Source organism: Halichoerus grypus, chromosome 2 (assembly GCF_964656455.1).
Source record: "Halichoerus grypus chromosome 2, mHalGry1.hap1.1, whole genome shotgun sequence".
Lineage (NCBI taxonomy): Eukaryota > Metazoa > Chordata > Mammalia > Carnivora > Phocidae > Halichoerus > Halichoerus grypus.
This window is the reverse complement of record NC_135713.1, coordinates 92910865-93170491: the sequence shown is the minus strand read 5'-3', so window position 1 is coordinate 93170491 and position 259627 is coordinate 92910865. Positions and strand designations below refer to the sequence as shown.

The following is a 259627-nucleotide window of genomic DNA, read 5'->3' as shown; positions in this document are numbered from 1 at the left end:
ATAGCCCTGATCACAGCTGCCCAGCCAGATGTAGTTTCTTTGTGAGGGTAGATAATATAGTCTCTGGTACGCAGTATGCAGCCATTGGGTTGGTGAATGTATACTCTTCTATCCTAGTCAGGAAAGAAGATCAGAGAGATTTTGCTCCAGGGCTGTTAACTTTCCCACCATCTGTCATAATGTAGCCTGAAGACATCTGGACCATCTGGACATATCACAGAATATCCTACTGATTCATTACATTGATGACATCATGATGATCTGGCAGATGAATAAGTAAGAGGGTACTAGTGTGCTGGAGAATTGGTAAGACACATGTACTCCAAAGGGAGGGAGACAGACTACAAAAATTCAGGTACTTGCCAACTTAGTAAAGTTTCTGCACATCCCATAGTCAAGTGAACGCCAGGGCACTCCCTTCAAAGTAAAGGGCAAATTGCTGTATCATGCAGCCACTATTACAGTGAAGGAAGTACAATGACTGTTAGGCCTTCTTTTTTTTCCTAGATCTTTTTTTTCCTAGATTTTATTTATTTATTTGAGAGAGAGAGAATAAGAGAGAAAGCACGAGAGGGGGTAGGGTCAGAAGGAGAAGCAGACTCCTGCTAAGTGAAGAGCCTGATGTGGGGCTTGATCCTGGGGCTCAGGATCATGACCTGAGCCAAAAGCAGACGTTAACCGACTGAGCCACCCAGGCGCCCCAACTGTTAGGCCTTCTTGAGCTTTGGAGAAAACAGTCCTAGCTGTAGAGCAAGTAGCCCTCCTGTTTAGAACAAATGATCTCAGCACACCCCATGGTATTTGAGATGTTAATGGTAGAAAAGGAGATGGTGTGAAGTTTACGACGAGTCCCAGGGGAAGAATCACAACCCAGGCTCCTAGGGTTATGGAGCAAGGTTACACCATCTGCAGCAGAGGGTTATGCACCTTTTGTAAAACAGCTCCTAGTTAGGTGCTCTGACAGAGCTGGAACACTTGACTTTGGGATACCAAGCAGCCACAAGTTTGGAACTGTCCACCATCTGTTGGGAATAAGTCGTAAAGTAAGATGGGTCCTGTAGCAATCCATCATAAGATGGACGTGGTACATCTGAGACTGAGTATGAGCAGGAAGAAATGACACTGCAAGGGGCATGAAGACTGGGTCTAAAACCTCATGGCATCTACTGTGTCCTATCATGGCATCCACTATTAGCAGTGTCCCTTCTGAGCTCATACCAGTGACCAAAGGGACCTCCCACTCAATCAGCTGAGGAAGGAGGAACTGCCCCCTCCCCCGACAGCTTGGTTTATGGATGGGTTGATTTGGTATTAGGTGAAAACCAAAAGTGGATGCTCTCTGCATTATATAACTTATTCAGTGTGGTTATGAAAAATAATGATGAGACAATTTGTGAAAGATAAATCTTCCCAATGTGCAGAGCTTCAGAAGATGCATCTGGTTGGTCATCCACTTCGTATGAAAGGGAAAGTGGCCTAAAGTCAAAACACATATGGGCTCTCACCAATGAGGAATGGTCTGGGTCCTGGAAGGAGAAAAATTCAAATATCAGAGATGAGGAAGTCTGGAAAAGAGACATGTAGACAGACATATGAGAGTGGGAACAAGGTGTGAAGATTGTTACATTGTATTTTTTTTTAAAGATTTATTTATTTGACAGAGAGAGACAGCGAGAGAGGGAACACAAGCAGGGGGAGCGGGAGAGGGAGAAGCAGGCTTCCCGCCGAGCAGGGGCTCGACCCCAGGACCCTGGGATCATGACATGAGCCAAAGGCAGTTGCTTAACGACTGAGCCACCCAGGTGCCCCGTGTTACATTGTATTTTATTTTATTTTCTTTTAGATTTTTTTTTTTTATTTATGTATTTGAGAGAGACACAGCGAGAGAGGGAACACAAGCGGGGGGAGTGGGAGAGGGAGAAGCAGGCTTCCTGCCCAGCAGGGAGCCCGATGCGGGGCTCGATCCCAGAACCCTGGGATCATGACCTGAGCCGAAGGCAGACGCTTAACGACTGAGCCACCCAGGTGCCCCTACATTGTATTTTAATACCCATCAGAAAGCGTCCACGTGGTCGGAACCAAATGACCAAGCAGACAAAGTAACGACTAGATAACATCCATTGGCATGATAAGGCAAACAGATGACATGATCACAGTGAAAGAAATGGAGGCTTTGCATTGGTCAAAAAAACATGACTTCCACTTATGAAAGCCAATCTAGTTATTGCCTGCTTTGAGTGATCAACCTACCAGCAACAGACACCAACACTGAGCCACCAGTATGGCACTATTCCTTAAGGAGACTAACTGGTGGGGCGCCTGGGTGGCTCAGTCATTACGCGTCCGCCTTCAGCTCAGGTCATGATCCCAGGGTCCTGGGATCGAGTCCCGCATTGGGCTCCGTGCTCGGCCGGGAGCCTGCTTCTCCCTCTCTCACTCCCCCTGCTTGTGTTCCCTCTCTCGCTGTCTCTGTCAAATAAATAAACAAAATCTTAAAAAAAAAAAAAAAAAAGGAGACTAACTGGTCACTTGGCAGCAAATGGACTACCTGGGACCATTTTCATCCTGGAAGAGGCAGCGGTTTTTCTCATGGGAATAGAAACTTAATCTGGGTATGGGTTTGCCTTTCCTGCCAGCATGATCAAGCCACTTACAGAATGCCTGATCTACAGACGTGAAACAATATAGTATCTAATCAGGGAACTCCTTTTACAGATCCACTGGTCATGTCATACACTGTGTCATCCAGAGCTGCTGGCTAAACAGAGTGGCATGGCGTGCTGAAGGTAGAGCTGTAGCAGCAGGCAACACCCTGTGAGGATGGGGGTATCATCCTCCAAAACATGCATAAGCACTGAATTACAGAACTTCATGTAGCACTATGGGGAAGAATACATGGGTCCAGGAACCAAGGAGTGGAAGCCTCACCACCATTTTGAATGACCAACTGAATTCTGTAAGGTGAGAGGTCCTGATCTTCAAAATGAAGTATGTTCTTGTCATCAGATAGCAAAGATCTCATTGAACTATAAGCTACAGCTGCCACTTGGACACTTTGGGCTCTTTGTGGCCAGAAAGTAGCAGGCAAGAAGAGCAATCACCACCTTGTCAGGGGTGATTAACACTGATCAGCGGGAGGAGGCAGGGCTGTTACATGGCGGGAGTGGGGAGGAATGTGCGTTGAACTCTGGTGACCCACTGGATGCCTCCTGGTACACTCTTGCCTAATTGTGACAAATGTAATGATGTAGTAATGGAGGCTATACACGGGTAAGGTCACCAGGAGTTCAGACTCCTCAGGAATGAGAGTTTGGGAAACACCACCACGTGAGCCACTAAGGTCAGCAGAGTGAGCGACTTTAGAACAGACCGTGGAGGAGAGAGATGATGAGTACCAGTTTTGGCCATGAGACTGACCACAGCAGTGGAGGCTACAGTTTGTCTCTTCACCTCCCTCTTCTAAATTTCCCCTCAGGAAGAGGGGCAGACCAGAGCCCTGGAGGAGCTGCTCCCCAAATATGTTATGAAGTGGATCTACGGAGTACACAAGGTAAACTGTGGCAGATGTGGAGATGTGGCAATCAGATCATCCTTTAAGAAAGGGCTTGCTCTGGGGTGCTTGGGTGGTACAGTCGGTTAAGTGTCTGACTCTTGGTTTTGGCTCAGATTGTGATCTCGGGGTCACGGGATCGAGCCCCACATCAGGCTCCACACTCAGTGGGGAGTCTCACTGAGATTCTCTCTCCTCTCCCTCTGTCCCTCCCACTCATGCTCTCTCTCTAAAATAAATAAATAAATCTTAAATTTAAAAAAAGATTCACTCCACATCTGCAAGGAATGTGGTTAGCTGAGTCTCCAGCTGTTTGTGTCTTCAGAGTCAACTTCAGGTTATCATCCTATGCGTTTCTCAGGGTGGTCCCCAGTCAATGACTGGGCAAGGCCTAATCATTTCTACTCAATGGGGGAACTTCTTTAAAGAAAAATCTTTGCTCTGGAGCTCCCTATTAGGATAGTCTGCCCAATCCTGCTTCTGCCCTTTTTCTTTTACAGGTGTTAACCCCTCATAAACTTTTGCATTTTGACTTCTTTTTAGTGTCTGCTTCTGAGAGAATCTAATTGGGACAGATGCATGCATTAGGCCCCTGAACTCCATTCATTCATTCCCTGTTCCCAGTCCTGGGATGTGTGACTAAGTAATCAGAACTGCTGTTTTCTCACGTGTAAAATTAAAGATTTACTCCTTTCACAAGTACATTATATGATTGTTGTGAGGATAAAATAAATATGTGCCGGAAAATCCTATGTAATTTGAAAACTCCTATGTAAATGGCTACAGTTTTTATTAAAGGCCTATAGAGTTAAAGCATTTCCCAGAGTACCTAACAATCCTCAATAGTTAAAAAAACATTCACAAATTTTCAAGTCTTTTCAAGCTGGTAAGGTGTATGTGGTTTTCTATGGTGTTACTTATTCCTAAGGACTAATTTTTACACTCAGAGATCTTGCTTGACAATCAGATACATACCTAGATAAAGAATTGTAGAGTACTAGAGTAACCTGCATGGGAATTTCGGTTTGTTTCTTTTCATTTCTAGGATAACAATTACTAAGACAGAGGAAATGAGAAACATTGAACAACCCTTGACAAAACAGCGGTCAGAGTCTTTGGGGAAAAATACTTAAAACCTGTGTGACCATGAAACAATTTTTTCTAGCATTATTGTGATAAGACATAATTTAGTATCTGTGGATAGATTTTGCAAGTTTTAATATATATGTAAGTAAAAATATTTCCTATAAATATATTCTTTTAGTGCTCATTCTTGGTATTCAAAGTTATCTATAATGTATTACAAGAAGACAGCTAGTGATCATGTCATCACTTTTTATCAGAAAAACTTTTAGCGGTAGCTTTTTAGCAGAAAAGACAGGTAAGTTTTCCATGATAAGATATCGTTTGCTTAGCTGGTGATACAGATTTCGAAAGTTGTATCTCTGATTTGCATTTGAGTGTTGGCACAAGTTCAGTTACAAGCTTTGAAAATTTGTGGTTCCACATAAAGAATTGTAAAAAAAAAAATTTAAAAACCTGTCTTTTTACCTTTTTGCTCATCCTGCCCAAAGTAATTTATTTTTTTTCTGGTCCAAGCAGATCTACAGTCTACAATGTCCATCTGAGCGACAGGGCAAAATTTTTGGCTGTTTATTCCGATGTCAGTGTACTCAAGTAAGTGTAGCTGACAATGCACCTTTAATCCAAATGGTTTTGCATAATTTGAGAAATATGGACAAAGGTAAAAGAATAGGGGCGCCTGGGTGTCTCAGCTGGTTAAGCGACTGCCTTTGGCTCAGGTCATGATCCCGGAGTCCCGCATCAGGCTCCCAAATCAGCAGGGAGTCTGCTTCTCCCTCTGACCCTCTCCTCTCTCATACTCCCTCTTTCTCTCTCAAATAAATAAATAAGTAAAATCTTAAAAAAAAAAAAACCCTAAAAGTAAAAGAATAATTCCCATTGTACTTTATTGTGGATGCAGAATACCTGCACTGTGAATTGGGAGCTAATAGGAAAGCGAATGCCAATAATAAAAACTAGATTATAGGGCAATTTAAAAAATGTGTTTCATCATAGTTCAATATAAATAACAGAATTCTTCAAATTTACATGATTTTTTTTCTATGTGCATTCTGGGATCTCCGATAATTGAATACAACTTCAAAAGGGCTTAAGCCAGTGACCTCAAAACGAAGTTCCCAGAACAGTACACAATGATGAAACCTGAAGCAATAAAGCGCCGCTGAACCGAAATGTAAACATTCATACTATTAGGACATGACTGAATTTTCACTTGATTTAATTTTGTTTTGGAGTCCTATTGGGCTGTCTTCGGACACCTCCCTTTCATATCTTAAATTGTGTCTCAAGGGTGTTAGAGAATTCAACAGTCTGGGACATCCCAATAACGTTTAGCACATAGTTCGTGTTATGTTACAGAGCACTTTCCCGAATATAGGCGTTACCTATACCGACTCCCCCCGGGCGAAAGGAGGCACATTTACATTTCAGGGTCCCTTTGATTGGCTGGAGTTGGAAAAATCTCAATTCCTACAGTTTTTTCCCCCAGGAGGCTCAGAGGCCATTTGTCCCGCAAAGCACACGTACCACGCTCACCGTCTTCTGAACCGGCAGCCTGCGGAGAGCCTGCCCAAGCCGCTGGGAAAGGAGGCTGCGCGGAAGGAAGGAGTCCGGCCCGCGGCCGCTCGCGGGCGGGGGACGCGGGACGGGGAGGGGCGGTGCCGGCGCGCGCGCGGGCGGGGTGTGCGCGCCGCCGCCGCCGCCGCCGCGTCACCAGCGTGCGGCACGTGCCCGTGTTTACGTCCCTCGTGGAGCAGCCTACGTCAGCAGCCAAATGGCAACATTGTGGCGATACTGAGGGTTACAGTTTAGGAGACGCGTCTATCCGTCAGGCCGGCTCCGGGCGGTCGGGAAGAGGAGGAGAAGGAGGAGGGGCGGGGAGATCGGCCTGGACGAGCGGCGGAGACGCACACATCGCCGGCCCCTACTGCCTAACCGGCCTGCCCGGCCCCGCGGGACCCGCTCCTCACCTTCCGAGAGCCGCAGACGCAGCACCGCGGCCTCGCGCTGGGGGCGGCCGGGACGGGCGCGAGGCGCTGCCGCAGCACTGGGCTTGTAAACAGATTCAGCCGCACGTGACCATGTGAACTACCTGCTCCGGGGACGCGTATTGTCTTTCCCGCGAGCCGCGCCACAAAGGAGCGCGGCGGGTTCAAGTGAGGAGGGCCGGGCGAGTAAGCGGGGAGAGCCGGCTGGCGCGCTAAGATGGCCGAAGGCGCTCAGCGAGGGTGAGCGGGGGGCGCGGTGCAGCCAGCCGGTGAGTCTTCGAGCGGGCAGGGCCAGCGGCGCCTCCCCCGCGGCCTGGCACCGGAGCAACCATGTCGTTCGCGCTGGAGGAGACGCTCGAGTCGGACTGGGTGGCCGTGCGGCCCCATGTGTTCGACGAGCGCGAGAAGCACAAGTTCGTCTTCATTGTGGCCTGGAACGAGATTGAGGGCAAGTTTGCCATAACCTGCCACAACCGGACGGCCCAGAGGCAGAGGAGCGGCTCCCGGGAGCAGGCGGGGGCACGAGGGGGCGCTGAGCCCGGAGCACCCGCGTCGGACGGGACCCGCGGGCCAGGCAGCCCAGCGGGCAAGAGCCGGCCCGAGGCCACTGCCTCTGCGACTCTGGGTAGGAGCCCGGGGCCCCGGAGGAGCCCGGCCTGGGGGGAGGGCGGCTCTCCGCGGAGCGCGCGCAGCCTTCGGGGGGACCCGCTGCTGCGGTGTCCCGCCGGCAAAGGGGCGGAGAGCCCCCTCAGGAGCCCAGTGCGGGCCAAGACCAGCCCGGTTCGAAGGAGATCTGAAGGCAAAGATGTGGCGGGGGCCGCTACAGCAGCAGCCCCGCCGGCGTCCAGGGAGGCCCCGGTGTCCTCCGTGCGAGTAGTGAGCACTTGTGGGGCGGTTTCCGAGGAGATAGAGGTGCTGGAAATGTTGAGGGAGGACGAGGTGGCCCCGGCGGCCCTGGCGCTCTCAGACACAGAGCAGCCGCCTTCCACTACCGAGCTGGAGTCCCCGGCCGAGGAGTGTAGCTGGGCCGGGCTCTTCTCCTTCCAGGATCTGCGTGCTGTGCACCAGCAGCTGTGTTCTGTGAACTCGCAGCTGGAACAGTGCCTGCCCGTATTCCCCGAGGAGCCCTCTGGCATGTGGACCGTGCTGTTCGGGGGCGCTCCAGAGATGACCGAGCAGGAGATCGACACTCTGTGTTACCAGCTCCAGGTCTACCTGGGCCATGGCCTGGACACCTGCGGCTGGAAGATCCTCTCCCAGGTACTTTTCACTGAGACCGACGATCCCGAGGAGTATTACGAAAGTCTTAGCGAGCTGCGGCAGAAGGGCTACGAAGAAGTGCTTCAGCGGGCCAGGAAGCGCATCCAGGAGGTAAGAACCTAGTCTGGGCTCCAGTCATTGCTTTTGGGTACTCACTGCCGGAGGCTGGAGCCTCAGTCCGGGCTGTGACAATTTGGGAGACTTTTTCTTCTGGACAGGAAAAGCGGAGGAAGATGGGTTCCTTACCAGTCAGCCCCTTAATTCCTTTCAATGGTGGGAGAACCGTGGCTTTTCTTAATTGGCCCTCTGAAGAAACTTTAAGTCTTTAGATTTCCTCTTCCCATTCATCAAATAGGTTCTGTATAATAAGTGGTGTGTTTACTACTCAGTGCTGCAAGTAAGATTAAAGCCACTCAGAAAAAAGGCGACCCAGCATTCGTTTCTCTTTTGCCTTTCCACCAATAACTTTCCAGATAATTAACCCTACTTTTCTGATGTCCTGTTCATTTACTTAAAATATATTTGTCGCAGGGAGTACAGTTGGTCTTTTTTTTTAATCTCCGTTTGTAGTTTGGCAACTTAGGCAAATTTTAAATTCATTTTCCTTCAAATGAGTAGACTGTCCAAATCAAAAAGCACCGTATGAATGTATTTTTTAAAGGCGTATGCATAATCTCGAGTCTTTATAGCTGGCTGATGTTTAACTCTTGTTTTAGGGAGAAAAAAAGGTCTTGGGCAGGAATGTTTATTATACTTTTGTACTTGTAAAAGTAGTACAAAGCATTTTCAAGCTACCTTACACTTAAAATTACAGGAAATAATGGAAGAGGTCTGCATGGGTATATATGAGGAGGAGGTCCATGGTTTGTAGGATAGATATAATTTGAGGTCATGCCTACCCAACAGCTTCTGCTGAAAGAACTGTACCAAAAAAAAAAGTATTTTAAAATATAGTTTAGTTTTTGGGTCACCTGGCTGGCTCAGTCAATAAACCCTGCAACTCTTGATCTTGGGGTTGTGGATTTGAGCCCCATGTTGGGTGTAGAGATTACTTAAAAAATCTTTAAAAATATATATATACTTTAGTTTTCCTAATGGGCACGAACAGATACTTCCTCAAAGCTATTATTTTTAGTATTAGTACCAGTTGAGGTTAGAGGTGGCGTCGGGAAATGCCCCTTTTTATGGTGTTTATATTCCTGACATTGTGTTGTCATCTGTTAACCTTGCCTGTGTTTATAAAAGACTCGAATCCTATTAAGGCTAGGAAGCTGGTACCTCCTTGTTTCTGCATGGAATCGCCTGTATTTTTCATTGCTAGATTTGGGGCATAAGGAATTTTTTTTTTCCTTACTTAACCCACAGTGCTCTCCTACAACTTCCTGAATCCAGGTTTTCACTCTTTCACTCTTAGTTTACTTTGTGCTAAGCATCACCCACCTGGTAATGCTATCCTAGAATCCTAGGGATGTTTTTATTTCCCTCTTTTCTTTTTATTTTTTTTTTTTAAGATTTTATTTATTTGATAGAGCGCTTGTGTTCATGCATGAGTGGGGGGGGGGAAGGACCGGGGGGAGAGGGAGAAGCAGACTCCCTACTGAGCAGGGAGCCCCTCACAGGCTCCCAGAACTCTGGGATCATGACCTGAGCGGAAGGCAGACGCTTAACCGACTGAGCCACCCAGGCGCCCCTAATTCCCTCTTTATCATCTACTTTTGGAATCTGTGTTCTACCTTAATTCTTTTTGGAATGAAGTGATAAATTTTAAATGGTCACATATATTCTTTTTAGAGTTTTGTTAATATTGACCTGTATTTCTTTTAAACGGTGTGGACAAAATTAATATTTCTTTCTCATACTTTCTTGTTAAACTTTGTATATATATATTTTAAGGTTTTTATTTATTAGCAAGAGAGTGCACACGAGCTGGCAGGCTGCGGGCAGAGGCAGAAGCAGACTCTGCTGAGCAGGGAGCCTGACCGGCCTCAATCCCAGGACCCCAGCTTAACCGACTGAGCCACCTAGGCGCCCATAAACTTTGTATTTCTTGTATCTCTAAATGACGTAGACTTGTTTAGTTTTAATTTTATTGGTACTCGAGAAAGTAATTTTGTCTGGTTTCATTCAAATAGGGTCAAAAATGAGAGTTGCCAAAAAATACAGTTAATTACAGTTTTCTGGAACTCTTTCATGGGGGTGGAGGGTTACAGTTTTAAAAGAATATCTTTTCCTAATTAAGGTTATATTGACCATGATGTTGCGTTCTCTTTAACAGAGAAATTTAAAGTTTTAAAGAGTATTTTGTGTTCTGGAAGGCAACTCAAATGAAGTTTATTATAAATTCATTGCACATTAAATATATAAATTTTTGGTGCTTCATTTAGTTGATTTGAACAGTATTTGAAAAATAATTACCATGACAACAAATAGACTCAGTTATAATGCTCACCCTGATATTTACTGGAAGTTTATATTGAAAGAAATGAAGCTCAGTAGGGAGATAGGGGTGTGATTAATTAGTGACTTCTGCTGTAGGCTTGATAACGGGAGTGTAAGAGGATGGCAGCCATGGTTTTTTTTTGTTTTTTCTTAGCTTCTTAAGATAGTTTGCAGTAACTTTCTTTAGGGAAAATATAGAAATTGTGTCATTTTTGTATTACTGATTTTGTTAAATTTAGTAATTACATCTAATTTAATGATTTTTTTGTTCCCAATTGTGTGGGAGTGGTTATAAAGGTGTTCAAGCCAGGTATATCTGGTAAATCAAACACATTCTTAGGTATAGGTTATTTAGAAAATTTAGACTTTTGGGGTTTTTTTTTTCCTTCTTTAATTTATCTGGATCTGTTTTCTGCTTTTTTTTCCTCCCAGTATTCCATTTCCTATCTATTTAAAGCCTTCAGCTTAAAGGCCACACCTGTTTTTGTTCAAAATGGTCAGTAAATTGTGGAAAGGAGGTGTTTTGTTTTGTTTTTAGTAGAACAGACTGTGCAAGTAGACTGTAAACTTCTCAAGGTCACTGGCCTTGACAGTATCTTGGAATTCTCTTTGCCATCCCTAGTTCAGGGTCACACATCTTGTGAGCACTCTTAATATTTGTGGACCAAGGACATAAGAGGTGTTCTTGTTCTTGTTGTTGTTGTTGCTTTTTAGTATTACAAGAATTCAAAGGATTTGGAAGAAGGGTCTTTTTGAGTTAAAGCTCTGGGTAAATAAAATTTTATATATTGTTAGATGTAAATTCCACATAAGGGACCATGCTGTTTAGAAACTGAGAGTAAAATCTTTTAAAACTGTAAATAACTTTCTAAATAAGAGGTCTTTATCTGGGGTTCGTGAATTCCCTCTAAATTGAGGGGAGCTATAGATGGACTTTAATGGGGTGCCATAAAGTAGCATGCTAAATTTTATATGATTTGCATTTTTGGAGAGAGGCTTTTATCAAATTCTTTAAGGTGTTCTTCAGAAAGAGCTTTAAAACCATAATTGTAAATCATTTGCTTTTTAAGCTTTGGGCATAACTTCTATTGGAGTTAAAGTTTTAGAATATACTTATGATTTAATATGGGGTTATAAGAAGTACTTCTATATCTTTGTGAAATATTGAAGAATAAAACACTAAGTTGTCTGCTAAACGTTTTTGTTAATGATTCACAAATTTGGTCAATTGACTGGAAATGATAGTTTGTGAGAAGCTATAATTTATATAATACTAATGAGAAATTTTTATTTAGTTTTAAAGATTTATTTATTCATTTTGAGAGAGGGAGGAGGGAGGGGCAGGAGAGAATCTTGCAAGCAGACCTTCTGCTGAGCCAGGAGCCTGACACGGGGCTGGATCCCACAACCCATGAGATAATGACCTGAGCTGAAACCAAGAGTCAGATGCTTAACTGACTGAGCCACCCAGGTGCCCCACTAATGAAACATTTTCAGATAACATAGGAATTGTAAGGTTGTGTGCTACTTAGGGCCTTAATCTTAAATGAAATTTGAAATTTATTACATGGTAGGCTTGTTTTTGACTTTTACAAGGGTTTGCTGTAAGGAGCGCTATTTATATAGAAGGTACCCAATCTGTGAATGAATCAAGTGCCAGCGAGGCCCCTTGGGATGGTTTCAGCAATAGTCTTAGTTGTTGGTCAGAGCTGAGGATCATATTATAGTGTATGTGCATGGGTGACCCATACCTTGGCTTACTTACCTTTGATGACCTGGATTTTGTAAATAGTGGTTTCTGTATAAGGACAACTATTGTTGAGATAGTTGTGGTCCTTTAGATAGTGAACCTTAACTATGATGGTAGGCTTGATTAGGATCTAAAATAGGGTTCTCTTTGGAGAAGAGATTATGTGTATGCAATTGCTCAGCTAACTTCTTCCCAGTTGATTTTAACTTACTGCTAGTAAAACAAAACAAAAGAGCAGCATGTGTTTTTGTAAGTAGCCATGTAAGGCATGCTATAGACAGAGCCTGCCTAGTGCTTGGAGTCAGAAAGACCTGGCTTCCAAATAGAACTCAACACTTCTGTGACCTGCTTAGTTAACCTTTTTAAAACAGGCAAATGGAGAAGATACTTAAAGGATATCTTAAGATTTAAGATCCTTTGTATCTTTTTTTTTTTAAGATTTTATTTATTTATTTGAGAGAGAGACAATGAGAGAGAATACATGAGAGGGGGGAGGGTTAGAGGGAGAAACAGACTCCCTGCTCAGCAGGGAGCCCGATGTGGGGCTCGATCCTGGGACTCCAGGATCATGACCTGAGCCGAAGGCAGTCGCCCAACCAACTGAGCCACCCAGGCGCCCCTCCTTTGTATCTTAAAATGACTCAGCTGTAAATAACTCCTGACTTCTGAGGTTATTTAACATAAGGGGCAGAGAGCTCTAGAAAGAATGCTTATCATCTCTCCAACCAATTATGACTTTTATAATTTTTCTGAAAAACTAAGATTATTTATAAAACCCTGGAGCCACACTGATATCCCAACCAATCCCAACCGTATATGTTAGAGAAATCATAGTCTTTTCGGAGCCCGAGGATGCTGGTCTTTCATTGGGATAGTGTGCCTTGACCCGTGATGAGGTATAAATAGTAGAAGCAGACTCAGGAAAGACGTAATGTAGTTGCATCTGAGAGAGCTGTTATGGCTGTGTATTCCCATAAAAATAGTGCACACAGAGTTAAGGAATAATGAAGCTAAGTGAATTTTGTAGGATTCTTGGAAGTTATGATGAAAGACTTGAAAGGCAGAGGCCATGAAAACAATGACATATATTAATCATTTTCTTCATTCCTGTGCCCAAATAAACTGGGCCATTTTTCACGTCACTGAAAAGAGAGAGAAGTATAGAAAAAAGATGAATAGATCCTTTTCGGTTAGTGCATCTATAGTGCAGAAACATGGAGGCTGGTGGCAGGATAGCAGCAGCCTTCGTCATAACTGCTTTACATGCTGCTTTCTCTGCTCGCTCTTTAACATCACATGATGCCCCATCCACCAGATGTTTCACAGACTTGAAATCAGGCATGTTTCCTCCTTGCTAAAACAAGGCCGACTTGGACAAACATTTGACCAATGTGAGTTGGGGGGAGGTAGAACGGAGAAGATGAGTGGGCAGTTTGGTTTGTTAAACGTAACAGTTGCTGTGTTTGAATTAGCAATCTTCACTCCCCAGATCTTCACCTGTAACTGTAATCAGTCTCTCACTGTTCTCCATTGCTGCTTTATTTGACCTTTCATTGACTGTGGAATATTGCTGGAAGTGGGAATTGAAAGCAAAAGGTAGCCTTCCCTTCCAATGATGGTTAAATGCCTATGTGCTTACTTTTTTGTAATGGAAAGTTTCCCGTGGCTCTTTTCACTCTTGAATAGGCCAGATGTGCTCCCCTTTAATCTGCCCAGTTCCCTCAGTTGTTGATGGGGAAAAATTTAAGTTGCAATGCTAAGAGAATGTAATGAAGACTAATAGTTCTTGGTGCTATTTGTTTTCTGATAGGGGTGATGAAGTTTATTTGGTCTTTCAAGCCTCTTGTAGTGGACTGTTAATACTAAGTAGCCTTAACACAGAGTAAGTTATTAAAGCTCCACAAAGGCAGAGAAGGATTCATTCGGCAAGAAGCTGGAAAATTTAATGAGTTTTCTTAAATATGGAAAATTGCCCTTTTATGTTTGTCCTTGGATTTTATTTTTTTATCTTTATTTTTTATTTTTTTAAAGATTTAAAGAGAGGGAGAGTGTGGGGGAAGGGCAGGGGGAGAGGAGGAGAATCCCAAGCCGACTCTGCTGAGCAACCAGGCTGGCTACGGGACTCCATCCCATGACTCCTGACGAGGACCCGAGCCAACCAACTGAGCCACCCAGGTGCCCCTGTGCTTGTCCTTGAATTTTAAATTTTATATGTTTATAATTGCATATGATAGACTCTTTTCATACTGTAGTGAAGGTTTTGTAGTATAGGCTGTGAAATAAAAATAGGCCTGATGGTCGGAGAATGGTTTTAAGGATAAATGTATGAAGTTCACTTAATGATGTGGGGTTTTTATTTTTAACTTTAGGGTTTGAGGGTGATGGCTAGAGGCTTAGTTTATTCAACAAATTATTAGTGCATTCAGGTAACATAAACATAGGGAGACTACAGTGATAAGCAAAAACGCTCATTTGCTCCAGAAGACGTTTTAAGATTTTATTTATTTATTTGACAGAGAGACAGCGAGAGAGGGAACACAAGCAGGGGGAGTGGGAGAGGGAGAAGCAGGCTTCCCGCTGAGCAGAAAGCTCGGATGTGGGGCTCGATCCCAGGACCCTGGGATCATGACCTGAGCCGAAGGCAGACGCTTAACGACTGAGCCACCCAGGCGCCCCTGCTCCAGAAGAAGTTTTAAATACAGTTGGTTATCAAATTGGCCTGCTGTTAGGAATTAGTTGAGGCAGGGTTTTTGTTTGTTTTTTGAGGCACGGTATTTTTTTTTTTCCCCAAGAAGCTCTACACTGTCTATGGTAAGTGCTTAGGGGAAGAAAATTTATTGAATGTGGCTCAGTAAAATCTATTTTTGTCCAATTCTGATACTAGTAGCTTGACCTCAAGGCTGTCACTTAAGGTCGTTGGTCCAAGGTAAGACTAAGGTTAGACGTTAAGGATCCCCAGGGTAGTTTACAGGCACAGTATGGCAAGTGTTGGAACCAGAGCCACTTGTTTTATGTGCTTGTATCCAGGTTTAGGTCTCCCTACTGTAAGCTGCTCAGACTGTTGAAGTTGCGGCACTTCTAATTTTGCTCGAGTTTTTTAAGGCTTTGAAAAAGCCCTAAATCATTTTTGGCTGCAGAGGGCATTAGAAGAGGGCAGAAGTGTTTCTTCCTGTACTTATATTTGTTTTCTTGTCCTCACTTTGTTCATTACTTGTTCTGAAGGTGTTTCCTCCCCTCTCATCCCCCCAGGCTTTGGTACATTTCCCTATGGTTTCTAGTATTAAAACTGCTTTTCCATTTGATAACTTGAAGTTACATTTACAAAGCAAATGTTTAGTTACTAAAATTATTTTTTTAAGCCTTTCTTCCTCTTCACCTTCCTATCTAGGTGAGTCTATCTTCTCTTTATTGACACCAGTGGGGCCATGACTAAGAGGGACCTGTGTGTAGTGAAATAGTCAAGGTTTTAAATTTTCAGTCATCAGAGTAACCTTTATTGAATGCTTCCTGTGGCTCTACCACTGTGCTGAAGTCTTTAAATTATCTCAATTAGCATGTAGATAGGAGTTAAGAGGTAGTTTTTGAGTTTTGGGTCTTGGCTCCTCTACCTGATAGCTTTGTGAATATGGGCCTACCTAATTGTCATATTTCCTTAGCTGCAACTTCTGTAAAGTGAGAGAATACTGCTGCCTTTAAAAATAGGTTTTATGTCAGTACCTAGAACAGTGCTGTGTACCCAGCAAACACTTGGTAAATGTGAACTCTTAATGTTAATCTTCATATCAAACTAAGAGGTAGGGATTTTACAGTAGAGGAAACAGGTTCAGAGAGATCAGATAAATTTGCATAAGATAACATATCTGGCATATAAGTGAACCAGACTCAAATCCAAGCCTAACTGAACCTATCCTGCTTTCTTAACCATTGGGCCATCTTCTTTCCTGTAGACAGGGAGAGAAGCTAACTGATATTGGCAAACTGAAATACTTGGTCAGTGTCTCATCACCGGACAAAATACTTTATTAATAGTGTCTGGCTGCTGATTGTTTTTGGAAAACCTTGATTATGTACGTATACGGTATTTACATATACTGTAATTAACAATGTTGTATGTAATTAGAGAACATGGTAATCCTAAAGGACACTCATTTAAATTTGTACATATATGATACATGAAGCTCTAATGTGAGACAGAATTTGAGAGAGAGAGAGAGAAAGAAGGAACAGGAGGGGCAGAGGGAGAGGGAGAAGCAGAATCCCCACTGAGCAGGGAGCCTGACTGCTGAGCAGGGAGCCTGACGTGAGGCTTGATCCTAGGATCCTGGGATCATGATCTGAGCCAAAGGCAGATGCTTAACTGACTGAGGCATCCAGGCACCCCTGCAAATGGCTTTTTTTCTGGAGATACTCCTAAACCTCTTTTCTAGTACAGCAGGGTGGATATACTGCAATACTTTTAGAATCAAGTAGCCATCTTGGAAAGCACAATGGAATAAATTGGTAAAGGGAGGATTACAGCACGTCACTGTTGTGTCACAGATCAGGGTTTTTGGAGGTAAAGTTTTTGAGTCTTCAAAAGTCATCGATTTTTGTCAGTTTTTCATGTAGTGTGTGAATACGTTGTTTTTAAAACTGGTGTTTCTGTGCATGTTTGGGTGTGTGCCCCTGGAGTCTTAAGATGTTAAGAGTTTTACTCTCCTTCTGCCCTGTGGTCATCTCTCATCCTAGAGTTCTAAGTCCAGGATTTCCAACTTTCAGTTGCATCTGGATGCTCTGCCGAACTTCTGTTCATTCCGTTTATCCAGAGTGCATCCTCCCACCTGCCATCCCTGACTTGGTGTGTGGATCTCTGTGGAGCAGTGCCTTTAATCCGAGTCTTTGCTATTTCCCTGAAAATGCCTCACTCCCTCAATTCCCAGAACTGTTACTCATTTCTTCCAAATCTGGTGTTTGTTGGTTTTAAGAAGCCATTGATTATGACACGTTTGATTTTAAGACAGGTGTTCTTCAGTGTAGAAAAAGAAACACTGTTATATGTACACATTGATTTGTAAATGCATACCAATTCAGAAATATTAAATATTGATTTTAGAACTAAAGAACTAAACACACACACAGAACAAAGTGTACTCTTCCATTGCTTACCGTTGTCCTGTAGACAGAGGCCAGATTCCTGGCATTCAAAGGCATCCATATTTTGGTTAGCCTGCAGTCTTAACTCTTTCTTCTCTACATGAACCTTTCATTATTGTAGCCAAGCTCATTTACCCATTATTTGCTGAACTCACAATAACCCATGTTCCACTATACAGGAGACCACCCTCTAATGTCTTCCTTTTTTTGTCTAACTACCCTTCTTTCCAGGGCCAGATTAAATGCCTCCTCACAGAAAGTCATTTCTGACCTCTGTCAGAGGAATTTCTCTTAGAAATCCAGAGATCAGAGAAGCCTTATGATACATATGGCTGATATCATCCACAACTGCTGCCCTGTGTTTTTCTCTTTGTGAACAATTCCTGCCTTTTAAAATGCATTATAGCTCCTAGGAGACAAAGATGGATTTTCTTTCTTTCTTTTTTTTTTTAAGATTATTTATTTACTTATTTGAAAGAGAGAGAATGAGAGAGAGAGAGAGTGCGTGAGCACATGGTGGGGGGGAGGGTCAGAGGGAGAAGCAGACTCCCTGCTGAGCAGGAAGCCGGATGCAGGACTCGATCCCAGGGCTCCAGGATCATGACCTGAGCCGAAGACAGTAGATTAACCAACTGAGCCACTCAGGCGCCCCCAAAGATGGATTTTCTTGCTACTGTTCTCTAATGCCTCAAATTCCCTAGTGCCTCTGGATACAGTTGGTGCTCAGTAGATAGGTGTTCTTTGATCTTCAAAAAGTTGGCTTCTTTACATGACATGTATGCATGTAGCTAACATTTTGATTAGAGGTATGTGTTTCCCCAGGAGTAAAATGAAATAAGATGTACCACTTCTCTATGGAGTAAAGAATCTAGAAATCAATGTTTAAAATTTCAGAATGAGTTATTACTGTCAGTAGCCCTTATACTTTGTAAAACTGGGTTTCAGCATTAAACAATATTAACAGATAATCAGTGATTAACATACAAAATAATATAGAAATGATACAACAGTTTTACAGAATAAGAATAGAATTGAGCAGTGTGCTTTGTGAATGTGGAAAATATGTTTGGCTTTAGTCTTTACTTTCAGTTGAAGAAACAGATTTGATAGACCTAAGGGAAGTTCCAAGGGCCACAGATTCTGTTTCATTGCTGGGTTAGGCCTCCCCCATCTGAGCACCCTAGTGCTAGTCCTGAGTCACTCCTTTTCACAAGCAGTTAATTACTTGAATGTCTTAACAATAACTTAATAGTGAAGATATTTGTAGATTTTATTACGTTGCTTCTTAAACATCTTTCTAAATACATAAAAAATATAAGGCATTCTGTCTTGGGTTTGACAGATTAGAGTAGGGAAGAACTACACACAGGAGAGTTTAGCTTCTAAATTTTATATCTACGGCTTTAAAAATTATTCCGTGATCTTCAAGGATAGTGGCAGTCCTATAATCCTGAAGTTAGAGAGGATTGAGCTTGAACTAACTTGAACTAATTCTGACTGGGAAGGTACAGGATGGGAACTCCAGAATGAAGCACAGAAGGTGTCTTCCTATCTCCTCCACTGGAATGATGACTGGCATAGAAACCAAGTTGAAGGGCGCCTGGGTGGCTCAGTTGGTTGAGCGACTGCCTTCGGCTCAGGTCATGATCCTGGAGTCCCTGGATCGAGTCCCACATCGGGCTCCCTGCTCGGCAGGGAGTCTGCTTCTCCCTCTGACCCTCCCCCCTGTCATGTGCTCTCTCTCTCATTCTCTCTCAAATAAATAAATAAAATCTTAAAAAAAAAAAAAAAAAAAAAAGAAACCAAGTTGAAGATGATTGGGGAAAAAGTGGTGCGTGCAGGGTTGTTGTTTTGTAGTTTTCTCTGTTGCAGTGATTATAGGGAGTCTTTAAAAAAAATTTTTTTTAATTTTTTTAATTTTTTATTTATTTGACAGAGAGAGACACAGCAAGAGAGGGAACACAAGCAGGGGGAGTGGGAGAGGGAGAAGTAGACTCCCTGCAGAGCAGGGAGCCCGACGCGGGGCTCGATCCCAGGACTCCGGGACCATGACCTGAGCCGAAGGCAGACACTCAACGACTGAGCCACCCAGGCACCCCTAAAAAAATTTTTTTTAACTGTTGTCACTGACTCCTTTAAGAACCCAATAGAAAGTCTCTCAGTCCTTGCCCTAGAAAAATTTTGCAAAAAGCAGAGTTTTGTTTCAGATAAGTGAGACCTCAGAGGTTAAGAGCCTATTTCTTATCACGATTAGATCAAGGGAGGCAAAAAAAAAAAAAAAAAAAGTATCCATTAGGGAAGTTTAGAAAGAAGGGAAAGAGAAGTGTTCTTATTAGGCTAATATGTTTAATTGATGCTTTATGCAATTGTGCTTCATTTCTTTTAAGTGAATCAATAAAGCAAAATAACTTTCTAAAATTGCAAGAGATGTGTCAGGTCTTTTTTTTTTTTTTTAAGATTTTGTTTTTTTGTTTCACAGAGAGAGACACAGTGAGAGAGGGAACACAAGCAGGGGGAGAGGGAGAGGGAGAAGCAGACCTCCCGCTGAGCAGGAAGCCCGATGTGGGGCTCGATCCCAGGACCCTGGGATCATGACCTGAGCCCAAGGCAGACGCTCAACTGCTCAACCGCTGAGCCACCCAGGCACCCCAATGTGTCAGGTCTTGAAGCAGAAATAATTCAATTCAACTTGCTATTTCTAGGCCCCTTTCCCTGCCTGTTCTTTTTTCCTCTGCATTCTGCTATGAGCATCTCCATATTGTGTTAGCGGCACTTCAGCCCTTTCATTCTTCTGTCAGGCGTGTTGTAATTCTCATTCAGATCCATCTACATTCTGACTCAGTTTGTGTCCATCAGTGAATCTTTTCATTTAGCAAACCTGCATTTTCCATATTTTAAATTCAGGCCTTCCCTATACATGGCAAACATCCTTAATCCTAAATAATCCAGTTCTTTCCAATTTCTTTGTACTCTTTTTTTTGTGTGTGTATTATTTATAGCACCTTGCACATTTTGCAGTTGATAACCTACAAATGTCTGCAGCTCAGCTTATTCCCTGGGTTTTGTCAGTTTTGGTTAGCAAAATAGAAACCTGTTATAATAGGTTAGTGATTATATTCTTTTATCAGTTAAATTCTTTTTTTTTTAATAAAGATTTAATTTATTTAGTTGACAGAGACACAGCGAGAGAGGAACACAAGCAGGGGGAGTGGGAGAGGGAGAAGCAGGCTTCCCGCTGAGCAGGGAGCCCGATGCGGGGCTCGATCCCAGGACCTTGGGATCATGACCTGAGCCGAAGGCAGACACTTAACGACTGAGCCACCCAGACGCCCCTCAGTAAAATTCTTTTATCATAGATTATAGGAAGTGGTTTAGACTAAAAATAAAAAGTCTAATGTTTATAGTAAATTGCATCTTTTGTGAAGGTTTAAAATGCGTTTACTTTAATATTATTTTCAGATGCTTAGATTAAAATAGATGGCCAGTTGAAGTTATAATTGGTTTTAAGGTAATCTAATGTTGGAAAAACATGAAACTTTATAGCAAAGAGGACAAATTAATAAATTAGCAGTGTTAGGTGAGATGCCTTGGGCTTCTCTGCAAGAGTATTTAGTTGCTGCATAATACCTTTGTAAAGTACCGTTCTGTTTCAGGATAAAGTATGTGGGAAATAATATATGAATATATTAACGTGAATAGAATAACTGATTTTCTGTCTTGTCAGCTGCATATATCTGCGTAGAGTGGTATTGTGATTTAATTAATAAGCATATCATGACCTGATGTTTTTGTGTTGGCAGAAAATAGTATCTGTTTGGTGCATTACATTTACTTTAGTGTCTCTGTAAGAAGAGCTCAAAGAAGCCTAGTGTCTGAGGATTGTCTTACTGTTGAATGGTGGCATTTGATCACTGGTAAATGACTCCAGGAACTTTATTATTGAGAGATGTTCTACAGTTTTGTTTTCTCATTCTTTTAATAGTTTTACTTTCCTAAAACTTGGTAGAAAATCATTATCTCAAGGAAAATATTCCTTTTTCTTTTTTTTTTTTTTTAAAGAGACAGGAAGAGCATGCGCATGCATGTGCAAGCCAGAGGGAAGGGGCAGAGGGAGAGAGAGAGAGGAGAGAGGGAGAGAATCTTAAGCAGGCTCCATGGCCGGGATGGAGCCTGACTCAGGGCTCAACCTCATGACCCTGAGATCATGACTTGAGCCAAAATCAAGAGTCAGATGCTTAACCGACTGAGCCACCAAGGCGCCCCGAAAATCTCCCATTTTCAAGTGGAATAAAAGATAAAGGGCTGTGAATATACATTTTCTGGCGAGGAGAGAATTACTGCCTTTAAAACTATAAAGGTAGTTTATTGGGGCGCCTGGGTGGCTCAGTCGTTGGGCGTCTGCCTTCGGCTCAGGTCATCATTTGAGGGTCTTGGGATTGAGCCCCGCATCAGGCTCCCTGCTCAGCGGGAAGCCTGCTTCTCCCTCTGCCGCTCCCCCTGCTTGTGTTCCCTCTCTCGCTGTCTCTCTCTGTCAAATAAATAAATAAAATCTTTAATAAATAAATAAATAAAGGTAGTTTATCATTCATTGTAAAGATTCATTTTAATTCATTGTTGCTATTACACATTCACTCTTTTTTCCCTAGTTATCTTATCCTATCCTTCTTTAATCTCGTTATTACTAATATGCCTGCAGCCTTGAGGTGGTAAGCCATGATGGAGGTGAGCACCTTTGCCACCAATTAGAACTGATTTTTCTGTGATTAGAAATTGATCAGCTGCTGTTACTTTCATAATTCTACTTAAAATAGATGTAGCTTGAAATAGATGGTTCAGCACAGGATTTAGCTACTTCTGGATAATAGGTAGGCACAAGAAGAGAAACATGTATCATTTGCATATTTCTTACACCTCTTTTGGAAAAGTTATATGTACACATATATTTTGGATATTGTGCCAAAGGGGATAATTTATTTTTCCTTTTTTTATGTGTAAGCCAGAATACTTTAGAGGTTGGGAAGTGGAGAAGGAATAGAATATAAAACCTTCCTTTAGGGGCGCCTGGGTGACTCAGTTGTTAAGTGTCTGCCTTTGGCTCAGGTCACGATCCGAAGCTTAAGCCCTGCATCGGGCTCCCTGCTCAGCGGGAAGCCTGCTTCTCCCTCTCCCACTCCTCCTGCTTGTGTTCCCTTTCTTGCTGTGTGTCTCTCTGTCAAATAAATAAATAAAATCTTAAAAAAAAAAAAGTATATGGGGGCGCCTGGGTGGCCTCAGTTGCTTAAGCATCTGCCTTCAGCTCAGGTCATGATCGCAGCATCCTGGGATCAAGTCCCGCATTAGGCTCCCTGCTCAGCAGGGTAGTCAGCTTCTCCCTCTACCCCTTTCCCCTGCTCGTGCTCTCCCCCCCAACCCCCGCACTCTCTCTGTCTCAAATAAATAAATAAAATATTTTAAAAAGTATATGTATTTACTTGATAGATCATGATTGAAAAAAAGTGTAAGTGGAATGTAAATCTACTCCCCACTCACCGCCGTTTCCCTGTCTGTGGTTCTTATTCTCAGAGGCAACCACTCATGAGTTTCTTGTGTGTCTTTCAGATTCAGTCACATATACAAAGAAACATAGGACATAGATATTTTCCACTTTTTTAACAACTCAAATGGTAGCATATTATACACTCTTTTCTATATCTTAGATTTTTTCTTTTTTTATTTCAATTCTATTTATATTTACACATGGTAAAATTGGTTTCAGGTGTAGAATTTAGTGATTCATCACTTAACATACAACACCCAGTGCTCATCAGAACAAGTGCCCTCCTTAATGCCCATCACCCATTTAGCCCATCCCCCCACCACCTCCCTCCGTCGACCCTGTTCTCTATAGTTGAGTTTCTTATGACTTGCTTATCTCTCTCTCTTTTTTCCCCCTTCCCCTATGTTCATCTGTTTTGTTTCCTAAATTCCTCATTTGAGTAAAGTTATATGGTATTTGTCTTTCTCTGACTAACTTACTTTGCTTAGCATAATGCACTCTAGCTCCATCCACATTGATGCAAATGGCAAGATTTCATTCTTTTTTATGGCTGAGTGATATTCCATTGTGTGTGTGTGTGTGTGTGTGTGTGTATATATATGTATATATATACACACACACCACATCTTCTTTATCCACTCATCAGTCAGTGGACATTTGGGCTCTTTCCTTAATTTGGCTATTGTTGATAATGCTGCTCTGAACATCAGAGTGCATGTACTCCTTCAAATTAGTATTTTTGTATCATTTGGGTAAATACCTAGTAGTGCACTTGCTGGGTTGTAGGGTAGCTCTATTTTTAAATTTTTGAGGAACCTCCATACTGTTTTCCAGAGTGGCTGCACCAGTTTGCATTCCCACTAACAGTGTAAGAGAGGGTTCCCCTATGTCGACATCCTCGCTAACTTCTGTTGTTTCCTGCGTTGTTATGTTAGCCATTCTGACAGATGTGAGTGAGGTGGTAGCTCATTGTGGTTTGGGTTTGCATTTCCCTGATGCTGAGTGTTGTTGAGCATCTTTTCATGTCTGTTAGCCATCTGTATGTCTTTGGAAAAATGTTCATGTCTTCTGCCCATTTCTTAACTGGATTATTTTTTTGAGTGTTGAGTTTGATAAGTTCTTTATAGATTTTGGATACTAACCCTTTATCAGACATGTCATTTGCCAATATCTTTTCCCTTTCTGTAGGTTGTTGTTTAGTTTTGTTGATTGTTTCATTTGCTGTGCAGAAGCTTTTTATCTTGATGAAGTCCCAATAGTTCAGTTCTGCTTTTGTTTCCCTTGTCTCCAAAGACGCGTCTAGTAGTTTTTTTTCTCATAACAGGCTGCATTTCTTTTAATGGCTAAATAATACTACACTGAAAGGATTTGTTTTGGTACATAGCTTCCCCCCCCCCCATCTTATGCTGTTCCTGTTAAAATTGCATATCTTTTCCCACATGTGCAAGTATATCTATAGGATAAATTTTTTTTTTTTTTTTTAAAGATTTTATTTATTTATTTGAGAGAGAGAATGAGACAGAGAGAGATTGAGCATGAGATGGGGGAGGGTCAGAGGGAGAAGCAGACTCCCTGCCGAGCAGGGAGCCCGATGCGGGACTCGATCCCGGGACTCCAGGATCATGACCTGAGCCGAAGGCAGTCGCTTAACCAACTGAGCCACCCAGGCGCCCTAGGATAAATTTTTATAAGGGAATTTCTGGGTCAAAGAGAATGTGCATTTTAATACAGTTGTTTTCTGTAGAGGTATACCCGTTTACTGGCTCTCAAACCCAAGGAGGTTGCCTTTTGTTTCTACATCCTTTTCAACCCTAGACGATTTCCCCCTTTTTTTTTTTAAGATTTTATTTATTTATTTTACAGAGAGAGCACAAAGTAGGGGGAGTGGCAGGGGGAAAGGGAGAAGCAGGCTCCCCGCTGAGCAGTTAGCCCATGTGGGGTTCCATTCCAGGACCCTGGGATCATGACCTGAGCCGAAGGCAGAGGCTTAACTGATTGAGCCACCTAGGCGCCCCCGCAAGACTGTATTTTCAAAACCTTTTTTGTATTTTTCAAAACCTTACCTGTGAAAAGTTTGTTTGTAATTTATTTTGCTAATCTTTTATTAGTGAATCTTCATTTGTTCAGAAATCATTTCTTTGAACCCCTTACACTTCATCTATATTTCTACTGTATTGTTTGTGGAAATTGTGTTGAAAGTACTTTTCACTTTATAATTAGCTTCTTGATATTATTTTGTATGCCTTTGTAGCCAGTTTAAAACTTTGCAGCAAAATTTATTAGTCTGTTTTGATAGTTTTGGATTTTGATTCATGCTTTAAAAAGTGTCCCATGATGAGATTATTTAAAGCAAAAACAAAAACCCTCACATCTTCTCCTACTTTTATGATTTTGTTATTTGCATTTTAAATTTCTTTAAAAAAATTTCTGGATGGAGCTGGAATTTATTTTGGTATAGGGAATAAGGTAGGACTCCAACTTGTTTTATTTCCTGATGAAATGACAGTTATCACATGATTTCTTGATTGATTCATACTTTGCAGTAAACTTCCATGTATGTAAGCTCTTCAATAATACGTTGTAGTTGATACTTTTATCAAATATTTATAATACCTGGTAAGGCCATTGCCCCTCTCCACAATTACTCTTTATAAAAGTTTTTTTTTTTTCTATTTTGCCCTCTTACTTTTCCATGTGAACTTTATTTATTTTTTTTAAGATTTTATTTATTTATTTGACAGAGAGAGAGAGATAGCGAGAGCAGGAACACAAGCAGCGGGAGTGGGAGAGGGAGAAGCAGGCTTCCTGCCGAGCTGGGAGCCGGATGTGGGACTCGATCCCAGGACCCTGGGATCATGACCTGAGCTGAAGGCAGACGCTTAACAACTGAGCCACCCAGGCACCCTCCATGTGACTTTAAAATTGGCCTTTTCTTATGCCATAAAGATGTCAAGAAACTATTACCATGTGAAATTTATAGATTAATTTATTAAGAATTGATATTTTTATTATTAGTCTTCCATTTATTTACATCATCTTTTGGTACCTTTTTTTTTTTTTTAAGATTTTATTTATTTATTTGACAGAGAGATAGAGCCGGAGAGCACAAGCAGGGGGAATGGCAGAGGGAGAGGGAGAAGCAGGTTCCTTTTGAGCAGGGAGCCCGAGACAGGACTCAGTCCCAGGCTCCTGGGATTATGACCTGAGCTTGAAGGCAGAGGTTTAACCGACTGAGCCACCCAGGCGCCCTCTTTTGGTACTTTTAAACATTTTAGTTACATGGCTCTTAATAGATGTAAGTTTAATACTAAGTATTTTTCTTTGTGTTGCTGTTGTAAATGGAATCCTTGCTAGTTGTTTTTACTATAACAGGGCTGTTGGTTTCTGCATATAAATTATAACTAAGCTTATTGAATTCTTTTTCTATTGCAATTTTATTTATTTTATTTATTTATTTGATAGAGACACAACAAGAGAGGGAACACAAGCAGGGGGAGTGGGAGAGGGAGAAGCAGGCTTCCCGTTGAGCAGGGAGCCCGATGTGGGGCTCGATCCCAGAATCCTGGGATCATGACCTGAGCCAAAGGCAGACGCTTAACGACTGAGCCACCCAGGCGCCCCAGAACCAGAATATCTTGATGATCATTTTATTGCCCCATAATAAAAAGGCCAATTTATAATTTTTTTAAAAGTAAGCATCTCATCAGAATGAAAAGAGTTAATTTGATGATTTCAAATCAGTGGCCATTGCCTTTATTTCTTTTTTATTTCTTTTTTTAAAGATTATTTATTTGAGAGCACGAGCACATGTGAGCACAACTGTGTGAGTCGGGGGAGGGGCAGAGGAAGAAATCTTCAAGCACACTCCCTGCTGAGTGTGGGAGCTGGACATGGCTCAATCTCATGACCCATGAGATCATGACCGGAGCCAAAACCAAGAGTCAGATGCTCAACTTGACTGAGCCACCCAGGCGCCTCAGTGGCCATTGCCTTTAAACATCCACTTTCATGGAATGGCTTGCATACTGGAGATAGCATCCTGGCAGGTGCTGGAGATAAGACCAGGCTGATTTTGTCACTCTGTACCTGTCTTACTAAAGATCATTCTGTGATTGACTTCAGTAATAACTGTATTTTTTTTTTCCTTTGAATAGCTAAAAATGCCCCTCCACCCCACCTCCATCCACTGAAAGTGCTTTAATAGAGAACTTAACCATGAGAAATGGGAGGTTTGGCTCAGTTTTAGTTTAAACATGGGCATACTTTAGAGATATTGTGGGTTCGGTTTCAGACCACGACAATAAAGCAAATGTCACAATAAAACAAGTTAAATGAATATTTTGGTTTTCCAGTGCATATAAATGTTGTTTCCACTATACTGTAGTCTATTGAGTGTCCAGTAGTGTTATATCTAAAAAACAAAAAAACAATGTACATTCCTTAATTTAAAAATAGTTTAAGGGTGTGGGGTGGCACAGTCAGTTAAGTGTCTGACTCTTGCTTTTGGCTCAGGTCATGATCTCAGGATTGTGAGATCAAGCCCCATGTCAGGCTCCGCACTCAGTGCGGAGACTACTTAAGATTCCCTCTCCCTCTCCCTCTGCCCCCCTCAAATAAATAACTAAATCTCTTTTTTTTTTTAATAACTAAATCTTTAAAAAAAACCTTACTGCTGAAAAATGGTAATCTTCTGAGCTTTCCGGGAGTTGTAATCTTGAAGATGAAGGGTCTTATACCTCAGTGCTGATGGCTGCGTATTGATCAGGGTGACGGTTGCCTAAGGTTGAGGTGGCTGTGGCAATTTTTAAAAATGAGACAACAGTGAAGTTTGCTGCATTGATTGACTCTTCCTTTCATGAACAGTATCTCTATAGCATGTGATACTGATTGACAGCATTTTACCCACAGTAGAACTTCTAGCTTAATTAGGAGTCTGTCCTCTCAAAGCCTGCCCCTACTTTATCAATTAAGTGTATGTGATATTCTGAATCTTCTGTTGTCATTTCAGCAGTCATCACAGCATCTTCACCAGGATTAAGTTCTGTCTCAAGAAACCACTTTATTTGCTCATCCATAAGAAGCAACTCCTCATCTGTTCAAGTTTTATCATGAGATTGCCGCAGTTCAGTCACATCTTCAGGCTCCACTTCTAATTCTAGTTCTCTTGCTGTTTCTACCACATCTGCAGTTACTTCCTCCACTAAAGTCTTGAACCCCTCAAAATCATTCATGAGGGTTGGAATCAACTTCTTCGAAATTCCTATGCATGTTGATATTTTGATATTTTCCCATGAATCCTGAGTGTTCTTAATGGTGAATTCTTTCCAGAGGTTTTCAGTTGACTTTGCCCAGATCCATCAGAGGAATCACTACCTATGGCAGATATAGCCTTATGAAATATATTTCCTAAAGAATAAGACTTGAGAGTAAAATTACTCCTTGATCCATGGGCTGTGGAATGGTTATAGTGTTAGCAGGCATGAAAACCACATTCATCTCACTGTTCATCTCTGTGAGAGCTCTTGGGTGACTAGGTGCATTGTCAGTGTACAGTAATACTTTGATATGAATTGTTTTTTTCTGAGCAGTAGATATTTTAAGCAGTGAGGTTAAAATATTCAGTTAAACCATATTGTAAATAGATGTGCTGTCATCCAGGCTTTGCTTTGGTATTTCTAGAGCATAAGCAGAGTAGATTTAGTGTAATTCTTAAGGGCCCTATGATTTTGGGAATGGTAAATGAGCATTGGCTTCAGTTTAGAGACAACAACTGTATTAGCCCCTACCAAGGGTGTTAGTCTCTATCCTTTGAAGCTGTGAAGCTAGGCACTAAGTTCTCTTCTCTAGCTTTGAAAATCCTAGATGGCATCTTCTTCAGCTATAACAATGTAAGGCTGTTTTGTCTGCATAGGAAATCTGTTGTTTAGTGTAGCCACCTTCATGAATTGCTTGAGCTGGATCTTCTGGGCAACTTATTGTAGTTTCTACATCAGCACTTTCTGCTTCACCTTGCACTTTTATGTTATGGAGACGTCTTCTCTCCTTAAACCTCTTGAACCAACCTCTCCTGGCTTCAGGCTTGTGTTCTGTAGCTTCTTCACCTCTTTCAGCCTTCATAGAATTGAAAAGAGTTAGGGCCTTGCTCTGGATTTAGGCCTTGGCTAAGGGAATATTGCGGCTGGTTTGAACTATTCAGACCACTAAAAATTTTCTGTGTATCAACAATAAGGCTCTGTCACTTTATCATTTGTGTGTTCATTGGAGTAGCACTTTTAATTACCTTTATGAAGTCTTCCTTTACATTTACAACTTGGCTAACTGGTGCAGGAGGCCTCCCTCAGCTTTTGATATGCCTTCACCAAGCTTAATCATTTCTAGTATTTGATTTAAAGTTCACTTTAATTTAGACACTTTGAGGCCATTGTAGGGTTATTAATTAGGCTAATCTTCATATTGATGTGTTTCAGGGAGTAGGAAGGCCACAGGAGAGGCAGAGAGATGGGGGATTGGCCAGTTGGTTGAGCACTCAGAACATACAACATACAACATTTATCTGTTGAGTTCACCATCTTATATGGGCATGGTCCATGGTGCCCCAAAACTATTAGAATAGCAACATCAGAGTGCTGATCACAGATCACCTAACAAAGATAATAATGAAAAAGCTTGAAATACTGTGAAAATTACCAAAACATGACACAGACATGGTGTGAGCAAATTCTGTTTTAAAAATGGCACTGATAGACTTGCTTGACACAGGATTTCCACAAACCTTCAATTTGTTAAAAACAAAAACAGTATCTGAAGTACAGTAAAGTGAAGCACAATAAAACGAAGTATGCCTATAGTACTAATTAATCTAATAGTAAATGTAGTGAGAGAGTGAGAGGGAAAAATTGTTTTTGATTGAAGAAAAGTCACCTGCCATAATTTATATAACTTTAGAGAGACTTTTGCCTCACATCACTGTTAATATGGGTATATTAAGGTGTTACTAAAGTAGAGTTTCTCAAACCTTGGCATGCATGCTTATCACATGGCAGTCTTAACTAAAATTCAGATTCTGATTCTGTGGGTCTGGAGTGGGCCCTCAGGTTCTGTATTAATAACAGGTTCCCACATGATTCTGGTGTTGCTAGTCACAGACCGTATTTTGAGTAACCAGGTACTAAATGACCATCTGTTTGATCTGGATATTTAGCTGAGTTGAACACAGCCAACTAAATTAAAGAGGGCGGGTTGACCACATACATCGTTCTTTTTTCCTACTCCATAGGTGGTTTTACTGCTTATTAGAATGTGCTGCATTTACAGACTCAGCCCTGTTCCTAGTGTGAACCCTCCAGACTTCAGGGAATATGATACTTTGCTACCCCTCATCCCACCCAGATTCTTTATCCAAGATGCTTTTATTCATGTGATTTCTCAAGTCTGGCTTGCCCTCCTTCACCTACCCAGCACTTCTCATCCTTCAAGACCCAGTTCAAATCCTGGTTTTAGAACATCTTTTCCAACTGCATTAGCCTACTCCGATCCATCTTTTCTCTAACATTTTACTGTCTTTTATAATCAGTATTTTATTTTTATGTCTGTTAGCTTGCTTCCCTAGTTAGATTGTAGACCTCTTAAGGATAAGGTCTTTCTTGGACATTTTGTATCCCCACATGACTCTCCTGTTGGGTATCTAAAAAGCAATTTAGACAGTGTCTCTGAATCTGTTAATCTTTGCCACTAAAAAGCAGTCTCTATTCCTTTGTTCTTTCTCTCAATTAGTGCCAGACCCCTAGTAGTCATCCTTAATTCTCTCTGTGCTAAAATCTGGTTTTTCACCAAGTACCACTGATTTTATCTCCAGAGCATTTCTTGAATCTTTGTTCTTCTCTCCCCCAGTGTAAAAACTTCCAGCTTTCATGGACTCACCCAGGAGCCTGTGAACTGATCTCTCTGCGTGCACTCTGATGCCCCTTCCAAGCTTTTCTCACCACTGTGGCATATAACTCAGCGCCAGCAGGGTCTCTTAGTATCTCCAGAATTGTCTTTCTGCCTGCTGCTTCCCCTGCTTGTGTGCTCTCTGTCAAATAAATAAATAAAATAAAAACCAAAACAAAACAAAAACCACTTGTTAACACAGCAGAAAGACATTGATCTGATCACCGGGCTTAGCAGAGACAAAACTCGTGTTAATTGGTTATTACGAATTTATTTTTCATCTTTTTTTGTTTTACTTTAAAAATAAGCATACATGGGACTCCTGGGTGACTCAGTCGGTTAAGCATCTGCCTTCGGCTCAGGTTATGATCCCAGGGTCCTGGGATCGAACCCCTCATCGGGCTCCTGCTCCGCGGGAAGCCTGCTTCTCCCTCTGCCTGCTTGCTCAGTGGGGGGCCTGCTTCTCCCTCCATCTGCCGCTACCCCTGTTCATGCTCTCTCTCTGACAAATAAATCAGATCTTTAAAAAAATAAATAAAAATAAAAATAAGCACCCGTACACTGAAATACAATGTTGTCTTTAAGTAGGTTTGTATTATCATATAAAAATTAATTGACTTTGTTTTATTTATGCGTTCATTCATTCAGTAGACTCCACGCCCAGTGGAGAGCCCAGGGCTGGACTTGAACTCAGGACCCTGAGATCAAGACCTGAGCTGAGATCAAGAATCAGATGCTTAACTGACTGAGCCACCCAGGCACCCCAGTAGACTTTGTTTTATATGAATTTTAGGATTACAGAAAAATTGAGCAGAAAATACATAGAGTTCCCATTTATTCCCCTCTTTCCCACAGTCTCCCCTAATATTAAAAAGCATAGTTTACATTAGGGGTCATTCTTTGGGTTGTGCAATTCTCTGACACACAAATGGGGAATGTCTGTATCCATCATTACAGTATCATACAGAACAGTTTCACTGCTCTAAAAATCACATGTTCCCTTACTCATTCATTGGAGTGTGCCACCTCTCTCCAACCGCTGCCAACTAATGATTTTTTTTTTTTTAACCTGTCTTCATATTTTGCTTTTTCCAGAATTGGTATTATAAAATATGTAGCCTTTTCAGATTGGCTTCTTTTCACCTTTGAATATGTATCTAAGGTTCCTCCCTGTGTTTTTTGGGTTTTTTTTTGTTTTTTGTTTTGTTTTTGTGGATTGACAGCTCATTTTTTTTTAAATGCTGAATGAATATTCCGTTGTGTGGATGTACCACAGTTTGTTTATTCATTTACTTATTGAAGGACATCTCTGTTGCTTCCAAGTCTTGGCATTTATGAATAAAGCTCCTATAACCTTTATGTGTAGGTTTGTTTGGATTTAGGTTTTCACCTCATTTGGGTAAATATCAAGGAACATGATTGCTGGATTATATGGTGACAATATATTTAGTTTTGTAAGAAAGAGATACCATGCTAACACTAATCAAAAGAAAGTTGGAATAGCTATATTAATTTGAGATAAAGCAGACTTTGGACCAAGGGAAATTACCAAGGACAAAGAGAATAATAAAAGGGTTAATATAATAAAATAATATAACATAATAAAAGGGTTAATTCTCTAAGAAGACGTAATAATCCATGATGTGCATGTGCCTAACAACAGATCATAAGAATACATTACCACTGACAATGAATGGGAATTCTGGTTGTTCCATATCCTTGCCAGCATTTGGTATTGTCAAGTGTGTCGTGGCATCTCATTGTTTTAATTTGCAGTTCTCAGATGACAGTATGATGTTGAACATCTCATATGCTTACTTGGCATCTGTATATCTTATTTGATGGGTATCTTCAGATCTTTTGCCCATTTTTAAATTGGGTCGTTTTCTTAATGTTGAGATTTGGGAGGTTTTTGTATGTTTTGCATTAACAGTCTTTTATCGGAAATGTATTTTCCAAGTGTTTTCTCTATAGCTTGTCTCCTCTTCTTTTTTTTTTTTTTTATTTTATTTTTTTTATCTTATAAGATTTTATTTGAGAGAGAGAGAGAGCATGAGCGAGGGGGAGGGGCAGAGGGAGAGGCAGACTCCCCACTGAGCAGGGAGCCCAAATCAGGGCTTGATCCCAGGATGGATTGCGACCTGAGCCAAAGGCAGACACTTAACCGACTAAGTCACCCACCACCCTGTAGCTTGTCTTTTCATTCTTTTGAGTGTCTTTTGTATAAGTTCTTTTTTTTTTTCTAAAGATTTTATTTATTTATTTGAGAGAGAGAATGAGAGACAGCACGAGAGGGAAGAGGGTCAGAGGGAGAAGCAGACTCCCTGCCGAGCAGGGAGCCCGATGATGGACTCGATCCAGGGACTCCAGGATCATGACCTGAGCCGAAGGCAGTCGCTTAACCAACTGAGCTACCCAGGCGCCCTCTTTTGTATAAGTTCTTAATTATAACAAAGTCCAGCTTATAATTTTTTTTTTCATGGATTGTGCTTTGGGTGTTGTGTCTAAAACATCTATCAAACCCATGGTCACCAAGATTTTCTCCTAGGTTATTTTCTAGGAGTTTTATAGTTTTGCATTTTACATGTGGGTCCATGATCAATTTTGAGTTAATTTTTGTGAAAGGTATATAGTAACGTCTGTCTAGATAGATCCCTTCCTTCCTTCCTTCCTTCCTACATATGGGTGCCCATTTGTTGAAAAGAGTATTCATTGAATTGCCTTTACTCCTATGTCAAAAGATTACTGGATTGTATTTGTGTGGGTTTGTTTTGGACTCTATTCTGTTGATCTGTTCTTTTATCAGTACCCCGCTGTCTTGACTACTGTAGTTTTCTAGTGACTAATGAAGTTGGATAGCATCAGTCCTCTGACTTCATTTTTCAGTATTGTGTTGGCTAATCTGAGACTTTTGCGTTCCCATATAAACTTTATTTATTTATTTTTTTTAAAGATTTTATTCATTGATTTGTCAGAGAGAGAGAGAGCACAAGCAGGGAGAGTGGCAGAGGGAGAAGCAGACTCCCCACTGAGCAGGGAGCCCAATGAGGGACTCGATTCCAGGACCCTGGGATCATGACCTGAGCCAAAGGCAGACGCTTAACCGACTGAGCCACCCAGGCGTCCCCCCATATAAACTTTAGAAGTGGTTTATTGATATCCACAAAATAACTTGCTGATACTTTGATTGGCATTGTGTTGAGTATCAAGACGTATCAAGATCGGGGCGCGCCTGGGTGGCTCAGTTGGTTAAGCGACTGCCTTCGGCTCAGGTCATGATCCTGGAGTCCCTGGATCGAGTCCCACATCGGGCTCCCTGCTCGGCAGGGAGTCTGCTTCTCCCTCTGACCCTCCCCCCTCTCATGTGCTCTCTCTCATTCTCTCTCTCTCAAATAAATAAGTAAAATCTTTAAAAAAAAAAAGACGTATCAAGATGAAGAGAACTGACATCTTGACAGTAGTTAAGTCTTCCAGTCCATATATATGGAATATATCTCCATTTGTTTAGATCTTTGATGTCTTTCATCAGAGTTGTGTAATTTCTTCATTTAGATCTTGTGCATTGATTTATACCAAAGTATTTCAATTTTTGTGTGCTAACATAAGTTATATTTGGAGGGGTTTCTTCCCTCCCCTCCCCTCCATTCTCCTCCTCTGGATTTTGTACAGAGTGATGTCATCTGTGTAAAGACAGTTCTGTTTCTTCCCAGTCTGTATACCTTTTATTTATTTTATTCTATTTTATTTTATTTTTAAAAAGATTTTATTTATTTGACAGAGAGAGATACAGTGAGAGGGGAACACAAGCAGGGGGGAGTGTGAGAGGGAGAAGCAGGCTTCCCACTGAGCAGAGAGCCCGACACGGGGCTTGATCCCAGGACCCTGGGACCATGACCTGAGCCAAAGGCAGATGCTTAACTGACTGAGCCACCCAGGCGCCCCACCTTTTATTTCTTAATTGCATTAGCTAGGACTTCCAGTATGATGTTAAATAGGAATGATGAGAGGGGACCTCCTTGCCTTGTCCCTTATCTTATGGGAAAGCATTTAATTTATCACAATTAAATATGATGTTAGCTCTAGGTTTTTTGTTCTTTATCAAGTTGAGGAAATTTCCCTGTATTCCTAGTATGCTGATAGTTTTTTTTTTTTTCATGAATGGCGTTGGGTTTTGTCGGATGCTTTTCCTGCATCTATTAATATCATGATTTTTCTTCTTTAGACTGTAATGTGATAGATTACATTGATTTTTTTTTTTTAATACTGAACCAGTCTTGCATACCTGGAATAAATCATATTTGGTCATAATACGTGATTCTTTTTATACAGTGTTGTATGTACTTCCTAATATTTTGTTGAGGATTTTTACGTCTACATTCATGAGAGATGTTGATCTGTAGTTTTCTTGTAATGTCATTGTTTTTGGTATTAGGCACATGCTGACCTCTTAGAATAAGGAAGTATTCCCTCTATGTTTGTATTCTTGAGAGATTGTAGAGAATTGGCAAAATTTCTTCCTTAGATTGTTGGTAGAGTTCACCAGTGAGCCCATCTGGGCTTGGTGTTCCCTGTGTTGTGAGGTTGTTACTTATGAATTCAATTTCTTGAATAAAGGCCTGTTCAGATGATCTATTCTTGTGTTTCATTAGAGTGTGTCTTTTAAGGAATTCATCCATTTCACCAAGTTTTTTGAATTTGTGGGCATAGAGATGTTCTTATATTCCTCTTAATGTCCATGGGATCAGTAATGATGTCTCTTTTTCATTTCTGATATTAGTTATTTGTGTCTTCTCTTTTTCTTTGTTAACCTTGATAGAGGTTTATCAATTTTATTGATGTTTTCAAAGAACCAGAGTTTTTTGTTCCATTGATTTTTCTCTGTTGATTCTCTTTTTCAATTTCATTGATTTATACTCTAAATTTTCTTTTTTTCCAGCAGTCTTTGAAATTAATTTGCTCTTTTCTAAGGTAAAGATTTAGATTATTGCTTTCAGACTTTTGTAATACGCATTCAGTGCTGCAGATTTTCCTCTAAACACTTTTACCGCAACCCAAAAATTTTTTTTTTCATTTTTCTTGAGTTGAAAATATTTTAAAATTTCTCTTGACTTTTTCTTTGACCCATGCACTATTTAAAATTGTGTTGTTTTATCTTCCAAGGATTTTGGGGATTTCCAGAAATATTTCTGTTACTGATTTGTAGTTTAATTCCATTGTAGTCTAAGAGCATACTTTGTATGATTTCTGTTCTTTTTTTTTTTTTTAAAGACTTTTTTTTTTTTTATTTGACAGAGAGAGATAGTTAGAGCAGGAACACAAGCAGGGGGAGTGGGAGAGGGAGAAGCAGACTTCCTGCGGAGCAGGGAGCCCGATGCGGGGCTCAATCCCAGGACCCTGGGATCATGACCTGAGCCGAAGACAGACGTTTAACGACTGAGCCACCGAGCCACCCAGGCGCCCCTGATTTCTGTTCTTTTAAATTTATTATGATGTGTTTTAGGCCCAGAATGTGATCTGTCTTGGTAAATGTTCCATGTGAGCTCAAAAAGAATAATGTATTTCGCTGCAGTTGGATGAAATAGTTGATAGATGTCAATTATGTCCCATTGATGGTGCTGTTGAGTTCAGCTATATCTTTATTGATTTTCTGCCTGTTGGATCTGTCCATTACTGATAAGGGATCTTGATGTCTCCAGCTGTCATAGTGGACTCCTTTTCTCCTTGTAGTTGTATCCATTTTTAACTTGGGTATTTTGGTGTTATGTTTTGGGGCATATACACATTAAGGATTATTATGTCTTGGAGAATTAACTATTTTATAATTTTCTCTGATAATTTTCCTTGTTCTGAAGTCTGCTTTTGAAAGTAATATAGCTACTGCAGCTTTCTTTTGATCCTAGTGTTAGCATGGTATGTCTTTACCACTTTAACCCATCTGTGTCTGTATTTAAAGTGAGTTTCTTTTAGACAACATACAGTTGGATCTTGTTTTTATGTTCACCCTGATAGTCTCTTTTAATAGGTGTATTTCAGCCATTGATGTTTAAAGTGATAATTGGTACAGGTGGAGTAATACCTACCGTATCTGTTACTATTTTCTTTTGATTGCCCTGTTGTTTCTGTCCTTTTTGCTTTCCACTCTTTTGGCCTTCTGGTATTAATTGAGCATCTTATATTATTCTGTTTTTTTCTCAGTATAACATCCTCAGTTAGCATGTCTGTGATACTTTTAAAACTCTTTTTTAGTGGTTGCATTCAAGTTTGCGATAATAGGTTTGCAATACTAACCAACCTTTCTTTCAAATCATGCTGTTCTACTTTACATGTAGTACAAGTACCTTATAACAAGGTATTCCCACTTCTTCCCTCCTGTCCCTTGTAACCTTGCTGTCATTTACTTTACTAATCTGTAAGGTGTAATCACTGGATGTATTGTGACTCCTATTTTGAGTAAACTAGTAGCTGTTAGATCCGTTAAGAATAATAGGAAAAGATGTTATTTTACTTTTATTCTTTTTTTTTTTTTTTTACTTTTATTCTTGTCTAACATTCTTCCTTTCTTTATCTAGAACCAAGTTTCTGACCTATATAATTTTCCTTCTTTCTGACAAATAATCTTTTAATATTTCTTGCAAGGCAGGTTCCCTCAATTTGTGTTTGCCTGAGGATCTCTTTTATTTCTCATTCAATTTTGAAGGTAATTTCACTGAATACAAAATTCTAGGTGTATGGATTTTTAACTTTTTTTTAAGTTTTGTTTTGTTTTGTTTTGTTTTTAGTAATCTTTACACCCAATGTGGGACTTGTACTCACAACTCCAAGATCACAACTTCTGACTGAGCCAACCAGGGACCCCTGAACTCTTACTATTTCACTGTACTTCTCTTGTTTGCATGGTTTCTGAAGAGAAGTCTGATACAAATTTTTCCTTACTCTTTTATAGGTAATTGTCCCATGCTTCTTGGATATTTTTTTTCAAATATTTTTTTTGTTTTTGCCTTTCAGTTTTGGAAGTTTCTACTGACATTTCTTCAAGCTCATTTGCTGGTTTGTTTTGTTGTTGTTTTGTCCAGCCTAATAATAAGCCTATTGAAGGCATTTTTGCATTTTAGTGGTTTTGATTTATAGCATTTCCTTTTGATTCCTAGTATTTCCAACTCTCTGCTTATGTTATATACATTCGTTCTTGCATGTTGTCTGCTTTTTCCATTAGATTCCTTAGCATAATTTTAAAAAGATTTATCTGTGTATTTAAGAGAGAGTGTGTGTGTGTGAGAGAGGTGTGAGCAGGAGCAGAGGGAGAGAGCCTTCAAGCTGACTCCCCCTCTGAGCATGGAGCTCGATACCACGACCCAATGAGATCATGGTATGAGCCAAAACCAAGAGTTGGTCACTCAACCTGTTGAGGCACCCAGGCACTCCAAGATCACTTACCATATTAATCATAGTTTAAATTCCTGGTCTGATAATTCCCATATCCCTGCTTTACTTGAGTATGGTTCTGATGCTTGCTGTCTCTTCAAACTGTACTTTTAATATGCCCTGTAATTTTTTTTGAAAGCTGAACGTGATGATACTAGGCAAAAGGAGCTGAGAGAAATATGCCTTTAGACTGAGGTTTTGTTATTCACCTAGAGGAGACTCATCTGTGTTAATCTAGGCAATTGCTATAGGTGGCAGAGGCTAGGATTTCCTCTGGTGTCTTTGGTTTTGTCTCCCGTGGTGTTTTGGGTTTTCCTAGTTCTTAAAATCTTTTTTTTTTTTTAATTTAAGATTTTATTTATTTGACAGAGAGACAGCGAGAGCAGGAACACAAGCAGGGGGAGTGGGAGAGGGAGAAGCAGGCCTCCTGCAGAGCAGGGAGCCCGATGCGGGGCTCGATCCCAGGACCCTGCGATCATGACCTGAGCTGAAGGCAGACGCTTAATGACTGAGCCACCCAGGTGTCCCACTTCTTAAAATCTTAAAAAAATGAAGTTTTTTTCAGTTTCATTCTTTTATACAGGAGCTCTACTGATGCAACAGCAAGGAAGTAGGGGAATAGGAAGTGCTCATCATAGACTTAAGATTACTTTTTTAATCTTTTAACCTCTTAGTGTGTGTGTGCCCTAGGACTATTTTAGACACTATATTTTTTAGTTCTAGAATGTCCTTTAGGGGTGCCTGGGTGGTTCAGTCGGTTAAGCATCTGACTTTGGCTCAGGTCAAGATCTCGGGGCCATGGGATCAAGCCCCCAAGCACCCCCCACCCCCCGTGCTCACTTGCTCTCTCTCAAATAAATAAAATATTTTTAAAAAATTATTTCTCCTTTGAGATTTTTATTCTTCATGAGCAAATTGCATCCATTAGCATTTTATAATAATGGCTTTAAAATCTTTGCTAAATTGAGGGGCTCTTGGGTGGCTCAGTCAGTTGAGTGTCTGCCTTCAGCTCAGGTCATGATCCCAGGGCCCTGGGATCGAGCCCCACAGCGGGCTTCTTGCTCAGCGAAGAGCCTGCTTCTCTTGCTCCCTCTGCTGCTCCCCCTGCTTGTGTGCTCGTTCTCTCTCTCTATCAAATAAATAAATAAAATCGTTAAAAAAATTAGAATTAAAATAAAATCTGTGTGAAATCGAAAGTATCTCATCTTACAGTTCTCCATTTAATTGCTTTTTGAGCATTGTTTTGTTTTCCTATTTCTTTATAGGTCTGCTAAATTTGGATTGTATTCTGGACATTATAAATGGTACCTTGCAAGAGCCTCTGTTGTGTGTTATATTCTTCCAGAGAATGTTGATTTTTTTTTTAAAATAGATTTGTTTTAGCAGATACTTAATTTAATTGGTTCAACTGCAGACTACTCATCGTTCACAGAAGCGCAGCTAAAATATTACATTTTTATGTTTAGCTGTTTTGCCCACAGCCTATCTTGTACGTACATAGTTCTGGTAATCAGCCTGAAATTTGAGTAGAGTTTATTTATTTATTTTTAATTTTTATTTGTTAGAGCGCACAAGTGGGGGGGGGGCAGAGCAGAGGGTGAGGCAGACTCCCTGCCGAGCACGGAGCCCAACTGGGGGCTCCATCCCAGGACCCTGACATCATGACCTGAGCCGAAGGCAGCCGCTTAAGACCAACTGAGCCACCCAGATGCCCCTTGAGTAGAGTTTATATACCAATTTGGGATTTCCTCCTTTGGCTTTCTCCATTTCAGCATTTACCCCCTTTTCTAGGTGCTGTGGTTGTCTTGAACTCTGTCCTCTGATTCTTCAAGCACCAAAACTGTAGTTTTCTGTTTCAGCCAAACTTCTCTCCTCTGGCAGCCACTGGGGCCTCCCCTCAGGCCAAATGCCGTGAATAAAAACTCACTTACGGTTTTCCTATCTTCTAAGTATTGATGTTCTTTCCAGTTTTTATTTATTTCTGGTCACTTTACAGTGCCTTCAGGTAGTAGTGTTGTAATATTTTGCCCAGGGTTTATAGTCACCATCAATGGGAGAATTGGTCTAAGAGGAACTATTCAGCTGATACTGGATAGTGGAAATTCTCCATGTTAGCAGTGGAAGTTGGAATTACAATATTAACAGAATAATAAGTATTTATTCTGTTATTACTTCTTTGTCATAAAAACATTTTAGATTATCTGATCCATCATGATTGTTAATGATAATAGTAGGCAAAAGACTAATGCTTAGGTGTTGCTACATTTAGTGGTAAGAATCTGGGCAGGAAGTGAATTTGGACTCTAAATTGAGTATAATATGTATAGCGCAACGTAACTAAAGCAAAAAGTTGGGGAGGAAGATAGTAGTGAAAACTTTAGGTATGGAATGAAAAGCAGAATTTTGTGCCTTTGAAATGAGACTGTCACAGTTTGTAATTTTTATTTGTTTTATTTTTATTTTCTAAAGATTTTATTTATTTATTTGAGAGAGAAGAGAGCGTGAGAGGGGGAGGGTCAGAGGGAGAAGCAGACTCCCTGCTGAGCAGGAAGCCCGATGCGGGACTTGATCCCGGAACTCCAGGATCATGACCTGAGCCGAAGGCAGTCACTTAACCAACTGAGCCACCCAGGTGCCCCAGTTTGTAATTTTTTAAAAACTTATTTAGTTTTAGTTATTTAGTTTCTGTTTATTTACCACACTGTAAGCTTCCTGAAGAGAACAACCATGTTTTTGTATGTCCTGCTTTTAGGCCAGTGCCTAAGGTATTAGATGTCTGTATTTGCCGAGGAATGAATGAAAACATACACAAACACATACACGAGTACCAAGGAGTGCAAGTAATAGTTATAAAAATCTATTATAGTCAGTCTTAAACTCTTCAGTACAGTTGAGGTTTTTATTAACCTAGATTTTGAGGGATGTGGTAAGTGGGAGTTGAAAGTTAATGTGGGAATGTTCCAAACTGGGAGGAGGAGGGGAGTGCCAAGAAGATTTGGGAAAATTAGTAAAATAATATTGTAAGAGTTGTTAACTACTTTGTATATTAGCAAAGAAAAAAATTTTTTTATAAATACAGAGAAAGCTACAAGATACTTGGGAAAATATATTTAAGGACTTAAGTCTAGGCAGATAGATAGTATGGAGTCCCAGAAAATACACAGAACAGGAATAATATGATGAGAGCAGTTTGAAAGGGATGATTCAAGCAGGTCTTGAGTAGTAGGACATCTCAGCATGGAGATGAATGATGAAAAGCATTCAGTGATTTTCATTCCTTCTGTGTTTCAGTATTCTAACATCCGAAGAGGATAAGGGAGGGAGTTAAAAGGAAGTATTTATAGGCTATTATAATCAGATTCTTTGTAATAAAATTTTCTTGTTCCATAGCTTTTGGATAAGCACAAGAATACAGAAAGCATGGTCGAGCTTCTGGACTTGTATCAGATGGAGGATGAAGCCTATAGCAGCCTTGCAGAAGCCACAACTGAACTATATCAGTATTTACTACAGCCATTCCGAGACATGAGAGAACTTGCCATGCTACGGAGACAACAGATCAAGGTATTTTTTTTTTTTTTTTTTAAACCTTCATAGTTCCCTGCCTGTTTCAAAGTTCTCAGCCTGGCTGGCCATAGAGGAGCTTTATGCCCATAGAGGAGCTTTTTAAAAATGCAAATACCTGGTCCTTTCTCCCCAAAGATTCTATTTTGGTTGATTAAGAAAGATTACATAGAGCCTGAGCACCTCATTTTAGAGTATCTCAAAGGGCATTCTGTTGAGTAGGCAGGGATGAGAAGAGCCTAGAAAGGTAAGTTGTAGATGCATTGAGAAATCTACAGGGAGCAGGGAGCCTGATATGGGGCTTGATCCCAGGACCCCAGGATCATGACCTGACCCAAAGGCAGACCCTTAACCACCTGAGCCACCCAGGTGCCCCTATCCTAAGGGATCTTAAACAAAAAAAACCTGTTGAAAATAATATGTAAATTTAGGTACAAGGTTAATGTTAAAAACTCAGTTGCATTTTCTGTCTTTTAGAAATGAAAATTATAGAAACTTTAAAACACCATTATAAGTATCTCTGAACATGAACTGTTTAGAAATAAATTTTACAAAATATATGAAAGTTCTGTATACTGAAAATTATAAAACTTTGCTGAGAGACATTAAGTGTACCTTAAGAAATGGGGAGATCATGATAATAGTTTGGAAGACTCAGTAATGTTTAGATGTCAGTTTTCAGTTGATCTGTAGATTCAAATTAAAATTCTAGTAGGTTTTTTTCCCCCAGAAACTGATAAGCGAATTTATAAATTTTTATGGAAAGGCAAAGGAGGGCTTTAACAGTTTTGAAAAAGATAAAATTTGAAGTCAGGTAATAAGTCCTCCTTACTAAAAAACTAGAGAAATCCAGACATTGTACTATTGGCCTAGGATAGAATTGTAAATCAACAGAATAGAATAGAATCCAGAAGTACATGTGTGGTTATATAGTAAGTTTTTCACGAAGGTGACAGAGCAGTTCAGTGGGAGAAAGAATAATCTTTCCAAGAAATGGTACCAGAACAACCGCATACCCACATTAAAAAAACTGATCTCATATGTGCTTGGTTGAGGAGCCAGTGGGGTGAAGCTACCATCTGTGGGATTATGACTGAATGCCTCTAAGTCAGAATCCTGCCCAGGCAGACCAATAAGGCAGCACCACAGAGACTTGGTTGGCCTCGGATAGTGGGTCCCCCGCCTCCCTGCCAGCGGGCCTCCGCAGGTCGTGACCGGGATCTGGTGTGGAGAGCCCCTGTCCCAGGAAAGGGGGCCGCCCCGTCGCCCGTGACGCAGCGCACGTTCGTGGGGAACCTGGTGCCAAACCATTCGTAGATGACCTGCTTCTGGGTCGGGGTTTGTATGTAGCAGAGCAGCTCCCTTGCTGCGATCTATTGAAATTCAGCCTTCGACACAAGGGTTTATTAAAAAACAAAGAATTTTTAAAAATTTTAAAAAAGAAAAATTAAGGGGGAAAAAAACAAAAACAAACCATGTACAAAAATTAACTTGAAATCCACCTTAGACCTCAACAGAATCTCGTGTTCTAAAACGTGCATAAGAGGGGCGCCTGGGTGGCTCAGTAGGTTAAGCGTCGACCTCTTGATTTTGATTCGGGTCGTGAGATCGAGCCCTGTGTTGGCTCGGTGCTGGGTGTGGAGCCTGCTTAAGATCTTTACCTCTCCCCACCACCACTCCCCCAGTTCTCTCTTAAAAAACAAAACAAAACAAAACGGAAAACTTATATAAGAAAACATAGGAAGTTTTCACAATTTTGGGAAAGAAAAGGTAAAGGCTTTTTAGACAGGATGCAGAAAACTTGAGCCATAAACTTTAAAAAATGTTTTTGATAAGTTGGACTTGACCAAAATTAAACACTTAATTTTTGAAAGATCATTAAGAAATAGAAGGCAAGCGCACAGACTGGGAAAAAAAATACTTCTAATACATCTGAAAAAGGAACTGTACAGCTCAGTAAGACAACCAAAAAAATTTAAAAATCAGCTAAATATTTGTTTATTTACTTAAAGGATTTTATTTATTTATTTGTCAGAGAGTGAGAGAGTGCACAAGCAGGGGGAGCAGCAGGCTGAGAGAGAAGCAGGCTCTGTACTGAGCAAGGAGCGTGATGTGGGGCTCCATCCCAGGACCCTGAGATCATGACCTGAGCCGAAGGGCTTAACCTGCTGAGCTACCCAGAAGTCCCTAAAAATCCGCTAAATATTTAAAAGACACTTAAAGAAATGGCTAATGAGCACACACAGAGAAGCTTAAAATTGTCATCATGGAAATTCAAATTAAAACTACAGTGAGATACACACCCATTAGAGTGAATATAATTTAAATTTCTGGCACTAGGGCACCTGGGTAGTTCAGTTGATTAAGTGGCTGCCTTTGTCTCAGGTCATGATCCCAGGGTCCTGGGATCGAGCCCCATATTAGGCTCCCTGCTCAGTGGGGAGCCTGTTTCTCCCCACCCCCCACCTGTGCTCTCTCTCCGTCAAATGAATAAATAAAATCTTAAAAAAAAAAATTGTGGTGCTCCCAAGGGCTGGTAAGGATATGGAGTAACTGGAATTCTCAGATATTCCTAGCATATTTTATAGTGGTGTAACCACTTTGGTAAACAGTTTGGCTGTTTCTTAAGGAGTTTTATATATATACATACCTTACTACTCAGCTATTCAAATCCTAGTTATTTATAAAAGAGAAATGAAGACATCTACTCCGAAGACTGATACACTAATACTCATGCCAGCTTTCTTCCCAGTAGCCCCTAACTGGAACAGCCCCAATAACCATCAGTGGGTGAATGGATAAGCAAAATGTGGTAGTTCCGTATTACAGAATAAATACTCAGCAGTGCAAAGGAATTACTCTTGATAGGCACAACAACATGGATAAATTTGAAATCTTGCTAAGTCAAAGAAGTCAAATACAAAAGTGTATATTCATGTGTGAAGGGATGGATGGCATGAGGAATCTTCTGGAGGTGATAAAAATGTTTTGTGTCTCAATTGTAGTGGTTGTTGCTTGGATGTATACAGCTGTTAAAACTCATCAAATTGAGCACTTTAAATGGATTAATTTATATATAAATTAAGCCTTAATAAAACAGTTTACAAAAAAATATGCTGAACAAAAGGCAATAGACACAGTGTAAACTGTGTGAATCCATTTATGTGAAATTCTGGAGATGATGGTTCTGATCTATATTGACAGAAAGCTTAGCACTTGTTGCCTGTGGTTAGGCAATGGAGATTGACTAAGAGGGAACAGGTGTAACAGAATCCTTTGGGTGATTGATAGGCTCTAAATTTTGATTATAGTGGTTTTTACATGAATATATAAACTTGTCAGAATTCATCAAAGTTTACACTTACATCGGGAACATTCTGTTGTATGTAAATTATAATTTAATAAGGGTGATTTTTTTAAAAAAAGTATCATGTAAAAGTTGATGTAGAGGCACACAAATTGGAGTGATCAATACTGCCTAAAGATACATGGAAAAAGAGGGATTATTGAGCACTTCATCATTGAAAGAATCAACAATTCAATAGGAAGTGGGTACATATGTCTGCACTGGAGATTGGAATACAAAATACTCCAGATACAGATAAAAACAGGAATGGTACAGTGAATAGGCATGTATGTGCTTGTGCTTTTAGTCAAAATGAATTATTGAATAAATTACCAAATCTTCACTCCTGCCTGGCACCATTGGTCAATGCTGGTAAATAGCATGGCTGGGATTGAAACACATGTCTGTTGGACTGCAAAGCTTGCTGTTTTAGTTATACTACAGGGTGTAAATTGTTTGGTATGTCTCGGGTCTAAGGATTTGTAGGAAATGAGAGGAAAGGTGGTCCAGGGCTAGAACACTATAGCATCCTGTGGGGTTTGACCTGTACTCTAGATTCTTTAGAAAGAACTTAATTTCCAGTGCTTTTAACCTAGATATTAAAGCATGATCGAAAAGAAGTTAACTTGGTACCCTGAATGTATATTTGTATTATATATTATATAATATTTATAAAATATTCATATGCTTATACTTAATATATCTTGATATTTTACAAAATATATATTCACATTTTATAATATAGTTACTATATATTTTATATTAAGTATACTTTAGTCTTTTTTTTTTTTAAGATTTATTTTTTTGACAGAGACACAGCGAGAGAGGGAACACAAGCAGGGGGAGTGGGAGAGGGAGAACAGGCTTCCTGAAGAGCAGGGAGCCTGTTGCGGGGCTCCATCCCAGGACCCTGGGATCATGACCTGAGCCGAAGGCCGACACTTAACGAATGAACCACCCAGGAGCCCCAGTATAGTCTTAATTATATTTATATAAATGGTATTTAAAAACATTTTTTTATTTTGTATTCTTTTTTTTAAATTTTATTTTATTATGTTAGTCACCATACGTTACCTCATTAGTCTTTGATGTAGTGTTCCATGATTCATTGTTTGCATATAACACCCAGTACTCCATTCAATACGTGCCCTCCTTAATACCCATCATCAGGCTAACCCATCCCCCCACTGCCCTCCCCTCTAGAACCCTCAGTTTGTTTCTCAGAGTCCATAGTCTCTCATGGTTTGTCTTCCTCTCCAATTTCCCCCCCTTCATTTTTCCCTTCCTGCTATTTATTTTGTATGCTTAAAAGCATCCTTTATTACTCATAGAAGGCCTTTGATCATAAAACCCCACCACTTTACTAATTGTTCAGATCTAGCAGCTTTATCTCAAGGCAGAAAGTAATATTTGGCTCTGTCTGCTAGTTCAATGCCTCACACAAGTATCTGGTTCTTTTTTTTTTTTAATTTATTTATTTGAGAGAGCATGAGCAGAGAGAGGGGCAGAGGGAGAGGGAGAAGCAGACTCCCTGCTGAGCAGGAAGCCCGATGTGGGGCTCGACCCCAGAATCACCACCTTAACTACAGGCATACGACACTTAACCCACTGAGCCACCCAGGCACCCCTATAAGTGGTAATTAATAAAGGTTTTTCACTAATCCTCTGTCTCATCTATGAGCATTAAGCATCTCCTCCCTACCCAGAATTTTTGGCCTAAAAGTCGTTTTGAGACACACGCCCCTTGACGGAGCTACCAGACTCTATGTCTAATACATTGACCCTCAGAAATGTAACCCCCGGACTAGTAGCATTAGTATCACCTGGAACCTTGTTATAAATACAGATTCCTGGTCCTTACCTCAGATCTCTACTGAAACTCTAGGGAGAGGGGCTCAGCAATCTTTGTTTTTAAAAAGCCTTCCAGGTGATTATGATACATACTTCAGTGTGAGAACCACAAGGTTTTTTTTTTTTTTTTTTTTTTTTTTTTAAAGATTTTATTTATTTATTTGACAGAGAGAGAGACAGTGAGAGAGGGAACACAAGCAGGGGGAGTGGGAGAGGGAGAAGCAGGCTTCCCGCCGAGCAGGGAGCCCGATGCGGGGCTCGATCCCAGGACCCTGGGATCATGACCTGAGCCGAAGGCAGACGCTTAACGACTGAGCCACCCAGGCGCCCCATGAGAACCACAAGTTTAAAAGAACTTGAAACCACTAAGGGATGGAACACACTGAACTCAAAGTTACAGTCTGTCTGGGACTCAGTTTTTGCATCCACAGAGTGAGATTCAAACTAGATGATTCTATCTAGATTTTTAAACCCAGCATATTAATGAGTCAGGGTTAGTACTGAGTTGGTACACTGATTTGTCTTTGTGTATTAGCTAAAAGCACTTCAAACACATTGGCCGACTTTTTTTTAATACTTGCTGAAAGAAATAAGCTAGAATCTGGAAGGCATCTTCAGCTCTTTTCTCCCCTTTGTAGCCAGGCACTTCATTTTGCCAATTATCTCCTCATTGTATCTTAAATGTGCTCTTCCACCCTTCCTCTCCCCCAAGACCAAGCAAATCTGTAGGTATCCTTGTGTGAGATAGAAAGATAAACACTACCCAGCCCCTATTCCAGTGGACAAATTAGAAAAGGGCCTTCTTCTGGGCAGGTGCAGCAGTATACATGGCTTGGCAAAAGATGGGCTACTTTTCAGTCTCTACACTCTGCCCCCTTGATGGGGCACTTTTGTGCAGGGTGGTTTTTACACTGTTGGATCACTGTATACTATGGCATGCCAGCTGTGAACTATGTAGTGCCATCAGTATACATTAAGGTACCTACCTCTTGGGGCGCCTGGGTGGTTCAGTCGTTAAGTGTCTGCCTTCCGCTCAGGTCATGATCCCAGGATCCTGGGATTGAGCCCTACATCGGGCTCCCTGCTCAGCGGGAGGCCTGCTTCTCCCTCTCCCATCCCCCTGCTTGTGTTCTCTCTCGCTGTCTCTCTCTGTGTCAAATAAATAAAATCTTAAAAAGGTACTTATCTCTTACCTGAGCTATTTTTTCTTTGGTTTCCTTGCCTTTAGATTTCTCTCACCATTTTTTTTTTTTTTTTTAAGATTGATTTATTTTTAGAGAGCATGCACAAGAGCAGTGGGGAGGGGCAGAAGGAGAGAATCTCAAGCGGACTCCCTAGTGGAGCCTGACGCGGGGCTTGATTTCATGACCCTGAAATCATGACCGGAGCTGAAATCAAGAGTCAGACCCCCAACCCACTGAGCCACCCAGGCACCCCAGATTTCTCTCATCTTTAAAAAAAATTTATCATTTCACACTTTTTCTCAAGAATACTGATTTACTTTGAATACAAAAAATGCATGAGTAGATATTTCCAAATCTGATCATGTCATTTTGTTAATCTTGGTCACCTTCAGGTGATTCCTGGGCCTGGAAAATTTGCGGCACTACTACATCAGTATATATACAAATTTATCTTGGCATCTCTTTCACATGAGAATTGGAGGTTTTGTTTTGCTGTATTTTTCTCTTCTTCACCCACTAACCCAACAATAGACAGGAATAACACTTAAGTTTTTCATATAAAACCAGTATCCAAGGAAGTGATGTACTTCATAATAAGTAATTGATGCCAAGAAATTTGTATTTATACATTGGTCTCACTATAGCTACCTAAACTGACACATACTTTTTTCCATTTTAAAAACAGGCACTGTTTTCTTTCTAGCCCTGAAATTGAAAACAGAGATGTCATTGTTTTTAAGCACATGATCCAGCTGACCAATGCTGTACATTTTCAGACTTGCCAAGTTAGGAAAAGAACTTAGTATCCTGGCTTAATGTCTTAGGTACAGTAAACTATATTAACATTCTTTTAAAAAGTTGGCTGCAGTATTAACTACTTTGTTTCAGAAGTCATTTAAACGGCATTTAAAAAGCATAGAGAGGTGTTTACGTTGCGTATATTTGAATATACCTGTACAGTGAAGTAAAGATAATCCAACAACAAAGTACAAATTATCTTCAAATACCAGCAGATTTAAAAAAGTTTTTTTCTCTTTAAAAAGCCAGAATGTAAGTTTCCTCACTTCTGTACAGTGGTTAGCCATCCAAGTGAAAAAGATTTCTATTTAATGATCAGAGTTAAGATTTTTGAATTTTGAACACTGCTTGTTCTGTTTATTAAATTTCTGTTCCATAGTTGTCTCTAGGGGTTTGATTGGAAAAGTAAACTGGTTATTTCAGTAGGGGAGATTTTAATACAAAGAATTGTTAATTTGGCTTAAAGTTGTTAACCAGATAGTTAAGACGGCAACTAAGATATCAGAGCTAACAATTGTAAAAACAGCCACCACTCCTGGATTGGTGGCACACAGGAAAGAGATGGTAATTGTTAATGCTTTAACATGGAGAATGGACTGTGTGTGGAGCTGAAGTCTGGGGAAGGCAACATAGCTCGTCAAGGGCTGGTATGTCTCAGCTCAAAGGAGAGACCCAGATGTCTGGGAATAGAGCAGGCTGGTGTTGGTTCCCCATGGGGGGAGGGTGGGCAGAAAGTGAGGCTAGTTCTGCTAAGGCTGACAAATTGAAAACTGGATTCTGTGAACTGCTTCAGGAAGGAACTGCGGATGCTGGGAGGAAGAGGTGAATCTGTGATGATGCTCATAGGAACAGCAAACAGGAAAGTCAAGTGATATACATAGGAAGAAGCAAATCTCTTCTCCCTCCTCCAGCCCTTTCTATTGGCAAAGCCTAAACGTGGTTCACAGAGCCCCAACTCTAGCATCGCAAAGCATAAGGATGAACCTGGGAACTGATGGACAAGAATTTACATGTCTTTAGACTTTTTCAAAGTTAGGAAAAAAACCTAGTTATCTAGCTTATGGTTTTAGGTACAGTATACCAAGTCCTTGAAAGGGTATAAAGTTTAATCGTGTCATCAAAAAGAAGTTTTATCATAACGTGCTGAGTAAGAGTTTAAAATTTGGCTGCAGTGTTAAATTTACTAAATCTTTGGTCCACACTTACGAATATTAATCTTATACCTTTTAACTTGAGTGTTTAAAAATCGGCGGTAATCACAACAAAGCACAAACCTTGATGATTTTGTTAGATAGCAAACACATCTGAGTCCTTCTATCTGAGCTGAAGTCTAAGTATGCCACTTATTGCTAAGAATCCCACAGTGGTTTCCTGGTGCCTCTCAAGCTAAGTATGATTTCAGTCTGACATTTTAAGGTCTCCTAATAGTGACCACAACCTCTTTTTCTAGTCTTAGCTCCCATTGCCTTTATCTGTTTTACCTAAACTCTGCCATGCTGAACAGTTCTCTCTTAACACACTGAACCTAACTGCCTCTAGGCTAGCCTTTTGCTCAGGTCATTTCTTGCCTCCAGCAGGCCTTTTGGGTGGTTCTCTTTCCCCATATACTATATGTATCTGTCAAAATCATACCCTTCCTTTAGAGCCCTCTGCAGTTTTGAACCTCAATAAAGTATATCCTGATCTAAACAGCTAAATGAATTCTCTTCCTGCCAAACATTTCATTTACTTTAAGGGTCTTAAAATACCTTTATTTATTTATTTTTTTAAAAGATTTTATTTATTCATTTGGGATAGAAAGAGAGCATGAGCAGGGAGAGAAGCAGAGGGAGAGGGAGAAGCAGCCTCCCCGCCGAGCCAGGAGCCCGACGTGGGGCCCGATCCCAGGACCCTGGGATCATGACCTGAGCCGAAGGCAGACGCTTAATGATCTGAGCCACCCAGCCGCCCCTTAGAATACATTTATTCTTTTTACACAGAGACACCCTTCACCATTTTTAATACCTGGATAAAGTTCTACTTGTTTTTTTTTTGCTTTTTTTTTCCTAAAGGTTTTATTTATTTGAGAGAGAGAGCATGGGCGGGGTAGGGGGGGAGGAAGTGGCAGAGGGAGAAGCAGACTCCCCACTGAGCAAGGAGCCCAAGGCCTGAGATCATGGCCTGAGCCAAAGGCAGGCACTAAACCGATTGAGCCACCCAGGCGCCCCAAAATTCTACTTGTTCTTTCAGAATTTACTTACTCATCATTCCCATTAGAAATTTTCTTCCCAGACTTGGTACTGCAACCTCCATAGCTGGTGTTTCCCATAGTATTTTAGGAATACTCTATCTTTGATATGTTTTCATACTCTATTTTAATTCTTATTTTGTTGTCTGTGTCTTCCACTAGGCTGAGTATCTTTCTATGCCTACTGCCTAGTACTGTACTGATTCTGAGAAAATGCTATAATACATCATCATTTTGAGTGAATAATCGAATGTTAAGTGATTGTGTCAAACAAAGCTCTCATAGTTACTACATAGCACAGCCAGGTCTCCTAATTTGAAGACAGATTTCTGCAGCACAGATATCTTTGCTTACCCCACCCTCCAATTAGATTGTAAGTTTCTTAGGAGGAGAATGTGTATCTTATGTTACATCCCCTGAAGCACCCAGTACAATGGGCTCTTTATTCAAATTATATAATTGAATGATTCCAAATATTAGCCATGGTAAAGTCTAAAAGGGAGAAAAAAAACAACCATATCCAGTAGCATCATGTAAGTTTGACTCCTGCAGTATGTGACTGGAGATATAGTAATTGTCTTCTGAGAATTAATTCCAGTCTTGGTAAGTAGGGAATCTGATACCAAGAATCTAAGCTTCTCCTACTGACTTAATTGTCCTTACTTGGCACTATTTTTGTAGTCCCAGAAATGGAGCTCACGTAATTCTGTTTTCCAACTATTAAGGAAGACATTTAGGTTCTGATCATATCTCCACTTCCCCTCCCTCCCACACACACTGGAAAAAAAAGTAAGTCTCATAATTTTGCCTCTTGCTGGTCCTCCTATATGGAAACAGGAGCTCATTGTTTGCTTGACTAGAAACAGGAAACCTCTGGGATAATGTGTCTTCATCTTGTCTGGTTGGTACGGTTTGTGAACCAAAGAAGAGATAAAGCATTTTTTTGGTTCATGATTATAAAAGCAATACATACACAATAAAGAAGATTTGGAAAGTACAGATTTTAAACAGAAAAGAAAAATAATCACCCATAATCTAACAAAAGATGACCTCAGTAATACATTCTATATATTTTCTCCTTTTTTCTGGACATTATGTAGTTGAAATTATGTCTATGATTTGATCTGTCTTAATATTATAACATAATCATTTTCCTTTCTTACTGGAAACCTCATAAACATTTTTGCATAGAATTGTATTTTATAGGTGTATCATCTGTAATATTCTCTATTGTTAGATATTTGTGAGACAGTTTTTCTTTTATTTCGAACAACATTATAGTGAACATCTTTGGTTATTTTTCTTTGAAGGTATTTTCTTAAAAAGGTAAGAAAATAGGTATTTAAGAAAAGAATATGGTATCATAAAATAATTGCCAGAAAGGTTTTCATCAATTTATGGTTCTAACAGCAGTATATGAGTTTGTGCCTGTTTTACCATGACCACAATAACCCTGGTTACTTTTTAAAAAAATATTTGCTTCATGAGTTTTTCTAAATGGTTTGTCATCCTACTATCTAAAAACAGCTATTTTGTGTCTTCTCCATTCTCCTGTACCAACCTTTTCTTATCTGGACTCTTTTTTTCACAGGGGAAAATGGAGATCATCAAAGAGAAATTCCCCTCATCCTTCTACAAATCCAAAACTTGACTTTCTTTATGCCCACAAAAGAACTTTGCCTACATTTGCCAAGAGCAAATTCCCTACACCAGTACTCTGAATCCTGTTCCTTCCCATGTTGTTCTTAAGGACCTTTCTACTATAATTAGCCCCATTTTCCCCTGGCATCTTTATGTTTTCCCTTTGCTAGATACTGCTTATCACTTCTCAGCCTGTTCCATGATCTCCCATTAAAATAAAACAAAAAGCAAAAGGCTTACCCTTAAGCTTTGTCCTCTCCTAGCACCACCCTTTTTTCCTCTATTCACTCAGATCTCTCAAAAGAGTATTTATTTATACACGTGTCTACATCTCGCTCCTCATTAAAAACAGGTGCAGAGTGAATTTTTAATTTACTTACTCTTTTAGGAAATATTTTAGATTGCCTATTTCATGCCAGGCAGTACGCTAGTGAGAAGCAGAAAAATAAAAACCAAAAGAAAACAACAAACCACACACTCAAAAAAAGCCTATGCATTCTCTGCCCTCATAGAACTTTCAAAGGGGGAAGCAGTTAATAGTTAAAGGTCATGAAATCTTACAAAGTATGATTATGGTAAGTGCTTTGAAGGAAAGTTACATGTGTTGCACTGAAGAGGTTATAATGGGAAGTTGGGAAGACTTCCATGATCTAGTAATTGAGATCTGAAGATGTCATGGGAGTTAATAGGCAAAGGAAATTTGCTTATACTCTAGAACTAAGTTGTTGCTAAGTTCAGTGATCTTAATACTGTTAGATCTGTGGGTACTAGGTGTCATCCTACATCCAACAAGCAGTGTTGGACAGATTTTATTTCCTTTGAATCTTGCTCCTTATGTGATTCCACACTTGCCTGGTGTCCCCACTTCCTCTAGCTTTGTTTCTGTAGGCTGTTGACCCAGCTTCACAGTCAGAATTCCTTAGGGCTCAATCATGAGCCTTTTTCTCATGACTTCCTTAGATAACCTCTTTCACTCTGATGACTGTAAATGTCATCTGTATGTCAGGGCTACCTAAATTTATATCTCTAGCCATGACCTTTGCAAAATCAAACTTAACGTATATAAAATGAAATCCTTGATCCTCGCCCCTTTGAAACCAGCAACTCCTTCATTGTTTACTTTTTGAGGAGATGGCAGTTCTATATACAGATTTTTTTTTTTTTTTTTAAGATTTTGTATATTTTTTTAACTAATCTCTACACCCGATGCGGGGCTTGAACTTCCAACCCGGAGATGAAGAGTCTCATGCTCCATCAACTGAGCCAGCCAGGCACCCCCAGATTTTTTCTAGTCATTCTTTTTTATTAGGGAGTGCACACACACACAAGCAGGGGGAGGGGGAGAGGGAGAAGCAGATTCCCTGCTAAGCACGGAGCCCCATGTGAGACTCTATCCCAGGACCCTCAGATCATGACCTGAGCTGAAGTCAGATGCTTAACCTGCTGAGCCACCCAGGTTCCCCTCTAGTCATTCTTGATCCCTCCTTATGCCTTGCTATGGTCCATTCATAACACTGCTTATTATAAATTGCTCATTGTGTGCTCGGTTCTGTACTAAATGCTCTTGCGTATATTTCCCCCTCTATCTGGAAGCCTCTTCATTTGCTTAAGGAGCAGTATATTTTTTCAAGATTAAAACCAAATATTATCTTCCTTTAGGTTACATTTCCTGGTGATTAAATTTTTTAAAAATATGGTAATGCAGTATTTTATTTATTCTCTTAATAACTAATACTCAGGAACTTTTATAATACTAATATAACGTAATCTAAAAGAATCAACTTAATTGTTTACATTTCAATATTGGGTACGAGAGAGAGTCAAAATAATTATAGTCAAAAGTATTATATAAAAAATTATAGGAAATGCTCAGTGTTAGTCTACATACAATTTAGTTTTTGGCATAAAGTTATTTAGTTGCCAGGAAGAACATTTGGTTTACTTCACTAATAGGAATATCTCTTAATGCTGGGATGGCCTCTTCTTGGTATTTCTTCTGCTGTTGATTTTTAGCATAGTTATCTGTGATTGTATGAATGGAGTTGAGTGGAGAGGTACTCATCATGTTTATTCCAAATAAGAGTACGTAACCAATTACTATAGTGATGAAGAAGTAGACGGGCAATGCAACTGACCAGTATTTTTGAGGCCAATAGGTTAATCCTAAGGAGTTTAGCCAAGATTCAGGAATAAATGCCCACACAAGATACAGGATGAAGCCAAATTGGGAGCTTGAGAAAAGAATAAAGCCATAAATCGTTCTTTCTGGCAATGGCGACGGTGAGTTTTCCACCATTTTCCCTGTGGCTTTAGACAATCTTGGGTCCTCGAAGTGCCCACTCAGGCCCCTCCCGACAGCTCGGCCACTTCAGTGCCAAGTCCCCCGCTCAAGCCCCTTCTGGAAAGCCTCCGCGGGGGTGAGAAAGGGCTCCTGGTGATTAAAATTTTATTTTGGGTTCAGGCTGTTCTTTTAATTTGTTTATTGCACCATTTAGCGAATAGAGCCTGTATTTCTAGTTCTGAAATTGTTTTACAACTTTTTTGATGGCTCATGATAGTTGATTAGTTTTTCAGAAATATGCCAGGGATGGGTTAATACCTTTCTCTGTGTTTTTTTTTTTTTTCATCATCCTAATAAGATGTTAACTTCTCATTTAATTTTTAGGCAGTCTTTTCTCACTATATGATAAAGCAGGATAGAGTGCACAAAGGGTCCATTGCTAGTTTGGCTGGATTTCACCTTTCTTCCATGTTAAACATACCTGTGTAGTGTTTTTATATACTTTTATATTAATACTGTCACTTCTGTGAATTTTACTTTAGCATTCAGCTGGTACATCCCTGTCCATCATTTGATTTTCAACTCTCTTTTGTTCTATTTGTAACTCTTGCAAATAATATTTAATTTTTGTCTTTTACTTTTGTCCAGAGATCTTTAGTAGATAGACGGGCTGGTTTTTATAAATTATCAGTCTTAAAAATCTGAGTTTTCAATTATTTATGTCCAGTTATAAATAAGTATTTAGTGGCACAAATAATTCTTAACCTGAAAATAGAATTATCATAAAGGAGGAAATATATTTCTTGTTATCTCAGCACCCAAAAATAACATCTTAACATTTTGCTGTATGTCCTTTGTTTATATGTGAAGGAGGGGAAGGGTGAAAAAGAAGATAGGAATGGGGAACAGATTTCTATGTCAAATGTCTTTAATGTTACTGTTAATTTGTTTGTTTTGTAAATTAATAACTTGTACTCTAGAGCAAGAGAAAATAAGTATTCTTTGTTTTAGCACAAGGCACAATGCCTGCCTGATAACTAAACATTCAGTAAATGTTTAAGGAATGAATGAAGAAAGAAAGAAATGGGCTTCTTAATTTTTCTTTTTTTCTGAAGATTTCCATGGAGAATGATTATCTGGGTCCCCGAAGAATTGAAAGTCTACAAAAAGAAGATGCTGATTGGCAGCGAAAAGCTCACATGGCCGTGCTGTCTATTCAGGATCTTACTGTCAAATACTTTGAAATAACAGCAAAAGCACAAAAAGGTAAGTTTCCTAGTAAAGTTATCCTTGTTAGATGTTTTTAAAAATGAGTAGTTTAAATATTTCATGTTTGCAGGAGTTCTGTGGAAGAATGTATAAAGACTACTCATAGTCCTAGTGGTTAAAAAAGATCACTATTAGCAAATTATAGTAGATCCTTTCAGTCTTTTCTGGGCATGTGTTTACACATACTCCACCTTTAAAAAATAGTAATTGGGTGTTGGTGTGGCATAATTCAGTTCTGACACTAACCCGTTACAGACCCCACAGCTTAAAGGCACAGTTCGCATTGAGACTGCCCACACTGAAGACACTACTTGGAAATTTAGAGAGTCCCCAGGCCTTCTGCACTTCTCACCAACTGATGATAAATTTGGGGGTTCACACAGCCTTTTTAGGTTTGATCATTTGCTACAGTGACTCATAGAACTCAGGAAAGTACATACTTGGGATTACGATTTATAAATGATAAAAATCAAGACAAGCCAAATGAAGAGATTCATAGGACAAGGTCTCTGAAGGTCCGTTCCTTCCAACTTCCTTCCATAGGTGGCCATGGAAATCCTTCAGTCGCAGTTTAAAATCACTGCTATTCATTATTTTCGTTATCTACCTGGCATTAACACAGTTTAGCATTCAGGTTATTCCTTCAGGAAATCCACATTTCCTTAGAAGTTGTATTGAAGCAGTTTATTCCTTCAGAATGCCAGTGTGCTAAAGGAGAATGCTCCCTTTGATTCTTTAGCATCATTTGACATCGTCATTAAAAAAATAAAAATAGAGGAGTTTGATAGGTGAAAATTAGTACCGTGTTTTTAAATTTTGCATTTCCTTGGTTATTACGGAGTACTTTTTGTTTTTTATGTAATAATTGGTATTTGCATATCCTTTCTTTCCAGTTATAATACCTTTTACCTATTTTGGTATGGTGGATTTTTTTCTGTTGATGAATAAAAGCTCCTTATATTTGTTGATATTTTTATTATATTTATATTATAGTTATATTAACATTTGGACATCTGTTGCAAATATCTATTCCTAAATTTTAACTTTTATTGTATACAAATTTTACTTGTAAAAACTATGAGCTTTTAAGAATGATTTTTAAAAAATCTTTAAATTGTTACTTATATTTTCTAAAGTTATTTTCTGTATTCCTCATAATAGTTAAAACCTAGTAAAATTCTTTTATATACTTGGGTTTCTTTCTGGACTCTCTTTTCCAATGATAAGTCTTTTCTTATGCTTTGATTAATGATAAAAGCTTCATAATGAAATTTATTACCTACCTTATCAATTAACCCCTCCTCATTATTATTCAATAACTTTTTGGGTGTTTAGTCAGTTATTCTTCTAGAAGATAGTACTATAATCCTTTTTTAAAAAATTACTTCTTCTCAAACTAATGTAGTTCTTTTTTTTTTTTTTTTTTTTTTTTTTAAAGATTTGATTTATTTAGGGGCGCCTGGGTGGCTCAGTTGGTTAAGCGACTGCCTTCGGCTTAGGTCGTGATCCTGGAGTCCTGGGATCGAGTCCCACATCGGGCTCCCTGCTCAGCAGGGAGTCTGCTTCTCCCTCTCCATCTGACCCTCCCCCCTCTCATGCTCTCTCTATCTCATTCTCTCTCTCAAATAAATAAATAAAATCTTAAAAAAAAAAGATTTTATTTAGTTGACAGAGAGAGACAGCAAGAGAGGGAACACAAGCAGGGGGAGTGGGAGAGGGAGAAGCAGGCTTCCTACCGAGCAGGGAGCCCAATGTGGGGCTCAGTCTCAGGATCCTGGGATCATGACCTGAGCCGAAGGCAGACGCTTAAGGACTGAGCCACCCAGGTGCCCCACAGCAGTGGTTTTTAACTAAAGGTGATTGTGCCACACAAAAGGACATTTAACAGTCTCTGGAGACATTTTGGTTGTCCCAACACTGAGAGTGTTACTAGTATCAGTAGAGGCCATGGATTATGTTAAACATCCTATGTTACATAGGACAAGCCACCCTACGACGAAGAATTTTCTGGCTGAGAATGTCTAAAGTGCTGAGTTTGAGAAGCTTTAGTCTTCTTAAAAAAAAAAAAAGCATGGTCAATCATATCAGTAGATGCTGAAAAAGCATTTGACGAAATACAACGTGCTGTGTGTGATGAAAACACTCAGGAAACTAGGAATAGAAAAGAACTTCTTTAAATTTGGTAAAGGACATCTGCAAGAACTCTATAGCCAATATCACATTTAATGGTGGAAGACTGAATGCTTCCCCCCCTAGAATGGGTAAAAAGTCTAGGATGTTTACTCTTAACCCCTCTTATTCAACATAATAAAATAAATCTTATTTGTAATAAGGCAAGAAAAAGAAAGAAAAAGCTTATAGTTGGAAAGGAAAAAATAAATTGATTCCCATTTTAGATAATATTTTTTAGGTTGAAAATTGTATGGAATCTATTTTTAAAAACTTCCAACTACCAAGTGACTTTCTCAGGATAACAGGAAATATGGTCAGCAACCCAAAAATGAATCCTCTTTATATAAGCAAAGAATAGTTGGAAATAGAACATTTTTTTAAAATTCCATTTATAATAAGTCTGACAAAACATGTACAGGATTTGTAATGCTTACGATTAGATTAACAAGATGAAGAAACCACAAACCTAAGTAAATGGATAGACATGTTGTGTTCATGTATTGGAACGTCCAACATAGTAATGATGTCTGTTCTCTCCAAAGTGATCTGTAGATTTAACACACTGCCTACCAAAAAGCAGGACTTTTTCCTATAAATGTAAACAGGCTGATTCTAATTTTACATGGAAGGGCAAAGGAACTAAGATACCTAAAAAACAGTTTAGAAAAAAAGAAAAACAGAATCACGTTACCTGACTTTACAAATTATAGAGCCACTGTGGCATGGTATTATGGACGGGATAGACATGTGAACCAATGGGATAGAATAGAGAATAAGAAATAAACTCACAATATATGGCCATTTACTCTGCAGATTAGCACTGGAAAAGATGTTCAAGACCATTGGTCATTAGTATGCACATTAAAACCACAGTGAGTTAGCAACATACGCCTATTAGGATGGCTAAAAGAAAAAAATACTAACAATATTAAGGGCAGACAAGGATGTAGAGTAACTAGAACCCTCCTGTATTGCTGGTGGTAATGCAAAAGTGTACAATCTCGTGAAAATGAATGCAATTTTTTTTTAAAGATTTTATTTGAGGGAGATAGAGCAAGAGAGAGAGCACATGCAGAGGGCAGAGGGAGAGAGAGAGAAGCCGAATTTCTGAGCTGAGCAGGGAGCTCGACATGGGGCTTGATCCCAGGACTCTGGGATCATGACCCGAGCCAAAGGTAGACACTTAACTAACTGAGCCACCCAGCCGCCCCTGAATGCAATTTCTCATGTAAGTTAAAGATGTGCTTACCGTCTGACCTAGCAGTCCTACTTGAACAGACTTGCCTTAGAGCATTATGACAATTTTAAAAAATAAATTAAAAAACAGTACATTAAAATGTTAGTAATAGTTCCTTTTAACATTTAAAGATGTCTTTTCCTGGGCACCTGGGTGGCTCAGTTGGTTAAGCGACTGCCTTCTGCTCAGGTCATGATCCTGGAGTCCCTGGATCGAGTCCATCATTGGGCTCCCTGCTCGGCAGGGAGTCTGCTTCTCCCTCTGACCCTCCCCCCCCATGTGCTTTCTCTCTCTCATTCTCTCTCTCTCAAATAAATAAATAAAATCTTTAAAAAAAAAAAAGTCTTTTCCTACTGTAAACTATTTTTATGAAATAGTTTTCTGTAAATTATTTGGTTTAGAGTCTGCTTTCTGTGCTTTCTAGGTGCATTCTTTAATGTTTTTAAAAAAGTTTGCATTATGATTAAAAATACATAACCATTATGGGGTGCCTGGGTGGTTCAGTCGGTTAAGCATCTGACTCTTCATTTGGGCCCAGGTCATGATCTCAGGTTCCTGGGATCGAGCCCCATGTTGGGCTCTTTGTTCAGTGGGAGTCTGTTTAAGATTCTCTCCCTCTCTTTCTGCCCCTCCCCTTGTTCTCTCTTTCTCAAATTAATAAATTTAGAAATATATAACCATTATAGAAAATTTAGAATATTAGAGGGGGGAAACCCTACATACATCTGTAATCCTACTGCCTATGCAACCACTTTGTGTTTCTATCAATTTTTTTTTTCTATTTATGGCTTATTACAGAATTGCCGTGATTTTGTATATATTTTTATATATGGTTCATAATTCTGGCTCTATACAATTTTGATGATTGCTCTTATTTTATACTTCTCCAATTTTAAGTAAAATATTTTTGTATATGACAGGCATCATTATAGGGTTCCAAATTCTTCATTAGAGTCACTGTAGACTTCTTTATATCTCACTTCTGGTGACTTTATCCTAGTAGGAAGCTTTTGAACCCAAACAGAGAGATATTTGCTTGGCCGTTCAATTTTCCTTTATTTTCCTTTTCTGAGTATGTTTCCTTCCTCCCATGTCAGGGAAACAGAATGAACTCTCTCTGGCTTTATGCTGCTGATAGTAATAGCTCTCCTTTATGTTTCCAGCCAGAAGGTAACTTTCTGATTTCTTTTTTTAGAGAAAGAGTAAAAGACGCCCTTTTATTTTTTTTTCATTTACTGAGCCAGATGTAACAATTTTGATATATTACTGCTTAGCTTTTATTTTAAATATTTGATTATTTATTTTAGAGAGAGATAGAGAGGGAGGGAGGAAGGGAGTGAGCACATGAGCAGGAAGGGCAGAGGAGAAGGAGAGAGAATCTCAAGCAGACTCTGTGCTGAGCACAGAGCTGGGTGTGGGGCTGGATCTCATGACCCTGAGTTCACTACCTGGGCTGAAACCAGGAGTCAGACGCTTAACTGACCGTGCCACCCAGGCGCCCCTATTATTGCTTAGCTTTTTTTTTTTTTTTTAAGATTTTATTTATTTATTTGACAGAGAGAGAGAGCACAAACAGGGGGAGCAGCAGGCAGAGAGAGAGGGAGAAGCAGGCTCCCCGCTGAGCAGGGAGCCCAATGTGAGGCTCCATCCCAGGACCCCCTGGACCATGCCCTGAGCCGAAGGCAGACATTTAACTGACTGAACCACCCAGCCGCCCCTATTGCTTAACTTTAAAAACATCTTAAATAGGCTCATTTCTGACAGGTATATATGTTAGCATATTAAACTTTTTAAAAAATAGATTGAACATGATATTTTTTGAACACCAGAACTATATTGCACTCAGAGATTTTTTTTACATATACAGATCATCATACACTATTATTACAGAGTTGTTACTCTGAAAATGTGAAAGGTCCCTTAGCAAGAATCTTTATTCTTGCCAGCAGAGGGAGAGAAGAATCTGTTTTAGAGATATTCCAAGGGTATTCCAAGTATTTTACATTCACAAACAATTTTCTGTGTCACTGTTGTATTTCTGAGCTGTTGGGGAAAATAATTCCACTTGAAGAGAATAACAGTGAGATGTAAGAATATGTTCTAGCCAAGGTATTAGAAGACAAAGTATGGATTAGCTCTTGTGGTAGGTAACAACATGAGACTGAATTAGGACAGGAAGCTACTTCTGACAGTAAGGTGGAGAGCAAGAGAGTTGGTGCCATGGGAAGTGGAAGAGACACACGAAATAACTCTCATTATCTCATTTAATTTCCACAAAAGCTTTTGAACTAGATACTCTATGTCCTTTTTTCACAAGCAAGGGAATGGAGCCCCAGAACAATGACATTTCTTGCCAAAAGTTACATGTCAGTTACAGGTGGAATTGGGAATTTAACTCTATTATTTCACTCCAAATCCTCTGATTTTTGTTTTCCTACATTGTACTACTATATTGATCTTATGGTTGCAGAAATACTATATATACAGTTTAAAAGATAGGTAGAACTTTAAAATGGCAAAGTCATTTGATATTTAACCAGTGAGTAGATTTTGTTAGAAAGCCTAAAATCGAGATTCAGAGCAAGATTATGCATTGAAAAATTACCTTTTATGTTAGCACTTGAAGGCCACAGAAAAACTGAAACCCAAAGAACCTATTTAACTATATTGAGAGGAGAATCTAAGTCAGCACAGTGCCTCATCTGTTATAATAGGAACTCAACGGATAGTTTTTAAAGTCTATATAAATTGAGAAACAGTCAATTTTTATAAAAAATACTGTTTTATAAAAACTATTTTTATATGGAGGTAACCACCAGAAACAAAAGTTGGTTACATCTGGGCATTGAGATTAAGGGGTCGAGGAGAGCTGAGCCCGAGAAACTGCTCTTTTTCTTTAGCAGCCTGCCTGTACAGATTTAATTTTTAAGTATGTCCATGTATTATTGTAAAAAAAAATGTAAGATTTCACAAAACTCGGAGACAAAGATTTACTGAGATATACTTCATTGCAAAAGATGGTTAGGACATAATAGTACAGAATTACCATTTACATATAAAAGATACTACTAGTGAACGTGTAGTGACTTAAAGAGCTGGACTAGTTCACTGCTAAATAGATAGCTATCTTTTTTGTGATTTGTGTGTCTGACCTGTTAAAGTGCTTGGGCATAATGATGGTTGGTTTAATTGTATAGGACCCAGGATCTCAGTGATAAGCTTCTTTAACTGGAAAAGATACTAGCTGTTTGATTGTCAAGAAGTATCTCTTGAAGTAGGGCTCTGTTGTGGCAAATAAAAAGTTACTTTTTTCTTTTCCTTTTTGGGGTGTGTGGGAGAGGAAGTTGGGTGTTTTCCCTGGGACTTGGTTGTAGTGCTCCAACTCTAACCTCAGAATAAGCTCCATGCTAACATCTAGGATTTTTTTTCCCTTCATCAGATCATTATAATATTTTTGGAGGAACTCAGAATGATAAGATTAACACATGGATTTAAATAAATAATTTCAAAGAATCTTGAATAGTTAGGACTCTCATTTCAATTAATGTACCCAAGAAAAAGTGTAACCCTTTATAAAGTATGTATAAAATCTTTGAGGGATGCCTGGGTGGCTCAATTGGTTAAGCGTCTGCCTTCGGCTCAGATCATGATCTCAGGGTCCTGGGATCGAGCCCCACATTGGGCTCCTTGCTCAGCGGGGAATCTGCTCCCTCTCCCTCTGCCTGCCGCTCCCCCTGCTTGTGCTGTCTGTCAAATAAATAAGTAAAATCTTTTAAAAAAAAATAAAAGTTTTAAAATCTGACAACTCAGTTTTTATCTTCACAAAGTTATTTCTGATGATTATTTAGGATTCTTATTGAAGATAATAGAATCTAAGATATATTGAGTTATATTTTCAAGCTGCTAAGAGGTAACTTAAGGGAGTAGGATTTATTTGTTTATCATTATGTGTGTGGTCAGCGAGATCTAAAACTTTGAAATTCTTTAGTATCAAGTTGTCTTGTGTCTTAATGTCTCTACAAAATTATTATTAATAGCTGTGTATGATCGAATGAGAGCAGATCAGAAGAAATTCGGTAAAGCATCATGGGCAGCAGCTGCAGAACGTATGGAAAAACTCCAGTATGCAGTTTCTAAGGAGACTCTGCAGATGATGAGAGCGAAAGAGATCTGTTTGGAACAGAGGAAACATGCACTGAAAGAAGAGGTAACAAAAACCATCAAAAATATATATAAAATTTAGAAAGATGATGTGTGATTTGTTTTTTATCTTTGTACAAGACTGGCATTTTTCTGACACTGCAGGCTGTTGTTAATTTTGCATTGTTTCCGTGAGATGATAACAGTCATGATGGAGCCTGTCCTTGGAGTTGCCGGTAAGAGACAAGGTAGAGAGAGAGGAGGGAGAGACAGAGGAGGGGGAGAGAGAGGGGAGGGAGACGTTCGAGGTACTCTCGCAGCATCACAGCGTGGCTGTAGGCAATAGTGCACTCTTATAAAGGAGGTTGACATTAGAATTTCTTTGTTGTCTTTAAACTTTTTTGTACTATAAGGTTCATAGCTTTATTAAGAAAGTTTCAGTGCCCAGAGAAATACAGAAAAATCTTAAGGCCTTAGAATTTTGTTAGAATTGATTATATTATAGTCAAACCATTACCTTTTGGAGCTTCCCTTTTTATTCCTACTGGAACACAAAACAGGAGAGATCCTCAGCAGAGGTCCAGTTTTCTTGACTGTGCATCATTAAAACCTCGTCATGAATACCCCTCCAAAAAAGAATAGTTTTAGAAATCCTTGAAGAGGTTGCTGATAAACTTATGTAAAATATATCTAAAATGATCTTTTTTTTTTTTTTAATGATTTTATTTATTTATTTGACAGAGAGAGACACAGCGAGAGAGGGAACACAAGCAAGGGGGAGTAGGAGAGGGAGAAGCGGGCTTCCCGCCGAGCAGGGAGCCCAATGCGGGGCTCGATCCCAGGACCCTGGGATTATGACCTGAGCCGAAGGCAGACGCTTAACCGACTGAGCCACCCAGGCGCCTCTATCTAAAATGATCTTTTAAAAATTAACCATGTTTCGGGTGTCTGGATAGCTCAGTCAGTTGAGCATCCAGCTCTTGATTTTGGCTGGTTGTCTCGTGGTCATGGGATTGAGCACCACGTTGAGCTCAGTATGGAGTCTGCATGGGATTCTCCCTCCCTCCCCCCACTCGTGTGTACGTGCTCTCTCTCTCTGTCATAAATAAAACCTTAAAAAAAAAGGGGGTGCTTGGATGGCTCAGTCATTAAGCGTCTGCCTTGGGCTCAGGTCATGATCCCGGGGTCCTGGGATTGAGCCCCACATGGGGCTCCCTGCTCCGCAGGAGGCCTGCTTCTCCCTCTCCCCCTACTTGTGTTCCCTCTCTCGCTGTGTCTCTCTCTGTCAAATAAATAAATAAAATCTTCAAAAAAAAAAAAAAAATCTTAAAAAAAGAAAAACCTAACCACTTTTTTTCATGGTCATCCTGTTCTTCAGTGGTTTTAGTATTCATACTCATACTGCCCAGTGCAACACGGAATATACCATTGATGCCCATGTCTTGGTGAAAATAGTGAAACCATTAGATGTATACTATTTTTCATTACCTCCCAGGCCATTATTTTTTAAATGCTATTAAACATTTTATGTTTTGTTATTAAATTGGGCCAGAACAGATTGCTTTTCATGAAAGAGTACTCAAATATCTACATTGGTCTTTTGCTGATAGTTTTCCTAAGTATTAGAAGCAGCAAATCTTCATGTTGTTCAGGGGTCTCAACTCTAGTTTTAAAAGTGAATGAAGATTAAAGCTGGTGTTAGGGATGAACCTAAAAGGGTGTTCTAGATTGCATATAGTAGGACTTTATGGTTTAGGCACAATTACTCAGTTTGTGCCTTTTGTACCAAGAGTTAAAAAATATTTCAGAGATGAAAAATATTTGAATCATTATATAAATTTTGGATTGTTTCCCCTTGTTTTCATTTGAGATAATTAACAATTTATTGTATCATTATTTTATTAAGGCATTTTTGAAAAAAAAAAGTCACTTTTTTGGGCTGATACAGTATGCACGAAATATTTTTTTCTTTTTTCTTTTTTTTTTTAAAGATTTTATTTATTTGACAGAGAGAGAGCAGGAGAGCACAAGAAGTGAGAGCGGCAGAGGGAGAGGGAGAAGCAGGCCCCCTGCCCAGCAGGGAGCCCGATGAGGGGCTTGATCCCAGGACTCTGGGATCATGACCTGAGCCGAAGGCAGTCGCTTAACCAACTGAGCCACCCAGGCGCCCTGCATGAAATATTTCCAAAACCAAACTACTTCATTTCCTCTTACTAGATCTTCTTAAATCTTCCTTTCTGTTAAAGCCTCAGTTCTTCAAGATACTCCAGGCTCAAAACTTTAACTCTTCCCTTTCATTTGTCGGCTTTTTCTGCCTTTTGGAATCCTCCCCAATTCACATGTCCCTCCTCAGTTATTTATTCAACAAACATTTATTAAGTGGGTTTTTTTGTTGTTGTTGTTGTTGTTTGTCAACAGTTTTAATGGGTGATTGAGATAAAGAAAGACATGATTAATACCCCTTGTCTCCCTATCTCCCTCCAACACGTTTTAAAGCCTAAATAAGATGCAGCCACAGTGTTTAGAGTTCTTTGTGGTGGGGCAAGACATGTACAGTGTGAAAATAAGCTGTGAGATAAGCAGCTATCATTATATACAAGGTGGACCATTGCAGGAGTACTCAGCTTTGACCAGAGGGTCCTAGGTAAAGAGAACTATATGTTCCAGGAGCCCCAGGGGCAGGGAGGAAGAGTCAGCCTAGTTTTCTGGACCAAGAGTCATGAGAGATGAGGTTGAAAAAGTAAGCAAAATTTGGGGCTAGCCTTCTACATCCTACCAAGGAGTTTGAATTTCGCACTAAAAGCAGTATGGAGCCACTCTAAGGTTTTCATCAAGGCGTAACACAATCAAATTTATTTTTATGAAATAATGACTCTGACCAGTTCATAGAGAATTGACTGGAAAGTCATTCTTCAATCTTGAGCCATTTTCCTCACATGCTTTTCTAACTGTTTCATTGTTGATAGTGGAAAGCAAGACATTTCTCAAAAATGAGTGTAAATACCAGGAATGTAGACCCTTCACTCAATAACAAAAGAGGTTTAAGTTGAAGGCAATAGGGAATTGGGAAAAGTTAAATCTACGTTATGTTTTGGATCTGAAATTGCTCCTTTAAAAACTACTCAGGTTTGCACAGCGTTCTTGGGTAGTTAAGTGAGTAAAGGCAGGTTGGTGATGGTCAGATCCAGACTGCACACCACCCAGGCTCCTGAGTATACTCAGGCTGTGCCTTTGTTCAAGTAGTACTGAAGTCATCTTGTAAGGGCTGATTAAAGGAGGCAAGAAGTGTGGCGTTTTATTGGGCAGAGGAGGATGAACTGGGTGAGGCAACTGAATTTGTGTTAGTTATTTTTAAAAAGCAATTATACCTCAGAAGGATTAGAGTAAAATTATTTGTCTGATTAGATTTGTTGTACAGTTCCCCTTTATCCACAGTTTTGCTTTCCACAGTCAGCCATCGTCCTGAAGCAAATGATCCTCCTCCTGATATATTGCCAGAAGCTCAGTACTAGCTAATGCTGCATCACAGTGCCTACGTCATTCACCTCACAGGTGAATGGGTGAAGAGTGAGCACAGTACAAGAAGATACTTTGAGAGAGAGACCACATTCACATAACTTTTATTACAATATATTATAATTGTTTTATTGTTCTTAACCTCTTACTGTGCCTAATTTGTCAAATATACTTCATCATAGGTATGTATGTATATATAGGTTTCAGTACTATCTGTGGTTTCAGGCATCCACTGGGGGTCTTGGAACGTATCCCATGTTGTACTTTGTAGCCCACAGTGGTTTTTTAAAACCACATTAAGACATAATTTGTGTACACCTGAAACTAACATAACATTGTTAACTATACTTCAATTTAAAAAAATTCACTATACAATTAAAAAATTTCACTAAACTGTACTTCAATTAAAATACCATACCGTTCACTCATTTAAAGTATATAGATTCAGTGCTGTTTAGTATACTAACAGAATTACACACGTCACCACAATCAACTTTAGAACATTTTCATCACCCTGGAAATAAACCTGACCCCGTTAGCAGTGATTCCCCATCTCCTCTCTAAACTTTCCTAGCTGACCATTAATCTTTCTATAAATTTGCTATCCTGGATATTTCATATAAATGGAATCATAAAACATGTGGGTTTTTTTTTAAACATTTATACTTAACATAATGTTTTCACAGTTCATGCTGTAGCATGCATGAGTGTTTAAGTTAGTTTTTTTGTAGAATGATACTGTATTCTGTGATTAATACCACATTTTGTGCATTCATCAGTTGATGAACATTTGGGCTCTTTCCACTTTGGGAGTATTATGAACAATGCTGCTGTAAACTTTCATGCTCAGGATTTTCATTTATCTTGGTATATACTTAGGAGTCAAACTGCTGTTAACTTTTTGAGGAACTGCCAGGCTGTTTTCCTAAGCAGCTGTACATTTACATTTACATTCCCACCAGCCGTGTACAACAGTTAGAATTTCTCCACATCTTTCTTTTTTTTTTTTTATTTTTTTTTATTTTTTTATTTTTTTTTAAAGATTTTATTTATTTATTCATGAGAGACAAAGAGAGAGAGAGGCAGAGGGAGAAGCAGGCTCCCAAGGAGCAGAGAGCCCGATGCGGGACTCGATCCCAGGACCCTGGGATCATGACCTGAGCCGAAGGCAGACGCTTAACCATCTGAGCCACCCAGGCGCCCTCTCCACATCTTTCATCTCATCATTAATACTTAAAATTTGTCTCTTTTACATTATAGCATGCTGGTGAGTGTGAAGTGGTTATCTGATTTGCATTTTCGTCATGGTATTGAGTATCTTTCTGTGTGCTTATTGGCCAGTTATACTAGATACAGCTCTTATATGGGATACATGATTTGAAAATATTTGCTCCCATTCTATGGATTGACCATATTGGTTTTTAGACACTGGCTATATCTGAGAGTACTGTATTTTAGTTTCTACGGGAAAACAAATCGCCTCCACTTTTTTACTGTATGAAATTTTTTTTTTGGCTTAGAAGGTAGACTTAGGTAGTCCTTACTGACATTTTAAAAGTGCATATGCTTAACTCTTGTTTAAAAAATAGTATGAGAGGGGTGCCTGGGTGGCTCAGTCGGTTAAGCATCTGCCTTCGGCTCAGGTCGTGATCCCAGGGTCCTGGGATCGAGCCCCGCATCGGGCTCCCTGCTCAGTGGGAAGCCTGCTTCTCCCTCTCCCACTCCCTCTGCTTGTGTTCCTTCTCTCGCTGTGTCTCCCTCTGTCAAATAAATAAAATCTTTAAAAAAAAAAATAAAATAAAATAAAAAATAGTATGAGATAACATAGTTATGGCTTTGATCTAGAAAGAAGTCTTTTGTTAATAATTTTAAATTGTGATTTTTACCCTTAGGTTTTATTTGCTACTAGTGTTGGTAAAATTGTAACTTGTCTTGTCCTAGAACTTTTTCACACTATATTCAGCATCTCTTTGCAAGGATTTCAGTCCCACTTGTGTTCCCCTGTAGCATTTCTACTGCAGTCTCCTTCTCCTGATTAGCTTTCTCCCTTATGGGACTAGCTGTCTGATTTTTAAGTTCCAGAACTTTTAAAACTTAAAATCATAGCATTTTTGTTAGGTTTTTGTTTTTAAATCCTAGCATTTTTTTTTTGCCTGTGAAGTAGAGAACCATTCTTTGTCTTCCTCACATGTACTAGCTTTGTTGTTCTAGCCAGCTGACACTGAGTTACAGGGTACCTAAAAGAACTGCTTGAGGGTAAGATTTCTGGTTATTAGCTATTGTAAGAACATTGTTCTTACTGGAATTGGTCTAGGGTGGTAGAAGAAGGGCTGGGCTAAAATGGGCCCCAAGAGTCTGGGATTTTTATCTGTGGGGTCATTTTCCCTGGGGCCACCCCATTACCTTAATAGTCTGCTTCTTAATGTTCTGGATTGTGCTTGAATTCTTCAAAGGGTTTGGTAAACCCGTCAGTCATTCTTACCAGGTTTATGCTTGAGTGTATATAATGTACGTATTGTGATGTACTGCACCAGTTTTATTAGCATTAATTTAAGGTGACCACATTACTCATGAGAAACAGAGCAAAAATGCATTATTAAGCCCATCCCAAACAAATGATTTCCCAGTGAAGGCTTTATAATACAGTACTACTCTGTGATTTAAATTATGGGGAAACTTTTGTTCTTTAAAAAATGTCAGTATGTTATGTCTTGGGTTTTTTAAAAACAAAACTTTTTTCTGGTGTGACAATATAAAATACTTTAAAAATTAAAAATATTCAGTAATATTTGCCGTGAGTATAGTGCTGAACTTGAAACACAACTTTCAAGGTAACTCTGACAAATTTTACCTACATAAGCAAAATTCTCTTTGCCTTTTAAATTCTTTAACTTCTATGGGCCACCTGGGTGGCACAGTTGGTTAAGTGTCTGACTCCTAGTTTCAACTCAGATCGTGATTTCAGGGTCGTGAGATTGAGCCCTGCATGGGGCTCCACACTCAGTGCAGGGTCTGCTTAAGATTCTTTCTCCCTTTCCCTCTGCCACTCCCCACTACACACACACACACACACACACACACACACACACACGTGCACTTTCTCAAATAAATAAATCTTAAAAAATAAATTCTTCTTTAAATATTCTTTAAGAGTATGTACCATTCCTTTTAATCTGTCTTCTTTTTAAATGTTCCTGGGTCTTGATTGTAGTCCTTCTTTTACCCTTTTTAGGTCACAGACTCCTGCCCCATTAAGAATTTGAAAAGTAGGGGTGCCTGGGTGGCTCAGTCATTAAGCATCTGCCTTCGGCTCAGGTCGTGATCCCGAGGTCCTGGGATTGAGCCCCGCATTGGGCTCCCTGCTCAGTGGGAAGCCCGTTTCTCCCTCTCCCAACTCCCCCTGCTTGTGTTCCCTCTCTCGCTGTGTCTCTCTCTGTCAAATAAATAACATCTTTAAAAAAAAAAAAAAGAATTTGAAAAGTAGGAGCCCTATACTAAGAGAAATATGCATGTACACACAGCTCTGCACACAAATTTTGTAGGTTCCCAAATCATCTATACCTGAACCTCTGATCCCAGACTGCCACTGGTGTTGAAATTTTCCCATCAAAAACTCCTGAAAATATCAGTGTCTTTTTGGCTCAATACCTTTGAAAGAACCCAGGGTAAGTTTAATTAGTTGCAGCTACTTCACTCCACTCTTTGAATAGTATACTCCCTCCCCTCCAGTCCATACACAAAAGTAATAGCACAATCTGGCTATGTGAGTACAGTTTGACTTTCAAATCTGTATTATTTACAGGTTATATCAGATATATTTTAAAACATTGAACAAGATAAGAATATATAAAATCACACATGGTTAGAAGTAGCATATATGTTAGAAGTGTTATTAAAGTAAGGATTATTAATTGAATTAGGGATTTTGTTAAGGTGCTAGCATGAAACAAATCAGAAAATACAATCACATCTCATTTAATGTTTGCTGTTATCTTCTGATTAACCATGTTCTCTGGCTAACTGGGAATTAACCAGGAAACTCTTTTGGATGACAGTCCTTCTGAAGGTTCTAAAAATATATCAATGTGCTTTCTTGTCTTGGCAGAGAATTTTAACCATTACCCATCCTTTTTTTTTTTTTTTTTTTTTTTTTAAAGTAGTCTCCACATCTAGTATGGAGCCCAACTTGGGGCTTGAACTCATGACCCTGAGATTAAGACCTGAACTGAGATCAGGAGTCAGACATTTAACTGATTGATCCACCCAGGCACTCCACCCCCCGCTTTAAAAAATGATTCCTTGAGGTCATCTTTATGGACATACATATATGAGCTGAATATGTAACAATCCTAAGGCTACTTTCTTATAATCCATACTTTTATCTTTCTCCTTTTTTTTCTAAGATTTTTTTATTTATTTGTCAGAGAGAGCACAAGCAGTGGGGGTGGCAGGCAGAGGCAGGAGGAGAAGCAGGCTTCCAGCTGAGCAAGGAGCCCGATGTGGCCCTCGATCCCAGGACCCTGGGATTATGATCTGAGCCGAAGGTAGACGCTTAACCGACTGAGCCACCCAGGTGTCCCTTTTGTCTTTCTCCTAAAAGCATATAGCTAAAATATGATTAAGGTTATATTACCCCATGTCAGTTTTACATAAGTCATCAAGTATATATTGAACATTTATAGTATCTAGATGGTGCTATTCAATAGAACTTCCTACAACAATGGAAATGTTTTATATTTGCACTTTCTTGTAGTATACCTATTAGCCAGATATCTATTGAGCTCTTGAAATGTGATTTATGTGACAGAGGAACAGAATTTTAATTTAATCTATATTTAAATAGCCATATGCAGCTTGTGGCTACTATATTAGACAGAATAATGTAGATCCTGATTCTGCAAACTCTAACTTACATAACCTTGGGTAAATTAGTTAACCTCTCTATAAAATATGATTAGTATAGATCTTTTTGGAAAGTTACGTTTCCATTGGTTAATGCCTATAAAGCATTTAGCATAATGCCTTGCATGTCAAGTAAGAACGCAATAAATACTAGACATTATTATGCAAGTATCAAGGAAGGGAATACAAAGATAGGAAAAATGTAATTCCCATGCGTAAGACAGTTGCATTTCAAATGGGCCTTGCCAAAAAGTTTCAACAGTGAGGAGCTTTGATGTGGTGGACACGGTCTGAACAGAGGCAGGGCAGCTGGGTTGCTTGTACAGGCAGAGAGGCTGCTTTTTTATTTTAAATTTATTAATAAATAGAGTCTGTTCCATATCTGCATGCCAGAAATTTCAAAGTCTCCTAAGTACAAAAAGCTAGGTTCCATTCTTAGTTTTTTGTTTTTTTTTAAAGATTTTATTTATTCATTTGACAGAGAGACACACAGCGAGAGAGGGAACACAAGCAGGGGGAGGGAGAGGGAGAAGCAGGCCTCCTGCTGAGCAAGGAGCCCGATGCGGGGCTCGACCCCAGGACCCTGGGATCATGACCTGAGCCAAAGGCAGACGCTTAACAACTGAGCCACCTAGGCGCCCCAAAAGTTTTAATTTATATTACTTATCAAATTCTGTGTTAGCCATCTAAATATACTTTGATATTGGTTACAAAAAAATAAATAGGAAAGCTTTAAATGTTTTAGACCCTATACTTAGTGCTTTATATATTGTCTCATTTAATTTTCGAACATAACCCTTTATATTCCAAGCCTATAAGCCATTATCTGAAACCCCTGAGGCCAGATCTATTTTATTTATTTATTTTTAAGATTTTATTTATTTGAGAGAGCATGAGTGGGGGTGGGGGCAGGGAGAAGTAGGCTCCCCACTCAGCAGGACCATAGGATCATGATCTGATCATGCTGGCAGGACCCTGGGATCATGACCCTAGCCAAAGGCAGATGCTTAACCAACTGAACCACCCAGGCGCCCCGAGATCTGTTTTAGAATTCTAAGTTTTTCATAATTTAGATAATTTAGGGTATGTAATTTCTAGACAAGTGTTACTTTTCCAATAATGAAACATACTTATATTAAATGGAATAAATAGGGCTTCACATCAGTTCAGATCATATCTTCCTACAAATGGATTGTAAGATTAGGTTTTGACATCAAAGAAATTAAGGCTATTTTCAGTTTTTTAAGATTTCTAAAATGTGGAATTTCAGATAATTCCTTCTGTTTATATGTATTCTCCATATTTGTGTAGCTGGTATTGGTGGAAACTCTATACTCAGGTTTATCTGGTACCATTTCTCATGTACTATATTTTCCATGTAATAAAAGGGCTAGTCTTGATTGAGAGCTTGCTGAGCTTTCCTTTAATGTTATTTCTCTTGTTCTATGCGTCGTTTTCATGACGACTCTTTGACCCCACACTTCATTTATTGCTAACTGCCATACTCTGTGTAACTCAAACAGCACCAGGTGCCCAGTGAGTATTTTTTGAATGAATGACTCCACCCACAGATACACTGAAAGCTTTATTTTTCATAGCCCCTCACATGTCATGAGGTTTTTACCTAGCACAGTAGGGTGAAAGGCAGGACAGGGACATTAGTTTGTATAAATTGCTTTATCTCTGGTTTCATGATTTTCTATAGTCAAAATAGGTACACAAGAAAACCATTATTGTTAATGTGCCTGGTGGGAATGATCAGTGGGGTCAGTAGTGTATGATGTACTTATGTGGATGTATGGATATTGATTCATACTTAATTTTCCTGCTAGATTTACTGTAAAAAACATTTTGCTTTATTTCCTTTTTTATACTTAATAGAATGCTCCTCCCTACTTCTGTCTAGTGGAAAGGCCATTCTTGTAGGAATTGGGAGAATTGGGTCAGGCTCCAGCGTTGCTGGTATTATCGCTGGGTCACAGTGGGAAGGCAGTTTGTTTTGGGGTCTTGATATCCTGATAGCAAAAGTTTGTTTATTCAGGGGGCGCCTGGGTGACTCAGTCAGTTGAGTGTCCAACTTTTGGTTTTGGCTTGGGTCGTGATCTTGGGTTTGTGGGACCAAGCCTCTTGTCAGGCTCACACTCAGTGGGGAGTCTGCCTGGGATTCTCTCTCTTGCTCTCCCCCTCTGCCCCTCCCCTGGCTCATGTGCTCTCACCCTCTCTTGCGTGCATGCATGCTCTCTCTCAAATAATAAATAGATTTTTTTTTTTTAAGTTTGTTTTTTCAGAAGGTAAAAGTTGAGCTAAGTAAAATTTCAGGGTAGCAGAGTTTTTATTGGCATTCTGTTGTCTCCTTTGAGCGCTTAACCTACTTTCTAGGCTTCCTTCTTGCCCAGGGAAGCAGTGACCTCAGGCATAAAAAAGGTGCCCCAGCTGTGGCACCTACTTTCTCTGCACTGCTCCATTGTCCAGAAATAGTAGTCCTTTCACTCTGGATTCCCATTCCCTTAGTTCTGTGGCTGTCAGCTGAAGTAGGTGCCAGGAAGAAATCCGTCTGGAAATTACAGCTAATATAGGGAAGAGACTTGGTACAGCATAGCCTTCCCATGTCTCTGCATGTCTTTCACTGAGGATTTTGCCTCACTGTTAAAGTTTAAATAACCTCAGAGGACAGTTTTGTCCTTCCAGATTTCCCTGATTTGTCTCTTAATCCCTTTCTCCTTAGCTTAGCCCATAAAAGTCCTCTCTCCTGAGTCCTTACAACCCTTTTACTTACCCTGATGCCCACCGCTGCCCTATTGTTTGTTTTCTCAGAGGTTGGGATTCAACAGATCCTTAGTCTGCATTTCTGCCTCTGATGAGGTTTTGTCCTTTTTGAACCTCACCATGGCAGATCCACCTCTGGAGTCCTTGCTTTGAATAGAACTCAGTAAACCAGAAAGGTGGGGGTGAGGTCACTTCTTTTAAGGAAACACCCCGTCCTTTCTCAGTTGGATATTTGATACTGACTGACTGTGTAAAGGGACGTCAGCAGGGGGCTCTCAACTTTTTTCCTTAGCCTAAGGATTAGACAAGGGAGTCCAACTTAGAGAGTGCTGGGGAAGCTTTAGCACAGTGTTACGAACATGGCACATAAATGGTTCTTTCCAGCTGGAGAGAACTAAAGATAGTGAAGGTGGAACTAACAGCCTGGATCTCTACCCGGACATTGTCACTGGAACTGATCTTACGAGAAGGTTTTTAGACCAATGCATATTAAGGTTTTATCTTAACTGATTATAATTCCCTAGAAAATAAAGCTTCTAAAATTACATATTTCACGTGTTTGTATGCCGTGCGCACAGAAAGTGTGGTGTGGATAACAGGATTATGGATTCTGGAGCTATAGTCTCCAAAGCTGGGTAAGAGACCCAAGACAGTATGCAAAGGGTTGTTAATAATTTAAAGTGAGACTGGGAGTCTGAGGAAAGAAATCACACCTTAGATTCCTATTTTCAAAAACAGCAGGATTTCATTTTGTCAACATACTCTACAAGCCACTATAATGAAACCCTTTTGTGGTTCTATACTTATTGTCGGTCAGTCATAAAATACTTCCTAATGCAGCAGAATCTCTGGCTTCTAATTCATTAAATATAATATTTTTATAACATTTATTAAATAACATTGTATTTAATTAACCTGATTATTTTTAAATGTATACCATTGGACATTTAGATCACAGCCCAACTATTGCTTTGCAGGTTTTTTTTTTTAAGATTTTATTTATTTATTAGAGTGCCATGTGCACGCATGACTGGGGGGAGGAGCAGAGGGAGAGGGAGAAGCAGACTCCCTGCTGAGCGGGGAGCCTCGTTCAGGGCTCAGTCTCAGGACCCCAAGATCATGACTTGAGCTGAAGGCAGATGTTTAACCTACTGAGCCACCCAGGCGCCCCATGTTGCTTTGCAGTTTAAAAGGAACTTGAAATTATGTGCTAAAAAATATATATATATATATATTCTAGTCTTTAGGTAAGACTGTGTTGAGTAGAATGTAAAGGAAAGGCTGGACTCTTGTTTAAAACATACTCTCTCTATGTGCTAGCATGTTTCGCCAACCTCACTAGACAGAAAGGATTATTTTGCAGCAATAAGAACTGTCTTTGCTGTCACAGCTGTCCCAAGAGTACCAGCCAACTATCTCCTTAGTATTCTGGGATCCCCAGATGACCCCTCACATGAGCTCCCAAAACATTTCCCTTTTTCCTCTGTTCCTCCTCCACCCTTTTGGTAGTCAACTTACTGGGGTGCCAGTTGAGGCCAGGGCCTCCTCACCAATGTTGCTAGTTCCCCCAGGGCACACTGGTACCTGTACCAGGGGGCCCCTGGAGTTTCTAAGCATGAATCTTTAAACTGCCAAAGTGGTAGCACTATATTCTAAGAAGAAATGTTCTGGGAGAATGCTTTACTCTCTCACATGCTTGTACTTCACAGACTGCTGGCCATTCTGTCAGCTCCTTCTTACTGCCACCTTTCTCCATAGAGCCAAGTAGGAATTCATGGAAATAATGGGGTTGGGGACTAATACCTGAAGCATACTTTGCTGATAGTAATTTCCTTCTAATGCCTGGCAAAATCTCTTCTCCCTGTCTTTTCAGGACCAAAACCCGATTGAGCAACCAAGCAAACCTCATGCCTGACCAACTACCACTTCATGAGACATGCTTGGAAATCTTGAGTCCCACCTTAGGGTGGATATAGGATCCTGAGTGCATTACTTAAAGATACTAATAGTTATCATTATCAGTAGACTGCAGGGATTTCTAGAAAATCTGTTTTGTCATGTTCTCCTCACACCCACTCTCCTTGCTCCCCACTCACCAGATTCCAGAACCTAGCCAGGCTGTGACCATGGAGCACAACACATCTCTGGATGTGTAGGGAAACCAGACTTTTATCCCTTGGTTGTAACTATCCCAGTATGGCTTAATCTTACTCATCCATATATAATCTCTTTCGTCTATGGAAAAGAAAACTGAATAACTTAGCACATCTACTTTTGAGAAGAAAGGATACTTTTAATATTTATATCACAATAATTAGAATAATGGATTCTAAAGATGATCTGTAATATAAGTTAATTTACCATGTTTGCCTAGTTATTTCCAAAATTGTATTATGTCTCAATTATTACTATTTTTCTTTTAAAACATCTTTACTTCTTGCCTCTAAGTTTTTTTCTTGGAACAGTTGATTCATGGATTTATGCTGTATGATTAGTATTCATTTCTAATCCTAACTTGATTTTTTTTTTCTTATCCCCACCAGCTAGAAATATTTTTATTTTATTTTCACACAGATGCAGAGTTTGCAGGGTGGTACAGAAGCCATAGCCCGATTGGATCAATTAGAAGCTGATTATTATGATCTGCAACTTCAGCTGTATGAGGTACAGTTTGAAATCCTGAAGTGTGAAGAGTTATTATTGACAGCCCAACTGGAAAGCATCAAAAGACTTATATCGGGTACGGTGTACATTCAACCACGAAATCCAGAAAAAATTGAAAACATAGAGAAAATATATGTATTTGTCAGCTATGTTTCTTGAAACTTTTGAGACTAAAAGAGTCTTAACATAAAACCTTTTAGAGGAGCTCCTAAACTCAAGTCATTAGGTAGACTCAGCAATGCAACTATGTATTACTTATGTAAAATGCTTACTTTTGTTAGGTTGTTTCAGCCAGAAAATTTTTGAGTTTTGGGGATGATACTTAACATTTATTGAGCACTTAACTGCATGCCAGACACTGCTAAGCACTTCCTGTACACACTCACCCTAGAAGGTGTATTTCCCAATAATCACTATTTTACAAAGAAGCTCAAGAGGTCATGAATACAAGCCCCATGCTTGGGTATAGAGCTTACTGAAAGAAAAAAAAAGAAAATTAAAGACATATAGGATCAAACTGAGTCTTAATGAAAAAATAAGGGGCGGGGTGGGGTGTTGCCTGAGGTTACAGAACCAATAAGTGGATTAGAACCATGTTCTGTCTGGCTCCATAGCCCATGCTCTTAACCACTACCCCTTGTTGCTGTTTTGTTCTAGAAAAGAGAGATGAAGTGGTATACTATGACACTTATGAAAGCATGGAGGCCATGCTGGAGAAGGAAGAGATGGCAGCATCTGTGTACTTACAGAGAGAAGAGCTACAGAAACTTCAGCAGAAAGCACGCCAGCTAGAAGCAAGACGTGGACGGGTTTCAGCCAAGAAAGCCTACCTCAGAAATAAAAAGGTATAATAGGTATTTATTGAATAGACAGCCTTAATTTTAAATCCTGCTTTTAGTCGTTACTTAGTCCTTGACCCATATCTAATTCTAACCTGGTTTGTCACTAATATTTGTTTTAAAACTAAGTGAGAGTTACCTCTTCTCAATACTCGAGCCATTATATTAACATTTTATAGTTTTCCGAGAGCTGCCCTGTTAAACACATTAGAACAGCCAGTGATGATGTCCTGTTTACCCTGAAGGTGACTCTGCTAAAGGGCATGACTGCAGGATCCCATGTAATGCAATTCCTGGCTCCTTATTATTTAAGGAGGCCAGTGCTGTTCTAAATGAAGTCTTGGTTCTGACCTCAGTCTTGAAGGAATTATATATATATTAATCTAAATCTGAGGTAGGGAAAGCCACCCCCAGAGAATCTGCCTGTTTATACCAGCAGCCTCAGATCTGCTGCAACCCATCACATCACACAGAGTCAGGGGCCCTCAGTGGTCTTGTCCTCTCCCATCCTTACCCCTGTCCCTCCAAGCCTACCATCTGGGGTGGCAGGTCTGCAGGGGGAGGAAGTAATGACAAAAGATGGGTGGAAAGAGAGAAAACTAGAAACACTAAGTCCTAAAAAGAAAGACAACGAGAAGATCAACTGTATGATACAAAAGATAAAAACACACCTCTCCATGTAACATCGTCCTATAATCCTTGTCTCCATGTCATCATGCCCACAGTCACAGGGTGCTTGGCTTATCCAATATCCACAGTAGAATTGCATACCCAAGGGTAGTTCTGACTAAGAAAATCATGTCCTGCTTCTCCTCTTGAAAAAACAAAGATGGTCTCTGGCTATGCCATGAGGACTTGAAATCTGCGCTTTGTGATTGGACTTTTTAAGAAGAATAATAGAAACATTATTCTTTATGCATTTTTTATCTTCTTTAATGATACCACTAGTCAAATGAGATAATAATCTTTTGCCTAAAGCCGAGAAAGCTCCAAAAGTCAAAAGCGTTCTCATACTTGGTTTGGTGACAAGCCCAGACCTGAGCTGAGAGAAAGTCGTCCATCTCATAGTCCCCCATTTAATTTGACTATTCATATATTTCACTGCAAAAATGTTAGTATTACTTTTAGGGCGCTCTTTCAGATCCTGCTGGAGTTACTGGGTAGTGTGTATGCAACATATCACCTTTCTAAAATCTGAAAATAAGGGACTTGGGACCTATATTCTCATTTTGTAATCAAGGGAACTAAGGCTCCTCGTAGTTAAATAAATCACCCAGAGAAAAGCAGCTAGTTACTGTGCAGTGGTAGGATTCTGTCTTAGGTCTGTGTGATTTAGAAGCCTGAGTCATTGTACCACCATATCATGTTACTTATATATAATACTACCTTTGTTATCCCCGTGGAGACTGCCCTGAACAGTTTAATTTCAGGATCTGTACTTGTTAGGCAATAGAGTCAACCCAGTGTTGGTGAAAAAGACAACACAGTTGCTTTACAGTGTAGTTCACTGGCTTAAAAGGTCATTCATTATATCACTTTCTCTGGTTAGAAGAGTGATCTTTTGGTATAGTTTTGAGAGTGTTGGAAACTAATGGCCATCTTTTTATCTGGAGGACTTCTCTAGGAAGACCGAGGGAAAAAGATGTAGCGTGGTGCCATTAAATGTTGCCAGATGATAGTGCATTATTTTGTAAAGAGGCACGTATTTCCTAGTTTATTATTGTTTTTATTTTCATGTGATTAGAATAAGCATTCATATATATATATATATATTTTTTTTTTTTCGGTCATTCTGACTTTTTTATCTTTTTTTTTTTTTTTTTTTTTAAAGATTTTTTATTTATTTATTTGAGAGAGAGAGAATGAGAGAGAGCAAGCACATGAGAGGGGGGAGGGTCAGAGGGAGAAGCAGACTCCCTGCCGAGCAGGGAGCCCTATGCGGGACTCGATCCCGGGATTCCAGGATCATGACCTGAGCCGAAGGCAGTCACTTAACCAACTGAGCCACCCAGGCGCCCTCTGACTTTTTTATCTTTAAGGTCCCTTTTCACTCAATCTCTGATCATAAGGTACAGATTTCATAATACTATTTAAGCCACTCCAAGCAAAATCATGTTCTTTAACCCATCAGAGTTTAGAATACAGACTTTCAGCCAAGAGTTGTATATCCTTTTTTACTCAGACTAGTTTAAAGAGTACAATAAGACTTAGAATCTTTTGGCCACAGACTTCAGAGCTTAAAGAGAGCTTTGAGATTATCTAAGGATACCCTCGTCCACTCTTATCTTGCTGTATCCCTCCCCGTCCAAAAAAAAAAAAAAAAAAGTTTAGAAAAGAGGCGTTCTAGAGAAGTTAATATTTTTTTAGATCCTAATGATTTGGTTTCTGCTGCTTCAGTACTTCAGATGAGAAACCAAGCGTGGCCTACTTGGTGTTTTGCTATTGTAGGTACATGTTTTTGTTTTCAGTTTTTTTTAAAGATTTTTATTTATTTAACAGAGAGAGAGAGTGAAAGAGGGAACACAAGCAGGGGGAGTGGGAGAGGGAGAAGCAGGCTTCCCACTGAGCAGGGAGCCCAATGTAGGGCTTGATCCCAGGGTCCTGGGATCATGACCTGAGCTGAAGGCAAATGCTTAACAACTGAGCCACCCAGGTGCCCTATGTAGGTACATGTTAAGGTTAAAACTAAAACCCAATTAAATAAACTCTGGTGTGGTGTTCCGAGTCTTTCAGGTTTCACTTATATTAAAACACATTTTATGTATTTATAGGAAATTTGTATTGCAAAACACAATGAAAAGTTCCAACAGCGCCTTCGGAGTGAAGATGAATATAGAACCCATCACACAGTACAACTAGTAAGTTTGGACTTGTGGAGACTTAGAAGAAAACTTTGATTTTTACATGTCTCAAAATGAATAGGGAATAAGAAAATGTGAATAACTAGATGTTAGCATTAATTCCATATATATGTATGTAGGAATGTATGTAGTTCAATATGTATGCATATATATGCATACATTATTATTTAGAACAGTTTTAGACAAATTGACTAGATAACATAAACAATTCCTATATACTTCCACACATGCACAGCTTCTCCTTCCAACCAGAGTGTTGTACCTTTGTTACAGTCAGTGAATCAACGTTGATACATTGGTATCACCCAAGGTCCATAGTTTAGAGTTCATTCTTGGTGCTGTGTGTTCTGTTGGTTTTGACAAATGTATAGTGATAGGATATGAATCCACCATTATAATATCATACAGAACATTTTCACCACCCTGAGAGTGTCCTGTGTTCTATGTATTCATCCCCCTCTCTCTTCACACCCCTGGCAACCATTGATCTTTTTACTGTCTCCACAGTCTTGCCTTTTCTAGAATGTTTAATTGGAATCATACAGTATGTAGCCTTTTCTGATTGACATAACTCAGTAATATGCATTTAAGATTCCTCCATTTTCTTTCCTTTTTTTTCCGCCATGCATTTTCATGGCTTGATAGTTTATTTCTTTCTAGTGCCAGATAATATTCCATTGTCTGGGTACACCACAGTTTATTTATCGATTTCACCTACTGAGACATGTGGGTTGCTCCTATGTTTTGGCACTTATAAATAAAGTTGCTATAAACATTCATACAGGTTTTTGTGTGCACATAAGTTTTCATCTCTTGGGTAAATACCAAGGAGCACGATTGCTGGATTATAAGGTAAGAGTTGATTTAATTTTGTAGCAAACTGCGAAACTGTCTACCGGAGTGGCTATAGCATTTTGCATTGCTACCAACAATGAATGAGAGTTCCTATTGCTCCATATCCTTGCCAGCATTTGGTATTGTCAGTGTTTTGTTTTGTTTTGTTTTGTTTAAAGATTTTATTTATTTATTTATTTGAGAGAGAGAATGAGAGAGAGAGCTTGAGATGGGGGAGGGTCAGAGGGAGAAGCAGACTCCCTGCTGAGCAGGGAGCCCGATGCGGGACTCGATCCCGGGACTCCAGGATCATGACCTGAGCCGAAGGCAGTCGCTTAACCACCTGAGCCACCCAGGCGCCCCCAGTGTTTTGTATTTTAGCCATTCTAATTAGGAATGTGGTGGTATCTGATGAATGTTTAGTTTGCAGTTCCCTAGTGGTATATGATAATGAGCATCTTTTCATAATGCTTTCTTGTCATCTGTATATCTTCTTTGCTGAGGTTATGTACAGATCTTTTTCTGGTTTTTTAATTGGGTTGTTTGTTTTCTTTTTATTGAGTTTTAAGAATTCTTTATTCTGGATAAAGTCCTTTATCAGACAGGGTTTTTAAAAAGCATATTGTGGCTTGTCTTTTCATTTTCTTGACAGCATATCTTGCAGAATGGGGTATTTTTAATTTTAATTTTAATGTTAATGAAGGCCAGCTTATCACTTCTTTCTTTCATGAGTTGTACTTTTGGTGCTGTATCTAAAAAGTCCTCTCCAAACCCAGGGTCATCTATATTTTCTCCTATGTTATATTTGGGGAGCTTTATAATTTATTTTACATTTAAGTCTGTGATCTGTTTTGAGTTAATGTATGTGAAGGGTATAGGGTCTGTAGCTAAACTTCTTTTTAAATGTGAATGTGTAGTTGTTCCAACACCATTTCTTTAAAAAAAAAAAAAAAACAAAAACTGTCATTTCTCCATTGGATTGCCTTTGCTCTTCTTTTAAAGATCAGTTGATTAAATATATTTGGGTCAATTTTGTACTCTGTGTTGTCATATTGATCTAGGTCTTTTGCTGCTCCAAAGCTAGTCAGTAAGCACAAAATAAGCAACTGAAATTTTGGCTAGGATTACATCATATTTATAGGTTAAGTTTCGGAATAATGGACACCTTAATATTGTGTCTTCCTGTCTATAAACAAGGAATTAGCTCTTCATTTTTTAAGATCTTTTTTGATTTCTTCTGTAAGTTTTATAGTTGGCCTCATATAGATCTTATTCATATTTTATTAGATTTGTGCCTAAATCTTTCTGTTTTTTTGGTGGTAATGTAAAGAGTTAAACTTTGAGATGTTCGTTGCTGGTCCATTAGAAAGCATTTGGCTTTTCTATGTCAACCTTGTATCCTGCAGCCGAGCTATAATCCACTCATTAGTCCAGGAGCTTTCTTTTTCTGTTGGTTCTTTTAGGTTTTCTCCCTGAACAGTCTTGTCATCTGCAAATGAAGACAGGTGTATTTCTTCTATCCCAATCTGTACACCTTTTACTTACTCCACTTTTTCCAGTAGCTAGGGCTTTCAGTATGATGCTAATAAGTAAGAAGGAATGGTGAGAGGGGACAGCTTTGTCTTCTCCTGCTCTTAACAAGAAGGCTTCTAGTTTCTGACCATTAACTACCATGCTTAGCTATAGGGTTTTTGGTAGATATTCCTTATCAAGGTGAGGAACTTACTCTCTCTGATTTACTGAGATCATTAGTTCACTTTTTTAAAAAATTGCATTAGAAATCTTCTACGCCCAGCATCGCTACACCTCATTATGTCTGCAGTGTATTATCCTGATAGTAGTCTTTTCAGACACCCGTGTCTTAGATTACTCAACCAATAATTTTAAATTTCATTAAATAGTAGAAATGCTGACATGACCATATCACTGTATGTGCTTATATAGTGTTTGTCACCCTAAAGGCCAAATGGCTTAAGTTTTTCTGTATTAATCCCTTAAGCTCATTTTGGCACATATTAGTTAAAGTTGCCCCTTACTCTTGATTTTAAACACATAAAAGTAGCCAAACTACCCATAAATTGTAAGATTCATCATTCTCCAAGAAACTAGAAATAGCAAAATTAATTCTTGCACTTTTATTTTTCATTGTGCTTTTCATAGATCAGAAACTGACTTGTAAAGGGTAGATAATGGACCAGCCAAACAGGCAAATAAGAATGCCTCCTATCAACCTCCATACCTGTGCTATCAAATTGCTGTTGAGATCCATGCCTAGACGTTGTTACTTACTTTATGAAGATTTTGCCACTACTTTGGTAGATGTAGCAACTATTTTTTTTTTTTTTTTTAGATTTTTATTTATTTGACAGCACAATCGGGGAGCAGCAGGCAGAGGGAGTGGGAGAAGCAGGCTCCCCACAGAGCAGGGAGCCTGATGCTCCCTGGGATCATGACCTGAGCCAAAGGCAGACACAACCGACGGAGCCCCCAGGCGCCCCCAATTAGTTTTTTAGAATGACTATCAAATCCTTTCTCCAAGAGTTTCTTAGGGCAAAGAAGAGTAAAAATGAGGAAACTGATACTTGAGGAGATCTCAAAGATAAATGTCATCTGCCTTTTAATTCTGCCAAATACCAGCTTTGGGTGGAATGCTAAGTGGGGGAGAATGAGCCCACTAACCATCTTCTTTTCTTTAACATGCATAACTGTAGGAAAAGGCAAGTTGGCTTACATTAAAATAAATCATTGTTTTTCTTTTTACTTTTTTTTTTTTTTAAGATTTTATTTATTTATTTGGCAGAGAGAGAGTACAAGCAGTGGGGAGCGGCAGGCAGAGGGAGAGGGAGAAGCAGGCTCCCCGCTGAGCAGGGAGCCCAATGCAGGACTCGCTCCCAGGACCCGGGATCATGACCTAAGCCGAAGGCAGATGCTTAACTGACTAAGCCACCCAGGTTCCCCAAATCATTGTTTTTCAAAGCTAGTTTTAAACCACCTTTATTAAAATCTCTTGGGTGGTTTAAAATGCACATTCCTAGATATTAACATTATTGTCTCAAAAATTTCTTCTGGAAATCCTTGCAAATTAAATATTTAAGACTAAGGAAGTTTATTTTAATATTTGATAGTAAACCTCTGAAACAAAAAATGTAAAGCTACTTTTTTTTTTAAGCTCAGAGACAAATTGAGTAAGAGAAGGAAATGGTGGTGGGGACACAAGTCAGTTTTCCCATTAAAAAGTGCATTCTTGTTTTATTAACCACATTCATAACTGATGGGTTTCACTTCAAGAAAGTACAAACGGGTGCTTGGGTGACTCAGTTGTTAAGCGTCTGCCTTCGGCTCAGGTCATGATCCCAGAGTCCTGGGAGGGAGTCCTGCATCGGGCTCCCTGCTTGGCAGGAAGCCTGCTTCTCCCTCTCCCACTCCCCTGCTTGTGTTCCCTCTCTCGCGGTGTCTCTCTCTGTCAAAAAAAAAAAAAAAATACAAACAATAATTTTAAGGTGTAGTTTATGAAAACTGATCAGAGGTTTTAAGATTATTTTGGTTACAGTGGTTTTTTAAAAATCATTTTTTGACGTTTTTTTTTTTTAATTGAGATGTATTTTCCATACAACATTGTGCAAATTTAAGATGGAGCATATTGATTTGATACATTCCATTTGCAGTATGATTGCCATTGCTAACATCTCTATGGTATCACATAATTACAATCTCTCGTAGTGTTGAACAGTTAAGATGTAGTCTCTTAGCTAGTTTGTTGTTCATAATAGTTTCTTTTCTAACAGAAGATATTTTAAAATTGAAGTGTAGTTGACACACAAAGGTGTGTTAGTTTCAGTTTCGGGTGTACAGGTACTGATGTGACAGTTCTCTACATCGTGCTGTCCTCGCCGCCAGTGCAGCTCCCGCCTGTCACCGCACAGCACTGTGACAGTACCACTGACTGCATTCCCTGAGATGCACCTTTTATCCCCGTGAGTTACTCATTGCATAGCTGGAAGCTGGTACCTTCCATTGCCCTCCAAGCACTTTTTCCCATCTGCCCATCTCCCTTCCCTCTGGAAACCACAAGTTTGTTCTTTGTGCTGATGGGCCTGTTTCTGCTTTTTTTTGTTTGTTTATTTTGTTTTTTAAATGCCACATGTAAGTGAGATCGTAAAACATTTGTCTGATTTACTTCACTTAGCATAATACCCCCTAGGTCCATCCATGTTGTTACAGATGGCAAGATCTCATTCTTTTTATGGCTGAGTAATATTCCATTGTACATATCCATCTCCACTCATCTTTTGATGGACACTTTGGTTGCTTACATATTTTGGCTATTGTGAATAATGCTGCAACAAACATAGGGGTGCATATATCTTTTTGAATTAATGTTTTCATGTTCTTTGGGTAAATACCCAAAAGTGGAATTACTATATCATGGGATATTTCTATTTTTAGTTTTTTTGAGGAACCTCCATACTGTCGTCCACAGTGGCTGCCCCAGTTTACCCTCCTGCCAACAGTGCACGAGGCTTCCTTTTGTCCACGTCCTTGCCAACACTTGTTATTTCTTATCTTTTTCATTCTAGCCATTCTGACAGGTGTAAGGTGATATGTCATTGTGGTTTTGATTTTCATTTCCCCAATGATTAGTGATGTTGAGCATTTTTTCATGTGTCTGTTGGCCATTTGCATATCTTTGGGAAAATCCTCTGCCCATTTTAAAGTAGATTATTATTATTTTCTTTGGTATTGAGTTGTAGAAGTTCTTTATATATTTCAGATTTAATGCCTTTCTGGACATATCATTTGCAAATATCTTCTTCCATTCAGCAGGTTGTCTTTTCATTCTGATGGTTTCCTTCACTGTGCCAAAGTTTTTTATATTGGTGTAGTCCCAGTACTTGATTTTTGCTCTTGTTTCCTTTGCCTGAAGAGACCTATCTAGAAAAATGTTGCTAAGGCTGTTATCCAAGAGATTACTGCCTGTGCTCCCTTCTGGGAGTTTTCCTCCTTCTCACCACCTGCACCTCGAGCAGGGTCCGTTTCTTACCTGGTGCTGGACAGCTAAACCTCCAGGTCTACTTAACATGCCTCTGCTTCCTCAGCACACATACACATCCCTTCTGCTTTCCTAGGGCTTACTCTAGGGCCTGGCTGACAGGGAATTGGGGTGTTTGATGGAAGAATGGAATTTCTTTATTTTCAGCTGCTTTTACCTAACATATTACTCTCTTAGATGGTATTTTAACATGCCATCCTTTTTTATTACATGATCTTAAAACGTTTCCTTGCTCTTAATATTTTCTAATTTTGTTTTACTATCTATAAGCAAGGTGGTTTTTTTCCTGAATAATTGAGTATCCTGATGTGTATAAATTTTGATCACTTATCAGATTTAAAAAAGCATATTCTAAACTTTTCTTTACTGCTACTTTAAAAATTCTTCTATTAAAAGCAGTTTTAATTAGTGGCTTGCAAAAATGCTTCTCAACCATTCTTACTCATTTTTAAAAACCTTACTGTGTTTATAAAAAGACATAAATGATCGTTATAAAAGAATAAAGCAATACAGAAAAAAAACTATGAAGAAAAAACCACCAAAATAGATTATCACAACTCCTCTTCCTGAGTTTATTTTGATTCATCTTAGAGCTAGATTTCATTGAGATACCATTTCAGGAAAGTTTCATGGTTACCATATATTCTATGTTCTGGCATTTCCTAAGAGACAATTTGTCTAGGTCATACTGTCATATTTTCTCTCCATCAAAATTTGGAGTCATTGTTACACTTTCTTGTAGCTTTGAATGTTGCAATGAGAGGCCTGAGTTTTCCCCTCCCTCCACCCATCCTCCATGAGACTTGAGTTTTCTGCATGGATACTCATAAAGAGTCTTTGTTTGTTGTGGAAGTCTAGTAACTTTACCGGGTGATCATTGTGCATCAGGGTTTCCTGAAACTCGATGTTCACTTTCAGCCTGAAGATTCAAATCATCCTTTAGATTTCAATATAATCATCCAAGACAAATGAAGCAGTAACTCTCACTAGAAATTGTCCAGGGAAAAGCTGGTGGGAAAGAAGAGAGGTAATAGAGTAAGAGAATAATGGAAGATTGAATTTGAAAAGGACAAATGGAAGAGAGACAAGTTAATGACACACTGGAGACCACGGTCCTCTTCACACGAAATTAATTGATCTTGTAGGAGGATCTCCTAGTTTTTAAAACAAAGCAGGAAATAAAGCCATAGCCTTTTCATTTAATTCTTGTTCTGTGAAATCAGATTTAATTAGATACCTTTTAGGTGATTCAGCAGCATAAGGAATTTTTTTTTAATTCCAGTATAGTTAACATACAGTGTTCTATTTGTTTCATGTGTATAATAATAATCGTTTAACAATTCTTTACATTACTCAGTGCATATCATGAAACGTGTACTCTTAATCCCCATCACGTCTTTCACCCTTTCCTCCCACCCACCTACCCTCTGGCAATGATCTGTTCTGTTCTCTATAGTTAAGAATCTATTTCTTGGTTTGTCTCTTTTTTCCTTTACTGATTTGTTTCTTAAATTCCACATGTGAGTGAAATCGTATGGTATTTGTCTTTCTCTGACTTATTTCACTTAGCATTATACTCTCTAGGTCCATCCATGTTATTGCAGATGGCAAGTTTTCATTATTTTTATGGCTGAGCAATATTCTGTTTTACATATGCCAAAGCTTCTTTATTCATTTATCTATAGATGGACACTTGGGCTGCTTCCATAATTTGGCTATGGTAAATAATGCTGCAGTAAACATAGGAGTGCATATATCTTTTCCAATTAGTGTTTCCATATTCTTTAGGTAAATACCTAGTAGTGGAATTACTGGATCATAAGGTAATTCTATTTTTAATTTTTTGAGGAGCCTCCATACTCCAGACATATAAACTGTTTTCCACAGTTACTACCAATTAGCATTAACATAGGGAAATTTTTAAATTTCTGTACAGATAACTCTCAGTTTCAAGGTGTGATATTAAACCAAATGATTCATGTATACTGTGAGAAATATTTTTTTTTCCTAACTGCTGGTTATATTGTTTGAATGATTGTGCAGTATCTAAACTATTGGCCAGGTGGCTGCTGATTTTATTTTTAAGGTGAACTGTTTGATTTTGCAGAATAGAGCAGCTACAAGTATTTTATATTTAAACTGTTTAAGCCAGAACCTCAAAGATGGAACATTTTTTAATCTAGAGAAGATTTGATTTTACTTTTCAGAGTAAACATCTTTAATTGCGGGTAAATGCAAAAAAAGAAACAGTATTGTTTTTGTCAGCATATCATTGTGAATTTTAAAACTATGATTTCTATTATAAACTAGTAGTTTCATGCCATGAAACACTTTGTTTAATGAATCATTCTTTGGAGTTACCCATTTTACTTATTGGGAGAACTCTTCCCCCCCCCCCCCCCCCCCAGTTAATAATAAAAATGAATGCGACACATCATAATGGAATTACTATTAATTTTTTACCAGAAGAGAGAAAAATTACATGACGAAGAAGAAAGAAAAAGTGCTTGGGTTAGCCAGGAGAGACAAAGAACACTGGATAGACTTCGAACTTTTAAACAGGTAATAAAAGTATGATCAATTTATTTTTCATTGCTTTTTTAAACAGCTACATATAGCTACATATACAGTCCTATTGGAAGATTATGAGAAAAACTTAGGTTTTCCTTTATAATTTAGAAAATAAAATTATTGGGGGGATGGGCTGATGGGTTGATGGACAATAAGGTAATGAGCATTGCGTGTTCTACGCAACTGATGAATCACAGTTCTACCCTAAAAATAATAATATACTATTTGTTAACAACCTTGAATTTAAATAAAGCCAAAAAAAGAATTATTTTAGGGGTACCTGGGTGGCTAATTTGCTTAAGCATCTGACTCTTAATTTTCTCTCAGGTCATGATCTCAGGATTGAGAGATCAAGCCCCATGTCCGGCTCTGCACTTGGCAGAGTATACTCTAGATTCTCTCCTCTCTCTTCTCAAATAAACAAATAAATAAAATATTAAAATAATTTTTTAAATTAATGTTTGATTACCGGGCTACCTTTCTTCTCTGTGTGTGTGTGTGTGTGTGTGTGTGTGTGTTTTAAAGATATATCATTAGAGAGAGAGAGAGTGGGGGCAGGGGCAGGATGAGGAGGAGAGTCTTAAGCAGACTCTGTGCATTGAGCGTGGAGCCTGACACGGGGCTTGATTTCACGACCCTGAGATCATGAGATCATGACCTGAGCTGAAACCAAGAGTCGGTCACTTAACTGACTGCACCACCCAGGCACCCCATACCTTTCTTCCATTTGTGTACCACATTAATACCCTCGTGCCGTTGGCCTGCCACTTCAGTAGTGTTAAGAGGAACGGTCAGGGCCTCTGGCAAACCGGGATTCTTTTTTTTTTTAATTTTTATGTATGTATGTATGTATTTATTTTAGTTTTATAAAATTAATTCACAACTGACTATCCAGTCCATTTCAGGCATCAACTTGTTATTAATAGCACATACAGTAACCTATGGGAACAATCTATGGAAGTGATCCTGCCAGAATTAGAGTGGATCAAGCTACATGAGAAATGGTTTGGCAGTTCTCTTGCCAGGCTAACCACCCATGAACCTGGACGCCAGTATCACAGCAGCCAGACATTTCCTTGGAACTGTGTTTAAGCTGAATGGTTCTAGTTGTGGAAGTGCTCAGGAGTCTTAACTTCCACGGTCTGTGCTGACAAGGATAAACCTTGTGTTAAGTAAATGTTGTTCACCAAATCCATTAATGCTAGGTTTTACTGTAGTAAAAGATAGAACAAGAGTTGTGTATATTAGTACTAAAAATTTTATTCCCTCTCCTTCCATCATAAAAATGTATATATTGTTTTGAGAGTTTTTTTAAATACCAAGAAACGTTTTTATTTTTTTTAAATTTTTAAAAAAGATTTTATTTATTTATTTGAGAGGGAGATAAAGGGAGAAGCAGACCCCCAGCTGAGGGGGGAGCCCAACGTGGGGCTTGATCCCAGGACCCCCGGGATCATAACCTGAGCCAAAAGGCAGCCACCTAACCAACTGAGCCACCCAGGTGCCCCCCAAGAAATGTTTTTAAAAAGAACATTAATTTTTAATTTTTTATTTGTAAGCATTTGAAAATACATGTAAGAAGCTAATAGTTTCATAGCTTTCTATGTACCAATATCATTTATGTTTCGTATTTTGTCTTGCTATTTTGTCATTAAAATTAGTAATTTCAGTCATTAAAAATCTTTAAATCCTATGGTAATTCTGAACAGTTGGCTTCTTAAGTGGACAAGAGAGGACCAGCGCCTTGATAAAGGATTTGATAAGCAAATAGAGTTCAGTGATAATTGTCGAAAGGTATTATGCTGTGGTATTATGCTGTGGTATTGTAGTCTTCTGTTTGACTTTATTAAAAGAACTTTCCCTGAAAAATCACAAAAGCTCCAAGATAACATCTTGCATCTGAAGGAGAAAATAGCCATTTGTTGATACATTGTTTTAATGTAATTTGACCAGTTACAATACCTTCTGATTTTTTAGAGGTACCCTGGCCAAGTCATACTTAAATCAACCAGATTGCGCCTGGCTCACGCAAGAAGAAGAAGCACAGCCAGTCCCGTGCCCTGTGAGGACCAGTGTGACTCTCTGCCAGGAGCGCTCCAAGTAGAAGAGAAAAGTGAAATGGTGGAGGAAGGAAGAGGGAAGCTCGGGTCATTGCAGAAAACAGAAGCCCAGAGCCTCGCACAACTTGAAGATAGTTCATTAGCACAACTTGAAGCCACTTCATTACCTCTCAGTGGTGTTACCTCTGAACTGCTGCCCGCGGTTTCTCTTCCACTTTTGAATAATACTGACCTCGAACCGGGTTCTGTTACCATAGCGCCACTCCCCCCACCTCTTCCTCCAACACCCCCTCCCCCCCCACCCCCTCCTCCCCCTCCCCCACCGCCGCCCCCTCTGCCTGTCGCCAAGGACCACTCCCTGGAGACCCTGGAGAAAGGTCAGCCTGGAAGAGAGGGGAGCGAGCCGAGGACCGCGGAGCCCGCGAGCGCGCCACCGGCGCAGCTGTTTGACAGTAGCCAGCTGGTCAGTGCCCGGAAGCGGCTCCGGAAGACTGCTGAAGCTCTGCAGAGGAGGAGAGGTAAGTTCCACAGACGCCTTCCCGTTCCTCTGCCGAGTGAAGGGAGACGTAAGCAAAGGCCTTTCTGTTTCATAGCACCCTACAGAGCTTAAAACACTTAATTTTTGGACATTATTTGACAGCAGACAGGTTTTCACGGTCCCAGCTTGGCGGAAATCCTACCCACCCCCATCAGCAAATGGGTATAGACACAGGAATGTGTACCTTCTTGAGCTCTTACAGATGTTTTAAAAACTATATATTTTGAAGTGATACTTGGTCTCTCTGGTAATACATAGTAAGTGGTTCCTTCTGTGTTTAAAATAAAATCTGATTTTAAACGTAGGAAATACAAGGAAGGTATTCACACCAGAGAAAGTAAGCCAGCTGGGCAGGACTGTCACACTAGGATGACGTTGGCAGGACCATGTAACATTTGGTCACATATTTATGGAGGGCCTTGGTATACTCTTTGTACAAAAAAGCAAGGAAGGGGACGCCTGGGTGGCTCAGTCGTTGGGTGTCTGCCTTCGGCTCAGGTCGTGGTCCCGGGGTCCTGGGATCGAGGCCCGCATCGGGCTCCCTGCTCAGTGGGAAGCCCACTTCTCCCTCTCCCACTCCCCCTGCTTGTGTTCCCTCTCTCGCTGTGTCTCTCTCTGTCGGGTAAATAAATAAAATCTTAAAAAAAAAAAAAGGAAGGATGGGGAGTAACATATACAATTTATTGCATGTCCGATAAGCCTTAATAAAGCTGTTTTTGAAAAGAACAGAATAATCCTGGTCCATAGCTTTCATTGGGAGAATATTATATAAAACAATGTGCATATTAAATTTTAATCTGAGAGACCATACTGTAAAATATTTCTTACCATAACTGGAGTAGAATTTTATATGTAAAACAACTAAATGGAAAAAAACCAGAACAGTCACTGTAGTCAGGGCACCTGGCTGGCTCAGTCATTAGAGCATGCAACTCTTGATCCTCAGGGGCATGAGTTTGAGCCCGCCGTTGGGGATAGAGTTTACTTAATAATAAAAAAAAAAACCTCTTTAAAAAAAAAAAATAAATCACCATAGTGAATCAAAACTTAGTTCTTTAAAATTACATTTGTAACTCAATTGCTGTCTGAATTTAGATTGAGCTGGTACATTGTGGAAATCCTTTGGGAGTCTCACCCATTATATTCCCAAAGAGCACCTTCAGCTCCCAATCTGCTTGCTTCTCTCACATGGGAAATGATAGAAATAATAACTTGGAATTGGAGTCTGGGTGTTGTGGCTTTGTTTGTTTGTGCAAGCATAATTGGGATCCCATGTGTTTCTGGGAAACCTTCAGTCCAAACTTCATGGTCCATATTGTTTTCAGTGTTCTTGGCTAACACAGTCCTAAAGTCTAGAGGTTGCCAGCTGGACTCTAATCATGATCCTAACTGTCATTGTTCTCTTTCATTTGTAAAGTGAGCTCACCCATGGATGAGGTGCTAGCTTCCTTGAAGCGTGGTAGTTTTCATCTGAAAAAGGTTGAACAGCGAACTCTACCTCCTTTTCCTGATGAAGATGATAGTAATAATATCTTGGCACAAATCAGGAAAGGGGTAAAATTGAAGAAGGTACAGAAGGAAGTTCTGAGAGAATCCTTCACACTTCTGCCTGACACAGACCCTCTAACACGAAGCATCCATGAAGCTCTTAGAAGAATCAAAGAAGCGTCCCCTGAGTCAGAGGATGAAGAGGAAGCTTTGCCTTGCACAGACTGGGAAAACTAACAAGTAAATGGTCCTATTTTCTTTCGTAGCATCAGTAATACAGCTTTTCTATTGGATGAGGAGGTCTGTTAGATTTTATTGATGAGGTTTATTATTTATTATACAGCTCAGTTATAGCATAGACCATAGATTCATGAACTTCAGGTTTTGTGTAGTTTCTAGAAACTTAACAGTAAAGCACTTTTCAAAAATACTGTTATGTAAATGCTGTGTTTATATCCTGCTCATTAAAAATTTCTACAGTATAGCTATAGCCCAAATAAAGAGGGTAGTCTTATCTCAGTAAAGTGACAGTCTTATTTCTTGTTTTAAAAACAGAAAAGGCGGGACGTCTGGGTGGCTGGGTTACGCGTCTGCCTTCAGCTCTGGTCATGATCCCAGGGTCCTGGGATCGAGTCCTGCTCGGGCTCCCTGCTCAGCGGGGAGCCTGCTTCTCCCTCTCCCGCTCCCCCCTGCTTGTGCTCTCTCTCTGACAAATAACATCTTTAAAAATAAATACAGAAAAGGTCTTTTCTGACTAAAGTATTTCAGGTACAAACTTACGTATATTGAATTTTGGTGTCGTCTTAGCTGCCTACAAAGGAATTTTCTGAGATCAGTTTAGAAAAATTATTGCATCGTCTGATTATTTAGCTTTCTAAGCTTATAAAATGAAGGTTTATCATTTTAAGGCTTATCATAGTTACTGCATGATACAAATAAAATTGCAGCTAATATAATAAATACGTAGTAAGTGTATGCATATCTTACTGAGTACACCTGTGGGTACTGGTAACACATTTGGGGTTCTTCTAAAGTAATAGAGTTTTTTACTTGACCACATTTTAGTAAGCTAATTATAGTTCTATGGCACAAATTATGCTAAATACAGTCAGTAAAGATAGCATATCAATATAGAATTGATAGTAGTCCTAACTGAAATGTTACAACTTGTGCAAACTGTAATGCAAATATGCCCATATATTCTATTAAGTATCTTATGCTCTCTTGATGGACTGTTTCTATGGGCTTTACAACATTCACCAAAAGTTGGGGGGGCGGAAGGGAGACTGATAGCCCTGGGAAGGAAATAGGTAAAAGAATAATAAACTTACTTGTTAGCAAAGTGATTCTTAAACATGCCTGATCATAGAAGTACCTGGGGAGCTTATTAAAAATGTAGATTCTTGGCTTTCACTCCCATGGATTCTGACGGAATATTCAGATCTGATGTATATGCAGGCATACATCTAGATTTTGAAGACATAAACCAAAAAAAGGAAAACTGTGTCATTAATTTTTTTATATTACTAACATGTTGAAAGATACTGTTTGGGATATATCAAATAAAATACTACTAAAAGCAATTTTACATGCTCCTTTTGGGCATGGATCCATCAGGAAAATGTAGATGTTCTTCTACAGTGCTCTCATCCCTACCTCTCCCCATCAGCATCTGCACTAATCAGTAGCTTTAACAAAAAGGGGGGGTGAAAAATCGCGTTCCGCTCGATAAGTGGTCATGTATTACCTTTTTTAGTGCGCTCCAGCTAGCATTCAGTAGCAGCACTGTGCTGCCTGGCACTGGGCTGTTGGTATCCCTTTTTCCTCTACTTAGAGAGGCCCTAATTATCACTTTGTAGGACCCAGTGTTTTTGGATCCCAGATTAATTTCAAACCATTTGTGCTTATACCTTTGTACACTCTGCTTTGTAGAAGATATAAATATATTAGTGTGTGTACTCAGTATGCGACTATGTCTAGGGATTCAGGGTGTCTGACTGGGAATCTTCCACACTGTCTGCCACTTCACAGTGCTTGTTACCTATCCGCTTGTCTCTTGCTTGGAGCTTCTCAGTGAGCTTCTAAGCCTATGTCTAAAACTACCATCTTAGGCACTGATTAGTTAACCCCACAGTTGGGCCTTCAATAAATGTTTTCGTCTTTTGGTTACAGCTGCCTGCAGTAGCCCAGTTGGGGTACATGGCCCACCAGCACTTGCTCAGACCAGCCCATCATCTCCGTTTGTTTTCACCCATCCCACCAGATCCTGCCCAACATGTAGACATGGCAGCAGCAGTTCATATGTTCAAGTGCTTGGGTGGTTATTTTTAGCTTTTGGCTGCTAATTTACCCTTAGAGCTGTGTTAAGAATATGTCCACAATGAATACCATTTTGAAAATTGCCTAAAAATAATTTTTTGGCTGATAATTACTTATGGCTGGCATATGTATTAATAATGTTGAGAGAAAAGTGAAATACTCCCAGAAAACACACGAGCTGAGATATCTGCAAAGTTATGTATAAAAAACAGACTGTACCCTATGCCAGAAGCAAACCATGGACTAGTTGTAACCCCACCAATCTGAGCAGGCATTGATAAAGGGGCTATTCTCACTGCCTTGTATGTGGTCTTGGGGAATTGTTTTTAAGACTGAACTTTTAGATGCTTCGCTACACATGGCTAACAGGTCTATGATTTTATTTTCTATTACAAATCCATTTCTTGAGGATTTTAAATCATTAATTAGCTCTTCAGAAAAAAAAAGTAATTTCTCAAAACTTCATGAAATAAAAAGTGAGTATCTCCTCTTCTGCCTTGTCTTCCTTTAAAACTCTTCTCAGTGGGGTGCCCAGGTGGCTCAGCCAGTGAAGCCTCTGCCTTCAGCTCAGGTCATGATCTTGGGTCCTGGGATCAAGCCCCGCATCGGGCTCCCCGCTCCGCGGGGAGTCTGCTTCGCCCTCTCCCTCTACTGCACCCCCAACCACTTGGGTTCTCTCTCTGTCTCAAACAAATAAAATCTTTCAAAATAATAATAAGACTCTTCTCAGAAACAGCCATAGGTAATAGTGTCCTGGAAGGAAATTTCTAAACATAAGTAAATACATATAATTATATAGACTTTATATTTAGTTTCTAATTTCTTTTCTGTGGGTTCCTCTAAGTTAAGAAGTAACTATGATGACACTGTCTGATAGAAATACAATATGATCCACAGATGTGATTAAAACAGTTTTTATAGTCACATTGAAAAGCTAGAAAGAAACATACGAAATTGATTTCAGTAATACTTTATTTTATATGATGCATCCAAAATAGTATATTTCAACATCCCATCAGTATAAAAAATCCACGATGTAGTTTATTTTTTTTACTGAGTCTTCAAAATCCAGTTTGTATTTTATATTTAGTAGCACATCTCAATTTGGATGCTAAGTATTCAGTGGTTAAAGTTGAAATGTCCTAGCAAAACAATAAAATTGCATTTAATGGAGAAATATTTTATACTGCTTCAGATTTTAATTTAAATCAAATTAAAAATTCACTTTCTCAGTCACATTAGCCACATTGCAAGTGCTCCAAAGCCACACGTAGCTGCAGTATCAGATAATGCAGAACTATAATAACATAAGTTAGGACTTGATTTATGTGCATGTTCCTTTTTATCTGCCAAGTAGGTTTTTCATATAAGTGCTCCGGTGCAGTGTGTAAGCCATAGATCTCGAACACAACTATTCTGGAACTTAGCTAAAACATCTCTGTGAAGACCGGTACTAATCCTGTCCTCTACATGTCAGTATAACAAAAACTCACTTCCTCATGAATTTTTAAAATATCATTTAATTCTTAATAGACTGGCCGTTTATGAGGCTGATATTTTAGATTGTATTTGGTCCTTTTTATTGTATAGTTCTGACATGTTAGAGTAAAAGGAATAAAAGTGAATCTAACATACAACCTTCTGAGTGTTGAAAGTTGTATTCTAATTATTTTGTTTCCATTTTTATTGCTTTAAGAATACAAACGCATTTTTTAAAACATGTCTCTGATATACTATCTTTACAAATGGCCATTTGTAAGAAATACCAGTGCCAGATACTGCAAAAGTTGTGTGGGAACATATATGTGTTTACAACAACAGGATACATTTAACATGGCATATTTTTAAAAGACCACACTGTCTTTAATAAGTCAATATTTTTTAATACACTGTATATTTTTGTTTGTAAACAGGTGACTCAACAGAAAGAAAAAACACCTACAGTTGAAGATCAAAGATTTTTTTGGAAAACAAAACTTTAAATGTGTGATTTCCCAACTGGATTCCGTTAGATGCAAAGTGTGTTGGCTCTGTGGTATGAAAAAATGGAAGCACAATTGGCAAGTTATCGCTTTTCCAGTCATTCCAATATTGGTGGTTAACATGAGTTTTAGATGTGCAATGCTTCTGATGCAATGAAGAAAAGGCCTTCCAGAGATGCCTGGTTTTTTAAGCACCTTCCCTTCCTTCCTGTCCACCCGTGTACATCCTTGTAGTGGCCAGTCAAGCTAGGGGTTGCTCTGAGTTGGAAGAACACCGGGTTGATAGAGACCTACTGTGAGCTGTATTGGGACTGCTTTGAAATCCATCTTTAAGTGCACTGAATAGTCCTTTGCTTGAAAACACAGAGCTTCTTCTATATCAGCTTGTATAAATAGTCGGACACTCTGAAAAAGAAGTTTATCATGATAGCTATAGGACAGGAATTGGAAAGAATCAGATGGAAATGCACTGAAAATTTCCACATTACTCATCTCCAAAGGAATTTTCATAAAGATGTTCAACATCTGAAAAGATCTATAACCATGGAGATACACTTAATGTGTTTACCACAACATGACACATTTACCATGGCATATTTTTAAAAGACCACATACTCTCACACTTTGTAAGGTTTTGAAGTAAAAATTTCCATGCTTTTAAATAGCTCTTCATAATTGTGAATTTATAATAGTTTGAATTTCATGTGCAGCTTTGTTTATGAAAAGCAATACTTTGTAACTTGATAATATTTCAGATTATTTTTAGTCCTTTTGTTTGAACGATTGCTTGATTAGTGTAATTCAACATGACTTTCCTATTGAGAATCAAAAATGAGAATTCAGTAATAGGGATGCAGATCTTAAGTCTGTTTAACATGCACCATTTAAGTTTTTCTTTTTATGCTCCACAGTGAAGTGTGCTCTACAAATATGCAGAAAGTAGACAGGCAGAAAAGCCTCCTTCGCTAGCATTTCACTATCTTCACATGTTTTGAGTGGAATTTGGGGAGAGCGCCTTTATTACTGTTAGTAGACCTTTTAAAACATACGTATGTAGTTCCAGGTGCTGAGTTTGCCATAATGGCATCCTGAAGGGCACATTTATATGAATGGAGCCATTATGAATTCTCAGCAGGAGTGTCGTGGGCTTGAATGAAGGTAGATATGGCAGACTCAGTCTGTAGTATTCTGTAGAGTGTAATTCTGCATCAGACAGATGTTGGCCTTTATATGAAGGGAGTTAAGTAAGGACTGATGTACCAAAAAGAACTTTATTTCTTCCGAGGCATTTCTCTGGCCCCCAGAAAGCAGTCCCAGAGTAAAAGCCCTCCAATGTATATGAATTAGTTTTTCAGAAGAGATAAAACATGCTTACACCTTTGTCACTTTAAGATGTATTTCCTTTAAAATAATTATGGAGAAAATTTTCTGTTTATTGATGAGAGTAGGAGCTTTTGCACAGTTTTTTCACAATACATTAGTTTTCTTGTTGTATTATTCCTATATCTTATCTTGGAAGGTTAAAATATATATCTAGTATAGAGACTTAATCTTTATCCCACAATGGGGGAGGTGGGTGTGGAATTTTCCTTCAGGAGAAAAGTATACGTTTCCTTCAGTAAAGCATTGAAGCGTGCTTTTCAACCAAAATAATGATTGGTTTGATTAATATAATTTGGCAAAAAAAAAAAGTTTAAGCAAATTTGCAAACCTTAAAAAAATCATGTATCAGTTTTAAGCCTTTGGATGCTTATGAATAAGTTTGTTTTTTCATTCATTGATATTTAGAAAAATACAGGAGAACTTAACATTAAATTAACAGCAAAAGCACTAGAACTTTTATATGTCAGGAATTTGCTCCCCATTTAGTGTTACAGCTGGGATTCCATTAAAAAACAGGCTCACTTATAAATGGGTACTGTGATTTGTCTTCCAGAAGCATGTTCTCTAAGTCTGTAGTACTCTGGAGGGGGTCCAGACTCATGTGAACCCTTTTGGGGGTGCATCCAAAACTCTGGAGTACATCCCACTGTGGCACTTCATGAAGATTATCTCACTTGAAGATGATGAGTAGGTTAAAGCAAACCCTCGTTTAAAACCAGCTATACTTACTCTCTGCTAAATAAACTTCCTCCACCACACCTATTTTCCATCCTTAAGATTCAGATTCCTACTTGCACAGAATTACAAGTTACTGCAGATCATCCACCTTTGGAGTTCTCACAGTGTTAAAATTTCAAATAAGTACAGTCCACTTGTCCAAGATGAGATTACCAGTTGAATCCTCAAGTTAATTTTTTTCCTTATGTTAATTGTTTTTTTTTTTTTTAAGATTTTATTTTATTTATTTGAGAGAGAGAGTGAGAAAGAGCGAGCATGAGAGCGGGTAAGGATCAGAAGAAGCAGGCTCCCAGCTGAGCAGGGAGCCCGATGTGGGACTCGATCCCGGGACTCCAGGATCATGACCTGAGCTGTGAAGGCAGTCGCTTAACCAACTGAGCCACCCAGGTGCCCTCCTCATGTTAATTTTAATGCAGTTTGGAACCCAACAATTCTGTAAGCATGGTTAAATTCCCCCCCCCGCCCTTAAAAAAAAAATGAGTGTCTTTGCTCTTAATATTAAATTCTAATATATTTAATTAGGATGGTAGTTACAGATGATCACACATTTCAAGTTCCAAACTTGCCCATACTATTTATATGGTTTAAAATATTTGAGAGTTATATCTCAATGTGTCATTTCTGTCATAAGAATACACAAACAGCTGCTTGTTTGTGCTGAATCACTTTAGAAGTTCATTTACCAATCTGGTCTCGACTAATAGATTTTAAATAGGGAAAGAGATAACTTGAGGATATTTTAAGGTTAAGATTACTGCTCACTCGAATGCCATTTTTAAATAGTTCTCCCACTTACAGTCAAAATGCTGTGTATATAACCAATGTGGTACATATAGAAAAGGTATTCCTAATCTCAAATCTGGGTGGTACTGTGGTGAGGCAGTGTGATGAAATTCCTGGCTAAAGAGGATTTTTAAAAGATGAGCAATTGTCTTGCTTACTTGATATATGTTTTATAGGTTTTGAGTTTGTGAGCTGCATAAAAACAATCATTCCCTAGTTGTTCGTTGTGGAACTGAAAGATCTCTTAACGTGTATTTTTAAGCAAATTTAGATGCAGCCGTAAATGTTGACCAGGTATAGTATTTTCCAGTGGGAAAGTGGGGTTTTCCTCATTGCATGAAACCGTAGGGAATTTTCTGCACTTTGATTTACTGAGTAAAATGAGGGGGCAAAAATCCTTGTTTCTACAAGGCTGAACTGTGTAGCAATTTTTGGTAACATATGGCATGGCCACTTTGCCATAAAATGTGTTAAATTCTGAGGCATACTTAGGCCATAGCAGGCACTAAGAATTAAACCTCGTATCAGTGGAACAAAAATGAACAGGCAGCATCCTCTGTTTGGAATGGGACCAGTGTACAATTAACACAATTTAATTTTATACATTCCTTAAGATTCCATTTTTTAATTGCATTCATTGAGTTTGTGTATAAATTTAAGTCAGTGCCTAAGTCAGTTTAGTCTTAGCCTAAGGAAAGTTTTTTCTTCCACTAAATACAAAGTTTTGGGTTTTTTGTTTTTTTTTTTAACCTTTATAATTTATTTAGTATGCACATCGTATCAGATACCAACCTGTAAAGTACTATAGTAAGGGGTCCCTTAAAGGCCTTATCAGGGAGTTCAGATTTCATATACATTATTACCAGGTTATTTGTAAGAAATCGTTTTGAACAGCTGTAAAACATTTAAAAACTGTGGCAGACGCATTAACATGCAGCCATTTGATAATGAGAGCAGAAACCTTAACAAGTTTTACCTAATTCTTGCACTGAATTTAAATGATAATATAAAGTTAAGTGTGCATTTTAAACAGATTTTATTTCACATTTATAGCTTAGCATACAAGAAGAGCTATGCTTAGTGTTAGAGGATTGACCAGCAAGATATATTCCAGATGGAAGAGGTAAGAGAGTAGAAGCACCTTACTGTTGGAGCATATTGCATTTATTTAGTGCTACTGAACAATTCAGTAGTTACTTCTGAACTTTGCTGCAAAGTGCTCTTTAGTTAAAGCACATAAAGAGGGATCTCTGCCTAATTGCTTTGTAAGTTGAAGCAATGGTATTTTTCATCCTATAGTCTAATTTAAAAGTTTTTCCTACAAAATGAGTTTATATTGCTGCCTAAACTATCATGTATGTAAACAGAGTTTTTTTTTTAAGGGTGAGAGGGAATCGGGGTCCTGTATGTGTGTGCGCGTGTATGACATGTTTGCCCATTGGGTTATTTGGAAGATACGTTCACTCTAAAATATTCTGTTTTACCCACAAATATAAATGTGCAGCTTGGTATTTGAGGGGTTTGATTGATTGAATTCAAATTTATAAATGTTTTTCCCTTTCCCCATTTTTATTATGCCACTGTTAAGGTGCATGTACAGAAAATACCTCGGAGGTTGACATATAATAAATATTTCATCAATGCTATTTCACATTGAATCTCAAAGCAGTCATTTGTTTTGAGAGTTAAGGGAAAGTTTTTTGTTGGTTTTTTAAAAAGTCAGGTATAACTAAGGGTGGCTCAATTTGGGGGAGTTAAGGGTGGAGGGGAAAGACCGTGGAAAGTCATTTTTATATGTATACACAAAGGTATGGGTGTTGGTTATAGAGGTGAATTTTAACAAGGGAAGTTTGGGGGTTTTTTTTTTGTTTTTTGTTTTTTTTTTAACTTGCATGTTCTATGGTTAACTATCCAAGAGTGTAACAAGTTATTCTAGCTTTTCCCAGTACTAATTATATTGGTTTTAAGAAGTCTTCATGGTCACAAGATGGCATTTTCCCTTCAGTTGTGAACCAAGAGGGATAGAAAATACCACCCAGACAGTGACTTCTGACTTCTTTAACTTGGACAGAATCCCCACTGTCTCGTTGAGTTTCTCGTACTGTATGTCTTGCCAAGTGTGAAACCATAATATATAGTTTGTGAAAAATCGAAGGCTACAGATCATTTTGCATGATTAAAAGCCCATTAGGGCTACTGAAACTGACATGTTTTTTAGCCTTTCTGGTTAAGTGAAAATTACAATGGCAAACCAGTTCACCATTTACTAGCTTTGTGCAATATTATAATGGTAGAAGCAAAACACTAGCACATTGTGCTTGGCTTTTAAAGAGGCTTTAACACCGTACATTAAACGGAAGTGTGCACAGTGTATTGTAAATGCCAACTCCTTGCAAATTTACAATACTTAAATATGCTCCATTCATATTCTAAAGTATTAAAAGTACAAAGAAAAAACTAAGCAGGCATTTATAGCAATACTCTGAAATCTCCAATAATTGTTTTGACTGTTGCCTTTTGCTCTTTAGTGCAACTTTTCTGCGTTGTAATTATTGTATTGCTTTGTATTTTCATGTTTTTTACACCATGACTTCAGAGTTAAGTACTTGTACAGCAAGTATTGCAATCACTTTCTCTTCTTGTACATGCAATGTAACAACATAAAGTTTTGGTGCTTAACAATATTCCTTTTTTTCTTTAATAAAAAGATATTTATTGAGTTAACTTCATTTTGTTTGTTTAAAATAGCAGTGATGGTAGATATTGTCACTTCATTTCAAATAGAAGGAGCACAGCAAGTTGTGAATTTGCTATAACATTATGAACAGGCTTCGGAGACTGTCTACCCTTGTACTTCTGCCTCTTCCTGACTATTTATAATGAAGTATTTTAACAGTTGCCGAATTTATGCTAATAAAAGCCTTATTCATGTTGTCTGTGTAGCTATCCCTACATAGTTTGGCGATGTTGACTTCCAGAATTTGGAAGGTCTTTAAATGCCTTTCATTTTAGCAAGCCATCTGTGACTATTTAAATTTGAGATTATTGGCTCTACACTTAAACATAGGAGGACTAGCTTCACCGGAACCCAGCAGCTCCCCTTATCCGATGCTGACTTGATACAGCCCCCAACATATAGGAGGCACACGTTTAAGGGCGGGTCCCAGGTGCTGCTCAGTCCCCAAGTAAGGGCTCCAGTTCCATCTCTCCCTGGGCAGTTCAAATCACTTTTGCTCCCTTAGATAACAGAATTTTTGTTTCTGATTTTTTTTATTACTGGGGCTATCTAGTTCCTGTGTGAGAAAGTTCACAGCCTGGTATTAAATAATTTATTTCTTCCTTCCCCCAAGCCATCATTTATAAAATGATGGGCTGAACACAGTGGGATTTGGTACTTTGCCAATTTCAGGATTCTGTATTAAGAAGTGAGAAATTTCTCCCAAGGGAGAAATTAATTCTATGTATTCCCTCTGCAAATAAATCTGAAACTAGCCAGAAGGCTTTGATTACTAGATGGTTTTACGAGAATTTAGAGACTGGATTTAATAAGAGGAGATCTAGCCAAACTGGCAGAATATCATCTCTGAATTAAACTTAGATATATTAATACAACTCTCAACACAGTACTTCAGAAGAATCCTAGTACCTAGTTCACCCTTACGAAGTCAGGGTGTGGTTGGCTTAGGATAGCCTCCCTGGGTAACCTCTCTGTTGGACTAGCCATCTTTACTAAGGTAAAAAAAACATCTCTTGGAAATCTAGGCCTGATAGAATTCCTCACTCCTTTACAACTGTCATTCATTCTGACCTTGCTGAATTCCATAAGCTGGATGAAAACCTCATGAGTTCTTTGCTACAGGAAGCTGTTTGGGAGAGGTTTAGAATTCTTTGGTGCAAAAATACCAACATTCCATCACATTCTGACAGTGAAGTTTGATCTTACTTCCCAAGCACTCTGTCCCTCTGCCAAGTTACTACATTCATACCCTTTCCATAGAGACCCTACAACTTTGTTGCTCATCAAAAACTTTGTTCCTTGCTGTTAGCATTTTCTCCAGCTCTCTCCACCAATAATCTTGCCCATTCACAAGATCCTCTTGCTTACCAGTTGCGCGCTCTCCTATTTCTCTGAAGTTGGCAGTCAGCTGCTTAACGTCTAACAGGGTGATGACCCATTCATTTTCCCCGAGTTCATACTGGGTCTGTCCTCTAATCACAGCCGCCGCCTACTTCTTGCCCTCCTTCCTCCTTCGTGCCTCCCTCTATCCACTCTCGGCTGTTGCTGTGAATGACTCCATAGAGCCAGGCCATTAAGCATCTCTGATCTCATGTTCATCCCTGTCATTAATTCCAGTGGCCAGGCTTGCAGTGCAGCCAGTATGGTCCTGGACTTCCTGCCTCCACACTGGTGAGGGTAAACATGCACCGATGGACAAGGCTTTCTGTGAGCAGACTCTGGTCTCCTTTCTAAGCCTTTAGCTGTAGTATCTCCATTTCACATGCTCATCTCATGCCTTTCCACCTGCACACGTGTCTGCCTAAAATGCTTTTCTGTCGACACCATCTAAATTCCATCCATTGAATGTTAATTTGGAAAGCACATGGGCAATCATGACCCCCCCCCCCCCCCCGTGTGTCAACATCCTTAGAACACTGGAATTAGGGGAATAAGAAAGTTTAAGATGTAAGAGGAATTACATAATCTGATTTAATCGTCATGATTCTATAAATGTTACTCATCGAGGCAGAGCGAGAAATAAAAGGGTTTAGGTATTAAATTGTCCAGCAGCTTTGGTTTAACCCCTCTATCATTGCCCACAGCACTTCAACTTCACTCTTAACCCTGTAAGATCCAAGTGCTCAGCTTTAATTTTAGACGGTCTTGAAAAGAGCTCATTCTAGGCTATAACTAGACCCGAGTCTCCTGTGTTGAGATGTGCTAGAGAAATTCAATAAAAATTTTCAAGAAGTATAAAAACAAAGTATCAAAGACATCAAGATGTAAATTCAAATAAAGTCCGTTACAGACGGTAAGTAATTATGGTTAGTCACAGGGCTAACAGGCGGTGTAGATGGAGGAAACTTGGTCCCCACACCGCAGTTTTTGCAAGGGGAGTCAGGAACATCTTTATCCCCACACAATATATGCCTACACAGTTACCTGTCTCACTTCCAGTGAGGTCTCCAAGCTGCAGAAGCTGGGACTCAGCCTCAGCAACCTTTTTTTTTTTTTTAAAGATTTATTAGAGCACGCACAAGTTGGGGGAGGAGCAGAGGGAGAAAGAATCCGTAAGCCGATGTCCCCCCTGAGCACAGGGCTCTGTCCCAGGACCCCTAGATCACGACCTGAGCTGAAATCGAGGCGGACGCTCAACTGACTGAGCCACCCAGGTACCCCCTCAGCAACTTCTTTCTATTCAGATGCTTCTGGAGCTACAACATTCCCAGTGACTGGCCAGTTCAAGTTCTTTCAACCCTCAGTAAATGTCTTGCTATATCGACCTGATCTGGAGGCCCTTTATATTGAAATAATATTAAAAATTGCTTTAATCAAATTAATTAATAATGCTTTAATCAAGTCATTGCAAGTCTATGAATATGGATTTTGAAGAAAAGCCTTAACAGCAATTAAACCCACTGGCCAATTTCTGTTGGAATAGTTCACTACCACGAACAATTAGTTATCCCCAAGGGTGCTGAACACCTCCCATCAACAGACGCTTTGTGTATGTCATCAGTGATGATGAAAGACTGGCAAACTACAAGAAACCTTATGTTGTTTGTAATCCTTTTTTAATGGAAAGAATGAAGTCTGGCAGGAATCAATCATATAGTTACTCCTAAAACTTCTTATGAAAGATTTAGAACAATATAAACCCTACTCTGAATTTTTTTTAATTTTGTGTGTGTGGTACAGTGTGTGAATATACACTTAAGCTAGAAGAATAAATTAACATCATTAAGGGACTTGGGAGAAGAGTAAGAAGACAGGCAGAAACTTAATGCCTGTAGCCATCATGGGCATATCGTGACATAATCTTATTCAAAATTACATTATGAAAAAGCCATACTGTGGTTCTATGGTGAAGTAGTCCAGTTGGCATCAATATCCTAGACATGTTGTAGGCCAAAATAATCTTTTTCATGCTTAAAGAAAGACCAAAACCTTTGGGATTTTTGAGTAAACGTACAAGTGTTCTAGGAGTTCAGATCTACTTAAAATTATTTGGTCTTGGGGCGCCTGGGTGGCTCAGTCGGTTAAGCGTCTGCCTTCGGCTCAGGTCAAGATCCCAGGGTCCTGGGATTGAGACCCACGTTGGGATCCCTGCTCAGCGGGGAGTCTGCTTCTCCCTCTTCCTCCCCCTGCTTGTTCTCTCTCTCAAATAAATAAAATCTTTAAAAAAAAATTATTTGGTCTTCCCTGTAGGCCACTTTGTGACCTACCTCTTTTCAGAAGTAGGGTGGCCTTCCTGGGCAAGTATACAGTCAATTCCACAATTTTTGAAACAATGTTAACTCTATTGCCTCTTCTGTCAGCACTTCCAAGGACCATCATAAAGTGCAACCATAAGTTTACTGTGACCCAGCACTTGCTCTAAAAGGTTTTCTAATGTCAACTATAAATTTCTCTGATGTTACCTAAGCTTTGGTATTACATTATGTTGAATCATCAGAAGGCAACACCTCGACGTATTACCTCACCAACTCCGGCAATGCATTCACTGCATTAGATACAAGCACGATGACTTTATACTTCAGCTTTCAGGGATGGGTGAGGTGTAGAAATAAATACCTATTTCTAATCTTTCTTCATGACTCTTTTCCTAGTTAGTCTCACTCTTTTCCATGGCTTTAAATGACATCTGTTATGATGATGCCCAATTAGGTTTTTTTCTGGCCTATACCTCTTCTCAGGACACTAGATCTTTATGTATTCAGCTGCCTGATGGTCTCTTCATTTGGATGCCCCAAGCATATCTCTAACATAACATGTCCAAAATGGTGCCCTGGACCCACCCATCGAAACCCAAGCCCAACCTTTCCCAGGTTTGCCCATCTTCCACAGTTCATCCTGTTCTGCAATTAGGAACCTGCAAGTTCTCCTTGCTGCCTTTCTCACCCTCACCCTCCACATCCAATTCTCCAAGTTCTATGAAGCCTAGGTCCACTTTATATCTGGCATCCTTCCATTGCTTTCTCTGTCCCTTACTACCCTTATCTTTATCAGACAACCACCTCTCAACTAGACTACTGCACTGGCCTCCTAAATGATCCTTCCATTGCCACTCTTGTCTCTTTCCAACTTACTCTCCACCCACAAAGTGGTGAGATCACATCTCTCTCCTGCACAAAACCCTCCAGTTGCTTTCCATTACACTTAGAATGAAATCTCAAGTCTGCTTATGGTCTGCCTCCAAGGCTGGATGTGATTTGACCCTTCCTACCAGGCCCATGGCTTACTGAGCTCTAGCCATATGTATAATCTCTTATCTTAGGACCTATGCGAACTGTCCTCTTTCTAGAATTGTTCTCCCTCTCTTTTTTACTATGACCAACTTATCTGTCTCCTCTAAGTTCTTATATTGAAGTCCTAACCCTCAGAATGTGGAGATACGTTCTTTACAGCAGTAATCAAGTTAAAGTAAGGTCATTAGAGTGGGCCTAATCCACTATGACTAGTATCTTTATAAATGGAATAATTTAGATACGAACATGCATAGAGGGAAGGTAATGTGGAGAGACATACAGTAAAGATGGCCATCTACAAGCCGAGGAGAGAGGCCTGGACAGATCCCTCAAGGTCCTCAGAAGGAACCAACCCTGCTGACACCTTGATTTTGGACTTCTAGCATCCGAAGATTGTGAGACAATAAATTTCTTTTGGTTAAGCCCCCTGTCTGTAGTACTTTGTTACAGCAGTCCTAGGAAATGATACATCATCTTTCAGGTTCCCACTTGAGGTATCATCTCCTCAGGAGGACTTCCCACCCTTCCTTGAGTAGATCCCACCTTATGCTCCATCAGAGTCATGCTAATCAGATAATTCACCGATTCCCCCTACATCTGCTAGCACCCATGCAGTTAGAAGAGTTACATAACTAGTTCTGACCAATGAAATGGAAGAAGCAGTAATAAGCGTCACTTTCAGCCTGATGCAGTGAAAAGTCCATAAAAATTGCTCCAATATTTCTCTTTTCTAGTGGCAAACAGAGAAGTCTCATACACTACAAGAAAACGGAACCTCCTTTGAGACTGAAGAAGACAAGGATTCCCTCTGTCACAACTTCTTTTGCTACTGTATCAGAGGTACTAACACTGCAGTTAGGCAGGAAAAAGAAAAGGTGAAGGATGGAAAGAAAGAAAAGACATTGTTTGGCAGGTATTACGGTTATGTATGTAGAAAACCCAAAAATATCCATTGAATTAAGACCGCTTTCGTAAGAATTGCTTGATAACATTCAGTATTTTATTATCAACAGAATTTCTATATACTAGTATCAAACAGCTAAAAATTAAGTTTATAAAAACTATCATTGTTTAAAAACTTGAGAAGTCAAGGAAAAGAAGACAGACAATGCAGTAGAAAACTGGGCATGAGACCTGAGTAGGCAGTTAATTCACCGAAGAGATTCAAATGGTTGATGTGGTCTACCTCAATAGCAATAAGGAGAACACTATACCAAAGTAAGATACCAGTGCACCCTCAAGAGTGGTTACAATTTGAAAGACTGACAGTTTCCAGTGTTCACAAAAATATAGAAAAGAACTTTCAGACACTACTAGTAGTGGTATACTGCTATTTTGTAATAGGTACAACTATTTTGGAAGATTGCTAAGCATCATCTACAAAAGTTGGGTCTGTGCTCACCCTGTGACACTCGGCTAAAATATGCACACTTCAGTCTGGAGACCTACACACGAATGCTTAGAGCAGCATTCTCCATCATAGCCAACAACCAGAATAACCCAAATGTCCATCTACGGATAAATGGACAAACTGTGGTATATTCCTAAAATGCAGGACAGTAAAGTGCAGGAGAACAATAAAAATGAATACAGCTCTACAGACCAGTTTGCATGAATCTCACTGACAAAGTTGAGCAACAGAGGCCAAAAAGAATATGTGATTCCAGTCATATTAAGTTAAAAAACAGGCAAAACTAAACCATAGTGTTTAGGATATTTAGGTAATAAAACTAAAAAAAAAAAAAAAAAGCAAAGTGATGATTGCCATAAAAATGATGATAATGGTAATGTTTGTGTTCCTTGGGGCTGTGAGGCTTCTATTTCTTGACAAGGGTGTGGTTAGGTGGGGCTCTCTTTACAATAATTCAGTGAGCTATACATTTATGTTTATGTATTTTTCTAAGTATTACATTTCACCATAAAAAAAGATTTTTTAAAAACACTAATATAGTTCTTTTATTAGAATTCTAGAAATTGCTTCTAGAATTCAGTTGCCAAAAACTTTGCAAAGTAATTTGCATGCTTGCTCTACAAAACAATGAACAATATAATCTAACATTTCACTTTTTTTCGTTAGTTGCCAGGAAATCAGAACAAATTTAGTGCTCCAACGGAAAAAACAACTCATCTCAAATTTCTGATCTACACTGTTCTTTGCTCCTTTTAATTTGCTGTGTGTGTCTGTGTATGTGTGAAACTCTCCTTCTTGGTGTTTTAATATTGTGAGTTTCCTTTGAGGAAGTAGATGGGAAGAGCTTTAAAATGTTCATTAAATAAAAAGATGTTGCAACATAGCACGGCATAGTGGTTAACTGCAAGGACTCGAGACATCTGGTAGAGCTGTGTGAATTTGGACAAATTACTTCTCTGTGCTTCAGTTTGTTCGTCTGTAAAATGGAGACAATGTCTACTTCATATGGTTGTTACATGGATTAAATAGAAGAGTGCCTCGCACATATGTACACGTTAGCTATTACTATTCTCCCGAAGTATGTTGCCAAAATTTCTCAGAAAGAACCACAAAGATTTGAGTGATTTAGAAGCAAGAACATCTGAGATTAGAATAGATTGCTCCTGGACAATCTAAAAAGCAGCGATGATCATATGTATTTCCTTCATTAATAGAACATAATTTCATTCACATGTCAAAATGAATATGCAATAGGCAACATTTTATATTAACAATGAAAAAAAACCTTACCTTCATGTTTACTTTTTGTAGAGAGAATTGGGTGCAACTGAAAAAATGCAGAATTTCTATTTTCTGACGTTCTGCAGAAATGCAATCCTAAAGAATCAAAATATCCAAAAATATAAAGAATACAAAGAACTTTCAGTTAAATATGGTGGATTGAAACATGCTTTTATTGCCAAATCCTCCTAAATCCCTAACATGGCAGTAAAGGAATAAAAAACAAAAGAGAAAATTATGGACAAAAAATGTCAGTGACTGCAAGATGCACAGGAAGTAATGATTTAACAGTGGAGGGAGCTGACCTGAGAGTCTGCAGTGAGTACTGACAAGTGTGCCAAGGGCTGAGGGGCCTGACACTTGGAGGTACTGTGTTCCCTGCAAGGTGGGGATGAGGTATAAGGGTGCAAAGGAGAGAGGTGAAAAGTCTCCCAACAGAAACAACAGATCCCCCACCTCCCTGGACCTTCCTTTCCCATTTCAAGACACTAGAGGTTTATTCTCTGGAATAAACAAGCCCGAGAAGATCTGGACTCTAAGAGCAGGTACAAGAGGAAGGCAGGGGGAATGGTGAACACTGTAGGGTTAAGTTACAATCTACCTTCAAAACCCGGAGGCCCCTGGCTGCTTTCTCCTGCCTGGTTCTGAGATGGGCCTTGGCTGGGCATCTACACCTCCCAGAGGAATCTGAAAGATCCCTCTCTGGAGAAACTAAATGGCCACAGAGAAAAGACCATCCCACGTTGATATTTGTATGTGGGGAGGGATGGAGAGTTACCAAATGACAAAGCAGGCCTCCCACCCAATCAACATACCCGCAAAGCCACCTGCCAGCCAGCCTTCCTCCCTCCCTCACCCCAGAGCCTCCAGGGTTTCACTATAGGATGTGAACAGACTGCTTAGAATCACAATGAAGTCTCCACACAATGAAGAAAGACCAAAAAACAAACTAAAGAAGGTAATTCTTGGAAAACAGACAAGAGACTAGGAGGGAAAAATTACTTCTATCAGAAAAAAGAAGGTGAAATACTACGTCTATAAAACAAGAATGTATCACAATAAAAAGGAATATTCTGAGAACAGTGAATGACACTTAGAAACAGAAACCATGACAGCTGACACTACAAATTCAATACATGGTTTAAAAGATAGAGGCCAGGAACTCTTTGAGTCAAATAAACGGCTAAGGAGATGAACAATAGAAAATATAATTAGAGGATTAATTCGGCTAATCCAATATCTGATTGATGCTGGGAGTAGAAAGAAGTGGAGAGGAGCAAAAAAAAAAAAAAAAAAAAAAAAAGAAGTGGAGAGGAGCAAATTATTTAAAAAAACAATACAAGAAACTTACTCCTTTGTTTACTACAGTTTGAGCTGGGTTTTCTTTCATGTACAAGAGAAGGATTCTCAGATGGTCCTGTGAGGAGTGTGCCAGCCAGATGAGGACTCAGAAACGCTCCCAGCATGGGTGACATGGAGGTTACTGCGCAATTCTGGTGGAGCAGGCAGGGCTGAAGCCAGAGTGGAGAAGTCTGAAGAGCAAACGGAAAGTTAGGAAGTGGAGCTAATTTGTGAGTACACAATTTTTTCAGAGTTTTTTGGTGAAAAAGAAAAAACTCTGAGGATTAAAGGTGAACTTGTTTTTTTTTGTTTGTTTTTGTTTTTTTAAAGATTTTATTTATTTATTTGACAGAGAGACACAGCGAGAGAGGGAACACAAGCAGAGGGAGTGGGAGAGGGAGAAGCAGGCTTCCTGCCGAGCAGGGAGCCCGATGTGGGGCTTGATCCCAGGACCCTGGGATCATGACCTGAGCCGAAGGCAGACGCTTAACGACTGAGCCACCCAGGCGCCCCTAAAGGTGAACCTCTTTAAAGGTAAGAGACACTAGGGGCACCTGGGGGTGGCTCAGTCGGTCAGGCGTCTGACTCTTGGTTTTGGCTCAGGTCATGATCTCAGGGTTGTGAGATCGAGCCCCACGTCAGGCTCTGTGCTGGGCGTTGAGCCTGCTTGAGACTCTCTCCCTCTCTCTCTCCCTCTACCCCTACCCCTGTCCGAAAGAGTGAGAGAGAGAGAAAGAGAAAAAAGAAGGGGAGGGGAGGGGAGGGGACACACTAGAGCATGCTGGTATGCTAATTAAAGAGTAAATAAATGGGGTGCCCGGGTGGCTCAGCTGGTTAACCATCTGATTCTCAATCTCAGCTCAAGTCATGATCTCAGGGTCCTGAGTTCAAGCCCTGCATTGGGCTTCATGCAGGGTGTGGAGACGGCTTAAAAAAAAAGTTAAAAATAGTAAATAAAAAATAAAAGTGACTTGAAATAACAGTCCTATCCACCTGCTTCTTAGGTAAGCAAAAGGCTACCTTTATAACTAATAAAGAGAAAATGGGAGGAGAAAATTAATTATCCAGTTCAGATGCCCCAAACACCTTTGACCTCAATGATAGGAATGATTTCAAATCAAAGGATTAGAGGAGGTGAAGCAGAGAATATTCATTCAAGGACCCACCTCAATTCTGCATGGTTATCTAATACACATGAAAAAAGCGACAGATCTATTCTGGTCATTACTGGGTTTTCTAGAAAACGTTTCCGTTCTTCTCCCACAGTGTTTTCAGTGATTTCTTGCATCATTAGTACAATGATCGGCATAGTCCACATTTAAGGTCAGTTACTTTCATTATCCACTTGCTCAACAAGTCATTTTGTCATTTAGCAGGATTTACTACATGCTGATGATGTGTCCTTGCGGACATACAGGTATCTGCAATGTGAGGGGGTGGAAATAGGTTGCAAGAAGACCAAGTCTCTGCCCTCACAGTGCTCAGGAGTGGGAGGTGTTGGACACCAGTGTGGCTCGTCCACGCTGCCCAGCATGTCTGAAACACACCAGGTTTTCGCTGCAGTCATGATACAGCATGCCCACCCCGGGCAAGACAAAGTGGCACAGAAAATAATACCATTGGGAAGGGCTATCTCACCACCGTCGCCACCTCTGGGATGTATATCGTGTGGTCATCTGGGAGTCCCCTCACAGAGGCAGGGAATGCTGATGCGGCTTCTTCAGCTTAGGGGGATTCTAACAACCTGACGTCTTCTTCCTGAAGTTTCCATCCTAGCCATTCTGCCAAATTCTGCCATTTCTATTCTGGGCAGTCTGGGTGAAGAACAAAACCTGTGTCCAGCATAGCAAGCGATCCGAATCAAGACCACTGCTGAGTTACACAGCTGACACGTCTCTGTCTGCCCCAGAGTGGCGCCAGCATGAAGGGCACTGTCCGGACGGCATGGGACTCTCAGCCGCCCGCACCCCACTGCTGCCCAGGCACTGACGGGCACGATGCGAGAGGAGAAGGCTGGGCCTGCCAAACCGGAGGATCTAGAGCTGTGCTGGACTGTTCGTGGAGCTTCCAGAAAGGTCTAATTGACTCCCAGGCAGGGGCTGCTTCATTGGAAGAATCTGATTCAACTTCAAGAATCTGCTGTTGTAGAGGAAGAAATGAAACAGGACAAAACCAGAGAGGGAGACAAATCATAAAAGACTCTTAATCTCAGGAAACAAACTAAAGGTTGCTGGAGGGGAAGGGAGTGAGAAGAGGGGGTAACTGGGGGATGGACATGGGGGAGGGTATGTGCTATGGTGAGCGCTGTGAATTGTGTAAGACTGATGAATCACAGACCTGTACCCCTGAAACAAACAATACATTATGTGTTAACAAAAAAAAATCTAAAAAGTTAATTAAATAAAATTTAACTACTTTCCAAAAAAACAATCTGCTGTTGTGATGAATGTTCTCTCTGTATAAAATATCTGCTATTTAAATAGCCATCAAGGGAAAATATATGAAGAGTGAAAGGAGCAATAATGACCAAGACGCATTTTCCAGTCACAATGTTCCTACCCAAGAAACAATTTTATTTTACTTTTATAAATGCAAATAAGAATGGAAATTTAACACGGTCATTTCCACCATGGAACAGGCTTTTGTTACTGCTGCCAAGTTCTACAATAATCATAAATGCCTCTCATTCATTCCCAAGCTGAGGTCTGATCCTTACGTTTCCTCACATTAGGTCAGAAGTGACATTCTGCCGCCTTTCTTGGAGCTACAACCCAACCATTTTACAGTTTTCATTTTTAAAAATAGTGCAGCAAGCTACGTGCTTGGGTTTAGGACCTAGCTTTTGACAGCCAGAGATCTCGAGCTGCACTTCCTCAGCGAGTCCTGAGCCGGCATAATATGAAGCCAAGAGAACTTGGAAGACAGTGGCTGGTAGCCCTGCTCTGGCTGTGTCCGCTTGTACCAGTCACTTACCTTCTCTGGGCCGAAGCTTCTTCCTTTGGGAAGTTGGCCAGGACAGTCTCTGAGGTTCTTTACAAATCTCACATCCCATGACTCTGTATGTAGAGCCAACTAAAATACGTCGCTCCTAGTGGCCTATAAAGGAAGAATGTGGCCTACAGCTTTCTAGTTTCAAAAAAGTAGAGTGGAATCTCCCCACTCAAGTCAGAGTGAAGGAAAATTGGTTTTAAGACGCCTGACATGCAAAAAGACAGGAGACTGCCCACCACCAAGCCCTTGCTTGCCTTTGTTTCCTGAGCCAGCTATTCTCAGGAATCCACAGAAAGCTGGAGAAAGAGAGTGAGCAAAGCTCAACCAGCCCAGGACCCTGCTTAGTCCCCAAGGCAGTCCTTTTTCTGGGGTTTACCTGAAACCAGAAGATAAAAATTTTCCCTACAAATTCATATCTGCTACCCAGAAATTAAAGGGGTTTCCAGAATATTTTAAGATTATTAACCCTTTTTTTGATATCATAGCCCCACAAAACTTATCTGTTGACCATTATGTATTTTCTTTAACAGTCAAGAGCTTACAAAAAATTTCCCCTAGTACCTGTGAGAAATGATTTACATATAAGTTCTGTCCATTTGAAGTGTACAAGTTGATGAATGTTGGCAGTTGCATATACCCATGAAACTAACATCACAGTCAAAACACAATATTTCCTTCACCAACAAAAGAGCCCTTGTACCCTTCTGCAGTCCACAGGCAACACGTGAAATGTTTTTTGTCACTACAATAGTTTGCATTCTCTAGAATTTTACATACATGGAATCATACACCATGTACTCTTATGTCTGGCTTCTTTCATTCAGGCTAATGAGATTCATTCATGTTGCATGTATCAGTAGCTTATTCCTTTTTATTGCTAAATAGTAATACATTGATTGTATGGATATACTATATTTTACTCATTCATTCATCTGTTAATGGGCATTTAGGTTATTTCCAGTTTGGGGCTATTGTGAGTAAATATTCATGTGCAAGTTCAGCAAAGGAAACCATCAACAACATGAAAAGGTAACCTACTGAATGGGAGAAGATATTTGCAAATGACATATCCGATAAAGGATTAATAACCCAAAAAATATAAAGAACTTATACAACTCAACATCAAAAAACCCCTAAACAATCCAATTAAAAATGGGCAAAGGATCTGAATAGACATTTTTTCTAGAGAAGATATACAGATGGCTAATAGACACATGAAAAAAATGCCCAACATCAGTAATTATCAGGGAGATGCAAATGAAAACCACAAAGAGGTATCACCTCACACTTGTCAGAATGGCTAAAATAAAAAAACACAAGAAATAGTAAGTGTTGGCAAGGATGAGGAGAAAAAGGAACACTTGTGCACCGCTGGCGAGAATGTAAGTTGGTGTAGCCACTATGGAAAACAGTATGGAGGTTCCTCAAGAAATTAAAAATAGAAATACATGATCCAGTAATTCCACTATGAAGTATTCACACAAAGAATACAACAACACTAATTTGAAAAGATATATGCACCCTATGATTATTTCAACATTATTTACAGTGACCAAGATATGGAAGGGAGCCAAGTGTCCATTGATAGATGAATGGATAAAGATATGGCATGTATGTACACACACACACACACACACATGATAGAATATTATGCAGCCATAACAAAGGATGAGATCTTGCCATTTGCAACAATATGAATGGAACTAGAGGGTATCATGCTAAGCGAAATAAGACAGAGAAAGACAAATACCATATGATTTCACTTAAATGTACAATCTCAAAAATGAACAAAAAGCAGAAACAAATCCGTACACCAATGGTTGCCAGAGCGGAGGATGTGGGGGATGGGCAAAATGGATGAAGAGAAGTGGGAGGTACAGGCTTCCGGTTATGGGCTGAGTCACAGGGATAAATGGTACCGCACAGGAAATACAGTCAGTGATACGGTAAAGCATGGGGACAGATGGCAGAGACACTTGTGGTGAGCAAAGCATTAACCCAAAGACTTGTAGAATCACTGTGCTGTCCACCTGAAACTAATGTAACTGTGTTAAGTGTACTTCAATAAAAAAGTGAATAATATTAGCATAAAAAAGATGCATGTGTAAGTCTTTGTGTGGATATGTTTTTATTTCTCTCGAGTCAATAGCTAGAAGAATGGCTGGAACATATGGTAGGTGTATGTTTAAAGAAAGTTCACAGAATTTTGAGACAACAGTGATTGTCAAGTACATCTTAGCCCTCAGATGAGAGAAACTTCAGAGTTTCTTTAGGGGCATTAATTTTTTAAAAATTTATTTAAATTTTAGTTAACATACAGTGCAATGTTGGTTTCTGGAATAGAATTGAGTGATTCATTACTTACATACAACACCCAGTGCTCATTACAAGTCCTAGAGGAACTGATTTTAACCCGGTCCTTCTCTTTTTTTTGAAGACTTTATTTATTTGAGAGAGAGAGAGAGAGACAGAGCACAAGTGGAGAGGAGGGGCAGAGGGACAGGGAGAAGCAGACCACCCCTCCCCCATGCTGAGCAGGGAGCCCGACACGGGACTCGATTCCAGGCCCCTGGAATCCTGACCTGAGCCAAAGGCAGACGCTTAACCGACTGAGCCACCCAGGCACCCCAACTCAGTCCTTTTTTTTTTTTTTTTTAAAGATTTTATTTATTTATTTGAGAGAATGAGAGAGAGAGAGCACAAGAGGGGGAAGGGTCAGAGGGAGAAGCAGACTCCCTGCTGAGCAGGGAGCCCGATGTGGGACTTGATCCTGGGACTCCAGGATCATGACCTGAGCCGAAAGCAGTCGCTTAACCAACTGAGTGACCCAGGTGCCCAGTCCTTCTCTTAATGTATTGGATATTCTAGAGATGGAAGAATAGGTTGGAACAAGTTATAGATCATCTTCCTCATTTGCAGAGGAGGACTTGGGGCCTGGGGAGATAAAGGGACCATCCAGAAACAGAGCTGTGAGGCATGCTATCGATTTTGGTAGGTCACAAGTGCCAAGAACAGTACATGGCAAACACAAGTGCACAGGGTTTTTCATGGAAGGAAATGTCAAGAAGAGCTGCACAGCTCTGGGGGCTGGTTCACATTGTTATGCTTATGGACTGTCAATTAGAAACGATCTAGTCATCATTTACGTTGGATGACATATTTTCTCTACTTAGAATCTAGTGCGGGAAAAACAGTGTTTAACTCTATCAAAACCCCTGAAGTGGGGCGCCTGGGTGGCCCAGTCGGTTAAGCGTCTGCCTTCGGCTCAGGTCATGATCCTGGAGTCCGGGGATCAAGCTTCAAGTTGGGTTCCCTGCTCAGTGGGGAGTCTGCTTCTCCCTATCCCTCTGCCCTTCCCTCAACAGTTCTCTCTGTCTCGCTCACTCGCTCTCAAAATTCTTTTTTAAAAAAACAAAATCTTTAAAAACAAAAACCCCTGAAGTCCCTGGGACTTAACAGACACGAGCTGATACTTCTCCTGGGGCCAACACTGCCCGCTCAAAATGGCCGGTCTCTGGAGGAGGAGCAAATCAGCACCTCTATGGGCACAGTCTCACACCTTTGCCAAATACAAAACTACTAGTAATGAAGTTTGCTTGAATTCATTCATGAATCCAGTGTGGAAATATTTGCTCCCTTTTTCATTCTTGTTTGCAATACAAGTGGAATAAAATCATTAACCGACCACATTTCTTTCTTAATCTAAAACATAAGCCCAACAAAATTCTAATTAAAAAATCAATTCATGTTTGCTTTTTATTGTCAATACTATTATGCACGATTCTTAGAAGGAGTTTTATAAAATCATCTCTAGCAGTAACAGCCAATCTTATTTTATTTTTGTTTTTATTTTTTTTTAAAGATTTTATTTATTTGACAGAGAGACACAGCGAGAGAGAGAACACAAGCAGGGGGAGTGGGAGACGGAGAAGCAGGCTCCCCGCTGAGCAAGGAGCCGGATGCGGGGCTTGATCCCAGGACCCTGGGATCATGACCTGAGCCGAAGGCAGACGCTTAACGACTGAGCCACCCAGGCGCCCCCAGCCAATCTTATTTTAGATGGAACACTACTAGATGCAGGACATTTTAAGTGTTGCAATCAGGTAGGTCGGAAATTGCATATTTAAAGGAAAAATGTCACTGGAAAGAACGTGACCATAACCCAACAATAAATAAAATTATTTCTATTCATCTCAGAAAAAACAGCTTGAGAAGAGAATTTGTTATATGAAAAGAACATATTGGTCAAGTGTTTCTTGGTGACTGTTTTTCACAAAGTGAAAAGAATTGGAGTGAAATTTTAAAATTCTTTGAACCAAATAATAAAGAAGAAATAAAAGCTTATTGCAAATGTTATCTTTACCACATTTACAAATTTGTCAGTTTTCTCAAAGGAAGCCTAGGCTCTTCAGAGAAAACGAAAGTCCCACCATTATTGCTATTGGTTTTACAGCTTGAAAATTAAGGGGAATCTCAGAAGCAGTTCTGTGGCTTTCCTACCTGCTCCACATGGCATGTTTTTAAGGAATCCATCCGTGTTCTGGCCCTCAAGTTACGCTGCCAGCTCCCAGCCCGCAACAAAAACTGTCTCAGTCCTGAGACGGGACGGACCCAAAATCTTCATTTTGAAATCTGGGGATCCCAGCAAAGCCAAAGTGGAAGGGAGTTCTTTACAGGAGAATGCGTATGGGGAAGGCTAAGAAGGTTCTCTAGGTGGAGGAATGGGGGTATGTCATCACCGTTATCACTCATGACCCCATCTTTATGTGATCCGATTCCAGCAAATCTGGGACTCCTTCCAGAGACAGGAATGGGAGTACTCCGGAAGGGGAGTATCAAGTACTTTCATTACTGCCAACACTTTTAGCTTCCAGAACCCCAGGGTCTGGTTTTCTAAAGCCTCTCCCTGAGGTTCCTGAGTCCACGTGAATTAGCCTACTTTGGCACTGTGGGAGATTGTACTCCCAATGTGGTTCGATGATTACATGCAACTTTCTTGCAGGTATTTCCCCCATTATGTGTGAAGTAGCATCTCAGGCATCAGAGGTGTGACTATTGCATGGGCTCAGCTTTTTTTTTTAATCCCAAAAGTTTAGCAGTCTTGGGACCAGATAATAAGCCAGGCAATAGAAAGGAATGAATGAATCATGGTCTCCAGCAATAGCCCTGTGGCTCCAATCTTGTTACAGCCTTTTAAGTGAATAGTCAACTCTATTTTTTCCGTGATATTTCTGTCTCTCATGGCTGAGGTTGGCCCAGAAAAATATGCCTCTTAGAGAAAAATAGGAGCTAAGCCCATTTGACTTCAAACTGGATTCCATCTTTTGTTAGTTATATGGCATTGGGTGACCACTGGTTTCCTGGAGTCTCTGGGAGCTTATCCATTTTCTCTAGGGCTGTTGTGAGGACCAACACTGGACCTTATACATGCTTTGTGGTTAATAAAATCCTGTTCTTCTCCCCTGTAGCTATTGCTCTTCCAAGTAGGATGAAATCAACTGGGAAATCAATTAAAACTAGAATTATAGGTTTGAGACATTTTGGTTTGATGAACAAATCATCAAACGGAGAGTTTAGACTTTATTTTTTATTTTTTTGGAATCCAAGTGAGTATTTAGCAGGCATGGGCTGAAGACGAAGGCCACATTAAGTACTGCAATGAAAGTTTTATTTAAAGGAGAGTTTCATCCAACTTTCAAATCAGGTGGCACGGGGCCATCTAAATTGTGAGAATTAAAGCAATGATGATTGGTAACTCCATTCTAACCTGGTAAGTGTGGCTCTATGATTCGTTTTGTAGCCAGGTGAGGAAAGGAAGATCACATGGTGTGTGCTTCACTCTCTGAAGGAGGCTACCTCTGGCCCAGGGGGCAATCTCTGGCAGAGCTCTTGGGGGGATATTTTTGTTCTGAACAAAGTGCCATTCAGTAGTTCACTCTACCTTGGAGGGAAGCCTTGTGTCTTCCTGGCTGATGATGGCAAAAGTTGATCTTGGCTCCTAAAGAAGATGTGATAGTCCCAAAGATGTGGCTAGTGAAATTATGTCCAAAGTCATGAACCAAATACAGTACAGGGGAACACATTATTATTTATTTTTGTTGAGTTCTTGCCCATGATACTTCAGCAGGCAGAGCAAGAAGCTTGTTATCAGCTCTCACATGGGATTTGGAGAAGGCAAATTTTATACTAATGACCTAAAAGATTATTGGCCACATTTCTAACCAACATGGCCATGATAGATAAACAGAGCTAAGAGATGCAAAAGAGGAAAGCTTGCTGATGTCACTTCACTAGGGTTACCTTGTTTCCTTAAATGCCCTATATCATCAAGCAATCAAATGTTCCATTTTTGCTACTGTTGTTGATATATGGGTTGACTACGGGGGTGTGGAGTGGGGGAAGCTTCTCTGAATTATTCATCAGAATGAACTTTATAACTAAAATGACAACAGCAGTTACTACCATAGACCAACGGCCAGCCTTAGAGATACAGGTTAAAAAAAAAACTGTAAAATGATGACATATCCTTTATTTTTTAATTAGCTATTCTGTTCCTTGCCAAACTCACAAAAGAGTTGAGGTAACTTATTATAAAAATATAGGTACTATCAGACCAGTACAAGACCAAACTACTGATCAAAAAATAGGAATAGGAGGGGTGCCCTGGGTTGCTCAGTGGGTTAAGCGTCTGCCTTTGGCTCAGGTCATGATCCCAGGGTCCTGGGATCGAGCCCTACATCAGGATCCCTGCTCAGCGGGGAGTCTGCTTCTCCCTCTCCCTGTGCTTGTGCTCTCTCTCTCTCAAATAAATATATCTCTTAAAAAAATCAGAAGAGGAAAAAAAATAAGGACCAAAAGGAAGGGAAAAAACCTAGAATTCTAACTCCTAGCTGAGGAACACAATAGCAATTAAGTCTAAAACCTGGTTTTGAGCTTCCTAGCAGCCAGGGTGATAAGGGAATGATGAATTTATGTAGTTGTCATTGCCCAGAAATAAGCAGCATAGGCCCGAAAAAACAAATTTATTTAGTCTTAATCTCTGAAAACAATTTGTGATGGAGATCTTTTCTTGAAAAAGTGGGTTATATAGCCAAAAACAAAACAAAACCAAAACCAGAAAAAAAAAAAGAAACCCAACCAACAACAAAAAACCCCCCAAGACCCCAGTAGCACATTGACATAACCTGCAGCAGTGTTCCCTGTGCACATGAACTTCCATCTACTTTGCAGGAACACTATGGAGCTAAGTAAGGTTAAATTGGGCCCTGGTAGTCAGAATCCCAGAATCCTCAGGAAACCAGAACATGGCCGCAAGTCTGGAGATGAGGCAGATGTCCTGGTCAATAAGGAAAAGAGATGTCACAAAGAATTTTAGTTTACAACCATGAACTATGTTAGGGCTGGATCCCATTCAGTATAAAATTAAATAGCTATCAATTTGATTATCCGGTGTCACCTGCTAGTTCTTCTCTAGGTCACTTTGGACAATTCTTCACAGGCTCTTCCCTAACTTTATTTTCTCTGCATACCCTTCTAAATGTCAGGGCTTTCTAGGGCTCTGGGCCTGTTCTCTTTACCCTCTATTTGAGTTCATCTGCCTATGGCTTCACCAACAACCTGTTTTCTGGTAACTTCCAGATTTATTGCTCCAGCCTACACGCTGGGGAAGTACTTCAAACTCACTATGTCCAAAACAGAACTTACCCTTCTTACACCAAATCTGGAAACCTAGCAGCCCTCCAGACACTTGCCAAATCCTGCAGTGTCTGCTGGTAATGGGTCTATGTTCCCAGGCCACAAGTAGGATGTGCAAAGAAATTTGTTCTCAATTTTGTTCTAAAATACATTCTGCCTGGCAGCAGAAGCATTGTTCTTGTCATTTCCAGATAAAAGCAGCCAATGAAGGTTTCCCTTCTACCACCTCCTCCCTCGGATTACAAGTAAGTTCCACAGAGTGTCCAAGTATGGAGGGGGCTGGGAAGAATGCTGGGTTCTGAGTGTTCATCCACTACTGAGTGTTGATCTACTGAGGCCGGCATGTACTCAGAGAGCTTTCTGCACTAGCATCCACGGTGATGTCCACCTGGTCTTTGGTCCCAGATCCACAGAGATGACCCTCTATCCCAATTCACTGGCTTGTCAGCTGCTTCTGCACCTGCTGAGGGTGGGCCAGGGAAGTTCTTCAGATGTTTCCCTATGTATGCCCTTTGGGGCACCAAAAAAATTGTTGGGGACCCTCTTAGCTGCCATACCACATCATTATTTCTCCTCAGCGGCTGCTCCATCATCCTGGCCCAGGGGAATTCTTCTGTAGGCAAAGCCTGGAAACTGAGGCATGGGTCTTCAATCCCCCATCCTGTCTGGGGGGTCACTTAGTTGTCCCCCAACCTCTGATCTAAGGCCAGTGTGTTGGAGGGAGGGAGCAGCCCTCGGGGCCCCTTCTTAGTGATGCTTGCCACCCTCTTGTTATCTTGTTTCCCTTCCATTCCTCTTCCTAGTCACATGAGAGAGCTCTTTTTCCTTTTAATCTCATTGGAGTGGAGAAATTCAAAAGTAGAGAACGGACTCTCATTACTGCAGTACCAACCCAATCCTGAGGGCCAGGGAATAGAGGGCTTTTGCTGTTGCCTGAATTGGGGGTGGGAGGAGGGGAAAGGAAGCAATAAATGCCACAAAAGCAGCAGAAATTTAGAATTTCAAAGTATCTTGCCATCAGATACCTCTGGAGTCTCTCTCATATTCAGTTCAGTGTTTTCTGGCATCATTTCCAGTTTTTGTCTCTTACCTGGATTGCTACAATTAAAAAAAAAAGCCCTCTTGAATTCTGAATCTGGTCTTGCAGAACCTTTCTTTAATCCATTTCCCCAGCTTTATTGACATACAATTACATATAACATTGTGTAAGTTCAAGGTGTGCAATGTGATGGTTTGATACATGTATTTATTATGAAATGATGACCACAATGAGGTTAGTTAGCACCTCCCATCACTCACATGGTCTTTTATTTATTCTTGACACTGTGGCCAGAGTGATTTACTTGCTCTCAAGGTGTAAATCTTAGTCACGATACCTCCCCCCTCCAAGGTTTCAGCAGCCGTCCACTGCCTTGAGGGACAGTCAGAACAGCCGAGGACCCGAGACAAGGTCGCAGTCTGGAATCCGCCCACCTCGTCTGCTCTGGACCCCAGCTAAGCCACGGATGGGTCCGCCAGGGTGTTAGACTGAATTTGAGCGTGTGGCTCTTTGTGATGTGCCCTTGCCCCTAGGCTTTCCACCATCCACCTGAATCCTTGTCAAAGTGGACATCTCTTCATCTTCTACGTCTTCGCTCAGACGCCACCTCCTCAGTGACACTGGCTAACTCCCTCCTCTGCCTTGTTCACCAGAAGCCATGACTCCGTTCAGAGTGTCACTGTCTTACTGTTCCTACTGGTTAATGTGTCTGCTTCCTTCACCACACTATGAGCTTCTTGAGGGTAGGGACTGTGTATCATCACCTTTCCATTCTCAGTGCTTAGCTCAGTCCCTTGTGATATTGTAGGTGCTCACAAAATGTTTGAATCAACAGCCAACTGGCAGGGGATGCTACCAGAAGCTAAGCCACCATTAAGGGGGCAAAAGGCTACTGGCCTAAGAGGGAGGCATTGTCTGGAAATACCACAGTTTACGTATCTTCCTATTTGTCCTTTCCTTTTTAGTCCTGTCCCCTTCCTGCCCACTTTGAGGGCCGCAAAGCACAGCACTTTGCATTTTAAACTGTGCCATACACGCCTGCTGGTCCTCAGACAGATGCACATGGTGGCACGGTGTAACATTGGTGGCCCAAGCCACTCAGCAGAGGTTACAATTTACATCAGGCATCCTCTCTTTTCCACGGCAGTAAGCACGGTCGATCATTCCACACATTTATTGAGTGACTACTATGTTCAAAGCACGTTGCTAGGTGTTGCTTGTAGTTATTTAGAAAGAATTTTATCAAGACCAGTTAAAACATTTTTTTCTTTTTGAGTTTTAAGTTTTCACGGAAATTTATTCATCCAGAGTTCATTTTCATTGGGGATATAAAAGGCCTTGTGGGGGCCTTTGGTAACTGGGTACTAATCAATCTTGAATATCCCTAATACTGTGCTTAACAAAGTAGCCTCAAGGTCAGAAGAAGAGGGTGGCATGAAAAAGCAAAGAAACAACACAGAAATGCTTAAACTAAGTGTAATACATCCATAGAATGGAATACTCTGAAGGAGTTAAAAGCTGTATGTACTGACTTGGACAGAGCTTCCCAAGAGATTAACTAAAAAAACAGCAAATTATAGAACAAGACACACTGATAATAGAATTTATGTACTCCCTCCTCCCAAAACAATTAGATATTTCTATAAGCACATAAATATTAAGTATAAACGCATATAAATATGCCAAAAGGACATAAATTCTAGGGATGGAATTGCAAGATCAAGGGTGACTTTTCTATCCGTACTATTAAGAATGTTTGCAAAAAGAAAGCACCTATGAATGAGTAGCATAAAGTTTTTTTTTTTTTTTTTTCTAAAAAAGAGCAGGGAGATAAATATTCAAAGATGTTATACCATTGTGAAATGGAAAACGAACAATTTTTCTAAGTGACAGGTTGTTAAATATTGGGAACTGATAAACTTTTGTACCTGTCTTCTTAAAAAAGGTCTGCAGTTCGCAGTTTGGGCATGATGGAGTGGGAAGGGCACAGGATTAGCAGGCACGGGGCGGGGCCTGTCTTCTTGGTGGCCTCTGTCTTGGTCGATCACTTAATCTTGCTGAATCTCAGACTCTATAAAATCTATAAAATGGGGATAACAATAACATTTAGGTCATGGCACTGTTGTGAAAATTTGTTGTGAACTGTTGAGATGGCCACGAGCCCGTGAAATCCGGTATTTTCTATTTTTACATATAACACAGGATTTCACTGCACACAGTATACTCTAAAATAAAGGCTCTGCTAAATGAGACCAAGCTTAATCACTAAATAGAAAAATATGAACAAAAGTGGTTTAAAAGAGTTTATTTGACAATTCACAAGTGATTTGCAAATTTTATGGGTTATTTGGCGCCAAATTTGAAAACCAGTAGCTCCTCTTTTCTTCCTGGAATGTCTAACATGTTCTAATTTGTTGCCTAAGTACTGCAAGTTGTGTCTACTCAAGGAATTCAAGCTAATTTTAACTTAAACGAGAAATAAAAGTCAAATACCATACAGCAGTCTAAAACCAAATACAAAGAGTATTTTTGTTGTTGTCATTGCTCAAGATCATTTCTACCAGAGATAATTTGTACACAGTTATTTATGAATCAATATGAAAAAAAGAGTAAAGATCATTTAAGATCACATAAATGTTAACTCTCTAAACTTCCCACAGTAACGGGGAACACAAACACAAAATCACCTGGTCCTAGTGATGGGTTAAGTATCAAAATAATACATTTAAAAAGATACAGGAAATACATTTAAGCCCCTAGAACTTGACTTTGTGGAGAGGCAGGTGAGCCACAGAAAAATAAGCCAAGTTCTGCTAGGAAAGTGTCAACCTCCTTTTATCTGTGGCCCTGCAACCTTCTAGAAATGACAGCTATATGGAAAACCAACACATTAACAGAAAGGATGGTATGTGACATTTAATTTCATCAATAAGTCAGTAAGAAGAGTGAAGTTATTTTCAGAAACAACAAACATTTGAGACTGGGTTTATGGAAGACAGAACTTAGCTTGTGTAGAAGACCCGATTTCTGTATTTCGTGGTTCCGTCACAAAGGATTGAGAAATTCCTAACTCACAGTAAGAAATGGAGTTCTTTAACAACTCACCTTGAAATAACAAGATGCTCTTCAGTTTACCAGACATGGCCTTATTGTGGCATCTGTACAAAAACGCTTTACCTGGAACTCACGTTTGCTGGATTTTACTGGTTTAAAATGTTAGAAAGCAACATAAATTTGAGTTCGGTTTTTAATTTTTCCAGTTAAAATATATTTTAAAACTATGCATTGACAAAAGGTCTCAACACAGTTTGAATATCAATGCCTTAAGACATGAGTTCATTTGTTGATTTATTTGTGTTGTGTGGAATCTGGCTTTTTGAAACTCTTCTAGGCTTCCATGAGTCCCTGCTCTTCAGCTATCCACTCATCCCTCTTGGCCGTTCCGTCTCTTTCACATACTTCGGTGCTGCACCTGACCCAAAGTGACATTTTTATCTTGTGTTCTCATTCTCATGCCCTCCATTACCATTACATATGCTGACAACTCCCAAATATCGATCTCCAGCTCCCATTTTTCTCCTAAGCTCCATCTAGCTCACATCTCCATTTGCCTATTCCAGGGGCACCTTAAACTCAAAACAAATTAACTCCTCCCTCCTTCATCTTGCTTTGTCCTTCTTCCTCACCTACACCCAAACTAAGCCCTTTCCCATCTTGGATTCACTCTCAGTAAATGAGATCGTTTACCTGGCTGGCCAATTCAAGAGATCTAGGCATTATCCTGCATTCTTTTCCTTGCCATCTACATTAGCCAAGAAGTCCTACTGATTCTACCTCCTAAATACCCTCTGAATCCATTCCATTTTCTCCATTTCCAGTGTCACTGCCATAAGGCAGCCTTTTAAGAGAGACTACCATGATTTGCATAACTACTAGACTTACAGAACACTTATTACGTCACTTCTGTACAAAAACTTCTTCACTATCTCTGCATTCCCTTCAGAATAAAACCCAAATCTTCCATATGACTTAACAAGACTTTATTGATCTACCCTTTGCCTACTTCTCTATCGCCATCTTTTGCTATACTCCTCCCTAATATCCTATGTTTCAGTGCACTCACCCAGCCTAATTTTCTAAATGTCTCAATGCTTTCATCTCTCTGGACCTTTGCACATGACACACACTCCTCAATTGTCTGAAATTTCACCCCTTCTTCAACCAGCAAGCTCTTTACTCTTCTGGGAAAGACCTGAAAACTCCTCTTCCCTCTGGGCTCCCTCATTCTAGTGTCCTCTTCTAGGGTAGCATTTAGGTACTGTGAAGTAGCCATCTGTACCCTACATTAGATTTTAAGCTTCTCTCTCTGGTCTCTATTGCAAAATGGCGCCTGGGACATGGCTGTGCTCAATAAATATTTTAGGTAAGAGAGTAAAAGGCCTAAGATCTATTAGATGCCCTTGGATCACTTACAGGTCTGTTAACAAACACCGGCCCCACAACTGGATTCCTAGTGAGATGGCATTCTGCTCTGTCTTTTAAATTAACCCAATTGAAACCCAATCCTTCCTCAAAAAGTTAAACATAAAATTACCATATGATCCAGCAATTCCACTCGTGGATGTATCCTCAAATAAATGAAAGCAGGGCCCATAAAATACCTGTACATGAAGGATCATCGAAAAATTATTCCCAACTGCCAAAAGGGAGAAATGACTCTGGAGTCCATCAACAAATGACCTGATAAATAAAATGTGGTACATCCATACGATGGAGTACCATTCAGCATCGAAAAGGAATGAAATTCTGATATATGCTGCAATACAGATAAACCTTGAAAACATTATGCTAAGAGAAATAAACCAGACAAAAAAAGACAAATATTGCATGATTCCACCTAAAAGAGGGGTATCGCCTATCTAAAGATCAGGCCATGAGATAGTTCTGCAGCTGATCTAATGACATGATCAACGTGGAGAGGCCTCACCTTCTATGGAACCACAGTGGACCACAGTCACTCAACACTGACTGCAAAACCCACATCCTGCTCAACTACGGCTTAGTCTTGGAGGATGAGTTTTACAGGCTTACAGCTTATTTCACTAGGGAATTTAAGAGATGAATGGTCTTCCCAAGGCCTTTATAAATAATTTCCTACTTAAATTTTATTGACTGGAACTGCGTAAGAAACCCACTGTCCTTGGATTATCTGAAGTTTGTAAGTTCAAAAAAAATTGGGACTAAAATACATTGCATAAATATGACCTGCAAACAAAGTACAATTTGCAACTGAATGATAACAAGCATTATAAACACTAAAGGAGGCTGAAGGAAGAAGTTTAAGAAGAGCAAATATAAAATAGGTAATTAAGAAGTACCCTAACAGAGATAATTCTAGGAGCAAGGCAGTCAAGCTGGAGGGAAAAACTGTACCAGATACATGAGCAAGATCTCCACCTTTTGACTGGTGTACTGGATGACCAGACTGATCACTGTGGCAACAGAGCGGGTGCAATCATTTGACCTCTTCCTTTCCTTTCCCTCATCCCCCTTCCAAAGGAACACCCCTGCAAGGGCCCCTATACATAGAGATGAAATGTCGGTTAGTACAGAGCCTGTTACATAGCACAGATTCAACAAACACTCCTTTCTGTTCCATTTCACACTGAAGTTGTTGAGAAAGCGTTTCCTCCAAATGGGTCTGCTCTCTGGCCATGTTTCATGAAACAAACATTCCATTCAAGGTGTAACAATCAAGTCCTATACGTGAGTCATACAGCTAGGACTTCTAGAGATGCCTATATAATAACACAGTTATAAATCACAGCTAACAAGACAAAACCATGAATGTTGATAGAAAAAATACCCACAAAAGATGTTTTCCTGTGGTACAGAAATGGGCTTAGTTTTGTATCTATTAGGCACTCATTATCATCTTAATTTGGTGTTATTAGGAGAAAGCAGAGTAGTATTTCTATCCTTGGGTAGATCTGATATGAAAGTAACTGGCAAAAATACGTCAGAATTCCACAGAATGGTGAGTTCCAAATGTCAGGTGTCTTATATGAGGTCATAAATCCTGACAAGATAAAATGACAAGATCTCCTGAAAGCCTTTAAAATTCACTAAGGCAATCCCAACTTGTTTAGTGGAAAGCAACAGGTGTCTTTGGCTAGCCTGAAGTGCCTTCCATAAAGACTGACGTGAGCGTGTACCCACTCTTTGCTGGCCCTGCTTCCACAAAAAATATCCTCTTCTCCTCCAGATTGGCTCTTGCCATCACTAGCATGTGTCCTTTCATGCAAAGGACAGGAGGGACCTCAAGGAGGTCAGAGAATTGACTGGAAATCTACTGGGAGCTCGTGGTCTTTTGCATTCTATTCTAGTCCAGATGCAATTTCTCTTCTTGGGTCACCTGTTTTGGGTAAAAATAAAGTGTTTCTTTTCTATCTAGTGTACTAAGCAGAAATCAGTAGGCAGTACAGTGCTGAGTTTTTGAGTTTTTTTTCTTGGATAAAATTGTTAGCTATTTTACTAACCAAAAACCATTTCTTTAATTCATTAACAATGCTTGTATTTCTGTGACATTGATATATTATCAGTTTCCCGTTAAAAAAAACTGTTATCAAAATTTAAGGTCCAATTTTACATTGGAAAAAAATGCACTTTCTCAAATAAAAGTAAGGTGAACGATTCAGCTGTTTCCTTTCCAACATGATCCTTTTCTAGTTATTTAAAAAATATTCTCTCACATGAAAATTATCTTCTCAATAATTATAGCACAGTATCCTACTTGAAAAAAAATTTTTTAATGTGTCATTCTTAACTACTTCTTACCTGAAAGTTTTTTTTAGATTTTCCATAAATTAATTTACCTCATGAATGCCAAATGTACAGAAGACAAAAATGCATGACTATTTCATGACTTCAAGCACAGACTATCAGGAATGGTAAAATCATGTGATACCAAATAAACAACAGGATTTCTTAAAAAAGTCAACACAACACTGCCACCCAACCAATTCTCCCTGCGGCCAGCCTTGCATTCCAGAACGGACAGAAGATCGGGTCTGCAGGAGGAGAGTAGCTGAGCTGCACGCTCTGCAGTGAAATGAAACCACAGAAGGACACGAGTGGCACAAGACCGTCCACATTCTTGAATGGGGCAAAAAAATGAGTTTTCAAAGGTGGTGGTTTAATTTTGAGCGTCCCTTTTATTTCCACTTGAAAAAACCCTGCAAGCTTTTCCTCTAACTGCTTTCCAGCAGTTCAATGACAGCAAAACCTTACATTCTGACGGTGCTGAAGTTCTTCTAGAGGGACAAGGAGGGATGCAACTTCATGCACTGTTTTTAATCTGCAGAAAGAAAAGGAGGAAAGAGAGAGAGAGAGAGAGAGAGAGAAAGGTGGAGAGAAGGAGAGAGAGGAGAAACAAAAACTAATTTTCCAGGCAGGGAAATACGTATAAAACCTTTTATGTCAAAGTCAGGATTTCACAACAGAACACACTAATGTGAAATCCAGTAGCACCTGTAAAAGTTAAGCAATGCTGTCATCACTTAAATGCTTTTCAAAAGTATCTGGAAAAGACTGAAGGAAAAAAAGATAAAGTACATTCTCCAGAGAACAACAAATATATTTCAAAATAAAAACTGTATTTTTCTTTTTCCTTTTTTTTTTTTCAGGTTTTTGTACAAGAATTCATAATTATCAGAGAATAACTTATACACAATGGGATCGATCTCTGCTCTCCTTGTCTGTGTCACTTAAAGTCCACATGTTCAGGCTACAGTCCCCAGCATCATTTTCTGATAAATATATTACCACAGTTGCATCTAAATATAGATACATTATATAATACTTGTCTCTGGGAAAAATCAGATTTTAATAGGCAAACTTTTATTTATATAATACAGAAATGGAGAAAACTACAGTAGACACACAACCTAATTATGACTTGTAGATGATGATTTCTAGATACTCTCCTACTATAAATGAATATTTAAAATAGTCTTAAGATTTTATTTATATGTGCACTTGTGTCCACCCTTATCCCATATACTGTACACGTCTAATGACACTCTGGGAATTTAAAGGTGCAGCCCTCAAATTGTTAAATCACTAAAAAAAGAAAAAAATTAGGCCCTATTGGACGAGGAAAAAACTCACAAAATTTCCAATTTTAAATTTCTTAATCAGTAGGAAAATATTAAAAATAATTTTCTGCATATACATACGGGTATATGTATATATTGAATTACACACATGTCTCACCTATCAATACAATTCAAGTGGAGACATTTTGGTGAGTTACTTTCCCATTAAATGACAACTATGTCAAAATTTAAAAATATCTTATTACATCATTAAAATAATTCACTTACCATTTCAACAGCTTACACTTTTTTTTTTTTTTGATTTTTAACTCTTCGTAACTAAATTCCCTGATCCCTAGTGTTAAATCCCCTATTTAAATTAAAATCTGGTGCTCTTTGTTACTCAGCAGATACTCAGAAACTGATGGATAAAATCACATCTACTTCAAAATTCCATCAATCAAATAAATTTTATTACCTGATTTATCAGAGAAATATCTCAGCTCTGAGCTTGTGTACCTAAATTACCCTCCCTATAATAAATAGGTGAGGAAAAGATCCTAAAATAGATGGAGGTAACTTACATGATGTCATAGCACATAGAATACACGATGATTAAGTGTCTGATAGAAACTTTTCAGAGACACCTGAAAACTCACTTTAGAAACTAACTTTAGAAACAAACCATTTATTTTTCACTCTAATATAAATTAAGATGTATGTATTTACATACATACACATACATATATAAAACAAAATTGTCTAGTGTTGAGTTGCTGTTTGTGAGTGAAAAAATGGTTACAAATTGATTCATTAGCTTAATTTTGTACTTAACAATTCCATCGTTTTGGGGTACAAACAAAGTCAGTGCATTTGCAGACTCCACAGAGTCAGATGCTCAAGCATACACTTTAAAAAAGAACCCTCCTCAACATCACAGGCATTGTACAGTGAGAATATATGGACTCTGATGCAATCCCTAACTCCATAAGCAGACTAGACAGCACTTGGCTTACTTTTAAAATAGCTTCTTAAAAGAAATATATAAAGAAATGCATGTTTGCTAAAAGTCTTTTAAAATTACATCAAAACAACATTAAAACTTGTTCATTGAGAAGAGCCTATTGAATTGAATTCCTGTTTGAAACACCTAGTTAACAGTTCAGAATATTGCCTTGTGAGGTTTGACTAGAGATGTGGTTGATGTGAAGACCCAGACAGAGTACACGGCTCCAATCCCAATAGTCCTCTGATCGGCTGTTTGATGGAAATGGATCCCCTTTAAAATTGCTATACACCTTAAAATGATCTATAATAAACAGTTCCCCAATAGCCATTATTAGTTGTAAATTGAAATGCATTGATCATTCAGAAAAGATTTCTTGCAAAATATATAAATAAATGTAACTGCATATTCTGTAAATATACTTAACATTGCTAGGCCAGACCGTCAATGACGGGCTGCTGTATTTCAGTACTGTGTGTCAAATTTATTAGAAATTTAAAAAGAAAAATTTCTGAGGGACTCAGCTGCCTTCGTTAGTTGGCTTTAAAATGTGTAATAAAATGGGAGACAATATCTTCTCATAAATACACGGAATCGATATGGAAAAGTAAACTATACAGCAGACAAGATTCAAGAACACCAGAGTGTACCAGAGTGGTCACCGAGTGAAATATCTTCCAGTATAAAAAAAGGGAAGAACTCTATACACCCAGTTCTAGTAAGTATGTTTCAATTAAAGATGCAGCTCTCTCTCACTCCTGGCAAGAATTAATTGGTAATGGCGCTGCTTCTCAGCAGTGCAAAAATATCCTGAGAAATTATTCAGATTACAACAGAAGACAGGGCTTTCATCACTAAGTTTTTGCACAAAACACAGCTTTAGATATCATAAATAAATTAATTTAAAAAGCAGATAACCTTCACTGTGTTGAACACAAAAAGGGGATGTGACCCAGACATTGTTAATTCTCCCATTGGCTAATATCAGAAAAAAAAGATTGCATTAAGTGTCTATTTATAACTTTCTAGTTAACTATGGCCAATAATATACATGGAGGTAATTTGTAGTTCAAGTTTTTCATCTCTTTTTTCCCCAACTAGCTACGAGCTGAATTCTAAAATTTACACTGAAATATACAATTCCAATTTTCAAAAGATCATCCTCCTGGAGGAGGAGTGATATTCAAATTTTATGTGCGATCTTGATGCAGAGCCCAAACAGTCCTATGAAGAGAGACAGTGTATTTTTTAATCAATTGGCACTGAAATTTACTTTCCTTAGCTGCATTCTAGTAGCTTGGCCAAGTTATCTCGTAATTCTGTTAGTTCAAATATTTTTCCATCAAGAATTTCTAAGAGTGTCTTCAGGTTATTGCGAAAAGCTTCTTGTTCATTTTGACTTTTCTCCAGACGTTGCTCTAAGTCAGACAGCTGTCCCTCCAGGTCTTTGTTCCGAATCTCTACTTCCTTTAGAAACAAAAGTGTGATATATATACACATGTCAGTTCACGACTTAGAAAACGATACAACTTTCATTATTACTAATATCGTGGTAGTTAATGCAGTTTGACACACAGGAAGATGAGCTTCTGAATCTCAAGTTAACACACTTTACGGAGATTTTTAGAATTCTGCCCTCTGAGAAATCCATGTGGTTTTCGAGACAGACTTGTTCATGAATCCATCTATCCAACCCAAAAGAAACTTCCTGAATGCTTACTTCTTGCCAGGCAAACACTCTGGACATTTCAAATACCGAAGAGGATTAAAGATCCATTTTGTGGATTAGCTACATCTCAATTCAATTTCGGCCCACCTCTTTTTGCCTAATGCACAACTAACTGGTAGCAATCTCAGCTGAAAGCAGGCAGAGAAAAAGAGAATACTCTTTCCTCCTTACGGGCAATTCTGGAGAAAGACCCGTGAGAAGACAACAGCTCTCTAACACGAGGTATCAGGATCCTCTGAATATGTTAATTACTATTCTTTGTTTTGCCTCACCATCCAAATGAGTGCTTGTGGCAGGGGAAGTAGCTCAGTGGCTAAAAACCGAGTCAAGATCTACAGTCTCAGTCAAGATCTACAATAAGCGTACATATAAGAGAATTATACAGCTGACAGTTCCAACATACTGCAAATCATGGAAAGAAAAGAAAAAAAAAGACAAAAGGCAAGTAAAAGTTCATGACAAAAATAATTATTTTTTTAAAAAAACAATCAAGTCTAGCATACTTAATGAGAAGTTATTATTGTTCTAAAAATGTTTCTAAACATGACAAATATAATAATAAGTAATTCTAAAAAAATGAAATGATCTAATGACCTAGAGTTTTAATTTCGGTTAAAAATTCAAACTGAGAAAAAGAGCAGAAACTTTAAACACTTTATGACACTTTAAACAAGGTATTCAGATAAGCAATTAGTTGAAAGTTATATATCCTTTCTGGAAAGCTCATTTTTACCTCTGAGAGGAATTAAATGATTGACACAAATTATATTCACATATGTCAATTATATGGGACAATGACAATATTTTGGTGTTAGTAATACAATATGAATCAGCCTCAGAAAATATTACGTTTCAAATGTTAATACATGGTTTAAATGTAAATCTCGTAAAAAATTCTATCGAGTCTAATGGATGGCAGAACACTTTTTTTAAAAAATTTTTGAAAGACAATCTGGTAAATGTCAAATGAGAAAAAACCCCAAATATGAAGCACACAGTGCAAATGGGCAAACACTGGTATTCATGGGGACAAACACTGTAAATTACTGTACCAATAGGAAAGAGTTGCTATTGTTAGGATTATGGGTACTTTTTTCCAAAATTTATTTTTCTTACAACACCTGTAAAAATTGTAAACTTCTGAGAAAAATAATTAGGAAATTGGCTTGAATACATCTAAGAAAGTAACCCTGACCTAGGATTCTGAACATAAAGAAATGTTCACTTGCTTTGACAGAAATAACTAAGAGTAAGGCTTCAGCAAGAATGCCACGGAGGAGCCACAAGAACCTGGGAAAATACTAGAAAGGAATACAGCAGCTCTAATGAGTAATAAATGAGGAATTTAAGAAATCCCAATCTAATATTAAAGCATTTAGTGTTGGATGTTTCCCAGGTATGTTTCTAATCTCTTCCCTCTGAATAATCCACAAAGTGAAGATAAATAAACGGAGAGCAGGATCTGAAACCAATAAAATGCTTATAAATTCAGAAGCCACATTCATGGAGGCTCCAAACTAGGAGGGAGAAAACAGCCCCTGGGGTCAAATGTAAAAATTCCACTCATGATTGCACAGCATGCTCTCTTGCCTGCTTCAACAATAAGCTTAAGAGTAGCATGTTTCCAACTACAAAAATAGACCAAATGTCATTCACTAGAAAACACCCATTTCACCAGGCACCATCCAGTATGCCCTCTGAAGCCTTCCTTAAAATGAAAGGCTTCCTTGTTCTCCTTGCCAATCAGTGAAACATGCAAACATTTTCAATGGAAGCATGCAAAACACCAAATTTCCTCAGCTATTAAAATCGCATTGTTCTCTCTAGACAGAGTGTCATACTCTCAGCCATTCCTCTGATTGGAGGAATTTTAGGAGTCAGATAACAAAAGGGATCCAATACAGTGCTGACGGTGCTGGTCTATTCTGAGGCACAGAATATAATCTTAGAGCAAGACTGGCCAAGCTGGTGCACACGGGCCAACACAAGGCAACGGGAGCCCTGGCAGGTGGGAACTTCCTAGTAGAGGCCTTATGTCGGCATTTCCCAAGCCTCTCCTTCTCCCTCCTAACGCATTCTTCTGCTTCTAACCACGTGTGCGCTACTAGTTTCCTCTTCTCCTTCACTGACATGTAAGCATGTGCCAGGGGCATCCAGAGACCTGGTTCAGTTCTGATAAAGCAATGGAGGCCAGAAGCTAACTCCCTTTCGAGTGCTTTAAAGGGCAGTAATTGCAAGTATAAAATCTTACTGGGTAGATGGTCATGCTCTGTGTTTGTTAGATATGGAGCCTCAACACTAGAGTGATTAAAAAAAATTTACACATTACCATCATCAATGGGACCAGATCAGGCTCATTTTCTGTAAGTTTAAATCCTGCATTTTTAATCTAAATAAAAGTTACAGAAAAATTATCTTTGACATCTGATTCACATGGTAAGCCGTTACAAGCAAGATATAGTGCCCTATTAGATCATCAACCTTCATATGTAACAGGACATATAAATCATCAAAAGAATTAGTAATTCAAGAGAAAAATGGGCAAAAGACACACACGCAAATTTTGAAGAAGAAACATTCAACAATTATTTACCAAGCATCTTCTATGTACTAGCAATAGAGATAGAGCAGAAAATAAACAAAGATGGTTCTTGTTTTAATGCAGCATGCATTCTAGAATCAGGATGCCAGCAACAAAAAAGTAAACACTTCCGGGATGCTGAGGTAATGGTGACTCTGTATGCTGAGACCTCTCAACCATCCTCCCAAACTATATAAATCAATAATAAGAATAACACCACACAAATTCCATGACTTCAAATAACTAGAAGATATAAAACAAATCAAACTTCAATTTCCAGCAAAGACATTTCCCAAGCTCTCTCTCTAACCCTTTGCAGAGGGCAAGGCAGGGTTGTGGGGCAAGTAGAGCAGAGGCAAGAGGAAAACCAAAGGCTTAAGACTGAACTCTAATAACCCTAACACAGACTGCTGGAAGTGTCAAAATTCTGGAAAAATAAATAAACAAAGTCCTGGTAGACCAGAGTGGACGACAAGGAAGGGACTTACTAGTGTACACGAGACAGGAGGCAATCTTGGAAAGGCAACACTTCTGAGGAGTAATGGGCAGAAAGAAGAAAAAGAAAGGAGCCTTCCGGAATACTACGGTAAAGGGGGAAGAAGCAACACAGGGAAACTTACAATCTTCTAAGACAAGAGAAAACTCAAACACTGAAGGACACATAGCCCCTTCCCCACTATCTCCCAAAAAGAGGGTGATTTTGAACTGAGAATCTGTAAGCCACTCAATCCACAAAATACAAAGGTGTGAGCTATCTTCATCTACATAAACTATCATAAGATGAAAACAGAAAATGAAACTGTAGAGACTAGTGATTGAAAATAAAAGACCCCTCCCCCCAAAAAAACCAGCTATGAAGCACAAGAAAACAGAAGCCTCCACTCTGAATTAAATATTGTCAAATAGGGCACCTGGCTGGCTCAGTCAGAAGACAGTGTGATGCTTGCTCTCAGGGTCATGAGTTTGAGCCCCACATTGGATGTACAGAGTACTAAAAAAAATAGGTAAATGGACTTTAAATATTGTCGAACAAGCATTCAAAATAGAGCCTGAGACAGATATCAAACACTAAAAACAGAAATGAGACAAAACACTAAAAAACCAGGAGTGATTAAGCCCTGATAGAAATAGAAGAAAAAGGCAAAATTATATCAGAAATAGAGACTGAATTATAAAATAAAAAATAAATAAATTTAAAATAAAATTATGCTTTACTCAATTATTATTTTTAAATATTCAAGGGAACGCAAGTGAGATAAACTAGGGGAAATGATCAGAGAGAAAGGGGTTGAACTAGAAGGGAAGACCATCTAACTACATATCACTGGAGCTCCTTACGAAGAAAACACTCCAATAGGACAAACTTAATATTTAAAACTTTTATACTAGAAAACTTCCTGGAAATAAAGGAAGACCTAAATCTACACATTAAAAGGGCCCATCAAGTACCTGAGAAAAGTGACCCTCAATGAAATCAATTCTGAGAAATATCTTAGTAAAACTCTTAGATTTTGAAAATAAAGGAAAAATCCTCAGGGCGCACACACAGGAGCCCCAAACTTCCAAGGCCGGTGAACTAGACTGGAATAGATTTCTCAAAAGCAATATAAGGGGTGCCTGGGTGGCTCAGTTGGTTAAGTGTCCGACTCTTTTATTTCGGCTCAGGTCATGATCTTGGGATCCTGGGGCCAAGTCCCGCATTGGGCTCCGTGCTTAGCAGGGTATCTGCTTCTCTCCCTGTCCCTCTCTCTCTGCCCCTTCTCCTGTTCATGCTCTCTCTCTAAAATAAATAAATCTTAAAGAAAGGCAACATAAAAAAAGGTAATAATGGAGTGGCATTTTCAAGAAATTCAAAGAAAGAAAATTACGAACCAAGGATTTTATATCTGTCACCTAAGTACTAAGGCTTTTAAAAAACAACTTAAACCCACGAGCTCTTCTGGAACCATCTACTAGAGGATAAGCTTCATCCAACCAACAGATTACTGTGGAAACTTCAGAGAAAGGACTGATGGTGACCATGTCCATGTACTATAGGTAATACATATCAAAGACTAAAACAAAGGTGAACAATGGTTAAAAAATAATATAAAAATGCTACTTTTCTTTTTAAAAATATTTTTTTAATTTATTTGAGAGAGAGAGAATGAGAGTGAGAGCAAGAGCAGGGGGAGGAGCAGAGGGGGAAAGAGTCTCAAGCAGACTCCACGAGCTGAGTGCGGAGCCCTATGCGGAGCTGGATCCCATGGCCCTGAGGTCACGACGTGAGCCAAAACCAAGAGTCAGATGCTTAACTGAGCCAGCCTGGAGCCCCCCCAAAATGTTACTTATTCTGACAAGGTAGAAATAATGCAACTAAAAAATAGGAGGAAAAAAAGGAAAAGAGAAAAGCAGAATAAGCTTCTAATTATTGAATATGTAATAGTTCAAAGTCAACTATCATTAAAACTATCATTAAAAACTAACAGACCGGGGCGCCTGGGTGGTGCAGTCAGTTAAGCACCTGACTCTTGGTTTCGGTTCAGGTCGTGATCTCAGGGCATGAGATCGAGCCCTGTGTCAGGTTCCAGGCTCAGCGTGCTGTCTGCTTGGGATTCTCTCTCCCTCTCCCTCTGTCCCTCCCGCTCATGCTCTCTCTCTAAAATAAATAATATTTAAAAAAATAAATAAAAACGAATAAACCAGATAGTGAAAGTTTAAATATGAACACAGTTAAGTAGCAGTATTTTTTTTTTTAAAGATTTTATTTATTTACTTGACAGAGAGAGACAGCGAGAGACGGAACACAAGCAGGGGGAGTGGGAGAGGGAGAAGCAGGCTTCCCGCGGAGCAGGGAGCCCGATGCGGGGCTCGATCCCAGGACCCTGGGACCATGATCTGAGCCGAAGGCAGACGCTTAACGACCGAGCCACCCAGGCGCCCCAAGTAGGAGTATTTCAAAAAGGTGTAAGTCTAAAAGTAACCACTAAAACAAAGTTAAGACCATCTTAAATATCAAAAGATATAAAAAAGGGCAAAGAACATATCATACAGAGAAAGAAAAAATCAAATTAACGTAATACACAGGAATTATTACATAAAATAATGACAAGTTGAAATAAAACAAAAATCGTATCGATAAGTATGAATGAGTTACCTAGTAAAAGAAAAAAATTTCAGTTTGGCTCACAAAGCACTAAGTATACACAACACACAAGAAGCATTCACAAAAACTGATTTTACATTTGGTCACAAAAAAGTAGTATTAAGTTACATTAAGTATAAATATCACCAAAAATATTCTGTGATCACAATGCAGTAAGACCAGGAATTGAAAACAAAATCATAAAATAGAAAGGTCCTTCCACTGAGCAATTCATTTAGGAAGGCCAAAAATAACAGGATAGGCGCAAGATAATGAGAGGTTGCAATACTGGTAGAAAAAGTGCCAAAGGAAGGCACTTTAATGCTAAAAGCCACAATGCACAATGAAGATATAACCATTATATTTAGGTACCAACCACCTTATAAAGTAGAAATTACAGGTGTTGTAAAGAGGCATAGATAAAAACATACTGATGAGAGACTTCGCTCTGCCACTCTCAATACAGGACACATCAAGTGGAACAAAGGAAAGGTAACAAAACAGAAAACAAAAATTATAAAGTCAACAAGGAACATTACAAAAATCGGTCATATATGAGATCACACAAAAAAGTGCAGTCAATTATGTAAAGCAGAAATTATACAAACCCTTGCGATTACAAGACAGTAAAACTAGAACTTAAGAACTAAACCCAAAAAATAAAAAGGTCCTTCCACCAGGAAATTAAAGCACCTTCTGTTATCTTTTATAATTTTTTTTTACTTATTTATTTGAGAGAGAGAGAGAACAAGCAGAAGGGAGGGGCAGTGGGAGAGGGAAAAGCAGACTCCCCGCTGAGCCAAGAGCCCGATGTGGGGCTCCATCCTAGGACCCTGGGATCATGACCTGAGCTACCCAGGTGCCCCTCAAGTGCCTTCTTTTAAACATCTCGTGGGTGCAAGGGAAATAAGACCAAAATTACAGAATTTCAGGAAATAATGATAACGAACATACTAAATATGAGAATCTATGAAATACACCTAAAGCAATCATCACAGGACAATCTATAACTTTAAACACATATACATAAAAGTGAAAGAATGAAAATAAAGGAATTAAATTCTCTTCTTAAAATGCTAGAGAAAGAATAAGTAAACCAAAACAAAGTACGAGGCAGGAATAATAAAGATAAAAGGAGAAATTCATAAGGTAGAGGATAAAAAAAACCAGTGGCACTGATTAGACATACCATTGCTTAACTTTACTTAATCAAGAAGAAAAGGACAACGGACAATTATATAAAATAAGAAATAAGAGTTCTCGCTGACTCTGGGAAACCTAGATGGAAAGCTTAAACAGCCCAGCGTCTGCAGAAGAAATAGAGAATAATCCAGGAACTACTCCATAAAAATGCACCAGGCCCCAATGGTGTCAACATTTAAAGACGAGGTAGTTTCAATATGACATCCATTATTCCAGAGCATAAAAAATGAAGACAGTGCATGAAGTATGACTGAAGTATTACTGTGTGTAAAGTCTAACCCTGATACCCAAATCTTATAAGTATAGCTCCCCTCAAAAGAAATACAGACCAGTATCACAAATGAGTACTGTGTAAAAATGATAAATAATAAAGAACAAAAGTCTAACACCACATTAAGAAAATAAGATACCATAGCTAAGTGATCTTTATTCCAGTCATGCAAAGGTGGTTCGGTATTAGAAAATCCATTAATAAAATAAACCATATTAAATAGATCTAGAGAGGAAATTATGATTATTTTCATAGATACTAAAAAAAAAAAAAAAAAAAAGGCCGTTAACAAAATCCCACACTCATCCCTGGTAAAAACATTCTAATAGGCACGAAGGACACTCTCATAACATGATAAAATGTATTTCAGTGTTACAGCCAACATTTTACTTAAAATGGAAAAATACTAGAGGCATTTTCACTAAGATGAGGGATGAGATAAGCCCATCATCTCTAGTATTGTTTAATACTGTAGTGGTGTTTTTAACAGGTGTAATTGGACAAGAAAAATCAAGAGGCTTGAGAATTGGAGGGATGGGGGAATAAAAGTAAAATTATCTGTTTGCAGATTATGTGTTACCATACTTAAAAAATCTTACAGAATCAATGGAGTGACAAAACTAGCTCAAATAATAAAATAATTTAGTCAGGTAGCAGGACATAAAAATAGCATACAGAATTCAACAGCTTTTGGGGCACCTGGGTGGCTCAGTCGTTAAGCCTTCGGCTCAGGTCATGATCCCAGGTTCCTGGGATCGAGCCCCACATCGGGCTCCCTGCTCTGCAGGAAGCCTGCTTCTCACCTCTCCCACTCCCCCTGCTTGTGTTCCTGCTCTCACTATCTCTGTCAAATAAATAAATCTTAAAAAAAAAAAAAAAAAAAAAAGAATTCAACAGCTTTCAAATATACAAACAATAATCAATTAAAAGATACAATGGTAGAGAAAACCCCATTTGAAATAGAAAAAAAAGAAAGATAAAATATTTATAAACAAGAAATATGCAAAACTACATGTTGAAAACCTTAACACTCCTGTGAAAAACACAAAAGTAGATGTGAACAAATGGGAAGACATCCCTTATTCCTGGATAGGATAGAAACTTCAATAAGATATTGTTTCTCCTGAAGTCATATTATATATATATATTTTTTATTTGAGAGAGAGAGAGAATGAGAGAGAGCACATGAGAGGGAGGAAGGTCAGAGGGAGAAACAGACTCACTGCCGAGCAGGGAGCCCGACGCGGGACTTGATCCAGGGACTCCAGGATCATGACCTGAGCCGAAGGCAGTCGCTTAACCAACGGAGCCACCCAGGCGCCCTGAAGTCATATTATAAAGTTTAAGCAATCCCAGCTTTATTTTCAGTTGACACAAAAATTGGTACTGAATACTGAATCTCATATGATAAAATAAATATGTAAGACTATTGAGAAAAACAATGAAAAAGAAACTCTGAGGAGCACCTGGCCCTAGCAGATATTAAAGCCTCTACTATTAGTGCAGTGTGGTACTGATGCATTAACAGAGTGACTAGCGGGCTGGAATAGGAAGCCCAGAGTAGGTCAAAATGTGTAGAGAAATCAAGTATCTCCAATCTCTGGAAAAAAGGATGAAATTTTAAATAAATAGTAATGAGATAACTGGACAGGCATTTGGAAAGATATAACTGCATCCATACCTCATACCACACACAAAAGAATAAACCCAAAATACTCAGAGATCCAAATGTAAAAAATGAAACCGTGTAAGTACTAGAGGGAAATACAGATGAATCCCTGTATCATCTGAGTTTGGAAAAGAGCTATCTGACTATATGATCCACAAGCCAGAACCAAGAAAAGAAAAGAGTAATAAATCTGACTAGTACATAAAACACCATCTCAGGCAAAGTAAAAAAAAAAAAAGAAACCGGGAGAAAATATTTTTAACATGTAATCAGATATAAAAAGAACTCCTGTACAAAAAAAAAAAAAAAAAAAGAACTCCTGTAATATATAAAGAACTCCTGAAAAAGAACCAAAAATCCTATAGGAAAAGGGCAAAAGACATGAACACCCAATCCGTACATGTACAAAAAGATACTGACATGACCTCTAAGCTTATGAAAGATGTTCATGTCACTAATAACATGAGATATGCAAATTAAAACTATCATTTCTCACCTATCACACAATTAAAAAGTATGACAACACATTTTGTTGGCAAGGCCATGGAGAAAGAGGCACTCATGGTAGTGGTACGATGGGAACCAGCACAATCCATTACAAAGGGGAATTTGACAATGTTTAACCCAACTACGTATGTGTTTATTTTCTTACTTAGAAATCTTCCTTCTAAGAATCTATCTCGGGGGTGATAGATTCTCCATTGTATTACACTGCAATGGGAGGTATGAGTAAGAATTCAGTTTTATATATACATGGCTATTGAAAGAGACATAATGTGGTATTTATATCCTTCCAGCTCTGTTTATTAAGATGGCATAGAAACAATGCTATCTCCCTAGCTCAGTAGGAAGAGTATGAGACTCTGCATCTTGCGGTCATCAGTTCGAGCCCCATGGTGGGTGCAGAGATTACTAAAAACAAACAAAAAAATCTATTCTGAAGATACACCTCCAACAATAACAAAATACCTATGTGCAATATTACTAATTGTAGTATTGTTGCAGAACACTGGAGACAGCCTAAATACCCACATAAAGGAGTGGCTGAATAAACTATCACTCCACAAATGAAGGACTTTACAGCTATAATAAGCATGAACAAGATCTCAATGAACTGACAAGAGTGACTTCCAGAATATATTTTACGTGAAAGAAACAAAGTGCAGAAGAGTAATCTAGAGTATGTTACCATTTAAAAAAGAAGAGGAGAAGGTAAACAAATAGATCTGTTCATTTGTGTGAAAAGAAATACAGAAAAGATAAACTAGAAACTAATGAGATTGGTTACGCACAGGTGGCAGATGGGAATGGGGTGGGAAGGATGGGGCAGAAGCTAGGGTAGTGGGGACTGGAGGGTATGTCTCTAAAGACATCTTTCCAAATAGTTCTGACTTTTGGAACCATGCTAATGTTTCGTATACTCAGTAAATGCATGCATATATAAAATGTAGAAGAATGGGTAAGAAAATACTAAAATGGAATATAATATGATACAAATGAACATATAAGTATGTTTTTTTTTTTAAGATTTTATTTATTTATTTGACAGAGAGAACACAAGCAGGGGGAGCGGCAGGCAGAGGGAGAGGGAGAAGCAGGCTTCCCGCTGAGCAGGGAGCCTGACACCGGGTTCAATCCCAGGACCCTGGGATCATGACCTGAGCTGAAGGCAGACACTTAACTGACTGAGCCACCCAGGTGCCCCAAATGTAAGTATGTTTCAAATGAATAACCTAACCAATTGCAGAGGAGGGGAAGAACTAACCCAACAAACTTTTGAACATAGGCTGAGGACGCAAAAAATTACAGTGATCTCTAGTTGGTAAGGTTTTGTTTGCATTTTTTTGTGGTGGTATGAATTAGTAATTCAAAAACTATTTTCTGTGCTAAGATTGAGAAAGTAAATAAATATACTGTAGATAAAAAGAATCGGGTTTCTTAGTATTGGGTAAAGGAATTACAAATATGAGTATGGGAAAGGCTATAATAAACTCCATTGTATTACACTGCAATGGGAGGTATGAGTAAGAATTCAGTTTTATATATACATGGCTATTGAAATAGACATAATGTGGTATTTATGTCCTTCCAGCTCTGTTTATTAAGATGGCATAGAAACAATGCTATCTCAATAGCAAAAAGCCTACCTGGTACTCAGATCCTGGCTTCTAAATATCAATCTTTGCTTAAAGAAATTTCTCCCTGGAGGGACGCCTGGGTGGCTCAGTCAGTTAAATGTCTGCCTTCAGCTCAGGTCATGACCCCAGGGTCCTGGGCTCAAACCCAGCATCAGGCTCCCTGCTAGTGGGGAGCCTGCTTCTCCCTCTGCCTGCTGACTCCCCTGCTTGTGCTCTCTCTCTCTGTCAAATAAATAAAATCTTAAAAAAAAAAAAAAAAGAAAGAAAGAAATTTCTCCTTGGAGAAATAGCTAATTCCAAGGTTGAGGACTGAAAAAATACAAGATAAGCCTTGAATATGTAGTTGTCCTAAAACATGAAGACATTCTTTAAAGAATGAAAGGGTCACATCAAAAAGGAATCAGAAGCTGGACTGAATGGGTTCCCACTGGCCAAATCTGGGACAATTCAAACATCAAAATAAATACATATGACAACTAAACGCAACCCATGAGCGCGGAATAAATCTTGGACCAGAAAAACAAGTTTTAAACTTTGTTATAAAGAATATTATTAAGACAATTATGGGAATTTGAATAAGGTCTGTAGATAGATAATTTCTTGATTTTGATGGTTATGTAAAACAATGCCTTACTCTTAGAAAATACACACAGAAGCATTTAGAGGTAAAGAGATACAGTATCTTGCAACTTATTCTCAAAGATTTCAGGAAAAAATAACACACACACACACGGAGAGAGAGAGACAGTTCCAGAATGGTCAAACAAATACAGCAAAAAATGGCAACATTTGGGAAATGTGAGTGAAAGGTATATAAAAAGTCTTTGTGTTATTCTTGCAACTTTTCTGTAAGTCTGAAATTATTTCAAAGTAAAGTTGAAACATAAGACCACTTCAGATAGTGATTAATTGCTACTAGGAAAATAAAACAAGGTAATATTACAAAGAGTACCTGGGGTGGGGTGGGGGGACCTTGCGGAGTTGTGCGTAAACTGAGAAGTTGGAGAAATTAACACGTGAGCCAAGACCTAAGTTGCAAGTAGGAGCCAGCCCCTCGGAAGGTCTGAAAGCTTCCCTATCATGTTCCTAGTAGGTTGTTTTGATCAGCATTTTTGATATATGGTGAAAGAAGAGGTAAGAATAGGAGCCAGCTTTAAAATTCAATTATCGCTCAATTAATGATGAAATACATTTAAGAAGTTTGATTTGAAAAATCACCTCTTGGTTTCTCTGGGATGTGTATGTAACTTGGAAAACGTCTGCAGGAACCGTCAGGAATGTCTCGGCAGCATGGCCGCCTGAAGCCGGGGGCAGTCATACAGAAAGAACAGAGACTTTGGAGTCCAAACAAATTTACGCCTCACTGCTTTCTAGTTCAATGCCTCGTCAACTTGTGAACACCTCCGAACCGCTGCCTTCTCTTTGAAAACAGGGATGAGTTCAAGCAAAGGTATGCAAGGGCTCGGCAAATGCCCGAATCACAGCAAGGACTTAGAAAATAGCAGCCCAAACCAAAGGAACAAAAGACAAAAGCTCCACTGAATTTCCCCCACTTTTTCTAGCCCTGAGGACACACTTCATCTTTAGTTCTACACCAGGCTTTCTCAACCTTAGCACTATTGACAATTTGGTCCAGATAATTGGATGTTTAGCAGCATTCTTGACTTCAACCTACTAGATGTCAATAGTACCGCCTGAGTTGTGAAAATCAAAATTGTCTCGGCACATTGCTACATGTTCTGTGCGGCACAAATCTGCCCCCTCCCCGCCGAGAACCAGTAATTTACACAGATCATTAAAATGTGGGAACAACTTTTAATAGGGCTAATCAAAACAAACCAGACTGCTGCAAGTCAATGATGGGAGAGGGAAATGTGTCATGCCATATAAAGAACCTACTTCCTTTATGAAGGCCCTCTCTACTGTCACAGAATTCTGACTACCTATATAAATGGAGAGTGAACAAATGAACTTATACAAGCCTCAGTTTCCTCAGGTGACTGTCACAAGAAGTAAATGCACAATATAAGTAAAGTGCTTAACACAGTGTCTGGCACGTAGTAAGCACTCAACTAACGCAAGACATTCTCATTACAGTTGAGGTACTCCTAATTCCTGGGCTTTCAGGTTCCACTTATCACCCCTGACCCAAAATTCCTCACTCTATACATACATTTATTTCTACTCCAAACTCTGAAGTGGTCCTAACCTTTCTTTATAGAGGTTATAACCCTTCTTACACTGGGGTGTAAGAAAAGGGCCGGAGATGCGGAGACTTTGATAATGAATTCTAAAAATCTTCCCTAACCACCGATACAGGATATATGTATGTAAATTAGAGTCAGGAAACATAATTTTTTATGCAAAAGAAGTGAGAAAAATTCATTAGAATAAAGAAAGAAAGATGTCACTAACTTAATTTCCATTAGGGCACAACTACTTCTGCAATTCACTCTCATTAGTTCAGCGTAAAAAAAAAATGAGCAGAACTCTTCGACTGAATGAAATCCATGTGAGAAATTCTCTTTAAATTCAGGGTATTTTTTATGTTAAAAAATAGACATTTCTAAAATAATTTACTGAAGGCAATTTATAAATGGCCATCTATGATGATCCCATGCTACCTAGGTGAGGTTATCACTTAATTTTTGAAAAATCAAAGATTAGTCATGAATCACAAGTCCTGGAAAAATGACTGAGAACCTACAAAATGAAGTTTCAGAAAAGAAGTCATTACTATGTGAAAGAATGACTGATGCCTCTCTCTATGCAGAAATGAATCAAAATGTTATTATAGCTCACCTGTAGTTTCTGAGTCAGAGTGTCCCTCTGTTCTTGTAGTTCTCTGGCATTATCAATTTCTTGTTTTAATCTTTCTATTTCCTAGAAAAAGCAGAGCAATGTCTTTAGCAACAATATTTAAACTAAATCAAGCAAAGAGAAAGTGTTATTTCTCCCTGAAATTATTGTCCTAGTCCTTAGAAAAGAATAATTTAAAAAACATTCCTTTATGCTGATTTTTAGAAGGGTGAATTCGTCTTTATGGGTAGGTTGTCTAATCCATGATAATCTTAAGCAACAAGTCTCCTTGGTGGCTTTGGTACAGCACTGCTTGGAAACAACAATCAGAACATTTTAAGGCTGCTTCAAGCTTTGTGGATATAATTCTTTCCTGGGATATTAAATCTTATGACTGGAAACCAGAAAAAGCAACAGCTTATAAAATTCATTTAACCTCTCACAGTTTTCTGTTGATTTTAAGAATGCAACTCTCATACAGAAGCCAAGAAGCAGTATCTCAGTCTGCCTGCCTCACTGTAGTTCCTAACAGCAGAGACAAGGATGGAGAAAGTATGAACAAGCTTCATATCAATCAAAAAAAATTTCATCTTCCCCCCCAAAACACCCCACAACCTTACTTTATTCCATAAAGTACCTATAAATCTGACAGAGACTCAAATATTTTGTACACATATGTTAGCTAGATTATAGATGAGTGAAAAGTAGGAAATACCTCTTCCTTCACTTTCAGTGTCTCTTCTAGTTCTTGTATTGTTTGATTTAATTCTGACTTATGGGTATGCACTGCATTTGCCTGGCTACTAACACATTCAAGCTCGGTCACCTAAAATGAAATGAGAACACAGGTTAAGCTATATGACTATCTCAAAAGATTTCTTGCTGAAAGTATAATAAGCCCCTCATAGGTAAATCACGACTTTTAAACAACATATGAAAATCAATTTTGAGAAATATTAAGACACTTAAGGTAGAATGAATAGATTCTTTAAGGACACAAATTTAGGACAATGAAAAAAGACTAGGGGTATAATTATTTATATGGCTTAGTCATGGAAGAAGTTAGGAAAGCTTAATTGGTTAATGACAGTTGAGAACCCCTATAATGAGAGGCTTCTTTAAAAATTTCTTATGAAAACATATTCAAAATCAGATCTAGCCATCTGCCTTCCATCTGTAGCTTTCAAGTTAAACATGGCTTCTGAAAACTGGCCTTACAGAAGTGAGAAATTTTTCAAATACATTTCCAAAATGTAAGAGAATCTGGAAGAAAAGATATGCTTAAAATACAACTTCAATCATTCGATACTAGAATGACTTCACATCAGTAGTGTCTCTGTAGCAAAAGATAATACTCTTCAGTCAATAAGAATGGACTAAGGGCCCAAAGAGCTACAGAACTTTTAATGAGCACTTGGTATTTTCTGAGAGAAGAAAGAAAGGCACTGCCCCTAAAAGTTAAACCATCCAACAACATTGTTGGATCCAACAGTCAAAATAGGCAGAAGACAACATAAAAACATACACACGCACCTCATCACGGCTCTTTACACACGTTAGCATCTCATACATTTTGGCTGACTAGAATGCAGTAAATTCTAGACTATTAAGGAAACAGCAAATCCTTCTCCTTCACATTTTCCAAATATCTACTTATCCTCCATAAATGTTACTCTACGTTTCTTAACATTTTCTTCCTTTCTATTCATGTACTAACAGCCTTGTGCAGACCCTATCATCCAAGCCTAGACAACAGCAATGGCCCACCAGAGGACATAATTATAATCTTTGTCTATTTTTACCTCTCCTATAAACTAACATTCATCTATCATTGTATAATTCCTCCATTCAAAGCCTTTCAACGGCTCATTTTTTACAGTATCAAATCTAAACCTGCAGGTCTTGCATACACCAGTCCTAAACTACTTAACCACCCTCCATCACCCAAGACACTCACAGTATGTGATAGGTGGTTTTTCCAACTAAAAATAGGCGAGTCTCTTCATCCTAAAAATAAACCACTCTCACTGAATAAACCATCTTGCTGACTTAACTAGAATGTCCACTCTTACCACTGAAGCTGTTCAGACCTTAGCAAACCTTCAGCTCTCAGCTCAGCATGTACTTTCACCAGAAAGTCATTCCCATCTACTTAATTCCTCTAGGCTCTCCTGTCCTGTGGTCCACAAAATGAAATGTATTCAAAATCTTGGGAATTATTTCCTTATTGTTCAATATATAGGAGGTGTTTTTTTTTTTTTTTTGGTCCAATTAGATAATGAATTCCTTATAGGGAGTTCCAGTTCTGATAATGATGGAGTACTTTTTACTGGAAAAACTTTCCCACAGATAACAATTGCAAATCATGACCAAAATGTAAAATTCAACTGTCTGAATGCCCGGGTAAGCAACCAAATAGAGCAAAAGCCAGAAAGAAAGCAATCACATTGGGTAAAATACACATATACACATCTTTTTGCTTGAAGGCACTCTGTAGTCTGGCTGCATTGCTTGACTAGAACTTAAGCAGAAACTTGTGGTCTTATTTCCCTGAGGAGCCTGAGGATCTGGGGACCCCTTAAAACAGCTGAAACAGCTAGAAATTGAGGGAACTGTATGAAGAAAGCCCCCAAAGAAACATACAGACTTCCTTCAAATCTTTGGCTAACCCTTGATCTACACATGCACAGGTAAGATCCAAGGAGTCCAGCATGGGGGCGGAATGAAAGGAGCTGGAGGGCTGCAAGAGCTGAGCTGTGGTAGGGCTCACCACAGAGAGAACAGTTTGGCGTTTCAGTCCCACCAAATTAGAGGACGTGGGTTATTACTTCAAGCTTTCCACTGAAACACCAGAAGGATTATGCCTTAGAAATAAACATTTCCCAGGACTACAGAATTCACCCTAGGGTTAAGGGCAAGATTAAAATAAATGGACTCTAATGAAGCCTAAGTCCACACCTCCACAATTTCAAGGAAATCTGTAAGTAAGTTTAACTGCTTACTCAAACAAAAATCAACATCATTCAGAGTAAGATAAGAGAAACTATGGGCTGTATGTCATCTAATTTCAAATGTCTAACATACAACTGAAAATGACTAGACATGTGAAGAAACAGGAAAACGCAACCTATAGTAAAGACAAAAAGCTGCCCCCTACATCCTCTGGCTGCAACTGCAAAGGAAGTTAGGCTACACAGAAAGGATACCTGATGGAAATTCAGATCTACAAGAAGGAAAGAAGAGCATTAAAAATTATAAACATGTGAATACATAGAAAGATTTCATTTCTTAGATCTTTAAAATTCAATTCACAATTTAAACCAAAATTTCCTTAAGGACAGGGATTATACAGTAAGGGGATATGATAGTTCTTCTGTGAGTATTTATTGGCTCATGAGTTAACTGTCATGGATTAATTTATTTTATTGTGGTAAAGAACACAGAATAAAATTTTATCATCTTAGCCATTTTTAAGTGTATAATTCAGCAGTGTTAAGTATTCTCACACTGTTGTGAAAAAGATCTCCAGAACTTTTTCATCTTATAAAATGGAAATTCTATAGTCATTAAACAGCAACTTCCTTCTTCCTCCTCCTAAGTTAACCTTTACGCATACAACAGGATGACATTTACTCAGGTTTCTTACTCTCCCTCCCTGTCTCTATTTCATCTCTATATTACTTCCCACCTCAGTCTGATCTTACTACATTCCTCAAACTGTGCTCTGGAAGTAAGGCCATTTCCTACTGTCTACGAAGTTCACTTCTTTGGCATCCTTCCCAAAAAAGAAAATTAGCAGCATATACATCCTGTTGGGTAAATGCAAATGCTGTGAATACAAAAAAAAATTCTTCACAAGTAATTGTTTGGGCTTCTAATATTATTCATACTGGGATTTCTGATTTTCTTTTCCTGCATGAAATTACAAATACAGGTGTCTCCCACTTTCTGAGAGTCTGAATTATGCCACTTCACTTTTACAAAAGACCTGTATTAGTACGGTAACAGCTTTTTGTGGCAAAACTAAAAATGGTCCTCAGATTTGTCAGCAAAAACATACTAATGTAGGTCTTTTGTAAAAACAAAGGGAACTTCTGGAAAGCAGGGGATACTCTTCTCTTTATACCACTTCAGCTTAGGAAAGGTTTCACAGCTTTACTTTTGGATAGTGGGGGAAACCTGTATAAGCAACTTTTATAAAGAATTTCTTACCTGTATTTTTTAAGTTGTTCCTTCTTCAAAAAACAATAAAAATGATAAAAGCATCTATCATCAACTCGGTGCAACTACATGACAATTCATTTTCTCTATTCATTTTCACAGGAATTCTACAATTTTCAATTTTATACATGAGAATACTGAGCAGAAAGGGATAACTTACCAAAGGTCACACAGCTAATAAGTGGCAGAATAGAAAAATATTTTTCTTAACTAAACCCACATTTACTACCATCTATACATATGTTCTGACAAGCAATGACTATCTCCAGATGTCCTTGTGCTGAATCTACATGTATGTTTCTGCAGGTCAGGGAAATCTGTTAGCCATCAATCCCCACAGGCAGCAGGAGCTCTGAGCTTACCCGCTTGTGCAGACGTTCTGCTTCCTCCTGATATGCAGCAAGCTGCTGTTTCCATTGTTTCACATTGGCAGTGGACTCCAACAGGGCCGCAGTGAGTTTGGCATTATTTCCTTTGAGGGTAGCCAGTTCAGCCTCCCAATGTTTGCTGATTGCTGAACTAAAAGAAAAGAAAATTCTATCAATTACACTGAATATTGTCACTTTGGAGGTGCAGCAGTCCTTGGTTCTATTAGTTTTATAGTCCATGAATGTTTCAAAGATAATCCGAAAAGAATAAAAACAAATATTTCACTGAAAAGTTCCTGCTGAAGAAAATCTAGCAAGTGAAGAAACAGAAAAAGTACCAAAGCAGTAGGCTTAATGTAGACTAGTTCTCACCTTCATTAGGACAAATACAGATATCTACAGAAGAGTTTCTACCCATTCTCTTCCGAGGAATAAACATTATACCCTGAAAAATATCTACAAGCAAAACCTAACAATGTACTGTGTATTTTTTAAGGTGGGTATTAGTTGACATATAATACTATATTAGTTTCAGGGGTATAACATAGTGATTTGATAACTATATACATCACAAAATATTCACCATGATAAGTACAGTTACCATGTGTCACTATACAAAGTTATTACCATATTATTTGCTGTATTTCTTAATCTGTACTTTTCATCCCTGTTATTTACTTTATAACTAGAAGTTTGCACCTCTTAATCTCCTTAATCACCTATTTTGCCTTATTCCCCTTTTCTCTGGCAACTAGAGAGACCAGTTTGCTCTCTGTACTTTTGAGTCTATTTCTGTTTTTCTTTTTTAGATTCCACATGTACTTGAAATCCTATGGTATTTTGTCTTTCCCTATCTGACCTATTTTACACAGCAAAATACCCTGTAGGCCCATCCATGTTGTTGCAAATGTTGTTGCAAATGTTGTTGCAAATGTTGTTGCAAATTCTTTTTTACGGCTGAATAATACTCCATTGTGTGTGTGTGTGTGTGTGTGTGTGTGTGTGTGTGTGTGTGTGTGTACGTACGTACCACATACCACATCTTCTTTATCCATTCATCTATTAATGGACCTTGGGCTGCTTCCCTATCTTGGCTATTGTAAATAATGCTGCAATAAACCTAAGGGTGCATATACCTTTTAGAATTAGTATTTTCATTTTCTTTGGGTAAATGCCCAGAAGTGAAATTAATGGATCATATGATATTTCTATTTTTAATTTCTGAGGAACCTCCATACTGTATTCCACAGTGGCTGCACCAAATGCACTGTATTTTTTAAGTTCATCAAACCTTGAAGTACAATTTCATTCCTTTGTGAAACGTGAGGATGCTGTAATGTCAATAAGGTTTGGGACATGTAACATAGTATTTCTTCTGAAACTGTTATTGATTTATTTCACGTTATTCATAATTTTGAGATGCCCAAAATACAAAAATTTGTCGCAATAAATTTATTTCAGGTATTATGATAGGCTACACCTAGAAATTGGTCCTAATGACTTAATTTCTGATAGAATTCTATGTCGCATATAAAACAAAAAAAACCTAAAAGCAATAACTTATTTCCTCATTTACTGTTCTACTTAATAAGTTATCCAAAGTTAATTGCCTCAACCAAGACAATTTTTCTATTACAAAGACAATTCTATTAATTGGGAAGATTTCTCTCTTGATAATTCGTTAACTGTCCCATGAAGAAAGAATTACCTCATTTGAAAAAAAAGACGTTTTTTTCCTTAAAGAAAAAAAAAAAAAAGATTTATTTGAGAGACAGCGAATGCGCGCATACATGGTGGGTGGGGGGACAGGAGAGAAAGAATCTCAAGCAGACTCTTGGCTGAGCACGGAGCCCTGCATGGGGCTCAAGATGGCAGGACCTTGAGATCATGCCCTGAGCCTAAATCAAGAGTCAGACGCTTAACCGACTGAGCCACCCAGGTGCCCCTTTTCTTACTTATTATTGAACAGTTTCCTCCTTTTAGTGAAATTCTACAAACCTCATCCCATTAATTAGTGATGATGACAGCTTTCTTTAATCTGCATTTTTGGTTTTTGGTAGGTTATCTGCATCACAGAGCAAATGGTTTGATGGACTGATTTTTCTTTTTCTTTTTTTTTTTAAGAGAGGCAGGGGGGAGGGGCAAAGGGAGAGAGAGAATCTTAAGCAGGCTCCACGCCCGCACAGGGCTTATTTTCACAACCCTGATATCATGACCTGAGTAGAAATCAAGAGTTGGACACTTAACTGAATGAGCCACCCAGATGCCCTGGACAGGTATTTTTAATAGGAATTTTAATATGTATTATATTAAAGAAAGCATGCTCCTATCAGCAAGATTTCTAAAGCTCACCACTAATAATAAGATGTATCAGCAACATGAACCCACTGATATGATGCATAAGGAAAGACACAAGATAATTTCTGCGGTATTCTTGCCAAAAAGGCATAACCTCATTCTAATCATGAGAAAACAACATAAACCCAAACTGAGGACATTCTACAAAATAACTGGTTGGTACTCTTCCAAAGTGTCAAGAGAAGACAAGACTGAGAAATAGAATGGTGGAGAATAAGAAGAAATAATTAAATGCAAACAGGTTCCTAGAAAAGGGACAATGATGAAAACAAGTCTCCTAAACTGGAGTTAACAGTATTGTATCGATATTAATTTGATCATTATTATGGTTATGTAAGATGTTAACAGTAAGGGAAGCTGGGTGATGGTTTCTCTACATAGTTTTTTAACTTTCCTCTAAGTCTAAAATTAGTTTCAAATAAAAAGTTCAAAAAATTTTCTAAAGTTTAAAAAAAAATTTTTTTTCTAAAGTTTACTAAGTGAGAACATTTAATCTAAACATGAAAGGACAAAATCAAACAATAAGCTAAGCTATTAATTTAACAACCCACTTCTATCCTTGAAAAGAAAGTTCTTTTCTATTCTGTCTTTTGTGGAATGATTTTCCAAATTCGGTTTTTCTGAGCAAAGCATGCACCTGTTCTAACTAAATTACAGATTTTTTTTAAAACCACCTACCATTTTTTTTCCCTATAGAGGAGTTTTATTTAAACAGACCCTTCAATCTGACAACTAAAATCTTATTGAACTAATTTAAACACTTGATATACGCAAATATCAAACTCCTGGGAATCTTTTGTTACATTTGGACATTTGTCCTCAGTTCCGGAAATCACTTTAGACTCATAAAGGTGAAATGGATGTCTTGTTATTCAAAAGAAGGCCCTTTCAACTGCAACTGAGTTTATGTTAATGAGGTGATTTTTAGAACCCCTCTAAAGATGTGGGGGCTGCTTTCCAGGAGAACCAACCTTGATTAAAGGTTAAAACTTTCAGTCCCACCCCCTGGCCTCCAGGGAGGGGAGAGGGGCTGGAAGTTGAATCAGTCACCAATGGCCAGTGAGTTTATCATGTCTGTGTAATGAAGCCTCCATAAAACCCCAAAAGAATGGGTTTCTGAGAGCTTCCATGTTGATGACCCAGAAAGCATCCATGTGCTAGGTCCACACTCCACAGGAAAAAAGCTCCTGCTTTCAGAATCTTGTCCTATGTATAATTTCACCTGGCTATTCATTCATATCCTTTATAATAAACCGATTATCTAGTAAGTAAAACCAGTTTCCTGAGTTCTGTGAGCCACTCTAGCAAATTAATCAAACTAGGGAGGGGATTGTGGGAACCTCTAATTTATAGCCAATCAGAAGCACAGGTAACAACTTGGGACTTGAGATTGGCATCTAAAGAGGAAGCAGTATTGTGGGACTGAGCCCTTAACCTGATAGTTAGTGTAAGAATTGAGTTAAATTTTGGGGACACTCAATCAGTGTCCATGGAGCACTGAGTTAATTCCTTGGTGGTATCAATCTGCCTAATCTTCCTGGATTGAGGCACATGGGTTATATCTCCCGTTCTAGTCAAGCTGGCTTGCCTGTGAGGGTTTCTTCCTCCCAAATCAGATTTGCACTTTGTTTCCTATGAATTTTTGCCCCAAATTTTCTATATCAGCATCAATCTACAAGATTGCATTCTTCCTTTTCACAGATTCAGGTCTTCTCCGTAAGTATTTTCTAGTTAACACCACCTATCCTTCTACTTCGAGCATAGCCTGGTGCTTGCCAATCTATGCAGGTTTAGCTAACACACTGACAACCTAAATGAAAAAGAAAAGGTGTTCATTTAAGTAAAATGTATTCTTTATGAAGTAAGTACAAAATCAACCTAGGGTTAATTAATATAATGAATAGTAAATGTTTTAACTATTAAATTTTAATTAAGTTTTCAATATAAGTTTGAATATAAGTATTTTGAATCTTACACTTGGGACAGGACTTCACACTAGCCTTGATTAGTAGAATCTATAGATTCTACTATTTAGATTTCCATTCTAAATCGATCTATCAAGCATACAAAATATAAGAGATTTCATGTACAGAACACAGATCTGGGACTTGGAGAATCTACAAAGGACGTGTTCAGGAAAAGGTTAGCATTCCCAAAACAGAATGCCTTGTTTTGGAGTAATTTAGAAATCAGTTCATTTGACCAACCAAAATTAGCCAAACTGTGGGTGCCTGGGTGACTCAGTTGGTTAAGCATCTGCCTTCAGCTCAGGTCATGATCCTGGGATCCGGGGATTGCGCCCCAAGTGGGGCACCCTGCTCAGTGGGGAGTCTGCTTCTCCCTCCTCTTCTGCCCCTCCCTCCACTCCTGCACTCACTCTCTCTCTCAAATAAATAAAATTTTAAAAAACAAATTTAGCCAGGGCGCCTGGGTGGCTCAGTCGTTAAGTGTCTGCCTTCGGCTCAGGTCATGGTCCCAGGGTCCTGGGATTGAGCCCCACATCAGGCTCCCTGCTTGGCAGGAAGCCTGCTTCTTCCTCTCCCACTCCCCCTGCTTGTGTTCCCTCTCCTGCTGTGTCTCACTCTGTCAAATAAATAAAATCTTTAAAAAAGATAAAAAATAAAACAAATGGTGCTAAATCAACTAGATAACTACACACACACAGAATCTTGAGTCATATCTCATTTCCAATACAAAAATTAACTGAAAACATAAAACTTTTATAAAATATAAAACTCCCAGAAGAAACCAAGAAGAAAATCTTTGTCACCATGGGTTAGGCAAAGGTTTCTTAGCTAAAACACCAAAAGCAGGATCCATTAAAAAATTAATAAAAGGATTTCATAACAATTACAAACTTCTCTTTGAAAGACACCATTTAAAAATAAAATGAAGAGATTCTAGAATTCAAGGAAGGTTCAACATATAAAAATCAATGTAGGGGCACCTGGGTGGCTCAGTTGCTTAAGTGTCAGCCTTTGGCTCAGGTCACGATCCTAGCGTCCTGGGATGGAGCCCTGCATCGGGCTCCCTGCTCAGCAGGGTATCTGCTTCTCCCTCTGCCCCTACCCCAGCTCATACTTGCACTCGTTCTCTTTCTCTCTCTAAATAAATAAATACAAATCTTTAAAAAGAAATCAATGTAATACATCACATTAATAGAATAAAAGAAAAAAACTCATCTCGAATGATGTAGGAAACAACATTTGACAATATTCAATACCCTTTTATTATAAAAATACTCAATAAATGAGGAACAGAAGGAAACTACCTCAACATAATAAAGGCCATATATGTAAAGCACACAGCTAATATCAGACTCAAATATGAAAGACTGAAACCTTTTTCTCTAAGATCAGAAACAAGACAAGGATGCTCATTTTCACCACTCCAACTTCAAATTGGTACTGGAAGTCCTAGCCAGCACCCGTAGGCACAAAAATGAATAAAAGATGTCTAAATTAAAAAGGAAGAAGTAAAAATCTGTTTGCAGGTGACATGATTTATATGTTGAAAACCCTAAAGATTTCATAAAAAGGCTGTCAGAACTACCAAATGAGTTCTTCAAAGCTGCAGGACACAAAAATCAACACACAAAACCAGCTGTAGTCTTAGCCTCAGCAATCAGACAACAAAGAGAAATAATAGGCATCTGAATAGGCAAAGTCGTCAAACTCTCTCTTTGCAGATGACATGACAGTCTATGTGGAAAACCCAAAAGACTCCACCCCAAAATTGCTAGAACTCATACAGGAATTAAACAAAGTGGCAGGACATAAAATCAAAGCACAGAAATCAGTTACATTTCTATACACAAACAATGAGACAGAAGAAAGAGAAATTAAGGAGTCAATCCCATTTACAATTGCACCCAAAACTGTAAGATACCTAGGAATAAACCTAAGAGGCAAAAAATCTGTACTCAGAAAATTATAGAACACTCAATGAAAGAAATTGAGGAAGACACAAAGAAATGGAAATATGTTCCATGCTCATGGATTGGAAGGACAAATGTTAAAATGTCTATACTACCCAGCGTGTCTGGGTGGCTCAGTCAGTTAAGCGTCTGCCTTCGGCTCAGGTCATGGTCCCAGGGTCCTGGGATCGAGCCCCGCATCGGGCTCCCTGCTCAGCAGGAAGCCTGCTTCTCCCTCTCCCACTCCCCCTGCTTGTGTTCCTGCTCTCCCTATCTCTTTCTCTCTCTGTCAAATAAATAAAATCTTTAAAAAAAAAATGAATATATGTTACACTGAACTGTACATGTAAAAATGGTTATGATAAATTTTATGCTATATATATTTTATTACTTTTTAAATTTTTTAAAAAGATTTTTAGGTGAGAGACAAAGAGTGCAAGCAGGGGGAGGGGAAGAGGGAGAGGGAGAAACAGACTCCCTTGCTCAGCAGGGAGCCTGATGCAGGACTCGATCCCAGGACCCTGAGATCATGACCTGAGCCAAAGGCAGACGCTTAACCGACTGAGCCACCCAGGTGCCCTTGAGAGAGAGCACGTGTGAGCCGGGGGTGGGAGGGGTAGAGGAAGAGGGAGAGAAAGAATCTTAGGCCGGCTCCACGCTCAGCAGGAGCCCAACGTCAGGGCTTGATCTCACAACCCTGAGATCAGGACCTGAGCAGAAATCAAGAATCAGACACTTAACTGACTGAGTCACCCAGGCACCCCCACAAATTTTTAAACAGGGAAAAAAAGGCTACATATTGTTTGATTTCCATTTATATGACATTACAGAAAAGACAAAACTATAGGGATAGAAAAGAGATCCTTGGTTGTCCAGTGGCTGGGGTAGGGAAAGAAGTCTACAATACCAAAGAGCAGGAGAGAATTTTGGGGGGTGATAGAACTCTACTTTGTGTTGGTAGCTACACAGCTATACAAATGTAAAATGGATAAAACTGTACGGTAGAAAGAGTGAATTTTACTATATATAAAAATTATACTTCAATTTTTAAAATTATCACATTACCAAAAGAAAAAAAAATGCTTTCTAAACACTTGTAAATACACTTTCTGTGAATGTAGGATTACAAACTTTAAGAGCTGGAAAGGTCTTCTTAAACTGGTAGAATGGTCCCTAAGCTGCTCCATTCATGTATTTGTTGGCATGGGAAGAGACTGGGTAGGCAGGAAACACATAATAAAAGAGTCAAAAATAAAAAGGAAGGAGGTTAGTGGGCATCTGTAGATGGTGATAAGAAGTAGATTGGAGAGGGCGCCTGGGTGGCTCAGTCGTTAAGCGTCTGCCTTCGGCTCAGGTCATGATCCCAGGGTCCTGGGATCGAGTCCCACATTGGGCTCCCTGCTCGGCGGGAAGCCTGCTTCTCCCTCTCCCACTCCCCCTGCTTGTGTTCCCTCTCTCGCTGTCTCTCTCTCTCTGTTGAAAAATAAATAAAATCTTTAAAAAAAAAAAAAAGTAGATAGGAGAAGCAGGATTATAGAGGCAGGGATACACATAGGAAAGGAATGGGCCATAGATAAGGCATAATTAAAAACTGGTTTTGGGGGTGCCTGGGTCGCTCAGTCAGTTAAGCATCTGTCTTTGGCTCAGGTCATGATCCCGGGATCCTGGGATGGAGCCCCATGTCGGGCTCCCTGCTCAACGGGGAGCCTGCTTCTCCCTCTCCCTCTGCTGCTCCCCCTGCTTGTGCTCTCTCGCTCTGTCAAATAAATAAATAAAAATCTTAAAAAAAATTTGGTTTTGGGCAGGAAGACATTGAAATGATGCCTCTGGAACAGATAGAAAAAGGTGAAGGTACTGTGTCTCAGTATACTATAAACTTATCTACTTCTTTCCCTAAACATGTCTTGAGCCTCTAGTATATCAAGTAATAAGATCTGGCCACAGAGAAGCTGTCCATGAACTTCCATTAACCTTCTTCTTCTTTACTCAGCAGAGCCCCAAAGTCCTGCTGATTGCATTTAAACAAAAAGGTAAATGCTGAAGAAAACGGTCATACCAAATAATTTATATATATTGCACAAGAAGACAACAAACCATAACAAATTGAGACTTAATAATCTAATCTTGAAGTATTACAGGAGAGAACAGTTCAATGTTGTTTTTGTCTTTCTGCATTCTCTTATACTTGGTTCCAAAGTAAATAAATATGTTTTTAAGGCTGTTTTGCAGTATCAACCAAAATTTTAACTTTGCTGGTAAATCTGAATATTTTAGAACATTCTTGCTTCCTCTACTTTACGAGCTGCTCCTTTAATAACCTAGGACACAGTGTGAAATACGATTTAGGAAATAACATATTTTTGATTTTTGTCAATCTGCCCTGTTTTCTCTTTATAGCTTTCTTGGTATATTCCCCTCACCATCTAGTATATTAGACTACCCTACACAATTTCAACTTACAATGAATACCAAAGAGTATCCTGAAGGAAGTTTTACATGTGAGCTATCTCAGTTATCTCAGATGTGGTCAGCCCTCATATATAATTTTAAATAGTTGACATACTTTTGCAATTTAAAAAAAAAGTGTTCCTTCCTTACAATTTTAAGATAGCCCATTCCTCCCCCATTAGATTGATTTTTATTTTTTATTTTTTAAAAATGTTTTATTTATTTATTTGTCAGAGAGAGAGAGCACAAGCAGAGAGAGCTGCAGGCAGAGGCAGAGGGAGAAGCAGGCTTCCCGCTGAGCAGGGAGCCCAATGTGGGACTCGATCCCAGGACCCCGGCATCATGACCTGAGCCAAAGGCAGACGCTTAACCGACTGAGCCACCCAGGCGCCCCTAGACTGATTTTTAGCAATAATGAATACCATGGGATTAATGTTGATACCAACATTTTAATTTAGCATCTTACAGTTCAGGAATACTTGTTTAAAAAAATGTTAGGGTTCTAACTTTGGCTGCTAATTTGGTCCTTTTTTACAGGTACAGTTTTGATAGTTTCACGTTACGTAAACTGTTCACAAAGAAACCACTAAATTGTTTAGCAGGAGACACCAGTGAGTCAGAAGAGATATTGAAATACCACTATGATCTCATGTCTGTTTGCTGGAATAAGAGCAAAATAATTCTTTATTCTTGTGACTGGTAAAGTTTCCCTTCAGAAAGGACCAGCCGGTTTCCTGTTGGCTTCAGATCTACAAGTCAGATGAGGGAGTTCCAAACACTCCCAAGACATCATTTGAAAGGTTCTTTAAACTGGAATTTTACAGGTTTCCTTTAACTAAGGTCAAAGTTCTACAAAAAAGTAGTAAACTTCATTAAATTAGTTATGTAAAGTCTAGAAGAAAAAGTACTAACAATAGACAATCTAACAAAGTAAGTCTAATGCATGAGCAATGCACTTACTTATTTAACCTATGAAGTGAATCCTCTATGTGAATGGTTAGTTACAGAATTTTAAAAAGCTGCCTCCCCACCATGCCTCCAGGGCCCAGATCCACCATCAGTCTCTAGAATGGTAGCCCCATGCATGCTAATTATGTAGAACTGTAAAAAATATCCAGATAAGCTTTTAAAAGGGGATTTAAAAATAGGTGGCAATAGGCTTACTTCTGGACATGATTCTTAGTGTTGGTAGTGAGGTCACTCCCTCACTGTGAAAGTAAGAGAGGGACTCAAGCAGTCCCAACACCGCCCTGTCAAAGGACGGCCCGGCGGTTTGTCTCCTTACCCTTCCTGCACACCTGTGAGCGCAGAAGCCACCAACGAGGACTTCAACCTACACACACGCCACTTTCTGAACTAGGTGCTCCCCTGTCGGCCTATTGGCCCCAAGGCTAATTCCACTTAGAAACTAATGCTTTCTTCAACAGTTCAGGGTCTAAATTTGTGTTCCTTAATATAAGTTATCAAGTTAAAGGAAGGAAACATCTCTTAAAAGAAAACAGGGTAACTCTGCAATGTTTACAAACATTATTTGTTGTGAAAAAGACTTCAACGAGTAGGGATTTCAGGTTCTGCTAGGCAAATAATCTAGTATACCAAAAGATCATTTTATGAAAACCTCAATGTGCCTAAATGCTTAACAAGGTTTTCCTCAAAGCTTACTATAATTTTGGCAACTCACTAGTTTCCTTATCCTTGGGGTCCTCTTATCAGATGTTCCCACTGTTCTGATCCTTATAGTTCTATCGGCACCTGTTTCTAAATACGGCCTCTTCTGACCCTTGCTGTCAATGTATGCCTTGATAACCCCCAAATCTTACTTTCCAGCTCAGATTCCTTCCTGACTTACAACCCATCATCTTTGCACATAACCTGGCATGACGGGCTAACACGCAATACACAAACTAATGGCTACTGGTGAACAGATGAAGATATGTCTGCTGATTAAGTTTTAAAAACAGTCCCGATAGGGAACTAGAAATCACACTCTGGAAAACATGGTATATAGAACTGAAATGGAATTTATGTATTAAAGTTTTTAATAAACAGTGGCTTAGAAGAAAATTGCAGAGACAAGAGTGACAGAGTTTTTAAAGAAATACTTTATCTCCAATGTTATAATAGCCCCAAATTAGAACACTGGGTTGAAAAATGTGGACATACAGTCAAAAAGTGAATCAGAAGAGTTGGACTTCTGAATATGATGAAAGCATAGGAGCACCTTAAGCCACTTATTCTAGATATACCACCTAAGTATAAAAGTGTTCTAGATGATTGATATCTGTGTCTAAGTAAGTCTGAAAGAGCTGTTATAGTCAGTTAAATTGACAGTTTTTTTTGGTGGTAGTATATAAAATAATGGTATGTCTTATCAACAAAGGCATCTGAAATCAGATAAAATATAGAATTTTACTTAGCTCTGGAAAAACAAACACCAGTGACTTTCCTGAGGAAGTTATAAAATTAATCTGAAATAAACTACCTTAAAATGTATAACCATGCCTTTATCAGTCTTTAAATAGAAATTGCTTTGAATAGAAATAAAGAATTTCATTAAATGTACATATGAAATAAGAACCAACTGTGAAAGAGTGGTTAAAAATACAGGCTCAGGTACATCTACAACTAATATAATGTTACACATCAATTATATCTCAATTTATTTATTTATTTATTTATTTAAATTATATCTCAATTTAAAAAAAAAGCACAAGTTGAGGAGTTTGTTGACTTGGTTGACACGGTAGCTCCAGCTACTCACTAGTTATGGGACCTTGGGCACACTATCCAGACTCTTTAAGCCTCTGTTTCTTCATCTGTAAAACTATAATTAATACTGACTATCCTCATTGGGTGATTCTGAGGAATAAACAGCCTATATAAAAGTACCCTTAAAGAAAGCATGTAACAGTCACTCAAATATTTCTGTATATGTACATGCAATAAGGAATCTTCAAAGATTCTTCAGTGAACTATGAAAAACCTAAAAGATCTAATATTAAATATTTAAGGGAGATGTTTTTGACTAGTGATGTAAATAACTTAAATAGGTGTAATAAATCAAAACCACATCTGGCACATATTCGATGATTTTTGTCATCATCCTTAGGTACTATAGATGTATTATTTATAATAAGTTTACACCTTTGATGTAGCGCTCAGAATAAATTTATCAAGTTAATGGAGGAGTGAGGAAACACACAGAAATGATTCTCATGAAGTGGTAAGGTTGACTTCTGATTATGCGAGGAGGGAAGAGGAAATCTGAATCTGAACTGCATTAGGTTTACCTCGTAAAACATCCTGCACTTCAGTGCAAAATTCCCATTTAATTTTGGAGGGCACAAAAAGTCTAGCTCTACTCCATTTTTATTCACTAAAACGGAGGGACTTATAAACCCACTAAAAAGAGGCCCTTAGAAATCCCCTGGCTCCCATAACCGTGCTCCTTGCATAACAGAAGCATCTCCACGTGCTACAGCAGCCCTCGCTGGAGGGCTCGTTCCTGTAACATCTGTGCATTGCCCGCCTGATGCAGTGACTTCTGCGGTTCCTGCCATGTGCCTTAAGGGAGCTGTGACCAAGGGATGAAGACACAAGGTGAAGGGACCACAAGGGGTCCCAATATTATGGCCACTTTTTACTCCTGCTACAAATCCCTACCCACAATGTTCTAAAACCTCTGAAGAGATCCCTTTAAAGATTTAAAGCTGCCTATTCTCTTTAAGGCTGGAGATGTGGACACCAACTCCTTGCTCAAAAAGATTTGTGAAAGGCCTGAAGTACTTTACAGGCATTTTAAATGCTTTAATGTAAATAATACTTTCTCTACATGTGTGAATTGAGGGTTGGGTGCTGGATATAAGGGAGAAAAAAGCTATTTGGTGGGCCTACTGCTAGTTTATAAGTAAGAAAAGAATGTACTCAAGGTGATACTGTGAATTTTGCACCTACTATTTTCATACAAGTTAATATTTGCATTGGTTTCCCTTTTATAAAAACTGATCAGTCACTAAAAACTTCCTTTGGAAATTTATTCAGAGCACGGTGTTAGACTTCCTAGTGGGGGAGATGTCTTCAGGGAAACAGCCTTACATACTAAGTAAAGAATTATGTTTCTCTCATCCCTTATGAATATACATCTACCTTTTGCAATGGGTACAATTATTTTTAAGCCTGTCCTTTTATTTACAGGGTAACAGTATTATAATCATTATACTTTATTCAAGACAGAAATGAATATTTTTATCTGTTTATCCATAATTTGATTTCTAAGATGTCCATTTCCTTGCAAAGCGGGTCGCTTATGGAAAATCCATCCAAAACATTGTTTAGCACAATATTTAGTATTGTTGGGGAAAAGATATTAGAAATAGAACAATAGAAATCACTTTCAGTATTGGCAAAATGAAAAAGATGCTATTCACAGAGATTTTGCCAAAGCTAAAACTGGGTAGAAATATATGAATAATCTTACAAGGAAATCTCTCTTTTCCAATTTCCTGTCATAAAAACACTTCATTCTTTAAAAAACCAGATGTGATCAATAATTTAATTGACCACTCAATATTTGATACTCAAAATCAGAGAACTTCTGGATTTCAGTTAAAATTTTTTTTTAAAGAGAAGGCCAGGATCAAAAGATATAACTTCAAATTACTTAAATGTTTGAGTCATAGCATGAGTGAAATTTTACTTGCAACCATTATTGTGTTAGTTGAAGCCGATCATTACCCAACTTTATTTAGTTAATGCATACATGAGCTATGTAAATAATTCGTAAAAGGGCCTGATCAAAAGTATTATGCAAATGAACTTTAAGGAGGGTTAGATGGTGATAGGTATGTAAGTATGTAAGAATGTAGCTCAGAATTAACAGCAGCTTAAGCTATTAACTGGCTATTCTCAACAGAGGCTTTTTTGGTTTTCCCTCTAAAGCCTGCTTGATTAGCCTGCATGGAAGCAGAAGTTTATTGTAACTCTGAGAACCAATGCTACTGGCCACGGTGATAAAGACTGGCTGTATTTCAGCTCCAGATTTTTTCAGCAAGAGTCACTTGAGCTATAAGACGATACAACTGAAATCTCTGTCAGCAGGATATTTGCTTTGTGTTGTTTTTCTAGTAACAGTCACAGACTTGAGCATATCCATTCCATAAACTTAGCTCCCCTTGATCTAATAACCTCTTTCATAATCTGTGACTTTCAAAGTTTTCTCTGTGTGAAGCCATCACATATGATTCAAGATCACTGACTTGCGCTTCATTTATGCCAAGCTTAAGCAACTGAATTAAATAACCCAGATTATTAAATCCAAATGCTGTAACACATGGGGACTTTCTGTCTTCCATACAACAGAAACAGAGCTAGGACTTGAATTAAGATTCCTGCCTTAAGATTTTTCCAACTATACAGTCTTTTTTCACTTGCACTATTCCTCCACTCTATTACCTTATAAATAATCTGCAATTGCCTATGTGTGTCATATATAAAGGTGTTGAGAATGCTATGCAGAGATCATGAAAACTGACTACTTTTCAATAGCTTAGAATATGAATTAATAAAAATCAGTGATAATCAGATTATACTAATCAGAAATGAAAATGTCAAAGTTGGTTTCATATCCTTGGATAGTCTGGTAAGTATGGAATTAAGCCGATTTCAGTTGTTGCTCCAAAGGCCTTCGACATCTTGGCAAAATGTGCAAAACATATTTCGAAGTAGAAAATAGTTACAAACAAGGATGGAATAAAGTAGGATCCCTATATTTCTCTATATTTCTTTTTGAGGATATGAAATAATACTCAAAACCAAAGACTATTATGGAGATGGATGACCTCATGTTTTGCTTATATTTACATGAAAAGTAAATAATTTTATAACATATAAATGTGAATATCTGTGGAACTACTTACTTCACACCCTTCTATTAATACCTAAGCTGTTCTCTACAAGTGAATGCACATTCTACTAAAACTAGGCTCTTAGTACTAAAATATGCTTCTGAGGTTTACTTGGTTTATTAACAGCTTTCAGAAAACCACCTCAAACTACATATGCCAAGCTTGAGAGGAGCTTTTATCATATACATTATGTTGCCCATATTACTAAACCCCTTATGTAACTGCTTCAATTTATGAGTTTGTAATGACTGGTGTTTTTTTCTCACAACCTAAGTGTCTATCAGTGGATGAATGGACACGGACGTGGTATATACACACAGTGGAATCTTATTATTCAGCCATGAGAAAGAAGGAAATGCTGCCTGCAACAACACAGATGAACACAGAAGGTGTTTTGATAAGTGATTTAAGTCAGACAAAGACAAGTAATCTATGATACCAATTGTAATTGGAATCTAAAAAAATCATAGAAACAGACTAGAATGGTGGTTATCAGAGGCTGGGGGAGAAAGGATTGAGATGTTTGTCAATGAGTACAAACTTCCAGTCATTAGATGAGTAAGTCCTGTGGATCTAGTGTATAACATAGTGATTACAGTTAATAATACTGTACTCTACACTTGAACATTGCTAAGAGAGTACATCTTAAATGTTCTCACCATGAAAAAGAAATGGTAAAAATGGGACATGACCCAGGTTAAGTTAGCTAATGCTATCGTGGTAATCATGTTGCAATATATGTGTATCAAGTCAACACACTGCATACCTTAAACTTACACAATGTTGTATTCAATCATATCTCAAAACCAGAAAAAAAATACTTTGGAGATACTCTGTAAATACAGATCTGGAAAGCTAGCTTCTATGCTGAGTTTTTTCAAGAATTATGTTACAGTGACATGACTTGTGGCAACTATACAAGCAACTTAAAAATGGTGATCTTCTGAGAGTATCATTAACTATTTCAGGTGCATTTTTGTAAGAGTGATCAAATAAATTCAAGAAGAAAACTTATTTTAGATTCTATATCCTGATACCACTTAGCACTGTACTCACAGAAGATCTTAATAGACAGTGCTAAATGATATTCTGGATTTACAACACAGTCACAAGTACGTCTTCCTTAAAATGTTTAGCAATTGAGAACTATAAAATAAATTTTATAAAATTTATATATTTTGGCTCTTGGCTACTATTTGGAGAAGAAAGATAAAATAATCAAAGAAGTGTTAGTCCATTTTCTATCAACACATTAAGATTTGCATTTCCATTTTAATCGTTATTGGATAACTAAACAGGCTATCTGTACAATTTCTAAAGAATTCAAGCAAAAAAGTGATAAATCAACAGTATTTACTGCCTTTTATGGGTCTAATATTTTGGGAGGTATGGATGTATATGACATTTTTCTTATCCTCAAAGGAATTTCTATCCTAACTGTAGAAAAAAATCTAGTATATAAGCAACAATTACCAGTCACCAGATTCAATAAATGTTCACGGCACACCTATGTGTCAAGTACTGTATCAGACAATGTCAAGGACGAATAAATACGGCTACTGTTGTCAAACGACTTACAAGCTAGTGGACTAGAATCATCTTGATTTCTTACTATCCCTTTGCTCTCAAAGCTACCAAGTGAACAATTTTCTCATTTCTTCCAGCCCAGTCTTTCTCTACTGTTTCTTTCCACTGTCATTACCATGACCTCAGATGAGATCACTAAACACCTCAGTGCTTGAAGGCCAAAGCAGATGCCCCTCCCTCTGCCTGGGTGCTCCTTCCTCTCTTTCCTAGGCCACCTTCTCTTCTCTGGAAGAGTAAGTGATGTGTGGTCCTCAAGGAGGCCTCCTCTTCTGATCCAGTCATATCATCACCTGCCCTCTCCCTCTCCCTTTGATCTTTTCCTTCATGATACTTTTTTTTTTTAAGATTTTTTTTTATTTATTTGACAGAGAGAGACACAGTGAGAGAAGGAACACAAGCAGCAGTGGTGGGAGAGGGAGAAGCAGGCTTCCTGCTGAGCAGGAAGCCCGATGCGGGGCTCGATCCCAGAACCCTGGGATCATGACCTGAGCCGAAGGCAGACGCTTAACGAATGAGTCACCACACGCTCCCATGATACTTTTCATACCAGTAATTATTAAGTTATTTATGTAATTATTTTTCTTACTCCCCTACTTAAGTTTAAATACCATGAGAACTGAGACTTTTTTCTTGTTCAATGATGTATCTACAATGCCTGACACTCAAATGCCAAAAGAGGGTAAAGGAAACTGAGATCCGAGATCAGAGAGTGTTTTTAGTCGCAATGGAAAGAGATGGGGCTCTTCGTGGCTTCCAGAGCACCCCACGGATCACTACCATACTGCTTATATATTCTGCCTCACAAAGCTCTTCAAGGAAAATCTTTTTCGCTTTGCCCTGGCACACGGACATGCTCAATAAATTCTAGATTTTGAACAAATGGGTATTAAAATGAACCTATATGTGGATAACTACCAGAAACAGCTGGTATAGGTTAGTTTGACCACTGATTGCTTCTATGTGTGGCCCATGGTGATTTTACATATATAACTTTTCGTTAAATGATTTCTAATCCAGGTGATTATACATGTATATATATACATACGTATAAAAACACTTCACAAAGATAATTGTGCCTTCCAGATGCTCCCAGCCTCTGGATGTGGTTTTAGAATCACAGGTTTATAGAACTACTTTTAACCTCTTTACCCTCAAATAAAATTTAGAACCTACTTTTAAACTGCTCAGGGCCTACGACCATATTTTGCAGATTACCTCTGAAGCTATTTACAAGTTTCAACTTGCTGCCCCCAAGAAATGACTTTTGTTATGGGGTGTTCTCTAGATGTTGTCAGATCATTATATGCAGGTCTGAGAACTTTTAGGACAAGGGTTTCAAATGTTTTTTCATTCCATGATGGTTCTGGAAACAAAGCTTAGCTCTAAGCAGAATTAAAACCGTTAGCCAGCTACTTGGTAAATACCTAGATTGTATTCTTAACTGTATCACTAGATCAACAGACTAATGAGCAAGGAAAGCATATAATGTATGTATACACAGTAAACATACAATACAAATTACTGTACAATTACTGTGCAAATTACAAATTACTCAAGTCTAAGATTACCTAAATATTTTCCCTTGCTTGCAGGCTCTATAAGCAAGAATACCATGACTATACACAGCAAACATACACACTGTTAAGATAGCTGTCAATGTAAATACCTATAATATCAAGATGACCATGTTGACTTAACCTCAATCATAGTATGTTCTCAAATAAATCAAATGCCTACAGACTACTACTTATTGGTGAATTTCAACCACACAATTAAAGATTCATACGCTATTTTTGTGTCAAATAATGAATGAATCTTGTCAATTACCATCTTTTCCAAGTTTGGTCTCCATATGGAGACTAAAAATTTCTTCAAGATAGATTAGGGAAAGACTGGGACAGAAAAGCCAATGGTTAGAGTCAAATTCTAATTCTGATGTCTATAGATCTTAGAAAAATTCCCTAACCTCCTTACATCTCAAGTTTGTTCTCTGAAGAACGGCAAAATTTTACCTATTCATCTTCTCATGATACAACTATAAAAAAATAGATTAAAAAATTAAAAATTGTAAAAACAAAGGTCTAAAAATATAAACCCTATGTCCTTTAATGACTAAATTTCCATATATACCATACTGCCTAATCTTTAGAAGTACTAAGAATAGTGCATAGAAGCCTAACATTCAGAGTTCTGAACTGAAATAAATGGACTATTACAAGATGATCTCTTGTGAAGAAAAATGAGTAAAGAAGAACAAAGATGATTTTTCTCTAAATTGGTATCACTGACCTTCAGTGATTTAAAAGCAAGGATTAGTCTTCCCTGGCTTTTTGGAGTATAATGCTTTCTTTCTATAAATTACTTTACAACTTGTGTTAGACTGTGAGGTGTGACTCAAAGGTAGGACATCCAACAACACTATTTGAAGTGCTAAATGTCTACACTATTATCTCCAGATACAGCAATATATTACTTATTAAATTCTTACATCTTATTTTTCCAAGACAGCATATCAGACTTCACCATTTTCCTGTGGTGAAGTGCTAGGTTTCAAAGTGAGTGACTATAAATAGCAAGTTTCTTTCAGTTTACTGTTTATGATTTAATACTGCTAAAATCCATTTCCAAGTACAGAAGATTTAATTATCATTACAGATTTCAATCTGTAAGTCTTGTTATTAGACAGCATTATAGTTCAAAAATGTATTCCATTACAATATTCCATTCTAGGACATTATGATGTTATGGCTATCTCCTGTGCTAGTTCTCTAATTTTAAATGAATCTACTGCTGTAAAGTATTAAATGATGGATTGATCACATATTTTGAATTTCTAGGTGCCATCTGGAAGGAAGTTAAATGATTTTAATTATGTGTGCACATAATGCAGAAGCATAGGATAGTATACTGCTTTTTCTTAATGTTCTACTTAAAGACAGGGATGGTTAATTTGACTTATATAATAGATTCTTTTATGTAGCATAGTAACATTATCAATGTTTTTAGTGATCATAAACTTGGTACAAAAGCTCATGCCCAGCCACAGGAGATCACAAGAGGACATCTTACTTATTTCCTTGACTAATGGCAAGATCATTTAGGTAATCAAGAGAAAGGGCCTTAGACATCATTATTCACTCCTCTCTTTTACTTCATAGATAAGAAAACCAGCTTACAGAGATGAAGTGATTTGCCTAAAATGAATACTACTGGTGGCATGGCCAGGAGAACCCAAGTTTACCCCTTTATTTATGAGATGGATATTATGGTAAGAATGTGTTTTATTTTTAGAGACCAATAATCACAAAACCATTATATTATTCATATTTCTTCCCAAGAAATAATTCTCTCTAGAATTAAATGAGGCTCAGGATGCATTCATTCTCTAAACTGTTTCCATAATAAAATGGGCACTGATACAAGATAGCCCTTCTAAATTTTAAAGATCCGAAAAGTAATACTCTTAAGGTAATGACTAATACTGTTATATTTCTTCATATTTCTGAAGCACATGTTCACCAACTTTAATATGTCCTTTCTATGACAGATTGTTTAGAAGAGTACACATATTATATCAAATGCTATCATATTTTGGGACTGCTTTAGAGAAAAGAAAAGCACACTTCCTCTAAAATTTTTTTATCAAAAAGTAACTTCTCAGTATTAGATTCCATTTTTGGTGTTAAAAAATCAGTTGGGGCAACAGAAACCAGGTTCAGAATTATTTTAAAAGGAGCCCCTTTTTTTTTTTTTTTAAAGATTTCTTTTTAGAGAGAGAGAGAACGTGAGCTGGGGGAGAGGCAGAGGGAAAGAGAGAGTCACAGATACCCTGCTGAGTGCGGAGCCTGATGCAGGGTTCAATCTCAAGACGACCCTGAGATCGTGACCTGAGCTGAAATCATGAGTTGGTCACTTAACCAACTGAGCCACCATTTGCCCCCAAGGAGCTCTATTTTTATAAATGCTTATCCATGAAATTTTATCAATAATTTCATTATTACCCTCAAACTAGCTCGCTGTTCATTCACATAGGGTTTTTCTCATTATTTTGAGGTTAGAATTTCCAAAAATTACTCTTCCTGTAGTAATCAAACATATGAGCACTAAACTAGATAAAGAATAATATACTATATACTATGGATCAATAATACACTATGAACCAATTTATATCATTCATGTAGATATGAATGCATATGCATAAAACTCTTAAGTGAGGGCAAATTATGAAACTTTTCAAAGAGGGAGCAATTACAGGGACAAACTGAGTTAGCCAAAGAAAAGCCCCTTGTAGAGTTCCCACCCCTACTGGAGTTAAATAACAAATTAAACAACATGAATGAACTCTGTGGTACATATGACATTAGGGAGCAGACTGATAAAGAGAAGTATGCAAGGCTCATCTAAAGCTATGACATTTTGAAAAAGAGAGGCATACAAAAATACAACACTGTGATGTCAAATGCTTTCTTGATCCCAACATACTTAACCTAGGACTATATATCCATTCTCCTTTTTATAGCATATAGAGTAAGCTACAAAACAAATATTTAAATAATATGGTAATTTAGAAAATATTTTCTAAATTGTTTACAAATACAGATTATAAGCTTGAATCCCTAAATTCACTTTGAATTGGTTTGTCTTTTGATACTATGACAGTGAGAACAAAGCAGAAGTAGACAGTTGATAGCAATTTTAAAGTCTCACTCTGGGAGCCATTATCTGATAATGCATGCGCAGTAACTAAGCTTTTGCTTGCAAAAATCCGGTCAAACCCTTAAAGGGATTTTACATCGCCCTGGAAGGAGCCCTCCACCCTTTCCCATAAGATAGGTGACAAAAACGTGACTGGATGACAGGTGCAGGGAGGGTTAATCAGATTGAAACAGGTCGCCAACAAGCCCATAAAAACCCTAGACTTAGAAACTCGGTGGCTATCCCCTTGGGTCCCCTCCCCCCTTGGGAGCTTTGTACTATGACTTTGCTATGGCTCAATAAACCTTGCTTTGCTGCCCACCAAAAAAAAAAAAAATCAGGTTGATTTATGTGAAACAGAAAATACTATATAATTACTTTGTTATGTTCATATGTTATGAAAATAAAATTGTACAAATGAAACCATATTCTGCAGGCTATCAAGAATTTTCTATGCATGATTTTTACCTCATTTTCCTTTATGCAAATTTTCTTTCAGACCCTTCTGCTGTCATATGAAGCAAGTGCTTATCAAATTTCTATTACTATAATAATCCTATTTCTAATCAAAGTATTACTTTCACCTCTAACTAATAACACAAGAGTTTTACTCAGCTTTTATCAAAGTCTAAATTCTGGGCTTCTCTATATGCTTGAATCTTGTTTCGAGATTTTCACTTCTTTTCTTTAATTTGTATCTATTTCATTGTAGATTTCATTTTCACTAGAATTTAATGAATTGGGTTACCTTTTTTTCTAAGAGGTATAATTAAATCTCAATTAAATAAAAGGGGAAACCAGACATTTACTTTAGCTTTTTCTTTAATTGTAATTATATAAAAGCTCTTTGTTAAAAAATCAGTGCAACGTTTCATGCATTTAAATTATGTATACAAGGATGTTCATTGATAAATCAATTACAACTTCATTATCTTACTTCCAATTGAATATACCTAATATCCATTCATAGCTCTAAAAAAGCACTTGTAAATTTAAAAATAAGCAAAATCTTATGATTATAGAAACTACCAACAAAGAAACAGTCAAGAGTTATTAATTCTACACTTTTTTTAGGAACATTTAAATTTTGCCTCACAACATCCCTGTGAGGTGGGGAGTTAAGTGTTCTCATATATGACACAAAAGAAATGGACCAAGATATGAGTATCAGATTACACGTAGGAAAATGGCTACATTAAGTTTTAAAGGAAATGACATATACAAACAGTTCTACTTTGCAAATCTGGTTGATTATTTTCCACTATTTTTGTCAGGAATAATAGCTATTTTGATTCTCAAGAAATAGGAATTTCTCTTCATGAAGGGCTTTTAAGTCTTCTGAAAATTAAGTGGACAGGCATACCTTGGAGATCCGGAGGGTTCAGTTCCAGACCACCACAAAAAAGCGAGTATCACAATCAAGTGAGGCAAATGAGTTTTTTGGTGTCCCAGGGCATATAAAAGTTATGTTCACACTACACTGTAGTGTGTCAAGTGTGCAATAGCATTATGTCTTAAAAAAATGTACATACCTCGATTAAAAAATATATTGCTAAAAAATGCTAGCCATCATCTGAGCTTGCAGCTTTTATAATCTTTTTTGCTGGTAGAGGGTCTTGCCTCGATGTTGATGGCTGCTGACTGATCAGGGTGGTGTTGCCGAAGGTTGGGGTGACTGTGGCAATTTCTTAAAATGAGACAATGAAATTTGCTGCAGCGACTGACTCTTCCTTCCACCAACAAATTCTCTGTTGCATGTGATGCTATTTGATAGCATTTTACTCACAGAACTTCTTTCAAAATTGGAGTCAGTCCTCTCAAACCCTGCCACTGCTTTATCACCTAAGTTTATGGGATACTCTAAATCCTTTTTTGTCACGTTAATAATCTTCACAGCATCTCCTCCACGAGCAGATTCCATCTCAATAAACCACTTTCTTTGCTCGTCCATAAGAAGCAACTCCTCATCCGTTAAAAGTTGATGAGATTGCAGCAAATCAAACATAATAATGATTATGAAAAGTTTGAAATATTGTGAGAATTACCAAAATATGACAAAGAGACACGAAGTGAGCAAATGCTCTTGGAAAAATGGTGCCAGGAGACTTGTTCAATTAGGGCCTGCCACAGACCTTCAATTTGTAAGAAACACATGAGCTAGTAAGTGCAAAAAGGGAAGCACAATAAAACAAGGTGTGCCTGTATTACCCTCTGCCAAAGGAACAAAACATTTCTTTCTTCTGCTACATGGAGATACCTTTAAACGCTATCTAGGAATGAAAAGGAATTCTAACAGTGAAATATCTTCTTTAAAGGTTCTACTTCTTTGGACTCTTCAAAAGTAAACTGTGAAGATTGGGTATTTTAGAAGTGTCATGTTTCTTCCAGGTTAGTTACTCTCTGTCAGGGATTATTTGCATCTTTTCTATTAGGACAAATTGCAGATCCTCTTCTTCCATAGGAAATGGTGACTCTGCTAAGTTCCAAAACTTAAAGATGGCCCGGAGAGCCAAGGAAAACTAGCTCTCTTCTGCAGAAGAAGAAGAAAAAAATCCAACTTGGGAGAACTGATCTTCTCTGACTTTACAAAAAAAACTATCCAGCAGGTATCAGGACTTAAAGAAGTAAGGCAGCTTTTCCATAAAAAGAAAAAATGTTCAAAGCAGAATTTTTTTTTTAAATGGAAGTGGGGAAAAGGGAAGGTAGTCTATTTAGGTATGTAATTTTTCTTCTTTAGTATTTCTGCCCAAGATATTTATCTCTCCAAAAAAACCAAAATGTGATAAACCATGTCTAATATTAGTTCAGGGCTTGGCACCTAGGAGGTCCTGTGGGTGTCAAGACCACTAAGATAAAGTATACTTCCCTTCCTTGCTATGGAAACTAAGACTTTCTAGCCATTATTATGGAAATGGATGACCGAATGACGATAGAACCTCCAGTACAATGCTGAATAGAAGGGACAAGAGTGGATATTCTTCTCTTGTTCTTTATCTTAGTGGGAAAGCTTTAAGTCTTTCACCATTAAGTATGACATTAGCTGGGGGGGTTTTCATAGATGCTCTTTATATTCCCAGTTTTTAAATTTTTTTCCCATTGATATTCTAATTGGTTAGTGATTTCCTCCCCTCATTTGGTAGCTTTAGAAATCTGTGCTTTGACAAATACAGCAATATGCTTTCCTTATGTTTACTTCTTAAAAGGTAATTGTCTATTTTAAAGGATAAAAGAACTGAGAGGAAGAATTCTTTTATAAAACTGTCACTATTTTTTTAAAGTACATCACTAGGCCTTAGTTTTTCTTTCTGAAATTATGAAACCTGGGACACCTGGGTGGCTCAGTTGGTTAAATGTCTGCCTTCAGCTCAGGTCATGATCCAAAGATCCTGGGATCAAGTCCCACATCGGGCTCCCCATTCAGCAGGGGAGTCTGTTTCTCCCTCTCCCTTCCCCCACTCATGCTCTCTCTTGCGCTCTTTCTCTCAAATAAATAAAATCTTAAAAAAAAAATTCCAATAACAACATCAAAAATAAAATACTTAGGAATACATTTAACAAAAGGACAAAACTTACACTCTGAAAAATAAATAACGCCACTTAAGGAAATTGAAGAGCTCAATAAACGGGAAAATATCCCATGTTCACTGATTGATAGACTTATCATTGATAAGATGGCCACCAAAATTGTTCCACAGAGTCAATGCAATCCCTATCAGAATTTCAACGGGCTTTTTTGCAGAAATTCACAGGCTCATCCTAAACTTTATGTAGAAATTCGAGGGACTCAGCATAGCTGAAACAATCTTGAAAAGGAAGAATAAAGTTGGAGGACTTAAATTTCCAATTTCAAAACATACTACAAAGCTACAGTCATGAAGACAGTGTGGTAGCAGCATAGGATAAGAGATCAACCCTCACATGTACAGTCAACTGATTTTTTTTTTTTTATTTTAAAGATTTTTTTTTTATTTATTTATTTGAGAGAGAGAGAATGAGAGAGAGGAGGGTCAGAGGGAGAGGCAGACTCCCTGCCGAGCAGGGAGCCCGATGTGGGACTCGATCCAGGGACTCCAGGATCATGACCTGAGCCGAAGGCAGTCGCTTAACCAACTGAGCCACCCAGGCGCCCTACAGTCAACTGATTTTTGACAGGGATGTCAAGACAGTTCAGTAAGAAAAGAATGGTCTGTCCAACAAATGGTGCTGGGACAACTGGATATCCACAGGCAAAAGAATGAAGTGGGGCCTCCTTCTCACAATGTATATAAAAATTAACTCAAAATGGATAAGACCTAAATGTAAGAGTTTAGACGCTCAGTAGAAACACACATGTAGGGCGCCTGGGTGGCTCAGTTGGTTAAGCAACTGCCTTCAGCTCAGGTCATGATCCTGGAGTCCCTGGATCGAGTCCCACATCGGGCTCCCTGCTCAGCAGGGAGTCTGCTTCTCCCTCTGGCCCTCCCCCCTCTCATGTGCTCTCTCTCATTCTCTCTCTCTCAAATAAATAAATAAAATCTTTAAAAAAAAAAAAAAAGAAACACACATGTAAATCTTTGCGACCTTGAATTAGGCAATGGTTTCTTAGGACACCAAAACTATAAGAAACAAAGGGGAAAAATAGATAAATTAGGCTTAATTAAAATTTAAAACTTTTGTATTGCAAAGGACACTACCAAAAGGTGAAAAGACAACCTACAGAATTGCCTGCAAATCATTATCTGGTAAGGAGTTTATATATCCAGAATACATAAAGAATTCCAACCCAACAAAAAAGAGATAAACAACCCAATTAAAAATGGATAAAGGATCTGAGTAGCCATCCAAACTTTTTTTTTTTTCAATACAAAAGTTTTAGCCATCCAAAGAACACATACAAGTGGCCAACCAGCACATGAAAAGATGCTCAACAATATGAGCCATCAGGGAAATATGTACAAATTGAAACCACAAGCCCTTAACACCTACTAAGATGGGTGTAATAAAAAAGACAGATAATAACAAGTTCTGATGATGTGAAGAAACTGGAACCCTTATATACTGCTGGTGGAAATGTAAAATGGTGCAGCTGCTTTTGCAAACAGTTTGGCAGTTCCTCTAAACGTTAACATCAAATTACCGTATGGTCCAGCAATTCTACTCCTAGGATAGACATGGAGAACTGAAAACATGTATCACACAAAAACCTGTACATGAATATTCATAGCAGCATTATTCATAACAATGGTGGAACTTTCAAAAAGTGGAAACAACACAAATGTCTATCAACCAATGAGTGGATTAATAAAATGCAGTATATCGACACAATGGAATATCATACAGCAATAAAAGGAAATGAAGTACTGATACATTCTACAATGTGGATGAACCTTGAAAACTCATGCCAAGTGAAAGAATTTAGTCATAAAAGACCACATATTGTATGATTCCATTTATAAAGAATGTCCAGAACAGGCAAATCTACAGAGACAGAAAGATTAGTGTTGCCTCAGAATGGGGAAAAGGGGAGTGCGTGAAAGGGAAAAAGAAAGTAACTGCTAATAGGTACAGGATTTGGGGGGAGGTGAGGAAAATGGTTTTGTTTGTTTGTTTGTTTTAAAGATTTTATTTATTTATTTGACAGAGAGAGACACAGTGAGAGAGGGAACACAAGCAGGGGGAGTGGGAGAGGGAGAAGCAGGCTTCCCGCCGAGCAGGGAGCCCGATGCGGGGCTCGATCCCAGGACCCTGGGATTATGACCTGAGCCGAAGGCAGACGCTTAACCCACTGAGCAACCCAGGTGCCCAGGAAAATGTTTTAAAACCGATTGTGGTGTTGGGTGCACAACTCTATAAATATACCAAAACCCCCCCTGAACTGTACACTTCATTTTTTTTTAAAGATTTTATTTATTTATTTGACAGAGAGACACAGCGAGAGAGGAAACACAAGCAGGGGGAGTGGGAGAGGGAGAACCAGGCTTCCCGCAGAGCAGGGAGCCCAATGCGGCCGATCCCAGGACCCTGGGATCATGACCCGAGCCAAAGGCAGATGCTTAACGACTGAGCCACCCAGGCGCCCCTGAACTGTACACTTTAAATAGGTGAATTATTTAGTATGTGAATTACATTTCAATAAAGCAGTTACCAAAATTATTAATGGGAATATTAACAGCTAAGTGGATCCTGTTGGAATTAAAAAGGTAAACTAATTATTCTTCATATTGATATCTTTGTTGACCCTGTCTAATATGTATTTTTGTTGCTAATGATCAAAATGTACCAACTTATTTACCTCTGTCATCTCAGTAATGGCAAAAACATATTCATTTATTTGCTCAACAAATTTATTCATTATCTATTACATACCTAATGGCTTGAAACTATATGGGATACCAAGAAATCCAAGTTAATAAAACTTACTCCATAAGCTAAGAATCCAGTAGGGGGGTTTAGTTAGTAGTGGTAAGTATGTTGAACAATAACAAAAATCTGGATGAAAAGTATCTTGAAGTATGATACAGAAAACAAACTCTCTTGAAGTTTAGAAGGAGCACTGCCTCAACCAGGAAGGACCGTAATGAACAATGCCTTTGGAGATCTCTCTGTTCTAATCTAGCCATTAACAAATACTGATGCTGAATACCTCACACCTTCCCTGGACTTGCTTATACTTTTGTAAAATGAAGTGGATGGACTATGTAATACAGAGAAAGTTTCTTCTATCTCCAAAGTTCTACTATCAATGTGTAAACTTCAATTCAGGCCAGAGTCATAAAAATGAACCATCTTCTCTACACTGGATATATGACCAAGCTAAACTCCGTGGAAAATGGCAAACTGATGGAAAATAAAAATAAAATGTACATTTATTTCAATTGGTTAGTCACATCTACATTTTTTATCCCTACAAAGAAGGAGTAGTCCCTGAAGCATGACTACTTTCAACACATTTCAGTGTATTAATTGTGCGCTTATTTCCATGTGAAATGTGTTATCTCATGAAGCCAGAGTTGCCCCCAATCTTTACTTCTGCCAAATGTACATAGTACAATTCTCAATTTTAAAAAATCAATAGTCTTTAATTTTACTTCTTTGAGTCAAATAATAAGTACTTGTGTTGACCTTTTAAGAGATGAAATTTTTAAAAACACATTTTGGTTATAATTGGTTTTAAAAACAAAGAATATAAATATTGTCTAACTCCACAGAAAATACATCATTGAATCATTCTGCACTGCTTTTTAAATAAAAAGGAAATCATCAAAAAGACAAAAAATTATTCTATTACAATGAAAATGCACATTTTAGCATCTCTCACATTATTCAACTACTTAAGAACACTGTCTATTAACACATTATCTTCAAAATTTCTTTACACAAACTAGGAAATTTTGAAGAAAATTAGGCTAAGTCAGTTAAACCCAAGACTTAAATTTGTTAAGAGTAACTGAATTTCAAAGAATATAACTAGTTTTATATTTTAGCTTCAAGGTCTTATGAACTTATAGGCATAACTTTAGCTGACTGAAGCACTGTACCAAGGGTATTCAACGCATGTACTCGATTTCTGTGAGGGAAATTGTTTCATTCATTGGTTTATTGACTGTCCACCATGCCAAGCACCAGGAATACAAATGAGTAAAACACAATCCTTGACCCGGGCGATGCTGATAAGTTAATTTTAACCTCTATATGTAAATCAGGAGGTAACAGGGATTTAACAGAGGAGGACACGTGAGGGCATTAGAGTAAGTTTACAGAGGCAGTGGTGCTAGAGGTTAAAGGATATATAGGGGTTGACCAGTTGGTGGTCCAGTTACAGGCAGAGGTGGATGGGAAGAAATACAGAGTGTAGGTACACAGCCATTGCAAAGAGAAGGGAGAATATTCCAAAAACAAGGAAGCAAAGACTTGCAGATGAGAAAGCATGGTTGCGTGGTTGGTTATATGTGGAGAACTACAAGCCATTTGGAGCAACTGCTACAGAAGCACAAGGTGATAAAGCTGGGAAGGCTCATCTGATGACCATGGAATGGTCTATATATACCGTACCACAGAAATTGTGTGATTTTTGTGTTTAAGAGAAAACACCTGTCAGAGTAATATGTCACCAAAGAGGAAATAATATCCAGGATTCATCTGCATATATATCCTCCCAAATACCTCCACCAAGAGTTTATAAGGTCATTACAACAATGAATATTACTAGCTAGAATATGTTTAAAATCCTTACCTTGGGCTAAACCATATATAAATCAGTTTCCTTTTGAAAGTCTAGACTAGAAACAAGATGGGTCATCTAGGCCTCATCCCTCTGTATGGCCTTACTTAAAAAAAACCTTAGTAACTTCAGATGAACCTTGCACACTTCGCTTTACCACAGACCTCACCATTCCTTACTGCCATACATACCACAAATGTCACACATTTACGTGGCTTGTTTGACCTCTGCCTATGTTCATATCTTGATCTTGTCCCTTACTTCTCTAATAAGAGGAAAGATGGGAATCCAAACTCAAAGGAAGAACATTTTCCTCTAAGTCCTAGAAAAGAACTTTCTATATATCACACACCCCCCCTTCCAATAGGATCCCCACTATGGTCTTTTAAAAACAGACATGAAACGATAAAAGGAATTTTAAAAGCCCTCTACAGGGAAGAGATCATAATTAATCTAGGATCAATCTGTTCCATTATGAATGACCATACGTCTAACTCCAGCTAGTCATTTTGAAAAGAGAACCTGACAATCACTGGGGATGGGCTGGTGAACATTCTTTCTCATTAATTACACTGGCAAGGCAGAGAGGGAGAAGGGGAAAGGACTAATCCCTAACGGAGGGGAGTTAGTAATGTCTATCTCATATGAATAGTATTTTTCTTCTAGCAAATAACCTATTTTAGGTGGTAACACCTGAAAAAAATGCTTCAGCAAATTTATACATTTTCTTCAAAATATTTTATAAGACATTAGAAGGGAATAAAGATTAATTCTTTAAAAATGCAGGATAGGAGGGCGCCTGGGTGGCTCAGTTGGTTAAGCGACTGCCTTCAGCTCAGGTCATGATCCTGGAGTCCCGGGATCGAGTCCCACATCGGGCTCCCTGCTCAGCAGGGAGTCTGCTTCTCCCTCTGACCCTCCCCCCTCTCATGCTCTCTGTCTCTCATTCTCTCCCTCGCAAATAAATAAAAAATCTTAAAAAAAAAAAAAAAAAAAAATGCAGGATAGGAAATTTAAGTATACTTATTTAGAAAGCTAATAAAGTAAATACTCCTGGTCACTATATTCTATTTTTTTTATTGCATCTTATTTATTTATTATTTATTTATTTGACAGAGAGAGAGAGAGAGCACAAGCAGGGGGGAGTGGCAGGCAGAGGGAGAGGGAGAAGCAGGCTCCCCGCAGTGAGCAGGGGGAGCAGGGGGATCGATGTGGGACTCGATCCCAGGACCCCGGGATCATGACCTGAGCCGAAGGCAGTTGCCCAACCAACTGAGCCACCCAGGCGCCCTGCATCTTATTTAAAAATACATAAATTGCTTCTCACCTCCCAGAGAATGTAAACTGTATATATTATGAAATTACTACAGCACTTCCTATAAAATGTTATCCGTTCACAATTATGGTAAAAGAAATTCTGACATCTCTAAATTGTTATACTACAATCTCTCATAATCTGTCTTAGCCTTCAAATTAATTTTTAAAAATCCTAATCTCATTTTTGAGGTTCAATGGTGGAAGAATAATAATATTTAAGTCGTTTGTAACTGTAACAATGAGAATTCTACAACTTCAATTTTTCACCTGCAATGGTATTAATGATAAAATACTTCTTGTGAAACCAAGTTCCAGTTTTACAAATAATATTTTACCCAAACAAAAGTTAGCCACAGAGATTATTTCTACTTTAGTTCCTAACTAAGATCTTGTAAGTTTTGCCTATTATTCATAAAAATGGGAGACAGATGGCATAGCTGGGGAGTGTATAGTACCCCAGAGCTCTTAACAGTCATTCACTTTTTTCTTGTTTGTATCATCTTTCAAGTAAGTACAAACAGTGTTTAATTCAAAATAAAGCACTATTTAAAAAATTTTAACATGTAACTAAAACAGTGTATAAATTTTCTAATGAAATTTAGTTTTTGAAATTGTACAAAAATCCCTAATCCATTCTAAAGCAGTAACTTTCCGAAACTCTGATATGAAGAAATTACTCTATTAAATAGAAATGAAATGAACCCACCCAGATTTCATAAATTTGAGTAAAACTGTGGTTACACTGGTTTAAAGCAAAATCAATATACTAACGAGTAACATTTGTGCATACGTCCTTTAATGAATACCTGCTGGAAACACACAAAGTGGCAGAAAAATCTCTTTAACAGAAGATACATGCAGTAGCCCCAAAATGTGTACTAGCAGCACCATAAGAATATACTATCTAAACCTTAAAAGAATTTAAATATAATCAGGCTTAAAAGAGCCTATTTTTCATGAATATAATCAAACTGTTATTAAAATTTATCAGTACAAAAATAGCTTCACAAATTACTAACGTATATATACCAGTTCTGGACTCTCAGAAATATGATAACAGCAGTTATTTATCAATATATTATTGTATATGTGGGGGAGCATAAATTTACGATGAACAAAATAAAAAGTTTTAGTTTTCAGTGTTACATTCTAACAGCACTGGAAAACTATAACTCTTTCCAAGAGAATTTTAGATAGTTTTAAGTCTTAAAAAAAAAAAATCCTAGACTTTCTTATTATTAAGAACAAGTAATTTCCAGAATTCCATACAGCTGATATTATGATGCAAACAGTAAGTCCCTGGAATAAGAAAACAAAACCTTCCCCCATTTGTATATGCTGGTCTATTGGTATACAGCTACTTTATTTAGTACATAGCTAATCTAAGACTAAGGTCTCAAAGGATGCCCTGAACACTTCAGTGGGTCAGTGTATACCTGCTCAGTCCCAAAATGATTTTTATCATTTAGGTTAAAAAATAATTTTTTTAAGAAAATATAGCAATTTAGATAAAATGTAATGTCATTTCTCCAAAGAAATTAGTAAACATTTTTATCTTCAATAATTCCCTTTTACATACCTCTAAAATTTTTTTAAAAGCATTTAAATAAATACACTAAAAACATTAATTTCTTGAAACTAATTCAATGAGAGTGTTTTTGCATAGCTTATGGCAAGGACATAAAAACAGCACTTGACTAAGGAGTACTGAATAGCCCATACATTCTAAAATTTAGTTCAGCAGTGTAATTAAAAATCAAAGAAAAGAGTAAATAATTCAAGGTAACCCTATAATGCCACTGAGATAGAATATAAAAAGCTGTACTACCTTAGTAAGTAAGTTTTTAAAAAGCTCAAAAGTAATTTTAAAAAGTATTTGTGGATGAGATTATATGTCTGGGATTTGCTTTCAAAATAATACAAAAGTGGAAGAGTGGGCAGACGTAGAAATAAGACCGGCCATTTTTTCGTAACTCTTGAAGCTGGGTAATGCATTCCTGGGAGTTTATCATAGTATTCTCTCATATATATTTGAAAATCTGTTTAAGTTTAAAGAGTAACAAAAAAATCTTGCTTTTGTCTTTAAAGCTAGTACTTTTTAAAGAGTATGTGAAACAGAGTAAAGAACCAACTATAATGCAACTCCTAAAATTTTCAGGACCAAATGAAAATCAAGGCCTTCTTTTGGTATGTTAACTAATGAGTTCATGAGATTTAGGCACACGGTTTGAATTCTAAGAGCACAAATTGGCTTCCTAAGTGCTATTACTACCATCAACTCTTAACGAATTTGACTGACTAGGTCACTGTTCTCCATATCCTTCCTTCATGCAACCACAACACATAGATATTCTAGTGATTTTGCTCAACCAGAACAGAGAAATGTTGGCAAAATATATTTTTTGTTCATTCTTTTCTGTTGAAATAAATACTAAGGAAGAAGGCAAAATAGTCTAAATAGCCTTAAAATACACAGATTTTGTCTTCCTTTGCCATTAAAAAAAAGAACAGCATGTCAAGTTTAAACATTTACAAGTTTCAAATTTAAATAAAAATTATTTTAATATTCTTGCTGTTTCTAATTCATGAAACGCTGAGCTTATTTCTACAGAGTTCTCCTAGGATAGGAAGTTATTAACTTCCTGACACTACCATGTACTTGTGATGGGAATTTGACTAAAATGCACTGTTAACTAACTGGCAGTATCTACTGGGGTCAAAATGTGAGCTGCAGCCCTACTCAAGTTTTTACTAATCAACTATGTGAGCCAGGACAACTCACCTAAGCTCTGGGATTTAGTCTCCTCACGTGTCGAAGGCACATGCTTTCAAACTTTGACGTTTTTACACTATAATCCAGCACACACACAAATCTATGTATTACTGAATGAAATAAAGTTTCTACTCCTAATGTGAATTTTACTCTGATGTTTCCTATTTTATGTTTAATTTTTCAGAATGCCACAGATAACCTAAATTGATTTCAAACTACCACAGTCCTGGCTTATACCATCTTTGAGGTCTCTTCTGTTATTTTGGGATTCTAACACTGGTTATAAAACACTGAATCTTCTATCTTAGATGGAAATCAAAACTAGTTCAGAAAATAAGTCTTCTGAAATCTTGTAAGCTAAAGTATTTTTAAAACAGTATAACAAGAAAACTATTAAGATTGTACAACACCTTTAACATAATTAAAAGTTTAAAATGACCTGTTAAATTTTTTCAGAACTCAAATATCTCCATGACTAATCTATAGATTCTAGTAGTCAAAGAAGCTGTACCTTCAAGTCAAAGTAAGTAACTCCTATTAGAATCCCAGGAAAAGAGAACATCAATAGAAGATGACTAGTCCCATTTAATAACTCCAAATACTAAGGATTATCAAAACAACAAACATTCGGGGAATTTTAGGTGCATAAAGTAAATTAGAAATAGTTCTACAAATGTTAAACACAAAAGTTCTTCTTTTGAAATGCTATAGTATTCAATGCACATGGCTCGTTTAAGTGTTAGCCAAAGAAATCAGATATATAATTATGTTCAGTGCATTTACATCTTTTAAATGGGTATGTTAAATTTAATAGGAATAAAATTTCTCCTTCCCTCAACATATTTTTTAAAAACTACAAATCTTCAATTGTAATCGCATATTCAAAAAACTTGTATGTTTTACTTATCAATGTGAACATTGTCTTCAGAGGAACTAATAAATTTTTTATGTCTTCAGTTATTTTGGTAGCAATAGAAAAGAGAATATGCTTACAATAATTAAAGCATGATCTCCATGATAATTCTAAGATATGTCTACCGTTGTATGCAAAATTATTAGCATTTTTAGGAACAAAATTATAATAGTCTTTCAGTCAAAAAAGTTTTCCTAACACATTCCTTAAAAAACCCGTAACTAATTTCTTCTTCCTCAGCCTGATCATGAGGTCTCTCAATGTTATTCTCTAATATGTATAATCTATGCTGCCCCTAATATTCAACAAATTCAATCAAAATTAGAATGCTCATGAAAAAAGAGTCTGGAATATCTCCTTCACAATTGTTCTGAATATGCTAAAGAATTTGATGTTTTAAAAATTGGTTCTCAAAAGACATGTACAACATAGGAAAACTATTTTCTCCATTTTAGTTAAAACTACCTAGTCAAAAGTTTCCAAAGAAGGATAAAAATTAACTTTAAGACAATAACCGATAGGTACCTGTTTATATTTGCAATGCTGCAGTTCCGCAGACCTCCCTACTTTCGAAAAACACCACCAATATGGCAAATAATCACTGTAACTGGTTTAGAACATATTTAAGATAAATTGTATCTTTTGAAATATCAAATTATTTTACAGTTCAGAATTACTAGAAGATTTATCTCCTGTTAGTTGGTATGAAAAACTAAATCTGACATTAACATGAATATAAGTTACAACAATAACTTGCTTCCTTCTGTGAAATCCAATGGTGAGATCACCTCTAAGAGTATGGTAAAGCTTGATTTCAGAGTAGGAAGCTGATTAAAAAAATTTATAACCCTCAAGAACAAAGACGAAAGTGGAAACGAAACCCAGGTTAACAAAGGGGACTTTTGAGGGCTGTGTTAAAAAAATAAGTAGAAGAGATTTACAATAATACACTGTTTCACTGAAAAATGATTTGTACTGCAATTAACTCAGTAGCCCTTTTTCTACATGAAGGAAATGTTCATTCTAGTCCATCTAGGCATCTATCAACTATAAATTATTTAAAAACCTTTCTGAGGTTAACAGAAACAGAAAAAAAAAAAGACTGGAATTTTCACTCAGGGTTGTAACTTTGCAAGACTTATCTGAAACCAAGTAAGTTTCCATATCTACACATTTTATTTAATCATGATGGGTGAATTGAATCTGTACCTATGTGAAAAGGGCAATGCATTCTGAGTTGGTTCAGCCCTTGGCTCTGAGTTCTGTGTCACATCAGGCGTTCTTTCATCATCTGTTCCATTGATACTTTCTGGTGTTAAAGGAGACTGAAGATCCCCGCCTGCCGATTCCTTTAAAAAAAGGGGGTAGGGGATAAAAGTGTTATACTTTTGGTAAAATATACAAGATAATCTTAAAGTTAAAAGTGACTCCAATGTATGCTTACTTATAAACTATATTTCCATTGAAATTTGAGTCAAAGAGGTAAAAAATAAAATTTAAAGGAGAAATAATTTTTTAAAGCAAAGCAACTCCTAAGAAAACTATCCACAACAATACAATTCAGAAATGCAGTTTCAAAGAACTCAAGAACTTTTGGGTTTATATAAGCAACTAATTGGTTAGAATAAAAGATATTCAAAGAATTACTTAAGAAAAGAAGCACAAAAATGCAAGAAAATGTGATTTTACTTGGGAAGGTAAGAAGGCAAAGGGAAGAATGAAATCTTCAACAAGTTTTAATTTTTTTTACCCGCCCTACTTTTCAATGCCAGAGTTATCTACAAAAGCAGCCAGAAATCCCTCTGTAACATACACAGAGGGAGTATATTTCAGCTTGCCTGAATAATGGAATTATTTTTCTTCACAAAATTTGTCTTATTTCTACTTTTAATTAAGTTTTGTCTATCAAGGTGAATTTAATTTGTTCCTCTAGAAAATAAATGGAATTTAAAATGAAGCTCAAGCTGACACTTATTATTTTGACTGGCACCATAAGATTATCTGAATTTGGTATTAGTAGAGATCAGAACTGGGGGGTCATTGGATAAACCTGTTAACCAGGGGAGGCCCTCACACCAGATCATTTTAAGTGCAGCTTTGTGGATGCCTTGTGATCTCTGGGCACTAAAACTTCACAACTGAAATATTAGCCTATGGTAAGGAAGAAAAGGAAAACATCAGTGTCCAATAGGAGAGTGGGTGGGTATGGTCATAATCTGCCAACCTGAAAGAATACAGGATTTCTTCAAATAAAAATAAGAGGAGTGCCTGGCTGGCTCAGCTGGTGGAGCATGTGACTCTTGAGCTCAAGGTTGTGAGTTCGAGCCCCACATGGGGGATAGAGCTTACTTTAAAAAAAAAAAAAAAAAAAACCAACAAGAAAAATATGTGTAACACAGGAAAATGCTTATAATTAGAAAAATATGAGCATATAAGGAGATATCTTAGATTATGATAATTTATATACTTTACATAAAAATAAGGCACAAGGAGAAATGCTAAGAAGAAATATAGAAAATATTAATGTGGTGAATTTCTTTCAGGGGCTTCTGGTTTTAAATTGTATGTATTTTATTTCACATTTAAATATTTTAACTAATACTATAATGCTATAAATTATACAAGCTATTAAAGGTCAAAAAAGCTACTTTCTTGATTCCACCTTATCACTTAACTATTGCTCAATTATTAATGGAACCTCTATTTTGACCTTTAATTTTTTTCTTTTAAAATCTCTCTCTTAAATCCTCTTTGCTTCAAGTAACTGAGAGTCAATGCATGAATAAGGTTTATGTATAATGTGACAACATAAAATGGGAACGATATCCCAAGTGACTACTTCTAGGTCAATTATGGATCATATCAATTAGCCAGAATAAGTTGAAGCAGCACGCAGAAATAAATCAGAGCTATTTCTCTTCAAGAAAGGCCAAACCAAACTAAAATAATCAAGGTGGACTGTCCAATCAGTTGAACAGTAAGTTGATTCAGGGGAAATGAGAACAGGAACAAATTACCTTGTTTGTTTTTTTTTAATGATTTTATTAGAGAGAGCATAACCAGGGGAAATGGAAGGCAGAGGAAGAGGGAGAAGCAGGCTCCCCTCTGAGCAGGGAGCCCAACACGGGGCTCGATCCCAGGACCCTGGCATCATGACCTGAGCCAAAGGCAGATGCTTAACCGACTGAGCCACCCAGCCGCCCCACAAATGACCTTGCTAACCTAAGAGGGCACAACCAGTGTTAGCAACTAAGGATTCACTTGGAGATTTGCTAGAATTGATTGATAAGAGTGTGAGGGACAAAAGTAGATTAGGATTAAGAGAGAGAGAGGTTCTGGTTCTCCCTGCCTTCTGGGGGTCAATGAGGGTTTTGGTACATGGGTCTTGGGAAGGCTAAGAATGTTGACGTTACTGAAGTAGAAAGACCATTTCAGAGGCAGGCTAGGAAGGACAAAAGGAAGGAGAAGAAGAAGAAAGGTATAGAAGTAACAACAATTCCAGTACTGCAAACCGACAAGCTTTCCATCAGAAAACCTGAATATTAGCTACATTTAATGAAAGGCATGTTTCGTTACCCTACACATTGTATCTAAAATGAAAACAAAAAGCCCAGAGAGCACCTTTTTTTTAAAAGCAGGTTAAAAATTAAGAAAATTAGTATTTGCTCATAAGAGAGTTACAACAGTTACAACAGTATATAAGAGCATGAAACTCCTTTGACTTCTAACTACCCCCCAGGTAGTCAAAAGTATTCTGTCAAACCTTCTGGGAACTTCACATATGTTAAAAGCAACACAGTGAAAGTTGTTTTATTTAATGTATTCCAAACACTGAGTTCTTTTTCAAACTACATTTTGTGTAATTTCTTAAACATTCAACTTCAGTTATTCCTATTAAAAAAACATACCTTATATAAAGTCAACATTTTATACCTTAATTCAAACATTAAAATAAAAAACTTGGAGATATATTAGACTACAAATTTTTGAAAGAAAAAAAGGATAGTTTGTCTTTAGAAAGACATTCTTAAGCTAATATGGCTAGTAGCCATTTTAAGGAAAAAAATTATCAAACAATACCTTCTTTGATATATGGGTATGTATGTATATGTGTCTACCAAAGTTGGTAAGAAAAATGAGAAGCGTGAAACATAAAATATAAATAAAAACAGAGCATATGTAAGATTCAGGAATTGCTTCTTAAGAATTCTCTCTCAGGGCGCCTGGGTGGCTCAGTTGTTAAGCATCTGCCTTCGGCTGGAGTCATGATCCCGGGGTCCTGGGATCGAGCCCCGCATTGGGCTCCCTGCTCAGCGGGAAGCCTGCTTCTCCCTCTCCCACTCCCCCCTGCTTGTGTTCCCTCTCTCGCAGTATCTCTCTCTGTCAAATAAATAAATAAAATCTAAAAAAAAAAAAGAATTCTCTCTCTACTCATTTATGGAATGGCAGGAAAGCCAAAAATAAAACAAACCAATAAAAAACAACAACAAAAAAACCCCACAAAAGGAAATACTCTGAATCCTGTGGAAAAGAAATGAGCCGGGCCCTCTCCCCAGGCCTTCCCAGGGGGATCACCCAGCTCCCCTCTGGTCTGTGCTGTAGCAGGAGAGTGGGTGGGAAGGATGTGGTAGCAGTGCTCTTCACCACTAGACCAAATACCACCAACACCTTCCACTGAATTCCAGTAAAGACTAAAATTAAAGTTCCTGTTACAGTTCCATCATTTCTGACTTAAGGAAAACATAGCTTCTTCTCTTTTTCATTTAATAAACATTCAAAGAAGACTTATTCTATTTCAGTCTTTTCTATTTAAAAGAAGATGAGAACACTCTTTTCTGGGCAGAGGCTCAGACAGGAAGGACCTTATGATTTTGAGTTTCCATGGCTGTGGATATAGAAAGAAATGCCAGGGAAGAGACACAGAAGAACAAAAGGATACATAAAGGAAAATGAGGCGGAGATCAAATGTCTACTACTGGCTAAGCCATTCCCCATACCTGGTCACCACTTCTGAAATCCCATTTTCTGACATCCACAGAAATTCTTTGTAACCTGACTCTAGATTAACTCATGCTCTTCCTTCCCTATGTAAAGTGTACTAACTGGCTGAGGCACAGTGCTAGTGGGTTAATCTCTATTCTGCATATTTTTCTACCAGCTACATTAAATGCTTACCAAGAATCAGCTGTATCTGTCCCAACCATGTTTATGCCAGTTGTATTTATATAATTATATAGCTGAATTAAATATTATGCAAACTAATAAAGTCTGAATGCAAAGCTAGAGTGGTTATTTTGATGAAAACCAAACCATATGTTTTGAAACGACTAAAAAGTAAATGGCTAGAAAATAAAATCTACAAGTAACAGAATAATGACAAGAAAATCTACTATCACACTCAGATTTCTTTGCAAGTGACTAGGGTTAGCTCTACTTAAAGGAAAAGAGAAACAGGAAATTGTAGACAATTAATCATGAGTATGATTTATGTAAGAAAGATAACACAGAATTCCAATCAACAGATTCATATTCAAAGAGGTTTCAGCTTAAAAAAAAATATTGGTGAATACATAAAACACAGTATTATCGAATTTTAATTTATAAACTTAAAGATTCTTTAAAGACTTCTTCACATTAACTGACTTTTTTGATTAACTCATCAACTACTAGTTTTGATTCCAACAGGTAAGAGGTGTTGTACATCCTCCTATCCTCTCAACCTAATCCACACCCTTCCCACTTGCTTTTCAACTTGGTATCTTTTGGCCCTCTTCCATTATGCGACTTTGTCAGGTGCAATCTGGCTTTATTCCTCTCCATGGTCAGTCTATACCAGAAAGCCAATCACCTTAATTATATTCTCATTAGCATTTGGGGGCTTCCTTCCACAACAACTATCTTGTCAATTTCCAATTCCTATCAACTGAACCATCATTCCATATTCTTATGTGCCCAAACTACCAAGTGCAATAAGAGAATACACTGCTAAATAGGTTGATTAGCATCATGAAAATAATTCTGAGCCCTAACTTCAATTATGCTCTTAAAGAGCCAAGTAATTTTTTTTTATTTTTTATTGTTAATCACCATACATTACATCATTAGTTTTTGATGTAGTGTTCCATGATTCATTGTTTGTGCATAACACCCAGTGCTCCATGCAGAACATGCCCTCTTTAATACCCATCACCAGGCTAACCCATCCTCTCACCCCCCTCCTCTGGAACCCTCTGTTTGTTTTTCAGAGTCCATCGTCTCTCATGGTTCATCTCCCCCTCTGATTCCCCCCTTCATTCTTCCCCTCCTGCTATCTTCTTTTTTTTTTTTTTTAACATATATTGTATTATTTGTTTCAGAGGTACAGATCTGTGATTCAACAGTCTTGCACAATTCACAGTGCTCACCATATCACATACCGTCTCCAATGTCTATCACCCAGCCACCCATCCCTCCCACCCCCCCGCCACTCCAGCAACCCTCAGTTTGTTTCCTGAGATTAAGAATTCCTCATATCAGTGAGGTCATATGATACATGTCTTTCTCTGATTGACTTATTTCGCTCAGCATAACACCCTCCAGTTCCATCCACGTCGTTGCAAATGGCAAGATCTCATTCCTTTTGATGGCTGCATAATATTCCATTGTATATATATACCACACCTTCTTTATCCATTCATCTGTCGATGGACATCTAAGAGCCAAGTAATCTTTAATTTTACTTACTACTCTCACTTGGCTCTTCTTTTTTTTACTTTACCTAACAGCTGTTCCAAACCTGTGTTCAAGCTCTCTCTTTCTTCAGCTGTCTTTCCTCTCAGTGAATGACATAACTCTTCCTTCCAGAGAAAAGAGAAACTGGCATGGACTTACTCAGTCTTCCCCCTATCTGTACCTGAATATATTTTTATCCTTCCCTCCTGTCTCAGATAAAGAAGTGGCTCATTTGTTTCCATCCTCTTCCCTCACAATATTACCTTCTTCAGCACAATGCTCCATCAATGATTCCCTTCCTATTCTTCTCTTTCTCCTTTACTCATTCCTTACATTTAAAAGCATATGCAAATCACTCCCACACATACATTCTACAAAAAAAAAAAAATTCTTAGCGTCACATCCCCCTGAGATTATCATGTTAAACTCTTACTCTCCTCATACAAAAGAAAATAGTATTTGTGACCTTATTCTCACTACCAAACATTTCTGCCTCAAGAATAGCCCAAAGTCACTAACTCTACTTCCTTTCATTCTAGAAACTACTTCACATTGCTCTTCTTTACCAACAGTCCACCTGTAATTACCAGCGAACTCCAGTTTGTTAGGTTTAAAGTCCTTTTTTTTTTTTTTTTTAAGATTCTATTTATTTATTTGACAGAGAGACAGCAAGAGAGGGAACACAAGCAGGGGGAGTGGGGGAGGGAGAAGCAGACTCCCCGCTGAGCAGGGAGCCTGATGCGGGGCCTGATCCCAGGATCCTGGCATCCTTAAGGACTGAGCCACCCAGGCGCCCCAGTTTAAAGTCCTCTTAAGTCTCATCCTATTGGAAGCCCCCTCTGACACTGACAAATCACTGCCTCTAACTTAAAATGCTTGACTTCTGTGCTAACATTTTCTGCTGCTTCATTTCCTACCACTTTCAGTGTCTTTCCCTATATCTTCCTCAAATTTAAGTGACAATTTCTGACCCTGTCTTCCCCTCTCCTGCCATTCTATTTTCTTTCTGGATGATATCATTCTCTCCTACAGCTTTAACTACTACTCATTTGTTGATGACTCTTGAGACTTAGCTCCAATTCATAATTTCTATCTACAGGACATATCCCCTTAATGCCTCATTAGGATATAAATTCAGTATCTGAAGTGGAAATCCTCTTCTGAAGTTCATGCTACAAACCAACAAAAGAAGTTTCAAAATCATCTTGCTCTTGCTTTAACCAGCCTCCCTCACCAATCCTTCAACTCCTGTATTTCCTCCAAGTTCAGTCAATTTCACTACTGTTAGGTCTAGTCCCTTCCCTCTATTCTCACTGCCAACACCTCATAGGTAAATCCAATAGAGAAATGGATAAATACTCCACTGAGACAAGTAACAGGATTAGAGACTCTTAAGTCCACTGTCCTTACTTTGGACAGCAAACAATAATATCCAGAGAATTCTAGTGAACATTTCCTGAGATTGTAAAAGTTGTTTTGAGGTACCTGGTTCAGTAAAATCACATTTGTTATGTGATACTAAGAAAGTATCATATTAATTTACAGGCATTCACTAATTCTAATGGTATGTTTGTGGGTTAGATATGTAACTAAAATAGTTCAAGGCAGTAACACTTGGCTAATGCAGACCGCCTTTCAAAAAAATCCACTTATAACAGGTGACACCCTTGTTAAAGAATATCTAAAACATTTGAGACTTATTACACTTGAAATGTCCAAAGAGATCATATAGTTCAAAACTCTGACCTTGTAGATTTAAGACCTACTACCCAGGCAAGTCAACTCACTTGCATAAGATCAAACAGCTAGTCACAGAGATACTAACAATCAGTTAAAATAAACCAGTGCCTCGTTTGGATAAATACAATTTATCTTTAATTTGAACATTAAAAAATTATGGTATTTATAACAAAGCTAAAGAGGCTTTGTTCCTTCTTTGAATACACACACACGTATATGCTACTTTTTCTATAAAGTGAATTTTAAAACATCTTGAGAAAAAGCTAGCCTAAATATAGATTAAGAGAGCTACAATATATGGGGGAAAAAATCCATTACTTGTGTTTGACTACAAACAACTAACCGAGTAAATACTTCATTCAACTTAAAAGTCTTAGTCAAATGAAAGCTAAAACTTACTTTTTTCTAAACTCCAATGAAGAAAAAATTGCATTATATTTATTTGATTATATAGCCCCCTTTTCTTCAATGTGCATTCTGAGGAAAGCACTTAACAAGTTAATTCAAATACAGTATTTTTTTTTACTGTGCACTATATAAGAAACTTCAGATTTATAGCCAGTCATTACTCTTGATTCTATGTCAAATTGACTGTTTAAAAGATTCCCATGGAAATGCAAGAACATTAGATCTCCAAGAGAAAAAGTTCTAAATTAATGTCTATTAATTAAAGGACATGAAACCAAGTAACAACTAATACATAATTCAACTTATTCCTAGAGATGTTATCTTGATCAAGACAACATAAAGACTATCTGACATGACCACACATTTTATCAAGAGTACAATCTCAGCTGAAGAGTTTAAGAATGGGGAAGTGGCTAACTTGGCCCTAAATGCCAGACTCTCTTCATCACATGCCTTTAGGGATGTGGAACAGTTTGTCTACAGCACTACTTCTCAAAGTGGGATCCCCAGATCAACAGGATCAGCATCTCCCGGAACTCTGCCAGAAATGCAAATTCTTAAGCCCTAACTCAGCCCTGCTAAATCAAAAATGCCAGGAGTGGGACTCAGCATTTGTGTTTTAACAAGTTTTCCAGGGTACTCTGATGCAGGTTTTATTCAGTTAAGGCACCTTTATCTTTCTAAGTAACTATTATGTGCCAGATACTATGTCAAGGCTTTACATCATCATCTTCAGCATTACAACCACATCACCAACAACAGCTGTTAACATTTACAATATACTCTATGCTAAGCACTTTGTAATCCTCATTTAATTCTCACAATAACCCTATAAGGAGATACTGGGTTTTTTTTTTTTTTTTCATTAAGTTTTTTAATTCCAGTGTAGTTAACATATAGTGTTATATTAGTTTCAGGAGACATTGTGCTTATTCTCATTTTATAAATTTAAAGAAATAGTAACATGCCTAAATTAGAAACAAACAAACAAAAAACCCAAAAAACAAAAAACCCCAGTAAGGGTTAGAGCCCAGATTCAAAGCCAGGCTCTAAAGCCTACATTAGTGCCATTATCATATGACATCGCCATTATCATTGTTACTCCCTCCAACAAGCCTATAACCTAAGAAATGTAATCCCCATGTTACAGATGTATAAAGAGAATTGGGTTAAGCCATTTTCTCAAGACCAAATAGTGACAAAAAATAATTTGTATCTAAGTATGTCTGATTTGAAAACCCATACTCTTAACCAGTCTGTTATCCCTCCTCAATAAAAACAAAAGCTATGACTGACTGAATGCCTACTACTATCAATTATTCCATTTAACCTCTTGATCCCCTCCTGAATTCCTGAGTAATATTCTATACCTCAGGCAGAGGGTTAATTTAGCAGATTGGGTTAAATCAAGGAGAATCAAGCTCCGTCCTCTAGCTGAGTAGAATCAGAGTGGCCAGCAGTCATACATTTCAAACTAAAACAGAAATAGTAATGAAATCTGTAAGGGACTGTCACAAAAGGGGAAGGGGAGGAAACAAATGAAAATAAATACATTTTTTTTAACTATTACTCTGGCTTCTGTACATTAAATTAGCAATCAGACTTTAAATGCTTTGAAAAGATAACTTAGGGTCAGTATATTTTGGCTTTCAAATACTGATGAACTTAGGATATTTTTTTATTCCTTATATTTCACAGTATTTTCCATATATAAACATCTTGGATATATTCCTTTGATGAAAGTCAAGGCTTAAAGATATCCCTTCCACCAAAGAGTAGCAGGTATCTTACCAGCAACTTGTTCATGGCTAATTAAACAAAAACAAGTTATGATCAGAGAAACAGGAACTAAGTACAATGGACAAGTGTAATCTATTATAATTTTATTGGAGTCCTTTGCATATTCTCTAAGGCATGTGCTGCAACATCCTCTTTCAACGCTAGAATCAAACACCTGAAGAACGAGAGCTACCAGTACATGTACTAAATATTACATAGGTTTTTATGAAAAGTTATCACTATACTACCATAGCACTTAGGAAGATACAGAGTCAAGGGAAGTTTCAAAGTGATCATGTTATTCCAGGTCACTGCAAGTGTGGAGAAGTGTAATGGAGCTTTGGCTTCGATCCACAGTACACTTTTAGTCTATGAGGAAGTACGTACTTTACACATACTTAACAGAGCCCTCCTTTCCTTTAAAAAAAAAAACAAAACCCAAAACTCTTTATACCAGCAGGGTTTACCAAACAGAGTTGGGTGCCAGGGGTGAGGAGGAAGGTAAAGAGCAAACAATGTTCGAAAATGGCTAGTCAGTAAATTTCCAGGCAATTCCTATTCACTTTCTCAGGAAAGTGTTATGGAAATCTGCTACTATACTGACATTCCAGAGAAACATATGTAACATCTGATTCTTCCTTTTCATATAAGCCTTGAGTACACTTCAAATGCTATAGAGAACCCAGCACAAAGCTGAACCCTACCCTTAAGACTCAAATTGAAATAAAAATTAATTCTAGAAAAGCCTATTAAAAAGCTGAATCATACAATGTACATTAAAACCTTCGTAAAAGCACTGAAATATAAGTATTTAATGAACTTTACTTGGAGATCTAGTTAATTTCCAACTAAAGAAAGATTATGATGAGCAAGTCACAGGTATTAAGTCAACTGTTAAAGGAAAAAGCAAATACGTGTGTAAAACCTATAACCTTTGGGTCTCAGTGCTAAGTGTAAAGAAAGATGTCCCAACTGTCAGATTTAAGTACACTTAAAATCAAGATAATAGACTATTTTTTTTTCTATATATGTGATGTTTTGACATCTTAAAAAAAAAAAACTTCCTGGCTAACCAATTCTTAGAACAAGGGGGTGAGGTGGGAACATGCCTTTGATATGCAAACTAACCAATCCAGAACTGTACCTCCCTCATCTGGCCCATGCACCCCAGGATGCAATATTCTTCTGCCTTCATCATACGAGGCCTAGCTACCAGGCAATGAGGGACTACCCCTATGAGTTTAGAGACTATAGAAATTATTCAACTAGCCAAATCCTAAATTGTCTACCCTGCTCTGCCATTCTTCAATATAGCTCTAGCCTCAGCTTTTCCCATGCTCCTGCTTTCTGCCTCCTGACCACCCTGAGGTTTCTCTAAGTGCCCCTCAGATGTGTGCTATGCTTCCTATTTCTAGGACCGGTGATTAAAATAAACTCTTATTTCTCTGAGCCTCTCCTGTGTTTCCTCTTGTGACTGGCCATTACAGAACACAAAATAGGCCAATCTATGCTCTTTACATATGATTGTTTTTAAGTTGTACATACATCAAAGAATCTAAGTTATAATTACTAAACTGATTTTCCCCCTAGATTCTCGCAGACAATGGCATATAGGAAAGAAACCTTCCTCCACTAGTACAGATTAACTGAAGGCTGCATTTCTATGTCCACCTTGGAAACTACCTTAATTTTGCCATTATTTTCCCAAATTTAACCCTGGCATAAAGGATACCGTCTGAAATGAATAAGGCTCAAAAATAAGAATAGAAATTAAATACCCACCTGTGAAGGTGTACTGGTAAGTTCCATCTTTTCCTGTGATTTCTCCTTTGCTAGTCGAGCAGCTTCTTTAAATTCCTGAAACTTTTCTGCAAACTGAATGTATAAAGACTATATACATTAACCAAATAAAATAATAGGTCTCAATGTCCACTTTTACCTTGGTTTTCTTTCATTTTCTGAATAACTGACTCTTAACAAGCAACCTAGCCCTAAAATCAATTACAGGTGTAACATGAAAATGAAGGTTAAAGAAAACTAATACCAAACACTTGTTTGTACACTATCAACTACTCTGAGCCATTGCATTGAAAAACATCACAATATAATTAAGTTGGAATTTGGTGTCAGCAAGTTTACCTATGTCCTTTCTTGGTTGTTCAGATATACTTTAAGACCAAGGTGCAGAGTATAGGATGTGAGTGGAATCAGTAAGGATTAGTATACCTTGCTTATCATGGAGAAAACAATCTTTCAGGTATTTACTCATAAACATCTCAGTATTTGGAGCTTGCTTTTAGCTTTTACTAGAATATAAACTCTCGTATTATGTAAGGCATTTTATTTTCAACAATACAAATAGTAACATTTATTATTATACTAAATGACATTACTAAAACTTCATTTCCAAAGATTCCTAAACAGCTAATGTACAGCAGCAGAGAGGAACAACATGGTTCCACAAAGGTCTTTAAGACTGGTAAAAACAACAAGAAAAAACTACAGTACATGAAATGCTAATTCTTATGAACCCATAGTAATCTAGAAATGTCAGGGCCACAAAGAGTATCTATTATTGTTTTGGAAGCGGAAACTAGTCTACCACTATTCTCAGAGGGAGTAAGTTAAGGCTACAGAATAACCAAATTAAAAAATAAAAAATCTCTATGCAACTTAAAACACCTGCTAGAGTTGTAATAAAAATATGAAATTACAGTTCCCTCCTCAAACCCCCATAAGCCAACCCTGATTTCATTTCTCTCTTGGGAAAGAAAACTTTGGAAGGAGAGGTCATGATACTCTGACCTGTGTTGGGGACTTAGAGGAAGGTCAAAATTAAAATTGTCATTACAGCTTTCCTTCTTACTTTAGACTTGTCCCCACCATCTATAACTTGTAGATCAGGGAACTGAATCTATATTAGTATGATTCTCCTTTTTAAAGTAAGGAGATATTCTGTTCAATTAATCTAAACACAAAGCTAAAAAGGTCTCATTCACACTGGTGTAAATGAAATAAAAATGAAACCATAATTAATTTGTCTTTACGTAATTTGAAGAATTTTTCTTACGCTCATCTAGCATTCCAAAGTAGTTAATGCTTAAAACCCTTTCAAACTTCATAAAGGCTCACACTATTGCTAATTTTTATAGGCTTTGGGTTTCCATGATAACAAAATACAACTTAGTAAGCACTCCAACAATCCAAGCATAGTTGCAATTTTCCTCATACATCAGCCTTAGGAGACCAAGTATTTCTCTCAATGCTGCTAGTCTCCCTTATTTTGAGACACCCTTGTCTAGAATTGCCTTCAGAGCCTTCTCAAAACCCTTAAAATGCTTTGATTTACTTAAGGTTTTTAATGATAAAATAAACCAGAATAATTACATGCTTGCTTAATTTATGTAAAAGATTATAAACTCTTTGGGGCCCCCCATAGTCTACAAAGAAGCAATATTGATCTCCAAGGTTGCTTGGAAAATAAATCATGATTTTGTCATCTTTCAACAAAAACATTCTGAAGAGAATGATCATATAAATATAAACTCTTAGAGCCAAGTCTAGTGAATAAATAAACTAGACTTCAAGAGCTAATGTCAATCCTCCTTCACAATACTAGGAATCACTACCAGTAAGGCTGGTCAAAAGTGTATGTTAAATTTAAAGAGGAAAAATACAATTCTTGAAATATAAAAGTCATTTCCAGAAAAAAGATCAAATGAAAGGATAAAGTATAATTGACAGGATTTAATAACCTATTACTTTACCACATTAGCTGGCTGCCCAGTAACCTCAAAGATGTGACAATAACTTAATTTGTAGTCAAAATTACTTAGACTTAAAAATCATTTTATGCAAGTTTGACAAATTAATCCACAATTTAGTTCCTGTGTTGTCAAGAAATTTAGCAACTGTAAGCTAATTACAGTTTTAACTTTTTTTTTTGCAATAGACTTTAACAGACAATTCCAAAAAAAAGTTCCAAAAAGCTTCCACTTGAGTAATGGCAAAATTTATTCTAATAAATGTGTAATTTCCTAAGGGGATTATTTATGGAGCAGCAATGCTCAACTGGATGCCTGTCTCCTTGTTCTACCGAAAGACTTTGAATCTAACTCTCACCTTTACTACAACTCAAGAAAATGTATTTGGAGAATACGATGGGTGTAAAAGAAACCAAATTAGATAACATTTGTTCATGTTATCATCCTATTGGGGATAGACTTATAATCATGAAGGCAAAAGTTAAAATATCCTTAAAATTGGTCTCTAAACTATAATTTATATCAAAAAGATAACAAAAACATTTGACAACAACAGTGTTAAGGAATGTCTACAACCAAAACAAATGGAAACAAAGATTACTTCAATTACTGAGCTATCTAACTATATGCTTGAGTCAATAAATACTCACAAAAAAGTAACACGGTTTTAAAAAGAACTCATTTAAGAATCCAAATGATTTCTGTAACGAATAGCTTACAGTTAAACATGAACTCTGTCTATCTTCAAGAGCCTGATGACCCTGAACCTGAACAACTACAACTGCCAAAAGGGACCAGATCCTGTGTATACCAAATTCTACGTAAAATGTTCCAAATGTAGTGTTATCCTTTTATGGAAGGCTTGAAAGAGAGAAGTTTAAAGCATAAATCCTTGGGTCTGGTGAGCATAAAAGTGAGTAATCCTCATCTCCTTGATCATCTTCGTATCCTGGGAGAGTTTTCTTTTCCTTACATACTCTTTCTCTGTGACACCCACAAGATTTCAAGACACTGGTGATATGAACACTGCATGCTGTTGCTTATAAGCAGGACAACTGTTTTATTTCCAATATTTATTAGCCTGGTGATGTTCTGTATTTTATTGGCCTTTTTGGCCACAGTAATTTACTTGGTCAGTATGTTCCAAGAACTCTTCATGTGTTTATTAGATCTCACTCTATACTACATCAGAGTTTGGAGTAATTCTCACCCAGATAAAGCACCATTTTTCCTAAACAAAGTAATTTATATGTGCCTACTATCATGTCAAGAAGCTGAAATCTTTATCACTATCAGCTTAAGTTTTCCACAATTCAGAAGAGCTTGGTATCTACCTACTTGCAGACCATCTCCACTAAGGGTGCTAATCCCTGAGCAAAGTCCATTCTGAAGTGATAATCCCTTTTATGTTAACTGTCTGTGTGACAATTCTGTCACACAGTTAACCACACAAATACTTCTCCATCAATGGTGACCGTTTTTAATGTGTACAATTAATTTTCCAATTGACAGTGGAATCCAATGATTTCTCACTTCTTGCTTTAAAGTCACTACAGTTGTTCTGAGAATATTAAACAAATTTCTCGTATATTTTATACTTTCCATTTGCTATTATATATTTAAGACATCTGACTTGAAGATTTCCACTTGATCTTATGAGTTAACTTACTTTTGAAAGATGGTGCTCAGAGGAGAATCCCAGTCCATAAACAGTGTTTGCCCGGCTATCGGCCCACTGGCCAAACTTCTGAGATGTTTTAGTAAATGTCATGTTTGGGGTGATGGTGCTATTAATTATTGCCTGAAAAATAAGACAAATATGAATAACTAGCCAAAATCTAGCAAAAATTTAAACACAGGACGATTTAGTTCCATAAGAACTTAGGATTTCTAATGAGTCACAAGATAGCTATAGAAATAGTTATTTTTAAATAAATAAATCTTTTTAAATTTATATATTTATTTTGCAAGAGAGAGAGAGAGAGAGAGAATGGGGGGGGTCAGAGAGAGGGAGAAGCAGATTCCCCGCCAGCCAATCAGGGAACCCGATGCAGGACTCCATCCCAGGACCCTGGGGTTATGACCTGAGCTGAAGGCAGATGCTTAACAGACTGAGCTACCCAGGTGCCCTAGAAATAGTTTTTAACATTTTAAGTGACAGTGTAGAAAATGGTAACTAATAGAACTATAAATATAAAGGTACTCTAACAAAAATTTCAACACTTTACAATCAAAATAAGTTTTCCAATAACGCAAAAAATCTTAAAGAGTTTTTAGTGTGGCCAGTTTCTTTCCTTTGAACATACAGGATCAGTATCTATTAATTTTGAGTAATACTTCCTGGAAGCAAGTAGGCTTTAATAGTTGTTTCTTTAAAAGTAAGGCCCTACCCTCCAAACAATCTTTCAAAAATGAATACATCAACAGAACGAATTTTCTATTTGTATGCTAATTTTCTAAAATCCATAATCAAGAGTTTTCTTAAAGCTTAAATATATTATGATACAGAAAAGACTTTCAATCATTTAGTACTTTTTCCTTTACTCAAGGGAAAAACAAACCCCTAAATATATACTTTACTTCTTTTCTCATAAAGTGGTATAAATTCATGATACAGAGAATCACTATCATTTCTGTTGAACACATAGTTTCTTAGAAAACTAGTATTTTAGTGTGTTGTTAAATATTAATTTTGGTGATCCCTATAATAAATTCCAACTATTATTACAAAATACTAAAGTACATTCCCTCTGCCAGTACTGCAAAAGTATAGAATCAGTCTTAGTTAAGTAGTTTAATGCTCTCCAAACTTGAGATTACAAAGTGATTCCAGTAATAATAATAAAAAAAAATGTTACCAAATTCTTAAGCAGTCATTTGGTGAACTACTAAATGTGGACTGAAAATCAAGCATTTTCAAAACAAAGCTAAAGCTACTGGCCATGGGAACAGTATGAATATAAATATTTATGAGCTATGCACATATCGATGAAGTTGCAATAATAAATGTAGGACACTTGTCCTACTAAAGAAGACAGTAAAAGAAAGAGTGGTCCCTTGCTTTCTGTCTCAAACAACAGATATATTAGCTGTTGTTCTATGAGAATACTTATTCTTGATTAAGCATTTTTACCTCTGACAAAATTTATATACTCATACCTCCTTTCCCTTCAGTTCAAAAGCTCCTTTTCCTAGCATGTGATTTTAGGATTATGTGAAATGTGGTTAACAAGTGCTCTAACTTGCAGGTTGTCATGAAATGAAAAACTAAATGGAAAAGAATCTATTAACAAATGGTAAGGAATGGAATAACAAAAGGTAAGGAATTTGGTTATGGAATCATTTGGTTAGCTTTTTGTCAGCTTTTTTAACTGAGTACCTATTAAATGCCAAGCACAATTTAGAGACTTGAAATGTAACAATGAGAGGCAATGTAACTGTGGATTACATTCTAAAGCAAGAAGAGTTGGTCAATGAACAAAGAAATAAATAGCTGACTAATTTAATTTCAGAGTGGTAAGTGCTGTGAAGCCCCTACCAGCATGTGATAGAGTCTGAGAGCCTCGAAGGCCAGAACTGGCAGGTCCTATGTTAGATGTGATGGTCCTCAGCTGTTCCCTGAAGAGGATGCTTTTGAGCTGGAATCGGAGTGTTTTCAAGGACAGAAGGGCATTTTACATGTGATCCCAGTAACTCTCAATATGTGAGGTAGCAAGAGGTTTTACAGGCATCCTGACCCATCTGCTGTTCACCACAGACCTTCAGTTTTAGCTATGTCAAGTGAACTTCTTTATGCTTTTAAGTTTAAGAGTTCCATTTTCACTCCCATTTTGAACCTTTCCTTGCCTCCACTTGTCCTGGGATTACTTGTATGGAGATTCTTTAATCACCAAAGAAAAACTTTAAAACGATAGATGATTCCACACTTCAAAAAAATTATTCATTAGAATTCTTTGACTTGAATGCTTTGAACTATTTGAATATGAATCCACTTAGAAGAAAAATCTTAGTTCTTTAAGATAAATTTGTCTCTCAATCCCAGAGTTCCTGTCCTTTCAAGGAAAAGAGGTAAAAATGCTGTGTCATTACAGTTCATAGAGGGCCCTTATTCTGGCCTCAGCCTTGCTGATGTCTCTGCAGCTTGATTAGAAAACCTTTAAGCAAACTTCATATGCACAGTAAGGGCATTAAATGAGAACAAACGGACATTTTCTAATCAGGGGCACCTAAGGGCTTTCCAACTCATCATGCAGTGCAGAAATAGAAGTGGGGGTGGGGGGCAGAAAAACACTCATTTAGCCACAAGTAAACCACTACTGCTTACCAAAAAACAACTACTCCAGCAGGGAACTGCAGTAGCTACCGGCATCAGTTTTTAAAAAGTAACTAGAGAGTATAACAGCTACAGATGGTAGATGTTGTTAAGCAAAACAAAAACTCGTTCACAAGAGTTATTTAAGAGTCTAATGATTACAAGCTGCAAAGTATATTCAAAAATGGAAATGCCAGCAGCAATAGTTCCTATTGCTTGAGAACGAAGAACACATGAGAGTTATTTAATCACATGGGACAAGGGAATACTTCAGTTGAACTTTATTCCATTTAACTCTCCCGTCAAATAAAACCATGTCTTTTCTGTGGTTTGGGCCAAGAGGGAAACGCAGATTGTAGAGAACTGAAAGTTCTAGTCAGGGAAAATAAATAAATAAATATTCTAGTGTCTGAGATCGTAACAATTAAAATCTGGTGATTTCACTAACAGTTACAAAATATGACAAAATTATTCTTCATTAAAGAAGTTTTGTAGAGGTACCTGGGTGCAGTTGGTTAAGTGTCTGCCTTCAGCTCAGGTCATGATCTCAGGGTCCTGGGATCGAGCTTGGCGTTGGGGTCCCTGCTCAGGGGGAAGTCTGCTTCTCTCTCTCCCTCTGCCTCTGCCCACCCCCTCATGCTCTTTCTCTCTCTCAAATAAATAAATAATCTTAAAAAAAAATTTTATAGAAATTAGCTATTACTATTTCTCAAGTCCTTAAATCCTCCAAGTAAAAATGAAAGAGAATCAATTCTTTTTTTTTTTTAAGATTTATTTGAGAGAGACCAAGAAAGAGAAAGCGGGGTGAGGGGCAGAGGGAGAGAATCCTCAGACTCCCCACGGAGCAGGGAACCCGACGATGCTCGACTCAATCCCAGGACCCATGAGATCTTGACCTGAGCCAAAATCAAGAGCCCGCCACTCAACCGACTGAGCCGCCCAGGTACCCCGAGAATCAATTATTCTAATAAATACACATTAGTCACTTAAGTACAAGATAAGGTGCTAACAGCCCCTGGAGTTCTGTAATCTAGTTAAGGAGATAATGAGTGAGCTCATGAAAAAACAAACTCAAAGTTGAACATTAAATTATCTTTTGTTCCCCAAAACTACTAGACAATACATAACCAACAGCCTAAAAATATTAATAATAACAAAAACAGTCAGTGTTTGCATACTGATTACTATACACCCGTTAAGTGCTTTTGCCTAAATTAATTTATTTAATCTTCACAACAATCCTGTGGTGTAGTGATGTAGATATTTGTATTAGTTCCTTTTCACAGATGAGAAAATTGAGGTGTGAAGACATTAAGTGTCTTGTTCTAGGTCACATGGCTAGTCAGCAGTAGAGCAAAAATTCAAACCAGACAGTCTGCGTCTACAGTCTGTGCTCTTAACCCTTACGCCGAACTGCTACAATTTCTGGGAGCTTTTGAAAGGCCTCATGGCTTCAAAAAAGCTGGAAGGAGAAGAATGGAGCCCTCATCTTTCTATACACATTTTATCCAGAATCCAATGTCTGGTATTTCTGTATCTCTCTCTGCTATTCAAAATTCATTGATGAAAAAATGGAATTTCTCCTCTTTGAAAGGCATACTAACTACAAGACACTGATCAAAGTGCTCTGCAGATATTAACTCATTTAATCCTTACTAACACCCCTAATGAGGTGAGAATATGAGGCTCAGAGAAGTAATTTGCCCAAAATCAAACACTTAGTAGATGGTAGAGCTGAGCTATGAACCCAGGTGGCCTGTGCTCTTAAACATTATACCATCTGCCTCTCCTAAAAATAAAAACTTAGGTCTTGTCCACGTACTTCTCTTCAGAATAAGGGATGTCAGCTTTAATGGTGACACTGACCAGACTTCATACCATTTAGGGATTGTGAATTGCCTACTAATCTACAGAAGTGTATCTGGAAAGAATTCTATTTCCTTACTAGATTTTATGCTCCAAAAGAGTAGAAACTGTGTCTATTCTGTTTACCACTATATTCATAGCACCTCCCATAGTGCCCGACATGTAATAGATATGCAATGAATATTTATCAAATAAACTAACCTAAAATTTGTAGAATATTTTGGTATGTTAACTCAATATAAATAAGGTGGTCAATCCAACTTAGTACACAAAATATGTTAGTACCCTAAGAATGATCAATTTTGGTTTTTTAAAGTTAAGTTTTTAAAACTCAAAAGGAAACACTGTATTTTAATAAAGACAAAAATCCTCCAAATAAAACAGAAAATGCTCTACTGAATAAAACAGAAAGATTATTTAAAGTAAATGTAACTTACCTTTGAGCCATCTAAACTGATTATCCTGTACACATTTCTTGTGCTGTCATAGAAATAAGACACAGTAACTGCGTGCTTGCTGGTGGGTACCCAGTTCTTCTTTGTGTTTGGGTCAATCTGGAAGACATGAGCTCGAGTGCTGAAGATGGGTTGTTCCCTACAGGGCAAAAAATAAAATGACAGATTGAGAGCAGACAATTTTATTCCATTGGACAACAGAACATGAAAACTGTGAGGCTCATTCCACTTAACCCAAAACTCCCACATGCCCCAAAATAAGAGAAATATTGTTTTAAATCTGGAATATTCTAAGTACTCAATCATAAGCTTCTTTAAAACAATAACAGTCCATCCTCATTATTTGTAGATTCTGTATTTGCAAATCTTCCCACTCACTAAAATGTATTTGTAACTTCAAAATCAATACTTGAGGTACCTTCTTAGTCTTTTGCAATTGGAAAGATGTGAATCACCTGACATGTATGTTTCCATCTGAGGTTGATCAAGGAAACACTTTGCCCTCTTGTTTCAGCTCTCATACTGTAAACAAGTGATCTTTTTTGTGATCTATTTAGCACCATGTGTTTCACATTACTGTGCTTTTCGTTGGTGCTTTCTCTGTTTAAAACGAGCTTCCAAGCACTGTGCTGAAGTGCTATCTGTTCCTAGATGCAAGAAGACTGATTTGTCGTATGGAGAGAATACGTTATGTAAGCTTTGCTCAGGCATGAATTATAGTGCTGTTGGCCATGAGTTCAAAGGTAACGAATCAATAATACATATTAAATAAGGTGTCATTAAATACAAACACACATAAAACAAGGTTATGTATTGACTGATGAAAATACGACCAGAGGCTTGTAGGAACCGAACTCTGTGTATCCCCTGGGAGCAATCATTCACTATTTGACAATTCAGTGCTCGTGGTGCCTTTATAGAACACAACTACTGCAAATAATGAGAATGGACTATATCCTATTAAAATACAAGAATCTTATATTAGACCCTCACTAGGTTAAAAATTTTTACCCATTTAAAACATTCTGATAACATATAAATAACTTACTGAAAAAGTTTACATTCAATATAATCTCCACTTTATTAAAAGGTATATGGAAAACTAAGTAGCTCACAGCCACAATATCTTTTATTGAGATTAAGTAAGGCCTTAAAGATATACAAATTTTAAAAATAATTTTTTTTTTAGATTTTATTTATTTATTTGAGAGAGAGAGACAGAGATAGTGAGAGAGAGCACAAGTGGGGAGGAGAGGGAGAAGCAGGCTCCCCGCAGAGCAAGGAGCCCGATGTGGGATTTGATCCCAGGACCCAAGGATCATGATCTGAGCCGAAGGCAGATGCTTAACCGACTGAGCCACCCAGGCGCCCAAAAATAATTTTAAGAACCAAAGCTATTAAAAAATGTATATTCAAAATATCATTAGTTTATTTTACAGTGTGGAAAACAAGCATGCAATGATCTGTATGCAACAGAAGCGTTATAATGCAAAATTTTCCAAGTTCTGAGAAGTTCTTCCAGAAAAGCCTTTACCTGGCTTTTTTTGTTTTGAGCCCAAATAAAGCTCATTTCTTTCAATTACACAACATCTTTCTTTCCTAAAGCTGCTTAAGGCCTAAAGAGAATTTTAACCAGTATTTAATGTTTAAAAATTTAAATTTAAAGAAAGGAGAATATAGAAAAGGGAGAAACTGAAAAACAGGCAAGGCAAATCTGGGTCCTTGGCAACATGACTCTTCAGGTTAATAATGGGCTGGGTGTCACATATGCCTATGATCTGCTTCCACCCTTAGAGAGCAGGTATGAAAGGGAGGAACCTTTCCTATAAGTAACGTGCCTCTTCCCAGTTTTATTTCTGGAAACCTCCATTACAACTTTTCTTATTAAATGAATCTCTTTTGAAGGAACTGATATATTTTATACCATTCCCTAAAAACTGAAGCAGAAAGCCATCATTTCTGGCTTAACTCACATTATATATAGATTCATCCAATAAATAATTATTAATAATCTGGCAAGGCTTTGTGCCGGGATGAAGAATTCTTCTGAATTGGGAATAGGTCTTATTCATTCCTTGTTTCCCCACCTTCAATCCTTCAGTTTTTCAATGAGGCTGATGCTACATCTGGGTTATCTTCCAAAAGCCCTGCAAACCTCAAGTTTTCTCTTCTTCACCTTTTAATTAAAGTTCTAGGTGTAAGTGTAGTTGGTCAGCCTGACTGTATTCACAGGAAAACCCAATCACACAAAACTATATTTATTAAGGCATGGAAGGAAGGGAAGTAGGAACTCTAGTCTTTACTAACAACTTTTTCCCCCATTTGACAGGGAATAAATTTCTAAATAATGCAGGATATTGCAATATATGTATTTTATAAAAAACTAAAACAGTTAAGGAGCGCCTGGGTGGCTCAGTTGGTTAAGCACCTGCCTTCAGCTCAGGTCATGATCTCAGGGTCCTGGGATCAAGCCCCACATCGGGCTCTCTGCTCAGTGGAGAGCCTGCTTCTTTCTCTTCTTCTGCACCCGCCCCCCCTCGCTCATGCGCGTACTCTTGCACGCACGCTTGCTATCTCAGATAAATAAAATCTTAAGAAAAACTAAAATAGTTAAGACAATGATACTGCTTTTTACAAGCCTTTTAACAAATCCTTATCAATAGAAATCCAATGTTGTGAGTCTAATACTTTTCACATTTTAATTCAAACAATTATATTAATCTGCACAATTAATCCACACCATTCAATTCCCTCTGAATAAAAATCTTTAAACTAGATGTTTTACAAGTGTGTCTTGTGAATCTGTCAACTAAGTACACTGCTTTTCTTCAATTCTGTCCTGAATAGGTGATTTCTTAAAATTATAGTCCCAGATTTCTGTGGTCAAAAGCCTATCAAAGTCTAGATGAAAAAGATTAGGAAAATAATGTCACTGCTGACACAGGGAACAGGATTCCTAGAAGTAATGAGGAAGTTACCACATCTATCAAGGCATACTAATCAATGGTTCAGACTTCTATTGAATATCTACTACATGCCAAAAACAGAGAGATGGTCCCTGCCCCTGAAAAGTTCAATTTGATGAGGGAGGACAAATGTCAAAAAAAAAAAAAAAAATGCTTTTCACCATCACACCTTCTCTGAAAATAAATGGGAGCTACCATGGAGAAACTGATGTCTAGGTAAGAGTTTGAAACAAAGTACAGTATGGTGGGAAGAAGGCACAGTACACTGGGGTGTATAGTGAGTATGAGTGCCTTTGAAGAATGAGGCTAAAGAGAGAAGCCAGTTCATGAGGGTCCCCTCCAGAAACTACCCAGAGATTGTAAATAGAGAACAGCTTTGCATTTTAGAAAGATAAATTTGGCAGTACTAAAGCAGGTGGATGGGACAGAAACAAGATTGAATATAGGACAGCTAGTCAGACCCTTATGAAAGAAACCCAAGTATTAGAAACAAAGAGGAATGGAGGTAGGGAGTGGGATAAAGACGTGAGGAGGGATTAAAGGTAAATTTAGAAAACAGAATCAGTAAGATTAAGTAATACATTGGCTGTAGGGCAGTGTTTTTCAAATGGGGGTGATTTGTCCCCTGTAGGACATTTCACAACGTCTGGAGACATTTTTGGTTGTCACAACTGAAGGAGATTGCTATTGGCATCTAGTGGGTAGAAGCCAGGGATGTTGCTAAACATCTACGATGCACAGAACAGTCCCCTACAAGAAAGAATTGTCCAGGCCAAAATGTCAATAGTGTCACTAGCCAGGATGGAAAACAGAAAGTCAAGTCTGGGATTGGGGGAGGAGGAAATGGGAGAGGATGAGCTCAGTTTTGAACAGTTCAGATGCGTATAAGGGTTTGCATCTAAAACTGTCAGGATAGGAACTTAAAAATATTAGTTTGGAACGCAGTAGAGAAAACCAGTCGGGAGTAAAAAGTTGGGGGAGTCATCAAGAGATCTTATCACTAGTCTGTTTAAGATACATTCCAACAACATTAAGCATGTGGATAAATTTCATTTTAGAGAAAAGCTGTAGAAGCAGCAGTAGAAAAACTATACCTGAAATCTTCAAGCTCTTATTTCTTAAGAGTATCTGTAAAGCATTTGAAACTTACTGTCCCAAGAGTCCAACTGTTAAAGTTAATACTTTTTCAAATAAACTGGATGGCATTCATCAATAAAGGTTACACACACTACTTCCTTCATGGCAGTTCACACAAATACTAACTGCACCAAATACCATTATTTCCTAAAGTATATTCTATGGAACAGTCCTAGAAATAAATGTTCCATTTTTAAATAAGTTCTGCAAACACTGTTACATCCCATCCTGAAGCACTTATAATATACCTTAGTATATTAAAGATCCTAAGAAGTCCTGCAGTAAAGAAACCCATTTAAGCCTGAACAACCCAACATGTGGCAAAATGAGCTGATCCCAGAATTGTTTTCCACATAACACATTAACATCTCATAGGACTTATGTTTATAACCACAATGGTCTGGATATTCTGCCATTTTTACTGACATTATTAATTGTCACTAGAAAATATACATCAAAGATCCAATACAAAAACTGAAGCCTTTTTAGTAATGACCACAGTATTATTTCTTAAATAGGTGTTTGTTAATGGCATTCAAAGTAAACTCTTCTAAGGGATTAATCTAAAAATCAATTTTCAAAGCAAATAGATTTTGGCAGTTAATGCTTTAAACTAGCTTAAAGAAACAAAACTAAATAGATACACCGCGTGTGTGTACACACACACATACACTTTAATCCTAGAGAATCATCTACTTTGTCATTTCTTACATCAATAATCAGGACAATGAGTGATTCAAATGACCTATTATAAGATTTTAGCCAATTTTCCAGTTGGCTTATAAAATAATTCCAAGAAGCCAGTATAAGATTAATTCTAAAGTTTTTCATCTTGGGCTAAAACTTAGTAAAAGTACTATATGCAGTAATCAACTCCAAAACTTAATATGGATGTGAAAAACTAGAAGAATGAAAAGTATAGGATGACATGAGAAAAACGTAGTAAAATCAAAATTTTGTTTTAAAAACAAGGTTCACTCAAACTCATTAGAATTGACAAAGAATTACTATATTTAATTAGGCATCTCTGTAATAAGGAAGAAACAAGAATCATGAAAACTGAAGCAAAACAGCAAGACTATTTGCCAAAGATATATATAAGCTCTAGATCCAGAAAAAAAGGGAAAAAGTTAACATTTGTCATCTGGATAGATTCGATTAGAAAAACTCAATGATAATGTTATTTTATTTTTTTATTACTGAAATCTGTATTTTTGCAAACATTATGCAATTATGCGATAAATTTATGTTCCAAGGAAGTGCAAAGGTATGGATCCAATATTAACAACCAAGCTCAAGGGAAGAAAAAGAAATTATACATTCCTTAGTTTGTTTTTTTTTAAGGCTCCACACACAGCCTGGAGCCCAGCGCAGGGTTTGAACTCATGACCCTGAGATCAAGACCTGAGCTGAGATGAGTCGGATGCTTAACCAATTGAGCCACCCAGGTGCCCCTCCTTAGTCTTCTTTTAATGTTTAGCTTACATCTATGAAAATATTCTTTTTCATAGATGTAAGTACAATTAAACATTGTAGCAAAGGGATTATAAAGAAGGTTATGGTTTCAAATAATATCCTGACTTTCTAATTAATTAAAAAAAAAAGTAGCGTGGTAGAAATTTAAGAAACAAGGTAAATAACACCTTCCACTGAGTCTGACACTGTTATAAACATTGTTGGCTGACTATCCACCAACTATTCTTCAGCACTCCCTCCTTACATATTCTGGATTTGTTCTGGTGCTCTAACTCTCCTCCACATGACTATAAACTTTACTAGGATAATCAAGGCAACCCATTCTTCTTTCCAGAAGTCAGCTTAGGAATGGACCTCTGAAGCACTACAGGTCAATGAGATAACCAGGGAAGGTTTGCTGGAAGCATCTGGGTATGCACACAAAGAGATTCACACATAAGAAGGGAGGTATGCAGTGACACTGGACCTGAAGGAGTCATCTTACTGTGAGGCAGCTAACCTGAGAACAAAGCCGACGTTGTTTGCTAAGAATAGCAGATGGAAAGACAAAGAATCTGCTTCCTTGATTGTGTCACTGAATCAATGACTCAGCCTCCAGACTTCTTATGGGATAAAACAAGTTTCCTAATTGTTCCAGGCAGTTTTCATTTTAAAAATTACACAAATGATAATTGAAGAAAGAGGTTTACATAAAATAAACCCTACAAGAAAGTGCCCCCCAATAAAATGTAACTGAATGAGATAGGCAACTAGTACTTGTCCATATAAACCTTTAAGTATTACTTAATTTTTTAACCTTGCATAGGTACGAAAAGACTCTAAGTGGCACTGTGGAGGAAACTACATGCACATCAAAAGTAACATCGAGAAAAGACTGTTTCAGGGGCCACTTGTGAAGACTGCCAAAGAACCACAGAGTAAGTGACAAATTTTAATAACGTGGAACTCAACCGACTCAACAGTACACAATATGAAGGTATTCCTATTATTCATAAAGAGGAATAAAGAGAAAGGAGAAGCAGAAATCCAAGAAAATACTCTCCTTCACTAGACGTAAATACACAAAAGGTAAGATAAAAAACATTCTACTCTCAGCTTAGTTTTTGGAATTTGAGAAGCTGGATAGTACTTAAGGCCTAAAGGACATGGGAAAGGATAAGACAGGGAGTGAAGAGAGAACCAATGATCACTGAACTTCAGATGTAATAGGTGAAGAACTTACTTTCAGGGCCAGTGGGGGTGGCACAGAATGTCTTCAGACAAGCCAGAACTCAAGCACCTGAATTTCCTCAACAGAATTATCCAGTACAGGTAATACTATAAATTGTAATTCCTCTGGATTATCGGGGAACTGGTTGAATTCCCTCTCCCCACATACCCACATAAGAAAAATCTTATTGACTAAAATAGCTGTTTTGAGGCTGCTCAAAGATTATAACTGCATACTACCAACTATGTATTTTTATTGCCCTGTTATGTATTTAACAGCTGATTGTGTAGATGTGTAGAATGTTATCTTTTTAAAAAAATGCGTGCTTACTTTGAGGGAAGCAGAGATTATTCTACTAACGGCTGCCCAACACATAGTTGTACTACAAGAACTCCATCTAGTGATGAACCAAAACCATAGCAGGCACCCGTTTTTTTTAAAACTTCAATTGTTACTATTTAGCAAACCCAAAATTGTAAAGTGACACTGCTATAATCCAGGTATCAAAATATGACACCAACTACAAAACATCTTTTCTGCAAGAATTTTTTAGAATTGTATAATCTTTGGGCACCTGGGTGGCTCAGTTGGTTGGGCGACTGCCTTCGGCTCAGGTCATGATCCTGGAGTCCCTGGATCGAGTCCTGCATCGGGCTCCTGCTCGGCAGGGAGTCTGCTTCTCCCTCTGACCCTCCCCCCTTTCATGTGCTCTCTCTCTCATTCTCTCTCTCAAATAAATAAATAAAATCTTTAAAAAAAAAAAAAGAATTGTATAATCTTTTAAATTGTATGATTTTTAAAATTTGAGTTTCTTAGTCTTTTAACTGGTTAAACAGCTATTCATATGAAAGATTTTTTTTAGAAAATTGTTGTTTGCATCACAACAATTTAGCACCAGAAACTTTCATGACATCAAATATTTGATTTAATTGACATATCTGAAGAAAACAATCAAATTTTCCATTTGGAAATTCCACTTCCATTTGGAATTTAAGATTAAATGATAAACTATACTTAAACAGTAACAAGATTGTTTATATACCATCCCTCATTTTAAGAGTGGTTTTTATCAATCTTAGTCCTTTCATTAGGCCACAGCACTAGTTATTAAAAGAGACTACAGTACTTCCTTACCTTGGGCACTTAGCTACAGGAGCTACATTTAAAACACCAAGAGATAGGACAAAATTCATAGTAAAGAGCAAGCAAACCCACTCATATATATTTTGGCAACACCCTTCAATGCTCAAAGAACCTGACTTGCTATTTATTAAATAACTGCCAAGTGACATCATCTCTGCCCCTTTTCCTATTTTAAGCCCTATCCATTTCAGATAAAATACTGGATGTTTAAAAATATATCAAGAGGTATTCCTGACAACTCACTACATTTAAAGTTAGTATTGTATTTTCAATTCTATTAGACTTTAAACATTCTTCTCTTCACAGATTATTTCCACTAAATAAAGCTAAATTGTAAAAACTGAAAATATACACTAGGAAAATCTAAGGAAAACAGCCTCTTATTGAGAATTTAATTCTTGTTAAAATAGGTGGTGCATTCCTAAAAATCTAAAATAATTTTCTAGTAGACATCCAATTCCTCAAAACTTTACAAATGCATTAAACATTACAAGACTATTTAAGTTCTAATACCAATTAATATCTCAAGGAACTATAATTACTTTTTTTGGTAAGATTTTATTTATTTATTTATTTGACAGGGAGAGAGACAGCGAGAGAGGGAACACAAGTACGGGGAGTGGGAGAGGGAGAAGCAGGCTCTCCGCTGAGCGGGGAGCCCGACGTGGGGCTCGATCCCAGGACCCTGGGATCATGACCTGAGCCAAAGGCAAACACTTAACCGACTGAGCCACCCAGGCACCCCGGAACAATATTACTCTTAGGTACTCTTTTCCTGTACACCTACTACAAACTAAACAAGTGGATGCTCAAGCCATATAGTATCTGAAGTAGATATTCTAAAAAATAAATCCAGGATTGAAGAGAAAGATTTGAAGGTACTGTGGCAAAATGTTAACGTCTGCTACATTTGAATAGTGGTTGCATGAATATTACATTATTCCCTGTATTATTGTGAATATTTTCAATTGCTCAAAACAAACAATAAAACCTCACACCATTTCTCTAGAATTTTTAGTGACACTGTGAAATTTGAATAATCAGCCATGTTTTATACATATAATATAGATCATTCATTTTAACTGCTATGCTAAAGTTTATGCTATACTTAGAGCTACGCTATCCAATATGGTAGCTACTAGTCACATAACTACCTATTATTTGAAATATGGCTAATGCAACTGAAAAAGTGAGTTAGTTTAGATTTTTTGATATCCAAGTCAGTTATGTAAACACATTTAAGCATGTATGGAACAACTTGGGTATGTGAATCTATTATTTCAACTGCACTTTTAATGAAATTTAAATTCAGATCAAATATTTCTAATAAAAACTTTAGCATCCAAACGGAGATGTGCTCTAAGTGCAAAATACATAAGGAATTTCAAAGACTTAGTATGAAAAAAGAATATAAAATAGCGCAATGATTTTTTTTTTTAATATTTTATTTATTTGAGTGACAGAGTACAGAGGGAGAGTGAGTGGGAGAAGCAGACTTCCCTCTAAGCAGAGAGCCTGACTCAGGACTCCAATCCAGGACCCCGAGATCATGACCTGAGCCGAAGGCAGATGCTTAACTGACTGAACCATCCAGGCACCCCAGCCCAATTATTTTTATATTAATCACATGTTAAAAAGATAATATTTGGGGTATATTGTGCCAAACTGTATTAAAATTGATTTTACCTTTTTAAAACTTTAAGAGTAATTTTAAAATTACACATGATATTCACGCTGTCTTTCAAGTGGAAAATAAACGGACTATTTTATGTAGCCATTTCCTTACTGATAGACATACAGGTTCTAATTTTTATACTATTACAAAGAATGCCCCTGTGTGTTTATTTGTGCACACATGCAAGAAGATACACTAGAATTCCTGGTCAGAGGGTATGCACCATACCATATTTCCAAATTGCTCTTCACAGCACATGTACCAATTTATATTCTAATAGTCTTAGATTATTTCCTCCCAACACTTGATAATGTTCAAATAACAGCTTTAATTTGTGCCAACTTGATGGGCATGAAATGGCATTTCATTGTTGCTTTAATCTGCACAACCCTGATTACTAGTGAAGCTGAGGAGTTCTTCATATATTTCTGGCCCATTTGAGCCCTATAGATTTCTATACTTATTCCTGAGCTTGTTTAAAACCTAATTTTAGCCTCAGAGAGTGAAGAGACCAGAATCCAAAATTCAGCACTTACACCATATGCAGGGGGAAAGCTCATAATTCTAACCACATATATAAACTTAATTAAAGTCAACACCCACTGAAGTGCAGAAAAGCAGAGTAGCTTATTTTTCTAAATCTGATGACATTTAATGTTTGAAAATCAATATAGTATAGAAACAGCATATATATTCTGCTCTTTTTCAAAGGTAAATTACAGTTCTTTGGTATTGAATTCAGTTTTAATTTTTATATGCCAAATTATTTCTGGCATTCCTCAAAATTTTTCCTTTGTGAAGGGGTGAGTAGAGGAGTAGTAAATGCTCATTAGTCAAACTTTTAACTTAGAGCCTTTTAAAGTTTTCCTGGCTTCGCATCAAAAAAATTTTTAAACAAAACATTTAATGTTAAACTAGAAGTCAAAAGTAACAACATGGTTTTATTGTTGAATAGGTTAAACTCCTCGGTGTTTTTCAAATAGTAAACACCACCACCCAATACCCACTCTGTTTCTCTATGCAGTTTCTATCCCAACATTCCTCAGACTTGAAAGAATCACCCCAATCTAATGGAGTTTTCTCTAGTCACAGCTAATAATTACATCTGGCTAATTCCTTTCTGAGTGGTCCTCACATAGGTTAGCTAGAAGTCTCCCAGTGAATAGCATCTGGCATTTTATGTATGGGTGCCGCACATTCTCAGTTTCTCAGGGCTATCCAGCTTTCATACACTTATTTGTTCTACTGAAAAAGGGCTATATTAAATATAACTAAATGTGATTCATGTTTCCCACTTTTGTCAAGATTTTCAGGTAACAAAAATTATAGAAAAAAGTTTTTGTCAGATGCTGTGTCCCAATTTGGGGTTTTACAAATACAATCCCTAGAGTGATATAGTGTTTTTGTTCAACTGCATTAGATCTATTTCAAAAAAGTGGAGTTAATAATTCAGTCATTATGGCATTATAGAAGCCCAAACAAATACATTTTTCTGACTGTGAATAAGTTTAGTATTTTTCACTGATGAAAAACTTGATATAGAAATACAACAAGCTAGATTTGTGGTCTTTCTCCTATTTAGCCTTTCTGAAAGCAAATTTTAGAAGAGATAAAGGGCAGACTGACTTCCAAGGTATTTGGCAGAGGTAATTACCGTAGGTAGAAGAGCACCTAACAAGATACAGTACTCTAAAATTTACAGCAGTGTTTTTTAAACACTGCATCACAACCCAGAGTGTCATGATCAATTTAATAGTTAACAATGGGTATTTTATTTTTTATTTATTTATTTTTTAAGATTTAGTTTATTTGAGAGAAAGAGCGAGAGAGCACAAGCAGGGGGAGTGGCAGAGGGAGAGGGAGAAGCAGGCTCCCAGCTGAGCAGGGAGCCAGCCTCTGGGCTCAGTTCCAGGACTCTGGGATCATGACCTGAACTGAAGGTAGACGCTTAACTGACTGAGCCACCCAGGCGCCCCAACAACGGGCATTAAAAAAAAAAAAAGAATGAGAATGTCAAGTATCAGAGTGCATCTCACTTGACAACAGTATATGTATTATCCATGAAACTTTTGGCTACATATTTACCTATGCTTGTTGCAATGAAAGGTGTTTGTTTGTTTGTTTTTTACTGTGGATCATAGTCAAACAGTTTAAAAACCTGGGCATACAAAATGCTTTTATTTAATGTTCATGAAAACTCTGTGAAGCAGGCACACAATACCCATTTCATAGTACAAAAACATAGGTCCTAAGTGACTCACCCAATGTCATACAACTGGCAAATGATACGAATAAGCATTTTTTTAAATGCAAATGGAAATAAAATTCAACCTCACTAGAAATCAAAGAACTGCAAATTAAAACCATGAGTTATTTTTTCACCTGTCAAAACAGGAAACCTTTCTTTTAAATGAAAGATTTCAATGTTAGTGAGAGTTTAAGAAAACCTGACACTTGCAGAAGCAGCTGGTGGGAGTATAAATTAGTAAAGGTATCTGAAAAACACTTTGACAATGCATATCAAAAGCCTTTAAATTTTTGTGCATATCCTTTGACACAGCAATTCCATTCTAGGAATTTACCTTAAGGAAAAAATTATGGGTATATGCAGAGGTTTAGCTAGAGGGCTGTACAACCACATAGTCTATGATAACCAAAGGTTGAAATTAAAATGTTCAATAATGTAAGACCATAAATTATGGTACACCCATATAATGGAATCCTATATAGCCATTAAGAAAAGCTAGTAGTAGAATATTCAGTGACATAAGATGTCCAATACAGTCAATGAAAATAATTTATAAAATACTAAATACACTACAATTTAATTTTTGTTTAAGAATATATAGAAAAAAAACATGGAGGATATACTTATAGTCAGCCTTTGTTCCACCTCTCCTTCTCTCAACACAGAAATCAGAGTTATCATTCTAAAAACCCAAGCTAGCATTAAAATACTCTGGGGCAAAAAAAAAAAAAAAGGGTGAGAGGGGTGAGGGTAAAGCAAGTAAAGCAAAAAGTAGATGGCTACTTGGGGCACCTGGGTGGCTCAGTTAAGCGTCTGCTTTCGGCTAGGGTCATGGTCACAGGGTCCTGGGATCGAGCCCCGCGTCGGGCTCCCTGCTTAGCGGGGAGTCTGCTTCTCCCTCTGCCTACAGCTTCACCTGCTTGTGCCCTCTCTCTCTCTCTCTGTCAAATAAATAAATAAAATCTTTAAAAAAAAAAGAAAAGTAGATGGCTACTGAAGTAGGTGGGATGATGGTTCAAGAAAGTTGTATTTTCATAATATTTTAAAATAACAAAATGTAAATCAGGTGGGTCATTCCTCAAAACCCTCCAATGGTTTCCCATCTCACTCAAGGTAAAAACCAAAGTCCTTAAAATGGTCTAAAGGCCGTCTACCAGTGTTTCTCAACTCTGGCTGTGTGAGAAAACGTTTACCCAGCCTCCAAGGGGATTCTCCTGTGTACCAGGAGGAAGAACCACTACAGGATGTGGCCCCTGCCCCTCCCAACTCATTTGCCACTTGGTGTCTTTTACTCCAGCCACACTGGCCTTCCTGGTGTTTCTCAAACATGCTCAGCACTGCCTACCACAGGCCTTTGCCTGAAGAAGTACTCTATCATTCCCTCAGATCTGTCTAGCATTTTCCTTTGCCTCTTCCAGCTGTTTGCTCAAATGTTACATTCTCAGTGAGGCCATCTGATTGCTCTCTGTAAAAGTGCAGCTCCTTCCTCCCCTTTTCCAGGATTCCCCAATCCCCTTCTTTTATTTTTCCCCCTGGTGTTTATTTACTGTTCCTCTCCTATAGCAAAAATGTTATCTCCTCAAGGGCAAGAATTATGTCTTTTTTTTTTTTTAAGATTTTATTTATTTATTTGACAGAGACACAGCGAGAGAGGGAACACAAGCAGGGGGAGTGGGAGAGGGAGAAGCAGGCCTCCCGCAGAGCAGGGAGCCCGATGTGGGGCTCGATCCCAGGACCCTGGGATCATGACCTGCCCCGAAGGCAGACGCTAAACCAACTGAGCCACCCAGGCGCCCCAAGAATTATGTCTTTTTAAATTATTGCTGTGTCCCCAGCAACTCAAATACCTGGCACACGTTAGGCACATAACGAATGAGTGAATGAATGAATGAATATATATCAAGACATACAGAGTTCTTCGTGTTGGGACATGTAAGTAACTTTTTATCTCAATTTTTCAATATGTAAACATGTGCTATTTTGTAATAAGAAAGGAAATTTAAGCAAACAATTATAATGCAATATATCTGCTTGCTTTAAAAAACATAACTAGTAGAACGTTATCTTAGTGATTACACAGATAAATATATACATTAACATTCAGTGAACTGTACATTTGCACACTTTACAAAATACAGGCCTTAAATTTTTTTAAAAAGTAAATGACAGTTAAAAATATTCTAGCCCTATGGATAATGGATTCATCCAGCAAATACAGATTTGGGAATACTCTTGCCCATAGAATACTTCCTACAAATCAGCCACAAATACCCACTGATGCAAATTTTTCCATCAACTAGGTCTGCTCAAAATTCTCTTATGATGTGTAACGATACCTAGGATTATCTTACACAACAAGTAACATATAACTACCTGTGTCACTTTGTGAACCAGGAAGCTTGTCCTACGAAATCACATAAGATAGCAACTCAAAGAAAGCCACTCATTTCAAGCTGGAAAAGTTTCCTAATTGGTTCTTCTGGCTAACACAGCACAGAAGATCATGATCGTCTAACTAAATACAAATATTAGCTGAACCAATTGATAAACAGAAAAAGTACCAATTCTACTGAAGCCTTCGTGTTTGGCAGACATTTTGCAATATTTAAGTGGCTAATATCAAGACCCTAATTAAGGTTGCCTCATCCAACTATTTGGTGAACACCTAGGAACCAGTGTTCTCTTCAGTTCTTCTATAAAAGCCATACTCTGGAGTGCGGACAAAGTAGTAATACCTAGTCTTAAATCTCTTCCAGTCAAAAACAGCCTCTCATCATGTGAGAAAGAACCCTGGAGTCTCAATTGAATGCTTTTTTTAGACATTTGAGAAAAACAAGTTAGCCTTACTTCTCAAGGGAGAGGAGCGGTATTAACAAGAGTACTACAAACAGAAACATGAGCACAGCATGTCTCCTACAACATTTTACATCATGATAATAAAAATCATATCAGAAATAAAAATGGCTAGACTATGGAAAGGAATAAAAACTTCATATGAACTTATAAGCTAAGTCATAACACAAAATAGACACCTTCCTATCCCTAGTATCCTCACTCATTCACTCTTTTCTATTATTAAGGTACTTTCGCAGAAATATCAAAAGCATTTGCTTAAGAAACCTGTTAACTATTCCAAATTCTCTAAGACTAACACCCTCCCCCACTTGTAATATAGTCAGAAGGCAAATTTCTCCTTAACTCCCTCGAAGAAAGCCTCCACTGAATTAAGATTTATTTTTTATTTTTTTAAAAGATTTTATTTATTTATTTGAGAGAGAATGAGATAGAGAGAGAGCATGAGAGGGGGGAGGGTCAGAGGGAGCAGCAGACTCCCTGCTGAGCAGGGAGCCCGATGCGGGACTCCATCCCGAGACTCCAGGATCATGACCTGAGCCAAAGGCAGTCGCTTAACCAACTGAGCCACCCAGGCGCCCCTGAATTAAGATTTAGAGTTCTTCCTTGAGGGGTACCTGGGTGGCTCAGTTGGTTAAGCAGCCAACTCTTGGTTTCGGCTCAGGTCATGGTCTCGCAGTCATAGGATCAAGCCCCGCATCCATCTCTGCACTCAGTGCAGAGTCTGCTTCAGCTTCTCTCCCCCTCTCCCTCCAGCTCATGTTCTCTCTCTCTCTCTCTCTCAAATAAATAAATAAAATCTTAAAAAAAAAAAAAGTTCTTCCTTGAATCTTTTAACAGATTGATAAAAGAAACTCCTACTGAATCCCCATGTTACTCAGTATCTCCTATGACCATGCTAGGGAAAAAGTCTGCTTGCTGTTATATCCAAACAAGACTACAATGCAACACACTTCTCAATCATTTGCCAACAAACTCAGCCATGTTCTGTTTTCCACCCAGTAATGATGTTATCTCAGGTATCTGCTATATCTATTCATCTGCTTCTTTTCAACACTGTATTTTCAACTATCCTGCTTTAACATTTTCTTGATTTTCCAAATTACTGGAAAGTCTGTAGAAACTAAGAGCTTACTTGGGGCACCTGGGTGGCTCAGTCGTTAAGCGTCTGCCTTCGGCTCAGGTCATGATCCCAGGGTCCTGGGATCGAGCCCCGCATCAGGCTCCCTGCTCCACAGGAAGCCTGCTTCTCCCTCTCCTACTCCCCCTACTTGTGTTCCCTCTCTCACTGTCTCTCTCTGTCAAATAAATAAATAAAATATTAAAAAAAAAAAAAAGAAACTAAGAGCTTACAGATTTAATATCATAAAAACTGAACAGCTTCAACACTAGCTTTTGAATTTTAAAAAGTCAATGACAAAAAAAATTCAGTTTTTAACCTTTTGCAATGGGTATGATGTGAAATCGCAACAATTTCTCTTGTATAAATTAATGAGCACACAAATTAACACTATCATCCTTTATGCCAAAGGAGGAAAGCCGCAGATTGGATGATTCAAACTGAGAAATTCAGGTATGTCATTCTTAAACCTGAAAGCAAAAGCCTAAACTTATAAATGGGTATGTGGTCAATTCTTTGTTTATAACTAACATTTCTGAAGGCTTACCACATGGTCAGACACAGTTATAACCAGTATCCCTGTGCTACTAAATCCTCTCAGCCTTTATGAGGTAGACACTATTATCCCGCTCTTGAAGATGAGGAACCTAAGGTATACGGAGGGTAATGTGCTCAAGATGACACATGGTAATCCTGGCACACAATTATAATTTAGCTCTAGAGCGCCCAACTTTAACCTATACCAACTCCGTGGATGGGAAAAGAATTCTTCTGTCAGGTAGACCTGAGCTCATGCTGTAACCAAACGTGTGCCTGGCCCTCCCCTATAATTTTGTTGACAGAAGCGGGATAGTATGTGACACAACTACGGTGACTATGCATGCTAAGCGCTGTTAGGAGTACTTAAGCGTTTTCATGGGATGTATACATGTGCACTGGTACCACCTGCCTGTTACTTGTATTTTGAAAGCAGTTTGTACTCTAACACTTCACTGGAATTATAGGGTGGTTTAGAAGAATCCAATAACTTATTTTTAGTCATGCCAATTATCATAGTTCTTGAGCTTTCCTTCTGCAAGGAAATATAACTTTGATCTGTATTTTGATAGAATGATTCCACTTCTGTAACAGAATACAGTAACAAAAACAACATTATGTAATAATAACGTTAGCCTGTGTGAGGTGAAAGCATTGGTCTTTGAGACTAGAAGTTATTAACTCCAAATTATCTCATATCTGCTTCAGATACTGGCTAAATTTCATCACATATGGTATTTCTGAAAAGGATTACATGATAGGAAGAGTATGTATATTTTGACAAACTAGGAGCTAGTTTGTTTACATGTGCAAAAATACTTTCTACTTTCTCTCCATTGTTTTTTCTATCTTGGTTTCTTTTTTGCAAAAACATCTAAAAATTTAATCCTTCCAGCATTTTAGTGAATAGCTTACCTCAGATAAAGGAGTTTTTTCAGAAAAATGTTTCCTTTAGGTTTTTGTAATTTTTTTTAAGATTTTATTTATTTACTTGAGAGCCAGAAAGAGCGAAAGAAAGAGATAGCAAGAGAGAGCACAAGGGGGGAGGAGAGGAAGAAGCAGGCTCCCTGTGAGCAGGAAGGCCAATGCAGGGCTCGATCCCAGGACCCTGAGATCATGATCTGAGCAGAAGGCAGATGCCCAACAAACTGAGCCACCCAGTTACCCCTCCTTTCAGTTTAAAAAATTTAAATCCCTAGCTAATTGTACTGTGGGGAAGTTGTGTATACTTTCTATAAAAGCTATCTGAGCCATTACAGAATTTGCACACACACAGTGAGAAAGGCTAAATTCCATAAAAACAGGTTTTGTAAAATGGGTTGTATGAACTACTTTAGAAAGTACTTATAAATTCTCTGAAAATGATGTGACTTTTTTTAAAAAAGAATTATTTATTTGAGAAAGAGAGAGAGGGAGAGGGAGTACATGAGTGGGGGGAGGAGCAGAGGGTGAGAGAAAGGGGAAGCGGACTCAGTGCCCACTAAGTAGGAAGCCCATGAGATCCCATGACCCTGAGAGATCATGACCTGAGCTGAAACCAAGAGTTGGAGGCTCAACCGACCGAGCCACACCTAGGCACCCCAATGATGTGACTTTTAAGACAGTCTTTCTTGTGAATCACCACAACTAAATATTTGTGGACATAGGCAGAAAAAACATATTAAACTGACAAGCTTTTAAAATATAGGACTCTAACATCTGAAAAATGGATTTGTTGATATCCCCTTGAAAAAAGTGTGGAAGGCTGAATAATGCCCCCAATGATATGTAGGTCCTAATACCTAAAATCTGCAAATGTTACCTTATTTTGCAAAAGGAACATTGCAGCTATGATTAAGTTAAGGCTCTTCAGATGGAAAGATTCTTCTGGATTATCTGGGTGAACCCTAAATGTAATTTAATCACAAGTGTCCTTATAAGAAGGTGGCAAAGGGAGATTTAACTACTGAAGAAGGTTATGGGACAGAGGGAGAAGAGAAAGAGATTGGAAGAGGTGTAAACTGCTGCCTTTGAAGATGAAGAAAGAAGCCATGAACTGTGAATGCAAGGAATGTAACTCTAGGAGCTGGAAAAGGTTAAGGAAGCCATTCTCCCCTAGAGCCTCCTGAGGGACTGCAGCCCTGCTGATACCTTGATTTCACTACCAGTAAAACAGACTTTGGACTTCTGACATCTAGAATTGTAAGAAAATAAATGTGTGTTGTTGTAAGCCACCAACTTTGTTTTGTTACAGCAGACACAGGAAACTAACACAGTAACAGATGACACAGTAGTCCCCGCCCCCATCTGCAAGAGGTTTCAAGACCCTCAGGGGATGCCCGAAACCACAGATAGTACCTAACCCTAAATATTCTGTGTTTTTCCCTATATGTGCCTATTATAAGTTTAATTTATAAATTAGGCACAGTAATGGGGCGCCTGGGTGGCTCAGTCGTTAAGCGTCTGCCTTCGGCTCAGGTCATGATCCCAGGGTCCTGGGATCGAGCCCCTCATCGGGCTCCCTGCTCCGCGGGAAGCCTGCTTCTCCCTCTCCCACTCCCCCTGCTTGTGTTCCCTCTCTCACTGTGTCTCTCTGTCAAATAAATAAATAAAATCTAAAAAATAAAATAAATTAGGCACAGTAAGAGATTAAGAACAATAACAAATCATAAAATAGACTATACTGTAATAAATGTTAGATGCTGTGGTCTATCACAAAACAATCTTATTATACTGTACTCCCCGCCTGGTGATGACCTGAGATGATAAAATGCCTGCGTGATGAGGCGAAGTGAGGGGAATGACGTAGACGCTGTGACCTAGTGTGAGGCTACTACGGCCCTTCTGACGATATATCAGGAGGAGGATCACCTGCTTCAAGATTGCAGTTGACTGCAGGCAACTAAAACCGCTCAAAGCGAAACCATGGATAAGGGACTAAAGTACAAATCTTCATGCAGTTTAAATCTATTAACTCTCCACCTTCTAAACTCTATTAAAAATAAGTTTCTGATTATATTTCTCAAATAACAGGTTTACTCAGGAGGGGAAGAATTCCTAAAAAACAGCATAAAATCTTAATAGAAGCAATTCTGAATAGATTAAAGCACTTTGGGGCAATTTGTTTACCAACTGGGTATCTTCAACTGCAGTGTAATTTGATAAAAATTAAAGCTCAGGAATAACAAATTATTGCTATGGGAAGAGTTAAGAGTAATTGCTTGAGAATAACAAGTATAGTTGAGTAGTGACTATTTTTCTCCCCATTTTACTAAACATCAAATCAACATGTGATCCAGAAGTAGCACTGTTGCAAAAATGAAACAGTTGAAGGAAGGGCAAAGGTGAAAAAAACCCAATATTTTGTTGAATTCCTATCACGTGTAAATACCTTATATGTACATAAATAGATACATACATGTATGTATATATATTCTCATTTCATCTCAAAAGGACATTAAGAGATAAAAGCAGTTTAAAAAAAAAAAAAGACTTATTGGAAGGGGGGGGAGTTTAACTAATTGGCCAAAGGTCATAGCTAGTTCTGTTATTTCTGGGATTCAAATGCAAGCCTAAATCCAAAGCCCATGACTTTTCACTATTCCCAAAGAGAATGGTGTCTGGTAATGAAAACCAGACTTAAATTTCCTTTTTCTTTACTTCTGAATAACTCAGTAACCAACTCAAAATCTCCTAAATTATAGATTTTTGTTATGTCATGCTAATAAAATTCATACTATTTCCTCACTTCCTCTAAGACAAGCATTGTAACTATACAAGTTATTATCTCCATGTAATTATTAGAAAAAAATCCTACTTCTTTCATTAGACCCTTCTATAAGGACATTTAAAAAACACAAAAATATTCAGCACTCAAATTCTAAATATCTAACACTCAAAAGTAAAATACAATCAGTACAAAATCAATCAAGAGAAACAGACACATAAATGACATTGATGATAGGACAAGTAGACAAGGACCAAAAAAAAAGTTACTGTAACTATAGCTCACATGTTCAAGAAAGCAAAGGAAAGCATAAGCATATTAAGGAGAGTCTTGAAGATATATAAAAGCCCCAAATCAATTTTCTAGAGCTGAAAAATATACTAGATGAAATTAACAGCTAACTAGATATTGCAGGAGGGAAAAAAAAAAAGTTAATTTGAAGATCTAGAAATAGAAACTACTCTAAATAAAGCACAGAGGGAAAAAAAACACTGAAAAAACAGGGTATCAATGTGATTATTATAAAACAATTCCAACTAGCCTAATATACATGCACTTGAAGTCCTCAAAGATGGGAGGGATGGAAAAAATATTTGAAGAAATTATGGTTGAAAAATTTCCAAATTTGGTATAACACCATAGACCCAAGAAGCTCAACATATGTGAAGCACAAAGAAACATGAAGAAACCTATACCAAGGGACATTATAATTAAATTGCCTAAAACCAATGATAAAGAGCAAATCTTAAGCAGTCAGAGTGGTGCGGCACGTTACATACAGAGGAACAAAGATAAGAATGACAGCAGACTCCTCATTGGAAAAACACAAGCTAGGAGACAGCAGAACAACATCTTAAAAATACAGAAAGGAAAAAAACTCATCAAAAATTCTCTACCCAGATAAAATTCCTGCAAAAATGAAAGTGAATTTACAGAAATGAAAAGGTCTTGGAACTAGTCAGATACGATGTTTATGTAACATTGTGAATGTAATAAATGCTATACACCTTAAAATGGTTAATGGCTACTTTCATGCTATATGAATTTTATCTCAAAAAAAAAATTTTTTTTTAATTTCTATTTTTTTTAAGATTTTATTTATTTATCTGACAGAGAGAGAGAGCGAGAGCAGGAACACAAGCAGGGGGAGTGGGAGAGGGAGAAGCAGGTTTCCTGCCGAGCAGGGAACCCAATGTGGGGCTCGATCCCAAGATCCCGGGATCATGACCTGAACCAAAGGCAGACACTTAACGACTGAGCCACCCAGGCACCCAACAATTTTTTTTTTAAAGTAAAGGTGAAATGATTTTCTCAGACACACAAAAGTTGAAAGAATTCATCATCAGTTGACCTGTACTATGAGATGGTATTAAAGAGAAGTATCAGGGAGAAGAAAAGGATATCATCTACATATTTGGATCTACTCAAAGGAATACAGAGCACCAAAAATGGTAAATATGTGAGTAAATATAATATTTTATTCTTATTTAAAAAATCTCTTTAAAAAACAATTGACTGTTCAGCAAAAAGTAATCACAATGTATTGTGGGGTTTATATTAGAAGTAAAATGTGTATCAATAGCACAGAGGTAGAAAATAATACTATACTACTGTAAGGTTCTTATTATAATGTGAAGTAATGCAATATCACCTCAAGGTAGTCTGTGATAAGTTATACAGTTGACCCTTGGACAACACAGAGGTTAGGGCTGCTGACCTCCTGTGTGGTCAAAAATCAATGTATAACTTTTGACTTCCCCAAAAGTTAACTAATAGCCTACTGTTGACCAGAAGCCTTAACAATAACATAAACAGTTAATTAACATATATTTTGTATGTTATACGTATTATACACTGTATCCTTACAATAAAGTTAGAAAAAAGAAAAATCTTAAGAAAAAACACAATTATAGTACTGTACTAATTGAAAAAACTCTGCATATAAGTAAATCTATGCAGTTCAAACTGGTGTTGTTCAATGGTCTGCTGTATACTATAAACTCTAAAGTATCACTTAAAAAAAGGAACCTAAAGATATAGATAGTAAACCAATAAAATAAATAAAAGGAACCATAGGGGTGCCTGGGTGGCTCAGTCGGTTGAGTGTCTGCATTTGGCTCAGGTCGCGATCAGGGGTCTTGGGATCAAGCCCGATGCCCACATTGTGGTCCCTGCTCAGTAGGGGGTCTGCTTCTGCCCCCTCCCTCTCCTTCTGCCCCTCCCCCCCTTGTGTGCACATGCTTTCTCTCTCAAATAAACAAAATCTTTAAAAAAGGAACCATAAAAGATATTCAAAAAAGTCTGCCAAAGTAAGTTAAAAGAGAGAAGAGGGAGGGGAACAAAAAACAAACAAAAAACAAAACCAAAACAGATGGGACAAACAGAAGTAAAATGGCAGACATAAACCCAATTGTATCAATAATGATATTAAATGTACATGGTCTAAACACCCCAGTTAAAAGGCAGAGTTTATCAGATTGCATATAAAGCTATACCCAACTATATGATGCTTACCAAAAAAACATTTTTAAAATCATTTAAAATATAAAGACAAATATAGGTTAAAAGTAAGAGGATGAAAAATATATACTTTGCAAACACTCATCTTAAATCTACTCCCATCCCCAGACTGCAAGCTCCAAGGAGGCAGGAGCCATGTGCATTCTGTTCACTCTTAGGTCTCCAATACCCAACAAGGTGACATGAAATATTTAAGTGAATGAAAGCCTTTATAATTTGTGGACACTTCTACCCCACATTACTATTCCAGCCTTACAATATCCGAGGTATCAACAGCTATTCCTCCTATTATCTGTATCCCACTGTCTATTTTCTTTTCCCCATCCAATCACCAGGAGGCTGAGAAACCAGTAACCAATTTTGTTAGATTTGTGCCAAAAGTGAAAGAACAATGGTTCTGAGTGAGGGTCTGGCTAGGTTTCCTCGAGTAAAAAACATCTATCTGGCTGCTCTGAGAGCACTGAATATTTCCTAGACTATCATTCTTCTTTGTCAGACCAGCAAAAAACCTCTTGCCATGAACTGGATACTAGAAAAATAAGGGAAGAGATGTATTTGTGGGTTTGAGTTTTAAAAGGATAAAGAGTATAAGCAGGGATTCAGCTATTCAAACTGCTTACTCCACCCACCCCCTCTCCCCCACAAAATTAATACATGCACATTTCTCCTCTCCAGCCCATCCTCACCCCAAGCTAGGCAGTGGGACATGAAATATGAGGAGTTAAAGGACAGACTCCTGGTGTTTCTGTAACTCTGTTTTCTTCCTTCTACAAAGTTTGGAATATGCTTTTCCTAGTGGAAATGTGATACATGGTGATAAGATTTTTTTTTAAAAGGGGCGCTTGGGTGGCTCAGTCAGTTAAGCGTCTGCCTTTGGCTCGGGTCATGATCTCAGGGTCCTGGGATTGAGCCTCACATCAGGCTCCCTGCTCAGCAGGGAGCCTGCTTCTCCCTCTCCCTCTTCCTGCCGCTCCCCCTGTTTGTACTCTCTCTGTCAAATAAATAAGTAAATAAATAAATAATAAATCTTAAAAAAAAAAAAAAAGATAAAAAGACTTACTTATTTTAGAGAGAGAGAGAGAGTGTGTGAGGGGAGGGGCAGAGGGAGAAAATCTCAAACAGACTCCCCACTGAGCACAGAGTCCGACTTGGGCTCAATCTCAGGATCCTGAGAACATGACCTGAACCGAAATCAAGAATCAGACACTCAACCGACTGAGCCACCCAGATGCCCTGAGGTTAAGATTTTTAAGTTACAAATAATTCACTTTAACATTTCAACAGGTTTTATGCATGGTACTAGATACATAACATGGTCTAGCCTTCATGGACTTCAGGAGAGAATTATGAACTATTATCAGTGTTGCCAAGGAAAATAAAGAGCTATGAGAAAGAGTGCACAAAAGGAATGGAAGAAGAGGGAACTAATTTAGATTGGGTAGCCAGTTAAAGAGTGAGAATCAGAGTGATAATAGCATTTCAGGCTCAGACAACAGCATGTGTGTAGCAAAACATGTTTTCAAAAGATGGCTGGAATAGTACGTCTGTTCTTCTAGGACCTTGTCATCCCCCTACCAGGAGGTGGAGTCTAGGTCCATTCCCTTTTTTTTTTTTTAACATTTTATTTATTTGATGGGGCACCTGGGTGGCTCAGTCGTTAAGCGTCTGCCTTCGGCTCAGGTCATGATCCCAGGGTCCTGGGATCGAGCCCCGCATCGGGCTCCCTGCTCAGCAGGAAGCCTGCTTCTCCCTCTCCCACTCCCCCTGCTTCTGTTCCTGCTCTCCCTATCTCTCTTTCTGCCAAATAAATAAATAAAATCTTAAAAAAAAAAAAAGATTTTATTTATTTGAGAGAGAGCAAGCATGAGTGGTGGGGAGGGGCAGAGAGAGAGGGAGAAGCAGACTCCTTGCTAAGCAGGGAGCCCGTCATTCGATCCCAGAACTCCAGGATCATGACCAGAGCCGAAGGCAGACTCTTAACCGACAGCCACCCAGGAGCCCCTATGTCCATTCCTTTTAAGCTTGAGTGGACCTTTATGACTGTCTGGACCAAAATAATGAGGCAAAAGTGGCACTGTGTGAATTTAGAGGCCAGGTTGTAATAGGCCACAGCATCAGCCTGGTTCTCTTAGGGCACTTACTTTCAGAACTTGATCACCATGCTTTGAGTAAAGCCAATCAGCCTATGGAGAAGAAACAAGGCCCCTAGCGCTGGCTGAGTTCTCAGTCAAAAGCAAACACTATCTTGCCAACCATATGAGCAGATGAGCCACAAAGAGCAGAGATGAGCCATCCCTACCAAGCCCTGTCCCAAGTTCCAAATTCATGAACTGATTAAATAACTGCTATTATTTTAAGACACCAGATTTTGGGTGGTTTATTATATAGCAAGAGATAATCAGAACAATGTGCAAAGATCTTGAAGCTGGCAAGAACTTGGCAGTTCCAGAAACTGTAAAGTACAGTGTGGCTTAAACACAGATATTGGAAATGACAGCACCAACATTGGCAGCAACTGACAGCAAACACTAAGTGTTTGTTACATAGGCATTATGTTACATAGGCATTGTTCTAAGTGACTCATATGTATTATCTAATCACTGCAATCCTGTTGGTAGGTATTCTTTTTTTTTTTTTTTTAAAGATTTTATTTATTTGACAGAGAGAGACACAGCAAGAGAGGGAACACAAGCAGGGGGAGTGGGAGAGGGAGAAGCAGGCTTCCCACAGAGCAGGGAGCGTGATGTGGGGCTCGATCCCAGGACCCTGGGATCATGACCCGAGCTGAAGGCAGACGCTTAACGACTGAGCCACCCAGGCGCCCCTGTTGGTAGGTATTCTTAAAACACTGATTTTACATGTGGAAAAACAGAGGCACAAAATAGTTGAATGACTTGGCCAAGATCACACACTCAGGCAACACTCAGGCAGTCTAGTGCAAAAGCTTATGCTATGAATAATGCCATACTGCTTCTCAAAGGACAGAATGGCATAAAATGAAGTGTAGAAAGGCAGATCAAGGCCAGGTTATGCAGATTCTTATAGAACATGGTAGAAAGTATAGGTATTAGTCTTTGAGTAATGGGACACTACTGAAGAGTTTTAACCAGAGTGGTATGATTCAATTTATATCTAAAAGATCATCCTGGCTGCATGTGAAAAACAGATTAGAAGAAAGGCAATAATGTTTGACAATAAAGTACTCCTTGAGAATAAAATTAGGAAGAACTAAAATATAACGGTTTTATGGAAAGAATATAATGGATGGGTCAAGATGATTGACATGAGCCCCATGATCAACTTTAACATACAAAAAAAAAGAAATGCCAAGAAATTTTTATGTGCCTTCTGTTGTAATACAACACACCAGAAGAATACCACACCACCTGACATATTCTTGTGGGGGAAAGGGGGAAATTCAAAGCTGAATCCAGTCAAGCCTAGATTTAGCTACAAGTTTACCAGAAATAAGAGAACAGAGGAACATGTTAAATGACACCATAAGAATACAGCCTGCCAAATCCAGAATGTGGAAAATTTCTAGATGACAAATTTAATAAACAGCAATTAGAGATAGGTGGGTGTTACAGATTGAAAGACTGAAGAAATGTATCAACCAAATGCAATTTTATAGGTAAAATTATATGATGTCTAGACGTGCTTTAAAATAATATGAAGGGGGACAGGCAGTACAGATGAAACAATATATACCATATGTATGTTACCTGTTCAAGCACGGTGAAAGATGCATTGGGGTTAATTATACAATTCTCTTTAGGTTTTTATATGCTTAAAACTTTCCATAACACAGAGTTTAAATTTAAAAAATGTAGGGGCGGGGCACCTGGGTGGCTCAGTCAGTTAAGCGGCTGCCTTCGGCTCAGGTCATGATCCCAGGGTCCTGGGATCAAGCCCCGCATCGGGCTCCCTGTTCAGCAGAGAGCCTGCTTCTCCCTTTCCCTCTGCCTGCCGCTCTGCCTACTTGTGCTATCTCTCTGTCAAATAAATAAATTAAAAAAAAAAAAAAAAGGTAGGGGCACCTGGGTCGCTCAGTTGGTTGAGCATCTGCCTTCATGATCTCAGGGTCCTGGAATCAAGCCCCACATCAGGCTCTCTGCTCAGCCGCCAGTCTGCTTCTTCCTCTCTCTCTGTGATTGCTTTCACTCTCTCTCAAATAAAAAAATCTTTTAAAAAATTAAAAAATAAGAATAAAAAATTTAGGAATCTATCTACACTACTCAAATCCAACCAAGATGCTGCTGAAAACTCGGGCAGGAATTACTGGGCTAATGACTAAGCATAAAACCTTAAGTGTTTTACTTTCTTCTTCAAGAAGACACAACAGGAAAGCAGGTAACGATGTAAGTTAGAAAAAGGGATTTCTGAGAGGTGGTTAGGCAGTGCCTCTAGCACTCTCTGAGGGACAAGGAGCCCTGATGTAACTGGGTGGCAAGTGGAGATCCATGTATAAGTCGCAGCACTGGACATCCAACAAAGTACAACCTTCAAGCAACCTTCTGATTACAATCTGGCTCCCACTGTGGCACTTTTTTTTTCTGTGGGAGAGGATGTAATTTTAATGACTTATTAATAAATAATTAACTAGTAAGTTGCCATTCCAGTTTATGTTTCAGTCTCTTGAGTTTTCATAGGGTAAACTTAGTCCACAGTGCCCAAAATCAAACATCCTAAACAGTGAACTTAAAAGACCAGACTTTATAATCTGATAACCACACCAAAATATTATGAACTTTTCACCATGAGCCTTTCTCCATGTTGTTATATGTCCTTCACAAATAGATCACATCTTATCTTTGTTGGTTTTTTAACTTAATGTTTCAGATATTAAACTCCAAACTGAGTAATTTAACAATATCTGATTTTAAGATTCCCATAATTGGTGACCAATATTTAATAAAAAGACCAAATCAGCTATTTAAATACTTTTCTGTAAACTTAATAAGATGATCAATAAGATAGCTTAACTACAGTTTTCATAAAAACGGTATTATTTAAATTTGATTTAATTTATTTAATTTTATCTTATAAAATTATAGAATTAGAGTGATTATTCCTATCATACACAATATTCAAACCTCAAGTTCCTTACTGAGAAGTAATATTTTCATGATTCCATCAAGGCCTCCCAAATCAGCATAATATTTCAAGACAATCAATGAAATTAGAACATTAAACAGATAATTGCTTTGGACATAAAATAGAGGAGAAGGATGATTTTTTTTTTTTTTTTTAAGATTTTATTTGAGACAGAGAGAGAACACGAGTAGGGGGAGAGGGGCAGAGGGAGAAGAAGAGGGAGAAGCAGGCTCCCTACCGAGCAGGGAACCCCATGTGGGGCTTGATCCCAGAACCCTGGGATCATGACCTGAGCCGAAGGCAGACGCTTAATGACTGAGCCACCCAGGTACCCAGGGAGGGATGATTTTAATGGGTATTTGATTAGAAGAGGATGGAAAAATCCCATCAACTTATTTTTGGCCTTCAGTAGTACCAAAGCTTAAATTTTTTTTCATGTTCCCTATTTAGATGTTTAAAAAAAAATTCAGTTGGGTACCAGAAGCTTAACTGTGTAAAAGCCACAGTAATAATAGCTGTGATTTACTGAGTAGTTACTATGTGCGTTACACTGTTTTAAAAACTTTGCTTGTATTTTATCTTCTAATCTTCACAATTCCATCCCCATTTTACAGAAGAGGAAACTGAGACATACAAAACTTAAGTAACCTGCCCAAGATCACAGAGCTAAAGAGGATCAATAATTTAAATTCAGTCACTGGCTGGCTCAAGAGACCTCACTTGATTGCTAAACCACCCTGTACTGTGCTATACTGTGCCGTGCTAGGCTTTACCACAAGCTACATCGTCTGTGGCTGAAAATCTACTTCCTAAGTTTAAAACAAACAAATAAACAAACAAAAACTTAAAAAAAAATGCTACAAGTGCCATCAATTTAGAGTTTGATGATGTCATTACATTTTATACAACAAAGTATAAAGTAAAATTTATTTCATTTTGAAGCCTGATTCTTAATTCTATAAAAAAGAAAAACACAGCTCAATTCACAAGTTAAGACATATTCCTTCAGCATGAAAGTCCCCATAAAAAACAAAATGCTATCCAAGCTGTCATGATAATAAGATTAAGATCAGCAAGGGAGTACAGGTACTCTGAGTGAAGAGAAAGAGAACAAAAGCCTACCCTGTCCAGAAAGACTAAAAATATTTACATTTATCAAGAGTAAGACAGACAGGATAAGTTAAAGCTACAAAACTGCTTTCAAAATAGTAATCTACTGAGTTCTTAGTAGGAATCTGAGCAATGTTCAAGTGCTTATGCCAATCAATTAACTTCTGTGACTTTCCCAGGTATGAAAGAAGAAAAAACGTAAACACCTCTACACTCTGGTTATGCAATGAGTGCCTGTGTGTTGTGTATGGTATGTCTACAGGGCACAAGTGAGAAATGAGAAGATAAATATTAAATGTAATCCCAGACTTCAGAAGAGCTCCAATACTTTGCACAGCACTAGGTTTCAGAATGTTTTCCACAGAAAAGACATCAAATGTTAAGAAATGGGTGGTACTCTGGCAAACTTAATACTTACTAGGTTGGTTTCCTAAAATAATAGATCTCTCACCCAATCTAAGGGCTACTTTTGCTTCACATGATGCTTCTGCTACATTTGATCCTGGCTACCCATTTCTTAAAACTCCTTTTCTTGGCTTTTTGGCCCTATTCTCTCACTGTTTTAGCCTGACAGCTTTCTCTTTTGCCTGTCCCTTAAATGACTATTCCCCTAGAGAGACCTCATCTGCTCTTTTCTATAAATACCCTGAATGAGCTCATTCACGTTCATAGTTTGAACCAATACTCACAAACTCTACTCACTCCCAAAACTCTACCCACAGCCCAGTTCTTTTTACCTGAAGTCCACACCTGGATATCCAACTAGAAGACATTCCCACATGGACAGCCATAAATATATAAACTTTGACCCAATTTGTCATTTCACCTCACTGCAAACTTCTCCTGGTTCCCTATCTCAACTAACTGCTGACCAAGCCAATCTCCTTATCACTTTCTATCTATACAATTCATTGTCAACTCCTATGTACCACTACATAAATCTCTTTTGAATTCAGCCCCTGTTCTATTCTATGTTAACACAAGCCATTATTCTTAACTAAATTGCTATAATTAACCTATTACACAATTAAACTTGAGGGTCTCCAAGACCTCCAGACATTTCTCACACACATTTCCCTCCCCCAAGTCCAAAACTTCTTCCATATTGCAACGTGAGTAGTTAATATAAAACACAAACATAGTAATAACTCTACCAGCTTAAAATTGTTCCTTTGCTCACTATCACTTAAAGCAATGGCCTCTAAAGTGGGGTAAAGTTTTCTCCTCTTTCATTTCTATTTTTTGTTTTATGATAACTCTGTATGTACATATATACACACACAGAACATTTAACGTAAATGTATACACATGAAGGAATATGCTTCTTTTATTGATATGGGCACTTCAAAAATATGGAGACCACTAATTTAGAGGAAAAATATAATCCTCTAATATGACACATAGTTATCATATGGCCCTGAACGAACTTTTAATCAAATCTTTTTTTTTTTTTTTTTTTTTTAAAGATTTTATTTATTTATTTGACAGAGACAGAGATAGCGAGAGCAGGAACACAAGCAACGGGAGCGGGAGAGGGAGAAGCAGGCTTCCCTTCAAGGAGGGAGCCCGATGTGGGACTCGATCCCAGGACCCCGGGATCATGACCTGAGCCGAAGGCAGACGCTTAACGACTGAGCCACCCAGGCGCCCCTAATCAAATCTACTTTTATACTGTATATGAATTATGCCAAACTACCTTAACTTTCTAACTAGCATACATCACTTTTAAGTGCCACCCCTCTTCCTGAAATGCCCTAATATCCACTCACATATGTTCCGACTTCCCATTACCCACCCTCCCTATCAACTCACCTCTTCTTTAAGTCTCAAAACAAACTTAACTGGCTATGTGAAGCTTTCTTTGACTTTACCAGGTGCAGGTGGGCACTTCCTTCTCTGTGCTCTCAAACACAATGTGCATCTCTATTACAGCAGTAATGTAATTTCTTGTTTACGTGGCTGTCTACTCATCTTTGTATTGCCAGTGCCTAGCATGACTCATGGCACAAATTAAGTGCTTAATGTTTGTTACAAGCGCTCAAGAGGCACAGTGTTAGGGGACAAACTGCAGCGATGCCTTAGTTACCCAAAACAGTTGAGAGAGTAAGTGCTTTGTTTTGCTGAGGTTTGGGTTGATGATCAATTTTAACTTTTTAATTTTATCTTACATCATGCATTGAGTTTTCAGGTGTTGGTAACAGGGAGAGATTTTGAGAAAGTCAACACTATCATTTACCAAATTCTAATCAATTAATCATCAATAGTGTCAACACATTCTGAAAGACACCTTATATAAATTCAAATGCTAAGGCTCAGTGATTCTGGTCAAACATAACAATTAATTGCATACATTTATCTTCCTTTTCTGAAATTCCACTAAAATGTAAGTGAAGGAAAAAACAAGGTATAAACCTATAACATCAAAGAATAGAAGTGACACCAGTGCGTAAGTAATTCTAATACAGTTTTGAAAGATGGGATTTTAAAAGAAGGAATACTACTTGACTTGGCAAAGTCAAGGAAACTAAATTGCCTGCAAAGAGGGAACTAATAAGTGAACTTGCTGGCTAGAATTTATAGGCAATGGGGCTGCAGAAGAGTACAAGGCACGGGGCTGAAAACTGGGAATTGACTGAAAATTTACTTATTTATTTATTTTTTTTAAAGATTTTATTTATTTATTTGAGAGAGAGAGAATGAGAGACAGAGAGCATGAGAGGGAGGAGGGTCAGAGGGAGAAGCAGACTCCCTGCCGAGCAGGGAGCCCGATGCGGGACTCGATCCCGGGACTCCAGGATCATGACCTGAGCCGAAGGCAGTTGCTTAACCAACTGAGCCACCCAGGCGCCCCTGAAAATTTAAATAACAGAACAATTAAGAGCCCCCCCCACCAATAACAGAAGACAAAGGTGGGGCGGGGCCTACAATAGGAGCATTAAGAGAAAGGCTGCCTATTAAACCATGGCCTTTCAAAAACTCTCCCCTTTGTGCTTTTCGGATTACAGCAGTTAATATGCCACTTAGGTTACATATGGAAGAAAATACCTTGCTCTCAGAATGCCAAGAGGTATACATACTGGAAGATCATTCTCTAGATAAAATGAACCATCTCAGAGAACAGACCTCTACTTACTGACACTTGGGGACCACCCAAGAAAAAAGACCACTACCTAAATGCTGAACATGAAGTCCACTAATGACAGGCCTCACTGAGTCACAAAGAGCTTTGAATCAGCTTTCCAGTATCTCACTCCAATGCATAGCTGAGGATCACCAGATACTCCAGGAAAGTTTCCAACATGATAGGAACTAAACAAAACATACAAGAACACAAAAAAGAGAATTTAGGGAATAGAAAACAAAACTTCAAAACACTATAAACGTCCTCAAATAAGATACTGAGAAAGAGCATTTGCAAATTAAAATTTATACGGAAATTAAAAATCCAATAGATGTGTTAGAAGATGGAAGTCAAAAAATTTCCTTATGAGGCAGAATAAATAAAAGGGAAAAGATGGTAGAAAAGACAAAAAGAGGTCTACCATCCAACTAACAGAAAATTCATAAACAGAAGAGAGAAAATGTTTACGTAGATTTTTTTTTTAATAGAAGAAAATCTCCCAAATTTAGGGAAGTCGACCAGATTCAAATGGCCCAAAAGACCATAAGAGCAAATGGTAAAAAAAATAATAAAAAACAAAACATACAAACAAAACCCCCCCACACCATATCATCATGACATTTCTGATCAGTAGAGAAAAAAAAAATCCTAAAACCTTTCATGGTTGGGGGGGGCGGGCGTAATACATGAAGGAACAGGAATCAGAAACAAGCAGGCTTTCAACAGGAACACTGTAAGACGCTTGAATAGGTCAGTGCCCTCATAATGAGAGGACATCATTTCCTCTCTAGAGATCTTGACTCAATTAAAAAAGGAGGGGGCAGAGGAGACTTTTTAAGATTTTATTTATTTATTTATTTGAGAGAGAGAGAGAGAGAAGGAGCAGGGGAGGGAGAGGGAGAAGCAGACTCCCGGCTGAGCAGGGAGCCCAACGTGGGGCTCTATCCAGGACTCTGGGACTCTGGGATCATGACCTGAGCCGAAGGCAGACGATTAACCAACTGAGCCACCCAGGCGCCCCAAGAGGAGACATTGTCAATAAATTGGTCTCAAAAGTCATCTCCTACCTAGCCATTTTCAGGTAACTACAGGAAAATGAGCTTCAGTAAAACAAAGGGGTAAACCAAGAAAGAAAACCATGTCCAGGAACAAGAAGATATAATTGCAAACAAATAAATAGGAATATAGAGAGAGGAAGGTTTAGGATGAGAACTACATAGTATGCCTAGAGTATCCAATCCATACTGCATCAGGAGTGCAGAGGGCTATAGATTTTTTTAAAGTTAAAAAAAATGGAATGGATATGTTGATATTTGAGCATTTGGATAACATCCATGGACACATGATGTGGGGTAGCAGGCAGAATTCTAAGATAGCCCCAAGATTATTGCCTCCCGGTGGACACACTCTGCATAAAACTCTTTCCTTGAGTATGGATAGAAAGGTGGAATAGGATGGGATACCACAGAGGTGATCAGGGTCACTAATTTATTGACTTTTCACTTAACCAAAAGGGAGATCGCCCAGTTATCCTGGGTGATTCTGACTTACTTAAGTGAGTCCTTTCAAAGAAGATGAAGCACTGGAAAGGGGCTCCTCCTGCTGGCCTTAAAGACACAGCTTCTGAGTTCTGCATATGCAAGGAAATGAATTCAGCCAACAACCACATTAGTTTTGAAGATGACGAAGATTCATAAATGTGTGTTTAGTCCCAGCTGCCATCTTGACTGCTGTCTTGTGAGACCCTGAGAAGATCCAATTAAGGTGCCAGGCTCCTGACTCACAGAAACTGTGAGATAAACGTATGCTGTTTTAAGCCACTAAAATTCTGGTAATTTGTCACAGCAATAGAAACCTAAAACTATGGCATGTGGACAAACTTAAGGATATCTAAGCAGAATAAACAACCCCAAAGAAAATTATTCTTCCTCCAAATGCATAGAACTTTAGAAGTCAAAGCAGTGTCAAGTAATTTTTAAAATAATACACTTAGTAATACCAGAAGGCAGAATTAACTCTGAATAAGAAATGGGCTTAACTGGTCAGTACTGCCTAAAGTAATCAGGTTTTAAAAAGATAGAGATCAGTTTCAAGTTGTCCTGGATCTTTTAGCTCATAAAAAAATAGATGAGAGGCTCAATCATGGATTTTCCCCAGTTCAGAATTGTAACTTTTGCAAATTTCAAGCAAAGAAAAAACAAAAGCTTCAAGAATCACTGAGTTTTCAAATGGACAGAAAGTTTCTCACATTCGTCAGCTTCATTTACCAAACAGAAGTTCTCAAAATTGAGAACTATTAATCTAATGTTAATTTCTGCTTTTGCCCTACTATGTTCTGGTCTTCCTTCTTCAGTCAAAAGTTAAAGCATTTCCAAAATTACTGCATCCAAGATTAGCCACTAGCACTTGGCAGATCCTAAATATTTAAGGTCTTAGGCTTCAGATGTGTTTCTTTCATGAGAGGGTTTTTAGAACAAACTGGATATGAATGACTTTAGGCAGGATGTGTTGTTCTCTTCACTTTCCCACAGTCTCCACCAATCCCTACTGCCTTCTACCTTATACATTCACACACTTTTCTGTCCAGCCAATGATAGCATTTGGACCACTAGGAAAAATAATTCAGAAAGAACAACTGAAATCTGGATAAAATATGGTCCAACTTTCTCTTACAAATTCTAGGGAATCAAGTAACTTACAGCTATCTCATGATGATTCAAGGCTCTCCTGGCCCAGCATTAAGCCCTAGGGAAGGTATTCCAAGATAACATCTCAAGATTTCTGTTTCTGGCCTGGAGTCTTCAGAAAAGTAGACCCTGACTACTTAAGTTATTTCAGAGGCTCATGGCCCAGGAACTACAAGGGCAGTTAACAGGGCTTTGACTGATGGAATTTACAATTTAATATGAACTTTGGAAACTTTATACCAAGCACATGAAATAACATCAAATCTTTTCTGAGAAAGACTTCAATGTATTCAAAATTTAATGCATGAGCAGAGATTTAATTACACTAAAATTAGAATGCAGTTTCTTTCCATACCATCTAAAAGGAAAACAAGACACATTTAATGAACTCATCACTAAGATACCAAGCTTACACTAAGTTAGAACGTTTCTTTTAGCTATGAGGGGTTTAGAAACCTCTCTCTAAATGAGTCTCTATGTAGGTGAGCATCCATTTGGGATGCACTGAACTAATATAAGAGCCTGAGGAGCTAAGGACCTAGCACATCCTCTCCCATTTCATAGTGGCATAACCTCCTGTAAGTCACATATTCCCTTTGAGCTGTCTCCTGATCCATAAAAAGTGTAGATTAATACTAACACTCTGATGACTCCTTACAAGTAAAAAACAAGAAACCATTTTTGCTATCATTAGAGTAATTACTTATTTAATCCATTATGAAAAGAAAAATAAAATAAAGGGGCGCCTGGGTGGCTCAGTCGGTTTAGAGTCTGCCTTCGGCTCAGGTCGTGACCCCAGGATCCTGGGATCCAGCCCCGCGAAGGGCTCTCTGCTCAGCTGGGAGCCTGCTTCTCCCTCTGCCACTCCCCCTGCTTGTGATCTCTCTCTGTCAAATAAATAAATTAAATCTTAAAAAAAAAAAAGAAATAAAATAAAAGCAAGTTAAAATTGGGTCAAATACATAAGTATCTGTATGTAGGAATAGTGACTGATTCTGACAATTTGTACTGTAGATATTAGCATTTTTTAAAATACCCCTCACTTTTAAAACCCAAGAGAAGTTCTAAAACTTAATATATTCATCACAGAAAAACTGAAAGATTCAGAACATTCAAACATTTCACAATCATACCTCCCAGAAATAAACATGGTAGCACTTTAAGAAATTTTTTCAAGTACTTTTATGCATATATAGAATGCATTTTATGTAGTTGAGGTCACAGAAAATACACAATCTTGCATTCTGGTTTCTAACTGACCACTGCACCATCTTTCAAAACATTCTTCAGGCTAGCTTCCTACCACATGAATAGTTTAACTACTAAACATATACTAATGACTCAAAATATACTAATATGTTACCAAATAAAAGTCAATAGTAATATTGTCATTAATGCCTTTTTCTTTTCCCCATACTAACATAGGCATAGCAATAAACAGCGATTCAGCATTAACAAAATATTTAACAGAAGCAACAATGAAAATAGACAACTAAAATTCTATATATTATCAGCTGAGTAGGAAAAAGCCCGCAAGATCTAGAACAATTTTTTTTTTTTTAATCAACAGAACCTCAAAGATGAATTTAAGGGTGATTTGGGAGTCTTCCCATTCAGCTCAATGTATACAGATCCCTGGCTACTGAGTAAACAAGAGTAGGTAGAATCCTCACTCTGTAAACATCTTGGGAGCTGGCAGGGTGATTACACAAAGCACATGAATTTTAATGTTAAAATCCATGTGACAAAGATTCCTAACAACAGAGTAGAAGAGAAAATGGCAGTTTTACAAAAGAATAAGCAAAAGGGAAGCATATAACGGGATAGGCTAAGCACACTCAAATATGTTGATAGGTTCAAAGTAATTGTCCTAATGTAAGTTTAGTAACGTACAGATTTCCCTTCTATGAAGGAAGAGTGACTGACAGAAATTTTCTAATATGAGTACTTTGAGTTCTTTAATAGTCAAATCCACTTAAGATAATTTCCTAGAGAAATGGTATTAAGAGTCTAATGGGAGAAACTGAAAGTAACTAGGACAGAAAATTCCAACTCACACACAAAAAAACCTTATTCAGAATGGCCCTCTTAAACTTACTTATAAACACTTAAACGAAACAGAAGACAATAACTACTTGAGTAAGACTGAGGCAGGCTTAAACGTAAAGTTGAAAAGATCCAACAATTTATCTAAAAAAAAAAAACACAACACGATCAGAAAAACAACTAGTACATCCAACTGTATACCTAATTGCTGGGAATCAGGATCTTCTGTATATGAAAAATGGGTTCTAATTCCCCAGATCCTTTTAACTTACATTGAACATGTGTGCTATACTATGAACTAGATGGTTAGCAAACACAATGTATAGTACTTGTAGAGATATATACCAGGGCTGTGGTTCTCGGCACATTTCTGTGAAGGCTCTCCTACAAAACAGAGAGACAAATTTCCTCCCTTCTAGGAGGGGGGAAAAATGTCAAAGACTCTCTTCTAGAGCCCTCTGGACTCTTGAGGCATGTAAACACATGGGTCCGGATGTGTCAATAGACATGACATAATAAACAAGACTTAAAATGAAAGTAATGAAAGCTTCTTTGTTATCTGTGGTCCCTCACCAGTTGTTTGTGTTTAATTTCTGTCTTCTACCAAATTTGTAAATTTGGTAACTTTACAAAAAGTCCTCAATTCTTACAAATGCTCTCTGCATTGAGGAACTATTGCCAAACTCTGTCAAAGATAACATGGAAATGTTTCATGTTTTATGAAAGAACATTAAAAGAAAATGTCTATAAAGCAAAGCTTTTTTTTTTAAGCTAATATTAGCTGATAAGAGATTAAGGTAACTTTTCAAAAACTAGAAAAAGTATAAAGATAAATGTATTATGAAGGGAAAATATTGACTAGATTGCTAATTTGGGGTATTTTATAATTTTATTTTCTGATACAAGAAAGAAAACTATTTTTTTGCCTTCCTCTGGGAGCCTACCTTAGGCTCTGTAAAATTAATTCTAAACTATACTTACCAGAGAAGTGAGATTTTTAAAAACTTTTTAAAACAAGATGGAAGAATAAATGAAATACAGTTGACCCTTGACCAATGTAGGTTAAGGGGTGTTGAACCCCTCACCGTGGAAAATTCACTTGTAACTTTGGACTCCCCTATAACTTAACTACTAATAACTTCCTGTTGACTGAAAGCCTTTCTGATAAGAATTAACACATTTTGTATATTTTATACCGTATTCTTATAATAACGTTAGAGAAAATGTTATTAAGAAAATCGTAAAAGAGGGGCGCCTGGGTGGCTCAGTCGGTTAAGCATTTGCCTTCGGCTCAGGTCATGATCTTGGGGTCCTGGGATCAAGCCCCCCGTTGGGCTCTCTGCTCAGCAGGGAGTCTGCTTCTCCCTCTCCCTCTGCTGCCGATCCCCCGGCTTGTGCTCTCTGTCAACTGAATAAATAAAATCTTAAAAAAAAAAAGTTTTACCTACCCTTGCAATGCCCAGTCAGTAAGATTTGGAAAGAAAGAAACAAGAAGTCTTTTTGATCTCTAGGAAAATCTCACTTATTGCACAAACTAATGAATCTTATAAACTACAGGGTCACTTTACTGTATAAGCCACAAATCATAAGGCATTACAAATATGCAACACAAACAAGAAACTGCACATTTCTTTAAACTAAAAAAGTCCTTACTGAGAAATAAGGCTATTTAAAATCTCTTAAAAGTTGTATCAAGAAATATTAAGTATTTGGAATTCATTTTCCTTACTTTTTTGTCCAGTAAATTGGATTAATCCTAAATAACAAACAATCTAGGAACTAAAAATATGTATTTCAACTAAACACCAAAGGTCGGAAAAAAAAAACACATGGCAGTAGGGAGGTTGGACCTTCTGAGATTTAATCATCTTTTCATCTGAGACACTCACTTAAAACTAAACTGAGTTTACCAACTACCTATAACGACAGTTTCTTTTGTCAATCCTTTAATTGTCATGAATAATATTTCAGGTAATTAGCCTAAACCAACTTTCATGATTCTGTAATCCCCAAAAAGAAAAAAGTCACACTACTCTGATATATTGACTTCATTTCAAAATTATTAAATAAATTACTGTGCTGAACCAAAATTAAGATTTTTCCCCTAAACACATCCTTTCTATATTTCTATCTTGAGAAGGAATTTTTAGTGTGTACAGTTGTTGACTCATGAAGGGTCTGCAAGTTTGTTGTGAAGGTTTAGTAATTACATTCTAGAGACAGGAAATCAAAATAAAGGAAGTAAGATTATAAGTGAAATAAATAAAAATAGGATTAATAAGGATGTTTTTAAGAGGATTAACATCTACACTTTGTTTTTAAGAATAACATAACCATATCTTAACATGCTACTCAAAATCACTACTTCAGTTCTTATGGCTCGTTCAGTTATGCATCTGCCTTCAGCTCAGGTCATGATCTCAGGGTCCTGGAATCAAGCCCTACATGGGGCTCCCTGCTCAGTGGGGAATCTGCTTCTCCCTCTGCCCCTTGCCCTGCTCATGCTCACTCTGCGTCTCTCTCCCTCTCTCAAATAAATAAATAAAATCTTAAAAAAAAAAAAAAAACCTCAGGCCAGAGCCAACAACATCATATACTATATCCATTCTGTCTCCCAAATAATCCCACCTCTAATATTTGTTCCTCCCCCAAATTAATTTACAAAGATACTTAAATAACTGACCTCGACTAGTTTATACATTCTAAGAGCTTTGTCCAAATACTAAAGTACCATAATCTTAATTCTCCTCCTCTCAATTTATGCCCTGTTAAATATGTAACTATTCAAAAAAGTTTTTATTTTCATTTTTAAAACTGTAGAATAGGATCTAGTTGTTTTTTTTTTAAGATTTATTTATTTGAGAGAGAGAGAACACAAGAGGGAAGGGCGGAGGGAGAGTAAGAGAGAATCTCATGCAGACTCCCCAGTGAGGGCAGAGACCTCCCTCCCAGGACCCTGAGATCATGACTTGAGCCAAAATCAAGAGCCAGATGCCCAAATGACTGAGCCACCCAGGCGCCCTTGGATCTAGGGTTTTTTTTGTTTGTTTTAAAGATTTTATTTATTTATTTGACAGAGAGAAATACAGGAAGAGAGGGAACTCAAGCAGGGGGCAGTGGGAGAGGGAGAAGCAGGCTTCCCACTGAGCAGGGAGCCCAATGTGGGGCTCAATTCCAGGACCCTGGGATCATGACCCGAGCTGAAGGCAGACGCTTAATGACTGAGTCACCCAGGCACCCCTAGTTTTTTTTTTAAGATATTATAAAATATCTTATTTGTAAATCTAAATAACAATATTCCTACATTTTGGCATGCTAATTTGTTATCCCATATAGAGATCATGTTTTATATCAGTTGAGAATGGATGGGTAGGCCATTACCATCAAATTTGGAAAAGAAAAGTTCTCCAGTTTTCTTTTGGGGAGGGGCACTTGGATGAGCACAGCCAATCCCAACATTGAAGCAAACTGAAGCTGGGAAGTAGAGGGAAAACTGCAGAAGCAGTTTAGAGAGATGGGAGTTTGGGAATAGGAACGGGCTTTAATTTTTTCCGGCACCTTCATGTGGGTAAAAGCATTGTAGCCAGGGGAAAAGCCTTGAAGGTCCTCTGCTATTATACATGCTATGTCACTTAGACAAGAGAAAAAGGAATGGAGTCACAAAGATAAAAAGAAATAAGGGCAGAAAGGAACCAATTAAAAGTCCTCACTATATGGAACAATAGGTTATAAATCAAGGGAAAAGGACATGTGGAAAGAGCAAGGGTGATCTTGCCTTGAAAAATCCCTAAAGACAAAAAATGAGTTCTTGCAAATATCAATGAGAGTAGGGGGGAGCTCAATTATTCCATTAATAAATTAAAAAAAAAATAAACCTATTCTGATGAAAGTTCTCCTCACAAGAAACAAAAATCTGTAACTATGTGAGATGATGGATGTTAATACACCTACTTTGGTCATCCTGTCAGACGACATATGTGTTGAATCTTTACATTGTGTTCCTTAAATTAATACAACGTTATATGTCAATTATATTTTAATAAACTGGGGGGAAAGCACCTCTTCTCAAAATATGCAAACTCTTCTACTTTTATGGTTGACATCCTTATATTGATAGATTTAAAATTATAATTCTATATTAGTCACAGGTGAAGTAACTTTTCAGCTTACAAGGCAAATCTTACCAGCAACTCCAAATATCCTTTAATTACTTGCCTGGGGGAATGAGTCCTCTTACTTTCCATGCAATTTGTATGCTAGCTAGAAAGTCCTTTTTAAACTCTCACATTCACTATTTCATGGCCCATCCAAATGACCAGCTCAACTAGGAACGTATGATGCCATTTCCTACATTTTTACCCCTGCACATGAAATGTCCTAATCCTGAAAAAGTCCCACTCAGACAACTACACACAATTCACCAACATCCCTCCTTTCCCTCCACCCTGGAATTTCTAGGCCCTGTTCAGCCATCCATTTCCCCTGCCTAGCTACGGTTCACTGCTCCAGCTCAGTGTTTCCACAGGATACAACATACAAAACCAAATTCTCAATGATTTTTAAAACTATTTTTTCATCCTACTTCCCTGACGCTTCATGTAACTACTCTACTTTAAACCTTTTAGTGACTCCCACAGCCAAGAGCAGTGTTTTTCAAATTACCAGTTGTTAGCACTTGCTTGTTAAATCAACTTACTGGATCTCAAATGTCATTCTTTTTTAAAAATAGAAAATACTACAACGCATCACACAAAGGTATTATTTTGTGACATTTTATCATTTATTTATGTGTGCACTAGGTTGTGAGGTAAAAATGTGTATCCTACTGTAACGGGTCACTGCCAAAAAAAGTTTGAAATACACCAGCTTTTGTTTGGTCCACAGGCCTTCTAGCCTGGCCCCTGCATAAGGCTCTAGGTCTATCTCTTACCACAGCCCAAAGAGCCAAGTTTGTCAAGCCCAACTTTGTTGCAGTTCCTAGTCTCAGTGCTGTCAATCACACTGTACCCTCTGCCTTGAATGCCCTCTCATTTGTCTACAAGGCCCACCTGCTCTCAGCTTTCATTATTTAATACCTATTACCTCCTCCACAAAAGCTTTTTTATCCTTCCCTCAGGAGCTAATGCTACACATACTTTGTATTTCTATGTAGCCCCTTAGACATTTCACTGTACTTTCTAATTTCAGGCCTGTCTTCCCCGCTTCTAAACTATAAACTCTCTGAGGGAAGGAGCACATTTTACGAGTCTCTGTATCAGGAGCACTGAGCTGCTGAACATGCCACATGAAAGGGGTTCAAAATGAGTAAAATGAACAAAGAATTAGGATTTGCATCTAACTTCTCTGATGTTAGAAATGATTGAGTGGTTGCCTTTTCAACAAAGGCCATTCATATGCCAGTGCTGAATCAAGATTTCCACATTTTTGCCTCAGCCCCCAGTAGCCTGAGGCAGAAAGAGGTGTCAGCTTCCTCTCTCAGCAAAGAAAGGACTCAGGTCAGGTTGCAATGCAGCAGCACCCACTTCCATGCTTCAGGAAGTTATCAGGGGAAAGGCAGAGAAAAGGGTTTCCAGAGGTTCCCACAGGCAGGTGAGATAAATCAGAAGAGCACTAATAGACCTTATTAGCATAGAGAATCACATTTTATAAATAACTTTCAATAGGGTGTCAGGGGAGGAGGGGAAGGTTCTCTATTCCCTGTGGATGGCGCTAAATTGTCAATAGGAGCTATGCAAAACAAAAGGTAGCATGAAGTAACTCGCTGAAGTTACTTGATTTCTATTGCCTACTCTAATGGCTCTGAAATAGCTCCTGACTCACAGCTCTCATTATGAGCTACTACTTGGGAGGACTGGGGTTGTATCTAACAGGCTCTCCTCGCCGGGGCTGTGCAACTTTTTACAGACTTTATCTCACATATATGAATGCTCTCATTTTTAAGGGGTCTGATTCACCTATTTCACAAGCCAACACTTCAACTGCCTTCCCTGTAATTAAAAACAGTTCAGGCAGCATCCAAGATAGTTTGACAGACTCTGCCAACTGTCAGTTTCAGCTGTTCTTTTCCATTTCCACAATGGTTCATCAACTACTATTACAGGAGCCAGGTTGGTTTTCTGCCTAAACTCATCACCCATTTTTTCTTTTTTTTTTATAAAGATTTTATTTATTTATTTGACAGAGAGAGACACAGCAAGAGAGGGAACACAAGCAGGGGGAGTGGGAGAGGGAGAAGCAGGCCTCCCGTGGAGCAGGGAGCCTGATGCGGGGCTCGATCCCAGGACCCTGGGATCATTACCTGAGCCGAAGGCAGACGCCCAACGACTGAGCCACCCAGGCGCCCCATCACCCATTTTCTTTAAGAATAAAAATAATTCCTAGGGGCTCCTAGGTGGCTCAGTCAGTTGAGCATCCAACTCTTGATTTCAGCTCAGGTCATGATCTCACGGTCCTGGGATCCAGCACTGTGTCTGGCTCCCCACTCAGCAGGGAGTTTGCCTGAGAGTCCGTCCCTCTCCCTCTGCCCCTCCCCCACTCAGGCTTGTGGACTCGCTCTCAAAAAAAAAAAGAAAAAGAATTCCTTTTGCTTAAACTTTGCCCCTAGATCTGCAATTATATCCATAGTTAAGGCAAAGAAAAATTCTTATTATAACTTAACAGTCAAAAATATATTTAAAAAAGGTGAAACTCTTCACTCACAATATTAAATTTTATATACCCGTGAAAGTAAGGTAATTTAAGATTGCCTGGATAAAACTTTAAAAGCCACTTAAAATACCATTTCCTTTTGGGGCACCTGGGTGGCTCAGCTGGTTGGGCATCTGCCTTCAGCTCAGGTCATGATCTCGGGGTCCTGGGTTTGAGCCCCGCATTGGGCTTCCTGCTCAGCAGAGAGCCTGCTTTTCCCTCTCCCTCTGCCCCTCCCCTCCTGCTCATGCACAGGCTCGTGTGCACATGCTCTCTCCCTCTCCCTCAAATAAATAAATAAAATCTTAAAAAAAAAAAACCACACACACCATTTTCTTTTGGTTTAAATAGGTACAGGAGGCTACCCTTATTCCACAAACACTTATTAGGTATAAACACCTACCGCGTATGAAAACTTCCACAAATGCCTTCTCTACGCTCTCTTCTCTCCTATTTCCACCCATTCAGCTTCTCTTGACAACTCAGATGAAACAAATCACTATCAGTGAGCAAGGACCATAGCCCTAAACACACTTTCAGAAAACTAATGCAGAAATGCTTTTTCTGCTCTAGTCTACGTCTAAACTTTATTAGGAAAAAAACAAATAAATCAGTTTGTAAATAAATTTAATTATACTGAAGTATCAATAATGTGTGCCGTGTTTGGGGGCTTATTTTCATATTTTAAATACCAGCCCCCTTAGTAGCAAGTTCATCCCAAACTTTCCTTGGTAAAATGATGAGCATTCATGCAGCTTAAAAACTGTGGAAAACCAATTTTCTTCCATGATGCTACCAATCTACAGTCTAGAGAGAATGCAGCCTTCAACATGAAAAATTGCCACTTGTTTTTTTTTTTTTTTTTTTTTGCTCTGACATGTTTTAAACAGAAGAGCTGCAGATTCTCAAGGGAAGCCATATTTCAAAGGTTTTAAATAGCAGTACTTTCCGTATTTTCCCTTATTAAAATTGGTGCAATTCATCCAAAACATTTTTAAATGCCATTGCTTTGCAGCTGATGTGCTAAAAACTGCTTAGAGAAAACAATCTCTGCATCTGAAAGATCTACTTTAAGAAACCAACTAGTAATCATTAAAATAGAAAGGAAGAAAAAAAAATTTCAATTTTACAGAATGGAAAAAATGTTAAAGCTTATCATCTAATGCCTTCATTTTACAGATAATAAAGAGTCCAGAGAGATTAAATAATTTGCCTCAGATCACCAAGCTACAAATAGCAGCAACATTAAGAATAAGGTATTTTAATTGCTTAGCACTACCCCAAATCATGCAAGTTATATATATTCTCATCACTTGCCATTTAAGTTTCAAAAACAATTATCACTCTTTCTCATTAGTTCCTGATGAAGAACTCCTACAACATATGTTCTACATTTTCAAACTTTTTCATGTTAATAAACTTCAAATTCTAACTCCAACAAAAAAAGGTAATACTGTCCAAGAACTTTCCTCTGAAAGTTTCAAAAAAGAAAGTGGAGGTGTGCATCCCCCTAAACTGTCACAGTAAATTGTGGTCTATCCTTTCAATCCCTGTCCCTTAATTACACTTTACATTTTTTGTTCAACCACAAAGAGAGAGAGAGAGAGAGAAAATTCTGGAAGTTCCTCTGACAAAAAGTATGGACAATCTGTCAATGAAATGACTACATCATTACCCCATTAATACATTAGGAGTTTCTGGCTTACATTACAAAGAGTCACTAGCATTTTATCAAGTTACTGTGTGAAGAAGCAATGAAAGGTTGGAAAACACACTCTTGGCTGACTTTGGTACCGAAAGGTGTAGATTTGACACTGTTAACACAAACCGAAGACCTGAGCTTAAGAGCAGAAATGGAAAAAAAGTGCAAGTTCCTTCAACAGAAAATTAGCTTTTTCCTATTCAAGCTCTGATCCACCAAGTGCACTGGCACTGGGAAGACCACATCGGTAAAAATTTCAGACCTTCGTGTTAATGCCCCAATAAATCAATTCTGCATGTTAGCTTGGGATATTCAAGGGCAAAACAGAGGGCACATTGGAGGCCACAATTTACACTGGATCATTTTCAAGGACTGAAGTCCAACCACTCATTACTTTACAATTGTTCCCTTGTGTAACTGATTATTCTGAAAGTACTGAGAGAACGCAGTACTTCTCTCTCAAAGATATGGGCAACAAAACCTGACAATATGATTTTAATTACAAACTGCGGCAGCAGCCTGACCAGAAAAGTACAGAATGTGTTGCCTACTTAAATATTACTAATAAAACTATAGTCTGGTTACAAATTACGGATGTTCCCTAATTATGACCTCTGGTGTCACTCTATAAAAATAACTTGTTAAAAGGTTAACACAGCTACATTTTTAACGTACGACCAGCTTAGCAAAGCAGCTAATTTGTTTGAAAACATAAAACACAATCACCACCACCGCTCAACAACACATATAAACAGGTTCAAAGCTATGTTAGGCACAAAAATCCTTACCCCATTTTGCCCAATGAAAACTTGCTCTGAAGTTTCTGTTCTTCTGCTACAGAATAACTTCCAAAGGAATTTCTCCGTCTGTTATTTCGCAGTTGCTTTTCCACCCCCCGAGATCCTTTTCTGGAGGTATTTCAGTGGTGCTGACAATTCAATTAGTTCCCTTAGGTAAAATGATTTCTCTCGTAGATACCAAAACGTTCAAACAGAGGTGGCATTTGCTTTAAGTTAGAGTTAAAATGCTGCGCGGAGGAGACAGCGGTCAACTCTATTCCACGAAATGAGTCTACGTGTCTGTCGGAAAACGCAGAATCCAGCTTCACCGAGTCCTATAAAAAATGAGTTCGGTGGTCATTTCGCTCATGTCCTCCTCGACACTCTGGGAAAGCCAGGTAACTCGGCCTTTTGGTGCTACTAAGGCTGCGGGTTCAAATTTCTCCACCACACCAGTTCCCTTGGGGGTGGAGCGTGTAACCCAATGCGACGTGCACTTTATAGAGATCCCTAGGAGAAAATAAAAATCCTAAAAGCAGTAATGCCACTGCTTCCCTGCGCTCACGTTAGAAAAAGCTATATAGAAAAATCTCCTCGAAGTGCAAACCCAACAGCTCGCGATGTGCACGGCACTCCACATTGGAGTCTGTCTTTTAAATGTTTCCCCTCCTAAGACTCGGAGCAGAGAGGAGGTGGGGAGGAGGAAGAGAAGGCTGGGCAGGATCGATTCATTCTCCCGAGGAGAATAAACGGAGCCATTTCCAGGCTGGCAGCAGGCTGGGGGCGCAGCGCACGCTGGGGAGCAGGGGGAGGGGGCCCGATCCCACCTCCCTCAGCCCCTTCCCGCCCCGCGCCGCCGAGCACAATGGAGCCCGGCTCGCGCCCAGCCCTTCATTCGCGGCTGCCCCTCTTCCCTCCTCTCTTCGGAGAACCGCAGGTCTGAGGCTGCCGGCGGCGGAGAATGAATGAATCAGAGAGCCAAGCCCCACGCTGTCCCCGGCACCCGCTCCCAGCGCCAGGGCGGGCCGAGCGGCGGCGTTGGACTGAGCTGAAGGGTCAACCGGCGCCCGCCTCGGCTAATCCCGCGTCGGGAGCCGGGGAGCGGGGCTCGAAGCCGCGGGAGAGCCGCTGCTCCAGCGCCCCCACCCGCGCTCCTCGCCGCCGCCACGCGCCGCCTCACAGTCCCCGGGCCCGCCGCCGCCTCCTCACACTTCCATCACCGCCCACCTCCGCCGGCCTCCAGCTCTCGCTCCGCAGAGCAGCGCCGGCCCGGGTGGCCTGAAGCCCGCCGCTGCCTCCGCCTCCACCGGCCGCTCGCGGAGCAGAGGGCGCTGCTTCCCGGGTCAGCACCGCCCGCGTGAGCCGAGCGCGGCGGCAAAGCGGGCTGCGGAGGGCGGGGGAGGAGGCGGGGAGAGCCGGGGGCGAGAGCGGTCCCTCCCCCCCGCTCGTGGGAGGGGGCAGGAGGCGGCCACCGCCGCCGCCGCGGAGCCGCGAGTAGGCGCCGGGGGCTGGGGCGCTGACCCGTCCCAAGGGCCCGCTGGGGCCCTGCGGGCGATGGGAAAGAAAGCAGCAGCTGCGAGGGTGGCGGGAAGGCTGGTGGTCAGGGGCCGAGCCGGCCCTCGTGGGGAGCTAGTCCAGCCGGCAGGTCCGTCAGTCCGTCCTTCCTTCCTTCCCCCGCCCCCACCTCCCCTAGTGGCCGGCGGCGGGCGGACCGTGCGCTCTGCTCCTCCGCTGTCTCCTGGCTCCGCTCCCGGCCGCCACAGCCTCCTCCGCGCCCCACACCAGGTGCTCGCGCTGTGTCTCCATCCTCCCCGCAGGAGGACCTTTAAATAGCAACGTCAGCGCGCTCCTCTCCGCACACACGTCACCCGCCGCTCTCGTCACCGGGATGCGGGGGATGATGTCACGCGGCCGGAAGTACTGCTAAATTAGGGAAGAAGCAGGGGGAGGAGGACTCGGTGAGCGCCTCTGTGCCCACCTGCTCTCGGTTCTCCTTAAAGGCCAAAGCACAGGAGACAGCCCGAGAGGAGCTCCCGAGAAGGAAGCGGCGGGAGGAGATTTCCCTGCAACAAATATGCCAAACAAAAGTGAATCATTCGTAGCAATAGTGCCGAAGTGTCAAGCGGGTGATATCTTATCTCCCACTCTCACCTCTCTTGCAGCAGCGTCCCCGGGCTTCTCAAGTTTCAACTAGCATGGAAATGTAGGAGGAGAGCCTGATCACTGGTGATAGATATATTTCCAACAAGACTTGGGAAAAATCATCTTAATTTTTGAAAGAGTTATTAAGTGCCATTCTGGACATAGTAGACTTTAAAACTTTTTTTCTTCACTTAGTGGTTACCCAGGTCACGAAAGAATAAAGAGCGAACTATGAACAAGCGGTACAATGTTATAAAAGATAGTAATTGAGGTTGGAGAAAGGAAGGCCATCAAATGATCTAAATATTTTCATTTGCAGAAAAGCAACGTTTTGGCATACGATAGTGAGACAATCTTAACTTTAAAAGTTCACTCATAATTACTGTCATATTTCTAGCAGATGCCAGTATACCCTCTCAGTTCCAGTTTATCAAGAATATGAGGTCCATTCTATGGAAATTAAAAATAAAGAAGACCACCAAAAATTTTTTAACTATTAACACAAGTTCATTTAGATTATTTTTGTATTCTTTAGTTCTAGCCATGTGATATATATATTAATACATATAATTACAGCATGTAATTATAATATGGCTTGTTTTTCATTTCCTATATGACAAGGGTGAGTAGACATTTATAGATTTACTAGTTATGTGTGTTAATAAATCATATTATGAATGCTTTTCAAATTGCAATTACTACAAAGTTTTTAAATGTCCTTATTGTTTTGATAGCTTATTATTGGGTAGTCTCAAATGATGAACTTTTAGTTTAATTTGATAATCATGACCCAGAAATAGAATTACTATATAATGCCAAAGGCCATTGTTATTTCAGAGTTGGTCTATAAATTCAGTGACCACATTTTCCGAACTAAAATCCGTACACATCATTTGACAACAGAAAAAATATTTGAAATCTGAAGTGACCTGGAAAATCCAGGACACACGATTACCAACCTTTAAAGTGATTGTTAGAGGAGAGCTATAAATGGATATCAATGCATTTGTTTTAAATCCAAGAAGCTAAAGCTGTACGGAATTTATATTATGTATTTTAAAAAAAATTTTTTTAATGTTACACTACTCGCAAGATTCCTCATTAAAGAGATTGGTTTTCCAGGCTTTTGCCCAATGTTAAAGGACACCAGCCAAAAAAGTTAGGACCAGTTTGCAACTAAATCAGACTTTCTGCTTATATTCACATTATAAAATCATGATCTTGTTTATAATTTGAAATATTGAAAATCGGGGCGCCTGGGTGGCTCAGTCGTTAAGCGTCTGCCTTCGGCTCAGGTCACGATCCCAGGGTCCTGGGATCAAGCCCCACATCAGGCTCCCTGCTGGGCTGGAAGCCTGCCTCTCCCTCTCCCACTCCCCCTGCTTGTGTTCCCTCTCTCGCTGTCTCTCTCTGTGAAATAAATAAATAAAATCTTTAAAAAAAATATTGAAAATCTTTTTTTAAGATATAACAAAGATTAATAAAGCAAACCCCTGCTTGCCAATTTGTCTAATATATATTATCACATTAATAGAAACTGGTGCTAACTTATATTTATCTAAATGGGAGCTTCTTATGTATAAAATATTAAAACAATAAAACTGTCATTCTTCAAATAATGTCGTCCCTTGGCTCTTGCAAATTAAAATACAAACTAAGTTATTACTCTATAAAATTTCTCCACAAACTATTTACTATCTGAACTAAATCACTGTTCTCTTTCCTGCTCTTGCCATTAGTCCATGTTGATTAAAGCTCTCACTTTACCATTTTCAAACACTTCATTCTGTCCTTTTAACAGGACTTCCTCTGGTTTACAATCTTATCCCCCCCACATTTTTACCCAACTGTCAAAACAGCATGTCAGATGCCTCCCTGCTTTTAGAATGCTGACCCTTCATTAGAGATTCTACTTTTCAAAGCTACACGGTCTCTTCTTTTGTTGACTTGAAATTGAGAGCAGCATTTTTTCTATGTAAATCTAATTGTGCATCATGATGTAATTACCCAAAGTTTTTGTGATGATTTAATGTCGGCCTCTGCTCTCAACCTAGAAAAGTCTACCAATAGTTGGTCAATTTTTCTTTCTAGCTGGCATGGGATTAGTATATCAGGGAATACATATGTCTGTGTACCCAAGGGAAGAAGTAAAACATTTTATGTATCATGGACTATCTGCTCAGAAAATAATAATTATAAAGTAAGTGCTTTTTCTGCTCTCTAGAAACAATTCCAACACAGTTTTGAGAAAAGTCAGAGAACCATTCTATGGCTTTCCATCTAAAAGTAAATATCATCTAAAACAGTGATGTAACCCAAGTGCTAACCATGAATTTCCAACCCCAATTGTATGTTTTTTTTAAGTAGTGAGCTTCCTAGAAAGTAATACATTTTCTCTTCCCGGAAGAGGTAGAAAGTACTTTAGTAGAGTTTCAAATTTTTAACAGTTCCTGTTTCCCACTACACTCTGAAAATTTGTGGAGAGGTTTATGAATACCCTCTGATTTTAGAACCTGTGGGCGAAGGCATCTGTTTTAGTTACAGAGTTTACTTCCATGCCCTTAATAGGAGATGGCAATATTCAATGGGGTGTTCATAGATTGATCATGAGATACGTCTTTTTCAATGAAAAGACATTGAGGAGATTGAAAGACTTTTCAAGAAAGAGGGTTAAAGCCAGATTTTATTTTTAATTGCTTAACATTAGGTAATAGCAACTCCCTTTTAAGTTGCCTCTTTTTAATTATCAAAATACCACTATTGCTTCAAATAAAATCATAGGTAGAAATAATAGATTAAACGATATCTCAGCATACAAAGAAATCTCAAGATTCCTAGTTTATGCCATGTAGTTATGAAGAAACTAAATAACCAGCAAAGACTAGAAGTAATAATAACAAAAAGAATGGAAGAGTTGTAGGGAAACAGAATTTATCCAGTTGAGTCTCCAAAGTCATCCCACCTCCTCCACAATAAAACAGATATTGGGTGGCAGT

General features: G+C 38.3%; 2 protein-coding genes, 1 long non-coding RNA gene and 1 pseudogene across 3 annotated transcripts; 1 reads left to right on the top strand and 3 right to left on the bottom strand.

The window, feature by feature from the left end:
- Positions 1 to 510: 510 nt before the first annotated feature.
- Positions 511 to 6396, bottom strand: LOC144381121 (uncharacterized). The gene is made up of 3 exons (XR_013445736.1): positions 6161 to 6396; positions 1506 to 1526; positions 511 to 1022 (listed from the first exon to the last, which is right to left on the bottom strand). It is a non-coding gene; the product is annotated as an uncharacterized LOC144381121 (long non-coding RNA).
- Positions 6397 to 6410: 14 nt separating this feature from the next.
- JMY (junction mediating and regulatory protein, p53 cofactor) lies at positions 6411 to 103818 on the top strand. The gene is made up of 11 exons (XM_078067143.1): positions 6411 to 7992; positions 41481 to 41654; positions 56098 to 56248; positions 63698 to 63867; positions 77559 to 77724; positions 78306 to 78493; positions 81259 to 81345; positions 89699 to 89794; positions 91781 to 92381; positions 93819 to 94129; positions 98122 to 103818. The coding sequence occupies exons 1-10, from the start codon at positions 6952 to 6954 to the stop codon at positions 94124 to 94126; spliced, it is 2982 nt and encodes a 993-aa protein (XP_077923269.1). The 5' UTR covers positions 6411 to 6951; the 3' UTR covers positions 94127 to 94129; positions 98122 to 103818.
- Positions 54575 to 55012, bottom strand: LOC118539523 (phosphatidylinositol N-acetylglucosaminyltransferase subunit P pseudogene; annotated as a pseudogene).
- A 27960-nt stretch (positions 103819 to 131778) lies between the features above and the next one.
- On the bottom strand, positions 131779 to 255854 carry HOMER1 (homer scaffold protein 1). The gene is made up of 9 exons (XM_036098181.2): positions 254499 to 255854; positions 208652 to 208808; positions 203706 to 203837; positions 200055 to 200147; positions 188844 to 188983; positions 153519 to 153675; positions 149651 to 149761; positions 148939 to 149019; positions 131779 to 134888 (listed from the first exon to the last, which is right to left on the bottom strand). Exons 1-9 carry the CDS (start codon positions 254501 to 254503, stop codon positions 134700 to 134702), a joined length of 1065 nt encoding a protein of 354 aa, XP_035954074.1. The 5' UTR covers positions 254504 to 255854; the 3' UTR covers positions 131779 to 134699.
- Positions 255855 to 259627: the final 3773 nt, after the last annotated feature.

Coding starts and splice junctions, on each gene's coding strand:
- JMY (XM_078067143.1), top strand. CDS start 6,952: ATGTCGTTCGCGCTGGAGGAGACGCTCGAGTCGGACTGGGTGGCCGTG. Junction 63,868..77,558: donor AACATGCACTGAAAGAAGAG/GTAACAAAAACC, acceptor ATTTTCACACAG/ATGCAGAGTTTGCAGGGTGG. Junction 92,382..93,818: donor AGCTCTGCAGAGGAGGAGAG/GTAAGTTCCACA, acceptor TCATTTGTAAAG/TGAGCTCACCCATGGATGAG.
- HOMER1 (XM_036098181.2), bottom strand. Junction 188,984..200,054: donor TTACCAGTACACCTTCACAG/GTGGGTATTTAA, acceptor CTTTTTTTAAAG/GAATCGGCAGGCGGGGATCT. Junction 149,762..153,518: donor CAGAACGTCTGCACAAGCGG/GTAAGCTCAGAG, acceptor ATTTCATTTTAG/GTGACCGAGCTTGAATGTGT.